The sequence below is a fragment of the Notechis scutatus genome, chromosome 2 (genome assembly GCF_049901735.1).
Source record: "Notechis scutatus isolate UNSWTSFEM ecotype Mainland chromosome 2, rNotScu1.2, whole genome shotgun sequence".
Taxonomy (NCBI): Eukaryota; Metazoa; Chordata; class Lepidosauria; order Squamata; family Elapidae; genus Notechis; species Notechis scutatus.
In genome coordinates this window covers 85833066-86121423 of record NC_142010.1, presented here as the reverse complement: position 1 = coordinate 86121423, position 288358 = coordinate 85833066, and the positions used below count along the sequence as shown (strand labels likewise).

The following is a 288358-nucleotide window of genomic DNA, read 5'->3' as shown; positions in this document are numbered from 1 at the left end:
GATCAAATGTACCATACAGCTGCATTAAGCGATATATCTCAAAATCATATCAAGCGGCACAATTGAAAGCAAATAACAACTCTGGGAGGGAGATTTTCTGTGTGTAAATGGTGTCACATCAGAAAGCGAAAAAGCACAGTTTTTCTTACAACTACAACTAGTACCAGTACTAAAACCTAGGGAAGGGATGGTTATCAAAACTTAAGTTGCAACTTCTCCTTCTAATCAAGTTCTATTCCTGATATGAAAACAGCCATTTAATTTTCTTGGCAATATATAAACATGATTTGACAGTGCCTTTGGGGAAAAGCTGTCAGCTTCCCAGTTCATAGAAATCTACGCTGCTTTTGTTGTTGTAGTGGTGGTTGTAGTTGTTGTGGTTGATTAGCTTATTTTTAACTTCCACGTTTTAAAAAATGCATGTATTTTTATAATACATTGAATATAATACAAGTTTGGTATATTTCTCCAGAAAACAAGAAGACACGAAACACATATGAAGCCAAGCATTATGGCTCAAAACAACAACCAGAATCAGACCTCCTTAATGAATGATGACACCACAGTCTTAAGAAATAAGGAACTTCATCTAAAAATTAGCTGCAGTTAGTTTGAAACTAATCAGATTTATCAGCTATGAGTAAAACAAACTTCTTTCATTTTAATTGTTCCTGACCATGGTTCCTTTTAGTAGTAGTCCTCATGAACAGCCATTTATTTAGTGACTAATTGAAAAAAGTGACACACACCTGTAACTTTTGATCATCTGAGCATCTTCTTGGTCACATGATTCAAAATTTGGGCACTTGGTGGCCACCCCGAAGAGGAGGACTCAGCTGGACTAAGATTTGTGCAGGAGTGAAGAAAGAGGTGGATAACATCTGAGCCGGGACACTTGGGCGAAACAACTAACCAAAAGTACCCCAGGATTAAGGTAACATTGAACTTTTAAGAAAAGAAAAGTGAGCGGCAGAAATACAAAGGGACAGGAAAAAAATAAGAAAATAATTTTGACAGCTAAGTGGGGCTTCGAACTTGGAAAGGAAGAAGCCGGAACTAAAGACTTAATTAAATTGGACTAAAATATTTTGGCAATAAAAAGACATAAAATAAAGCTGGACTTAGGATTGTCAAAAAATAATAATAATAAAATTTACAAATTGGAGACTGGATTGTGCTGGAATATTGAGGTTCGAAAAACCCTAAATAATAAAATAGGGGGAAAAAGTGAGAACTTTGTATAACGGGAAGTGCCATCTTCTGACAAATAACTTAAACAAAAGGGAAATCATCCTGTTTCTGTATGAACTTATGTTGATATAATGTTAAAGAAATATTGAAACAAAGTAAGAATTTTAGAAAGTGAAAGCGGAACCAGAATAAAGAAAGAAGCAAGGAAAGACTGCCTGTGGGATTGATTGATGTTTTTGGTATAGACCCTGGGTTGGAACAATTGAGAACTTCAGAAAACTTGAAGAAGAAAGAAGGAAAGTAAAAGTGTTTTTTGTGGACTTCAATGATTATAAAATATAAGAGTGTGTAATGATGATATTTCTTTGGGAATTAAGAATGGAACTTAAAAATATGAGAGAATCACTACAGGAAAGAGGTGAATCACTTTCCTCTGTGTTAGAAGAAATGGAAAGGGCGATTGAAGAACAAGAAGAAAGAACTTCAGAGGAGGAGGAGTCAACTCAAGCAGAAGCCATTTTAAATAGACAATTAACACAAAGAACACTACAAAGACGAGGGGAAAGAAGGAAGGCTAAAAAGTTGAGATTTAAGAAGATAATTAAAAAGGGGAATACCTGTGAAATCAGGAGAGGTAGAAAGGCGCAGCAGAAAAGGGGAAAGGAAGAGATCAAGAAAGAGAGGGGTACAAAAAGGAATGAGAAAAGATATGGGAAAAAGTGGGGGAGGAGAGGCAGTAAGAAACAGGTGCAGGAAATAAAGAAACACGGAAATAGTAAATGATGAAAAGAAATGGTTTTTTCAGAGATAATGGTTGATGAATTAAAAGGGGGATTCTGCAGGGTGACAAGGGGTAACAAGAATATATTTGCAATTAAAAAGTACTTAGAAAATAGGGTAATATAGATTATTAATGGAGGGATGGATATGGATAACTCAGATGAGTTTTTATTTTTTATTTTTATCTTTAAAATAAAAGTTAAGGTCTATTGAAGAAATTGTAATAATTGAAATGAATGTGCAGATGTTTAAAAATGAGGTCAATGTTAGTGACCAGGAATTAAATAGTCAATCTTTCCCTTTTATTTTATTTGAAATTAGAAATAAAATTAAGGGTGGGGGGAAATATATTGCGGAATCCAAATGAAAAGATGTAATGATTATTATTGTAACTACTTAAAAATAAAGGTTCATTGGGAATTAAGATGAGGGAATAAAGGTATATTTTAACTACTGAGGTGTCACGCTCAAAGCAGTAAAAGGGGGGAAGCTTGTTTCTTTTTCTTTTGTGTTAAAACTTGTATTAATCTAGAATTTATAGAAAGAATGTGTGATGGCAAGAAAATATGACAGATTAAAGAACTATTTAAATTAATAAGCTAATACAGACTATTAAAAGGAAGGAGAGACATTGGTAACTTTTTTTTTAATTAGGCAAACATATATTGTTGTTTTTTGTTTTTTAAAAAAATATCAAAGGATTATATTTGAAATAATTGAAATGAAACAAAAGGATGTTTGGATTGAGATTAATCTAAGAGACTAGGATTAAATTGCTTGTTTCTCTCCTTACTGAAAGTTTGGAATGGAAAAGGTAATAATTGAATTAAGTATGCATATATGAATGTATAACTATTGTCATATTTGTATGTAAAAGTGATGACCCGGAAATATGTTGTCCACTAAAAAGAGCTTTTTGTTTTTATGTGAAAAACTGAATAAAATTTGTTTTTTAAAAAAAATTGGGCACTTGGCTCTAGGTGTATACCTAGATAGAAACTATCTAGATAGTACCTAGATAGTTTCAACATCCTGGGTTCTTGTGCTCAAGGTACTTTGTCACTTGTATACTTACGATTTATACTGACTGTTTCCTAGTATGATTTGATTGCTTTTTGTACCCTATGACTATCATTAAGTGTTGTACCTTATGATTCTTGACTCCTGACAAATATATCTTTTCTTTTATGTACACTGAGAGTATATGCACCAAGACAAATTCCTTGTGTGTCCAACCACACTTGGCCAATAAAGTATTCTAATTCTAATTCTAATTCTAATTCTCACCATCTGAAATCTTTCCAGCTGGCCCCTGATAAACAAAGTCAACAGGGGAAACCAGATTTGCTTAATGACTGCATGATTCATCTATCAACTGTAGTGATTTGCTTAACAACCATGGGAAAAAAAGGTTGCAAAATTGAGCATGACTCACTTAATTATGCCTTGTTTAGCCGTGGAAGTTCAGGTCCCAGTTGTGCTCATCAATGGAAGACTTCTTGTACTTACACTTGGACTTGCTTCTGAGTGGACTCTTATTCCACAAAGTCTAAACTGAAAGAAGATTAACAGCATTTCAAAATACTCTGCTAGGAAAGAAAGATATAATTAATTAGGTTCCCCTCCCCCAAGGTTGCCATGGTTTGTGCAACACCATCTGGCTTAATAAATGACATCCCTAGACAGTAGGCATTTTGTTAGAAGGGCCACCCACATATCTGGCTCTCACTACCCAGTAGATGGCCTACTTCTTATTGAGAAATTTCCTGGAGTTAAGGCATGTGTCTTGAAAAGGAGAAAAGGTGAAATTAAAGCACAATTTGCAACCATACTGGCTAGTGCCAGGAAAACCGGGGAAGGCAGGACATTTTTAAGGAAATAATTCAGTTCCATTGCTTGGTGATCCTTGCTAGTTTTCACTCCCTAACAAGAAAAACTATGCCAAAAAAAGAGAAGATAAGCTTTTTCTATTTTTTGTTCCCTGAGTAGGGTGATTGCTGAATATCTTATCTCCCATGTCCTAACTCATTCTTCCCCAAGGTACTGCATGCTAGGAATTCTGGGAGTTGTAGTTGACACATCTGAACCTTACCAGGTTCTAAACTCTTGTGTGTGTCATTTTCCCCTGTCTGGTAGCTACTCACAATGTCATTACAGCTGAAATTAATATAAAAATCTTATAACTTATTTTATATATAAAATATAGCATAACATTTCATTGCCAGTGTTTTATCAAATCCAATTTTTAAAAATCCAGACACTTAACTGTTTGATTTATAAAAGTTGTGCCCTGTGCTAAATTTAATGCATAGGCTAGCTTTGTTTATATATTATTCAATATGTATATGCGAGAGAGATAACATGCTAAATGTATCTGAAAGAAATACCATTTTTCACTCAATAATTCATCTTCAAAATAGGAAGATTGACTTACAGCTGCAGAAGTGTAGTAAGGGTGGGAGTGATTATTTTTCCTGTCTAATCTTCTTCTTTTTTTTGTAGGAGGAATCATCATAAATTCAGGAGTAAAGATGGTATGTATATATTGATGTAAGTGTTTATATATGTGTATGCATTTAGATAGATTAATATCGGTTACATTTCAGTTCCAGATACAATCACTGTGTATACTGAAGAAAACTAAAGATGAAAAATTGTTGCTCTCTCCATGCTGGTACCTTTCCATGTTACTGTCTTTTCCATATGTACAAATCTATTCCAAGAGCAAAGAGTCATGTGTAGCACCAAAACAGGAGCCAGGACAATTCCTTATTAATCATATCCTCTGTTCTCAGAACTGGCAGCATACATTTATTTACCAGGTCTCTGATTTCATAGAGAGGTGTAAATTCCTGCAGGGAAACAAATCATCTAAATAAAGGATGAATAAATGATATCACTCTCAATTGCTTCCTATTGAAATACTTCTTTCCTGGAAGGAGTTTCCAAAGGAAAGGTGAAAGGTGGATGGGCTGGTTTGTCAAGGAACCAATCAGTGGGCTTTAAAGGGAATTAAGACTGGAGTAAAACTGTAAGTATAAGGAGTAAGAAGCAATAGGGGACTAACAATAGCAACATCCATAGCACTTAGACTTATATACTGCTTCATAGTGCTTTACGGCCCTCTCTAAGCAGTTACAGAGTCAGCATATTGCCCCCAACAATCTGGGTCCTCTTTTTACTGATCTCAGAAAGATGGAAGGCTGAGTCAACCTTGAGCCAGTGAGAATCAAATTGCTGACAGTAGGCAGAATTAGTCTGCAATACTGCATTCTAACCACTGTGCCACCATGGATCATAAACATCTGCTAGAAGATGGTGATACTATAGTGCAGGGGTCTCCAACCTTGGCAACTTTAAGACTTGTGAACTTCAACTCCCAGAATTCCTCAGCCAGCAAAGCCACTTTGGGAGTTGAAGTCCACAAGTCTTAAAATTGCCAAGGTTGGAGACCTCTGCTATAGTGCAATATATGCAATGTGCATCTGTATGGTCATGATGTAAATGACATTATTTTCATCATTTGTAGAATGATATCATTAAGTGTGTTGCTTCATTATCCTCTCACATAATGCAAGTGCCTCTTTTTTGAACATTGACACGAGATGGGCAAAGTATGTAGGCTGAGGCTTGGTTGAACAAATCAATAGTGATTATCCCACTTGGTATACTAGTGCATTTATAGTAGGCTACTGCAAATCTTTGGTTGACTACTAGAGGGCATAAAAACCATTCTGAAAATCTCTTTGCTACCATCTAACAATTGCTAGAATTTTTGCAGCCCAGATATGGCAGCTCCAATGTAAAAGGAGACCCAGCACATAAACTCTTTTTGTCAATAGCCAGAAGAAATTGCAACATCCATTTTAGGATGTTGTATTCCAGTCTACATTTTAGATGGAGCAAAGTGGACAGATTCTACTCTTGCCCCAAATATCTGCATACAGTAGAAGCAAAACTTCTCTGTATTTACTAGATAATTTCTATATATAATATCATCCTTCCAGAAAGAAAGATCCATAATAGAAGGAAATTATGAAGAGGCAATGCTAAGTGTAGAAATGCACCATTGTAAGCTTCTCTGCCTAGTATTATTAAGGATGTGTGGGGTATCACTAAAATAATTCAGACAACAGCCTCATAGACGTGACTTATGTACAACTTTGAAATACATCCAAAATCCTCCTTCATGGAATAATATAAATAGATAGTTTACACACCTTGCTTTGCCCTAAATTCACCCAAAACTTCCCACCACCCACCATCACCCAAGACTAGGCACGCACGCCCCCAACTACCTCAATCCCAACTGCTGCCGGACTTAAATGCAAACTACTCAATGCAAGAAGCCTCGTGAATAAAATACCTGAATTTCTCATCCTCTTAAATATGGCTAACTTCGACATTATATTTGTCTGTGAAACATGGCTCAATGCATCTCTCCCGACTCCATTACCACAGTAAGAGACTATCATGTTTACCGATCAGATCGTGAAAATCGCCGAGGAGGTGGTGTTGCTATATTCTATAAAAATCCTTACATCTAAAAAATATCCAAGTTACCCAGGAGCTTGCCCTTCCTGAAACCATCATCTGTGAACTATCCTTAAATATCACAATTCGATTCTTACTATGTTACAGAGCACCTGATTACGACATCGAACATGTAAACAAGCTAAATACACTACTAACATGGGCTACATCCTGCCCATACCCTTTTATCTTTCTTGGAGATTTCAATCTACCTCATATCAACTGGACCCTAAATAATTGTACAACTGAAATCATACACACAACCTTCTACAATGCTATTACAAATCTAGGTCTTGAACAACTAGTAACCAACAACACTAGACTAAACAACTGCCTCGATCTCATCTTCTGCAATAGTTTGAATTTAATTTACGGAATACAAACCAAAGAACCCTTTTCCAGTAGTGACCACAATATGATTGACTTTTGCCTCAACATACGTCCACACAAAAATCACCACAATGATGTCATCCCTAATTGTAACTTCAAAAAGGCAACTATGATCTTATAGATAACGATCTCTCATCCCTCGATTGGCAATCTCTATTCACTGGATGCAATACTGTTGAAGACCATTACAACATTTTTTTACTTGAAGCCAAAAGAGTCATCAAACTATATGTTCCAACAACAACTCCAAAAACAAAACAAAAAGCAGATTACCCATATCAATAAGGAAACTTCAATCCAAAAAGAGATCACTCTGGCGGAAAAACAAATCTGGTCACGTTGCTAATTTCAAAAACCGATACAAAAATTTATGCCACCAGATAAAGACCGAATGCACCAATTATCACATTAAACAAGAGGAAAACCTTCTAAGCACCAATTCCACCCGTGCTTTTTACAATTTTGTAAACAACAAACTAAAAGACTCAAGGTCCATCCCTCCCTTGATAGGACCTGATGGTAAAGACTGCAGCGACGACACCATTAAAGCCAACATCTTTAACACATTCTTCGGCTCAGTGTTTGTAAACAGTAATGGATCATGCCCAATGTTTCCTAGCCGTACCACAGATAACAACAATGATCGAATACATATCGATTTTACAGTAGACAACGTTGAAAAAGCACTACGCAATCTAAAACCATCTCTATCTATTGGACTGGATGGAATATGTGCCTACTTCTTAAGAAAGCTATCCACTGCCATAGCCAAACCTCTAAGCATAATCTTTGAAAAATCTTTCAGGACCAGCTCCTTGCCTAACCTATGGTTACAAGCCACAGTCATCCCTATCTTCAAAAGGGAGACCCAAGCCTAGTTGAAAATTACAGACCAATCTCCTTATGCTGCGTCACCTGTAAAGTCATGGAATCAATTATTAACCAATCCATCATCCTCCATTTAGAGACAAACAACCTACTCTCCAATAAACAATTCGGTTTCAGAAAAAAACTATCCTCTTACACTGCAAAAACATATGGACTACACAACTCGACCAGGGCAAAGCAATAGACGCAATCTACATAGACTTCTGTAAAGCCTTTGATTCAGTGGTACACGACAAACTACTCCTAAAAATAAAATCTTATGGTATCTCTGGACAACTGAATAACTGGATAGAAGCATTCCTGTCAAACAGACAACAAATGGTCAAAATCGGGAACGCCCTATCAAATCCAGTACCTGTCAATAATGGTGTTCCCCAAGGCAGTGTTCTAGGACCAACTCTCTTCATAATCTACATAAACGACCTTTGTGATCATATCAAGAGCAATTGCGTTCTCTTTGCTGATGATGTAAAGCTGTTCAATACCACAGACAATACTACTACCCTACAAAAAGACCTAGACTATGTATCTGAATGGTCTAACATATGGCAACTTCAAATCTCAACAAATAAATGCTCTGTCTTACATATTGGTAAAAAAATCAGAAAATAAAATACAAGCTGAATAGTCAAGATCTTGTTGATGACCCAAGCTCTGTAAAGGACCTGGGAATACTCACCTCTAATGATCTAAGTGCTAGAGCCCACTGCAACTACATAGCCAAAAAGGCATTAAGAGTTGTTAACCTAATCCTACGTTGCTTTTTCTCTGGTAATATCTCACTACTAACCAGAGCATACAAAACATTTGCTAGACCAATACTCGAATACAGTTCATCAGTCTGGAATCCTTATTACGTATGTGATATTAGCACAATTGAGAAAGTCCAGAAGTATTTCACAAGAAGAGTTCTCCACTCTTCTACTCGTTGTAGAATACCTTATGCCACCAGACTCGAAATTCTAAAACTAGAAAACCTTGAATTACGCCGTCTTCGGTCCGACTTAAGCATGGTATATAAAATCATACATTGCAATGTCCTACCTGTCAATGAATACTTCAGCTTTAACCATAACAACACAAGAGCACACAACAGATACAAACTCAAAGTAAACCGCACCAAACTTGATTGCAGGAAATACGACTTCAGCAATAGAGTGGTCAATGTCTGGAATACTCTACCCGACTCTGTAGTCTCTTCCCAAACCCCAAAAACTTTAACCTTAGACTGTCTACTATTGACCTCACCCCTTTCCTAAGAGGTCTGTAGGGGCGTGCATAAGCGCACCAACGTGCCTACCGTCCCTGTCCTATTGTTTCTCTTATTCTATTATTTTTCTTATATGTACCCATTTCATGTATTCACAACTATGTATACACTTGTACTTATTATCTTGTAAACAATTGACAAATCAAATAAATAAATAAATAAATAAATAAATTGTCTATATAAATCCTAATCCTAAACCCTAGCTAGGTAGCAACACATGACTGTGGCTTATTTTGCAAAACTCATGGTTAATGCTTGGATTGGAGGAAACCAGAAAAACTTGCGACAAATAGAAAGATCTCAAGTATCCATTATTACCAAATTTGCCTATCTCATCCTTGTATTTGAAGTGTTATATAGTTATATGAATAGTTTGCATGGCTTGGAGCAAGACAATAGAGAAAAGATTGCCTCACCATCCCATAATATGACATTCCAGAGTTATACAGTGAGCTAAACAACATTTAGTTTCAGAATGCAATGCAAAAATGTACTTTTGTACACACACACACACACACACACACACACACCCTTGGGGGTTAATTAATATAAGAACTAGGGTTATAGAAAGAAAACAGATTTAAAAGAGATTAGACAAATTCTACCCTTTACTGCATCTGATTCCCTAGTTCAAATAGCCCTTGTAGCAAGATGCAAAAGAGATTGAAAGACAGAGATTGAGTGGATGTCATAATAATAAGATGACCACAAGATCTGGCAAGGGCTAACAGCAAGAAAGTTGAAAGAGAGCGAAGGGCTAATTCTGGCTGCATTAGACCAAAGACAGAGTTGAAAAGACAATACCAGAATCATACACCAGCTAAAGAAACAATGGACCATCCAATTGACTGTTGCAAAAGATGGCACCAACTGATTACAAACAAAGTAGCAACAATGGTGCATTGGTGTATCTACAAGAAATATGGTACCATTTTCCTGTAAGGAAGAACTGGTAGGATCATAAAATCGATAAAGTAATAGAAAATGAAGAAGCTAAAGTACTCTGTATTTTTAGAATTCAAACACTTAACACCACAGACTTAACAATTTATTTTTAAGAAAGACAGAAATATCTAGATAGGGAATACTATTATCTGGAGACAATAGAATACAAGAGAAAGAACTGGAGAAAATTACAGAATACAAAGACCCGAATAAGAACTAGAACAACTATAGTAAAAGAAAGCAGATGTAGTACCAATAGTAATAGATGTCTTGGGTGCAATTCAAAACAACCAAAGCACCACCTGAACATCATTGGCATTGACAAATTCACCAGTCAATTGCAAAAGGCAGCTTTACACAGAATGGCTTATATCCTGCAACAATACTGCTAACACCATCAAATACCAACACCTGCCTATCTCAGGTCCTTGGGAAGAACTCGATAGGTAGGCAAAAATACCAAATCCAGTCTGAATATCTGGCTGACTTTGCAACGAACCATAATAGCAATAGCACATTATATATAGCTTCATAATGCTTTACAGCCATCTCTAAGCAGTTTACAGAGTCAGCATATTGCCCCAACAATTTTATCCACCTTGAGTCAACCTTGAGCTTGGTGGATTTGAACTGCCAAATTGCAGGCAACCAACAGTCAGCAGAAGTAGCCTGCAGTACTGCACTCTAACCACTGCACCACTGAGGCTAACAACAACAAGAAGAAGTAATAGTCAGGTTAGTCTAGTTGACAGTTTGGTAAATTTCCATATGGGGATTGGGACAGATCACAGATCACGTAGTGGAATTTATTTTCAGTGTGTAAAATGGCAATTGTTGGCCCTGTCTGATATATAGCTGATTCATCTCTTAAGAATCAGGACCAATAAACAAGAACATAAAATAAATAAATAAAAACCCTTTTAGCTTAAATGAGCACAAAGCTATATAATCAATTATCTGTTTTATTGTATATGCTGTGAACAAAGTCAATAAATTGAAAATACCACGGTAACAAGTTTGCTTAGTTCAATTTTTCTCACCCACTTAAGTAGATTCAGCTCAATAAAGATACAGTTACATACCATTTGGAGCACTGCAGCAAATTTCACGAGAATCCTTAGCAATAAACACGGGGATAATTTCCTTTCACTGCCTTCCACAAAAATTGTGCATGTACCATTCAGGACTGGCATTTTTGGGAGCCCTGCTGAATAAAAAATTGCATTCTGATAAACATTTCAGAAACTGGCATTGAAAAGATTTGTACTCTGAAGGTCCTGCAAACTGTTATCAAGGGAACAGCATAAATCCTACATTTGTCAGATTAATATGGAAAAACTAACACAACAGATAGTAATTCCATAAATCATATTGTACTTCTCTGAATTGGAAAAAAAGCTATACCCAAGAAAAATGAGAAGGGCTTTACTGTACAGTAAAGGACTACGGAGTACAATTTATTGTATTTAGATTATTGTGAATGTTCTATCTATATAATAGATTGTTGTGAATGTTCCAAATCAGAAATAGCATGCACAGTTCAACACCACACAATGGATATTTCAGATGTTGCCTCAAGTGACAATCCAACACCAAGCTTTGAAAACCACTACCAGTAGTCCTCGACTTACAACAGTTTGTTTAGTGACCATTAAAAACCAGAGCAGAAAAAAATGTTGCATTTTTCACATTTATGACTGTTACAGTATCCCCATGGTCGAGTGATCAAAATTTGGGTGCTTGAACATATTCTCAGGTTTATGACCGTTGCTGTATCCACCTTTTGCGGCCTCTTGACAAGCAAAGTCAGATTCACTTAACAGCCCTGTTACTAACTTAACAATTTCAACGGTTCACTTAACAACTGTGGCAAGAAAGGTCTCACTTAGCAGCACTCACTTAGAAATTTGGACTCCCTTGTGGTCATAAATCAAGGACCACCTGTAGTAATTTTAATAAAATAAATGTACTAGAAGCCTATAAATATGGGGAAAACATATGAATTGATAATTCTATCTTTGAAACTTGAAAACTGCTGGAGAAAAATATAGAATTTCTCTGCCTGGCATTACTAGTCTAGATGGTGTGGAGCAGGATATGTGATGTTGTGATAGCACTTCAGTCGCATATGTATCATACAGTTCAGTGGAAGAGAGCATTAGTGCAAGAGCCTTGATGATTCTGTGGGAATATGTGCAATCATTGCCTCTTACACTTATTCTGCTAAGATATGTTGGATCATCTCAGTGGTGGGATTCAATTTTTTTTACTACCAGTTCTGTGGGTGTGGCTTGGTGGGCATGGCAGGGGAAGGATACTGTAAAATCTCCAGTCAGAGGTGGTATTTGCTGGTTCTCTGAACTACACAAAATTTCCGCTACCGGTTCTCCAGAACTGGTCAGAACCTGCTGAATATCACCTCTAGATTATCTGCTGTCAAGCATTGCTTATAGTGACTATTGGTTCCCACATCAGGTACATTTCCAAATGAAGTTGCTATAAAATAATGGCCAATTACATAGTGAAATAAATTATAACAAATTATAACCTATGAATAAAAGGAAGACAAACAAGTAACAGACATAGAAAGTGCATAAATATTCCTTAATTTTCTACTAAACTACCATGCTTCTCATATAATAAGGCTGGGTCTTGGTTTTTTTTTTTTGAGCCCTGAAAAATGGCTAGGCCGTCTTTCGGGTGACTTAATTCCCCCTTGCATCTTCGGGTGGGTGGGCGGCGACGGCTTGGATGTTGACCTCAGCTTTGGTGGGGCACTTCGTATCGGGGTCAATGCAGGCAGCACCATATCCAGGTGTGCAACAAAAGTACTTCCTAATGGCAAGCCCCCCACCATTCCCCCCATTTCGCATGTTTTAATATAGGCATTAATTTGGGGAGAGGGGCTTAATTTCATTTCATGCCTATAAAACATGCTGGGACTTTCTGTTGGGGGAGGCCGTATTGTTGGAGAAACAGGGTAGATCCATTATCCTTAGTTAGAACAGCTATGAAACATGGCAGTAGAGATTATAACCTCTGATAATTCTATCATATCCCAAAGATTCCAGGGAAGAAAAAACTGTTTTATGTTATTTAACCAGTTCTTATTCTTCTATCAGTCTCCAAGTGCCAAACAGGAAGATAGGAAGTCCCTGAATCTGTGTGTCAGAACTTCCACCTCACGCCGGTTCCAGTCTGTCATGAACAATGGGAAGTGAATGAGAGGGAGAGGAAGTGCTTAGGAATGGGAAGTGAAAGTTAGACAAATGACGGTACCTCTCCAAATCAGTGTTTCAAGGTCACCTCATGATGAGAAGAACGCTGCTGTGAGCCAGCCTACAATCAGAGTGGCCAATTCAAAAACATTTCCTTGGAGATTGATTGGATGATGGGGGAGCAGCAATGGGAAGAGCCTAAGGAGAAAATTTTCCCTTGGGGATTTTGGCACACGAATTTCAGTTCTGGTTTTGCTTTACTTGACTTCTAATATTTTTTGCAACAAATGGAGCTAAGGATCATTTTTACTTAGAAGTGCAAGCTGAGGCAGGGCTCACACTGTATATAGTAAACAAATAAATTTACAGTAAGTTCCCAATGTCAAAGAGAAAAATGACTATTTTTTAACTTCTCCATCTATAACATGAATGACTTAGCAACAATTATTTTAAGTAACTAACCAAATACCGTATATGCAGTTTATTTTACATTTGTCTTGTCCAATGAAGAGCAAGGCTCATAGCTGCTGAGCCTTGCTCTTCATATTACCATTCTCCACCTACCATCTACACCAATACAAATTGTTGCCACCAGCTGCTCTTCTAAGAAGCATAAGTCTACCTAAAATTGTGGGAGCATATGCTCATTTGGGGGACAGTGAGATTTCACAACACTGATGCAGCTTAATTCTCAGTGCCAAAAGTACTGAAAAATTGATTTGTTGCCAAAGCAGTTTGAAAGGAAGTGCAGTAGAACCTCTGGTCATGAACGCTTCTGACCATGATCAAATCGGGTGACGACCAAAAATTTCAGAAAACTTTTGCATCTAGTCGCAAACAAATATTCGGGTGGCGATCAAACACAGCCGCGGCAATTTGCTCTTCCATGCCAATTCCCCTTCCACGGCATATATTTTTTTATGTGCATGTGCATTCAGTCTCACTTCCAGTCACAACCAAATCGGGTTGCGACCAAAGTCATGGAATGGATTACGGTCATGACCAGAGGTTCTACTGTGTAAGGAAAGAGAATTTAATTGTCCTGGAAGAGCAGCCCTTTTCCTTCCTTTCTACTCTTATTCCTTAGAAAATCCAGTACAAATTCCAGGAGGCAGTGTTACTGTGTTAGATGAACCATTGTACTAATCTATTTTGATATGTTTTTGGCAAACTCCAAGCAAGAAAGGAACGCTAAGGTCCAAAGGGGTTGTTTAATGCTACTCTTGCTCCATATGTGATGTTAATGGACTGGGGCCATGCCATACAAGCAGAAATTTACTTGAGATAAATCTGAATTTGTTCTTAGGAATATTGAAAAGCCAGATTTTTATCCTGGGTTGCTCCAGGGAGCTAATGGAGACTGCATAAAAAGAAAGATCAATTTAAAACTTACATCAAAACTTTATTGTTGTGGTCCAAGGCTGGTACTACATATAAAATTAAGACTAAGCTGCAACAGGGCAAGAATAATGCAGAATGCACTAGAGGCATAAGTACTATGTATAAACCCTGTAAAACTATGCAAAACAGAACACTGACATAACCAACTTAAAAACAAGTTAAGAACATGAAATCCTGAGGCATAAATTAGCTGAATCTAGGTGTCAATCTAGGGAAGGGATAATTAATAAAATATATTTTGGTTTTTGGAACCAGATTTCTTTATTGGTTACTGTAGATCAAATTCCATCTTTCAAATGGAATTTCAGAAACTCTCTAAAACTGAATATTAAAAGTAAAATAAAGTCCCTAGTATAACTATGCCAATCAAGCAGAATAGATTTCTGTCAACTAATATATAACTGACTGGCTAGCAGATATTCAACACTAATGTTAACTTCCACTTGCTAAGGCTTGATCAAATGGTTGTTATGCCTCTATATTTAATGTGTTAAATATAGTCAAATTTATGAAATATCATTAATTCTGTGTATGACTGTATGCCTGATTCAACAGAGTACTGCACCATAACAGATTATGTGAGAAAAATAATAACACCTGAACAATTACATAAAATTGAGTGTATATAAGTGGCAGGAATGTACATTATATTTACATTATTTCTATATGTTACTTGTTAAGATCCAATAAATTTCTACATGGTCATTTGTGCAGATGGGGGCTGCTATAAAAAATTCAATTTTTTTTTAAAAAAAATCAAAAATTGCTTATTTTACTTATGACAACTCTCAAATAGAGTAGAATATCCCACAACAAATGAATTATTTTTCTATAAAACTTATTCACATGTCAACTTTTATTCTCCCTGCTATGCTTTTTGTACCTAAAATAAAGAGCAAAACCCAGTATAGATTCTTAAAACACTTTTTAATTCAGATCACAAAGCTCTTCAAAGTAACATTTTGGAGCCCATTTAAAGCAAGCTTTGGTTACAGCCATTGTTACAGGCAAACATTTCTAAGTCACAGCTAAAACTAATTGTTGTGACAAATTCTGGCTTCCAGTACATCTAGAAGCATGTAGCATCCTGTAAGCACACATTGTGTTTAGGTTTTACTCAATATAGAATTCAATTGACCCCTTGTCATTGGGGGTGTCCTTTATCACAGCATCAGAAAGTGAGCAGAATAACAATACTAGCTATTAGAATGCATACCAGGCTCATTGCACTGATGTAGTAGTTCAATTTTTTGCTCCGACAAAGTTGTTTTACAAGCTGGGCATTCCTGATAACAAGAGTCAATTAAGGCACCCAATTCTTTGATATAGACAATCTAAGCAACGACGTGGAAGATAATGTGTTGAGATTAAAAGCATCATAGGCAAAATCAAAGAGAATTTCCTCTTTTTATTTTATATTTAAACTCAGTTTCTCCATATATTAATGTTACTATTATAGCAAGCAAATTGTTTGTTAACAAGCTAGTCACTTTCCTAAATGAACAAATTTCCCTGGCTATATATTCCTATGCTATTTATTATATATTCCACTTTGCATCCCATTATAATACTTGCATTTGCATTCAATACAACAAATGGTTTTCTATTTTGCAGGTGTGGAAATGAAGATAGTTAGGTCCTTCTATTATTTTTATATTTAAACAATAACTGTTAGAAATTCTGCACAGGAATTTCTACAAGAATAAAGACTGCTAAATGTTCCAAGCCATTCAAAGATTGTGAGCGATTTAGCTGTCCAAGTTGTATAATTTGGAATAATTTTTGGAACTTGTAACTGCAGTTGCTTCCCCTATTCCATGATGTTTTAAACTGGCTTGGAATTATACCTTGAATTCTTATGTGTAGAAATAAGTCCTACTAAACCAAGATATACTTTTCATTGTATTTTCAGCTCAGGATTCCAGAACTGTAGGCTATATTTTTTTAATATGTTAGGTTTCTAGGGTTTATTTAAGGATAAACCCTAAGGTGCTGCCTGCTGGATGCTATTCACAAAATTAGGAAATGTTTGACTTGGTGTTTAGCTCTGAGAAGGGAACATAGGTACAAACAGTCACTTTCTGTAAGCCACACTGATTTTTCAATGAAAGGTCTGCTTTCCAGTTTGATCTGCCATGAAGGATAAAATAGTCGTCTTAGTGGATGCAGGATTGAAGGAAAAATTCATTTGGTGTGACCTATTTTTGAATTTACCCAGTTTGTGCTTTATATGCTGGAATGAGTTTGTGTATTTAAATTCTTGAAAAAATATTAGGCATGATTCACAAGACAAATGCGAATATTCAGAAAAGGTGTACAAAGAAATGCACTAGGGAAATTGATGCAGGAAATGAAGTGTTTCTGGGAAAATTGGCAATAAATGAGTCCTTAGGAAGACTGGTTACAAAAGTATAAATATAAAAGAAATGTTTATTCCAAAATATTGATCGATTTCCAGAGACAATCTAATCTGATATAGATCAGATTTGAGATAGGACTGGAGACTACTGTAAGTAGTCTTTCATAGAAAGTAACAACATATTTAGGTCTCACACATAACACTGTGGAAAGCTATGAAAAAATTACCTGGATTATTCATAAAAATGAACAATCTTTCTTTTTATCTACAAACAAATCCATAAAGCAAGTTTGTCTCACTTGGTAACTCGATTACAATATCCTAGAAATAATAGATGAGTGATGAAATACAATTTGCTTCCTTGTTTTATGCTCTGCTCATGCTGGATTGTGTATTCCACAATGGAATATATGTGAGTCTGCAAAGTATAGGGCCCAGGTGTCAAACTCGCCATGTCACGTTGCTGTCACATGACATTTTGTGACATTTTTCCCTTTGCAGAGCTGAGGTGGCATTGGACGTGACACAACTGGCCCATGGGTTAGGGTTGACACCCCTGGAATAGGGTTTGAGTCATGCCTTACAGGTGATACAGCGTGAGATTCATTTCAAGCTATTCAACTACATATTGGCAAAAAAAAAATCAGAAAATAAAATACAGGCTGAATAGTCAAGCCCTTGTTGATGATCCAAACTCTGTCAAGGATCTTGGAGTACTCATCTCTAATGATCTAAGTGCTAGAGCCCATTGTAACTACACAGCCAAAAAGGCATTAAGAGTTGTTAACCTAATCTTACGTAGCTTTTTCTCTGGTAATATTACACTACTAACTAGAGCATACAAAACATTTGCTACACCAATACTCAAATACAGCTCATCAGTCTGGAACCCACATTATGTATCTAATATTAACACAGTTGAGAAAGTCCAGAAATATTTCACAAGAAGAGTTCTCCATTCCTCTACTTGTTGCAGAATACCTTATGCCACCAGACTTGAAATTCTAGACCTAGAAAACCTAGAACAATGCCACCTTCGGTCGGATCTAAGTATAGTATATAAAATCATACATTGCAATGTCCTACCTATCCATGAATACTTCAGCTTCAACCATAACAATACAAGAGCAAACTATAGATGCAAATTCAAGGTTAATCGCACCAAACTTGATTGCAGGAAATACGAGTTCAGCAACAGAGTGGTCAATGTCTGGAATACTCTACCTGACTCTGTGGTTTCTTCCCCAAACCCCAAAAACTTTAACCTTAGACTGTCTGCTGTTGACCTCACCCCTTTCCTAAGAGGTCTGTAGGGGGTGTGCAAAAACGCACCAACGTGCCTACCGTCCCTGTCCTATTGTTTCTTTTATTTTTCTTATATGTATCCATGTATTCAAAACTATATTTTTACTTATACCTATTATCTTGTAAGCAATTGACAAATAAAATAAAATAAATAAATAAAATAAATAAACATATTTCTTTCTATCCCCTGACAAGTTTTGATGTATAAGGCTAGTGATTAAATGGGAAACTTTTGGTATGCGTGAAATATTCCTGCTAGTCATATCTTTAAGTAATATACCCAAGTGGATTGTGACATTTCCTGCGAAGTGTATCATAGGTTAATTTATATCAATACCATTTGATTTATAGAATGGATAAGATGCCATTTCTGTGAGACTGTTAAGAAAATAATGCTGTCCTTAGCTCTAGATTCATTCATTCATTCATTCATTCATTCATTCATTCATTCATTCTTCATCACCTCCTTAAACCATAGTAATCTCCAAACCACTATTAGCACTCTCCTGTTTTCAGATATTCTGTGTTTTTACATCTTTATGTGAATATTCTTCTATGAGTATTCTTCTTTATACTGCTACTCTATTGCAAAGGGCGTAGCACAAAAGTTCCTGCTGAGAATTGTAGGCATTATTTTACAATGCAGAATGATCTATTGTAGTATCTAGCTTGCTCTATCTCTGATGGCAGAAAGCACAACCTTTCATTGGTTGGGTTAAATTTGCCACCCTTATATATCAGTTTAGACCAGTCTAGTTACTCTATACATCTGATAACATGAATTGCAGATCACAAAAACTTTTAATAACATTTATTAGTCAGTAAAGGAGCCACCAGACTTCCTGATTTTTGTCTCCATAGATCAACAAGACTTTTTTCCTATAATCATTTATACCTGCTCATTAGCCTCTTTTTCTGGTGATAATTTGTAGCTCCTATAATAGATGTTGCCAACAGTTTTAGTATCCACTACAGCATTAGTTGTTGACAAATTCTTTAAAAAGAGATTTACTATTATTGCCCACTGATTTCCCTTCTGGTTCTTTTGTGATGGGAAATTATTTGGCACATCGGTCGCATAGATCACATGGAAACATGCTTTAGGGATATAAACAGGAAATAGGTATCCAAGGAAAGAGTAGATGTCCACAAGTTAGAGATCAAGGCAATTCAAGATTTCTAACTAAATGTACCAATTTATCAGCTCTGACAAAAATTTAATAGTTAGTAGGCTTAGATTAGAAATATGAAAAACCTCTCAGTAGGAGGCATGGAAATTATTTTTAAATTACATAAATGTTTCTGTGTAAGTCACTAGGAGTTGAGCTTAACTTGCTTATTATTATTACTTTTTTGATGGATCTGAAAAAATGCTCAGACCAGGCTTGCAGCCTGTTCCCATTAGTTATATTTTTATTCAAAATTACAGTCTGCGCAACAGATCTACAGTAATTCCACTGTATCTTTTTGGAAGCAAAAAATAAATCAAATCGCTTTCAGCAATCTATCAATCAGAATGACCTTGAAATGACTTATATTCAGACAGCTCATCATAGCTTCCTGAGGAGCAATTTCTCAGCAAGATAAAATTAGCTTCATACGGATGAAAAACAAACAAACCAAAAGGTGTTGTTGCTTTTTGTTGTTGTAGAATTATTACTTGAGTCAAAATTGACTGCAATGGATTAATTTGAAAACCAGCATTAATGTAAGAAATATGATGGCTGACATAGCTTCACATTAAAAAAAACTTGTTAAAGAATGTTTACATGAACCTTTAGACAATGCACATTAACTCTGTATCATGTAATTTCAAGTTAAGAATGTGTTAGACTAAACAAGTTTAGAATTCCTGAAAAAAACATTAGACTCATGAAGAACAAGGTTCTTGGTGACTGTTTGCTATGTCTATAATATGCCAGAATCATAAGCAAAATATATAAGTTGTGATGAATCATAAGCAAAATATATAAGCTGTCATGAAACAAGAGTAAGGTATTTTCATACCGTATTTCATGTCAGGTGCAAGCAACCAGATCCACATATGTTGAGTTCAAGCTAACTATTTTGTGTGCTGCCTATAATACAGGGATCTCTTAAGACTGCTTGCCTTCCCTTAAGAAGAGATAAATAAGGTTCTATAGAGCTTGGGGGAGGGGTGTCAGTTCCAGATCTCTTGAGGCTGTGCAATGATTCAAGATTAATTTATAGCTTGACTCCTCTTCCTCCTCCTCCTGACTGACTGAGCATTCCTCATCATCTAGGAATTTCCATGATCATTCAGTCACTATGCATGTCTTATTATGGATCACACCAAACAACTGTACTAAATCTCCTGATTCCCTTAGGACCTTTTGGCAATGAAGATTGTTTGATAATATACAAATAATGGAAATCCCAAGAAAAGAAAAAATAAATAAATTAAGGCTTAATTATGGGCCTGAATCTGTTCTGATCACATTGAGGGCAAGGAAGAGGGACAGAATATTTGTTAGATTTTACTATTGAAATTAGACCAAAGAGCAAACTCAATCAGATACACACCCGTCTAAGTACACATTGGTTCAATTCATTGAATAACTTTATTGAGTTTGTCTAGTCAATTCAAAGACATGAAGTGAAGAAGTCTTTTTCAAAGCAATTCAAATTAGAATAATTGTGCAGCTCTTTTAATAGGTCACTAATTTTCATTTAAGATAAATATACAATATATAAAGGGAGTTACCTAGAAGAAAATACACATTAGGATAGTTACAAAAATTCCACAGAAAAGTTGCTGCTAGAATTGCAGAAAATTGACATAAATTCTGGAAGATAACAAATTTGAGAGCGAGGAAGCATTAAAAGAAATTACAGAAAAATATACAAAATGGTTGATTTTGAATATGTACCAAAATGTTTCCCAGTGTTTTCCTCCCAATCTATTAATAGTATCAATTCTAGGATTTTCAAGCCAGACACCTTGAGTGATATGAACCTGGGAAGATCACAGTCAGATCTTCCTGAGTGGCCCTCAACATATCAAAAGTTAGTCGGATTATCTCCATGATTTTCCAAAAGTTCAGTATTATTATTCTTGTCTTCAACAATATTTCACTTCTCCAGAGAAGGATTCAATGACATGCTTATTTAACTTGGACATAGCTCTGCTAAGATTATGGAATCTCTGTAGCATGTTTAAATAGTTTTATGATATGAGATAGTGCTTCTAGTTGGAAGAGAATATTGTTCTTTTTAAGGAAAAGCAATTGAGAAAGTATAAAAACAGCATAATCTATTTGTGCCAAATTGCTTCCAAGAAATGCTTATGTTTATATATTAGTGGATGATATCAAAGAGAGTATTGTAACGTATGTAATGATAGCCTTTTCATATCATTTTTGTTTTCAGTGTAGCATATATTTATTATTCATATCAATCTGTCTTTTAAATCATCTTTCTCAGACTTCCAAGATTAAATTTTCTTCATTATCATTATCGAACTAGATGAATAATTGGCACATCTGTTCATGAAGTGGTGTATTGTCTGTTTTGATGAGATTTGAGATGAAAAGTAGGGAGATCTTAAATACAGAGAAGACAAAGGCACACAGTTTTAAGTACAATCACAAATTCACAAGTGACTGTGCTAACTTGTGATTTTTCATAGCACAGCATGGAATAATTATTAACCAATAATTTGAGCTCAACTACATAAAAGACAACTGTGCTGCAAAATCTCAGAGAAATCAATGGGCAACTGATGAAATAGAATAAATTGCATTTATCATGTAATCAATGTGAAATATATTCGAAAGTAACATATAAAATATGGGGATTTTTCCTCACTGATTCTTCTTTTTTTTCTTCCTACCATATTCTCACAAGTGCAGGGTCTGCTTTTCAGATCATTGAACACCACTTTGCATGGTCAGCTGCATCTCCAGGATGCAGGCCTGCAGCTTGCATATCTTTGGTGATGCTGTTTTGCCATCTGTGTTTTGGGCATCTGTGAGGTTGCTGGCCATTGACTTCTAGTTGGTAGGCAGTCTTGGCAACAGCGGAAGGTGCTGCTCTCAGGACATGTCCATACCAGCAGAGCCGGCCTTCTCTCATCTTCTCTATAATTGGTGCCGCACGCAAATGTTGTTGAATGGTGTCATTTGTGATGTGGTCAAGAAGGGAGATGCCCAATATCCAACAGAGCATTTCCATTTCCATGGCATGGAGATAGTTTTCGGTCCCTGTTGCTGCTGCCCAGCATTCAGTGCCATACAGGGTGGATGGTTGTTTTGTCTTGTTTTCCACTGATGGAAAATTATTAACCACTGCATTTTCATTTGTCATGGGTGTTGGCTGTTATTTAACAAAGTAGTAAAATGAAGGTGACTCTACCTTAAATAAGTTCCCTAAGAAACTGGCTTTTTCAGACAAGTTCTCCATATCTACACTGATATTGCTATGGATATCTGAACTGAACAAACAAGCTTTGCCATCAGACTTGGATAAGGATTAGGCATAGCCTTTCTTTACTAAAACAAGTGCTTCCTCTCCCTAAGCCTTTTATGTAGGGAGCACTTTACAAATGCTCCTGCTACTGTATAAACTTTATGAAATTTAGAAACTTTGGAATTTTTCTTTCTCCTTTGCAGCTGTTCCGATCTTCTGAACAGCATTCAACAGTCAAAGTGACAGGTTCTGCAGAGTTAAGGTTTAAAGGTTGAAGAAAATACACCCTTCACCTCCCTGTTTTTGAAGTTAAATTCCTATGAAGGATATCGTTACATAGCTAGAATTACAGGGCAATCCTACATGTGTTTAAATAAATGGTACTTCATTGAATGTATCTAGAACTACAGCTTTTATTCATTAATTTATTGACTCCCTCCATATGCTAAAAAGTAATCTAATTCTTTATCCCAACCAGATTGAATTAATAAAATACACCATTTAGACAGAGCTTTCCACTTCATCATCAGATGGATCTGGAAGAAATTAATAAATCTCTCTGCTCGAATTACAGCTTTCTCCTTAAATAGGGATGATAATACAAAGCAAGATTAGCTACGTCAAGCCCACTAACCAGCCTTTTGCAAATCAAGAACTCTAATATGATTCGCAGTTTGTATGTTGGGATATTGCACATGTGGGAGAGCCTCATGGTTGCCATAGTGACTGTGACATTCTCAAGCAAAATCTGATGAGTGTTCTTATCTGAGATGCTCAGCCGTGCTTTGCTAAATGATCAGGAAGTCTTGTTATAGAATAGGAGTAGCAAAACAACTGAATGTCCTAAATACTATGGCAGTGACAGCTACAGAGAAGATGTCATTGTACCAGAAAGTCTGACTGTCACTCAGGTTAAAGGTCAAATGTGTACCATTCAACTGCCCTGCCTGGCAAAGTAAATAAACGGCTTTAGAAAAGTGCAAAAGTGCAATATATAGAGAGGAGGAGGAGGAGGAGGAGGGAGGAAGATGACCTGTAATATCTATATCATATATCTATATCTCTCCTATATCTATATATATCTATATCTCCCTATATCTATATCTCTATATTTCTCCTTTTCGTATCTCCTTGCCTTCACCATTGAAAAGTAGGTTTAAAACCAGGGCATAAAATCCAATAGAAGATATAAAATCATATGCAATCCTATGCATTGGTCTTTGATACTAATTGTGCTGATAATTTTATATTTTTCCTAATTTTCCACCCATAAAAGCCTAAAATCATAGATATAATGGAAAGTACACCCATTTCTGATTCCCAACATTTGAGAGTTTTATAAGAAAAAAATCTCTTCTGCTGCACCACTTCCTGAAATGTTCGTACAACATGCAATGTTCTAAGATCACTTGGCATTGCAGAAAGTATGAAAAATAAGGTTTTTGTAAAAAAAAGTGTATCATTTTTAATATGTGTAAAAAAAAGAATATTGAAGACCTCTTGGCCTCCTTTTAAAAATCATTAATGAATGCAACCCTTTTGGCTCTGTGACAGCTTTTCCTTAACCAAAATACTATTATTTACACTTCATGATGGTAGAGTTCCACCTACATTCAAATTGAGATTTCAGATTTATTTTTTTACTTCTAACATAGAGATTGTTTGGAAACAGTTGACTCAAAATGTGCCCAAGCCCCTTAGCTTTACCCACTTCCCTTGTTTTAATGTTGGGAGTTTCAGTTGATCTCCTCGTCCTTTCAGCTCATATTTTTACTAGGCAATTGGAACATCTGTCCTAGGATGATGGAAGGAGACATGCCTCCCTGCCCAAATTTTGCATGCTACAGATTTTCCAAGATGGATGGCTTTTGATATACTTTGTGGGCAATCCTAAAGATGCCCAAGTCTGGAAGGAGCCCTGACCTGAGGTAGGTTGATGCCATTTAAACTGCTTCATTCAGGTGATTTGAGTGGCCTCTTCACTTTGGAAAAACAAACTGCATCAATCTCACAATATGAACTGCATCACTGCAGCAAAATGACTTTGATTCTCACTGAGCTAATTTACACATTTTGAACTAATTTTACAGGATACCTTCATGGGTAAAAATATAAATATTTCCTTGAAATAGTACCATAAAGTGGTGCTATCTAACATCTAATCAGAAGATATTCAAAACCATCACCCTTGCCAGCAATTCAATTGCATGTACAAAATCTTTACAGAGGTTAAAGTAAAAAAAAGTCAACCTTCTGATTTAATTGCAGCTGAATTTGCAAAAACCATGAATTTCACAGCTAAGAACCAGGAATGGAAAAAAAAAAGTGTACCCAGCAACTAAGATTAAAAAAAAACCTCAGATGATAAAGCTGCTCTTCCTGAAATCATGACTGTCAGTGTTGATTACATGGAGAGAGGCAGTTTCTAGGATACAGAGACACTCAGTTATGCGTGTCCTATTTGTGAGTCCTATTTGTAGTACGCATATTCTTAGCCATTCAATCTTCACAAATATATCTCCATATTGTATATTTTCCTCTTCTGTAGTTGTAGAATAAAGACAAAAATGAAAATTGATTATGAAGTTAGAAAGTCCATACAGAGAGTGGTAAGGACAGGCGAGAAGATTATAGGAAGCTTGACTTCCTGTTATTCAGGATACTGCTTATAAGTGCTACGTGCTTACAGCTCAAAGCATTGTTAGTGACCTACATAGGATCTCTTTCTTTTGCTCCGCTCTAGGAGGAGGTTTGATGTATTTCTAGCAGGACTACTAGATTCTGTAACAGCTTTGATCCCTATGCCATCCATCTGGTAAACTCGTAAGATTTGTAAATAATTTTGTATTTATTTATTCTGTCATGCTTATGTTATGAAAGTGGTGACCCCTTGAGAGCTGTATGCAACAAAATTTCTTTTTAATGTATGCCAATTAGTGTACATTCGAAGTGACAATAAAGTTATTTCTAAGTCTAATAGTTTCAAATTGTTTCTGTAAATATAACAGGAAAAAAATCACATTTGTGAATAAAAACATGGAAAATGTACTATGATAAAAGACTGGAAAGTTCAAGTTTCAGGTTTGATCTATTATTGCCAAGCAATATTATTATTAGGGTTTTCAATTTATTGCTCCCTTTTAAATTACAGACAGATATGTCTTCATTCCATACCTCATCTATTTTCTATCTGTATTCTATTTACACATCTGTAAATTTTCCGTCCTTTTGTTGATTAACAAAAGTCCAGTAAAAAGTAACAAAAATATCTAATAAGTATATAATCTCCCTTTACATTTAGTTTAAATCCGTCATCTCTCTCTTAGCAATTAAACATTATAAAATAATATTGACAAAATCACCATCAATCAACTGCAAAAGGCAGTTTTACTTGGAACTGCTTACATCCTGAGACAATACCTTTAATACCATCAAACAATATCTGCTTATCAGATGGATTCAATAAGTGGATAAAAATGCCAAATCTGGTATAAAAGTCTGGCTGAATGGTCCAACCATTCATAATAGTAATAATAATATTGAAAACTATTAAAGCTACCATAAATAAAAAAATCTTATTTTTATATCCAAAAATGATACTATAAATATTTCAAAAAAATATTACAATCCATTGAACATTTTCAAAACAGAAATTATCCAATCCAGGCAACCATTAAACATTACCAAAGATAGCACCTCATTATTTAATCACAGTCAAATAAACTACCGTGTTTCTCAGATAATAAGGCTGGGCCTTATTTTTTTGATTCGAAAAAACGGCTAGGCCGTCTTTTCGGGGGTGACTAATTCCCCCCTTGCATCCTCGCCAACAGCCTCTCCTAACAGGCGATCATGGCCAAGCACAGAGAGCTCCCTACTCCCACCTTTGCTGCAGACACCTTTGGCACCCGCCGCTGTTGCTTTCCCTTCTGCCCATTACGCCGCCACGTTTGGAGCTGCCGCTTCCGTGTTTGGAGTGCTGTCGCCATTTGGAGCTCCAAAGCGCGGAGTGGCAGCTCCAAACATGACGCGGCGATCTTTTATTTTGGTCCGTGCGAAGTTCAAAGCGAGCAAGAGAGGGAGACTGCGATGCCTCCATCTGAGATGGCAACCTCACTAGTGGATCACAACGTGGCTGGAAGCCCGAATCGGCGGGATACGATGGCGATCTTTTGGAGCGAGAGGAAGGAGAGAAGAGTTGCGAGGAGTAATTTGCAGGAGGAAGTGGGTGTATCCCACGGCAGGGAGCCCAAGGAAGAAGGGCTGGTAGGCAACGGAGAGCGTCCCATAGCTCCGGAAGCAGCCTAGAGACGCGCCCGGAAGAGGCGCAGATGCTGCCTTGTAGTCCCCAAGCCAACTGTGTGCTTCGCCTTTAGTTATGTGCGCTCCGCGCTTTGGACATCTTTCTGGCTCTTTAGCAAGGCATTGCGGTCTCCCTCTCATGCTCGCTCTGAACTTTGCGCGGACCAAAATAAAAAGATCGCCCACCGTCATGTTTGGAGCTTCCGCATTTGGAGCTTCCGCCGCCGTTTGGAGCTCCAAACAGCGGCAGTGCTCCAAACACGAAGCCGGTTGCTAAAGAGCCAGAAAGCAGCAAGGGCGCCAGGTGGAAAGGATAGGGTCGCGATCACACGGAGATGCCCAAGCGCGGAGCGCACATAACTAAAGGCGGTGCACGCAGTTGGCTTGGGGACTACAAGGCAGCATCTGCGCCTCTTCCGGGCGCATCTCTAGGCTGCTTCCGGAGCTACGGGACGCTCTCCGTTGCCTACCAGCCCTTCTTCCTTGGGCTCCCTGCCGTGGGATACACCCACTTCCTCCTGCAAATTACTCTCGCAACTCTTCTCTCCCTTTCCTCTCGCTCCAAAAGATCGCCATCGTATCCCGCCAATTCGGGCTTCCAGCCACGTTGTGATCCACTAGTGAGGTTGCCATCTCGGATGGAGGCATCGCAGTCTCTCCTCTCTTGCTCGCTTTGAACTTCGCGCAGACCAAAATAAAAAGATAGCCCGCCGTCATGTTTGGAGCTGCCACTTCGCGCTTGGAGCTCCAAATGGCGACGGCACTCCAAACACGGAAGCGGCAGCTCCAAACGTGGCGGCGTAATGGGCAGAAGGGAAAGCAACAGCGGCGGGTGCCAAAGGTGTCTGCAGCAAAGGTGGGAGTAGGGAGCTCTCTGTGCTTGGCCATGATCGCTCGTTAGGAGCGGCTGGTGGCGAGAATTCCGGCCCGCTGGGCGCTCCTACGGCAAGTCTCCCGCCCTTCCCCCTTATTTTGCATATTTTAAAATAGGCCTAAATTTGGGGGAGGGGCTTAATTTGATTTTATGCCCAAAAAACATGCTGGGCCTTCCTATTGGTGGAGGCCGTATTGTTGGAGAAACACGGTAGTTATGTAGTTTTTTTTCCTTCTGCCTCCTAGCCACCCATAAATCCTATAGATAAGAATCTAACTCCCTTTTTAAAAAAAACAAAATCTCTTTGCCTCTTCTCTTGAAGTTCTTATCATCTTTTTCCAAGCCCATTTGTTCTTTCCATGAAGTAGCTCCAATAAATTTAAACTATTTTAATTTTAAAGGGTAGCCCACAATGCTCTTTGGGTACATTATTTGTATACTTTATTAGCTTTTAAAATGATCATCCAATTCTACTTGTTGATCCAATATTTCCGTCTGTGTCTTTTTAAAGTCCATCTTAGAGTCCATTTTGGTTATCTTCAGAGAAGTTGCTCATCTTCAGTAACATTTATTTCCAGTAAAGAATTAAAAAGCTTTCTTTTAAATAGATTGAAGGGAAGCTTACTCATTCATTTGCAGACTTATAATTCTGAAGCTTTTTCAATCTTAAATTCTGAAGTTGCTAAAAATATTTATTTTATTTTATTTTGATTTGTCAATCACTTACAAGATAATAGGTATAAGTATAAACATAGTTATGAATATATGAAATGGATACATATGAGAAAAATAAAAATAAATAATAGGACAGGGATGGTAGGCATGTTGGTGCACTTATGCACACCCCCTACAGACCTCTTAGGAAAGGGGTGAGGTCAATAGTAGACAGTCTAAGGTTAAAGTTTTTGGGGTTTGGGGAAGAAACCTTTTGGGGTTTGGGGAAGAAAATATAGGTTTGGTTAAGCCTTGAGTCCATGCAGTCATTTATAGCTCAGACCACAATGAATCCATGACCCCTAGCTGATCGCAAGAAGCTGCAAAAATGACAGTGTCTGCTGCTTGCTTACAAAAATCAGCTGTCTGAAGTAAATATGGGCCTTTTCCAGAACTCCTTTTCTTCCAAAGAGAATTTCAGCAATCTGAATCTCACATGCAGGTGGCTTTTTGACTGAAATGTCACTGAAATACATGCAGAGTACAGAAAATGTTTGCAATAGCTTGTCTCACCTCACTGGAAGTCTGAATGAAAATCATTTTCTTAATCCATTTTAATCCGGCTTCAAGTCTGGTTTTTCTACAGAAATGCCCTTGGTGTTACTGTGGGATGGAATTTCCTAAAAGAGAAAGAAACATGGGAATACAACCTTCTTTATTTATTTATTTTTATTCTTTCACTTTTGACACCATACATTATATTCTAGATAAACTCTGTGGGCTGGAAAGTTGGAGGTACAGAATTATATTATAGTGATTCTGCTCTTTCTAAATGGTTGGTTTCAGAAGATAATGCTGGGTAATTATTGATTTTCCCCAGAGCACTTGTATTGTGGAGCTCTTCAAAGCTCTAATTTAGCCCTTTATACTTTTGACTATCTACATGAAACTAATGCAAGAAATTTTATGAAGATAAGGCATGGCATAGGCATCTGCTGAGGTGAGGAGTGCAGTGTGTGCATGTATATACCTTCAAGTCAGTGTTGACTCCAGGAGAGGGCCAGGAATAGTCCCAGCAATATTCTTGGCAAGATTTTTCAGAAGTTTTTTTCCATTGCCTCCTTCCTAGGGCTGAGAAAGACTAGGTGGCCCAAGTACATCCATATATGGCTTTCGTGTCTAATGCAGAACTAGAACTCACTATCTCCCGGATTCTAGCCAGATTCTTCAACTGCTACAACAAAACAGTAGAGTGCAGAGAGGCGTTCATGCATTATAATGCTGTCCAATATGCATGTTGTGGTTTATCAACTGATTAGTCAGAGGAAATGGGGGGAAGGTTGCCTGGGTTACCATCAGGGCCTGCGGAAGGTTCTGAGGAGCAGGTCTCAGAGCCAGGTGCAGAGCAGGGCCCATCTACTCAGGTGGAAAGATAACTGTTTTTGGGGCCTGAGCTGAGTAAGGGGGCCTATCCCAGATACGCGTATGTGCAGAGAAGTGCACAAAGGAGAGCAACGTAGGGTTGAGGGTCAGCTATCCATGAAAAGGAGATGTTAATAAGCCCCTAGCTGGCTGAGATCTAAGGAGGAGGTGTGGTTGTTGGAGACAACCGTTCATGCTCCAGAAGAGTTCCCTCCAGTGGATTACTCCTTGCCACTATCCAGGTTTGTGTTGGGATTGAAATGCTGATTGAGGCTTTCTGTGGGGAACTCAGAGACTGCTATGGCTTGCGAATCGCATAAGGATGTGTGACCTGGAGCTTTGTCAGTGACTGCTGTGCATTCCTGCTTTTCTAAATAAAAAGGGGTTTCTCCTCACAAGTAGTCTGTTGACTGGGCTTATGAAGGCTGGGTCAGAACAATTCAGGTGGAAATAGGGAGATTGGAACTGTGTCATGTCAGACCACATTTTGTCTTTTTTTCATCACTGCACTTTGTAATGGGTACTTTCATAGGTGACTCTCAGTCCTGTTCTTCCTTTTCATGAAACTACAGATTTGTTAATTTTGACTCAGTTCCACTACTGGGCTAATTTTCAATAAAGTAGTCTAATGAGGGGGGAAAGGATTCTTGTCACTCATTTTCTTCCCTGGTGCTGCACAATATGCTTCTTTCCACACTGGTCTGATGCTCCCATAAGCCCTGAAATGCTTAAAAGAGGCAACCATTAAATAAAAAAGCAGTTCATTTATGTATTTAATGTCTATACTGTCCATCTTATCTAAGTAGTATTGCTCCCTCGAGTATTGCTCCCCCTCAGCATCTGACATCCACAACTATGAACAACTAGGACTGATTCATTGTAAACCTGAGATTCCTGGTCCTGTGGATGTTCTTGGCTGCAAATAAGTCAGGCCTTGCACAGAATTAATGCACCCCTCTCCAGCTGTGCTTTAGGAACCCTCCAAATTTGGGGTTTTCCATCCTGCTACTATTTCAAATTCTATTTGTCACTGCATATTCTCAAAGATGCAATAAAGACAAATATAAAAATGTAAAGAAACTATTCCACACAAAGAAAGTAAGCCTCTTAAATTGCTGGGCAAATTTACTAAACAAATACACCAAAATATTGGAGAAAAAAAGATTGTCCTAGAAATCCCCCCCACTCCCCAGAATTGGAACTTACCTGTATCTATTCCTTCTAAGTTCACTCAAATGTTTGATAGTGGGTTTTTTTTTGTCTGGGTCTGAAATAAAGCAAATTATCTATATGATAATGTTTTGTTCTATCTTTTGAGCAAAGCATGAAAAGAGCAATTGAGGCCACCCATTTCATAGGTCGCACATTAAGACTCCATGGAAATGTGTCTGCTTTCACATTGCTAAAATCAAGCAAATCCATTATTGATATGGTATAATGTTAGTAGAATTTTGTTAGTAAAGCTTCAGAACATTTTAATAAAAAATTGAGAGGCCTAAAGGCAACTTTTGCAAAGTAGTATAAAACAATATTAATTTTTCTGCAAATACATATACCTTTTGGCCTGAGAGAAAATATGAAGGCACAGCTTTAATCATGCTAAATCTCATTTTGAAAATCAATCCCAAATCAAGGAATCTGATTTATGATTTCTTCAAAACAAACATAAGAAAGCAGCAGATCATTTATTCCTTTGAAAGTTTGGTTTATTTTCCAACAATGCAAAATGGCAGTGGTTATACACATATGTGGAGATAGTTGGCACCAGTTTTTAAATTCTAGGGGAGGATTGCTTTTTTAATAACTTGAAAAGAAGATGCACTTGAATTGATTTTTTGTCTGTGTGTTGGTTTCTTTTAAAATTCTAAGAATTATTTTGATTACAAATATGATAGATTATGCATAATAGCTTTTACATTAAATCAGTGTTTATCACACTTGGCAAGTTCAAGATGCGTGGAATTCTACTCCCAGAATTTCCGAGCCAGCATGCTTCAATTTTGAGAGTTAAACTAAACATATTTTAAAGTTGCAAGTTTGAAAAAAAATGCTGCATTAACTAATTCATTTACATTTCTTACCTCCATTCCTTTATTACAAGGAGGTGCTTTGGATGTCCTCCCAATGTTCAAAGCCCTTCTTTAAAGAATGTGTACAGTCCTTCCATCCAGAGGCCCCTATCTACCAGAGGAACAACTATTATGGTTAAATTGATATGCCCAAATAATTCACAAAGAACATCTGGTTTTTTTTTGTTTTTTTTTTTTTTATAAAAATTATATGGTCCCCCAACTTACTCACAGTAACTCTGGGTGACTTGCAGAAATTAAACCCCAATAAAAACCCAGTAACTCCCACTCTCCTGGCAACAACCATCAAACCAACTCTTGGTGGGCTCCATATCACCCTGGGGTCCCCAGGCCCACTGACAAAACATGTCTTCTGGGCCTTGCTTTGTAAGCACCAATCTTATTTACAGAAGGATGAGGGAGGGAGTCACCTCTGAGAAGGCCCTCCTTGTTGGTGGCACTAGATGAATCTCTTTAAGAGAAGGACACACTCTCTGTCCCCATTTTGGTGGGTCGGGTGCCTGGGAAAAGATGGTCCTGCAACAGGGGAGATACAGTGCAATGGAGAGGGTTATATGATTGTTTTATAATTTCAGCTTACCTTTCTTCATTCCCCATTTGTAAAATAAAAGAACAAATGCAAAAAGGAGAGAAATCTAACGATTAATGTTGGTATTTTCATTTCTTTTTCCAATCAACATGCACCTCTCTTAAACAAAATCTAAATGTGTGGCAGCTTCATTGATCTTTCTGTTTTTGGGTTTTGCTGATGGGGACAATTACCCTCTGTTATTTTTCTCAATGGTTAAGCTGATTGACCAGTGGAAAAAATAAAGGAGTCTCAGCAGCTGCACACAAGGTCCAGTGTCCCATATTGATGACCCATCTGTTGAGCTATATATAGATTGCTGATCAGAGAGTAAGAAAGCAACAGCTGCTGGTGAATAGCTTTGAGTTTATGGGGGAAAGAGAAAGTTCATATACAAGAAAACATTCCAGTGCAAGCTGCCAGCCACTTGTCTGATTTGGATGTGTATATTTTAATAAGGCAGGTTTAAATATGGCTCCTATTAGCATTGTTATGATCGCCATGGCTAAATTTTCATGTTCTGAATGTTTGTAGTCTTTGAATAAAGAAAGATTCTAGATATTATGAATGATTTTTGCTGAATTACTATGCAGGGAGTTAAACCCCTCTGGGAGAGTGGCATTCAGCCATACAATTAGTTTTATCTAGGTCAGACTTATCTCCTCTCTCTCCCTTTTCCTTCCTCCCTCCCTCCCTCCCTCCCTCCCACCCTGCCTCCCTCCCTTCCTTCTTGCCTTCCTGACTTCCAGCTTTCCTTCTTTCCTTCCAACCTGCCCACCTGCCCACCTGCCTGCCTTCCCATAAGGATGTTCTCTGTTACTGAGCCAAATTCATTGTGGTGTATTCATTTTGAAATGCACACTTAACTGAAGATGCCATAATGCAAGTAATAATGCAATAAGAAATGCAATGACATGGTAAAAACATAATCAACAAGAGAATTCAAGATGCTGTTTGTGTCAATTGATCTAAATCTATTATGGGAGCTCCCAGTTCTGCTCTTATTTTGAAACCAACACTCATTCTTTTTGCCATGCTGGTTTTGCAATATCCATTACAATTCATCCTGAATTGAACTGAACCAGAAAATTCTAATGAGAAGAATAGGAATTGTTTTAAAAGTGAAACGTATATTCATATCTAGTGTGCTCAGAACTGTTTAATATTTAAGTTTCTAAAAAGCTATATTTTATATGTAGTCCTTTATTATTAGCAGGCCTTCCCAGGGGCTACATAATATAGAAAACGTGTTTCTGAGGTGAAAAGGAAAATTCATGAATAGAGAAAGTGGTCTATCATTTGAGATCTCCTTATTGTAGCAGCTGAAATTTCTCTTTTTATCACTTTTCTGTCAATTGAGAAAAACAGGATGTTGGATCAAGGGAAGACTTGGTCACAGGGTCCAGAAAAGCCCCTTTCAATTTCCTTATGTTTCCGGACAAGACCTAGAAAATAAATCACATCTCTCTACTGGACATTTACACTACATTTTATATCCTGATTGCATGGATTTTATCTTTCCTTGATTCACTCTTTTCTGGTCCTCTTTGAGTCACTTTTTCTGGAAGATCCAAAGAAACGTAAGATCCATTCATTGAAGGCAGGAAACTTCTGAAAAAAGGTTAAGGTTAAGTTGTTAATTACCAAAGCCTGTCATTTTGCATTCTTTCCAATAATACATTCATTTGCCATCTAAATTGTATAACCCAGATGAACACTTAGAGAATTAATATTTTCAATTACTGTAATGATTCTTTGATGGTGCCATTTTTTACAAACTTATCTTGAAGTCTAGTTGTCATACTGATGAAGTTAAATTAAACTATATTTTATTTGATCCAATGAATTTTAAAGATGTTATCAGTACCCAATAATACTTGCAGATTATATACTTGTATGGTTTGGCACATTGCTTCAAATACAATGTGTTTGATCCTTCACCATTTATGCAGCTAATGGAAACTTTTGACTGATTGTAACTAGCTTTAGAATTTTCATTTTTATATGCCGAACCATTTTTTCCAATCTTTTTATCTCTAGAAGTGTGAAGATTGCAACTACAGAAAAACATCAGGAATATGCTGTATTGGGAGGAAGTTGTGTTAAGAAGAAACACATCTGAACATGGAAATTACATATAACTGTACTACTTGTATCTCTGTATCATAAATATTTCTGGAAACGTGGAGATTTTATTCTCTTAGATTGACCATTGAAAACAAATTTCATAAATTGTTCTTGGAACATGAATTTCTGTATAATCTATGAGAAGCTGAGGCAATCCCGCTTTCAAGTATTGTAAATGCTCAGTCCTCCTTGAACCAATGTCATATTTTCTTTTTATACAAACACATACTTACACACATACTGTAATGTAGGTATGGAACTAACAATGGGAATATTTGAAAGACTAAGAATAATTGTATGCAACTGTATTTCCTTTACACACACACACACACACACACACACACACACACACACACACACATATGTAAGTGAATGTTGTTTTGTAAATAATTTTTCCAAATGTGAACTTAACTTTGGAGTGAATATGCATATATGTGTGTATATTTATATATACATGTCTACAAATAAACCATGGGAAGTTTAATAAAAGTTATACACAAAATTATTTCCAGGTGGAAAAAATATCCAATCTGTCCACCATTCTTTGGTGACAACCATAAATCAAGACATCAATGAAATCCAAGAATTAACTGTGTGCAAAAAGTTACTTGCATGACATCATGGTAACCTTGGATCCTTTTCGGCCTATGGTTACATTTACACTTACTTGCTAAACTGAGTTGTGCTATTTCAAGCAGAACAATGTCCCATCATCCAAAAAGATTTAAAATGGAAATTTGGAAGAACATTTTATTATGTATTTTTCACCCACATAAGTTTTCTTGTTTTAGTCATTGCCATCTCTTCGATGGTTCAGTAGTTCTATTATGAAACATATGACATTTACAGTGAAGAAGCTTGTTTTCAATTCGTCAGCAAACCAGAAAGTAATGGAAATACTTGCACTAAATTTAAATATGTGTAAATTGTCACCTTTTTGCCTACTATATCTTGAGATTTCACATATATATTTTAATGATCAGCCAGCTAGATACCCATGGTTTTTAGCTGTGCCTGATAAAATTACCAAAAACTTTTCTTTGAATTTGCTGTGGATGAGTAATAGTTGGAAACGACACAATACTCTTCATGGACTTTAGTGCCCTGCTGTCATGCAAATTATAAAAAGAGGTAGATCATCCAGAACAAATTCTGAAGATATTTCTAAAGGAAATTAGCTCATCCCAGTGGGGCAGAACTTACTTCTATGTAAAAAAAAGTATGTAGGATTTCACTATCAACTTTTTTGTACTTGATTTTGAAGAAGAACATGTGTTAATAGAATGCATAATGTGACTTCTTGAATTATGGCAGTTTTAAGCAAATATATATCTTGTGTTTTTTTTTTTTAATGGATATCATATCCCTTTGTTTTCCATAGTTTTCAATTGAATAAATATAGAAGTTACATTTAAAATGTCAAAACTTTGGGGACTGTATTTGCTTGATAGCATTTTATATAGCATTTCCTCTCTCTTATCTGTAAGCCACAACCTTTGTTCTTCACTAACAACAGAGAGCAAAGAAAGGAGCAAAAGAGTTTATATTCTTCTACTCAGAAGTTTCCATCTCCATATAATAGATGTTCAGATAACTCTTCGTTATCAAGGACAGGCAACTATGATATCTTATAACAGAGTTCTATCGTTCTGACAATGAGTTAAACAAGTGGTTGGTATGTTTATTAATAGCTCCAGAATGCAATTCATGTGTCTATGAAGAAGAGTCTGTTTATCCATTTATTCACTTAGGAGAAAATATGAATGACTCAAAAAAATACTTAAAAGAAATCAAGTTTATTGTAGAGCATTTATTTACATCTGGGCAGTGGTAAACTGGATATTCCATATATTTTTGTAAGGCAACCTGGAATTGGACACTGAAACACCAATTCAGAAACATGCTATGATTTAATATCAGCCTGTCTTTTCTTTGGCAAGATTGACAGAATATGGAAGTGACTGCTAAGAGTGACCCAGCAGTGCATCTATGGACATTGAATATGTTACATTCTGTCAAATTGCTGGTTCTGTGCAGATTATCATTATAAAGGTTTCTGTTTTGCTTTAGAACTGAGGGTGGAAATGGTGTGGAGAGCAGAAGAAGGCTGGGAATTGCTTCTGCTGGCATGGAGATTTACAGGTCTGATCTTGTGTTGGAAAATAGCATGTGTCAGCTTCCATGTAACTAATGCAAATGACATGCTGGAAGAGGAAGTGCAACCTTTGATTTTGCTAAATATTGCTACAAGGCAGCACAAGATAACAGTTTATGTTAGCAACAGCAATAGACTTAGACTTATATACCACTTCACAGTGCTTTACATCCCTCTCTAGGCAATTTACAGAGTCAGCATATTGCCCCCAACTGTTTAGCTCCTCATTTTACCAACTCAGAAGGATGGAAGGCTGAGTCAACCTTGCGCCTGTCAGCATCAAACTGCTGGCAGTGACCAGTATTAGCCTGTAATACTGCATTCTAACCACTGCACCACCATGGCTATTCAGCTATAGCTAGGGAAGGTATGGAGCTGCAAGGTCCTCAAGACACCCGCAACATCTATAACATTTATAAAACCTCTATGGGTTGGGATCTGGATAATTTTTGAGCACTTGTTCCAACTAGAATCTGCCTGCGCAATACATGTAAAAACAGACTGCCTAATGGCCTTGAGGGAGAGGGATGCCCTGTTTATTGCAGGAATCAAGGTTTCTTTGTGGACAATCCCTTTCAATGCAGCAGACTGGCTCTCAACACAAGATGATATGAGAGTCTTATTTCATTCAGAGGAGTTAGAGGCTGAGGGTCCAGATCTAACAGGTTATTGGCTCTAGAATTCAGTGAACAAGCAGATTTCTGAGGCTGTCTCAGCTAGCAATCAACAAGAGAAGACGTGGGGGGCAGAAGGAGTTAGCTAGCAAACATCCTGGTCCTGAATGACCACCCACCCTGAGGAAATGTTGGGAACTCCAGAGGACTGAACAGAAGAGATCTACTTGGCTTCTTGAGAAGCAAGGGTACAAAAATGCCTGTTTGGGTTATATTGAAGCCACTGCCTATAGCCAAAGCCTCTTATTAGGAAGAACCACTGACCTCAGATTTATTAGTTTGTGTTCTTGGCTCTACAGTCTGGACTGGCTAATTAATTTCGTTGGTAATTGAATTTCTAGGCTGTCACAGATTATGCCTATGCCTCTGAACCCTTCTTCATTTTGAACTGAACTTGCTAATCATGCAGCTCTCAGACAAGATCTTGCTCTCTTGTATACATTTTGTAGCTTTTGCACACCTTCACACATACTAAAACTGTGTGCAGTGGTGGGATTTAATTTTTTTTACTACTGGTTCTGTGGGCGTGGCTTGGTAGGCATGGCAGGGGAAGGATACTGTAAAAGCTTCATTCCCTCCCCACTCCTGGGGGAAGGTTACTGCAAAATCTCATTCCCTCCCCACCCGTTCTCCTGTGCAGGGCGACAAACAAAGACCCAGCCGATCAGCTGGGACTCAGGAGGCAGAGAATAGATGGAGGTGGGGCCAATCAGAGGTGGTATTTGCCAGTCCTCTGAACTACTCAAAATTTCCTCTACCAGTTCTCCAGAACTGGCCAGAACCTGCTGAATACCACCTCTGTCTGAGTGTCTTATATGTGACTTCTTACTACTACCTGTAAACTAATTGATTTCTGTGTACGTGCAATCATGTTATTGAATTAATGCAGCCAATCAAGATAAATCTGTCCCATATTAAGTACCCTGTGAAGTAAACCGTGGCTAATCTGCAGAAACCTGAAAGAGATTGCTAGTTTCAGAGAAATATTGAGTTCTTATATGAACTTAATTTAGTGTTTTATAACTTAATAATACTCCTAAAAGTGTTCATCTAACCAGCTCATATTATTTGAATTGTTCGGATCTCTAGAGAAAAACAAAATAAGTCAAATAAGGTCAAATTATGAGCACAATGGAGACTATTCAAATATTTTCCTTCTTTTCACATGAAATCCACATTTTTGTGTCCAAATAACTCATTGGCTGTTTCAACAGTTTGTACAGACATTACATTTTGCTTTGTTTTTTTAATTTTTGTCTTCTTTTATGGAAAATTGTTTGGAAGCTGTAGATACATATCTTAAACTGATTTGGCTTCTGTTGCAGTGGGGGGGGGGACCAGGTTTACTAGGCTTTGAGCCATAAATTGTGATTCCTGGATAAATTTGATTCTCTACTCCTGTGATTGTTGGCATGATTATGTCTGGCACATTATTGGCTAGTGATATTTTAAACTCAGTTGGTATTAATGCCATCCATACTTTGGTCAAAGTCCAGTACTTTGCCATTGTCCAGCACTTCAGCAGTTCTCTTCTGTCCCCTCTATTTATCCTGGAGCTGCCATTTCCAAGTTCACGTGATGCTGCTCCAATGGCACATTTAAAATTTACCTGTTGCTTCCAGGACACATCTGCTTCAAACAGAAAATTTGATGAATGGGGAAAAAATCAATTCCTCTGGTATTTGGCCCTAAGACATTCTTTTATCTTTCTTCCTTCACGAAGTGGAGATACAAGATATTTCATATAGTGTCCTAAGATAAGATGTCTTTAGCACTGCTGGAGACCTTTTGAAAGTGTCTCAACCCTCTGCTTCCTCAACATGGCCCAACATCTCCTTTAAACAGAATAAACTTTAAAGTTGTCCATTCTAAAGGCTCAATATGATGTCTACGTGCAAGTGTACCTACCTTCACTGTCTGTGATGTTGTTTGGGGATGGGGGGAGGCAGGTATTGGTCAGCTGGCTTTTAATCAACATGATTACTTTGTTTGGTTTGATAGAAGCTAATAGTACTACGGGCACTAGCGAGATAGAAACTACTGCAGTTAATTCTTTGGGCCACAGGAGTATAAAAGATCATGAAGAACACATATGCAGTCAGTGAAGGGATGAAGAACAGCCAAATGGCCAAATAATTCTTGGCACTATAGGTATAGGTTTGTTAGTGGCCAGGGATTCCATTCGCATTTGAGAGGACTGAGAATCAAAATAATAAGGGTTGATAAGTTCAGCTACAAATGTCCAAGGAAAGAATCCTAAAGCCTTGCAATAAATTGCCCATATCTATCTGCCAACCTCACTGTAATTTCAATTATGATGAATCACGGCTGATTTTTGCTCAATTCATTGGTTTTGTTTTATCTTCCTTGTATAAGTTTCTCTGTCCAATGACTGAACAACCTACTTAAGATGTGGCCAAAGTGTAAGTTTTTTTTTTTAATGTCTGGTTGTTACATTAGTTTATCTTTTAGATATCTCTATGAAAATCCTAAATTGCATTTGTGAGTGGGCAACCATATACATTGAATGAATGAATTATTCCCATCTTCATTCCTTTTAGAACATTCATTTTCATATGCATTTACCTAATGTATGCAATGATCCAAATAAATTTCTCTGATATAACGGATTTTGCACTGTTCCCTTCTGGTGATTGATGCACAGATTTTCCCCCAATATATAAATAATTTCTAAATTGGCAAAAATGAGTCATCAAATTTGGAAAACTATGAATATATAGTTGTACTTTAATTCCTTTATAGGCCCAGGAAGTAAAAACAATATAAATATCTCGTAAATGTAACTCAATTATTTCAGTTTTTTCTAGCTGTGAAATCACAATTAAAGAATAAAAAAAATGTATAACAGCTGGTAGATCCATAGATAAATCTTAAATTGAAAGCCATAGGCAATGAAGGCCAAACAAACTCATATTTTCATAAGACAAATTTCAAACATTGTTTTATATCCTGAAACTGATTTAATAAATATATTGTAGTAATATAGATTTGAATCTTGTTTTATTGCCTAACAGGCTGGCCCTAATTAATTTATATTTATGGATTGTTCCATCCTTATTTCTATCTAAATCTACTTTCAGAAGAGTATTGATTGGAACTGAGTTTGTTTGTAGTGTGTCACTTTTATTTCCCATTTTCTGTTCATATTTTGATTTTTTTTTAAATGAAGACAGTTTTTTTTACCTAACAATAGATGGTAACCTTTCTTTATTAAGTCATCATTTCTCTTTCTTCCAAGAAAAAAAATGTATTTTAATTTCGTAGCTTTAAGTTATTGAAAGGCTGTATTGAGCATGGACATGGACATTTTAATTGAATAAAATAAACAGTAATCATTTGAAAGGTAGATATCTACTGAAAAGGTTTAAATGAGTCCTAGTGAATTATATCAGATATTAAAGTAACTTTAGTATGAGTGAAGCAAGTAACTTACTCCATATATTTTCATTTCATATTACAGTACTGGTCCCTTGTTGTTCCTTGTGGCATTCAATTCTAATCCACCTAATAGCCTGAATTTTGTGTCAAGTTGAATTTAAAATTATGATCACATTCCTCAGAATGCTTTTTCTTTTTTAGCCTTGATTCACATTCTTTTGGCAATAACATTCTTCCCCTTGGAAATAACAAAGGGGAATGTAGTTCATCTTTTTTATATGATTTTTGGCAATAACATTTTTTTGGTAATAAATAACAGTGTTCAGTATTCAAACTACAGCCTGCAGAAACAATGCAATGCAAAGGACTTCCTGCCTTAAAAAATTCACCGAGCTTCCCTTTTCAGCACTGCAAACCTGCCTGCAGGAGTTGTGAATTTCAGTCTAGTGTAGCAATATGCATTTCAGAAAAGCTAAGCACTAAATTGAAATAACAATGTCCTGTGAAAATGAAAGTGTTTGCAGTTGAAGTGCTCTCTAACAGTGTGCATAGGCTGCACAGTACAAATGAAATGAAGGAGTCAATTTGATAGATCGACAATATGATCGATCTCTTCTGACATGCCAAAGTGAAGTTTATCACTACCAACTTGGTTAAAAAAAATCATTAGATTTAGCAAGAGGATTTAGTTTGGGTTTGACCGCTGGAAGCCCTTCCAACTCTATCCCGTTTTCATCAAGTAAATAAGTATTGCTGTCATGTTTGAATATATTCTTAGCAATCTAACTTCAAGATGTTTTTATAATATATACAGTGGAGGTTTAGTTAGCAGGGTAAGAAATCTATGTAAAAATAGAAAGCTAGTGCAGTGTGATATAGTAATTAAGGCCCTGGACATTCATTACTCTCCACTCAGTTGTAAACACAATCAAATTACCCAAGAATTATCTATTGATTTGCTTCTCTAAAATCTTTCCAGGAAAACCATTGTGCAGAAAACCCAGGGAAACCCATTCATATTCAACATAGTTTGGAACTATAGTACTCTACTGTTCATCTCATTAGAAGTCCTTTTGCATCCACCCTTAACAAAAGACCACAGTGAAAAGAAACAGAAAGCATTTTAGTTCTACAGATCTATTTCCTCTTCTTTATTTTGTGATGAGTGGAGGTATAGTCATCTAACTCAATCTTTAAAAAGAATAATCAGATTCTATCTATTGCTTGACGCAATGAGATTTCCTTTCTTCTATATAGTCTTTTGATTTTCTTTGCAGAAAGTCATAGTCTTGTTTTACTGGCCTACAAAGGCCAAGAAAACCACCAAGAGGTCTATCTCATTTTAGTTTCCTTATCATAACTGTTTTTCTAGTAATCTTGGATAACAAGTCCAACTTTAATGTTGAAAAACAGCAATAATGAAGCCGTAGGAGAATTATCCAAGAAACAATAAAGAATGTCTTGATTTATAGCAGACATCTGAATAATCCCCTTCTATTATCCTCCTTACCCTATTCCTACTCTGTTTAATTCACTTTTCCTTCTGAACTAAATATGAGTTTGATAACATTTCATTTACTCTCTAATACAGTTCAACTTTCAGTGTGTCCATTAAATATCACTCTTACATCTCCTTTTCCCATCAATGTGTTCCTATGAGGCTGATCTTTTCCAACTCTTTTACTTTAGGACAAATACAGTATATCCTGGTCTAACTTACTTGTTACCTAAATAATCTGAACAATCTATTATAGTAATAAACAGTGTGTTATTTACTCTAAACCTTCCATTGAGCACCATAGCTCTTTATCAGAGATCCTCAATTACTACTATGTCTCCTCCTTTACTCACATATACCAATACACATGTGTATGCCCAACATTGACTTTGGGGATTTACATATGTACTGGTATATGTGAGTAAACAAAGAGACATAGTAATAGTTAGATATGAGATATAAATGGAATTATGTTCATTTAAAAGAGATTCCATTTGCAGAACTTATATCTATGTGGCCACAATCAGAGCATAGCCTTTCAACTAAAATAAATGGTTGGTTGTTCAGCTGTGTTCAAAACCATTCGGTGGTAGTTGCCTATGTGAACATGTCCATCAGATCCTTCTCTGAGAACAGAGCTCTGATGCAATACATCACTGAGATGTCCTTTCAGAAGATACATGAGATGATCTTTGTTCCAGTAATTAAATATATGGCAAGTTGCAACTTGTAGTTCTCTAGTTTCATAATATTGTTGCTGTCATTAAAGTACCATAGCAGCAATAGTGTCTCTTTTTAATAGCTCACTGGTGGCTTTTTTTCCATATTGAGTGATTCAAAAGAGAAAATAGCATTTCTCGCTCACTGGTGGAAGAACATTTTACATCAGTATGTGGTTATAACTAGGAAATGTATCAAGTTAATGGTCTAGTACATTATATATTCTACTTCCTTTGTGGAACTTTTTTGCTCAAGATTTTGTCAGTGACAAGGAAATACAAAAATCAAAACCCACATTCTTTTTTTTTTACTTAATACAATTTAAAATAAAAACAATGACTGTTACATTTGTCAGAGTCATAGCAGTTTTTTATGTATATTTTCTATTCACACACTGCAGAATATTGCCAAGTAACCTCACCGGGGAGACTGACAACATGTAAGTACATGCATTCATGTAAGATCATATTGAATGAAGTCTATACTGCATTAAAACATTCATTTTTAAACACCTTCCAGTATAATTGATCCATTTTAAAACTTTTCTTCTTCTCCCCCCCCCCCCCAACATTGGTGTTTTGAGTTCATTCAACTTTTTTCTTTAAATCCACAAGTACACAAAAAATAACCTGTAAACAGTTTTGACATGACACTTATATACAAAGTGAACCACGTAAGAAAAAAAGTCAGAGGTAATTCAGTGGGTATCACTTGATACAGAGCAAAGTGCAACAGATCTACTCAGCCCATCAAATCCATGAATTGAAGTGCTCACAGGAGGTTGGGGAGAGGGAGAATTCATAACATGAGCAAGGCCCCGTATAGATCACAATATCACAGAAGTCACAAAATAAACATCAATTCCTGTGTTCACTGTGAAAATATTGCACTGTATATGCATTGTTGTATTTGTGTATAAATACCTACGTAGGAAATATCAGTCACTAGTATATGATTAGAGAGCATTCTGATTTTTTTTTCTTTACCATGTGAAACGCTTTCATAACTTACCCCAAAATCTACTACTTTGGATGAACTGTATCAGTAGAAATGCCAATTGGATGTATGAGGAAAATTGAACATTGAAAATAACAATTCTAAAGATCCATTCCTTCTTGTACTGTAAGTTAACACTTACTCTGCTCTTTACAATTCATTCTAAATTTTTATACAGATCTAATACAGACAATCCAAATTTCCATCCTTTCAGTGGCCCATTATTAGCATAACCTGATGACATTTGCTCTTTTTTGTTTGTTTGCTTTTCTTTTTAAATTATGATATCTATCATCCCTTACCTGATTTTATGAGAATTTGAAATAAATTGAGATGTGTTTACCCCAAAAGTGATTGTATATATGATTGAAAACATCCAGAAAACTTCGTTACTGGAATGTTAAGCTGTGAGAGATTGCTTATGCTATCAGTCTGATACCATGAAATATCTCTGGTTTAAATCCAAGTGAATATAGTAGGAGTTAACCCTAATTAGAGATTCTTAAGATTGGACTATGAAGGACACATCTGCATTTCATAATTTAACCAATAGTTGTCAAAGTCTACATTATGATAATAAACTGTCAGCATACTTATAGAGTTTATCTTGCTGATAAAGTAGAAAATGCCATGTACAAAAATTAAAAGTTCAAAATTGATTTCAACAGCACCATCATAATTCATGCTAAATTTAGGAAGATTCATTTCCATCTAAAATGAAACCTCACTTTTAACAAATTTCTCTTGGTATTTCTCAGTTATCAGTTTGACTTCCCTCAAAATTCTTCATATTCTTTTCCTGAACAGTAGCACCCATTTTATTGTGAATTATAATTGCTTTGAACTCAAGTGGCAATTGTACTCTCACATTTATCAATCTTTTCTATAGCATAAAGGGTTTCTTCACCAGCCTAGTTTCTTGTTAGAATGACAAGAGCTATAGAGAAGAAATGAGAGTTCTTTGTAGATCATATGACAATTTGTACAAGTAATCTATGGCTTCTGAATAGTCTAATTCAGTGTTGCTCAATGTTGGCAACTTTAAGATGTATGGACTTCAATTCCCAGAATTCCTCAGCCAGCATGGAGAATGGTCAATGTTCTAACCTGGTCTATGCCTTCACTGATCTAATCCTTCAATGTAATAAAAACTTGGAGTTGTTCAGTTAGGATTCTTTGAATTGGTCTGAATCTGCCACAAAACTTCATTTTAAGTAGAACTTCATAATAACCCTACAAACAAATATTCTAGTGGTAGCTTCACAAAATAGAGCTGCATATTCATGACTGACAATGGGAACTATTAAGAAAGAGTTAGAAAGAGAAAGAAAAAGAAAGACATTTGAAAGAGAGAAAGAAAAAGAGAGACATTGGAAAGAATAGAGATCACCATCACACTGGGCTTGTTTATTGTATTTCCTCTTATATTTCTTGCTTTCTTAACCAAATTGTTTAATTCAGTGAAAAAAGCATACAGCAATTTAGCCTGGCTTTACTGAATTTCACCATCACATTCAAAATTGTTCTCTGATACCTTTAATAAAAATAAAATATAACAAACTCTTAAATAATGTCTCTTATTCAGAAGGATGAATGCATAACAGCTGGGTGTAAAAAATTACATGCTGCTTACCAGCCTTCTCTTAGTAATGTTGAATAAAATCTTGGTGAATGCTGAGAAGCCTGCTAGATTACAGTTTACCAGAGAAGATTGACAGCAGTAGATCCAGCTTCTACTTTCTTTCCTGAATTAGATGTTTGAAAAAGATGTATCAGAATGCTAAGCTGGTAGTTGGATTGTACTAGCATAAATCTGAGCCTGCAGTTTTCCAGATCACAAGTTTGTACATTTCTCCTAAACTCAACCTTCTGTCTTAGGTAGCCTTTCTCTAATATTGGCAATGTGCAAAGGAACCAGTTACATTTTTTTTTTATCACAAAATAAAGAACTGACATGTTCTTGTTGGCAGATTTTTTATCACAGAATAAACAACTGACTTATGCAATGAATTCTTGTTATTTTGTTTGTCAAAACAAATTGATAATACCTGTCATGGAAAGCATCTCCAGGAGATGTCTGTTTTAATCCAACATAATTGGCTGCCTGAACACACACATGTACATCAAGAGTCAGTTGGCATAGAAGTAATAGAAAATAAATCAATCAAAATGTGATGCAGAAATTGGCAAGAATTTTGTGTTGTGTACAAAACAAAATGTTGAATATTTATGAATTGAATAAAAAATGTAGGAATGTATAACTGATCAATCTTTGTATCTTAGCTCTTAATTTATACATTTTATTTTATTTCATTTTATTATGTTATTTCCTGTGTAAATAAATAAATAAATAAATAAATAAATAAATATGAATGAGGATTTATCTCTCTCTCTCTCTTTCTCTCTCTCTCTTCTTCTCAAAAGTCCTTTAACTTTAATACTATAATGCAATAGACAAATTGATAGTTAAGTACAGCGCTTCCTGTGGAATCTGTACAGGTAGATGCCTAATTCATTTATTTGTCAGTTTAGAAGTGAGAGGTCATAGAGCTGGGATTTCAGCAGACAAATGAAAGCAAGTGCAGTAGAAAGCAAACCTAATCAGATTTTCCTATTACTTATCAAAGTGCAGCAGTACATTTTTCCAGTGTAGAGATTCATAATAATATTCTTTTTAATCATGATTTACAAATACACATTTGCTTTTTGAAAACTAAACAAAGAAAGATCCATTTGGAAATTGAAATAAATTTTTAAAAGTTGTTATTTTTACTCCTCCAGATCAAAGTGAGCATTATGAGGAAAATACAACAACATAACCTTAAAAAAAAAAGAAAGAAAACTGATTTCTTTCTATCATACCAAAAAACAAATGGACTCCTTTCTAACTACTTTATCACTTGGACATACGTTTTACTAAGATGGCATCTTCATTCACTTCACCCAGAATGTAGCTGAAGCTTAAGCAGAACTATTTAACATTACAGGAGGAAAAATAGATCAATCTTTTAATATGTTTTCCTAACATTAAATTGGGAGATTGGGGATAAGCTAAAACAGCACTGTTCATGGTCTGATGATATAAGGCAGCCTCTCCCAAGCTGGATCACTCATGGCCTTTGGTAGGCATGTTTAACAATTCTGGGAATTGTATTCTCAATGCATACGAAAAGCACTAGGTTAGAAAAGGTTGACATAAGGCAAGCACTGGCATTTTCAACTATGTCCAAAGTTCCTAGCAACCTACAAAAACTAGATATTTCTTTGGATATGGTTATCAGGTATATTAAATTATAGATTATACTGAAAAACATATGAGCATCTTTCCACTTGCAGAAAAGGGCTTTCTCTTGTTCTTTTCTCTCTTGTGATTTCATTATCACTTTTCCTCTGTAGGACTGGCATTTCATATTGTGAGTAAGAAGTCACAAATCTGGAACTGATTTGAGAGCTAGAGGGAGAAGATGGGTGACACTATATGTGTAGTTGCTTTATAAGAATTATTATTGCAAAGTGCTGTTATTGCTTGGTTTTTCCACAGCTTGAGAACTAATGGAAGGTTCCAGAGAAGCAGTTCCAAAACAAAATTTGGGCTATCAATTACATCCTGTCTGCTTCATCATAATCTCTTTATAATAAAGCTATAGTGACCTTCCTAAACTGAATGATTTTCCATTTCCAACAGTCTAATAATTCATGCTGTCTTATATTTATGGGAATTTAAGCTCTACATATCTGGGGAGCATCAGGGTCAGGAAGACCAAGTTACAATATAGGAAAGGATCTGATTATTACATTATTATTATAACTACTTATTATGTAATATATGTAAACATATGCATATTATAGCCAATCATTTGCTTGAAGATGTTCAATTAGCATGGGTTTTATACACATTTTATCAAGTCATCTATGGAGATTTCATTTCAACCCAATTATTTATTTCCACACAGTTTTTTTTTTGCCTGTAAGGGTTTACCTGTCTTTTTGCTCCAATGAATAAATATTACATTAATGAACCTTATCTGAAGAAATTCCAGTAGAGCTCAAAGAAAGCATGAAGTTCTGTTTGCATGAGCTATATTTTCCCTATATAGATTGCATAATGCTGAATATGCAAACATACAACATACATACTGTATACATAAGTCCCATGTTAAAATGAGAAAACTATTTGCTTAGTTTATAGCTGATTGGAAACTTAAACCAATTTCACAATTATAAATCAGTCATATGAACCATAAATAAAATTACCATGTGGAATGTGCACATTTCCAAATGTTACAGTGTACTTCATCTATTAAATATTATATTAAATAAAAGTTTGGATAAAATGAATATATTCATTAAAATAATGTTCACACTTCCATTTTATCAGGGATAATTGTTTGCATAATCTGTGAATTTTAGGTAAACTGCAAACAAAATGCATGTTTGGAGAAATGAACAAAAATATTTAAATCTGTTAGAGCACTTTTTTTTTTAAAGTAATATTTTCAAATTTGATAAATAGGGCTTTAGAGTTTTACAAAAGTGTGGATCTATGAAATGCTGAAACTCTCACCCATCCCTAACACACACATTTGAACTTATACATTAAACTTTAATGTATAAGTTTAAACTTTAAGATCATTTGTGAAATGGTCTTGGTACAGGACAATAACTATTTCATCTAAAGTTGGGGAAAAGACCCCATAAATCAAGTCAGTCACAATCTATTTCATGGAGCTTCTTTTTTTTCCTATGGATATTAATAACTTTACTATCTTGTGTAAATGAAACCCAGTTCTACTCAACTACAGGGGAAAAAAAGACTCAGTTCTTGCTGGATAATATATCATAGCACAATATCCTGTAAGCTTGTCTGGTTTTTTTTTTTTTTAAACTATGAGAAGAATTTTGCTCTAGGTGAGATTTCAGTGTTTCAGCCATAACAAGGTTCAGAAAAAGAGAAATAGTCCGTGCCTCATTGACAATCCAATATATGAAGTGTAAAATAAATCCCTTCTGAAGCGTTGCTGAGTGTAATAACCACACATTCATTTTTCTATATAATTTGCTATTAAGATAAATTAATGCTAAAATGTTTTCTTTGAGGCATGCAATGGAGAGAACTGGGACCAGATAATCCTAAAAATGACTGATTCTTGTCAAGAACTTTTCATAATAGATTAGGCTAATTTCTTAGTTTCTGTTATTCTTCAATGTCTACTGCTGAGGAGAACCACAGTTTCTTCAAAATGGGAGGATTAAAGAGAGCTCTGCTCTCTTTAATCATCAAAAATCACCTTATATACATTTCTTATTCCAGTTTAGAACCTGGTTCAGATCTGTTTAATATAATATTTGCCAAAAATTGGAAAGAAGGAGGGCAACAGCAAGAAAAAACTGTGTTCAACCTCAGCTGAAATGGGAACTGGCTCAGAATTTTATTAGAAGCCAGCATAATCCAGTAAATGCAGTAAATTAACCATATGGACAAAAATTCAAAGTGGAATAAGATGTTCATCAAAGATGTGGGAAATTATGGTTCAGTGAAGTCAGCCAGATGTTGAGGTTGGATTTGGCATTTTTGTCTACCTATTGAGTCCTTTCCAAGGACCTGGAGTAGGCCAACGGTATTATAGATATCATCACAGTATGTAAACTGTGCTAATAAAGTTGCCTTCTTGCAATTGACCGATGGTAATTTTGTCAAAGCCAATGGAATTCAAGTGGTGCTTCAAATGTTTTGGGATTACACACAAGGCACATATCACTATTAATATATATTTGCTTTCTTTTGCCACAGTCATTTTCTACTTCTATTTGTGGGTCTTTGTATTTTGTAATTTTATTCAGTTCTTTCTTTTCTATTCTTCTCTCTCCAGGCACTGCCCTGTGCACTATCTAGACTTTTTCCTGTTTCTTATCAACAGTTGTTAAGTCTGGGTATCAGCTATTTGTATGCTCAAATTCTAAAGTCCCACTTGAATTCTTGCTTGCAGGCAAATTATGTTTCTTGCAGATCTTCCAATGCATAATTGTTGCTACGTTGCCTTGCTGTTTGTTTGTAGTCCATTAATGGGATGATTTGCAGAAACTAACTAGGTGGTCTACTGTTCCTACAGCTTTTTTGCTTTCTGTTGTTGTCTTCTCAGTTCTTGTAGGCATTTGTTCTTAAGGTGCAGCCAGAATAGGCTCCTCCAAGAGCAATTTTCCTGCTCTTAGCCATTACTGTTATCTCCTTGGCCTACTAGCTTTTTAATATACTGGCATGTAATACTTTTCCTTGCCATGTCTCTTTTTCATTCTTCATTTGGTCTTTTTTTAAGGGCAATTTGGTCTCTCTAGTACTCAGTAAGCCTTTGTAGTGTACTAACTTCATTGTACCATATGACTATTATTAAGTGTTGTACCTTATAATTCTTGATGAACATATTTTTTCTTTTATGTACACTGAGAGCATATGCACCAAGACAAATTCCTTATGTGTCTAATCACACTTGGCCAATAAAGAATTCTATTCTATTCTATTCTATTCTATTCTATTCTATTCTATTCTATTCTCTATTCTATTCACTCACGTTGGTGCATCTTCTTCACTTTCCTTCAGATATTTTCCAATGCACTTTTTCTACTTCTTCAATTGTCTGGTGCACTTGCAACATTCCATACCCACCTATTTTCCTTAGCAAGTAGAGTCAGAATAACAGAATAACAGAGTTGGAAGGGACCTTGGAGGTCTTCTAGTCTAACCCCCTACTCAAGCAGGAGAACCTATGGTTGTCCAATCTCTTCTTAGAAACCTCCAGTAACGAAGCACCCACAACTTCTGAAGTCAAGCTGTTCCGCTGGTTGATTGTGCTCACTGTTAAGAAGTTTCTCTTTAGGTTCGTTCTCTCATTGATCAATTTCTATCCATTGGAAACTAATCTGTCAACATTGCTGCATGTCTGAAGGGCATGATTCATTGTCATTATTTTTCTGGTCTTTGTATTCAGGACTTTTAGTTCCGTTTGACTCCAGTCCTCTATTCCAGCTCTGTATCTAATAGTTAAAATTGCCCAGCTGTTAATTGCCTCAATGATAGTTCTTTCATGGAGTTTGGGCTTTAAGAACTGATTCTCTCTAATGACCTATTATTATTATTGTTATTGTTGTTTGTATAGAGGGCAGTGACAGTAGGAGTATAGCAGACTTGCGCTTTACGGAGACTGCTCTTTTAGAAAAATGCTTTAGAAAAAACCAGATGAGTCTAAGTTTGCCTAAATGCCTGTGGATAGGTCTAAACCCCATAGCAGTCAATTAGATTTATTCCATTATAAGATTTGTTTATAGACTTCATTAGAAATGGGTTCCTATGGGTTTGAGCATTGATCATTAAGACAAGGGCACAGTTTGCTACTTTGACCTTATATCCCAGCAGCCAAGATTAATTAGAGGGGGAAATCCAATACTGCCCCTCCCCAGTCCAAACTTCTTAATGACCTCTTAAGCTCAAATATTAATGAGACAAATATGAAACGTGACTACGTAGATGTCAAATCTCAGTTTGTTACTAAAAGTTTTGGGCACTTGTTCATGGCTACTGTTTTGGGTCAATTCAACTGCCCTATTTCCATTTGCAAACTAACCTTTTATTGATTTCTTTTCATAGCTTTCAGGACTTCCATATGCTTATTTTTAAACAATTTATTTCTTATTCTTGCTTGCTGTTTATGTTGGTATTGATTTTGTGAGCCACTTTGAGTCCACAGTGGGAGATGTGGATGTGGAATATAAGCTTTTGAAAACATAGCATTTCGTTTATCTATTTCACTTATTTCCCCATCCCAAATAGTGAATACCAATACTGATGGTTTTAGTTTTCTGATCGCTCCCATTTCCAGTTTAAATTTTAATAACTTTATATTTTCAATGTATTTTTTTTAGTTTTATAACCTGGTGAGTTTACAAGGAAATGTGTGTGTGTGTGTGCACAGATTGCACATCTGAATTTTTACTGTATTGTTATACAATGATTGCATTCTTTCTTCTCTGATAATATATAAACTGCATTCTTTAAAAATGACCTTAAAAGGTATGTTATGATGCATTTTTTTCCTATCATATTGATATCAAGACAAACTTTCCTGGCATGCCTTTTATTCTAATGTTACTCTATTAGCCATGGCCAATAAATGCTAACATTAGTTTAGCTTAACTCCTTCCTTTATTGGGCAGGGTCATATAATAGAATCTCCCAATGATGCAGACCCCTGCAAGTTGCAGATATGTATGTAAAGACCTTCAACCAAAATAACACCAACAAAAACAATAAAAACAATAATGAGAACATCATTTCAACAATGGTGAGTGATCCAATGTAGATAGTATAATTCACTATTGAAGAAATAGCAGTATTGTAGAACTACAGTACTCAATAGCCCTCCAGGATAGCTAACAACAGAGGATGCTGACAGCCTTAAATCAGCAACATCCAAGATCAGCAATGTGGCCATCTTTGGATAACAGTATTAGATTATGAGACCCAGATTCAAATCTCCCTTTGCGTGGCCAGTCCTCTTCTCCTAGCTTACCAAAGGATATAGGGAGATGGAAGAATCATGAATGTTACAAATGATAGGAAATATAGTCTTTACTATAATATTTAGATGTAACTTGTTGGTATTGAATTGTGGTAAGATTTTTCCACTTTGAAACTTTTCTATGTCTGTGTATGCATTCACATGAGTGCACCTCCCAGTAGTGCAAGAGAAGTTGAGAAAGCTCACAGGAAAAGCTGTTTAATTCAGCTGTTCTTAACAGCACTGTCTTTTAGAACTTTACCTGGACAAACATACCCACTGAATTCAATTGGATTTAGTTTCCAGTGGTTTGCCACGGTTAATGTATCAACTATAGGAATATAGCTGTGTTCTATATACAGAAAAGCTACTATAGTTGAGTGAAAGGCAGGTATGATCTAGCTAATTATCCTTTCAGACTGTCTGATAATCTTCCCTTCATCAATAATTTACTTGCCAAACTCTGGAAGAAAAATCGTACTTACAGAGCCAGAAGACATGGCTTAAGCCCTGCTCAAAATAATTTATAAACCTATATAGTTTAAATTAGCATTGTAGACATTCCATAGAAAAAAAATTATATGATGAAAGATATTGTCCAAAGTATAGATGATAATATACCTTAGAGCTTCCAGACAGATTTGAGAGGGGGGTGGATTCCAGAATGCCTGGACTTAATTTAATTCATGTATCCCCCTGTCAATTAAATCAATATAAATTCAATGTCTCTGGTATGAATATATAACTTCTTTAACATGTTGTTAAAAATGTTGCTAATGCTAAATATTTCTTAATATGAGTGCTTCCACAAAATTACAAGAAATGAGAGGGAGTGAGGGGGAGGAGGAGGGAGAGAGGGAGAGGAAGGGACTTAATTTATGACCGAGCTCAAGACGGGGTTTCCCCAAAATGTGGAAAGTAATTCCCATTAGCTATGAAACTCATTGGTTTATCTCAGAATAGGCTATTATCATATTCTTACCTCATAGTATCAGCTTTTTAAAAACAAATGTGAGATAAAATAGCTAATAACAACAATTACCAGAACAAACTGATCTTAAAAGTAAATCTATTCAATTCCATGGGACGATTTAAATTTGATTGATTTCACTGGTGTAAGCAGAGAATGACTTCATATGTATCTTATCCTATCAGTATTATTATTCAAAACTGCATTTATGTCATAAAATTATTGATGAGCAGACAAAATAACAGTTATTTGTAGCCATATGATACCCTTTATATTTCCATGAAGAAATTTCTACTTTGTCTGGTACTTAGATGAGAGTCAGCTATGTAATATTTGAGCTTTCAACCCTGTTCTCACAGGGGAGTTCCTTCCTAAAATCACACCCACTTCCACAAAAGAAATATGATTAGTATCTTTGTCTCCTTCGTTAAATGCTCTGGATGCAGAAGATGCTCATTAATGAACTTTGTCTCCTTCAAGGGAATTTCTAGAGTGCCAAGCAGGCTGTTTCCATTAGCTGAGTGCATGTGGACTCTTTTCAATTTTTAATTTCATCTTCAGATGCAGGCAGCCAGAGTGCTATGTTGCCTGTCACTGGGGCAATCAATTTCCTGCAAACCACAATGCAAAATGCATCTTGTAATGTTAGGCATGTGATTTCTTCTAATGGCATCTGTTTTGAAGGGAACTGAGAGCCCGCATTTCCCAGTTTAGGGTTTTGTTTTGTTTTTTTACTGCAAGGCCTGACAAATTTATATAAATCAAAACTTAGCTGTTTGATTCTTGCTCCAGAAAGAGAAGGAAAAGAATCCACGTCCTCCTATTCAGTAATCTGCCTTCTTTTTCATTTTTTTAAAAAAATCACCTTTATATATAGAATATATGAGAAGCCTATGTTGAAAGGAAAACATAGCTAGCCAAAAGAGCCTACAATTTATAGAAATGCTAGCCACTGAAACATGCCAATAAAATACAATCATTGGGCACATTGGGCATTCTTTTATCTTTACCTGATATGCCAATGGGTAGGAGGTAAAAGATCTCCTGCTTAATTTCTGTATGCATATTCACTTTCTATTATAAACAGGACAGGGACTAGCAAAAACCAGTTGGCAATTCAGAAAACACATAGATCACATCTGTATATATTTAGAATTCCCACTAATTTCTTTTCAGCCATTGCCCCCCCCCCAATGAATCCCAACCAAGTTTTAAACTTCTCTGAATTTTTCAATTTTGATCTGAGCTTGTAGAAAAACAGCTAAAGGAAAAACAGGGGGAAACTCATTATGATTGCACAGAAATATTCAATTTCTGCATGCAGGTTTCAACTTAGTGCAGAGGCATCCAGCAGAAGCCATAGGTGGTCCCTTTAAACTTTAATAATAATTTTGAATGTGAGAAAAGGGGAAATTAGTAAATACTTGAGGAAAGGAACACCATATTAACTATACATGATTTTACTTAACTATAAAGAAATCCAATTTGGTCTGGTTCTCCCCATTCCTATTCCAAAGGACCAAAGGCTGAGCATGACTTTCAACAAGGAAACATAATTGTGATCACCTGCCTGCAGCTGGATTGCACCTGTGCTTTTTCAGATGTTTTTAAGCTGACAGACGCCTATGGCCAGAGATGTTCATGGTATGCAGACAAAGCAAATTCAGATGTATCCCCAGGTAGCAACAACAGAGTGCTCTCATACATACAAAAATTAAAATATCCAAAAGAACAATTCAGCCATCAAAAAAGAACAGACCAAGATAAATTGGTCGCCAAAGGATTGTAGTCAATATTTTTCAGAGAAAGCACAGTTAAAAGGTAAAAACAGTGTCAGAGAGACAGACAAGTATACATAGCCTCTCCTAGTGTAAACTGGAACGACAATTTCTTAATTTCAGAATTCTTGGCCTCTGCCTATCCTGGCCATGGATAAATAATGTTTTTTAAAAGATTTCAGGAATGCATGCAGCTTAAAAAATCATCACCTGCCAGGATTCTGCCTTGCTTTACCTCTCTAATAGATTGGTGCTGCCATAAATCATAGTGTAAATGATCTTTAGCATTTGATTTCAATGTGCAGGTGGCACTGCAAGCATTTGATGTATGTTAACAGCCTAACAAATGAATGCATTGTTATTCCTCCTATCTCATTTACATGGAACTAGAATTGCTTTGGTGAAATAGGCAAATTAGGCAGGACATAGCAATGGGTTCTTTATGTGTGAATTAAGTTATTATTATTCTTTCTCCTCATCCTATTTCTAAAGATGCACAGGTGATTTTCCTTGGTGAAACCCCATTCCTATAGATGATATTTTCGTAAAAGTTCAGATTGCCAGGGATGTTTTCGTTCTGGAAACCTGTCTGGGATTTTGATTTTGAGAAAATCCTGGATGCATTTTTCTAATTCTTCCTCAATTGAGAGCTTTTCTTTCGCTGCTTTTTTTTTGCTAGAGTTGGATTCTCTAGAGCCAGAAGTTAGAGTTCGGAGCAGGTCACTTTTCCTCCGGATTTCAGACTGCTGAAGGAGCTGCACAGGACCTTTCTTGATTGGTCGATCCAGAGTCTGTATATTGGATTGGCGAGTGACTGGGCCACAGATGACAGTCTCTTGAGGGGAGCTGGCTTCTGATTGGCTGTCACAGCTAGAGGTGGAGAGTTCATTGCAGGATGTGCCACTTTCGCCTTCTTTATCACCTTTGCCATTTTTGCAACAGCAGTCACAGTGTGAGGATGACCATCGTGATGGTTCACCTGGGAGGACAAACAAAGGGAACTTAGACTTGCCAAGAAACGGCCATAAAATGCATCTTTTCTTCTTTTTTTTAACCTATTAACACATTTGGATTATATAGCATTGAGTTCACCTAGGATTTTGGAAGCAAGATAAATATAAGCAGTGAAAGAAATAGTGGGCAATGAAAGTTCAGAAGTGTTGGAAACAGGAATAAAGAATTATCTGGAGGGCTAGAGAAATTGGTTCATTCATCTTATTCTGGAATACGGCAGATGGCTTTCAAGTTTTACAAAAGTTTGTATCAGATTAGTACAGGAAGTCAGAAACTTTGGACAATAAGCAACCAAAGGACTTTTTTTTTCACTGATATCATTTCACTTCATACTAATATTTTCACTAGTAATATTTATTAATGCCTTTGGTGGTATGTCAGATTTAAGATAAAGACTGAAATTCTACAAGGGAAGTTCTTTGTGTTTTACAAGAACTATGTATGCAAGTATTACATACAAGTTCCATTTCACTCAACAGAGCTTGCACATAGATAATCATGCACAGAATTGTAGTCAGAAGCCCTAAACAGAACTGTGAGGTTTTGTTAGCAATGTTAAAAGCAAAATATAAATAAAAACATTCATTTCCTGCCATTTCTATGGATTACCAGCATAACTATATTTCCTTCTGAAAGAAACACTAAATTAATTGTGGATTTAAATATCACCTATCGTTAAACAACATTTTCATTTCCCAACATGTAAAGGTCATAAACATCACATAGATTAAGCCAAAATTAATTCCAGTTGTTGAATATTGAGGACAATTAGGGCACAGGGTTGATAAATGAAAATTGAGGAAGGTGAGATCACTTTGCATACAAAGGCCATTTCAATCGTTCTGTAAGATTCAGTGTGATTTACACAAGCAAGCAAACAAACAATCCAGAATCAGATATTGTTGGGAAAGTGTACCTTTAACTACTAAAAAGTAGAAAATGGGTTCAATCCACACCTTAGTATCAATTTTTATTTTTTTATATGTAAGATTTTTTACACGGAGGAGGAATATGCTGGGGCTATATTTGGTAAAGGAACAAATATGCTTCTCATCTTTTGATGTTACAGTTGTATCCTTTGTTGCATGCGGCCACTAAAAGTTTTGTCTTAGTTTCTAGAGGCCATAATTTTTTTTTATCAAAATGCAATACACACAAACATGCGTACATACATACAGATGTATATAATTTTACCTAGCCTTTCCATCCATTGGACATTTTTAAACAGTTGAGAGATAAAATAAAATAAAACATAAGCAATTAAAAAGATATATCATTAGTTGTACAAGTTGTACAACTGATCATTCTGTTTAACCTAAGTAACTAATTTATCCAGTCACAGCAATACAAAATGTAAGCTTCATTTGTATGGATAAAGAAGGGTGAAATCCATCACCATGGTTGTATTATAGAACCACAAGAACAGCTTTTATACACCCACAGTGTACCCTCCCAAAGGTCCCCCAAGTCTTCACAGCAGATGGTAAGAGTGTATTCAGAGCTTGTAGAAGCAGAAAGTTTGATGATGCAAGTCGAATTTCACTTTTGTGATATCAAATTCAACTTTGGCCTCTTAAATTAAGAGTGTTAAAAACTTGTCAACACTTAACAGTTTATTTCTATCTTTTCTAGAGTAAATGCCCTTCATTCACTGAATTTTATTCCATAGTAAGGGAAGTAACATAGGAGTGTTCTCCTACAGTGAAAACTTTTATTTGGGGGGCGGGGGGATGTAAAAGGCTCAGGAATGTAAAATTTCTACTTGTTGTCTTTGTATATGTTTATATAAAAAGGATGGAGAAATGAAAAAAAGGAAGAATAACTGCATCACTGTCTGTGCTCTGGATGCCATGCTGTCTTCCTACTGGTTCCAGTGTCTGCCTTTTGCTTAGCTATAAAGTGGGGCACCTATTGACCCAAAGTTTTATGTGGGTGGTTGCATGGAATTTCCAGGAGATATAGAACACTTTAATCCAGATGTCCCATTTTAAATCACTGTGCTTCTATGGGCCAACCGTGTGGTCCTGTTACTATTTTTTCACATGCATATATTGTAAATCTGAAGAGGATTTACAATAATTATTTTGAATTATTTAAAAGCACATGCAAAGCCTTGGCATACAATCAATTCTAAGTATCTTGTTCTACAGAATGAATGAATGATTTCAAGTATCCATATCACTTTTCATATTTTGGAGATATTTTACACTAGAAGCTACTTGCACGTATTAAGTATATACATTATAAAAAAAATAAGTCAGGTTTATTATTATTCTTTGTCTCTTGATCATGCCTATCCCATCTTTTCTCTTAAAAAGCCAACCTTACAGGAGAAAAAGCTGACTTTTTAACTTTCTGTTCATGTATTTATTAAACATCAAACAAACAATCACTCCCTTCCCACTAACACTTTTTCTGGTTCTCTGTGCCTGTGACACCTGTTAACAAAATATCCATCATTTACAAAAAATAGGTGGAAAACAACTTCTCTTGCTACTCATTTTTTCTTATTTACAATGAAGGAAACTGACAGTCTGTGAATTGCATTGCTAATTTAATTGATATACTTATTTTGAAACTCCTTCACTTTATGGTCTAGAGGAAAAGTCAATACTAGTTAAATTGGATTTTTATTTTTATTTTTTAAAAAATAAATCTTCCACTCCTGGAAGAGATATTACATAGAGAAGCGTAGTTAAAAGTAGACCATAGAAATTTTTGAAAAACATATTTATCAGCCTTATTGATTCACAAATCCTTAGTTCAAAGATGATATTTTTACTTAGTTCCAGCAGGAGAAACCTACCACTATTTAGTTTTTACTTGCAAAAAACGAACTGATTTAGAACATCAGGTAAGATTTGTTTCAGAAAGCAACCAATAAGAAGGACATTATTATTTCAGGAGAAAATAATATAAGAGCTGGATGTGATCAGGTTTTTGACAGATAAAAAGCAGATTTAAAAAATATATGTTCTGGTTCTTGGGAATCTCACACTCCACAAATCCATAATGGGATAGAATGAATTTTATTCATTCTATCAACATTCTATCATTCTATCACAACATAAAGCCGAAGATTTTTAATTTACCTGCTTCCAAACACACATTACAAGCCTAGAAAGCTTTACAAAAAGCATTTCTTTGTGAACCAGTTTCTAGAATCAACCTTCCCAGGTAGGCTAAAAATAAAAAAGAGCTGATGTCCAGATCCTGGCTGACCAATTACCTCAAGGAGGCATCAGGAATTTCAGAGGGCTAAGTAGAATTCCTCTGTTTGGTCCTTGGGAAGCAAAGTTGTGAAGTCCTTTAACTGAACTGAACTACACCTGTTGTTCAACTATATTAGAGCAGACACCAGTAGCTTCCCTCTTTTGTGGAACAGCTCCACCTTGGGGTTCATGGGTTCCTTGTTCCTATGTCCTTGATGCCAGCTTGCATCTTAACCTTGGTTCTTGGACTCCTTGACTACTGACAGTTTCCTTGGCTACTGCATTTTTGTTGTGGATACATTTATACCTCTAATCCTGTGCTGTTTTGGACTAAAGTCCAACTGACTAGCTCTCCCACAAGACTTACTGCTTTGTAAAGCTTTCTGGAACTTGTGTGCATTTGCACAAACCAGGCATCTGCCAGCCTTGGGCGTGACTGTTTGTTACTAGTACATTTTTGTGAATTAATATGTACAATGGGATGACCTGAACTGAAGTAAGCTTTGCAAATGAGTTCTCTAGTTTTTTTTTTAAAGGAGCCAAACATTCAGACTGCTTTCATCCTGTAGCTTGAAATAGTTTGTTGTTCCATCACTCAGTCCCTTCCAACATTTTGTGACACAATTGACATAATTTTAACTCGATTATGGCCTAAATCCTTCACAACATAAAGCCGAAGAATCATCTCATTCCAATGTGATCAGCCTATCTCATCAGCCTGGAAGAAGGGGCACGCTGCAGATCTCACCCATCAAAGAATTTCAGTCAGTGAGACCTAGAAGGAGCATCTATTCTTCCATGGCCTCTACTCTATGAATATTGCCATGCCTGTGGTAAGATCTGCCACCCTTTTGGCCTTCCAAAAGGGCATTAAAACCTGGCCCTGCCAATTAGCCTGGGTTAGCTCAGTAATGGTGGCAGTTGGTGAATTAACTGAAAAGGGGCTACCCTTATACTGATCTTGCCTTTTATTTTCTTGCTTTTGTATTTCAAAACAATTGCAATAGCACTTAGACTTATATACTACTTCACAATGCTTTACAGCCCTCTCTTAGCGGTTTACAGATTCAGCGTATTGGCCTCAACAATCTGGGTCCTCATTTGACTGACCTTGGAAAGATGGAGGGCTGAGTCAACCTTGAGCCAGTCAAGATCAAACTCCTGAACTGCTGGAAATCGGTAGTTAGCAGAATTAGCCTGCAATGCTGCATTCTAACCACTGCACCACCATGGCTCTTTCATGCTTTTAAATATTTTTTACATTTATGATATTTAAGTGGAAGTCACCCAGAGTTGCTTTTCAAAGTGAGATGGCAACATGTATTTGTTTGCTTGTTTGTTTGTTTAGCTATCAAATTTTGAAACAGCTCATTTCCCTCACAGAGGATGAACAATTTAATTAATAAATAATAGATAGATAGATAATCTTTTAACAGAGTAACAAAAATAATGTTAATCTGATAACAGAATTATCTGTTAATATCTGTTTCTTTGTGTAATTGTAAATACATGCTTATGTCATCTGGGATAGTATCTTGCTACATTGCTTTTTGCAAACCTTTTTTAAAATGGCGTCCAGCTTTTTTAAGCATCACTGTCTTGCCATGCCTCTATTGGTCTTTCAGTGAGACGTCTGATTCTATTTCACCTAGTATCAAATGATTACCTTCTGATTCTGTTGAACGCAGGGTCTGATTTTGTTCCCAATGATTGTAGCTGTTGTGCAGATAACCATCCTCCCTCCCAGCACTTCACTAACTGCTGATTGGCAGTTCTGGGAAATCATTAGTGCACTTGGAAGTTACTTTCAGCAGAAGAAAAAGAGGCGCTATCCAGCTGATTGGGAGGATGCCAGAGAGCACTATCTCGCTGGAGAAAGAGAGCTTTCTCAGCGAGGCAGTGCAAATTCCCCAAAGCCTCCAATTAGCTCTCAGGGATGTGAGATGAAAGTGGACTTCCTTAGGAGGAGGCTGTTTCCCAATGGTGAAGAAGCCCAGCAGAAGCAAGGCTGAGAGTGTGTCACACTCTTCCAATGTTTTGAGAAAGGGAGTCATGCAAACCTTGTAGCAGGGAATGCTGTCAATAAAGAAAGCCAATGATATGAAGCCAAAGCCTCACAAAACCTGATTGTGCAAATAGTTTATTCTGGCATTTATTTCATTGTTCAGTTTTATTCAATTTCTTTTTGGTGGGATAAGCATAATGGTGAAACAGTCTTTTCCTCTTTTTTTCACTATAAAATATTTTAGCTGCATATCATAGATTCAATGATGCAGCATATGATTTCTATGTATGTAGTTGCATCACTTTCTTTATCTTATTAGATTCCCACATGCTAAATTCCATATGTTTTTAGTTCTTTTTACTAGATAATGACAGTCACATGTACAGTAACAGATTTTCCATTCAGAGATTAAATCCTTTTAAGATCAAAAGTAAACAAAACAATTTGATTAAGATTCTTTTTTGTTTCAGTCAGTGTTGCTGTAGATCTATGAAACTTTCAGATTTCATAAATAATATAAAAAGGGAGCTACACACATCACTGCTTATGTAGGCCAAGTAAGTGATCTATGTATAATCAGAGCATGAACTCCCACATCACCCACAAGTGAGAGGGAAATGATTTCCTACAGCACAACTCTGTGTATGGACTATAGAGCAACAGAGTTATGAATACTTGAAAGGAAGCCTTTGATTTGACTAAGCTTTGATCAAATCACCCCATTGAATCATGAATTGAAAGTGGGGAATAGCAAGTTGAATCAGAGCTTTGCAGATCTGATGGCACTCCAGCTGCTTCTGGATTTGTCACTAACATTACAGGATGCTGGTGAATCACTGAGGGGATTGAAGGTGTGGTCAGATTCTTTGACACAGACATGAATAGCCAGCCAATGCATTTTAGCACCTCATTAAACTGGCTATCAGGGCAATTTTGGGGTGGAAGGCTAACACTGGGTTGTGCTTCATTTATTTTCCCAGCTGTCAAATTCTTTAATAAGGCCAGCTATAAAACTCTAACTTTGATGTCTTTTGTGCTAATGGAATCTTACTTTTCTGAGCTGGTCTTGGAAATAGAACTCAACAGTGCAACTCAGCTCTGAACATGGGCTCAAGGTTTCTGCACAATTGGACAGTTTTCAGTCGCTTGACAATCAATGAATGGGTGCCAAACCAATGCTCATCAGCACTGACCCAAATGTTTACTTTTCCTGTGCCAGCTTATTTCTTTGTGGCTTTGTGTAACTTACTCCACCATTTTTCTTCTGTATAATGAGCCACAAACCCCAACAATACCAGAACCTGCCCTTGATGTGGGGTCATTTCTAGAAGAAGCCAAGCTTTGCCAACCAGCCTGAAAAAAAAACAAAGGATCAGATGCTGGAAAACTAAAATAAATACCACACAAATACAAGTCAATCAACTTTATCAGGAGCTGGCTTTTACCAGTGTGTCTTGCTTATTTTGCAGTAAAATCTTGCACTGTGTTCAACAGATTTACTCTCAGGTAAATGGGCATTCTATAATTTCCTGTTTTAATTGATTATAGAATTTTTTGAATTTATATAGCTACACATCTCAACCACTAGGAGGCTCACGATACAAAATACATAAAAATATAGGCTATTACAGAAACATTACAACATAGGTCCTTGAAATCTACCTTCCAGGCAGAGAATTTAGACTAGGATCCTTCAGCATTGAAAATTCCCTGAAGGACTTTGGACCAGTCGCCTTCAGTTTAACTTACTTCGTAGGATAACTGTTGGGGGGAAATGGAGGAATAATAGAGTTGGAAGGACCCCGGAGATCTTCTAATCCAAACCCCTGCACAAGCAGGAGACCCTACACCATTCCAGACAAGTGACTGTCCAGTCTCAGGAAACTAATGCTACATGAACTTCTTGAATCTTTCAAAGAAAGGCAGGATATAAAACATATTACTGAACTAAACAAACAGGCTCTGATCCACACTGGGATCACTGAACACAGGAAAGGAAAGTTTAATATTTCTCAGTATAGGTGTTTGCCTCTTGTAATGCCTCCATAGTTCCATCAGTTTAAAAGAGAGGAAAGAAATCCAAATGAAAGTTAATGGAGGCTTTTCCCCCTGCAAAACCAAATAAAAAGGCTGTATCAGGAGTGAAAAGGCCGAGAAGAAAAGTTTTAATCCAAACTGAAGGCCCTGTATGGACTGCATACATTTTGTGAGGCAGTGGTTCATCTTTGATTCTTGTAAAGTGGCTTGATCCTTCAAGTACACAACATAGAAGGTGCAGAAAGGTTGGGAATAGACTTGGAGAGTGAGCGTTTTAATTCCTGATCAACTAGAGATACTCTAACTCAGCAGCCCCCAACTTTTTGGGCACCAGGGACTGGTTCTATGGAGAGAGGGTTTTCCACAGACCGGAGGGGGTGCAGTTTCACGTACTGCCTGCATCCCATGGATGGGCCTTTGCTTGTTTGCGTGGCCAGGTTTCTGGCCTGCCGCAGACTGGTGCCGGTCCACTGACCGGGGGTTAGGGACCCCTGCTCTAAATGTTTGCTCAGTATATAGCTGCCAGAGTTAAACGAAGCCACCTCCATCTGCATGCATAGTCCTCCTTGCATCTTTAAAGTCACATTGAAAACCATTCTAAGCAAAAAGCCTCTGTAGGCAGAACAAGAGAGCCACAAGTAACTCATGAGAAGTAAAATAATAATAGAAAAGATAACAAATAAAGTTTTGCAGAACAATGACAATGCAAGCTTTGTGGATTTTTTTAAATGGATGTAAAATTCTGAAAATCCACAATGATTTTGAATAAGCTGCAACTCTCCACACACTTATTTGAGAAGATAGGAGGGAAAATCCACCAAACTCAAAGAATACTTTGAGATAAATTTGCACATTTTCCACCTTGTTTCTAGATGACTTGAATTTCATGTGAGTGATATTTTTTTCCTTTTCTTACTACTGTTGCTATGTGAAATTCATCACTTATGCCATGACAACCTCATTATAAGATAACTAAATGAGTTAACTAGGATCACATATTAAGGAAACTTCAAGGAAGGGAATAAAGCAAAAGAAATAATGAAAATGTATAAAAAGGGTCAATTTAACTGCAAATCACAGAAACTGGAAGTGCAAACAGTAGTTAAATGAGTAGCACTCTCCCCATTTATCAAAAATCTCCATGATAAAATGCTTCCATGTTAGTAACATGCTGTCAGGCCTATTTTTAAATAGTATTCATGCTCCCTCCCCCTGTTTTGTCAAAGACCTTATTACCATACTGAAAATATAAAAGCAACTATATTCTTTGAAAAAAACTGAACAATAACCTGAAGGGAAATATTTCCACTGTAGGCTTCTTTTCATTACTATGTGCAACAACATGAAAACCAAATCTTGTTTACAAGGTCTTAATTGGCTTATTATTTATTTAAAGCGCTTATATCCTATTTTTCATTGGGAAGAGCAGGTTACAGGTTAATAGGAACAAACAAAGTGGCAACCTATAACTTAGGCCAGACTCAGAAAAAAATGCCATAGAGGCTGGGACTGCATTTATTATAAAAGCTTTAGCAAGTCTTAATGTGCTTTCCTTCTCCCTCCCTATGAACTAGGGAGAGGTTTTCTCAAACTAGTTTCTTGGATCAGGCTCAAGCTCTGCTTATCTGACTTGATAGTTATTCATCCTTCTGTCCTTGAAGGTCATTTCCTCTGTGCTCTACACAAAATATGCCATTGGACCAGTGATGGGATTCAAAAATGTTTACTACCGGTTCTGTGGGTGTGGCTTGGTGGGCGTGGCAGGGGAAGGATACTGTAAAATCTCCAGTCAGAAGTGGTATTTACCGGTTCTCTGAACTACTCAAAAGTTCCGCTACCAGTTCTCCGGAACTGGTCAGAACCTCCTAAATACCATTTCTGCATTTGACTTGTGAAACGATTTTCTGGATATTAGAGTCAAGTACATTAGAATCCCTAAAATGGGAAAAATTACTATGGGTAAATGTCTATGAAGATTCTTAGTCATCCAGGTCATGGTTGTCCCAAAGGTGCTTATTTCAAGAGACAACTGGACTTTCTAGTTTTTCTTTGAAGACATTTCATGTCTCATGCAAGAAGCTTCTTGGATGAGAAGCAAACCATCTTCAAAGAAAAACCAGAAAGTCCAGTTCCTTCTTGAAAAAAAGCACCTTTGGGTTTACTATGGGTAGCTTAAAATAACAGCTGCAGAAGCAGTTTAATACTGGGGTGAGCTGCTAATCCCTGAAGAATACTCTCAAGATGAAGAGATAATCTTTCCATATTCAATTGTTACTACCAGTCAAGCTAGGAGAAGGCAATAACCTCATGAGCCTTATGCTGATTAGATTTGATGATCAAACAACAGGAATCCCACTGTCCATTAAAATTAATGATCCAGTAAAAAAGTGTGGTAAAAACAAATGAAATAACTCTTAGGGCTATATTTTAATGGATTTTATGATCTCGTTTTACTAACTTTCATATACTGCCTTCTGTGAAAAGTATCAATTTATCTGAACAGTTCAAGATATTAAATGATACTTTGGACAAAGCCGTATGCAAAGTTTAGGTTGGTTTCATGTTTCCCTCAAGATCAATGAAGATGAAAGAGTGTCCATCCATATCCATACCTCAAATAATCAGTCAGATATTTAAATTAACATATTGTATTGACATTTGATACCCAGTGACCCTGGGCTTCTAGTCTTGTAAAAAGACAATAAGTGAACCTATTTTTTCACACAATTCATGTTTAGAAAAAAACATTCTATCTTGACCACACTAAAAGCATGTGGAAACTTATTTGTGGAATTCAATAGGACTCACTTCTTGAAACAAACCTGAATAGAGTTACAATTTTTATTCTAAGCTAAAGAGAACCCAAACAGGTTAACTTTTACTTTTACTTAGTTTTTTTTGCTCTGTAACTTGACCAATTGCTATGAAGAGATGGGGTGAGTGAATTATAACATACTAAATGTGATTGTATTCACTATGATTTGTGTAAACACATTATGACACTGGAAGCTCTCACTACTTTTTCTCATAAACCATAAAATGGGCATTTCCGTCTTCATTGCCATTGCCAACGAATAGTTGTTTTCATTTCATTATCCAGTACAAGTGTATGCTTTCTTGTCTGGGCAGTCACTCTCAGGCAGATCCAATTAGCATATATATGAAGTTATATATGAGATTATAGCTGCTCTTGTTTCTTATTCAGTTAGTTTCAAGATACCATTCTCAGGTTTTTTGTGTGTACTCTTTCAGGTTTCTACATTATGAAAAAAATAAGTATTGGCCCTTGCCTTTGTTCCCCAAAAATCTGATCTTCAGATCATTCAGGATTAAGTTAGCCAAGTTAAAATGTTTAGGTGATCTTGATGTTTGTATTTATGGTAGCGTTTGTCATTTACAGAATGAGCGGCCAAACAACAGCAGCAGCAACAAAAGCAATGGAAAAAATAGTTTTAATCATAAATGAATTGTGATCATTTTTATTAAGAAACTTGTAACAACATTTTAAAAATACAATTTTTAGAGAGAAAAAAATAAGAAAAAATGTGAATAGATAAGAAAGCAAAGGAAAAAAAATGCAATTTACAAGTTTAAAACACACTTTCCAGAAGTTTTAAGTTGGCTCATAAGTATTATTTATATTTACTTGGCACATTGCTGCTAGACCATTGTACAGTAAAAGAACAGGTCCTCGTTGCTGCCTCAGGATAGTTATCTCATCCTCTCCATCTCTGAAGTGCTGATCACTGCACCAAAAAGCTGCCATTTGTGCCTTAGCCGCGGTGGTGCAGTGGTTAGAATGCAGTACTGCAGGCTATTTCTGCTGCCTGCAATTTGGCAGATCGAATCTCACCAGACTTCTGAGATTGGTAAAATGAGGACCCAGATTGTTGGGGGCAATTACTCTGTAAACCGCTTAGAGAGGGCTATAAAAGCACTGTGATATAAGTATATAAGTCTAAGTGCTATTGCTATTGCTTAGGGTTGACAATAAGCCGATCAATGGCTGATTCCTAATATTTGGGGACAGAGTTGTGGAAAAGTCCCTTGAAGACGAAAAGGTGGGGAGCTGACTCATGAGTAACAACAACTAACATTGGACTTCAAAGTTGTACTCCATCTGAGAATGCAGTGTCTTTGAAATAAAGACATAGATAAATTTTGCAAGTGCATTCCTTCCTTAGCCAAGGGCTAAGAAAATCTTTTCCCACACATTGTTGCACCCTACCCCATGCAACCATCATAAGACACTGCAGAGAGCAATCCTCCTTCATGAATAAATAACTTCCTCACTTTATAACATTCTGTACTGCAAAAGGAGCAGTCAGTTTCATTGGGCAATGAACATCAATTAGCAAATGCACTCTGCCCTTCATGGGCATGGAAAGCTATGTTCTCTTAGGGAAGACCTGCACTTTCTGCATGGCCCATCGCCAGGACAGGCCACTCACTAACTTCTGAGGGCAGGAGTGGATGACACTGTCCTCCTTCCATTCCTAGCACATTGCAAATGCATCACATTCTTGTGTTTTCTAGCTCCAATTCATACTGCTTTGTTTTAACCCAATCCATCTTAAGACCTTCAGAGTTGTCGGTCCCCAACATTTCATTATATTCCAGCAGCAATCCCAGTTACAATGGCTGCACTGCCTGGTACACCTTCTCCCCTCTAGCACACCTATTTCACACTAGGCTGCTCTCTCCTCTATATATTTTTAAGTAATGTTACGGTTGACCCAGCAAAAAACTCTTGTCTATGACCTATCCTGAACCCATAATCACTCAACCGTCACATCACCCATTTTCCCACAGATTGAATAAAATACCTTCCTCTTACTTTTCACTTACCTGCCAACACCTACTTAAAAGATTCTCTTCATTTACTTTTAAGTTGCAATGCAGACACATTGTTATTTTATTTCTATAAAGCTGAAAAGTTCTTCCTCATTTCAAAACTCCTACAGAGGAACCTTGAAACAAAAGAACAATCTGTGGGGTCCTTGCGGCTCTCTGAGTTTGGTTGCCTTGCACACATTTTGTTACCAAACTAGGCAACACCATCAGTACAATCTGTTCCCTTTGATTTCATTATTTGATTATTGAGCTTTGATTATTGTAGCATTGTGATGGTTCCACAGGGGGGAGGGAGCAAGTGAATCTTCCTTGGTGTCAAGAGAGATAACGTGGGAAGGGGATGAAGGCATCCATGTATGAAAATATCTGAAAAAGCAAGGGTAAGGCATGGGGACTAGTGAGGAAGAAGCAACCCTTAGAGAGCAAAAGGCATGGATGGGAAGGTCAAGAAGCCAAAGACCAATCAATAAGGTCTTGGAAGTAGTTGTAGTGTGAGCACCAGATTGCCATCCTCCTAAAAAGGACTAGTTCTGAAGTTGACTTAAGAAACACATAGGAATAGCAAAGGAGACAAGTCACTTAAATTGTGGCATGGAATTGCTCTAATTCTCTGTGCATACAGAGAAAATGACCATTTTTGATGGCACAGAGCACAGCCGGTTCCTTTAGAACAGGGGTCTTCAAACTTGACAGCTTTAAGACTTGTGGACTTCAATTCCCAGAATTCCTCCTCCAGTCATGTTAGCTCAGGATTTCTGGGAGTTGAAGTCCACAAGTCTTAAACTTGCCAAGTTTGAAGACTCTTGCTTTAGAAAGAGAGCAGACTAGCAAAGCTGATCTTTCTCTTCATACTATCTCCCTAAGTGCCCCATGATGTGACGCTTCAGGAAGAGTGTTACAATGGGAGAGGATAAAAATGCTAGCAGCTTCATGCAAATGTATAGTCTGATTCCCTAGCTCAAAGTTTTGGTAATTACAGGCAGGGCCTGTACAATTGAGCCCAATATTTCTCTTGCTAAATGAGACAGTTGTTAAGTGAGTTTTGCCCCATTTTATGACCTTTCTGGCTGCAGTTGTTAAATGAATCACTGTAATTGCTAAGTTAGTAACACAGTTGTAAAGTGAATCTGGCTCCCCCCTTGACTTTGCTTGTCAGAAGATTGCAAAAGGTGATCACAGGATCCTGGGACACCACAACTGTCATAAAGACAAGTCAGCTTCCAAGCATCTAAATTTCAATCACATGACCATGGAGGTGCTACAATGGTCATAAGTGTGAAAAACAGCCATAAGTCACTTTTTTCGGTAAAGTCAGTAAATGAACTGTTGTAAGTCAAGGACTACCTGTACTGTACTACTTTTCTTTCATGTTGGTAGATTTAAGTCAGGGTGGTCCTTTTGTTGGTGGTAGTAGAAATAAGTATGGGCTTCATCTGGCCTCTAAGTGGTGTACCAGGATCCATACTCCAAAGAATATACGCAACCAGGACCAAGTAATGGATGGAAATAACTACAATTAAATTTAGTTAGTTTCAATATAATTCATATTTAATTTAATGCAATTTGATATTACTGCTCTCTATGCCTTTCATGATTTTATCCTTTCATTACATTAAAAGTAGAGTTTCAGGCTGGACACATCTGACTTAAGTTCATAGCTATCAAACAACTAAGAATTCTTGTTGCTGTTTACTGAAATTATTTTAGTTGCTACTTAACATCTACGGATGGTCAACTCGATCAAGCCTGCTAAAAGAGACAACAACCCAGCGATAATAGCCAGGGATGGGCTTCAAAGATTTTAGCAAAGGGTTCTCTGCCTGGTTGCTGGGTGGGCGTGGCCATGGTGGGCGTGGCCTGGTCGACCTCCTGCACCACGGGATGGGGTGTTTTTGCCCTCCCGGGGCTTCAGAGGCTCTCTGGAAGCCAGAAATGGGACCATTTCCAGCCTTCCTGAACTTCCGGGAGGCCCATTTTTCACCCTCCCCAAGCCTCTGTATGCACCCTGCACTTACCTGAATCCAAAACAGGCCACGTGGGGACGCCTGGGAGGGGAGGGGTGGGTGGGATCACCCAGGAGTGGGATGTAGAGGTTCTCAGAACTGCACAGAATTTTAGCTAGGGTCCCTCCTGAACCCCTGCAAACCCCCCCAGAAGCTCCCACCCCTGACAATAGCTTAGTGACAAATAGCAAAGCAATTTAGATGTTTTCCTGTAAAAACTAAGGAAGAGGATTTCCTTGATGAAGATATGAAGACACCATTCCCTAAACCAAAGAGGTTAAAATGGGGGTTTTTTAAAGTTCAGAGCAATGAAATAACCCAAGGAAGCAACTTAGGCAGGCACCTCCCTAATTCAGTAGACTATAAGAAAGAGGTGAAATACAGACTTGTAACATTCTGTTATTATAGACACTTTAAAAACAAGTACTTTTAGCCTTCCTGCAGAGTTGGTTTCTTGGTTTGGTCCATCCAGTGGGGCTGACATTTTCCCTCAGAGATTTCCCATCTATTTTTCTGTTTAGCTTTTTCAAATATATAACCATCCATCCATCCTACCCTGGAAAGTGATGGTAGCACAATTTTCAGAAGTCTCAGCTAGCAAGACCGGTAATGAGTTGCTGGAAATTGTAGCTCAGTCACTTGGGAAAAGTTATACCCTCCACCCCCTGCTGTAAAACATGAGCAGTAAAATCTTAACAGCAGCTGAAATAGTTCACCAACATATTTTTCTACCACAATAAAGAGTGCTGTATTTATTCTGGCTTTATACATTGACCAAGTTGCCAGTAGAAAAAATATCAACTCAGAACAATGGCAAACAAACCACAAGTGTTCATATTTTTTCCCTCTGGAAAAAGGCACCTCTCTAGGGTGAGATGGGTGTCTATATAAATGGAAAAAGACAGGCAGGCAGGCAGGCAACACTTTTCAGACACACTCTGAAAAAAAATATTCAAAGTGCTAATAAGCAGGGATTTTCCCTATATAAATCAAGGTCCCAATTATTTCAGCAGCTGTGAAATTATCCATTTGTTAAGTTTATTACATTTACATTTATAGATTTCAGTATGGTTGTATACAAGTCATCTATTAGTCTCAGGATGACCTTCTTTTTTCATCTCACTTTCATCTTTAAGTGCTGCCCATCCTGAGCAGTAAATATACCCTTCTTATTTTTTTGTGCAACGTTGTATTTTCCTTTCCCTTTTAATGTTCCACTTTGCAGTTCAGAATTGCTATGCTGGTGGAGTGGAAAGACACACAAGTTCTCTGAAAGAAAAAAAAATTGCAGATGTCCTCAAATGAACTCTATTTTGTTAGAAAATGCAGGCTTTTTTTTTCTCTCATGAGGAGAATAAGACCATTTTGTGGTTCGCTGAGTATATGGCATGAACATTTGTTGTTGCCACTGGAGTGAGTTACAAATGTTTATCACTACAGTCAGAGCTGGAGGGTTCGAGATAAAAAGTGCCATCCAGAATAGCCATTTGTTAAAAGCCATAGAAAGTCGACATTTTGCAAATCAGCTCATAAGACAAGGTGTAGGCATCATAGTAGGGAAATTCTTCCTCACTTATCAAATCTCTTGATACCTGCCGTTCCTCACAGGTCTATTACTAGATTTGTGATATACAGCACAAAATTCAGGTCAACCATTTCATCCTGCTAGCATAATGGCAGAGAAAATAAGGCAATTGCCAATTGATATATGGAGACCATCCTGCCTAAGGGTATCTTGGCTGCTGAACATGTGTTTCAGAGTCTTCAACAATGCCTTGGAAATGTATTAGGACTGGCAAGGCTGTATAATTGCTTAAATACTAGAATCTACAGTTGGATGACACGCAGGAATGACTAGGTCAGAACCAGCCTATGTCTGTATTTCTAAAGGTAGTTTGTGAAAGAACGATGGGTGGACATGAACGGAAAATAATAGGTTTAAAAGGTTTATTCTGCCTCCACCCACCCAAAAAAAGGGGTGTTTTGAATAAACAAAAAAATTATCCAGATAAAGTGGAGGAATTTAGGATTTTCTAGTTCTATAATTAGACTGAGATTTTAAAAAGAAAAAGAGAAAGAACATGTGAGTATCTAGAGAATAAGCTGTAAATTTAGAACAATATGTGCATACAAACTGATTGTATATTACTGATATGAAACCCACATATTTTTAATTTGCTATTTTCATGCTTCTGATGCCTCAGTGAATTTCTAATTAGGCACTCTTAATCCCCTCATAATTGTCTAGTGTGGAAAAAGAAAAAAACAGTCATTAATATTTCTCTCATATTAGTCAATAGGAGGAGGCACATTACTCACTTCAGAGAGACGTCTGAATCACAGTAGTCCCAATTCAAACTGAAGTGAGTTTGTTCTTTCAAAACAACAGCCTGAATTTTATTCAGTACTCAGATCAGTATTCAGTACTCATATCTACAGGTATATCTTTTGGCCACTTATAAAGGGATGTAGGATAATGGCAAATTGGAAAAGCATTTAAACTCAAAATACAGAATTTTGTCCTGTATATAAAATGTTGTTATAGAGTGAGGAATCTGAATCTAAAAATTAATATATTAAACTCAATATAATGGTAATGGGCAGAGAAAATAGAGTATATGAATGCAGGTAATAAATAAATGATGACAAATTAGGGCAAGTAGATGACATTGTGTATGTTGATACAATATTTATTTTAAATGGGAAAATGGGAGGCAGAAAATTTAAAGTCTTGCAAAAGTTGTAGAAAAATAATGGGAAGCATGTGATTTGTTATGGGGAGTGAATTTTTGCCTAAGTAAGCTAAATATGTCTTCCTATTTTGCTTTAAATATAAAAATGAGTGGTCCCTAGGACAGAAATATGTTAAAGTGATTTGCTAATGAAAATGGAGAATAAATGAAGACTGAGTAGAAAAGGAACTATATGAAGGAAGAATGAATAGATTAGAGGAAGCAGAAATCATTGTTGGATGGAGTTGATGGGTTCCTTAAAACAAGCGCAAAAGAATCTGAGAATGGATCTGGTAGAAACAAACATGGTTTGCAATGACAAACAATTATGGAAAATATGGTGATGTTGAGGGACAACATGGTGGCTCAGTGTGCTTGACTTGTCAGCTAGAAAGTTGACAGCTCAGGTTAATGACAGGGTGAGTTCCCATCCTTGCCAATCTAGCAGTTCAAAGGCATGCAAATGAAAGTAAATAAATATGTACCACTTCAGTGGGGAAGGTAAGAGTGCTCCATGATGTCACGCTGGCCACATGACCACAGAAATGTCTTCAGACAGGACTGGCTCAATGGCTTTGAAAGGGAGATGAGTACCACTCCCTTTAGTTGGCTATGACTAGCAGAGTAAAATCTACTGCCTGACCTTTACCCTTACAGTGATGTTGAAGCAAACTGGATTTATTTAATTTCCTCTCCCCACCCCCCACCTCCATCTCCTGCTTTAATTTCTTTTGCTTATTATTCCTTAGTGTTTTTTTTTCCTTAGCTTTTATCCTGAAAAGAAATACTGTGATGTGTGTGTGTGTGTGTGTGTGTGTGTGTTTGAAAATTCCCACATGATTTTATTTATATCCCATCATTAAATGGCAACAGGGACACCTCTTGCAATTGTGAAATAGTTGTATTAAACCAAACATTGCAGTTTGGTTACCTAATGCAACTAACTCCTCTTCCAGTAGAAAATAAAATGTACCATAATGGCCCTTGGAACTAATCTAAGTAAAATAATGATCTGAAATAGCCAAAGCACTAATTATGCCCATTTTGTACAAGATAAATTATTAGGTCTCATAGAGAATTTATAAGAAAATAAGGAAGAAAATTAAAGTTCTTCAATACTGCCCTCATAAGGCCTGTACAGCTTTTATTCTCTTTGTTTTCATTTGATTAAAGATCCATTGTTATTTTAAATTATGCAGGAACTTCTGCCCCCACAGCTTTGAGATATTATTTGAGTGTCAAGATTTTCCCACAAAAGTTTTATGCAGCAAGAGCTAGTTTATTCTAAATACATTGCACTAATTTCCGCACATTCACTTGCTCTTTTAAGAGTAAATATTTTTTCAGAATAATCAACAACTTAAGTTCCCTGCAGTGTTGATTCTTTTCAATGAAAGAGAAAGTAAAAGAAATGAAGAAAATGAATAAAGAAAAACATCCATATTGCATCTGAGTAAAGGTAAGCATGGTATAGATTAAGACTCATATTGCACATATTGATTTTAACCCAAATCAGAATACAATATGGAGTTTAAGATTTGGTGATATTTTCATCTGGTTTTGGGTATTAAAAATTCCAATTTCTGAAATACAGAGAAAGAATTGAAAATTTTGCCTCCAGCTCATTTTACAATCTCACTATATCACTGCTATATGCCTGTCCCTGTAAAAAGTCTAAGGAAAAAAAGATATATACCTCAAATATACACATATAGAAAGAAATTGCTTTTATTTGCTATACATAATAAATCAGAGTAACCAGTGTGGATTAATGAATCCAAAGTATGAAAGTATGCCATTATTTTTCTATTTTACTATTAAGTCTCAAAGGATAAATGATAAATGATAGCATCTTTCATATAAGCAGATAGCTCTGCTTGGGAACATCCTACCATTAAAATTTGACTCAAAGAGACAGAGAACTCCTATCAATGCCTTAGTTTATAATGAGAAAATGTTCAAATGACATATTAGACCACCCATAAATTAGGTTCTACTCTATGGTATGTCCAAAACAGTTCTTCAAATTTGCATTGCAATACACAGGCCATAATTAAGGTCTTCTCAGCAATACTTAAGCAACACTTTGCTTAAGAAGCAGAGATATTCTGTACTTTACCATGTTATTAGAGTTAGTACAATATTTCAATGGTAAGGATGCACTCTAGGGCAGGGGTGTCAAACTTGCATTGTCATGTTACGTATCACAATTTTCCCCTCCTTTGCTAAACTGGGTTTGGGCATGGCCAGCCATGTGACACATCTTGCCTGTGGCCCATGAGTTTGACAGCCCTGCTCTAGGGTAATTTTCCCTGAGCTTTTCCACAATTTCTTGAAAAACATTTGGTTATTTCCATATTTTCTTACTTGTGAATATTTTTTAAAAAATATGAAGGAGACTTTTCTTTGAGATAGGGCAGGAAGGACATTAGAAATTAACTTCTTCAGCATATTTTTCCCAGATGGGATCATGGGATTATAATTTCCATTATGGACATTCCCACCAGCTTTGTCTCTTTTTCCAGCTTCGTGTTAAAACACCAGTCACTGATGGAAACCACCACGGGCTGAGAAAGAAATGGCTTTCAAATTTAACATATTGTAGGACTAACAATAGGCAAGGTGGAATATCCATGATTGTAGCCTCCTCCAATGTACTGTTTTCTGATGTTCTAGCAGAAGATGTTTAATTCTCTCCTCCTTTATCTTTCCCACATTCTACTCCCTCTCACAAACTGTGTGACGTAAATAAGAAATACTACATAAGAATGCTAAACTTCAAGTGCAAAAGCTCAGTGCCTTGTTTAGCCTCAAAATCTGATACTGTACTGTCAAAGTGGCAGTTCACGTGATCTTTGCCATATTATTATCATGTTGATGTTCAGGTGAATCCAATTTTCAGAACAAAGGACTTCCAGGACTAAACCATATTTCAGTCTCAAGGGGCTTAGTTTATTTTCAGGCAGAAAACAGCATGCCACATGTTTAATACTCTATAGAAACTGCACTTTTTGTTTTCTCATTATGAAGAGGCACAGAGAACTGTCTTCTAAAAGAGAGTAGAATGCACTATACCTTAAAATAAAAAATAAATAGCAACCTTTTCTCTGTGTAAACTCTACGAAGAGAATCCAAAATTCTGTCAGAATCTGAGGATTTGTTCTCATGGCCCATGAATGTCAGGGGAGACATAATTAAAAAGTGAATTAATTGTCTAAATATAAAATAGAAAATGGGCATGTTGAATGAGCAGATGAAGAAGACATGTGCTAGAATGACTGCATCGTAGAAAGTTTTTATACCCTATTTAAACTTTTGAAAGGGTTTTCTTGGGAGAAGTAATGCCCCTTTACAATCATCTACATGAATTTTGCCTATATTTGTCATGAGACACTATGATTTTTAGAAACACATTTTATTAATCTAGGTCAGTGAACAATTTAAAAGTTTAAAGAAAAATATGAATGTTCTAAAAAATGTCTTCATGTATTACAGTATTTTAGGTTTCACTTTGTTGTACACCCCCAAGATGCCATAGATTTGAGTGGTTACACTCAGAGCCATAAAACTGGAGTGCCTAACAAATGTAGTAGATATGCTTAGCCTTTTTGCTTTGTTGTGTTGTAGAACAGTGGTTCTCAACCTGTGGTCTGTTTATCCCTGGGGAGGAGGGTGCAATGTCATCACAGGAGGTCTGTGAAGGCCTGAAGAAATGTTATGCTTTAAATCTTGAGTTAAGTCTTGGTGTCCATGGGTCAAAGCCACAAATGGTATTTAAAGAGGGTCCGTGGTGAAGAAAAGGTTGAGAACCACTGGTGTAGAATTTTAGGAAGGAAAATGCAGCAGAGCACTTACACTGATTCAAGGGACCTGGCTGAAAGAGTCACAAAGATTCTCACAAAGTCACAAAGATTCCCATCTTTGTGACTCTTTCGCAATGAACCCTACTCATTCATTATGATACTAAATACCAGAGCTACCTCACTCTAGATTTAAGAAAAGGATTTACAGAACTTAGTGTTGAGCTGCCTATCCTTTTTAATCAGATGCATTAATAGCTGGTTTAAGTTTCACTTTGTCCCTCTCAAAGCTAAACTGCTTCTTCCATCTATCTTCCACCATATCTGCATTCTGCTATATGCATTGCAGAGGTGGTATTCAGCAGGTTCTGACCAGTTCTGGAGAACTGGTAGCGGAAATTTTGAGTAGTTCAGAGAACTGGCAAATACCACCTCTGACTGGAGATTTTACAGTATCCTTCCCCTGCCACGCCCACCAAGCCACGCCCACAGAACCGGTAGTAAAAAAAAATTGAATCTCACCACTGATGCATTGGTCCTCCAGTGCATTTCCTCTTTGATGAATCTTCTCCCAGAACTCATTCTCAAACATTTTAAAGACTTCCTTTCTCTCAGGAAGCCATAGGCCAGCAGTCTCCAATCTTTCTGTCAACAGGGACTGGTTTCATGGAAAACATTTTTTTCCACATATCGGGTAGAGGGGGAGTGCCATGCACAACCTAGATCCTGTGCATGTGTAGATGAAGCTTCACTCACTTGCCTACTGCTTGCATGGCCCAGTTCATAATAGGCCATAGACTGGGACCGATCTGTGGCCCAGGTGCTGGGGACCCCTACCATAGGCTTTTAGCAGTAGAGAAATCCACTTTAGGAGTACAAGGAGTCATCGTTCTCTGCATCAGCTGGCCATGTTTGTTACAACATTCTAGTCAGTCAAGTTATAGTAGCCTTTCAGCTCTCTGCTAATACTTCCATTACTAAGCTGCTTCTTTGAGAATTTCTTCTGTTGTTAATGTCACTTTGGGTGTTTAAGTCTCCTTCCTTTCTCCCTGCCCCTTCCTTCTCCTTTTAGTGAGATTCCAATATCTTTCCCCAGGTATTTAGAAGCAACACAGAGCTCACAAAGCTTCTTTGTGCATCTGCCTGAATGCAGGGATATGTGAAGAGCCAGCAAGAATCTAGGATGGAGAGTAGTCTCATCACGGAGAGTGTTGGCTACTGATGAATGCTCTCCATGAGTCCAGAGCCCGATTAGTGACAGTTTTATCTTTGTGGTTGAAAGCTATTAACTTTCACTGTGCTGGAACGGAGAAAACAATTTCACACATTAGCAGAGCTAGATTGCCCACTGATGATGTTAGCAAAGCAAACCATAAATCAAGACATAAACATTTGTCCCAATTTTCAGAGTCCTTAAAATTCAGGGCCAACCACTACATGAATGAAACAGTGTAGTAGTTGCATTGGGGGCAGAAAGTATTTAAAACAGAAGCTACACTTAGATGGCAGACTTCATTAATTCTGGACCAGCCTCTCTATAACTTATGGAACAAAACCATGATAAAAACCTTGTTAAAAGATTGCATAACAAGTATTAAAAATTGTGCAATGAAACAAGGGGACAATGTATCTATTTTATACATGGATTTACATCCATGGGTTTTGTCAAATATAGTTTCAAATGTTACTAAGTCAGCCTTTAGAGGTTTGTTAAAGAAGCAGGTAACTTTCTGGAAATAAACTCTACCTGTGAAAACAAATTTGACAGGTTGTTGCAACAGAGGGCAATTTGGGGTAGTCATCTATGACCAGAACATCTGTGACTATTAAGGAAAAGTTATTTGTAGATTTTGGGAAAGTTGCCCTTCTAATTAATAAGATTACAGGCTTAACTTGATCTTTAAACTGATGTGATAAGAACGCATTAAGGTTTTTTTGTAGATGTAAAAACTCATATTGTGAAATTCATGCATCTATGAGTCAGCTACTCTTTGTTCAGAGATAAAACAAAACAAACTTTTTTCATTGAACCATACAGCCTCATGGGTACTGCTGCTGTCATCGTAGCTGTTATTTTAAAGCTTGTTAGCGCAGTTCTTTTTGGATTTCTGAGATACATATTTCCTCTATGTTCTGTATTACATTTCCATAAGCATTAAGAACCAAATAAATATTTATGAAGCATTAAATTTCCATCCATATAAATAAAAAGCTCATTGCACGTTATTGCTCTTATTCCCTCTCTTGCGAGACAATCACACATGTACCCTGAGAAGAAATATGTATATATTAACCCCAAACCTTGACAGGGTGGAAAATCATTTCAGTTGCAGTATACACATTAAAAACCCTCAAAGATCACCTGATGCTCTTGATTGCAAAAACAGAAAAAGTATTTCCATTTAGAAATAGAAGTACACATTCTGTATTTCCTATTCGTGCCTGAGTGATTTGTCAATTAGGTTGCTGTTGGAGGTGTGTGCATGTTAGATGTTACATCTCAGACAGTGTCAATTGGGTAGTGTAAGAATACAATCTGACAGCTTTGTACACACATTAATGTCACAGAACTTTTTCTGTTCATTTGTATGCCTAGAAATGTTGGAAGAAGCCTTTAAATGAATCAGCCCATTGATCCATGTAGTCCAGTTTTACTAAATTTGTCTGGCAACAACCTTCCAGATGATGCCATTTGGGAAATTCTGCACGGAAACTTAAGTGCTCCACCACTCTACTGTTTATTTTATGGTGAGGTGCTAAGCAGCGGATTTTCAGATAGCCCACCCTAAAACGCACAATTTAGAACAGACAAAACCTTTGAATTAGCCCTAGATCAAGCTGGCTATATGGAATTTATGGAACACATTCTTTTGGTATAGATTTTGGCCATTTAACCTTAACAAAATATCTTTAGTCAACAATTTAGTTTCCAGGATAAGTGCAAACTCAAAGAAGAAGTGCTAGCATCTTAATGAATACTATGAATTCAGTTGTTTAAAAAAAACCTTGAAGAAGAATGGAGAATTCAGTCAATTCATGAGCTTTTTCCTTACTTTCTCTACTAGTGAGAATAAAACCTTACAGCCATAATCCTCTTTTTCCTTTGTCAGAGCAAACCACCATTTTTTTTGCTGGACTTCTATAATGGCTCCTGCTACTGCATAAGAATCATACATTGTATTAACATGTAGTTATCATGGGTTAAACATAGCTTATTATAAGGACCTAGCCAATTGTGGCTTAAGTAGCAAAATATGGATAAACAGCGTAGTTACAAAACCATATTTGGTTTCAGATCAGCATGATTCAGAATTCTAAATATTGTATATTTGAGCAATACAGCTAAGTGGGTATGTTTCAATTGGACTGTCAACTAGAACTATGTTTCTAAACCTCAGCAATTTTACAATGGGTGGGCTTCAATATGCTGGCTGGTAGAGTTCTTGGAGTTGAACTCCATCCATCTTGAAGCTAATGAAGTTGATAAACATTAAGCTAGAATATGAAACTGTGTACAGTAGGAATAGCCAGTGACAAAAATGGATGTGGGAAGGCATCCTATTGGATCTTTTGAGGATGGAATCCTTCTGAAGCATCTGCAAGTACAAGATTGGAGACAATGTATTTCTGTCATCCTCCTCCTTTATATTTTTATTTATATTAAACTTTTAAAAGGTACTAAAGTGGCTAAGGCACCAGACTGGAAACCAGGCAATTTTGTAGTTCTAGTTCCATCCTAGACATGAAACCTGGCTGGGTCATTTGGGACAATTACTCTCTCTCAACCTAATCTATCTCACAGAAGTCTTGTGAAGAAAATAGGAGGAGGAAGGAGCATTAGGTTTGCTTGCCACCTTGAGTTAGTTATAAAAAAAACAATCAAGGTGAGATAAAATCTAAAAACAAAAATCACCTTTCACAATTTTGTTTTAAGAAGCTTTTGTGTTGCCCCCCCCCCATCTCCCCCCAGGAAGCTTTCTATAATAAACCTGCCAATCTTTAGGGAGGCAGAGCAAGAAAAGTGCACAATATTCTAAATACAAATATACCAAGCATCTTATGACAGCAAGGTTTTTATTTTCTGTTGGGTAGCTTGATGTCTTTATATGTAAAACATTATATATAATGTAACATTTGGGAAAATGTTAAATGCATTTTCATTTTCAAGTCTATTCTGTTTTGGCATGACATATTATATTGTTTAGCAGTTGATAGGTCCCAGAGTTGCTGAAGACATAATTAAAAAGAAATAGGAGAATTTGCAAAATGTAAGAGTTGTTTTTCTCCTGTATGAGGAGCTCTGCCAAAAAAAAGAGCAAGGCACATCACCAAAAGAGGACAAAAGGACAAACTAATTCATATTTATAGCTACAGATATCTATAAATATTTTTTTCCGAAAGGAAGAGAGGAACTACGATCAAGTTACATTCTCTTGTTATGTGTGTATGTGAAATATAGATGGGCATCTATTGTGGGGTTGGTTTTTTTACATCTGGGTTTTAATAGAACACAACTGTGAATAAAGGATGGTCCTCTGCAAATGGTATCCCTCTTTCTCTATCTAGGAAGACCATTTTCAGAGAGTATGATAAAATGATTATATTCTTACCAAAATCTTTATCAGGATTAAGCAGTATCAGGTCTCCATCCATTTGGAAGCTATGCTGGCATTACAGGAAGCCTTACGGCCATTTTTTCCAACTTTTTAAAAAAAAATTGTTGAGGAGGATTAAGGATAGCAATAGGAGCACTTGTCCTCTCTCAGGACTTCATTTAACAAAGCATCCAAACACAGATGCTGCCAAGTGTCAGAAGACCAAAATGGTGAAATTTCATCAGTATTATTTGGAACCATGGGGGTAGATTTTTTTTTGGGGGGGGAGATATTAAAATTTACCTTCCTCAAATCATCGCACTTCATTTCTCTTATTTTTACAAAGAAAAAAAATATCCATAGGCTTCTAACTATTAAAAAATAGTAGACCCAACATACCTTAGGATCATGGGTTGCCTGTCCTGTTCCATATCCATAATCAGAGAAATGAGCAAAAATCCATTCAATAGTGAAGTTTAATAAATCATAAATAAAGTGGCTAAATGTTCACTTCATATCACTGAAAGTCAGCCAGAAAGCCAAAGATAAAAAAATAATCTACACAAGCACTGTAAGTACCTTTAAATTTGCATTTGCTGGATTTTCTGCCAGTGTTGTATTTTTATAGGAATCTGCTATGTATCTTCAAATCTCCAGATGGGAAGAGAAAACAGTGCTTTTGGAATGCCAGCAGCCAAGTACCACCTGTCATTAACCTTTAAACTAAATATGTCTTTTGCCAAGACCATTCTGAAGTTGTAAAAAGCAGCTGTAGTGAAAGATGCAGCTGCTTTAAGCAGTTGAGCAGCGGTCTTGAGCATTCTGAAGTATCTTTCCCCCTTAAATCCAGAGGATTGCATAGCTTAGATCTTTTTTTTGTTCTCGCTTGAATTTAATACGGAACATGTCTAATACATATGCATATGCTACTCTGCCTTTCTCCTAGATTCCTATAACCTGCATGCATGCTACAGATCCCATTAGTCAAGGAATTTTGGCTGGTGGAGTCCAGCAGAAGAGTCTTTTCTGCCATGGTTCCTGCTCTTTGGAACATTATGTCCCCAAAGTGGCCCACCCTTCTTAGCTTCCATAAGGATCTGAAGACCTTCTGTCAGTTAGCCTGGGACCCCATGGGAAATGACTTACGGATTAAGAGGAAGACCCTACCGCTTCCCATGTGCATCCTACTCCATTCCCCCCATCTTTTAGCAATAGCATTTAGACAAATATATTGCTTCATCATGCTTTACAGCCCTCTCTAAGCAGTTTACAGCATATTGCCCCCAACAATCCGTATCCCCATTTTACCGACCTCGGAAGGATTGAAGGATGAGTCAACCTTGAGCTGGTGAGGATTGAACTCCTGGCTGTGGGCAGAATTAGCTTGCATTCTAACCACTGTGCCACTCGGCTTTTATGTGTAAATTATTGCTATTCTGATTATTTATTGCTTCAATGTTTTATTATCTTTTAATGTTTGTTAGAAGACAAACAAACAAACAAATAAAATCAACTTTAGTAGGGGAGGGGGTTTCTAAAATAAGTCACCTTCTTTCAGGTTTGAAAGCTGAAAGAGTAAGGCATTTAATAGGATGAGAGATTCATATAGTAAATAAAAAATGGATTGCCATTAGGCCTGAAGGTAAGGTAATGCCAGTTCGGTGGCAATTTGATTTAGATCACTCATGTATACACAATGCTTCAAACAGCCTCTTATATCCACACCTGAATTAAACAGCATATGATTGATGATAGAAGAAGAACTAATTGGTGGTTTAATAAATATACTCTAACTTGATAATATAGCCAGATATATCAGCAGAAAATGCCCCTCTCTAAGAAAAATTATTAAGATAAAACACAGGCACAATGACAAATGCCAAGGAAGTAATTGGCTATAGTATCAGCACTAGCAGTAAATGGGCAGAGTGTAGATTTATTTGCTTCCCAGTATAGGAAACCTGAGTAAAATCTAGAAGACAAATGAAACCAAGAGAGAAAGGACAGGCTCTTTTCAATCCTTAAAGGCTGATGGTACAATTGTATTCTTGTATATTTCAGACCTTTTATTGGAGTTCATCTCCCAAGTACGTACAGCCTTATCTAACTCCACTACATTTTCCTCATTCCATACCAAAGGACAAACTCTGTTAGTAGTTTCATGTAGATGTGAAAAGGAGAGGACAGAGGGCCTTTGCAATGATCCCACTGTACAACTTTCTCAAACCAATGACTGGAACCACCTACCAGTACATAAACTAATAGAGGTGGAACGGACTTTGGAGGCCTTCTAGTCCCACCTCCTGCTCAAACAGGAGACCCTATAACATTTCAAACCAATGGCTATCCAGTCTCTTTTTGAAAGCCCCAGTGATGGAGCCCTCACAACTTCTGAAGGCAATCTATTCCATTGGTCGATTCCTCTCATCATTAGGAAATTTCTCCTTAGTTCTAGATTGCTTCTCTCCTTGGTTAGTTCCCCCTAATAGGAAATCCTTGGTGCTCTCTGAGCTTAGAGTCCAGAACACCAAGAATCCCCCATTTTCATCCTGAGCTACAAATATTCTCCTCTATCAGTGACAATTACTAAACTGAAACAATGCAAAATAGTGCTGTCAAATCCCCACCTTTATGGGCTACCATGATTGATGGTACTGAATAGTACAGAGATGTCTAAAAGGATCTAAATAGCTACCAGCTTCCAAATAAAAAACATCCAGGGATCTTTAAGGTATACCAAACCAGGAAACAAGGACTAGTGGAGTAGACTTAATGTTTTAACAGCGGGATAATAAGGGAAACGTATTGTCAGAATTTCTCTTTGCCCTTGCTTATAACTACAGAATCAAGGTGGGGTTCTTTTGAGTCTCTTTGTCATATTCCCTCCTTTCGCAGGGCTGAGATGTAATTTACTACCAGTTATCTGCTAACATGTCTTGTATACAGGGATGGGATCCGTCTGGTATAACTACTGGTTCTGTTGCTCTGCATTGCATGCTCATGTGCTCGCACTTGTCCGGACAGCTAAGCAGTGCTGAGTGCAAGTGCGCAGCAGTTGGAAAAGTCCTTTTTTCCTGCTTTTTCAACCACAGCTGTGTCGCGCAAAGCAGCTGCGGTTGAAAACGCAGGAAATAAAGGTCAGATAAGAGCCTGGGCGGGTGAGTGGGCAAAAACAGCAGCAGACATAGAACCGGTTCTCTGTATGCTCTCTGTTTGCTGCTTTTCATAGCAACCGGTTCTACAGAAGTGGACAGAACCGGTAGAATCCCACCCCTGTTGTATATCTTTCCCAACTTTATTATTATTTCACCAGAGGGACAATGTAGTTTCTATTCCATGCATAGTCTTGAAAGGGACTAGCCAATCTTCTTTATCTAGTGCATTTCACAACTAATGTCCTACCATTGTCTCCACAATCTCACCCAGAAGCAGCAGGTTAAAAATGAGGTAGTAGCTGGCCAATATTTTTGGATTCAGGAAAAGTATCTTCAGAGGGGGGCCCTCACCTTTCCTTTCAGGAAGCCATTATTTTCTCCCCTGCCCCTCCAAATATTGCCAACTGTCTTGATTGCACTCACTCATAGCAGTCCAAAGGAAACAGCTGAGGTGTGGGTCCAAACCATATGTGGTAGAAATCATATGTGGTCTATTCACTTTCTTAGATCTACAAGCAAAAAGCTTGTATGGAGTTGCCCAGATCACTTCTTCAGATCCTACCCATGCTGAATCCATTAAATAAATTTGAATATCATTGGTAAAATATTATGTAAATAATTAATAGTAGCCTGTAAGTCTTGTCAGACTTTCCCAGGAAAGTTTGCATAACTTCAAATAGAGCATTAGGTAATGTTCTATCAATGAAATAAGAGTGAAAAATATTTATGCTTTCTACTCATCAGAGTAGGCTTGAATATGAGTCAGATTCACATTCAACGAATCACTTCATTTCTATCATTTCATTTTCCAGACATCCTCAGGATAAAGGTCAGTTATGGCAAATTGAAGCAGTGTTCTGGTTGCTTCATATTCCAAAATTTGGTCAGGCTGTCAGAGTAATAATCTGATGAATTTCCTGGGAAAATCCCTAGGATTTGCCAAAATTCATGCAGATCTGTAAGATAAAGGGCAGATTATCTTAATTGGCCTTACCTCAATATACAAGACGACTCAATATACAAGACGACTCAATATACAAGACGACTCAATATACAAGACGACTCATCTGTATCAGGAAATGATGCAATCACAACAAAAGATTAATAACAATGTCCTTTATCTTTTGATCACAAGCTCTAACCTCCAGGAGGAAAAAATATAATGTAAAATTTCTCATCACTCAGACATTATCTGGAACAAGGCTATGGAGGCCATGAGTTCATGGGCTTCTTTGTCCCACCTCACTCTAGGTTATAGAGATTAAAATCCCCAACTCCAGGAGTTGGTGGGATTCCATCATTGGCCTCGCAATGAAATCCAGGAGGTCAGGAAGGGCAAAGCAAGATCTTCAATATAACTTTCAAGTACAAATACTCACATCCTGTCCCCTATGGAACAAATCCCCTAGACTCACCTGAGACACTTCATGGGATTATCACCCCCCTGCCTCCCCAGATTTAGTTAGGATTGCTGAGACTTGAAACCAAAGACAGAAATTAACAGAAAGGGACATGTCCCTATCATTATGCAGATAGATTTTTTTTCAACACTATTTATTAAAAAAAAAATCAATATATGAAAACAGTGTAATTTCCTAAGGTCTTCCTGATGCATGCTTTTCCATCTGTAACTTCAGTTACTAAGTACAGACTGCGGAGTCCTGCCTGCCGCCGAAGCCCTGCAAACCGGAACTCCATATATGCTCAGCTTTATTGTATTCCCATGATATTATTCTCCCTGGACAGCTGAGCCAATTGGAAAAGATGACTTTAATGTGCGACTTCCATTTTACTTCTATGTATTTGACATTATGTTTCCCAAATGAAATTCAATCTTTTTTCTTCCTTCCAAAAAAAACCAAAAAAACAGTTTTCATCTTTCAACTCTCTCCTTAAAATTACCTTTTATTTCCTCCATCTCATATTATTGATTTTCTTAGGGGTTGACTGTACAGTCTCATTTCCATAGAAGTCTGTCACTCAAAATGCCATCAGATATCAATGGAGACTCCTCAACCTGCCACTTTCTTTCTGCCACTGATTCTGTCTGATTAGCACTCCAGCCTATGATTTCTTTGCCCCACCTTTTTTTCCATCAATGTTCAACAATTCTTGAGAGAAACTCTGGGATATATCATCACCCAGCTCTTTTTTTCAACTACTACAAACTTCTCTTTATTTTCCTCTCATCTTTCGATAACTTCTTTTGGCAGGAAAATGTTAGAGGCAGTTTGAACTTTGCACAAACTAAGGTATTCTCTAGCCTGAGGAAGAGATTTCAATTTTTATTTAGGTATGAAGAATATAAATGTCAAAAGACACAGGTTAAATTATGCACTATCTTGAAAAGTAAAAGTATGTACTATGCACATATGTGCATTTTGATTACATATGGATATATGCGCACATACACCCACAAACTTGAACATACACAAGTTTGAGGCGACATGAGATTAAATCCATACCTTTATTCATCAATTTTGAAAATATCTAGTTCTGGTTAATGAGAAGATGAAAAGAGTTCAATAGAATATACCATTTCAGGCATCATCTTTATTCATATTTACAATTCCAGGCACCATTACTGTAAATTATAACTGCCATTTGGAAAGGAACAATTGGGATTTTATTCCTGAAATTGCACTTATAGTACAGTCCTTTTCTATTAGAGCAGCATTTGGTTAATTCTGAAGCAGCACATCACTTCTTTGGCTTTACTTATAGAGCATTCAATACTTACTACAACTACTGTTCTTGCAAATAAAGAAATGACTCTGTGCTTTTCTGGGCATTTAAAAACTGCCCCACTGGAACTTTATGGCTTTTTAAAATCAAACTATAGGCTTTTTCCTATAAATAATTATGTTTCACACTTCTTATGAGGATAACATTACTCTAGGAGTATTTATACTTCAAAAAATCTCTTAGTCTATAAAATGTCTCATGGTTCAAGGCTGCTATATGTTTAAACATCCACTTTTCATTTATATAGCATGTGTTGCAGTAAAATTAAAGACAGCCTCATTTCAAGCTCAGCACCTTTTTCTGACAACAGTATGGAGACAGTTTTCCCATGTCTTTTGGGGAAAAAATGTAACTCAATTTCCCACTTCCCAATGTAGCCCACAACTCTTGGATTTATTGGTGGTCTCCTTTTCAAGTGCAAACTCACTCTAAATTACAAAATAGTGTTAATGACAAAGAAGTAAATTTTAATTGGACATCAGAAAAAAAAAATTAAGGGCAGACATATCAAACAATGGCCTGAGGAAATGGTAAATTCTCCACAGAAGTAGTTTAAACAGTGATTGGATGGCCATCTATCAGAGAGGCAGGACTAAAGCTGTAGTCCTGTATTATGATTACTACTACTTCCTGTAGTAGTCACTAATAGATTTGGAGGTATAATCTAAGGTGCTGAGTTTAATCTAAAACACTGCGTCACATTGCCATCACATGACATTTCGCAATGTTTTTCCCATTCATGGAGTTGGGGTGGGCTTGTGCCGCCAGTTTGACACCCCCGATCTAAAAGATCTATAAGTTTTAACCTTATAAGCCACGAAGCATCTCTGAGTTGTGATAGAGTAAAATGCAGAAATTTGCAGTGGATTAGAAAGGCAGAAAATAAATAAATAAATGAATTGACATCTCTTTCTAACCCTTACATTCTATCATTCTGAGTCTACTGAAAATAATAATTAATTTAAATTTATTTCATATACATTTCTCTATCCCACTAAGCTTTACCCATTTGAATTAGCCAGTTGTAGCAAATATCTCTTGGTTGCTAGAGGAGAAATTAGCTGCAGTTGGCAGATCTGAGAAGACAGGTGTGTCCTTGATCTTCCACAGTAATATGATGTATGTTGCTGTTTACAAAGGAGATGAATTATCCCTTGCACATCTGGAGCATGCTATAGTTTCAATAGAGAAACTAAATAAAACAGATTCTGATAATAAAAGTCTTCTAAAAATAAATAGAAGGAAAAAAATCATGATTTGTTTTTCCAGAAGACTGGTATAAAGTTAAATATTTCCCTAACTTCATATAAAGCAGTGGTAAATCTATAGTCTGTTTTAGAACTTTTCATAATAATGTGAGAGCAGTATATACAATGCAACCAAGTGAAGATCACACGTTCTCCTTGGCCCGTCATCAGGAATTTCCTGGGTGGAAGAATGGATGGCTTCCTCCTTTTCCTTCGCCCTCTCCCAGCCCATTAAAAATGAAGTCCACACTTGTGTTTTCAATTTAAAATGGCTTCTATTTTACCTGAATTGTTTCATGCCCCTCAGATCAGATTGTCTCCAGTGTTTCATTCCATTCTAATAGCATTCTAAGCTTTTATTGGTTGTGGTATTTGATTAAGGGACCGGAGACTAAAAACATATGAAGAACTGTTGCAGGAATTGGGTATGGCCAGTCTAAAGAAAAGAAGGACTAGGGGTGACATAATAGTGGTATAGCTGCCACAAAAAAGACAGGTTAACTTATTTTTCCAAAGCACCAGAAGGCAAGACAAGAAACAATGGATGGAAACTAATCAAGGAGAGAAGCAAACTAGAATTAAGAAGAAACTTCTAACAATGAAGACAATTAATCAGTGGAACAGATTAATCAGAAGTTGTGGGTCCTTCATCACTGGAGATTTTTAAGAAAAGACTGGACAGCCACCTATCTGAAATGGTATACAGTCTCTTGGTTGAGTAGGGGTTGGACTAGAAGACCTCCAAGGTCTCTTCCAGCTCTATTCTGATTTATTGATATGTTCTCTCTCCTCTGGTACAAACATTTTATCCTAGGCCATTTCTGTTCTCTGTAATTTTAAATAGCTTTTAGTTCATTGGGCAAGGACCCATGAAGTCAATGAACTTTCCTCAAACCTAGATGCTCATTATCTATTCAACATCTCACATCTTCTAACTGGGCAGTCTTTCAAGATCTAATTAGGCTGGGTAAAGCAAGCTTCTTTTTGTTTTTGCCCTCTTTCCATAGTACTGCAAAGGTTCCCTTCCTTTCTCATTATGTTTAAAACATCTTTCAGCCATGCAAGGTTCCCATGGAACTGTAGAGGAAGGTAGGAACCGAACAACAGCCTGTGTTTTTTTTTCCTGTTATTTTGATTACTGTGGCATCAGAGCTCCAGGAAGGGGAAAGAAGAAAAAGAAAAGGTCTGCATTAGTATCAGAGAAGATAATATAGGAAGGAAGTGTGAAGGCATCCATGTGTGCAGCACAAACATCTGGGAAAGCAAAGGAAAGATATAGAAGATTAGTGAAGAATGACAAAGGTCTTAGAAGGAAAGCGTAGCTTTTGCTAAACTGGTCCACACAGAAGCCAAACAGGGAGTCATGCCTTCTCTTCATGGATTGGAAGCAGAGGTGGTTTTCAGCAGGTTCTGACCATTCTGGAGAACCAATCGCGGAAATTTTGAGTAGTTCAGAGAACCAGCAAATACCACTTCTGACTGGAGATTTTATAGTATCCTTTCCCTGCCACGCCCACCAAGTCGGTAGTAAATGCCCACAGAACCGGTAGTAAAAAAAATTAAATCCCACCACTGATTGGAAGGTTAAGAAATGGGGGAAAGACCAATCAGTTCTGGAGTTAGCAGTAAATTAGACTCAACACCTGCCTTTCCCCATTACCAATCCACTGCATTTTGGACTGGAATTTCTGACAGGGATTTAAAAACCATTGGAAGCAGGCCAGGAGGAAAGCAGCTTAGACTGCAAGGCAAAAATAAAGTTAGTTCCTACTCTGAAGTTGCTGGAGCATAGATGGGACATTGAGCTTATTGTTTCAATTGTGTATTGTGTCTGTTGTAGAGCAAATAATTTTCCATTTCCTGCCCCCTCACAAGCCATTCTACACTTCACAACTATATTTAATAATAAAAGGAAATATGGCTTGATACTCTCCAGTGGTGGGATTCAAATTTTTTTACCACCGGTTCTGTGGGCATGGCTTGGTGGGCATGGCAGGGGAAGGTTACTGCAAACTCCCCTCCCCACCCCACTATCCTGCTTTCCAGGTCCGTTCTCCTGTGCAGGGCAACCAAAGAAGACCCAGCCAATCTGCTGGGACTTGGGAGGAGGTAGAGAATAGATGGGGGTGAGGCCAGTCAGAGGTGGTACTCCAAACTACTCAAAATTTCCACTACCGGTTCTCCGAACTACTCAAAATTTCCGCTAACGGTTCTCCAGAACTGGTCAGAACCTGCTGAATACCACCTCTGATACTCTCTTGTAGAAAAAGATGTATACTGTTCTCGACTTACGACCACATCTGAGCCCAAAATTTCTGTTACTAAGTGAGACATTTGTTAAGTGAGCTTTGCCCCCATTTTACAATGTTCCTGGCCACAATTGTTCACTGCAGTTGTTAAAGTAGTAACTCAGTTGTTACGTAAATCTGGCTTCCCCATTGACTTTGCTTGACAGAAGGTTTTATGATGGTTGCAGCATCCTGGGGTCATGGCAAAAAAGGATCACATGGCCCTGGGACACTGCAACCATCATAAATATGAGTCAGTTGTCAAGCGTTTGAATTTTGATCTCATGGCCACAGGGATGCTGCAATGGTTGTAAGTGTGAAAAATGATCAAAAGTCACTTTTTTTCAGTGCTGTTGTAACTTCAAACAAATCATTACATAAATTGTTGTAAGTCGAGGACTACACGTATTTTCAAACTGATAAATGCAATACAATGGAATGGCAGTACTAGCATCAGACTATGCAACTGTTTATTTCATTGCCTTTGCCATACTGCATGCAATATGAGAAAAAAAATCACTCTAAAAACCCACAATAATAATGATAGCCTCATAAATAGTATCAATTATATACAACTCTTGTAACATCTTGACTGAACCACAGTTCATTTGGGCCGTTGGTGTCTCTTATTTTCCAATCTCAAATGCTCCTTGAAGGAGCCAAGGGCTTAATAAGTTGCCAAATGTCAAGTTCCTAACCTCTTGACCAGGAACTAGAAGCATTAGAGAATTAAAATCAAAGAGGTTGTTAATGATAAAAAAAAGTGATAAGAGACTGCCAAAGATCAAGAAAGAGAAGAAAGCATACTGGATGTCAGAACAAGTCATTGCTAAAAAGAAAAGGCAAAGGCAAAAAAAAAAAGACAAATATCTAAGAAAGAAGTTCAACAAAGAATTTCAGAGGAATGCTAGAAGGGACAAGAACAATGTTATTACAATAACAACCTGTAAAAAAAACATGGAAGAAAAACAAGGGAAGTCTTCTAAAAGATCTCTCATATCAGAAGGAGATTCCAACCTTGAAATTGTATGCCAAAGGATGTCAATAAATTGACTTCTATATAATTCTATATAATAAAGATGTCAACATCCAAGATAGTTTGGAAGATATTCCCTGTTTGTAACAATCTTTAGTACTAGAAGATAGAGTAGCATTCTGATCATTAAAAAACCAGAAAGCTACAGGAATTCATGGACTATCTGTAGATTTATGGCAAGCAGCAGAATAAAAAATAAGAAAACATTCTAACCAAACTATACCAGCAAATCTGGAGAACCATACAATGACCGACAGAGTAAAAGAGTTCGATCTACATACAAATATGAAAATATGAGCCTTAAGAGAATGTGCACACTATAATATAGTAACCTAAATTTTACATGCCTCAAAATTAATGCTGACAGTCATCCAATGCACTTTCCTCGATGGAAAGTGAAATGCCAGATGTTCAAGCTGCCTTTAGAAAAGACTGAGAAATATGAAACATTATTGCTGAAGCATGCTGAATAATTGAGGAAGCCAAAGTATACCAAAAAGAAATCAGCACATGTTCCATTGATTATAGAAAGGCCTTCAATTATGTTGATCATGTCAAGCTTATAGAATGTCCTTTAAAAAGTGGGAATTCTGGAACATTTCACTATATACAGGTCAAGAAATCACAAATGGACAAAACGTGGAGAAACAGACTAGCAGTAGAGTGGGAAAAGGTTCACATGCTCCCCTTAATCATTGAGCCTATGTGTGGAATATATATTAAGGGAAGCTAGATTGAAAGAAGATGATTTTCATATTAGAGGAAAAAACATCAATAACCTTTCCTGTGCTGATAACAGTACTCTGATAGCTGAAAATGCAAAGGGACTGCAGTAATGGAAGTCAACAAGCACAATGAAAAATGTATACTAAGATTAAATATTAAAAAAACAAAAACAAATTAAAGACAACAGATACAGCAGCCAGCCTTCGAACTTGACAGTAAAGGAATCAACAGTGCCACAGAGCAGCACTTGGTAAAGCACCCATGAAGTCCTTGGAGAGATATTCAGATGTTGGAATGTGTCTACACCTATAAAGATTAGAATTGTGCAGGCAATGGTTCTTCCTATGATACTTTATGGAAACAAAATACCTATCAAGAGTGAAACTTTGGCAGCTATGAGCCTCATTGTTTCTAATTGCCATTAGAGGAAGGAGAGGGGGAGAGATGTTGGTTATGAATGAGTTAACTAGGGAAACGAAACTTCTACAGCTCCACTGAAGCTTATGAGAGTCTAGAAACTTTTCAAGGATGTCTTAGGAGGTATGCGGCTGAGGCATAACAAAGGCATTTACTTGATCTACGTGGAAGCCTGGGGGTTTGGCTGGGAAAGTCATTGTTTAATACTATGAGCTTGAGGATCTCAGACTTAGTTTTACCTTGATATTACAACACCGTGTATTCAATAAACAGTAAGCTTTTCAGAAACGAAATGGTCCTGGACTTTTATTTGGATACTAAAGTTGGATGTTGACAATACCACTCTATGGATGGTGGAAAAAACTCCTTAGAGTGTACTGGATAGCCAAGAAAATAAACAAAGGGGTCATTAAACAAATCAAATCAACTCAGAATTCTCACTTAAGGCACAAATGACCAGATTGATTTATGTCAAAATCTAGCTCCCTGAAAAAGGCTCTAATGCTAGGAAAGGCGAAAGGAAAAAAGGAAAAGAATGACCAGCAGTAAGGTGGATGATTTAATTACAATGGTAAAGGGTGCATAGATGGAAAACTAAGCTAAAACAACAGATATTTCTGGAGAAATTCTATGTGGTCACTAAGAGTCAAACTGACCTGAATGCACATAATCATTCAATCAAAATATCAGGCCTGAGGATGCCTGCCTTATATCTGGAGCTAGAGAATTTCATAGGAGAGAAATCCCCATAGAAAATGCCCCTCCTGTTAGGATACATCTTGTGCAAGAAAGCCTAGTGAGGACAGATTCTAGTTGAAGTAAGTTGTCTTACAAATACTACAGGAAGCAAGATATGAGAGATATAGCTGATAACCAATGCTTGAATTGCCCCTGGCAACAAATTGGCAACCAAAGCATTTCCCACAATACAGTATTGAAGTTATATACTTGGTACTGCTAGTTAGTAGTTGGCCAGGTAGACTTTGTACCAGCTGCATTTCTGGGTGATCTTTAAGGGCAGTCCCACATACAGCATATCGTCCTAGTCCAACTATGAAGTAACAAGCACAGGGATAACTGCTACTGGTGCTTCCCACTCCAGGAATTATTACAATTGCTGGAATTGCCATTTTGTCTGATGAGCCTTTAGAAACATGTTTACAATTTTATTTTATTTTTTATTTAGAAATGACAGAGTGCATTGATCTTGACAAAAGCATAATAAAAGTACTCCTGGTTACCAGGGTCGTTTCCTTTTAAACTATGATAGTTACTTTTCAAAATAAGAATGTTTTGCATATATCAATGCACACAGTACTCTCTTCATTGAATTTCACTGCCTTAATGTTTCTTCCCATTCGGGTTTATCTGCCTCACTTCCTATAACCTCTCCATGGGCTCCCTTTTCCAAATTTATCTGAATATAAAATAAAAGGAAATATGCATATGCATCTCCCTCACCTTTTATTTTTATATGCACCACTGTTTGCAAACGTATGTCCCAGAATGCATGTCTTTATTGCACTTTCCCCCTTAATTTGCATAATTAATGAATTAACTAATTATGAGTGCAATACATTTTGCCAAATTGGCATATCGTTTCTTACTGAGCTGCATTACAATATTCTCCCAGGCCTTGAACTAGACTCTTGACTGAGCCCTTGAGTCCCTGTAGGATATTTTGTTGAGAGAAGGTAAATAGAAAGAGATCTTCTGAACACCTATTATTAATCCCTTTTTTAGGTAAGACAGTTAGAGTTATCTGGAGTTGGGCTGCTTTTAAATTGTATCATTAAAAAAATAGCTATAGATAGAGATTTATAGATAGAGATAGACATATGTAGATCTAGATATAGATGAGAGAGGGGAGAAGGAGGGAGGGAGGGAGAGGGAGAGAGAGATCAGTGTGTGCAAATTGTATCCCACTATGAATATTAGATCAATAAATGAAAATTACAATAGTGTATATTAAAATATTACTTTAAAAAAGTTTTCCCTACCCTTAGCCTATACACTTTTTGCTATAAAGACTGCTAGAAGATACCTAGATATATATTAATGACCAAGTTTTGCTGCTGCTGGGATTGTATCATGTTATTTCTCTGTCTAAATTATCAACATGTTTCATCTTCATGTATCATACCTAAGATGTATGTATTGATTAAATATTCTTGTCAAGTAATTATTAGCAAAATATATTTACTTGATATTTTTGAGCATTTCAAATGTTTCAGATCACTCTGAACTTTGCTTACTGTGCAAAAGAAGCATCCCTACTCTTCAATTAAAACATTAGAAAAGCCACTTTTTGCTTCAAGCTCAGGCATGGAAAGACACTGTGAAAATAGAAGACATCCAAATACTTCAGATATCAAGCGTCAACTAGTATTTTCACTGCCTCAAGTTATTTATAAAGAAACAGTAAAGGCAGGATAAATGGATGGATGGATGGATGGATGGATGAAAAATAAATAAATAAATAAATGTACAAATCAAAGAGAAATATGAACCTACCATTTTGCTATTTGCAAATCTTTTAGTGTCAATTCATCCCTCTGTGTCTTTTTGTATGCTTTTCCCCCCTTATAGTACAGTGGTACCTTGGTACTCACCATTTATTGATTCCGGGACGATTACCAAAAACTATGAGTAGCAAACAATTTTTGCCCGTAAGAAATAACATACTAAGTCAAAAGTCAGCAAGTTGACAAGTTCCAGCTTATGCACTGAGTACCAGGACAAAACTTTTGTATCAAAATGAGTTACGTACTAAATTCAATGAGTTTCAAAGCAGTTAAGTACCAAGGTACCACTGTAAACATAAATAAACTGGAATAAAAAGTCCAAGGCAAGGAGATTTCACTAAACCATTAGAATGGTTTTTAAAGGGTTAAAATAACATAGCACAAGTTTACTTTCTGGGAGGTGTTGCCAGACAGTGCTGCAGCAAAGGAACAAACATGAACTCACCATTCCTTAGGGAAAAAAAGCAAACAAACAAACAGACTGCTTTTCCCTCAAGATTTCAGCACTGGGTTTTCTAAAATTTGGAAGCCGTGAGGAGCTTCCAACTCATTTCATGCTTTATTTGGGGGGTTGGGGGGGGGGGACAGATAAAAGAGTAAAAGAAAAAAAATGTATTTTCCAAAATAATCGAATGAGGCTTCCCAATCTTTATCCCTTCAAATCATTGCCCATCATCTCCAAACAACATGGCTTACAGATCATGCTGTGTGATGAAGTCTTTAATGCAACAGGGATGGAGAATGTCAGGTGGGAAAGGCTGAGTTAAATGGGATACCAGCCAGGCATCTTCTTCTTTGCTTGACCGAATGGAGGAAGAGAAGAATGTCCTTCCCATTGAAGATAATTCTTTAAAATAATTCTTTAAAAGACAGAATTTCTATTAATTTTCCCTTAAAACAAGTCCCTATTTCCACATCTTATGAGAGTAGGGGGTTGGACTAGATAACCTCCAAGGTCCCTTCCAACTCTGTTGTTCTATAAGAGTCTCTTGCTTGAGCTGGGGGGTTGGACTAGATGACCTCCAAGATCCCTACCAGCTCTATTATTCTGTAATTCTGAATAACAAAATGTGCATATTTAGGATGCATTCTTGAACATTTCTGCCTGAGAGTTAACCCTACAGTATTTAGAAGGATTTATTTCTAAGAAAGCAACTGTAAATGTAAACCAAATGTTCATTTTTCAAGCATGGGAAAAGGGATGCTTCGAGACGTCACGAGTAAGTTAAATGTTAAGAGTAAAATAATAAATATATTGGCATTTTTTCCTCTATCACAACCCAAATCAGCAAATCTGAAGATGCTAGGATTTTATTTTATTTTTTGGCAGTGAGCTTTGGATAATTAGTCCTATGAGATAGCAATTAAACACAGGGTTGAAAAATGCTTAAAGGTATCATTCATTTACTCATTTTATAAATGTGTTGGATTCATGCCAACTATCCTCTAGAAGTAAAAGGCATACATAACACTTTGTGTCTAAGTTTTCTTCCCAGCAGCAACTCAAATTGGCCTCAGAGATGCTCAAGGTCACCCTCTGAGTTTCTATGGCTACCAGTGGACTTCAAATTGGGATCTCTCCATCCAACACCTTAACCATTGTGATCACACTGTGTCTTTAAGACCTGGAGGCAGAAGAATCCAGAGAACCCCTGAAAGGGGGCGGGGGGGGGAAGTACTATCACTGAAGGAGATGGCAAGGTTTAAAAAAAGTGAAAAATAAATAAAGAATAAATAAATATTTATTTATTACAATTTTATTCAAACTTTTCTTCTGTAGACCTTAAGGTGCCACGCCTAATGACCTTAAGGTGCCACGCCTTTCTGTACTTATAACAATCTTTTTGAAATTGAATAAACTAGTTTAAAAGAAAATCAATCCGGTAGATATGGCAGAGGGAGACCCATTCGTATCAATTGCTGTAGCCTTTAGACTTATATGCCGCTTCATAGTGCTTTACAGCCCTCTCTGAAAGTTTACAGAGTCAGCATATTGCTCCCAACAATCTGGCTCCGCATTTTACTGACCTCAGATGGATGGAAGACAGAATCAACCTTGATCCAGTGAGAATCGAATTGCTGGCAATCGGCAGAAATTAGCCTGCAATACTGCATTCTAACCACTGCGCCACCACATTTCATTTAACACTAAAATGAGGCCAACCTTGTCTTATTATCAGGGCCACATATTCATCAGTGGGAGCGGGGAGAAATTTTTTAAATAGAGTCTTCCCAGGCACACAAAGGAGAGAACGTCCTTTAGGGTAGTGCTACATTGTGTGCACCACAATATAAGCCCAGGTACTGTGAGTTCTAGTTCTGCCTTAGGCACAAAGCCAGCTGGGTGATCTTGAGCCAGTCCCATTCTCTCCTAGTCCTAGAAAGATGGCAAAGGTAAACCACTTCCAAAAAAGGCTGCCAAGAAAACTTCAGTGGGCAGTTGCAAGAAGTCACAAGTTGACATACATGCACAATTTTCCTCCTCTCACTGCTGTACCCCTGCCCATAACCAAATAGCTGATCTGCATATGGGCAGCAGCATCCCATTTCCAGATCTGCCACCAACTTGGTTCCTCTGGCACAGAGGTGGTATTCAGCAGGTTCTTACCAGTTCTGAAAAACTGGTAAGTGGAAATTTTGAGTAGTTCAGAGAACCGGCAAATAACCACCTCTGACTGGCCCCGCCCCCATCTATTCTCTGCCTCCTGAGTCTCAGCTGATTGGCTGGATCTTCTTTTGTTGCCCTGCGCAGGAGAACAAAGTTGGAAAGCAGGTTAGTGGGGTGGGGAGGGAATGGGGATTTTGCAGTATCCGTCCCCTGGAGAGAGGTGGGAATGGAGATTTTGCAGTATCTTTCTCCTGGAGTGGGGTGGGAATAGAGATTTTGCAGTATCCTTCCACTGCTATGCCCACCAAGCCACGCCCACCAAGCAACACCACAAACACCAAGCCACGCCCACAGAACCAGTAGTAAACATTTTTGAATCCTACCACTGCTCTGGCAGTACCCTTTTATTGCTTGCAACACACACACACACACACACACTCCATTGCATTGATATTAATCACTTCTACAGTTTATGGACTAAACTGGGACATTAACAATTACAGATCTTTAAAAAAATGTCCTATTGGCTTCATTGGATTTAAGATGAAAATTGATTCATTGAAATATTATATTTTGAGCCTTCTAAACATCCCTAAGAATGTACTTGAAAGGATGGAATCAGATTTTCTTTGTTGGTGATATAAAAATCACCAAATTTCAAGATATTTTACAACTACAGTACTACCATTTACTTAGAAACTGTGAAATATTATTTGATATTTTATGGATATGTCATATGTATAATTTGTAAACTCTTCTTATCATTTCATTTTTTATTTGGTTGTTTTTTTTGTTTGTATGTTTTTCTTTTTTTCCCATTTTTCTGGTGTTTTTTTTGTAATGTGTTGAAATAAATAAGTAAGCAACCATAAATAAATAAAATCAACCCAGACGCAGCCAGGTTTAATAGGGATTATCATAAATTATTCTGAAAATCTAATATAACAATGATGCTAATTATTTTTCAACAGATTCATTCCAATCTGCATGATTCTTAATCACAAAGAATTAAGAAATTAATACAAAGGGGCTATGGACACTTCTACTTATTTGTGTGCTGATAAAATATTTGAAAAAATCCAAAGTTTTTAAAATTCTATTTAGATAGGATAATATCGACAGGGTTTCTTAAACAGTATACAAGTTTAACTGATTTCTAAAATATATTGGGTAGGATGCAAAAGAAAAAAATGTTCTGTTAACATATTTGTACTCTTACTTTTGCTATTTAGTCACCTGCAAAATAATCTACACCCAAACAATGCTATCTTGAGAAAACAGCAAATAAAAACATTAGAACAATGATCCAAAATCACAGTGAGTCAGCAACCCACCTCATTTCCAAAATGTGTCAACAGGAACGTTCTTGCTCCCAAATAACACATAAAATTATAACACTATGATTTTGCCTTTTTGTGAATTCAGTTCACACCAGCCTCCATAAATGAAACATCCAGATGGTGACTCCCGTACACATCTATTCAGTGTCTCGTGCTGAAAAATATAATCAGAGCTACAAGAAATGTCCTAGGGGAGAACATATACCTGCCTCTCTTTCCACCTGTTTGTTTATCACTTGCTTCCTGGATCAGTGTATATGTGTGGGATGTGCATATGTGTGTGTGTGTATGGAGATATCTGGGTATTCCACTAACTCACTCCAGAGAACCTCTTAGGTGATCTATTGTAAAAAAAGAAAAAAAAAGCAACAGGTATTATTCAACACAAAGCATAATAACAAACAGGTTAAAGGGAGATATAGATTCAAAGACATGTACACACACACACACACACACACACACACACACACACTGTTAGATAGTGGGTTGATTGGAGAGACAGAGGCAGGTCTGCAACAACAACAAGCAATAACCCAGCAACAGTCTGTCTGACAGCTCGCCCTTTTATAGGGAGCTGTCAGATGGCTCAGCCAATGAGAACAAACTATTTTCCCGCCTTGGTGGTGGACCTAAGTGAAGCCTTCATTCCTGGCTTCACTCCTTCACTTGAATATGCAATACACACACACACACACACACACACACACACATACACACAGAAAGAGTGAGAGAGATCTTTAAAACAAATAGTCATGTGGATGACATGTGTTTTAGTACAACCTATTTTGAGACTCCCTGAATCTTATCATATAATCTTGCCTAGTCTAATTTCAACTTACACCACTACTGATATCCTAAATGTACCTTTTAAAAAACCAAATACAGGTAGTACTCGACTACAGGTAGTACTCGACTTATCACAGTTTATTTAGTGACCGTTCAAAGTTACGATGACACTGAAAAAAGTGACTTATGACTTTCATGCTTACAGCCCTTTCTGCACTCCCTTGATCATGTGATCAAAATTCAGATGCTTAGCAACTGGCTCACATTTATTGTCAGGATTCCAACAGTTACTCCAATTAAATCATGAGCCTCGAGCCACACTCCCAAAACTAAAAAAGATTTATTTGAAGGTAACGTTCTACGTCCGGCATTTACCTGGGCATAGCCAACTCTGAGATATCTAATTCATTTGATCCTGCTTTCCCCACCCCCCACCCCTCTGGGTGTATCATCCAACGAAAAACATCCATAGCCAAGAGTCATCAATCACCCTCTCCAATTAGATTTTTGCGTGGCAGAAGCTTCAGTCATTTAATCAGTGTTTGAAGAAAATATGAATGGAAAGTACTTTTGATTCCACACTGCCATTTGTTCCCCCCCATTTCTTTCTGTTGTCAACTATAAAACGTGTGTACAAAATGTTTTATGAGTTGACATTTATGATGATTGCGGTGTCCCGGAGTCATGTGATCACCTTTTGCAACCTCTGGCAAGCAAAGTATAACGGGGAAGGCTGATTCACATAACAACCGTGTTAGTAACACCGTGTTAGTAACACAACAACTGCAGTGATTCACTTAACAACGGTGAACGGCTAGAAAGTTCATAAAATGGGGGCAAAACTCACTTAACAAATGTCTCACTTAGCAACACAAATTTGGGGCTTCATTGTGGTCATATGTCGAGGACTGCCTGTACAAATAAACCACAGCTCTGATTGAGGTGAGTGACAGGCAAGAGATATAAAAGAAAGGAATGCCATTTTTGCCAAACATCTCCACTTGATGACACAAAAGGAAGGGAGTGGGAAAGACAATATCCAACTCTTGCTATGGTCTCTGCTGTTTTGAACCATTGTGCCAAGGCATGGTGGAATATATTCAAAGCAACATCAATGCTAAAAGGTTAGTAGGGGAACAATACACGTAATCCTCAACTTACAGCCATTCATTTAGTGGCCAGTTGAAGGTTCAACCCCACAGGAAAAAAGGTCACTTATGACCGGTTCTTGTACTTGCAATCTCCCCACAGTCAAGTGATCAAAATTTGGATGCTTGGTACCCAGCAAGAATTGCAGCATCCCACATGTACGCCATTGATTCCAGGTGACTTCCAACAAGGAAAATCAATGGGGGAGGGGAAGCTGGAATCACTTAATGGCTGCATGATTCACTTAACAACTGCAGTGATTCACTTAACCACCATGGCAAAATAGGGTCATAAAATCAAGCATGATTCATTTAACAATGACCTTGCTTGCCAACAAAAAATGGATGTTGTGAAAAGCCGAAGCCTAATCTATCATTGCTTCTTATGTTCGTATCCTTCCCCTAATTCAGGGATCGTCAAAGGTTCTTACTGGTGTTCCCAGAACTCTGCAAGCCTTCTCAAAAATGAAATAAAATGAAATTGCTTAAGATGTTGGCATCTTATAAAAAGCAAATGATGTTTTCCAAATACCATAAGAGGCTGCGATTTGATGGTTTTAAACTATGTGGCCAGAAAAAAATACCTATATGTCATTCAAAGTATGAAAGAATTGGATCCATATTTTCTGCTTGGCTACTATTAGTCTACGCTCAGCCAGGCTCTTTATTCCTTTGTTGTTTTTCTTCCCAATTGATGGGCAAATAATCTTCAGGGGTGGGAAAGGATAATTCCATCAAATGTTCCAAATCACTTTTGGAAAGCATCAAAGAACAAGTAAATGCTGGGGCTCTGCAAAGCTTTGATTCAAACTGATGCTTTAAACTAAATCAGATACCTTTGGATCTCAATAGATGGTTGCATATACACCATTTATCAAATTAAATCAACAAGCTGAACCCAATCAGTCTGAATTGGCAAGCTAAATTGAACTGATTTGGCTCATCTGACTGAATCAGGACTTGTTGCATTGAATCAATCCTTGCAATTGAGATTTGGAGGAGTTGTGCACATGTGGCAGAGGTCTGTGAGATTCTTGAAAATTCACTTTGGTTCTGCAGATGTACCAAGTTGAAACTCTTTTGTCATCAAATCTTGGCAGCAAGCATTCTACCAGTGCAGAGAAAGGTTTAATCTCTGCTTATCTTCTGATCATAGCAATTTGGCACTCAGACTTCTTTTTTTACTTACTCTAGCATTTTACATCTCCTCACTTGAAAATCTTACAATGCTCACGACAAGTCTTCAGATTTCAAAGCTGTAGTTGAGAGCAAAGTGACTCATACTGTGTGCATATCAACCTGCCATCATGCCAAATAGCATCCTAAACAATATACAGTTTGGGAGTATTCCCATTTGGAACTCTTCATTCCTTTTGGATGCAGATAATTTGCATAATATTAGCAGGTCAAGCAACACTAAAATGAAATAGATAATTCAACATGCCTGCCATTATCATGATACATGAGTGACAGAAAAGAGACACTCTGTAAGTAGTTGGAAGTTCCATCTGGCCAGGAATGGCTGTAATCAGTGGCACAAGGAAAGGACAGAAAGTTGCAGGTCAGACCGAAAATAAGCTTCCCTTGTTCCACATCTGCAAGAAAGGGCATCTGCCAATCATTCCTTCTAGAGGCAGGCTTGCCCAAATTTCCAACCACAAGCAAAGCCATGTTTTTGTAAGTTTTTTTTAAAAATCAACATCAAAATGAATCAGCCTGTTATGCAGCTTTAAACAAATGTGAGGATGAGAAGCAAGCTGTTGCAAATTGGCACAGGTTCTTCAGAATATTAATATGAAATGAAATGCAGCAAACTCCAGCAAAATAAAGATGTGCACTCACTCCATGCTAGCACTGTCTGTTTGTTTAAACCATTATGAGATGGCTACCCCACTCATTCCCACCGTTCTGAGTGGCTAATGACACACAGCAGAACAATAATATGCAATGCACAAGAGCCCACTAAAAATAACAATTTTTTAAATTCAAACCACACTGGTCAGGCTCCCACTCCCAATGCCTAAGGAAAGAGCCAGGTTTTTAAGTTCTTCCTCAAGACTAATAGGATTGTGCCATTTGGGTTTTATGGACAGTGCTGTTCCAGAGGGCATGTGCCACTACAGAAAAGTATGCAAAAGGTTGCATACTTACTTTTAAGCCTTGACCTATTTCTTAATAAACATAGATAGGGCCAGCTGGAAGATTCAAATATAGATAATCCTATTTCGCCTTACTTTACTTTGTTACATTTAGTCCATTTTTCTTCTCTTCTGCCTTCCTTTTTCCCAGAGGTCTCCTGCTGCGCTTCAGTTTAAATTAGAAAGCCTTTAGAAAGTGAGAGCACTATATTAGAGAGAGAATTGTACAGAAGAGACCCTAGAATGAAGAAGGCATTCATGTAGCAAGTCTCCCTTGGGACATGTTTTGAGGGAGCTAAGTCAAAGAAATAGTGGATCATCTGATGAGATGAGCATGCAAACTATCAAAATCCAAACCCTTCAGAACTATGAACTCTCTTTTCATCAGCATGACAAAGCAAGTTGTTTTAATTTTCATACCAAAGATAACTACAGTGGAGAAAAAAGAAGCAGTCCAATTACAGAGATACTGAAAAGACCACAGGGGCATATAGTTTAGTGTTGGGTTTCATAGGATTCCTATGACAGAAATGTTCTTTCAACTTACTAGTCATGTCACAAAAGAAAGAATTATTCAGACTGACTACATTTCCTGAGTCTTTTGAAGCACAATGACATATAAGTATTTGTAAAACAAGAAACGATAAAATATTACTTTTCTTGGATCGCCATTTTATTGGAAAAGTTGAAGCTGGTTTGAATCCCTTTATTTGCACATATACATATATGCAATGAGCACATATTTACTCATGTAATTATTTGTAATAAATGAATAACAAGAATATTCCATAATCTGACAAATAGTCCTGAAAACAAACTGTAGCTCAGTCATCAATATCCTTTTCCATGGTGGATTCTTCCAACTGCAATTCCATAATTTCAGGCTGGTTCTGCCAACACAGGAGTGCTTTTTCTTCAGCTGATCTGCATGTCTGGAAGATCAAATATCACAGCTAAATGCTCTTATTCGTTCAGAGTAAGAATCTTTCTTTGAAATACGAAGTTTCTGCAAGCCCGCTATTCATATCTTCAGTTATAAGCTATCACTTTTTAAATGACAGAATGGCAACAAGTGCAATGATGCACATTCAAGCATGTATCAACAGCCTCATCTTATAAAGGACATTTGATGAAAAGCCATTTCTTTATCCAGGGAGCTCTTTCGGCTTATGGTCATCTCCGTTCTGCTGTTCAGATTCTTTCCTTGTATTGTCCCAAGTAGCTTTGTTGCTCTGAAAGAAACTATATACTTTGCACCACTAGATGTCACCAATGTTCACCAATCTACAGAATTCCTCTATCAAACTGGTATAACAAAATGGGTCAGCTGAATTTGGGTTGCTAAGCTTTACTCTTTTCATCAAACAATTGTGGTGATTAAATCAAATAAGGGTTTGTTTGCTTTTACCAACTTACCACTCTCGGTGTATAATATTTTTAATAATAAGTATCTAAGCAAATCTACCTACATCACTTTCCCAGACACTGCTTTCTCTAAGGAGCTTCAGAAATATATTTGGTTAACGTATGTTCTCACTTTGGGTTTTGCATTGTGAAATAAGATAAATATGATAGAAGTATCTAGAAACACTTCTCAAATTCCTCATTAATCTAGTCTATGTTTCTTTTATGGCATAAGCGCAGTTAACTTGGAAAGCAGGGCGTGCATAAGCGCACCAACGTGCCTACCGTCCCTGTCCTATTGTTTATTTTATTTTTCTTATATGTATCCATGTATTCATAACTATGTTTTTACTTATACCTATTATCTTGTAAGCAATTGACAAACCAAATAAAATAAAATAAATAAAAAAATAAAATAAAACAACACCTGGGAAGAAGATGTTGCTAGCAATTTGATGTGCAATGAACCTAGATCACATTTTTAACAGGATCAAACAAGTGCTAATAATTATGCTTTTTAGTCTGCTGAAGTCTTGGTGTTTATATTTCAATCGATCATAATGTTTGTGCTGCCATGCATTAAATGTATAACTACATCCGTATCCTTGAACTTTATGGAATAGACATGTTATTTTTAAAGACAACAGAGGATTTGCTTGAGGCTTTCTGAAGTTCTTTAGGATTCTAACAGTTAATAGAGGCTCTCCCATCTCATCTTAATATTACATCCGGGCCATGGTAGGTATGTATATAGCTTAAAAGAGATGCTGTGGAGAATATTTCATGCCATTTTTGTAGTCTTCCAGAGTAGATCTTTATCTGTGCCTTTTCTTTTTCTTTTTTTTCAGAAAAAAAATATATGGACCCACTTCCAAACAAGAGCATATTGCTGCAGCCACTCTTTATTTTTATTTTGTAAGAATAGGCCAGAGGCATTGTTTGAAATACGTATAATGCTGGTAGTTGGCACTTTCCTTTGTAGGGTGTTTTTTTTTTTTTGGCTGTCAAGTTAGTGTTGACTCCAGGCAACTGCCGGCACTAGTCCCTGCTGATTTTTTTGGCAAGATTTTGGAAATGCCTTGCCAGTGCCTTTTTCTTATGACTTACAGAGAGAATGACTGGCTCAAGGTCATGTAGCTGGCTCCATGCCTAAGATGGAACTAGAACTCACAGTCCTCTAGTTTCTAGACTGATGCCCTAATCACAACACTAAATTGGTTCTCTTGGAGCACATACCAACTTTTTATTTAAAAACAAAGCAAAGGAAGGAAGATTCCTTCTCTTTCTGAAGCTTCCATGTACAACAAATCTGCTCCAGACAATTTGGTAGGTTTTGTTTTTGTTTTTAGAATAGATTAGAAAGTTAAGAAGTTGTATGGAGGACTACAACAAGAAAGAAAAGAAGGAATGTGAAATTGGGGAAATATGTACTGTATAAGATAGGATTTGACTCAATGATGTTTTATTCAGACATTGTAAGGATGCGCTGATCTGCCGCACACAGTAGAACTTCTTTCTGATTCAACAGATGGGATCCCACTACAAGTTTTCATCTTTTCTTCAAAGACAATCTGATATTTTCATATCTGAATCAGTAGTTAGCAAAGTAAGATGTGTGGTTACCAAACAGCTTAATTTTATTCCTAAGATGGAGATGGTTATAGGAACATAGAAAGGTGCATTATGGTTAAGGCAAACTATTGGCCCATTAAATCACGTACATAAATTTTAGGCAGAAAATTGTCTAGCCCTACTTGGAAATGTCAATCTTGACTCCAAGTTCTCCTACATGAAAAGCCATATACTCCAAAACACAGAAACCTAGAAAGTTAAGTAAAATGTGCACAAAATATACTGATTCCATTTAGTAGGTATGCCCTTTATGAAAACAGCATAGAAACAGAGCCACCTGAAAACTTCTCATGTTTAAAAAACCAGGAATGTGGTTTTAATAATGTTTTTGTTCAAAGACAATATAGGTGACACATTCTTTATTGACCTGTTTCCTTGCTCCAGAGGAAAACTATCTGACTTATCAGTACTGCCAAACTCACTGATTGGGTTAATGATGCAATTCTCTAAGGAATGCTGGTTACAACAACTTTATACAGCATGTATTGAAGTAACTGTAACTCTACAACCATTATGAAAGCTTCAACCAGCACAGATGAGAGAGTGCTTTAAAAAAGGATCAAGATAGTGGCTGGGATTGTACAACAAAGCCACATCCCTTTTACCTGTGTGCATAAATGAGCATGATTTTGATCCTGATTGTTCCACCCTAACTCTCCCAATAACCAGTTAGAAAGCTATTCAGACCTTTTATTAAAGTCAGTCTTATTTTTGTATCCTTTTTATTTCACTTTATTGTTCTTAATCATTTTGATTTTTCACAAAACCTTATCTACATACCATGAACATATTAGATCATCATCATCATCTTTTGACGGCCCCATAATCCCTTGCTGGGTAGAGTCTGGGCAACTGAATGGAGCTAGCAGAGTATTTCAATGGCCGGATGCCCTTTCTGTCACTGATGCAGAGTTTTGTTCAGCAGATGTATTCTCAGTGTGTCCAGAGAGAGAAATATCTGCCTTTACCTAGGGTCAAACTCACAGCCTCTTGATTGTGAGGCTAGAGCTCTACCTCTAGGCCACCGCACCACTCCACCATGAACATATTAGATGTGGTCGAATATATTGTTCAAGAAGTCCCAATACTGGCTGCTGACCAATAATTAGGATCTTTGAAAAGGAAGTTTTATAAAACTGTCCTTAAGTGTTTCTGAAGAAGACATGGAATAGCTAACTTCAATGATGCAAAAGAACAAGGGAAAAAAAAGATGGACTTTGGCTGAATTGAAAATTTTGAAAATCCTAAACTGGCTTTTAATTTTTTAAAGTCAATGTTCTCAAAATACTAACTTGGAACTGTAAATAGAAAATAGCAAATTTTGTTCAGAGCTTCCAAGACCTTTTCTCTGATAGGCAGGGGTGGGATTCTACCTCTTCGGACCAGTTCTATAGAACCGGTTGTTACAATTCTGCACAGTTCAGAGAACCGGCAAATTGTACCACTGGTGTCCCCTCTCCTCCCCTCCCCACCCAGTCACTCCTTACCTGGCATACATGCCATCGAACTTGCCTGCATTTGGTAAGTTTGGTAAGTTTCCTTCTCCCCCCACCCCCCTGACCATCAGCTGTTCTGCTGTGCCGGGAGAATTAGATTAGCTGGAAAGCAGGAAATCCTTGGATTTCTTGCTTTCTAGCTAATCTAAAAGCAGAGCTGAACCTTCCTTAGGACTGAAGTGAAAGGAGTCATGTAAAAGGGAAGGCTTTGGTTTTATTAGCCATGATGTCTGCAGCTGGTCCAATGAAAAACTGTACAAAAAAAGATGGTTTGCATCCATCAAAGAAAGGGACTGAGTTATTTGACATTAAATTCACAAATTTCCTGGATAAACATTTAAACTGAACAACGGGGACAGAGAATTAATGGATTCAGAACATTTCTATCCCCAGCAACCTAAAACTAATAAGGATACCAGTGCATGCAAAATAGATGTTTGTGCAGGTAAGATTACCAACCTTGATGCCAACCAAAACCAAGCATTTAATAGTGAGTGCCATACCATGTGCACTAATCAAACAGGTGGCAAGAAAGCAGGGGCAGGCAGGCACAACACAGGTTATGTAGACAGTAAACACAGTGTCAGACATAAAGATCTCAAGTGCCTATATACAAATGTACAAAGTCTGGGGAACAAACAGGGTGAACTTGAACTATGAATACATGAAGGTAAATATGATATAGTTGGAATAACAGAAACTTGGTGGGATGAAACCCATGACTGGAACATACTGGTAGAAGGATACAAACTATTCAAAAAAAAACAAAAAAACCAGACCCCATAAAAGAGGAGGTGGAGTTGCACTCTATGTAAAGGACCACTATATTGCTACAGAAATGCATGAAACCAAAGATGAAAACCTCCTAGAATGCATATGGGTCAATATAAAAGTAGAAAAGTACATGGCCATAGGTGTATGTTATAGGCCACCCAATCAAGCAGAAAATATAGATGTCCTTTTTGCCAGCCAACTAACATATGCAGGAAACACACAACAATAGTAATGGGAGACTTCAATTATCCTGATATCAATTGGAAAACTAATTCTGCACCAAGTGAGAAATCAAATAAGTTCCTAACCAACCTAGCTGACAACTTTGTTGTCCAAAAGGTAGAGGGTGAAACTAGAGGGACAGCCATACTGGGCTTAATTCTTACAAACAGAGAAGAAGTGATAGAGGGAGTTGAAACTGCAGGAACCTTGGGTGAGAGTGACCATGTCATACTAGAATTCAACATAACACAAACACAAGCAACAGAACATAATGACACCAGAGTCTTGGATTTTAAAAGAGCTGATTTCAATAAACTCAGAGAGAACTTGGGAAAAATTCTGTGGATGAAAATCCTAAAGGGGAAAACAACTCAAGAATCTTGGGAAACTCTAAAAAGTATGATCATAGAAGTCCAGACCAGCACAATACCACTGAGAAAGAAAAACAAGAAATCTAAGAAGAAACCAGAATGGCTGCACAAAGATCTCTCTGGCAAGTTGAAAGACAAAAAGGACAAGTACAACAAATGGAAAGAAGGACATACAACTAAGGCAGAATATCAGCAGATAGCCAGAATCTGCAAAGATGAAGTCAGGATAGCAAAGGCTCAGAACGAACAAAAACTTGCAACGAAAGTCAAAGATAATAAAAAAAGTTTCTTCCAACATATAAATAACAAGAAAAAAATCAAGGAAACAGTCGGTCCACTAAAGAGAGAAGATGGCAAGGAAGTAACAGACAACAGAGAGAAAGCAGAACTGCTTAACTTATTCTTTGCATTCGTCTTCACGCAAAAAGAAACTATAGCTCAACCCACCAAAAACATAACTGTAAAAGACAGACCAGAAATAAAAGTTAAAATAAGCAAAAAAATAGTAAGAGAACACCTGTCTGATCTTGATGAAAACAAATTGCCCGGGCCTGATGGATTACATCCCAGAGTTTTAAAGGAGCTGGCAGAGGTAATCTCAGAACCACTGCACCATATCTTTCAATAATCCTGGAGCACCGGCGAACTACCAGAGGACTGGAAAAGAGCTGATGTGGTTCCCATCTTCAAAAAAGGGAAAAAAAACAGACCCAGGAAACTATAGACCGATCAGCCTAACATCAATACCTGGGAAGATACTGGAAAAGATAATAAAAAAAACAGATCTGCCAACATCTAGAAACAAGTAAAGTAATAACTAGCAGTCAGCATGAGTTTGTTAAAAACAGATCATGCTAAACCAATCTCATTTCATTCTTCAACACAGTGACTAAATTAGTAGACCAGCAAAATACTGTGGACATAATATGTTTAGATTTCAGCAAGGCATTTGACAAAGTAGACCACAACCTACTTCTTAGTAAGCTAGAAAAAAGTGGAATAGATAGCACCACCACTAGATGGATTCTCAACTGGCTGGCAAACCATACTCAATGAGTAGTCCTTAATGGGTCTAAGTCTACACGGAGGGAAGTAAGCAGTGGGGTGCCACAAGGCTCTGTCCTAGGCCTAGTACTCTTCAATATCTTCATTAACGACTTAGATGAGGGAATAGAAGGGGAACTTACCAAATTTGCAGATGATACTAAGCTGGCAGGAATAGCTAACACCCAAGAAGACCGGCTCAAGATCCAGATGGATCTTGACAGACTAGAAAACTGGGCCATATCTAACAAAATGAAATTCAATGTAGAGAAAAGTAAAGTCCTACACTTAAGCAAGAAAAAGCAAGAGTACACATATAAACTGGGTGAAACCAGGCTCAATAGCAGTAACTGTGAGAGGGATCTTGGACTCTTTGTGGACAACCAGCTAAATATGAGCCAGCAGTGTGCAGCAGCAGCCAAAAAAGCTAATGCAACCCTAAGTTGTATTAACAGAGGGATACAATCAAGATCAAGGGAAGTACTAATACCACTCTTTAAAGCCTTAGTAAGACCACACCTAGAGTACTGCATCCAGTTTTGTTCACCACATTATAAAAAAGATGTTGAGACTCTAGAAAAAGTACAGAGAACAGCAACCAGGATGATTAGGGGACTGGAGGCTAAAACATACAACGAACGGTTGCAGGAACTGGGCTTGGCTAGTCTAGTGAAGAGAAGGACCAGGGGAGACATGATAGAAGTCTTCCAATATTTGAGGGGCTGCCAGAGGGAGGAAGGGGTCAAGCTATTTTCTAATGCGCCTGTAGGCCAGGCAAGGAATAATGGATGGAAACTGAACAAGGAGAGATTTAACCTGGAAATAAGGAGAAACTTTCTATCAGTGAGAACAATCAACCAATGGAACAGCTTGCCCTCGGAAGTTGTGGGAGCACCATCACTTGAGACTTTCAAGAAGAGATTAGACTGCCGTTTGTCAGAAATAGTGTAGCTTGGGCAGGGGGTTGGACTAGATGACCTACAAGGTCCCTTCCAACTCTGATTATCTGTTTGATCTGTTTGATTTTTCAGTGTAAACTCAGGTAGCAGATTGCAGAATGGTAGATCTCTGAGTGAATCTGTGATTCTGTGAGCAACTCAATCTGCCTTCCTGTTTTGCCTGATTTTGGGTAAAAGTTGCTTTTTTAAAAATAAAAAATTCAATATTTACATCAATATTTATAATATTTACATACAAGCCATGCCCACCCGGTCACATGACCACCAAACCACACCCACAAATTGGGCCATGCCCACAGAACTGGTTGTTAAGAAATTTGAATCTCACCCCTGCTGATAGGTTAGCCTCAAACTCATTTTTTAAAAGCAGGAGGGGGGAAAGGAGTGAAAAGGGTTCATTAATAGATGTTTCAGTTTAATGGGGCAAGGTTAGCTTTAAAAATCTAGATATCTCCTTTCTTAAGCCTAAATGAGTGAGATTGAAACATTTCTGGATGCACTTATCAAGTTCTGAATGGTAGGGAAGAAGAAAAGGCAGGTACAAAAGTTCTACAACTAAATGAATGGAAGGTTGCTACTTGAGTGGAGAAAAGAAAGCAAAACTCTGTTCTCAAGAGAGGATATGCAGCCATAGCAAGCAATTTTGAACATTTCTTTCTTAGCAATTAAGACAGTCCTTGGATGACTCTTTTTTCCCTCTGGACATGGAACTTCATTAGGTTGCTAGGTATTAGAGAACCTGGGAATACCTATTTTCCAAGAAGCAATGCTTACTTTCTCCATTTATTAAAAAGAAATCTAAAAATAAATTTTAAGAAGCTCGCTAATTTGACTGTGCTATACTGTATGTTTATATTTGTGGGTAGGCAGAGATTTGACAGATTTGATATTTTCATTAATAGCAGTTATATGGAAATGAAAATTTCACCTCTTTGCTAAAGCTAAAATTTGTAAATAAAATAAAAGTTTAATTAATCATATAAAATCTGTTTAAATAGTATTAAAATATTCCAGCAATCTAAACTTTACACCTTAATATACTGTAATATAAAATATATAAAACAAACCACAGCAACCAATGTTATCTGTCTAATTGTGATTTCTTGAGCCTATGATAATTAAGAATATCACACATTACAACCCTAACCACTTGTTAACTATGAGATCTATAACTGCTTTTGGCCAAATATGTTCACAAATCCTCATCAAACTGTGTTGGAGTGGATGAAAGAGAGAAAGCACACATTTCTGTCTTCTTTGGATGTAGCTTTCAGTGAAAGTCGATGATATATAAAGAGATTGAGAATGTTATATGTTGATAATATGATTGCACCATCATTTACTGTAGAATACATCAAATGTGCGTGTTAATTCACCACAACATTCCCAAGTGATTCTTCTAACCACAAGCAGCCTTCTATAAATGTTAACTTTACAGATGACAGGAGTTAAACAGGCTGTTATCATGTGATAACACAATGTCACAATGATGGAGTTACAGTGGGAAAAAGTGATCACAGAAAATATTCTTGGAGGAAATAATGGCTGGCTGTCATTAAGAACATAACAGCTGTCACCAGCTCTACTGGGTAATTGCAGACAAGCACAAGATGGGATTTCAAATTAATCTGGGCCGTTCAGATGCGGATCCTCCTAATACTTCAAAATAGCACAAAAGCAAATATCCTTGGATGAGTTGGGATGAAGGTCAATTACAGCTTTGAATTTAAGATTATTTCCTTTTCCAAAGCACTTATAGGGACATCAAATAATGAATATTAACAACACCCAAGCCAAAACTGCATTATCCTGTCCTTCCAATGGCTGAAAGAACCTGGACAGAATTGCATTCTGAGAAATGTTGATCAATCTACAGCACAGGCAAGACTAGAATCAAGGGCTGATCTTGCACCTGAAGGTAAATACTGTAGGATGGGTTTGCTTTTGAGGCTGTATGAAGCTGAATTCAAAAATAGCAACCCATCAGCAACATTGCCAACAATTCAGCCAAGCATAATTATTAGGATTTGTAGAGAATGACCATGATTTCACAGTCCTGTGAGACCAATAATTTTGTGGCAAAGAAAGTAATGGAAGTATTGCATAAATGTTGCATGTCCTCAACACGCACACATTAGTCTACAGGTAAACTTGATATTTTCCTCCCATTTAATCCAAAGTAATCATGAAACAGTAGATTAGATGGAGGGGGAAAGGGGAAATTTCCCCAAAAAGTCACTAATATCTGAGACAATATAGTCTTTTCACAAAAAAGCATGTTTTAACATTATTCATTTGAGGCTGTTAAAGGAAAAATGGAATTTTGAACAACCAGACATGTTGTAGGAAATTCAAGCATAACTACAAATGTTTGTGTTCATTTTTAAAGCCATGCATGACTTCAGATTGAAAGGTATGAAAGATCTGTTGGTTCCATGCCCAACCTACATGTCCATTAATACACATCTTTTACCGTTCCCTCTGGTGGTTTTCAGCTTCCCTGCAGTCTTTTCCACATTCTGTTAGATCTTCAGAGGAGATATTGCCTCCACAAGTTGTAAATGCTCCAACACTGGAACTTTTTAAGAAGAGATTGGACAACTATTTCTCTGAAATAGTATAAGGTTTCCTGCTTAAGCATGGGGTTGAACTTGAAGACCTCCAAGGTCCCTTCCAACTCTGTTTATTCTATTCTATTCTATTCTATTCTATTCTATTCTATTCTATTCTATTCTATTCTATTCTATTCTATTCTATTCTATATTGTGAAGAAAATATTACAAGTAGTCCTCAACTTACAATCACAATTGAGCTCAAAATTTATGTTGCTATGTGTTGTGGTTAGCTGGCAGCAGGTGCAGATGGCTGAGGAGAGCGAGGACTCAGATGAGGGGCCAGGACCATTAGGGAGTGGACTGCTGCCTTCAGAGATTGTGGGGGCTGGCAACAGTGATGAGGAGGTTCCCGAGGAGCCTGTGGAAAGTGTGCACGTGTGCAGGATTGCTTGCAAGAAAGAGCAGCTGCAACAGCATGGGCGACTCGGGAGTAAGGCTGCAAGGTAATGGCCCCTCCTTGAAGAAGATAAAAGGCAGCTGTGAAGCAAATGTTCTTTGCAGGAAGCAAAGACATTTTGAAACTCAGCCTCGTGGACATTACAGTATCTTAAATTGGTATTTGAAGACTCTTGTGTTGTGAAATATTTCTTATCTGTGATTCTTGGCAGTCTCGTACAGTTTTGGCAAGGTTTGTGCTTATCAAAGTTAGTTAGTTTGCAGCAGCCTTTTAACCGGGGATTCGTAAGACTCATTCAAAAGTTTCTGTTCCCTTTGGTTATTGTTTGTCTTATTGGAAAAGGGTTTGGGTCAGAACATTATGTGAGAAATTTGTAAAGTGAGTCTTGCCTATTTTATGACTTTTCTTGCCATACTTGTTAAGTGAATCCCTGCAGTTGTTAAACTAAAGTTGTTAAGTGAATCTGATTTCCCTACTGACTTTGCTTGTGAGAAGGTTGCAGAAGGTGATCACACCGCATACTGCAGCTGTCATAAATGTGAATAAGTTGTCAAGCATCCAAATGTAAATCATGTGACCAGGGGGATTCTGCAATGGTCATAAGTGTGAAAATGTCCATAAGTAACTTTTTTCAATGCCTTTGTAACTTCAAACAGTCAGTAAGCGAACTGTTGTAACTGTATACTACCTGTATGGTGCAGGTTCAAATATGAACAAAAAGGTTGAGTCTTCCCTAATGCTAAAATTAAAGTATCAATTCAGAGCTATTTGGGTGATTTATTTATTGATTTGATTTGATTTGATTTGTCAATTGCTTACAAGATAATAGGTATAAGTATAAACATGAATAAGAATACAGGAAATAGGTATGAATAAATGGGGACAATAGGACAGGGATGGTAGGCATAATTGTTCACTTATGCATGTCCCTAATAGACATCTTAGGAATGGGGTGAGGTCAATAGTGGATAGGTTAATGTTAAAGGAGTCGGGAGGTTGGAGGATGTAACAACAGAGTCAGGTAGTGCATTCCAGGCCTTGACCACTCTGTTGCTGAAGTCATACTTTCTGCAATCAAGTTTGGAGTGGTTTACATTGAGTTTGTATCTGTTGTGTGCTCTTGTATTGTTGAGGTTGAAGCTGAAGTAGTCATTGAATGGTAGGACATTGATTCTTGAGGAAGATTTTTAAAAACTATTTCTTAACCTATCTTTGAATAAAAATATAGATGTGTGGTCATTAGGAGCTGAAAAAGATTTGATGGCATACATCTATCAATTTTTGAATATATCCTCCTATTTCTTCTATTGCTTATATTACTATCAGATTTCTATCCCAACTCGATATAGTGCACATACTGATTGTTACACTCTATTTTCTCTACCTGAAGGAAGATGTCCTGAAACAGAAAATGACTGGCCCAAAATCACCCCAAGAAATACTTGAGTTATGCAATCACCTGGATTCAAATGGGAGCAGGCAAATTGGAAGGCTCATGTCCAGGCACATCATACCAATCACCACTTGCTTAAACCAAATTACAATCTTCCTTTCTTCTTTGAATCTACATAGCCCTAGTAGGAACCACCTCCATGAGAGAGGTCAAAAATGCACAAGTTATTGCCTTTTCTGACCGTTTCTCCATGGCAATGAAGCCCCCATATCAAGTGTGGGCTTTGCCAATGCTAAAGATGCATGCCTTATCCCAATACCACCAGCCTTGAAGAATTGTTTCCAGTTCTAGAAGATTCAACAGGCATCAATTTTACAGGAAGGTCAAAGTGCATAAGCTGGACCTCTTAGATAATACCCATGAAAGAACATTTCTGGGAGAAAATTTAGTAGCCATGCAGGAGATCAGTCTCTTCACGCCAAATATTTAATTAATCAAATGAAATTCCATTTCATGGATGCTTGCATTGCTGCTATGATAAGTGTTAAACCGATGACCAATACATTATCCAATGCTGCCTAAGACAAAGCAATCATTTGTCTCCATCGCAGTCGTAGCTAAGAATGATTTCTGCACAGGCTCATAACATTTGATGCATTGCACTTTCCCCACCCAACCCAAAGAATTTATGGCCACAGGATCCATTCTTTATCCAAAAAGCCAGAAAAGTTTGGATTTCATCCAATATGACAGAATAACAGAGTTGGAAGGGACCTTGGAGGTCTTCTAGACCAACCCACTGCTCAAGCACGAGACCCTATACCACTTCAGACAAATGGTTGTCCAATCCCTTCTTTTAAAAAAAACCTCTAATGTTGGAACATCCACAACTTCTGAAGGCAAGTAGTTCCACTGATTAACTGTCATCACTGAAATAACATCACTGAAATGTATCACTGAAATATTGTGTCTCAAAACACAAACTCTTCACTGTGCTTTTTTTAAAATTTGCATTCTATTTCAAATATTGAGGCAAAAGACTCCTATTTATTGAAAGTTGGCTGAGGAATGCTTCACAAAGGAATGCTTCTATCTTCCTCTATTTAAAAAAAGAGAAACAGATTTCTAACATGCATGAATCTAAAAAAATTTAAAAGTTGCATTTGATTCCTATTTAAATTACTGGCATTAAATTTAGAACTTCTTGGCAGTCCTTCCTCATTGATTTGATAGGGTCTACTTTCAATTAACATAGTGTAAACTGAGGTCCATGTCTTGGTCTCATCTTTTCTATACATTGTAGGTAATATATTTTGAGTGGGGGTTCATATACACTTGTAATTCATTTGAATACCACTGCTTAAAATAGTTGCTGTGACCTTAGCCCAGAAACAGTAGAATTAATATGCATGCAATTATTTACTTCTAATCCATAAGGTTGCTGAAATTGTTAAATTAATCTGTCAAAACATTTTGAACAGTTCTACACTGCTATATAAATGCTGAAAATTTGTAAGGCTAGAAATACAATTTTATGATTGTGTGTATAATCATTTTTGTTGTTTGATTTTTATTTGATGTATGCTGTCTGGAGTGGCGGATTAGGCACTTTCAGTAGCTATATATTTTTTTCTAAATAAATACTCTTCCAAATGAATAATTATTCAAAAATCCATGATAATATGTAATAACGATCAGTTCATTATTCCAGATCAATTCTAAGGCATTTAGTCAGTCAGCATAAATTCAACCAATAGTTTCCTGCATGTAAAATTGAGGAGCAGATCCTTTTTATGGAAAATAGGTTAGTGGACCAATGCATTAACTGCTTGTGTAAAGCTCTGCATATACTTCACACATTTCATGGATGGCCAACAAGAATGCCCATTTTTCATTCTGCTTGAATTAAGAGAGATCAGCCCTCACCACCCATAAAATCTGAGATGAAAAGAGACTACATTGGTATAGCAAAATCCATTTGTACATGTGGGTTATAGGTAATCCTCAATTTATGAGCAAAATTGGGGCCAGAATTTTGGTTGATACGCAAGTCATCATCTGACTAAACCCAATTTTAAGACAATTTTTATCATGTTCGTTAACTGTACCACTGTGGTTGTTAAGTGAATAATATGGTCACTAAGTGAATCACAAGTTTGTTAAACAAATATGGCTTCCCCATTGTCTTTGTCTTCAGAGGCCATCAGGGAAGGTCAATTATCATGATCACCTGATCACAGGGGAAGTGCAATGGTAATAAGTTCACTTTTTTCAGTGTTATCATAACTTTAAACTATAGTCAAACCAATATTCATAAGTCAAGGATTACCTGTGCCAGCAATGTCAAAGGCTTTGACATTGGCTTTGAGAGTTGTTTGAACTGACTAGTAAAAGGCTAAGTAATTAAAGACATATAGGTAGTCCTTGACTTACAACAGTTTGTCTAGTGACCGTTCAAAGTTACAACTGAAAAATGTAACTTACGACCCTTTTTCACAGTTACAACCTTAGCAGCATCCCCATGATCAATATTCAGATGCTGGGTAACTGACTCATACTTATGACAGTTGTTGTGTCCCAAGATCACATGATCCACTTTTGCAACCTTCTCCCAAGCAAATGGAAAAGCCAGATGGGGAAACCAGATTCACTTAACAACTGAGTTACTAACTTATCAACTGCAGTGATTCACTTAACAACTGTGGCAAGAAAGGTTGTAAAATGGGGCAAAACACAGGCAACTGGCAGTTCAAACTCCAAATTTCCCCAAATGCTCCCACGTTTCTGGCAAGTCTCAGAACAAAGTGATGACAAATACACACACACAATCTCAAGCAGCCTCTGGCTGCAAATAGTCCAGCCCAATGCTGTGAACACCATGGCTGCACAGCAATATATCCAGCAGGGCAAAGTGAAGAGTCCAGGAAGCAAGGGAACACAGCAAGTAATCCAGAAATCTAGAAAGAATGCAAGGAATCCAGGAAAGTTCAAACGTTGGCACTCAACACTCCAGGAATTCAGTGTTTGTTCCCGACAAATGCCCCTCCCCACAGCATCTCCTTAGTCCCCAGGTGTGCCTTGTGAAGGAGGGGACGTTCTCCTCCCGAGTAGCTGACTCAGTCTGCACTGTTCTCGCCTTCTCTCCACTCTCTGTGCTCACGGATCAGGAGGGGGTGGTCCTTGCTCATTGCCTGAGCTCTGTCTCTCATTTTCATGGCTTAGCCTCTCTTGGTCATCCTGCCCCTGTTCCTCTCTGCCTACAAGCCATCTTAATCCTGAAAGGTCTTGCCTGACTGGCCCTGCTCTTCTCCATTTTCCCAAGCCAATGAAGCTGCTCCCTTTACATAGCAGCATCAACTTGCAAATCCTAGTACAGGAAAGTGGAGCTGATCCAAGGTTATAGCCTGTTACTGTGAAGGTGTGTGCTACATTTGCTTTTCTACACTAAGAGTCTAGATAGGGTGAGGGCTTGAAAACACCAGGATGTGGCTCAATGGCTCAGAATCAAGATCACGTGAAGTGATAGTACCACTTTAGAATGCCTTGGTAAGGCCACACTTGGAATACTGCATCCTGTTTTGGTCACCACGATTTTGTGGGTGCTCCAGTACTGGAGGATTTTAAGAAGAGATTGGACAACCATTTGTTTGAAATCCTGCCTGAGCAAAGGGGTTGGACTAGAACACATCCAAGGTCCCTTCCAACTCTGTTATTTTATTATTCAGTTGCCATCGGCAGCTACAACACTAGCTTGTGAGTAAAATTCTGAGTGAATGTATGAATGCACAAGGGCAGAGGAGGGCAGTCAGCTTTTCTGCCTGGCTGCAGAGTATCCAAAGCACAGGCAACAATCCAAACTTCATCCCCTCAGATTCTAACTAATAAAATCATTTTTATTTTTCATGTGGTGATTTTTACCCATATGCATCACTGCATACTTTCCCACAAATGTTTGAAAAGTACCACATGTTGGTCCCAAATTGGCCCCTTTATACTATCTGACTCAATAATATATTGTGATAGACATTCTGGAAAATATTCTATTAAAGGCTGAATATCCTGGAGGGTTTTCAGTGGTTGACATCGTCTTATTTGTGTTGGCTGATTTCTAATTGTGCTATTTTCTTTTATGCTTTTATGTATGATGGGTAACATGATATTGATTGCTAAATTAAATTACGTTATTATGTTAGGGGGCTGGTATTGTTTGTTCTTTCTGTGGATATTGTAATATTGTACTGTTGATCTTTAAAATTGTAAGTCTGTATGGAATTGATACCATATAAAAAGCAAACAATCTTTGAACTTGTAATCCTTTCCCAGTAGCTCAATTTAGGCATTTTTCTTCAGCTACAAACTCCCAGATTAAACATTAAATAAAGATTAATGTAATCCCATAAATATTAGTCGAGAGATAGTCTGTATCCTATCCTGTATCCTGAAAACTGACCTCAGTTATTGCAACCAAGTCATTATCCCTAACCTGCTATTTGTCCTTTTCTATTTCATCTTCCTCAACTAATCAATATTACAGATAAAGAATCCTTTGCCATATATTTGGTTTTCACTGGGTTTCTTTTACCAGGCAAGAACGGATTAACCACTCGAGGCTATATATTGGCGTCATGTCACCTTCTCTTTCTACCAAAAGAGCCTAGGTGGTAATTCAACAGAGTAGATGCAATGAACTGTTAATTAGTTTTAGCAAATAACACAAAGACATTTTCTAGGGGGCTGGGAAAGCTCCCTTAGTGCTCTCTCCACACATTTTCATTAAGGATTTGAAAAGTACATTTTAAAAAAGGAGAGTGAGAAAGTAAGTATTTATCTACTTGGGAAAACCCATGACATGATTTATCATTTATTTGATGAAAATGCAACATGGAAACTCTAAAATGGAATTGAAGAAAGGGCTATGAGTTCATGCCAATAGTAAAATATTTGACACTGAAGGTTATTGGGACAGCGAACGGTGTTCTCTAATTATAGTAATGCAATAGATTACTATTTGGGCAATCATCCCAGAAGGAATCCTTTTCAATGCTTATATCGAAGATATATCACCACTGAAAGTTTGTTGCTGAGCGCTACCAGTGCAAATGGAAGGACTCCCTTGTGATAAATCTGTTCTGATTGAACAGAGAAGAAATGCTCAAGCCTCTACTACTTTTCCCTTTGATTGCATCTAGTATTTGTTTGTACGTTTGCTGAATTCGTTGGTTAAAAATTTTTGCCACCTAGGCAGCTTACAATAATAAAAAGGAAGAAAAATGAGTGCAAACAGAAGCAAACTAATAGAAAAATAAAAGAAACAATGACAAAGGAAAACAACAAGAATAAATACATCAACGTGGTAACCCTAAAAGATGGGTGGGTGGAGAGCAAAGAGCAAGGGGTGGGGGAGGTAGAGTCTGCCATCCATCTAGCAGCCATCTCCAGTATGGAACTCCATTTAGTCCCCAAACCAACCGGCAGAGTCAGGTTCTCAGGCTCTTGCGGAAATGTGATCACATAGCATGTGATTATTCCCACACAATCTTATGTTGCCTTATTCCAACTGTTTGGTACTCGAGGAGCACAGGAGAATGAAAATATGCTGCAGAGGAACCAAATCCTTCAGCCTGAGTGAGAGTGAAGCACTCCAAAAAGTCATTGGGCTTCAAAGAGATGGAAAGATTTATACAGCTGCTACTTAAATGATGATGATGAACCAAGGGCACTGTGGGTAGCCTTGTGCTTTGACCTAGTTTAGGAGCACTTCTGAAGAGAATGAATGGATATGGATGAAGCAATAATGGAAAAGATCCAGAGCATTTCCAAATCCAAAGGAATCCAAAGCTGCAATCATTGGAACTTAACTTCCCAATGTCCTATATTGGATCCCAGAAACATGTTAATCTGAATCTTGTTCAATATACAATAATACGAATGGGTGGAAAATCTATGTTCTTTTTCTTTCCTGTTCTGTATCTTTTTGGCAAAATGTCTGAAGAGAGCCTAAAAGGCTACAGCTAATAAATATATGCATAAGTGGTTCCATTTCTTGCAATTGGAGGCCTTTTTTTTTCTTTTTGGTTCAGCTAAAGGTCAACATGTATCCTTCTAAATTCAGGATGCATTCACTATACTCTATCTAAAAAACCAGGAATATCATCCAAAAGGAATAAATATTGCTCTACAGGGTTAAGTGGAGACTTTCTGCATATTTAGAGCTCATGTGCCTCTTTGGTATACAAATTATATGCCTATATAATTCTCTACACAATATATTGATGTACAGATCCAACCTTCTGTCTTTCGCTTCTGCTTCATTCAATATCAATTTTCAGCTTCAGTTTTCTCCTTTTCCTGAATAAGAAGTTGATAGCTTAAAATGTTTCTGGGCATTTATCTAGGATTCAAAGATCACAGCTCCTCACTTAGCTGGCTGTGAGCCTATTAGCTAAGTACAACATTCTGCATTCATCTTGATACAGCAAGATGTAATTTCATGACCGTTACCAGGTTTGCATCAATTAGCCACTGGTGTTTAAGAGATCAGGTCACGATTCACAGCAGTGGTGGTGTTCTACAGCTTTGGCCTGGTTCTGCCAAGCCGGTAGCACCAATGAGCAGTGGAGACCAAACCGGTTTTCTCTGCCACTCTGCTGTTGGGCCCACCTGCCCTCCCGGGCTCCTACACTCACCTTTATTCCCTGCTTTTGAAGCACAGCTGCTTTGTGTGCTGCGGAAGCAACAGGGAGAGTGCAGGATTGCAGGAGGTGAGTCGGAAAGTTTCTGCGCCTGCACAAATGCCTCTGCGCCTGCACAAAGTGCGTATTTGGCATGCATGTTCACTCAAAGTGTGTGCATGTGCGCAAAGCGTGCCCACCAAGCCTCGTCCACCGAACTGGTGGTAAAAATCTTTGAATCCCACCACTGATTCACAGGCTGATTTCTAAGTTATTAGAAATTATTGTTCCTTTATTTATCATCTTTGTCTGGCTGCCTATCTCACAAGACACGATACTGGGCAGCATACAACACTCAGTAAAACAACAATGTAAAAAGCCCTCATTTTTAAAAATGCAAAAAGTGATTAAAAATGAAAACAGTATAACAAATTAAAATATACAAACCACATGAAGAGTCTAAAAAGGTCAACCACAATGGAGCCATCGAAGAATGTATCTAGTTCCCTAAATGTAATCAGATTATGAGGAATTTCTGAAGTGATAATAGGAATAGAGCTAATATGACTTCAAGGGAGGGGGGGGAGAGTATTCCATAGAGTAGGTGCCAGAGCCAATAAGGCCTGCCTCCTGGGACCCACCAAATATAGGTCCCTGGCAGATGGTACCTGCAAGATGCCTTCTCTGCCTGATCTCATAGAATGGGCTGATGTAATCAGGGAGACATATTCCTGGTTCCATGCTATGAAGACTGAAACCAGCATCCTTGAATTGGACCTAGTAGCAGACTGAAAGCCAATGTAGTTCGTGAAAAGAGGCATAATATGTGCTCTCGGAGCACAGATAATTACCCATGGCTCTGCATTCTGCACCAGCTGAAGCTTTCAGATACTCTTCAAGGGAAGTGCCATTACAGTAGTCTAATATGAAAGGATTGAGCAGAGCTTTTCAGTTCAGGAAAGGGCACAATTGGTACACAATATGAGCTGTGCAAAGGCCCTTCTAGCCATGAGTATTACCTGCTCTCCAAACAGGAGTTGTGATCTAGAAAGCCCCAGATTGTATATCAATTATGTATGGGGCAGTGCCAATCCATTCAACACTGAAAATGGTTTTATAGTTCTAGAACCGGTAGGACCCAAAATCCAAAGCCACTCAATCCTGCCAAGGTTCAATTTAAGTTTGATGCCCCTCTCCTGAAGAATAATGGTATTGCTTAATTCACCAAGGGTAGAGATGGGTATTTTGATGATATGGTTGATTATCATCAACATGTGCCATCCCATGACAGAGGAGCTTATCAGTAGCCTCATGTAGATGTTGAACAGGAGAGGGGAAAGCACCAAACCCTGCAGCACCCCAAATAGGTGGAGCCAAAGGTAGGACCTTTCCTATCTAATCACCACCAACTAAAATCGACTTTGAAAAAAGGAGAAAAAGCAGCACAGTATTGTGCAGCTTACCTCCAATCCTCTGAACTAATCTAGAATGATATCATAGTCAATGGTATTGAAAGACACCAAGAAGTCAAGAACAGCAAGAATAGATGAACAACCTCTATCCTGCCCAGATGACAAATCATCCAAAAGTGAGACCAATGCTGTTCCCATCCTATACCCGGGTCTGACTCCTGACTGGAAAGGAACCAAATAATCCCACTTCATCCAAGGTCCACTGAAGCTGTTGTGGAATTTCATTCTCAACCACCTTCCTCAAAAATTGGAGGTTAGACACTAGATGAAAATTGTTCAATATGATGGGGGACCAATAATGGTTTCTTGAGAAGAGCATGAACCAAGATCTTTTTAAGAGATAAAGAAAAAAAAGATAATAAAATAAAATTTTTAAAAAGAGATAAAGAAATCACATTTCCTTTGGCTTTTATTTGTAATGTAAGTCCTGAACCAGCTTAAGATATTCAGTTTAATATTATTCATCTTCCAACTTTTGATGCACAGTTTAATACTGTTTTGGCTAGAGGGAGAGAGAGAGATAATCCATTATTTTCCATTTTTCTTCTGTAACTTTCAATGGAAGTAGTATAAATCAAGCCACTTTCAAACTGAACTGGATCCATCTAGTTTCCTTGTCAATATTATGGAAGTAGTTTGCCACTGCCTTTTTTCTGAGAAATGCACATGCATATATACAAAAGTTACACTTCTCAGTCTAACTTACAGTTTTGCAGCTCCCAAGTAGTCATCTCTTAAATGCTGTTCCAACTTGACTCTGCTTATCTTTTTAAATCAACCAAGATTAGTTAAGTGCTACCACCTGTTGATGCTACATAGCCCAGAATATGCCATTTGACTGAGATTACTGTACTTTCAGGAAAAGTATTGTATAATGAACAACGGTTTTTATCTCTCTGGTGTGGTTTGAAAGTTTTCTGAGATTTCAGACTTCTAACAAATACTAGAATGTTACTGATATCATCAGTAGGATATGCATACTGGTTTGGTAATTTGAAATGAGGAAATCCCTAGACTAGACAGATGGATAATCATGTTACTGGAAGCTGGTGCAGATAAGCCCATCATACTGCAAGAATCCAGAGAGGGATACAAATAATGAAATGTTCATCATTAACTTTATATGCATACTTCATCCCCTTCGTATTTGCATCACGACATTGCAGACAAATATGCAATAGGCGCAACTTGCATCATAATGACACAATGTGAATTTTGACATTTTTCACAAGACTACAGTCTGCTGTGGACACTCCTGATCATAGCATCTGCTATTGAAGCTTCCAAAAAAGAAAACTCTAACCTGCGAAATGGGCATTTAAGATGCAGTATGGATTTAAGGCACTAATCTGATGATTGTGAAACTGTCCTTGGGCTCGGAGAAAGTTGTTTGCATTACCTTGAAATATATCATAGATAACTTTCTAAAATATGAAATTACTAAATGTGTTCTCTTTGGAAGCCATGATTTAATCCTAATGATCCAGAGCAGTGTTGGGATTCAAATTTTTTTGCTACCGGTTCTGTGGGTGTGGCTTGGTGAGCATGGCAGGGGAAGGATACTGTAAAATCCTCAGTCAGAAGTGGTATTTGCTGGTTCTCTGAACTACTCAAAATTTCCGCTACTGGTTCTCTAGAACTGGTCAGAACCTGCTGAATATCATCTCTGATCTAGAGATAGAAGCCCTGATATAATAGATTGATGCAAGTAGCACCAATCAGCATTGATGAAGGATTCCATCTAGAGAACACAATTCCTGTGCTTATATCTAGTTGCTTTTGAAGAAAGAAGTCTCCCCTGCAAATAATTATAAAGCAATTTCTTGCTGGTTTTCATTTTACTGGGTTTTTACTCAAGGCATGCCAATTATAGTCGAATTATAAGGCATGGTTTTTTGAGCATTCCAAACTGTTCTAACAAGCAATAAATTATAGAGCTGCTATTACCCCAATTATGTAATCAGACAAGCAGAAATATGCACTGCAAGTTTAATTACATATTAATAAAGGCAATAATACTTGCCATTAAAAAGAAAGGGGAAAAAAACTACCAAAGTTTTTCTTCATTGTGAGAGCATACTTATGTGCCGAGGTGAAAGCTCTTCTCCTTCTCATTCTTTGGGTTTTTGGGCAGGAAAAACCCTCCTGCCTAGGAATTCTTGAAGTTGAAATCCGTCGTATTTGAATATCATGAGATTGTGGAAGAATAGTCTTTGGGACATGCAACAGCTTTCAGGATCCTCAAAGAAGCTCTGATTGGGCTATGAGAAAATAAATGAGAAAATAAATAATGTTCTATATTCTATGGATAAAAATTGCTTTGCAGCTTTTTTGCATGACATCTATTTTTCATTTCCACAAATCCAGCAGCTGGGTCTTTCATTCAAGCCTTGCAGGTGCACTCAGACTAAATCAAATTTCTCTCTTATGCAATTTCCCTCCTATTTCTCTATAAAAATTAATTGACTGGCTTCCAAAAGAAGCAATCAAAATGGATTATTAATTTCTGATGCACATTCAAGTAGAATTCAAGTGTTTAAAAGGTGCTGAGTCAACCTTTTTCTTAGCAAAAGAAAGGCACTAGGAACAATTTTGGAGGAAGGGGCAACATTAAAAGTGACTTAAAGGTACAGGTCAGATATTCCAGGTTGCATCAGTTTGGTTCAGCTTGCCCAATGAATACTAAATCCTATTGAAATCAGCAAAAGTGATTCTGAGTAACTCAGTCTCCCTACCATTGTAAATAAGTTCCAAACATTTTGATTCTACAAAGAATCAAAACATTTCTAGATAAGAGTTCTAAGGGCATGCAAATATAAACTAATGGGTATCCATAACATACAGCGCTAAGGATCATCCTCAAGATGCCAAACCCTTTTGATATGCCATACCTTAATCCCTTTGCACAAAACACATTGAAATCGGCCAATAAAGGTCTTAGGGTGGGGAGAGACCATGTAAATAAATTCTCCTTCACTGGATAAACAATCCACAATAACTTGCCTTAGTAAGGTGACGGAGCTAGGTCTTCCTTACAAATTCTTGGTGTGCCCCTATAGGATTAGTTGAGCCTATTTCATGTATTGCATTATGGTAGTAGAGTTAGTCATTTTGTGTCTCCAAATCAGGAAATTAGAAACCTTTCTGTTGTGTTCACTTTTGTTCAGCCTTTGACCTATAGCTGGTTCTGCTTCCCTCTATTCTACCTTATTTCCTAGCTGCCACGGTACACGTCTACATCAGGGCTCTTAGATGATGCCTCCCAGGCAGGGGTGGGATTCAAATTTTTTAACAACCAGTTCTGTGGACGTGGCTTAGTTGGTGGGTGTGGCTTGGTGGTCATGTGACTGGGTGGACATGGCTTGGGCGTGGCCAACTCAATATCACTCACATCGAGGCACGCATCTCCTTGCCTGGCCTTTCATGACTGTGGGGGTGCTGCAACAGTAGTAAGTGTGAAAAATGGCAGTTTCTGTAAGCAACACCAGAATGTTTCCTTCCTGCCTTCCTTACAGGATTAGGCCAGTAATTTCTTCTAACAACCGGTTCTCCGAACTGCTTAGAATGTTAACAACTGGTTCTAGCGAATAGGTGCAAACTGGTAGAATCCCACCCCTGCTCCCAGGCAGGAATGGGTGAATCTGTCCAGTTTTATTTTATTCATTTTCTTTATGTTTGATTTCATTTCATTTTTCAAACATGAAGTGTATGACGTTCCTTTTCTGCCTCAATAAATCAATTTGAGGATTTCTTTCTCTCTCTTTTTTTAACCATCAGAAAAATTATTAGACCTTTTTGTGTATACTTCTCTTGTTATGTAAAATAGGTATAATCTTTGCCTCCATTCACATTTTCGTGGGTTTTGTGCACATTTTCTCCAATGTATGTATATTTATACAGATCTTTTGTCCCAGAAACATTTGTATCTATTTGTAAATTAATTGTAAATTGTACAGAACAATTTACAGTAGGCCATTGCACAGTCAATCACTCAAAAAGACACAGCCAAATTGATTGGCAATTGGTAGTAAGAATTTTCTAAGGTGTTTGGAAAAATTAAATGAGATGTTGCAGCAGGAGGCCTCTGAGGGCCATATCCTTCTAATCCCCTCCTTTGAATTCCCTTTATAGAAATATTATCACTCTGACACAAAAAGCATATTAGTATGATTTTGAAGTCATTTTTTCACATTTGAAGGAAATGTCTAACCCTGACACATTTTTACTCATATGAAATGAGTAAAAATGCAATTTAGAATGTACAGAGGGAGCCATTTTGTATCAAACTTCTGTCTGGCAACTCATAAAGCACAGTTTAGTCACAGTCTAACAACTAGATAATTTATTATAATCAAGAACAGCCCTTCACATTGTTCATCTGCAAATGGTGGCAAAATGAAAATATGTGGAGCTCTGATTGATGTTACATACCATTATTACATTGTGCTATGAAACTATTTTTTACGTTGTTTTGTACCGGAAATGTAAACAACTAAACCAGTTTGGTCTAATGGTTAAGGCACCAGGCTAGAAATCAGGAAACTATAAGTTCTACTCCTGCCTTAGGAATGAAAACTGATTGGGTGACTTTGGGCCAGTCACTCTCAGCCCAACTCATCTCACTGGTCTGTTGTTATGGGGAAAAATAAGTTTCTTTGTTATGTTGTCTGCCTTCTGAAACAACTTTCCACCAGAAATTATGCAACTGCCACCCTGATCATGTTCAGAAAATTATTGGAAACACAATTATTGTCCTAGTCCTTAGGAAAAGGTGGATGCCAAGTTGCTACACAACATTTTATTTGTTAATCAGTTGTTTTTTCCCAGACAGCAATGATTTTTAGTTTTGTTATTTGTGCTGTTTTGCTTTTCAACTGCCCAGAGTCTTGTATAAACAAACACATTTTCACCATAGACCTGGATGAAAAGACAACAATGTGCATTCAAGCATATAATTAAAATTCTATATACTGTTGGTGACATAATAGAGCCATAAGAATGTTTTCAGTGGATCATAATTATGAGGAGTTTTATTATAATGATCTTTTTTTAAAAAAAAAATCAGTAATGGTCTAGATAAGTACAAGAATTACATTTTTGATGGAAGTTTTTTTTATCAGTTAATTTATCTATAAATATTCAGCTGCCAGTTATCAAGATGAAAACCAGCATGGTTCCTTATTTGTTTATAGCTTTTGTATTTAAAACTGGTTCAAATTATCTGCAGCACAGTTCTTAAAACAGTATAAATATCAACCATATTATGTTAATTTAAAGTTGTTGTTTTTTATCTGCCTTCCAGGAAGTGAAGTTGATCTATGATTAAGTCCTTCCTCCAATGTGAACTCTACAAGATTTCTGTGAAGTAGGTTAAGTTTCCTTCAGTGAGATTGCCTTTTGGAGTAGGATTCTCCTGATCACAGTCAATACTGTCACACTCTGTGGCTACTGTATACATAAGATATATTTTGCACTTACATGTGTCCTGAAGAACAATACAAATCAGATTAAAGCATCTACCTTCGGATCAATATTAGATTCGATGAGTGTTTCTTTCCCCACAAAAATTAACAAGAAGACTCCAATTGCTGTTGTTGTTTTTAAATCACTAACTTTGTCCAATTCAAAAAGAGAAGAAATAAAAAGGAAATTCCCAATCTGGATATTATAGCAATCTGCTATTATCCAAAGAACTTCAAGACCAAGTAGTCTCAGGTAGCATAAGTAATGACCAGGAACAATATGGATACTGTAGTCCCATATATACAGAGTTATCAAGTTGTTTGATACATATTTGGGGAAACTGCATCTTGATTTCAAAAGGAATGATTTTATGTGCTAACAAGCCAAAGGAATGAAGGAAACCTTTTTGGAATTAAACTTATGGAATTTGTTGAGAGAAGTAGAAGTCCCATGTTCTGGAAGCAATTGCTCCAACAAAATGTACTGTATGTATGAAAGAGTCAGGATGAAATCACCCATAGCCTAGAACAATGCCCATCCTGATCATTTACCCTAGCCTAGGGCCATGCATTATTCCATTTTGGATTGTCAAGCTTCTCCTGGGTCACTCCTTTGATTTGGAAAAAAAAGAAATTCAAGCTGCACAAAAATGTATCCTGAAGTATGATTGACATGTCTACAACAGCCAGGTGATATCCCCTTCCTCACTTTGTGGTGTCAGATCTTTATACTACATAATCTAGATATAAAAAAATCAATTTGAAAGAGATTAGGATTCCATCCAAAGATGGTCTTGAATTCTTGCCTTAATTATGAGTTGTTATTGCTTAAAAACAGCACTTTAAAAATGCATTTTCTACAGATGTATACTGTGCAGTTCTTTGCTGACTCAGGGAACACTGTAACAACAAAGATACAGCCAAGAACATCCAATTTATTTTTGTAGTTGCTGGCAAAGATAACATCTACATCCAGTAGCAGGAAACATAGCTTCCCATTCCTGCCGCTGAGTGAGACTGACAATGGAGTCAATGTAAACATTTCTTTGCAATTCAGACTACATCCTGAATCTGTTTACTAATTTGCAACAAAATCAGGGGTAAGATTCTACCAGTTCGCACCTATTTGCTAGAACCGGCTGTTAACATTCTAAGTAGTTTGGAGAACCGGTTGTTAGAGGAAATTACTGGCCCAATCCTGTAAGAAAGGCAGGAAGGAAACATTCTGGTGTTGCTTACAGAAACTGCCTCTCCGTTAACCCTTATTACATTTTTGGCAGGACTAGACTTCTTGTCTCAGGAACTTCTATTGAGTTATTTTTTCCTCCTTTGCTGGTACATTGCTTGTGTGGAGTGACCATTCAAAGTTACAATGGCATTGAAAAAAGTGACTTATGACCATTTTTCACACTTACGACTGTTGCAGCATCCCCACAGTCATGAAAGGCCAGGCAAGGAGATGCATGCCTCGATGTGAGTGATATTGAGTTGGCCACACCCAGCCAATAACATGACCACCAAGCCATGTCCACCCAGTCACATGACCACCAAGCCATGCCCACCACCTAAGCCACGCCCACAGAACCAGTTGTTAAAAATTTGAATCCCACCCTTGAACAAGATGAAGAGTATCCAAGATGGATCCATTGCCTAGAAGAACTAGTACATTTTCTCCTGTGCATCTGTCCTTGCTGTTATAACTTGTTTGTGAGATTCATTCGGTCACACTCAAAATTGTGGGATTTGATGTCAGGCCCCCTGAGATGAATCATATTTGGATACCAGAATTATTGCTACTAAAACTACTTTTATTAAAGAGTTACAGTAAGAAAAAATTGCAATTCTGAATGTGCCTCTCCACTCCCTGTCTATATCCAAAAGATTGGGAAGGTCAAATTTGAGACATTTTCTCAAATTACATTTCTGCTTCAGATTCAGATTTCTCTTGTCTGACTATTGTCTTGGCTGCAGCTTTTATTCAAGGTTGTTCTCACAGCTATTTACAGAGCACAGCTTATTACAAAGGCTAGGAAAATCCTTCTCCTTTACTGTGCATCTGACTTCAAACTCAAACTTTGAAGTAGGAAAAAGTACATTATGATGCTAATTGCTCCTATTCTTCAGAAATTAACTCTGGCCTATAAAGCGATACTTATTTAAAGACAGTATATTTATTCTACAGGTAGTCTTGGGTTTACAATGGCAATATGCATTGGAATTTCCATCACTAAGTGAGGTGGTCATAAAGCATGATGTCACAATAGTGGTGGCAATCCTGACAATCCAGGTAGCCATCCTAATCCCAGGACTGCGTGGGTTGTAAAGTGAGGATCATGATATGGAAAGAGGCAGGAGTCTCAGGCAAATAAGCTGGCAGGTGAGGCCTCCACCTGAGAGCTACGGGCAAATGGGCAGGTGTCATGGGCAGGCACTACACTGTGCAGACTAGTGAGTAAGTGCCACAGGCAACCATTACAAAGTTCAATTCGGTGGGAGTTGCAGATATAGGACCAACTTGTCACTTCCTGCTGACTTCCCCATTGACTTTGTGGAACCCAGCAGGGAAGATCACAAATGGCGATAATAGATCCTGCAACCTTTGTAATGGCAACCTGGCTTCCAAGTGCCTAAATCTGCAATGGGCACAGGCTTGAAGATGGGTCATAAGGCCTCCTACTTTAGCATCATCATAACTTTGAAAGGTCACTAAATGAAAAAATCATAATCTGAGGACTATCTGTATAAAATCCCTTAGATTTAATCAAGGGCATTGATTACATTTAGCTGGCACTATCATATGTCTAGCAACTTGCTGATTTTCTTCTTGAATCTTTTTTAGATCTTTTTTCCCTCCCATCAAATTAACACGAATCCTCAAATTCGAATCCTAAGCCCACGTTTAGTGTTTTTCTAAACCCCATTGAAACTTGCAGATTTTCAACAGGCAAAGCTGCTTAAATCTGGCTTGGGCCATCTTCCTTTCCAAAATACCAACCCTAATGGTTTTACCTGCCCACTCATTGTACTTCCTTTCTCACCTTCACTCAGTGTGAATCCTTTGTCAACACCTTGTTATTTTCCTAGGCTGAATTTATCACCTTCCAAGTATAGTTAGCATATCTGGGGGATCATAAGACAAGAGGCCATAGAGTATTTTAGGCAGCACCTAAATCACAATACCCATTGGTCACCCAATCAGTTTCTTTATGTGTTGCTCTGAATGCATAATGACACATTGTGAGGTAACGCTGACAATTCCCATGCTCCCTTTAAAAGTTTCATCTTCAGAGAAAGTGGTCAAGTCAGGGGAAGATTCTAAAACCAGTGAATTCACAAGCCTGGGTTTAAGTCATAAGGTATTCTGAACACTTTGGTTCTTATTTGGATTGGAAAGCAAGTTAGATAAAATTACGTTATGTTATCTTATGGTGATATGGGCAGCTAATAAATTTAAAAATTTAAAATAATTAAAATTAAATTAAAATATTAAAATTAAAATTGAATTCAGATAGCTTTGAGTAATGGGGGTGGGAGGGTTTGAGAGACTTCTTAACTACTCTGAAAGTACTCTTCCCATGCCAGCAGGGAATATTCTCCCCCTGAAGCATCAGATATGCATGCTTGCCATGTCAGTGTGGTGGTTAGGAATGCCTATTTCCATCTGCAAATGATTTGTCAGCTTCATGATAAGAGCTGGTCTGGCTACCATTCTCTCAGCAGTGCTTGTCTCTTATTTTAACTATCACAGTGGCCCCTCTTGAAGGAGATCAGGAAATGGCAGCCAACACAGAATGTCACAGCTAGACATCTGTGATACCCCATGGCAAATCATGTAAGCTAAGTTGCTTGGCTCCCAATTGTTAACTAACTGCATTATAACATTAACTATGCTAACTATTAATTCAAAATTAATATTAACTTACATAAACATCAGTTAATTACAAGTTAATGTAGTGCTGAGTATTACATGTATAGCTTAAACCCAGAGGTGGTATTCAGCAGGTTCTGACCAGTTCTGGAGAACCGGTAAGTGGAAATGTTGAGTAGTTCAGAGAACTGGCAAATACCACCTCTGACTGGAAATTTTACAGTATCCTTCCCCTGCCACGCCCACCAAGCCACACCCACAGAACCAGTATTAAAAAATTTGAATCCCACCACTGCTTAAACCCCTCCTATTGGAAAAATGGCTTCTTCCAAATGTAGTTTCCTAGGACCTACACATACTGCAAACAAAGACTTTTCAAGTTTACAATCTAGAAAATGATCAAACAGCATTAAGGGTTTTTTTTTATGGCCATGCCAACCCTCACCAATTCCCTTCCCAAAACATCCATGCAGCCTCTTTCTTCTGACACTTCAAGGAGGGGGAAATGACATATTTTTACTCTCATGTTTTTTCAGTGTAGTGGTCACATTTAGCTTCCTGACATATTTTAATTGCCAGTGCCCTTTTAAATGATTTTTTAAATTGATTTGGATATGCTGTGGTCATGATGTTTGGCTATGATTTTTAAACAGCTGAAGATATCATGTCTAACTTGGTTCTTTTTTTTTTTTTACTTGAATTTTAATCAGCAGTATCCACATCAGAGGTGGTATTCAGCAGGTGCTGACCAGTTCTGGAGAACTGTAGTGGAAATTTTGAGTAGTTCAGAGAACCGGCAAATACCACCTCTGACTGGAGATTTTACAGTATCCTTTCCCTGTCATGCCCACCATGTCACGTCACAGAACCGGTAATAAAAAAAAATTGAATCCCACCACTGATCCACATGTGTGATATCTGACAGAAACAGAGTTGTGTGTCATGCTCATCCATTTGTATGTGTTTCATGATATTATACACTTTTTTAGAAATGGTGTATCATGTTGTATAGTATAGTATCCAGAGCTGATCTTTATTGTTATTTACTGGTTTTATAGTTTTAGCCTGCAAGTCAAACTTCAGAGGTTAACTAGAAAACCAGTAAATAACAATAAAGATCAGCTCTGGATACTATACTGAAAATAATATAAAATAAAAAACAACATGACACACCATTTCTACCTCTCTCTCACCACCTCTCTCTCTCTCTCTCTCTGTACAACATACATACAAACATAGACCACAAAGCAAATATTTTAAATACTCTCTAATACTCTTTCTTCATAGCCTAATAGTAGAGCTATCTTCATTAAAGATAGTAATAGACTATACAGGGTTTGTCTCAGCCTCACCATACAGAATGTCAGAGTCAGATCCAAAGAAAACAGGAGCAGATGATAGGAGCAAAAAAAATCCTGCTTGCCTGATGCGGCTGCCAGTTAGAGAAAATAAAATTGGTCAAGGCAGACAAATTGCCTCACCTGCTATGAGACGGCTTCCCATGTAGCGAGAGGAAAGTGTTCTTTATGCAACTTTGATTTGATTAGCTATCTTGGCTAAGCAAACAGAAAGACAGAATATATATTTCTTGGCCAAATAAATAAAGTGTGATTACTGGAAATGGGATTGAAATGGCTTTGAAACTACTGCAAGGTGTTCAGAAAGCTTGATGTGGAATCTGCATCTATTTCATCTAGCAACAGATTGTTTGCTAATTCACAGAATGTAAGTGCAGATGCTACCCTTGGCCTGCCACCAATTTTGTGTACTCTCTGTTCTGTTGGAAAAGGCTGAGACTCAACACAATTTCTGTCAAAAGAAAAACAGCACTCCCCGTCTTTCTTTCTACTTTTATTTTCCATTTCCCCAGAAAGTGAGAAACTCCATAGCATTGCTAAAAGTTAGTTACACACGAGTTATCAAATTAAGCCTTGATTATGGCTGTGGGGCGAAAATGCACAACAATAAAATAGGTAGACCTGGAATTATTGATAAAACTTTAAAAAGCAATAAAATGTCACAAAGTACATTATTATAATAACTGTACTACAAGTAACATTGGCAATCGCCAAAATTCTAAAATGTCAACCTAAATGTTTAATGTCAACCCTAGGTAGGATCGATACAACAAATGACATTACAACATCTGGCAACCTGGAAAGATGTGTTGGAGCTTTTAGTCAGACAGAAGCAGAGACAGATACACATGTGTACTCCACCAGATAAGATAAATAAATAAGATAAATATATCTCTTCCATGATTCCCAATAGAGGAACATATGGCTTAGGGATTCTACAAATTCATCTCCACATAGACATAAGTACGGCTGAAAGGGTATTATTATTATTGTTGTTGTTGTTGTTATTATTGTTGTAGTAGTGGTGGTTAATCTTTGATGAGATTCATAGCCTTTGGGGCTGATTGGTAACTCAACAGCTTGAGTCCTAACCAAGGACCTAGGAACTGTTAAGGTAGCATTGGAAGATATAAGCTGTTCCAAGTAGGGTGTTTTTTTGTAGAATCAGGTTATTCAAGTCTGATAAATTCAGAATTTCCAAATAGTGAGGTAGCCCTTTAGGTATTGCTTCAAGGGCTCCAATTACAATTGGGATAACACACAATTTCTTTTTCCAAAGTCGCTCAACTTCAATTTGTAAGTCCCAGTACTTATTATTATTATCATTGTACACAAAAATGACAGTATACACAGCAAACGAGATAACCATGCTGGGTTTTGTATCACAAATCACCAGTCGAACACTTCCCAAGTGTTTAGGACTGTGTGATGTATCGGCGGATTATGCGAGCAGATCCCAGTAAAGTGGCCTTCTGCAGCTAACCAATGGTGATCTTGTCAGCGCCAATTGTTTTTAAGTGCTTGTCTAGGTCTTTAGGCACAGCACCAGGTGTGCCGAGTATCACTGAAACCACCTGCACTGGTTTATGCCAGAGTCTCTGCAGTCCGATTCTCAAGTCCTGGTATCTTTTTCAAGTTGTTTCTCATCGATTCTGCTGTCACCAGGATGGCAATGTCGATGATCCACACATTTTTCTTCTCCACAATCGTCATATCCAGGGTATTGTGTTCCAAAACTTTGTCAGTCTGTATTCGGAAGAAGTCCCACAGTAGTTTTGCATATTATTATTATTATTATTATTATTATTATTATTATTATTATTATTATTATTATTATTATTATTATTATTATTTCTTCATGCCTGGAGAACTGAAAAAGGTAGTGCACCCAACCATGCCAAAGTGAAAGCATGACAAAATTTCAGAATGGGAATGGAAGACAGATAAGATAAAATGAAGTCATGTGCCCATTTGAGAAAAATCCATAAACAGTAGTGTTGGATACTAGGCTTCAACTGGTTTGAAAATCAATATCCCAGATACATTGTTTAAGAGTGTTGAGATAATTCCCCGTTAGGAGAATGAGCGCACACAGGGAGACGTAGTGAGAGTGGTGAAGAATAACACACAACCAGCACACAGATACACTGTATAGTAAAATGTAGGTTTTTACTTCCAATAAACGTTTAAGCAAAGTCCAACAAACAGTCCAAGTCATTCACGGTTAAAGCAGTCAGTTTTCAGTCCAGGGATAATCTAATAACAAAGTCCAGTATCAAAAACAGTTCAGTAAAAGACTCACATCAAATCCAAGAATAACAATGATCAGCAACAGTCAATAGGGAAATGCAGGAACGGCAACACTCTCAGCAACAACAAAACAGAACAACCCAGGTTTCTGGCTCCATCTTATGGTCGTTTGAGGAACCACACCCAATTACAATTTTAGCATTCCCTTAAAGAGATAGTATTAACATGTCTATCCTGGTTTATATATTTTCCAACCCAACTATTAGGTGACTTACATTCCTAACAAAGATGTCTGGCATTTTTAAGCTCTAATGGACAAAGACCTTCCAAAGAAAGTCCAAAATACTGGAATCTGCTATTAGCCAATTTAAAATGGTAGCCTATTTAAAATGGTATCTGAGGATCAGTGTGGCCTCCAAACCCACAGGAGAAAAAAAATCAATTTAATCAGAAATTAAGGCAATAGATTCCAGGCTGTGGCACACAAAAAAACCCAACTTGTTTGTAACCATAAAACAGCATTCTCAATACCTCTTGGAACTGGAAGTATTGCTTTTATAAATTTGGGCTGGACACATTTAGTTACACATGAGTATGACTTTAAAACAAAAATTTAATAATGTCTATAGTGATTTATCCAAGTTATATGATATTTAAATCAAAGAGTTATTTTGACACACAATATAAATTATTATCATTGGCCTATAAAATTTACCACATGGCACAAGACAAGACAAATCTTTTTCTTCTCAGTATTCCCTTAGTCAACATTGTGAACTCTACTCAAATTACTGCAAACTTTTCTGGCAAGCTATGTTAGTCAAGTCAAAATCTGTGCAGCCTGCTATTCATTACAGAATTGAAGTTGCATTTTACCTGTATTTGAATTTATATTTGGATCTAGAAAAAGTAGTGGGAGCTTCTGTGCTTTGTAAGTTGGCATTGCCTAGCCAAACAACTCACAGCTTTTATTCAAATCTTGGAACTGCATAGTTGGCGGACATTCCAGTGCTTCTTCTGTGGATTTGCTACTTTCTCTATAATTATAAACATGAGCATAAGCCATGCATAACATGTCAAAATCCAACGTTCCATTTACACTTTGGCTTTAAAAAGGTGCGGATAGCATACTGCACATAGACATCTCACCTGGCCCCTGCCAAGATCCCCACCAGGGTATTAATTTTGTTTTAGATTATACCAATTAATGTAAAAACAATCAAATGGAAATACTGCAAAGAAAAGAAACACCTTCTACCATCTCACTCACATAAAGCCCTTAGAACAGGGGTGTCAAACTCGTGTCATCACAGCTGTGTTACATGACATATTGCGACTTTTCCCCCCTTTGCTAAACTGAGTATGGGTGTGGATGATGCATCCAGACTGTGGGCCATGAGTTTGACAGCCCTGCCGTAGTGTCTTAGACATATAGTTTATATATAATTTAGAGCGCTTTGTTGGAAAATGCTCATCTATTTATGAATAATGAAGAAAATAAAAGAGAAAATAGATGCAAAATTTGGGGTGATAGAGAAAAACTGGGTCACTAAAAAGAGAGGAACATACTGTAGCTTTCTGGTAAATAGGTAAATTTAAAATTAAACATACTACTCTGTGGACAGGAATGCACCCCCTCCTAACCAAATCTATTTTACAAGATTACCCTCAAAATCTTAGATCAACCCTCTGTTCCCAGTCCTGACTTTATGCTTATTAATTCTGACCGTGACAATTCCGAGATTATTTTGTTTTAAAATTAATGTAATGATGCTATGTTTTTGCTAGAGAGTCTCCTGTGTTCTCTGAAAAAAAAAAGATAATTTGCCATACTTCATATATATGTCCACACAATCTCATTCCCATGCGTTTATGCAATAATTTCTATCTCTAACTGAGATTCTTTTGAAGAACAATCTGAAACACCAGAGGCAGCTCCTTCACTTTTCCTGCATTTCATGTAAATTACATTCTCTCAAAGGAGTGCTAAGAAGCTGATTGAAACATCTGTCTGCTAGTGCTGGAACTAGTGGACACCAGACAATTCAACTAAGCAATCTTGGATATTCTGAAGGTGAAGGTTAAATGGTTTCTATCTTAGTCCCAGAGAAATTTGAAAAGTATAAATTTATGAAAGCTTTTGCAGTAAGCTCAGAACCATTATGCAGGAAAGATAAGTTTTATATGATTAGCTACACAGAGGTTTTTTTTTTTTTTCTAAATTGGTCACTCAGCAGAGAGGCAGCCTTTTCATTTCATGATATATGAATAATTGTGGAATCAGAAAAGACCTTGAAAATCATTGCAGTCAATCATGTTAAATGCAAGATTGAGCTACAGTTCCAGAAATACTTTCTAGGAATGAGAAGCCATTTTTTCCAGAAGTAGCCTGTTTATTGTTTAATAACTCCTACCTCTAAGAAGCATCTCCTAAATATTTAGCCAAAAATTGCTTGTCAACTCATAAAATATTTCTATGATCTTTTTAGAGTTCTCTGAAATTGGAATGATTCTAATTTTGATTTCTGATGCTTATTAAGAATGGGCCTGCTATATGGTATAGCATGGCAGGTCTCATATCTCCTTACAATATTCACACCTTTAAATTGCATAAAATCATTTATTTCAAATGTTCTTTATTGAATGAAATATTAATTGTTCTTTCCATCCTGATCATCTTTTTGCCACTTCCCGTCATCAATTAAAAACTATTAGAATGGTATATGTAGTCCACTTTCCTTTAGGCTGTCACAGCAGAAATATATAGATGTTACAATATGTTACATAGGTTATTTTCCCCATAACATTTACATTTTCTTCTATACATTTCCAGAGTGTTGAGTTTCAGGACCTGGATAGCTCCTAAAACCATTGCATTGTATATACAGTAGTTATGTAAAGTGCAAAGGTCCATGAGTTGAATTCCCAGTAGAGGGCTTGATCCCCATAGAATGATATCTGGCTATGTACATCTGAAGATTCCTAATAAAGATAAAACTGGTCACATACTGCCTCCTGGACATCATTGTAACTTTAAACAGGATATATGTTGTGTAAAATATAGAGAAAAGAAGAGTGGCAGAAGTCATGGAAATCTTTTGTATGGGTGTGTGAAATACAGGCAGTGCTCAACTTACAACAGTTCCTTGTTCAACTTTTCAAAATTACAATGGTATTGAAAAACTGACTTATGACCATTTTTCACACGTATGACCATTGCAGCATCCCCAAGCTATGTGATTTACATTTGGACCTTGACAACTGGTTCATATTTATGATTGTTGCAGTGTCCTAGGGTCGTGTAATCACTTTTTGTGACCTTTTGATGAGTAAAGACAATGGGGAAGTCAGATTCACTTAATGAATGTGTTAATAATTTAACACTTCAGTGATTCACTTAACAAATGTGGCAAGAAAATGGGGAAAAGCTCATGTAACAAATTTCTCACTTAACAATATTTGGTCTCAATTGTGGTTGTAAATTGAGGACTGCCTGTAATGCAATATTTATTTATTTTAAATTTATATGGCTACATATCTACCCATGGAGGGAAGTAAGCAGTGGGGAGCCACAAGGTTCCATCTTAGGCCCAGAACTCTTCAATATCTTCATTAATGACTTAGATGAGGGAATAGAAGGGGAACTTACCAAATTTGCAGATGACACTAAGATGGCAGGAATAGCTAACACCCAAGAAGATTGGCTCAAGATCCAGATGGATCTTGACAGACTAGAACAGTGGGCCATATCTAACAAAATGAAATTCAATGTAGAGAAAAGTAAAGTCCTACACTTAGGCAAGAAAAACCAAAAGTACACATATAGACTGGGTGAAACCAGGCTCAATAGCAGTAACAGTGAGAGGGATCTTGGAGTCAGCAGTGTGCAGCAGCCGCCAAAAAAGCTAATGCAATCCTAAGTTGTATTAACAGAGATACACAATCAAGATCAAGGGAAGTACTAATACCACTATATAAAGCCTTAGTAAGACCACACCTAGAGTACTGCATCCAGTTTTGGTCACCACATTATAAAAAAGATGTTGAGACTCTAGAAAAAGTACAGAGAACAGCAACCAGGATGATTAGGGGACTAATGATTAGAAGGCTAAAACATACAATGAACGGTTGCAGGAACTGGGCTTGGCTAGTCTAGTGAAGAGAAGGACCAGGGGAGACATGATAGCGGTCTTCCAATATTTGAGGGGCTGCCACAGAGAGGAAGGGGTCAAGCTATTTTCTAAAGTGCTTGTAGGCCAGAAAAGGAATAATGGATGGAAACTGAACAAGGAGAGATTTAACCTGGAAATAAGGAGAAATTTTCTGACAGTGAGAACAATCAACCAATGGAACAGCTTGCCCTCGGAAGTTGTGGGAGTGCTGTTGAGGTAATTCCCCATTAGGAGAATGAGTGCACACAGGGAGACGTAGTGAGAGTGGTGAAGAATAACACACAACCAGCACACAGATACACTGTATAGTAAAATGTAGGTTTTTACTTCCAATAAACGTTTAAGCAAAGTTCAACAAACAGTCCAAGTCATTCACGGTTAAAGCAGTCAGTTTTCAGTCCAGGGATAATCCAAATAAGAAAGTCCAGTATCATAAACAGTTTAGTAACAGACTTACATCAAATCCAAGAAGAACTATGATCAGCAACAGTCAATAGGGAAATGCAGGAACAGCAACACTCAGCAACAACAGAACAGAACAACCCAGGTTTCTAGCTCCATCTTATGGCCGTTTGAGGAACCACACCCAATTACAATTTTAGCATTCCCTTAAAGAGACAGTATTAACATGTCTATCCTGGTTTATATATTTTCCAACCCAACTGTTACGTGACTTACATTCCTAACAAGTGCCATCACTTGAGACTTTCAAGAAGAGATTGGACTGCCATTTATCAGAAATGGTGTAGGGTCTCCCACTTGAGTGGGGGGTTGGATTAGATGACCTACAAGGTCCCTTCCAACTCTGATTATCTGTTAAATCTCTTTAAGTGTCATGACTCTGGGTGGCTATCAACAGTTAAAACACAGCATAAAAACAATATAACAACAAAATCATAATCAGTGGCTGAGATAAAATTCCAAGCAACCATCAACCTAATATTCCAGGGGTTGTGCCATGCCCAGGGATACAGGCACATCTTCAAGGCTTTATAAAAGGCCAACAGGATGAGAGCTACTCTAACCTAATCTAGTTAATCCAAAGATGTTGGTCATCACCTTTAAAGGCCTTGATGGCATAGTCCAGGGTACCTGAGGAACTGCCTTAACTTGATAGGGCTAACTCGTTTCACTTATTCCAGTGAAAAGGGCCTACTTTGGATCCCACCAGATCCTGTCAGCCAAAAAATAGTTTGGTTATATATTCCAGACCAAAAAAATCATTTTGAATTTTGATTCTATTTTTCATGATGTTAGCTATATTCCATAAACATCCATTCTATGTCAACACTCAAAATACCATATAAAAATATTAAATAGCCTGGATTCTAGAACTGAGCCTTCCAACACCTCATCTGAGACTCAAGATGAGCAATAACTGGTATGCTTTGTATCTCTGAAGTAATCCAGTTTCTTTTTATGCATCAAACAGATTGTCAGTTTTAATTGCCTGACATGTCTTTTAAATATGTTGCACAGATACCTTTTAGGATGAGGGAAATGGTCCCATAAGTAGAAATGCTCATGCTGAATGCAATACTTTTTCCTGGGAGATTTCACTTAGTTCTTCAATTATTTTGGCCCCATATCAAAAGAAAAGTCAACACTGAAAACTTTGCACTATATAAACAATTGCTGAGGTGTGCATATTAAAGTTCTTTCCTTGAAAATTAATTTCATAATAATTCCTAGTTTGAAAAAATCTGCTGTATTTTGGAAATAGGAAATATGTGTGGCTATGATTAATAATTGATTTCCTCATACATGAAATTATCTAGATCCAGTAGTGAATTCTGCTTTCATATAGTTTGCAAAAATGTTACAAAATAAGGCAATATTTCTAAATGAATTTATGTGTATCATTGTTGTAATTGTGACCATCTCTCTTCAGGTTTCCATATTTTTTAAAAGTCTCATTGAAATTAATGAGTCAAGTATCTATAGTAAACATGATTTAATTACATTCTCAGCTTTAGCATTTACTTACATGAGATAGAACTATGGCTATAATTCTGTATTCAGTGGAGAAGAATGAGACCTGAGAATGAGAAAAGGATAGGAATATTTTCCTCAGCCTTGAATAAAATCTAGGAGTCTCCACAGTGCAAGAAAAGTTCAAAAAAGGAAGTAGATGATTTTGTTTTTGGAAACTCCATTTTTTGTTGAAATCAGTAAATAAGCCTAGCCAGGAATTTGGATTTTAATTTTTTGTTTTGCTGTGTGGTGCTAAAGTCTCCCAGTCTACAGTACCACCCAGGTGCATCTCAAGTTGCTGTTTATTACCTGTAAAGCCCTGAATAACATGAAGCCAGGTTATCTGCAGAACAATCTCTCCCTTAGGGTAACTACCCATTCCATCAGATCAGAAAGGGTGGGCATGCTCCAGAAGCAGTCTATTAAACCAATATCATATGGTGGGAGTTGTGAGGCATGTCTTCTCCAGAGGGGTGCCTGTCCTATGGAACAGACTCTTGTCTGACATCCAGAAGGCCCCTACCTTCCGACCCTTCTAAAGATCCATGAGGACCTGGCTCTTCCTCCAGACAGAGTTTTATTGTAACAGGGAAGATGCCACTTCTTCTGAGAAAGTAACCAGTCGATATCAGGATTTTGTTGACATAACTGTTGCTAGCCTCGTAATCACTCTTGAATAAGTCATGTTTTGTTATGGATGTTTTAGGTTCCATTCTTGCAGTGAGGAAAAGTTGGAAGAGTTGTAAGATTTGATGATGTAAATTCTAATCTTGTCAATTCTAATTCAGAAATGTAATTTGATTGATTCCCTGATTCTCGGAAGGCTGAGTCAATCTCGAGGTAATTCCTGTTACAGGTGGGCAATCTGTGATTCATCTCTTTGGAGAGTCACACACTTCTAAGGGACTTTAACTAGTAGTGAGCCTTAGGGCCATAGATCATCTGTTTAAGGATGATCATAGTTTGTTAAGTACCATTATTATTAGATTGTGTTACTGTTATTGTACTGTTTTTCAGCTGTTGTACACTGCCCACAGTCTGCATGGCATGGATGGCTTAAAAATACTGTTAAATAACTAACATAAGCTCTACTGGAGAAATACATTGAAGGAAGATTGCAATCAAGCAGGCTAGCCAGGCAACCAGCATTTGCAGACTTGTTTGTGTTTGGTCCCCTCCAGGCAATGGTTATAATTTTGGGTGGATTTTCCTTGGAATGAGAAATGTGCCTTCCTTCTTTACACACTATATTCCCAAACACAACATTAAAAGAGAGAGAGAGAGAGAGAGAGAGAGAGAGAGAGAGAGAGAGAGAGAGAGAGAGAGAGAGAGAGCGCTTTCTACAAGTAGTCCTTGACTTACGATCACAATTGAACCCAAAAATTTCTGTTGACAAGCAAGACAGTTGTAAAGTGAATTCTGCCCCAACCACAGTTGTTAAGTGAATCACTGTAGTTATTAAGTTAGTCACATGGTTGTTAAGTGAATCTGGCTCCCCCATTGACTTTGCTTGTCAGAAGGTCAAAAAAGGTGATCACATGACCTTGGGATACTGCAACCATCATAAGTATGAGTCAGTTGCCAAGCAATTGATCATGTGAGCATGCAGATCTTGATCGTGTCATCATGTGACCATGATTATAAGTGTGAAAAACGGTCATAAGCAGGGGTGGGATTCTACAGGTTTCATCTGGTTCTATAGAACCCCTTGTTAACTTTCTAAGCAGTTCGGAGAACCAGTAGTTAGAAGCAATCTTCTTTTGTTTTTTTCCTACCCTTATTACATTCTTGGCAGACAGCCTAGACTTGCTGTCTCCGGAGCTTGTCAGGTTTGGCTTCCTTAAAGGGGAAGGATTGTTTTAAGATGTTTATTTACACTGTTGTTGAGAGGAAATACTTCCCTGGACAATCAGCACTTTGAAGAAATAATTGAATACTGAAGCAAAGCTTTTAGTGACAGGGAACCAAGATGAGTGACATTCAGCAGGGCTTCTTGACTAGCTAGAAGGATTGATATTCAAACATGAGTTTACATACTCTTTCTGAGTTTTGGTCTAAAACTGGTTTTTGGTAAAGGTTAATTCTGTGCTTGGTGAAGTTTAATCCTGTGTTTATTTATGGGATAATTTTCCCTATTCAGCTTCAACAAGCAACAGTTACTGTTGTAATTTAATTGTATAGCGTTTGAATTTTTTCTTGCCTCATGGTTTCTTTTTCTATTAGGGGAGGGGGTCTTCCTTCACTGCTTTAATACTATCTGGCACTGTCCTTTTGGGGTATACTTCCAAGAGGCAGGATTCAAGCTTGGCACTGATTTTTTTTACTGCCTTTCTGGGGGGCATGTGACCTTTCCTTAAATCTGGATGATTTCCTTACGATATCTTGTGAAGTGAATAAGACCAGCTGGTATTTTTAAGTGGTGCAAATGGATCTAAGGATTGCTTTTCCTGGGTCTGATTTTTCCGGAGAGCTTAAATGACCTCTCTGCTAAAGGGTTTCACTTTATGAGCAAGAATTGGCTGCTTGATAGTTATCACTGCATTTTAAATATTTTCATTCCTCAAGGTGCTCTGATTTGTAACTCTGGCTTGCAGGTATTTTTGATCTAATGATTGGTATTTAGGGCAGCTTTTTGCAAGCAAAGAAGCTTTTTGTATTTTTGTACAGGTAATCCTTGACTTACAACAGTTCATTTAGTCATCATTCAAAGTTACAATGGCACTAAAAAAAGTGACTTATTACCATTTTTCACACTTATGACGTTTGCAGCATCCCCACTGTCATGAGAGGCTAGACGAGGAGAAGTGTTCCTTGACATGAGTGATGTCGAGTTGGCCACACCCACCAGTCCCATGACCACCAAGCCACACCCACCAACTAAGCCATGCCCACAGAACCTGTTGTTAAAAAAACTGAATCCCACCCCTGGTCATAAGTCACTATTTTCAGTACCATTGTATCTTTTATCAATCACTAAATGAATTGTTATAAGTCAAAGACTACCTGTAGTTATTTCATCATTTAGATTGGGTCTTATAGAAATGACAAATTATTGGCTAAAATAATGTGACTGACTTCTCATATGACATTAAGTTATTGATGAGTGATTAGTTGGATGAGTGCTAAGCTATCAACTATAATATGTGGTTCATTGAATACTGTTTCATCATCTGAACCTCCATCAACATCTTTTGTGGCAGCTACAACACTTCAAGAGTCTTTCCTGCTCTCCACAAAATAAGTGTGGCCTGCTACTGATGTCATGTGGGTTTTTTTGTGGTGGGGTTTTTAAACAAAGGGTTTAATGTATATTTGTATACCATCAAGCTTTTCTCATACACGCTGCTTTTGATTTGTTATCTAGATTTTTCCTATATAGCTCAAGAATTTCACGATTATTGTATGCCATGGATGAAGAAGTCTCATTCTGATCTTCTTTGTGAAGATCAAAGATCAGTATTTGAAGAGGAGAGAGGAGAGGAGAGGAGAGGAGGGGAGGGGAGGGGAGGGGAGGGGAGGGAAGAGAAGAGAAGAGAAGAGAAGAGAAGAGAAGAGAAGAGAAGAGAAGAGTAAATAAGTGGCAGGTGCCAGGCAAGACATGGTGGAAATAGTAAAAAATATGTTAAAATTGTTAACATAAAAATATGTTAAAATAAGGCATGAAATGCCTTATTAACAAATTAGAAAAAAAGAGAATTATTACCCCATAAGAGAATAAAACAGAAACCCAGTTGGCACATAGCCTAAAGAGAGGAAGCTTAGCTTTTTCAAATAAAAGGAGAAAAGGGATTAAACTGCTGTTCCCATATGAGTCTCAAGTATTCTCATTTATAGAATGTTTAATAATGCTTACAAATGTACTGTATGACTATCATCAAGGCAAAGAAGCGGGAGTTATGGCTATCCATGGGAGTCCTAACAGCTGTAAGGATAAAGGCTGGATGTCTACAACAGAAGAAAACAACTCTATGGATTTTTGAAGAAGGGATGAGAGAATTTAAATAAACTTTAATGAGAAAAAAAGCAGAATAAAGAATTTCAGTAAAAAAGGACAAACAGCTCAAGGACAAATATGTTAACACAAAACAAACTCAAGAAGTTTTTTTGGGATATGTGCTTGCTGAGCTATAGGCAGTTTGGTACTGGGCTCAATGTAGATGGATAATCCCTATGTGTGACTCACAGTAACCATGATGAAAAAGTCTTTTTGCTTCTTTTTTATTTTATTTTATTTTATTTGGTTTGTCAATTGCTTACAAGATAATAGGTATAAGTAAAAACATAGTTATGAATACATGGATGCATATAAGAAAAATAAAAGAAACAATAGGAGAAACAGTAGGCACGTTGGTGCGTTTTTGCACGCCCCCTACAGACCTCTTAGGAAAGGGGTGAGGTCAATGGTAGAAAGTCTAAGGTTAAAGTTTTTGGAGTTTGGGGAAGAAACCACAGAGTCAGGTAGAGTATTCCAGACATTGACCATTCTGTTGCTGAAGTTGTATTTCCTGCAATCAAGTTTGGTGCGATTAACCTTGAGTTTGTATCTATTGTTTGCTCTTGTATTGTTATGGTTGAAGCTAAAGTATTCATTGATAGGTAGGACATTGCAATGTATGATTTTATATACTATACTTAGATCGGATCGAAGGCGGCGTAGTTCTCGGTCTTCTAGGTCTAGAGTTTCAAGTCTGATGGCATAAGGTATTCTGCAATGAGTAGAGGAGTGGAGAACTCTTCTTGTGAAATATTTCTGGACTTTCTCAACTGTGTTAATATCAGATACATAATGTGGGTTCCAGACTGATGAGCTGTATTCAAGTATTGGTCTAGCAAATGTTTTGAATGCTCTAGTTAGTAGTATAATATTACCAGAGAAAAAGCTACGTAATATTAGGTTAACAACTCTTAATGCCTTTTTGGCTATGTAGTTACAGTGGGCTCTAGCACTTAGATCATTAGAGATGAGTACTCCAAGATCCTTGACAGAGTTTGGATCATCTTTTCTTCTTTTGATTCAATAGCATCTCACGGTTTGAGCCACCTGGTGTCTTTTATAACTTTTATTTTCTACTTTGATTTACCTCACGGAGCTCATCCTTGCCCTGGCCATTTAAAACCTGCATCTGCAGCTTGGTTATCCAGAATTTACTGTCACAGCAGCAAAGCAAGACATATGAAAGACATGAAAAGACTATTCTCCACCATTTTACTTTCCTGTATTAACATTGGTGCACTAACCTTATTAACAATATGGATCTAAGAGATACAAATAAGTAAATCAATAACACAACATAAAAAATGTTTAGCAACTTTCTATGGCAGTGATGTTTTAATCAATCATAAATTTTATTGGCGCTCATGAGTCTTTCTGAGAAGCAAATGCAAAATAACTATGATTTTCAGACAATGGCAGCAACAATGTATAAAATGCACATTTTTAAGGAAATGTCTGTCATTAATCACTAACATAACTTTCTGAAGAATCCAGTGGGATGTAATAAATATGGCTGTACTATAGAAAAAATATAGCTACTAGGAGAAAGACATGATTAACTTTTCCCCTAGTAGAAAGTTCTGGGGAAAATGGCATTGCTGTAAAGAACATCTTCATTTTCTTAACAACATCCAAAATATTTTTTTAAGACTTGATATCTATCATGCTTTTCCCAGCCTTGATTTACAAATACAGAGAACAGAGCAAAGGTTACAAATTATCTTCATGCCTTATAGTGAATGCTTTCATCTATTTACTCGGTAAGGATGAAGCACTTAGCATAGATGGAGCAACGGAAAATTAGTAAATTTTAGCTCTGGATTTTGGAGGCCAAGTCAGTCCATCAGCTCAGTCAATTCTGTAGCAGTCATAGTTAGCAGCTCCTCTTCAGTCCCTGGTATCTTCAAATGGATGGAAAAAATCTCCATCCTTTTGAAGATACCAGGGACTGAAGGGGATTCCCATGGAAAGGTGATGGTTTATTAATGGGATATTGTCTTCCATTTTTTAAAAGCAAAGTTTTGGTTTCATATCAGGTATCATCCAACGTGTTTGAGCAAAATTAACAGAATGTTATATTTGAGAGCTGTCATTACTTCTCTGTCTTGTCAATAGAATTCAAACTTCATCACACTCTCAACTCTAACTCTTAGGGCATCTTTCTGTACCAACAGTTCCCCAAGATATGAAGCCAAGATCAATGTTGATATTTGAGTGCCCACAGCTCTGATTTCAGCACTGTTTATTTTTGTTCTGAAAACTGAGCAAGAGAAAAGAACTTTAAGAACTGATAGAAGATGGATTTGTTTGCACTTCTACAGTGAAAGCACCAAATAAGATGCTACTTCTTCTAAAATCACTAAAGAAAAATATATCTTCACTATTATATAAAAGGACCTTACTTTCTAGAATTAAAACCTCTGGAGGCTTATCTTCATCAAACTGAATTGAATTTCTCAGTGATTCAAGATTAATTCATCTTAAAGGAAACTGAAATCATTTTGATTCAAAGAATTATGGTCACTTGGTAATTGATGAAAATCAATACTTGGAATCTAATTTGTGGCTAATTGTAATGTGAGTGTCAGCTCTGGAATTCATCGCTGTCACAGAGTTGAAGAATGTGGGGGAGGGTGTGATGTAATTGAATAGTTTTAAAAGGAAAAAAATTAGTTTGAAACTTCAAGGTTATTTAGTATGTCACACTAAGAAATTGCAGCTGAAGAGTAATTGGTTCACGTGATTAATGAGGTGTAGAAAAGTGGGAGGGAGAAGATTGAATTTTGTGGGAAGGTCTAAGAATGATTTCAGTTCTGAAATTTCACATGTTGCCAGTAGAAGGTTTTAATAAAGTATTATGTTTGTGTGGAGTTACTGTTTTAAACCGGACAATGGCTGGAATCCTGACATTATTTCAGAACTGGTTTTTTTTTCTAACGGGGCTTAAGCTGATACCCCAGAGACTTTTTTTCCCAGCGATGGAGAAAGCTCAAGAATCAGCCAACATTGAAGGTGAGCAGGATGAGGCTGGGGGGGGCTCTGGAGCATTAGCTAAATCTGTCAGCCCCACTTTGGAGGAGATGATGGATGCCTTTAGAATGGCAGAGAAGAGAAAGGATTTGGGAGCCCGGCCAAGACGTTCCAGCTCATGGGGGAGTTGCCAGACGACTTTACACAGACAGCCTGAAGAAAAATCTTTCCCTAGCCCTCTGTATACAGTAAAGGAAGCAAGCTGGAGGGAGGAGACCCAATTTGAGTTGGAACTCTCTCAAGACGATGACCTCAAGATTGATTCTGGGAGCTCATTGATGGCGGAATTGCCACAACAATTCCAGCAATTAAAAGTGGCAAGCTTGGTCTCAAAGCCACAGCCTGTCTGCACAAGTTGGAGCCTGACACAACCCATCTTCTATTATCCAAGTATCGTGAGGGATGAGGAGATTACACAGATGCCAGTTGGAGAGGCTCAGCAAGAGGTGCTAACTACCAGAGGTATGTTGCAAACCCCAAGTCTTGCTCCCCACTTTCCAGAAAGAAGGTTACCCCCTACAGAAAGTATCCCTCCAGGGTGGGGATTTTATCCAGGCCAGGGATGGATTCAGTGCCAATGGATGCCAGCACCAACAAAGCCCTGGATTGAAGGGGATCTACCCAGATAGCAGACAGCAGGCACTCCCCCTCCAACCAGGCAGGGAATCAGGCAACACCCACCTTCCTCATGGCAACCACAACTGCAAACCCCAATTGGAGCAACCCTGCAGAGACCCCTGTCTCAGAGAGGCACAACCCAGCCAGGCTTTAGGGCCCCTGCCCAGTCTAGATATGCAGCCCATCAGGCTCCTTTCATTCCAGTTCAACCTGCAGGTGCCAGACCCATGCCACCTCCCCAACCACGACCCAGACCGGACCAAATACCATTCAAAGCCATTTTTGACGGTCTCCGTGAGCATTTTAATTACTTCCTCACTTGAATCTGGTCCCACATAGACCAATTTGGAGATCAATACGCGACAGAGCATGATTTGGTTACTGCCATAACAGATGGGATGAATGAAGGGGATGCATTTGACTGGGAGGCCCAACTACACAACGAACAAGCCCCAGAATTACAAGATGTCAATGGGTTTATTCTATTATTGAGACTCAGATTTTTGAAAATCCAGACAGGGAGGCAGAAAATGAAGAGAAGTTAATGGAAATGAAACCCTTATCAGACTTTATTTGGGACTTTAGAAGGGTCACGAGCCATCTCATGGATTGGCCTGAAAGGATGACTTTACACTACTTTAAGAACGCCCTTGACCCTAAAGTAAAGAAGGCCTGTAACATTAGGGGAATACCAGAGACTCTGTAAGCGTGGTATACCAACGCGATATCAACCCACATAGAAAACCCCTTCCTGAAGGCCCGCCTAAGAGAACTGTGGCTAGGAGACCGCTGACCAAACCCACTGAAACTATGTGTATCTGACCCAACAGAATGATAAAATGTTACCGCTGTGGCCAGGATGGGCATAGAGCAGCTGACTGTCTGGTTCCCGCACCTGCACCATGAGCACCACAACTAAAGACTAGTACAGCTGTCAGAGGTCGGAAAAGTCAAGGAAGACCTCTGGACATTAGCCGGTTTGCTAGACACAGCCTGGAAAGTCCCCTCTACGCAGAAGGGAGCAGCAGACTTCCAGACCGACACCACCTCCCCAAAAATCCGACCGATGAAGACGACCCAATGGTGAGCACACCCATCATACCTTTTACTGTCAAAGTCAAATTAGTGGTACCTAACACAGGGGAGGCTGTGGAGTTAGAAGCTGTCATTGATACTGGGTGCTCTAGATGCCTTATCAGACTTCCTATCATTGAGCAATTGGGCATAAAGACTAACCCACTAAGACACCCAATCCGATTTGAGCAAGTGGATGGGACATTAATTGGGGGGACCCCCAACTACCCAAATGATGGAGTTGATCAAGATGGAAATGGGTCCTCATCGCGAACTCATACGCTTTATAGTGGCCCCCAGAATGTCAGAATCAATCATATTGGGACTTGCTTGGCTAGACAAATGGGCCCCTACCATCAAACGGGAGGATGGATTCAGGAAAATCATCATTGGGCTGGGCCCATTGCCCCCCCTTCCCCTCACTAAGAAACCACCAGCCGACTTGAACCCAAAACCTGAACCAGCATCCACAGCATCCAATCTTCTCCTAGATACCCCCCAAATACCCAACCAATACAAAGACTTGGCTGACACATTCAATGAAGAGGAGTGTAATGTTTTATGTCCACATCGGGCCACTGATTGCACCATAGAATTAGAACCCGATGCAAAACTACCAAAACCAAAGATGTATTCCATGACACTGGCTGAAATGATTGAATTAAGGAAATACTTCAACAACAATTTGGACCGGGTTTTATTGAACCTGCCAAATCAAGGTTAGTTGCCCCCATGCTGTTCAAGGAGAAGAAAGATGGCAGGCTGATATTATGTGTGGACTTCAGAGGCGTGAACACTGTGTGCGTCAAAAACATGTACCCTCTCCTCCTCATGAAGGACTTATTAAACCAGGAGTCGCCAACCTTTTGGACCTCAGGAACCATCAAACTCATAATTTTAGATCCCAGGGACCACTAACCGGTTATGTGGGCATGGCCTAATTTGTGGGTGTGGCTTGGTGGTGACTGGCTGTGCGTGGCTTGTATGTAAATATTATAAATATTTATATAAATATTGAATTTTTTATTTAAAAAAAGAGCAACTTTTACCCAAAATCAGGCAAAGCAGGCAGATTGAGTTGCTCACAGAATCATTCAATGATCTATCTATCTGCCATCGGCTAGCTCAGTCTCTCAAATTTGCTTGTCGTGAGTATGCACTGAATTTGCTTGCAAGCAAACTTTCAGTCCTAAGGGAGGTTTGGCTGTGCTGAGCCGAAGATCTAAAGACTAGCTAGAAAGCAAGAAATCCAACCATTTCCTGCTTCCTAGCTAATCTAAATCTCCCGGCACAGCAGAACAGATGATGGTCGGAAAAAGGAGTAATAGCAACTTAGCAGGCAAGTTTATCGAGTAAGGAGTGAGTGGGTGTAGAGGGTTCCAGTGGGCCATGTGGGCAGCGCAGCCTTGTGTTTCTGCACAGCCTGGATTAATTGCTTTGTGGGGGTGCTCTGGGGGTGAGATTTCTCTGCGGCCCACCAAAATTTTCTCACGGCCCACCAGTGAGTCGCGGCCCACCAGTTGGCGACTGCTGTATTAAACCACCTGTGTAAAGGCAAGGTATTCACCAAGCTAGATCTGAGAGAAGCTTACAACTGGGTCCGCATGAAAGAGGGAGATGAGGGGAAAACAGCCTTTAACTGCTCTTTGGATAGTTTCCAATTCAAAGTCATGCCTTTTGGACTTCAGGGGGGCCCTGCAGTATTTATGCAACTCATCAATGAAGTCTTACATCCGCACCTGTACCGGGGAGTCCTCATATACCTGATTGACATCCTTGTATTCAGTGAAACCATCGAAGAACATGTCCAATTGGTCAGACAAGTCCTGGAAAAACTTCTAGCTGCCAAATTATATGTAAAGCTCTCAAAATGCGAATTCCACAAGGAGTCATTGGATTATTTAGGCTACCAGATATCCAACCATGGAATTGAGATGGACCCTGGGAAGGTGAAAGCCGTGCTGAACTGGCAATCCCCCAAAACCCGAAAACAACTTCAAAGTTTTGGGGGTTTTGCCAATTTCTAGAGGCAATTCATTCCTTCTTTTGCCGGGTCCGTCACCCACCAAACCGAAGCCCAGTCAACCACTGGCTTTGACCATGGACTGTCAGAAAGCTTTTGAAACCTTAAAATGCCTCTTTGCTGCTGAGCCCATTCTCCAGCACCCAGACCCAACCAAAACTTTTATAGTCCAAGCTGATGCGAGCAGCGTGGCAGTAGCGGCTGTTCTGCTACAAAGAGACTCTCAGAACCGACTGATGCCTTGCGCTGATATGTCCAAAAAGCTAACAGTCACAGAGTGAAGATGGGCAGTCTGGGAGAAAGAAGCATTTGCCGTTCGATGGGTTTTGATGACTTGGAGACATTTCCTAGAAGGGGTGAAGGAGCCGTTTGAGGTATGGACTGATCACAAAAACCTCAAGGCCCTAAAGACCACTCAGAAGCTATCTCCTAAACAAGTCCTCTGGGCTCAATACTTACAAGTGATTCGACTTCAACATGAAATATATCCCTGGAGGGAAAAACATATTGGTGGATGCCCTGTCCAGAAAACCCCAGTTTGACAGTCACCAAGAGGAAATAGTAAAAGCCTTAATTTCAGGAGCTCAATCGGCAGACCAAGTAACCACTCAAGGCCAAACCAACCACGAACCCAAACACCTGGAGGACAAGCTGACCACGGAATTGAAAGCAGACCTATTAACCGATCCCTGGACCATTGAACCGAATTGACAATGAATGAGGGACTGGCTTGGAAAGGGACTAAGCTTTATGTACCTGCAACCCTAAGACTACTGGTACTAAAGTATAACCATGACTTGCAGTTGGGAGGCCACTTCAGGTTCTTAAAAACCCTACATTTACTCATGAGACAGTTCTGGTGGCCAAAAATGAAACCTGACATCAAGGACTATGTAAAAAATTGCTCAATTTGTGCCACGATGAAACACAGAACTGGAAAAAACCCTGGCCTCCTCCAACAAGTTGCTGAACCAACACAGCCATGGGAAGAAATTGCAATGGACTTTATTGTAGAACTACCTGAAAGTGGAGGGAATACAATCATTTGGACTGTCATTGATTTATTCTCTAAGCAGCCCACTTTACAACCTGTAAAGGACTTCCATCTGCAAAAAAGCTTGCAAAACTGTTTATGAAGCATATCTATAGACGACATGGAGTACCTCGTAGAATAATATCAGACAGGGGGGTACAATTTACCACTAAGTTCTGGAGGGAATTCTTAAAGTCTATTGGGTCCTCCCAAGGATTATCCTCCACATTCCATCTGGCCTGCAACTGAGCAGCAGAATGGGCAAACGCCATGATTGAACAATACATTAGATTTTATGTAAATTATCAATAGGAAAACTGAATTATTACCGTTTGCAGAGGTTGCTTATAATAATGCAGTACATAGCAGCATGGAGCTGACTCCATTCCAAATCAACACTGGAATGGACTTTGTCCCTATGCCAGAATTACCTAAATAACCTCCCCCATCCATGTCTCTCACAGAATGGATGAACTCATTAAAAAAAGGTTGGGAAAATACAAAAAAAGCTTTGACTGAAGCTGCAAAAGATTACAAAAAGCAAGCAGACAAACATCAACCACCATTTAAAGTGGGAGACAGAATATATTTGTCAACCAAATATCTAAAATTGAAACTTCCTAGTAAGACGTTGGGACCAAAATTCTTGGATCCATCCCCAATTTCAAAAATAATCTATCCCGTCACGGTCCAATTAAGGCTTCCTCAACTATTAGGGAAAATTAATTCAGTTTTCCATAGTAGTTTATTAAAACCAGTTGCTACATCAATGATAAGACCAATACCAGTTGCTCCCCCTGAACCGTTAACTGTACAAGATGAGACACATTATGAAATTTAAAAAATCCTCAATTCTATGTTACATTGGGGATAATTGCAATATTTGATCTTATGGAAGGGTTACCCTCTATCAGATGCTAGTTGGGTAAAGAGTTAGGATATACATGCTGATCAATTGGTTACCCAATTCCATGAGGATTTCCCCCACAAATCGAAGGGGGGGTGATGCAATTGAATAGTTTTAAAGGAAAAAAAAGTTTAGTTTGAAAGTTCAAGGTTATTTAGTATGTCGCACTAAGAAATTGCAGCGAAGAGTAATTGGTTCACGTGATTAATGAGGTGTAGAAAAGTGGGAGGAGGAAGGTTGAATGTTGTGGGAAGGTCTGAGAATGATTTCATTTCTGAAATTTCACAGATGTTACCAGTAGAAGTATTCCAAGATTATGTTTGTGTGGAATTACTGTTTTAAACCGGACAATGGCTGGAACCCTGACAATGAGATTGCGAATAAAGAATTTATCTTTCAATATACATTACTATAATGTAATGTATAATGGCCTACTAGAAAAGAATGTATAGAAGTCAGGAGAAACATCATTAAAGGTTTGAATTGATTGCCTTTTTGAATGTTTATCTCACTTTCCATCCAACAGGACGATTAAGTTGTTCTTCAGCATCTTCACATGAGGGCTACAAAATCACTTCATATGAGATGAAGAAACATAAGAGAGAAATTGTAAGGAGCACAATCTCTCTTTACTTGTTCTGAAGGAAGGATTCAGCTAAACAGATTCCAAAACTAGTAGTTAGTCAAGCTAAAACATGAATAATTTTATTGAAAACACGGTATTTATGTTGCTCAACTAAGCATGGAATTCAACCAAGGTTTATTTTCCTCATCCCAAAAGGAAATAGCACTAAACTGAATAGCAAATGGCACATTAACCCATTTCCCAGTATTATAGAAAACTTTAATAATATTCATTTTTCATACTTTGTTTAAGCAGCTTATGTACAACATTGCATAAAGATTTAATTATAATCAGCTAATGAAACAATGTTGGGTTAATAAACACCCAGAAGGAGTGTATACAGATGCAAGGAGGCATAGTTTTCCATATAAATGAAATGCAAAGACAATGCATGTATTCTAGATAAAAAAATTGAATGCCTTTTAAAATACATTCATAATATTAATTAACTCATATTCAAGCAATTATTAAAAGGCTTCCATTTTTTTTCTAAGCCCAGGGGTTGCTCTTAGAATTATATTATCTGAATGTATTATTTTTCCACTCCTTTCTACACAGATTTTTCTAAGCAGACATCCTTTTAAAAGAACACACTGCTGCAGTTCTTCTTCTTTTTTTAAACTATCACAAAGATAGACAAACTTTCACAAAAATGGACAAACTTTCTTGAAGTCAGAACAGTATTACCATTGCTCAATCAGGACAGGGCTTTTCTGATTATATTTTCAAATGTTCATTGCTGAAGAAATCATGCCCACTTATACCTCCACATCCCATTTCTTTTTGGATAAGCAAGATTGGTAAAGTGCAAAAATAAAATGAGCAACACTTTAAAAGTTTAAAGAAAAAGATATGCATTGAGCCTTCTTAAATTGTAAGGAGGACAGAGTGAAGCAGACAGCTGAGACTGACGAAGCTCATTATGCCAGCTACCTGAAAGGTGCAGCCGCACATGCTATGCAGAAAATTCTTCAGAAGAAAATGGAAGAATTAAGAATTATTTTACATGGGCAGTGGGTAGAAAAACTCAAAGTAGACAGGGTGCTGAAATGAAATCCTATGCTATGTATGGCTTAAGGAAATACTGTAATGTTTTAGATTAAGGTTACATTATTCTGTAATTACACTAGAATACCTCCCAAAAGACTGAAAATCATCTTCTTTTAATGACCCCATAATCCCTTGCTGGGTGGAGTCTGTGTAACTAAATGGAGCTGAGAGTTTATTGGCCAAAGGCTCTTCCTGTAGCCAATGCAGAGTTTTATTCAGCAGATATATTCTCAACATGCCCAGTGAGAGAAAGATCTGCTTCTACCTAGGATCGAACTCACAGCCTCCTGACTGTGAGATGAGAGCTCCACCTTTAGGCCAATGCACCACTCACCCCAAAGGACTGAAAATGATGCAGGAAAACAATCAAAGAGCTGGAATCATATGTACAAAACAACACATATTTGATTTACACACACACACACACACACACACACACACACACAAATAGCTGATATTTGGCAAATATTATAGCGTCCTATTCCGATGGCCCCTTCCTAGATGCCATCAAGAAGAATACCAGTAATAATGAGTTTTTAAGAAACTTGTCTGAACACTCTACTATTATATCCCATAACATGTCTGAGCTATCAGAGATTAAGCAGACGGGGAATAACAGCTGGTGAAATTTAATCAATTAATTGCTTACAATGCAATCAGCATTTGAACTGCTTCATGTACAGAAAGCATTAAGCAAAGGAAGAGCGGTGTGCCTGCCAAAATTACAGTCAAATCTCAGTATCATCTAAATGCCTTGCAGTGACTAATGGAGGGCTGAGTGCAATGCTCATGGTTCTGGGGCCACCTTCCACAACACACAGGCAATAACATAGCCTCCTCTTTCAGTCCTGGGGGTCAACCCCTCCCCACCAGTCTTAGTGTGGTGCCACATATAGGCCATGTTGTGAATCAATAAAAGTTACTAGCATAAATGCAAATCAGGGTTTGGAAACCTGCATACCTGATTGGCCCTTATACAACAACTAGGGATTGGTCCATAAGTAGTCCCTGATTGGCCACTATTTTGACACTTCTCATTGGTTATAAGTTTGAACTTATTGCACATGTCATTGGTTAACAAGGTAGCAGATAACCCTATAAAAGGGTTGCTGTTGCCCATAGCCTTGCTCTGTTCTGTTCTATTTACGATTATTAAAGAGTTGAAGTCACTGGTCAGATGTCTGGTCTCCATTATTTCCCAAACTTAACACTGGCGACGAAGGTGGGATACGGAGACCGAAGAGCTGACTGAGTTACAGAGCAACCAACAGAGCACGTGGTCGAACACGCACCATCAACGGCAACATGGCCAGCGGTGCCGTACCACCCGCTCCATTCAACCCAGAAACCGAAGACTGGGAGGCATACATGGACCGGTTCCAGATGTTTCTGGAGACCAACAATTTGAAAGATGCAACAACTGGCAAAAAAAGAGCTATCTTTCTAACTCACTGCGGGCCTACCGTGTTTAAAATGGCAAAGTCACTTGCCAAGCCAGCAGAGGTAAAAGAGATGGACTGGGACGTCCTCGAGCCCTTACTACGGGCTCACTACGCGCCCACCGTGCCAACCTTAGTCAGAAGACATGAATATTACCAGAGGGACCAACGGAAGGGCGAAAGCCTTGCCAATTACATCGCGGACCTCCGCAACCTTGGAGGCCTCTGCGGATTCGCCGACTTAGAAGAAGCCCTCCGGGACCGCCTGGTTCTGGGCCTAGAAGACGGCACGATCCAGAGCAAAATTATGGCTAAGGGGGACATCAGCCTCAACAATGCCCTTAAAGAAGCCTCGGCAGCGGAGGCGACCAAGAAGTCGGCAGCCCGAATGCGCCGCACCAACGCACCGCCACGTAAACTCGCCAATGATACCCGCCTCGCTCAGAGAGACACCCGGTATCGACTCACCACGAAGACCTAGAATCCCCATCAGAAAGCGATGAGGAAGAGGTCAACCGACTCCGAACGGAACGAGACCAGTTCACACAACCCTCCTTCCGACCGTGTGCAGGATGTGGGGCGAATCACCCACGATCCAGCTGCAAATTCCTCGACGCACTCTGCTGAAATTGCGGGAGACGAGGTCACATCGCAAAGGTTTGCAGAAGCAAACAAAACTCCAAACCCTGACAGGCCGAATGCCAATCTTCAGGATTCTTCAGCACACACCGAGAAAAACTGAACCACCAATGGGGAAACCACTCCTACAGAAACAAGCCGTCCACCACTTCCACCAGGCGGGAAGAAACCAGGCGGGAAGAGACCCACCAAACAATCACCATTGGCCACGCTACATCCCTTGATGCTGGGAAAATCCGAGTAAAGGTCGCCATCGAAAACAAACCTTGCGTGATGGAGGTAGACTCGGGATCTTCCCTCTCGATGGTGTCGTGGAAAACACTCCAACAGCTCATTCCAACGATTCGCCGCCAAGACCTTAACCCTCAAAGGGTTATACTCAAAGACTATCAGGGCAACCAAATTCCCGCCGTCGGGTCCCGCAGATTCCAGATCTCTTTCAAGGACCGGCCGTCGCTCTGCCACTGACTGTCGTGGACCGCGACAGGCCTAGTCTTTAGGCCTTCAATGGTTCAGGCCGCTCGGAATTACTGTAGCCGGAGTCCACCGAGCCGAGAGCAACGATTGGGAGGAAGCACTCGTGCAAGAATTCCAAGACATTTTCGCGAACGGACTAGGCAAGTACAAGGGGACCCCGATCTCGTTTAACTTGAACCCTGAGATAGCACCCATCCGCCTTAAGCCACGTCGGGTGTCATTCGCCTTGAAGCCTAAAATCGACGAACAACTCGATAAGCTAATAGCGCAGGGCGTGCTGGAACCCACCGACCACGCCCGCTGGGAAACCCCTATAGTGACGCCTATCAAGCCTGATGGGTCACTGAGAATTTGCGGAGACTACCGGGCCACCTTAAACCACGCACTACAGCAAAGTGCATATCCAGTGCCAGTAGTGCAACACTTGCTCCATTCCCTGGGTGGCGGGAAAGTTTTCGCTAAACTAGATCTAGCCCAGGCGTATCAGCAATTGCCTGTAGATCCTACCACGGCAGAAGCGCAAACTATCATAACGCATAGGGCGCATTTAAATGCAACCGGCTCCAGTTCGGGTAAGCGTTGCCCCGGAATCTTCAGAGTTTAATGGAAAGGTTGTTACAAGGGATCAGAGGGGTCGTACCATATTTGACGATGTACTCATCGCCGCCCCTAACAAAGAAATCCTAGAAAAGCGACTCAGAGAGGTTTTACGAAGATTCCAAAACGCAGGCCTCAGAGTTAAAAAAGATAAATGCCAGTTATGTACCGAAAAAGTAGAATTTTGGGATACCTCCTGGACAGCCAAGGAATCCATCCCACTGAAGACAAATTAAGGGCGATTAAAAAGGCCCCCACTCCAAGGAACAAGGCAGACCTACAGGCGTTCCTTGGACTTATCAATTTCTATAATGTCTTTTTACCCCACAAAGCAACGGTAGCAGAACCATTTCATAGACTATTAGACAAAAAAGCAATGTGGGTTTGGGGACAACGGGAACAATGTGCTTTCCAACAAGTAAAGAAATTGCTAACTTCTGATTCTGTACTTATGCAGTACAACGAGACTCTTCCGCTCACTATCACGTGTGACGCATCACCTTTTGGGGTTGGGGCATTTCTGGCCCATGTATTACCAAATGGAACGGAAGCCCCCATCGTGTTTTTTTCGCGAACCCTAGCTAAAGCTGAAAGAAATTATAGTCAGCTGGACAAGGAAGCTTTAGCTATTGTGGCTGCAGTTAAAAGATTTCATGAATATGTTTATGGCCGTGCGTTTACGATAATTACTGATCATAAACCGCTACTGGGGATCATTGCGGGTAATAAACCAACCCCGTATATATTGTCCCCCAGAATGACCCGTTGGTCTGAATTCTTGGCGGCCTACAACTACACCTTGCAACATCGCCCGGGGAAATCAATTCTCCACGCTGATGCATTGAGCAGAACACCGCTCCCAGACTCTGTTGTAGATCCAGCCCCAACCATCTCAACACTACAGATCGAAGCTCTACATGCACCACCCTTGATGGCTAGAGACATTGCCTTTGAAACGAAACGCGACCCAGTTCTGCAACACATCCTGCGCTGGGTTGAACGGGGGTGGCCGACAGACCAAATAGCACCGGAATGGGCACCTTTCAAAGCCCGCCAAACCGAACTGTTTTCCCAAAAAGGCTGTATCTTGTGGGGCGATCGAGTCATAATCCCTGGCAAATTGCAACAAACTGTTTTGGCGGTATTGCATGAGGGACATCCGGGTATCGTGCGGATGAAAGCGCTCGCACGCAGCTACGCTTGGTGGCCGGGAATCAACAAAAGAATCGAGGCCTGGGTCGCTACTTGTCAACGTTGCCAGGACGTCAGCAACGCCCCGCCTAAAGCAAGCCCAACCGAATGGGAAACTCCGAGGGGACCTTGGTCCCGTATTCATATTGACTTTGCGGGGCCTACCAAAGGACACACTTTCCTTATTACTGTCGACGCCTATTCAAACTGGCTCGAGATTCATCGAATGAATACAACTACAACGGACTCAGTCATCAATAAATTAAGCAGACTATTTGCCACACACGGGTTTCCGGACGTGTTGGTCTCGGACAATGGCCCACAGTTTACTGCATTACCCTTTGAACAATATCTTGCTGATCGGGGCATCCGCCATGCGCTAACCTCGCCCGCGCACCCTGCGGCGAATGGACGTGCAGAACGCATGGTACAATTTGTAAAAAAGACCCTTCACAAAATGGAATTTGGCAACATCGACGAGAAAATCAATCGAATTCTCTTGTTGCAGCACATCACGCCCCACAGCGTGACCAACAAAACGCCCGCTGAACTTCTTATGGGGCGGAAACTACGATCGCACCTTGACCGGCTCCACCCCGCATTCGCACCGGAAAAGCCCTTCGCTCCAGCAGCAAATGCCGGGAATTTAAGGTAGGCGATTTAATCTTTGCCAAAAACTTTTCCGGCGACCCGTTATGGATACCCGCAACCGTTACCCACCTTACTGGGCCTAGATCTTACTGCCTGCTAACGGACGATGGGAGGGTGTGGAAACGCCACATAGACCAACTCCGATCGAGATTACCACCCAGCACCCATGACTCCCCAGGTTCACCAACTCAAGGGGGAGGAAATATCGAGGAAATTGACTTTGATATGACAAATAGCAGGCCAACGGAAACCCTACGGCCCAGCGAAACACCGGAATTGAAGCGGGGAGGGAGTTGAATTTTTCAGGGAACTTTAATACGGGGGAAACCGAACTGCAAAACCCCGAAGAAACACGGAGTAGCAGAGACAACCACAGTGAAAGCAGCACGGAATCACCGTGCAGCGAAACTGTAGTTAATAAAGATCATCCAAACGTTCCACCGGAACCAGACCTTAGACCAAACCAGGTGGAACCACGGAAATCATCCAGACAGACCAAACGGCCTGTCTATCTTGAGGATTTTATTACAGCCCCCCTCAAACGGAACCCAAGGGGGAGGGGTGTTGTGAATCAATAAAAGTTACTAGCATAAATGCAAATCAGGGTTTGGAAACCTGCATACCTGATTGGCCCTTATACAACAACTAGGGATTGGTCCATAAGTAGTCCCTGATTGGCCACTATTTTGACACTTCTCATTGGTTATAAGTTTGAACTTATTGCACATGTCATTGGTTAACAAGGTAGCAGATAACCCTATAAAAGGGTTGCTGTTGCCCATAGCCTTGCTCTGTTCTGTTCTATTTACGATTATTAAAGAGTTGAAGTCACTGGTCAGATGTCTGGTCTCCATTATTTCCCAAACTTAACAGGCCAAGTAGCATTCACACATTTTTTACAAAACATCTGATGTTTTGCCCACATCAGATGCTTTACTACAACTTCTAGATGTTAAATAAAGGCTTCCACATTCACCTTAAATTATCATATGTAAACAACCAAAGGGAGCTAAGTATCTTTATTGCAAAGATGTGAGTGAAAACCTGAGCTGGCTTTTCTCAGCAGCTTTCTGTAATTATTATTTTTTTTTAAAAAAAAACATGCCAGAATAATACAATCCATAGTATACTAATTGCTGGTGTATTTTGAAGGGATCTTCTGTAGAGTGCTGGGCAGGCTGGTCTTTCCTTGAATTTCTTCAAAGTGCAAGTCAGCTAGCTAACAAGACATATCTTATTCCTTAAAAGCAAGCTCCTAATGTCACACAAAAAACTGTGTGATAGATAAGCTGTAAGGAACACAGCAGCAGTCAAGACTGAAATTTATTTATTATTTATTGATTTATTATTGATTTATTATTGATTTATTATTGATTTATTTATTATTTATTTATTTATTTGCATTTGTCAAACAAAAATGAGAACAAGAATAAAAAAATAAAAATACAATGACAGGGACAATAGGGACATTAGTGCACTTAGGCATGCCCCCTCTACTAACCACTTAAGTATAATGTAAGGTCCACAGAAGTCAATTTGTGACTGAAACTGTGAAAATGTATAGCTGAAACAACTGAATCAAGTAGAGCATTCTACCCAACAACTCTATTACAGAAATCATATAACTTGATGTAAACTGTATCCGGTTTATTACAGAAATCATATAACTTGATGTAAACTGTATCAGGAAGTAATTTCAATCTATAGGAATTCTGTATCTTCCAATTCATGCATGACGTGACTGAGAAAGAACAATTATAAGAACAATCATGCATAGGAGTACATATAAGTCCCTGGGAATACAAGTATGCTTGGTTGTAATTCCAGACAGACTGCTCAGAAGTGAAAAAAGGTGTGCTTAAAAAACAAAAGCAAATATCCTGGTACAAATAATAATAAAGTAAGATAATATGAGTGACCACTAACAGAATAATCAATTACTGAAATACCATCAAAAACAGTAGTACAATGTTCAAGGTATACAGGATATAAATAACTTATCTAGATAAAATATAATGGCCATTAGGCAAGCAGAGCAAAAAGAAAGACTTAATGAGATTAGGAATAAGGAAAATAAGGTAATTACCCTTTTAACAGAGGATGCCGTTTGTAACTTCCCATTATATTAAGTGTACATTTTCCTTTCCTAAAATGAATGAAGATTGCTCTGGTAATATATGCATATTTCATATCTCTCAAATACAAACTCTGAAAGTACACTAATTTACTGAATCTTCCACAAATAAAATGTTCCTTGGTCTGCCACACTTCTCAAGCAATAGCAATGCTTATTATTACTTGTAGGCTTAGATTTGGATTATTGTTTTTTTAATACTAATTATGTACAATTTTTAATAAGGCTGGGTAATGCCTCAGGGCTGGAGGCAAGAAGATGCTTCAAAGCATGCAAAATATGCATGAAGCATCTGTCTGTAACTCCTTACAGCAGCTGGGATCACACAGTTGCATTCTTCTGTGCTCTAGCAGTTTCCACAGCTCCAGCAATGCATATACACACACACATACACACACGCAAACACATTTTTCCTTATGAAGTTTTGTTAATATCTTGTGAACCTAACCCTAATCCTGATAATTGTTTGAAAGGGTTTAATCATGATGGAATATTTTAAGCCCTACTCATCTTTCCCCATTCCCCCTTTTCTTGGGTGTGTGTATGCAGTCTTTGCACCAACTCCACATAGACATGAAAAAGCATTCCACAAAACTAGAATGTGTCAGGTTAAACTAATTCTGCACTCAGGTTTTTTTTTTAAAGTGGTTGCTATTGTTATATATAGGTTGAGTATTATATATGACCTCATACATATAACAATTAACACCATAAATAAATACACTAATCTATTTTGAGTTGCAGTAATGCAAGCATTGAAGCCAGATTGCTGGAAGACGTTATCTTCTAAGTCTATTCTAGCCAGTCCCTACAGAATCACTGGTTCTGAGCCTTATAATTCAAAAAAGGCAAAGACAAATTGGAATGAGCTCAGAGGTGAGGGTATGGAAACCAAGCTCTATGCCGATGATAAAAGGATCTGGGTTGTTTGGCATGCAGAAGAAATCACTACAGGGAGAGATGAGAGAGCATATAATACCAGTAGCTCTTAAACAGTTTATAGAGTCAGCATGTTGCCCCCAACTATTTTGGTCCTCATTTTACCTACCTTGGAAGGACGGAAAGCTGAATCAACCTTGAGCCTGGTGATATTTGATCTGCCAAATGGCAGGCAGCCAGCAGTCAGCAGAAGTAGCCTGCAGTACCATATTCCTACCACTGCGGCACCATGGCTCAGTATAAGGTAGAGTTATCATTAGATTAGATATAGATTAGATTTTTATCCTGCCTTTATTACTTTATAAGTAACTCAAGGCATGAAACATACTTCATAATTCTTTCTTCCGTCTATTATCCCCACAACAATAACCACAAGGTGTGTTGAGCTGAGAGTGACTGACCCAAAGTCATCCAGCTGGCTTTCATGCCTAAGGCAGGACTAGAACTCACCATCACCTGGTTTCTAGGCTAACGCCTTAACCACTACAACAAATGGGCTCTATTATTATCTATTATTCTCTATCACCCACAGGACAAGAACTTCCTGATTATAGAAAGTTGGTAGTCAATAGTAAAAAAGTTGTCATGTGAGTGATGAATTATTAGATGAAATTAACTGAATTTATAAGCATTTATCCCATATTATAAACTTGATACATTTTAAAAGGTGCTAGCAGACTCTTCTGCTTGTTGGCTACCATAGACTAAAGGGGCTCTCCTCCAACAGTGTTTAACATATGAAACATGACAATTTTACTAGTGGCACATTTTCATTTCAAAAGCAAAGAGAGTAAGAAAAATTATAATCATATATAAAATTAGTGCAGTAATACTGCCATGCAAATTCAGATGCTAGACTTAACAGGATTAAAACCTTACAAAAGCAAGATTCAGGAATTCTTTTCAGTGTTCGTATGAGGAAATTTCTCTCTGTGGTGCCATTTACCATCTATTAAGATTTACAAAACAGATGCTGGTTCAGGAAATTGGGATGCTCCTTAATAAGAAATAATCTCCACGCTAATTAGCAGCATATGTAATTACTTATACGGAAAGCTTCCGCAAGATGAAAACTTGTAGCAGGGACAGTAAATGATGTGAGAAAGGGTCTCTTTCATTTATCTGTTTAGAATTCTGACATGAAACTGTGTCACACACTGATATATAATTTTTACTAAAACTTTTAAACTTTTAAGAAGATAAATGTAACACAAGCTAATGTAAAGTAAGGAAGAAAAAAGTACAAGAAAAAAATTGAAGAAAGGAAAGAAAGAGAAAAAGATATAAAGAAATGGCTTCTTTCTTCACAACAGTTATAAATACAAATATATTTTAATTTAAGTTACATCATATTACTCTTTCTATAATCAAACCTGTCACAAATAACAAATTCTTTATTTTTACACAATGTCCATAAGAGACTTCCAGAAATGTAATTCAAAAATTCAAAAAATGTAGATTATATATTTTCTCTAATTAAAGAAATCAATTTATCCGTTTCAGCAAAATCTGTCAGCTTTTTCTTCATAGTGAGTAGTGTTGAATATTTCCATCTCAGTGCATATATAATACCACCACAGTTATCATATATTGAAATAATCTTCCATCACTTTTTTTCTAACTGTAAAACTACATCATGCATTTCAGCTGCATATTTGATTTTTTTTAAAGCATCTCTGAGAAGGATTGACATTTTATATATTAGAATACTGGTTGGTTGAAGAAAGATCAACTGCCATAAATTCTGTCTGAATTACCAAGTCTCTTCTGAATCATTCCTTCCCTCTGAAAGCATTCTATCTATTCAAAATAAAAAGATGCCAAAATAATTAACTACATAAGACTTCCACAGTATTGATGGGTCTTCCTTGAGGAATACATGATGTAAATATTACATGTTTTTTTCCTGCCTGCTACTTTGAAAATAAATTGTATAGCTACGGGGCTTTGCGTGGGAACACAAACAAGCTGGTTTAAAGAAATATATATATTGTATGCTACATTGTTGATCAGTATGCATTAAATATGACTATATTTCCTAGCAATGGAAATAGTAAGAAAAAAAATCTGTGACTTCTATTTTGTATCATTTTCAGAGAAGCAATTTGGAGCCAAGGAGCGTAGTAAGTGCCTGACTGCAAATTGTACAATTATTTAGTCTTAAAAAAAGAAATAAAGAAATTATGAAAGTTAAAAACGAGAAGCAGACGATTCCCTCACGAATGAAGGCAAATATATGTGTCCCAGGTATGCTGCAGGATCCAATCTGGGTCGGTCACCGGGATCAGAAGTTCAGTCTTCCAAGCTTTCAGACTTTTGCTGGAACCCATCCTCAGGAAACTTTTCTTTAGCAGAGTTCCTCTCGTATAAGATTCCTTATTGTGGATCCATATTTATTTATTTAAAGAATTAATATATCCACTTATCTCCTATAATTGCCGCAATTGACAGAAGCAGCTTCAAACCATATCACCCATCTGCGATGACATAGTAACAGATTGCCTTAAGATGACATCTGGGTTTTGACCCTCAGGCACAATTTTTAGATTGATTCCCAAGAATGACATGCCATAAATCTCCTGTCTCTTTTCCTTGTTGCTCCCCTACCTATCACCAGCAAATCAATTATCTCACTATTGAGCTTTGAGCAACTCCCAATCATTCAGGTGCAAGCATCAGCTTTGCACTGAAACATCATGGACACAATGCTATCCAAATCCAAACCCATGGAATATAAAGTTGGATGTCACCAAGTACCACAACCCCTGAAATTTAACAAGATTTCTCAGTGGTTGCTCTTACTATTAAATATGAAAGGAATAAACTCCATCGAATATTGCATAGAAAAGTCCAGGGAAGTGTTCATCTTTATTAACTAGATCTACTCCAACATCAGAGGAATCAGACAAAAAAATTGGCCAACCCATGTTCAATAGTGTGAATGCCATCAGTGGATCTGACAGATGGCCTTTGCCCACTGACAAAAGGAAGTCACCGGGTTCTAATCCCAGACTGATGTTGATTGAAAAATCCAATTTAGTTAGATCTAAGCATCTCAAGAACCATATTTACATTTAACTTCCCTAAAAATGGGGTAGAGGTGGGGCAAACATTTTCTTATGAACTCAAGCATACAGAAGAATCAATATGTGTTTTCTTGCTCAGCAACTTTACACTTGCAATTTCAAACCAGAGAGAGAGCGACTATCCATCCTTAAAGGAGGCATTAATCTCTATCCTCATGAATAGATCAATCACCTGTCAGGTAGACTGAAGCAGCCAAGATCAACCTGAGATACTTCAGAATCCCATCTAGTTCTATTAATCAGTCTTCGTGAAACAGCCCACAGAAGGTCCAATTCTGCTGTTTTTCAGATATAAATCTGTAATGAGAACTAGAAGAAAGCAAGTTCTAATCTGACCTTAACAGCAAAGGAGGAGGAAAATTCTCCAAGCACTGAATGGATAGCTCTGTTTGGGTTATTTAACAGATTGAATTTAGTGGACTGTGCAGAACTTTAAAGAATCCTTCTAAACGATTCTTTGTCGTGTTTATAAGAAAAGCTTCTTTACCATCACAAGAACCCTAACATATTGCAAGCAATATGCAATAAGGCATGCACAATAAGCATAAGAACAAATAAATCTCCAGAACATTTCAGTCTTTATTGCTTCTATTTCATCTTTCAGAGGTCATCCAACTAGAAGGGTGAATTATGAGACTATTCCTGAGTAAGAAAGTACTTGGGAACCAGTCAGCTATGATGTTATGAGTAGAATACTGGCCAAAAGGCTGGCACCCTTGAAGGCTCATTGAGTAAGGTGAAAATTGCCATATCCGACTTGCTTCTTGTGTGAAGCTAATGGAGGAAGTTTTTCTTAAATCAGACATTGCCGTAGATAATGATTGATCATTGATAAAAAGATCCGTCTGCACTCACCCACTAAGAAATTTGTTGACAAACCATATCTAAATCACCCCAAATACGAGTATTTTTTTATATATTCTGTAAGAACTGTAAAGAAAATAGTCTCCCCAAAAAGCATATTACAGATTATAACTGTCAACAGTATTCATATTAAAAGTATCCAGGACCAACAACCTTGCGGACTTTAGAAGTAGATCTAATAAAATTCAGAGATAACTGTCAAGGTTCTGACTGACAAACCCAACCAAGCAAGTACTCTTGAGATGATTCAATCTTTTTATGCAAAACTTCATTGAGTACATCATTTTAGCACACAATGAAAGCAAAATCAGCTCTGGCTAATTCTTGGGCAATTCAATATAATTAAAGTATAGAATCTTCTCTCCCTCTTGTTAGTGCAGGTCACATTGTCCAATCGAGTGTCACAATATTGTTGTGAGAAAATATCTTGAAAGTCTGGCAAACGCCTGATCTTTTTCATAGTTCAGGATTGGCATTACAGGGAGGAAATCAGTGGTGGGATTCAAAATTTTTTACTACTGATATGTGGGCGTGGCTTGGTGGGAGTGGCAGGGGAAGGATACTGTAAAATCCCCATTCGCTCCTCATCCCACTAACCTGCTTTCCAGCTCCGTTCTCCTGTGCAGGGCAACAAAAGGAGACCCAGTCCATCAGCTGGGACTTGGGAGGCAGAGAATAGATGGGGGTGGGGCCAGTCAGAGGTGGTATTTGCCGGTTCTCCGAACTACTCAAAATTTCTGCTACCATTTCTCCAGAACTGGTCAGAACCTGCTGAATACCACCTCTGGATGATGATTTGGACCTAGAACAAGGGCAAAGCGAGGCACTGGTAACCCAATCTTCCCATAAAGGTTTTCTTTTTGATATTTCAGATTTCCAATTCGTAGATGTAATGCCTTCATTTAACAGACCTGTGTTTTGAGGCATGTTGGGAGAAAAAAGCCACTCCTGCGCACTGGGACAGGACAAAAGGCAGTGCCATCTGATGAGAAGTAAGACCCTTTTTTGAGAGAGGTCTAACAAGGAGAGACATGACTCAAAGTTTGCACCTTCTGATTTTGTCAAATTAAACCAATAGATAAATGAATATTTAATTCAACAGTAATATTTTTTTGCCACCTGTTCCCCAAGTATTTTTAAAATTGGTAACAAGAAAAAGAAAAAGGAGAAGGAGACATTGGAAAGACATATATGTTTAAAAACATGTGACTGTCTTTGGTATTGCTTCTTTTTTTTAATATCAGACTTTGTAAATGAAACAAAATGTAATTTATTCCTGACATCTACTATAAGAAAAATGTTAATGACAGCAGATTATTTAACTATTAGTCATTTTCAAGAAATACAATAATCCTCTAATAATGTATCAACTGCTGAAGTTGAAAGCCAGTTCAGTTTTAATTATGCATATGTGATTTTTCCCCCTATCATCTGAAATCTAATCTTTTGCTTCTGCAAAATATAAATCTGCTAAGATTATTCCTATATTAAATGAGCTGCAACAACACAGCAATTTATTTTGCCAGCTGTAATTTTCCCATATGGGATTCAAGCTTACATACTACTTCCTTCGAAATAGCCTGTTAAAATGTTTGATTTGAAGATAGAGCAAAAGACAGAAGATCAACCAAATGTCAATTGGAAGCCAACACATCTAATTTTTGCATTTGACCTTATGGCCTCATCATGCCATCATCATATAGAAAATCCTTCCTTCCTTCCTTCCTTCCTCCCTCCCTTCCTTCATGGCAAAGAAATGTTCTCTGTATATCTAGCATTGCTGTCCTAAAATATCAAGATTCTTGGTGGATCCAAAACACTTTAATAAGAATTTGTTCCAAGCTGCTGTAGTTGCAATATCATTATTACTACAGCAAAATGTAGCAATAACGCTCTGGCTTGCAGTAGGTGAAGGGTCTTTTTATTTGTTTATAAATTATATGAAAATTCCAAATGAGAAGGTACAACATAATTAGTCATGACTGCTACCTTCACTACATCTCCAAGCAAGCGAATCCCTGGCTTTTCAGCTGTTATCTTGAGAGTATACCACTTATTCCGAGCTGGAATGAAAATGTTATGTAGCTGCATTGTTGAATAACTGCAAAAATGATTGAATACATTCAACCAAATACACTGTGGCTTCTTTTCACACCACTTTTCCAAAATTTTAAGCAGATGCTTTAATCTCCTAATCTACCTTAATTGCACAATTTCTGACACTTGTCCCCAAACTTGCTTCATAATCATTCTCCCTAGAGTTTAGAAAGTCAAATTAGTGGCTGTTGCTAAGTACTGAATGATGTTCTTAAAATATGCTACAAAATGCATTTGTCCATTATTATCTAGATCATGATTCAGCAAGTTGATTTTTGTAAACTGAATTGTTTTTAATGCATCAATATGGATATTCCTCAAAAGGAATAAGGTAAAATCCACATTTAAAAAAAACAACAGCCATCTAGGAATAATTGAAATGTTCTAGTTGGTGGTGTGCGTGAGAATAAGGAGTTTTGAATTACTAATGAGTAAATCAGAAAAAAACAGATAAATGTCTGCATCTAAATTTGCCCTAAACAAAAGCTAGAACTAAGTGCAGTAGAAGAGAATATATGTAGCACATGGATAAACACTCGACTCCTTGGTGCTCTCTGAGCATGGTTGTTTTTGTGAAGATGTTTCATTATCCATTTAAGTAACATCTTCTTTGTTGGAAGGGAGTGTAATTTGTTCTCCATTATACACAGTAGCACCTCCAATCAGTGTTGGTGGAGATGATGTTTTCTCCTAGGTAGTTCCTTGACTGGGCTATTGTTTATTGCTTGATTGCTTCTCAGGTCTTAATCTTGATATTAATCTCTGCTCGACAGGAGGTGTTCCAGTCTCTTGGTTTCCTTTTTAGCATTTTTATTGTACTGTTTCAAAATGTATGTAAATGTTGCTTATCTCTATGAGCCTATTAAAGGCTGTTTTGTCTCATTGCCAAGCTTTCAGGAATTTTTGTTTATAACTTGGTCTAATTTTATGACTGTCCTACATAGTAGCTGTTTACATTGTATTGTATTACATTGTATTACATTGTATTGTAAATGACTCCTGCTTTTTCTTGGGCTAGTGGATTTTTTGGTTTATTTTTGCACATTTTTGAGGTCTTTAGTTGGTTTGTGTGCTATGGAGATACCATGTGTTGAGATAGACTGTTGGTGATTTTTGAGATGTTTTGGATGTATGGTAGTGTTATCTTTTCATAGTTTGTGTTGGTTATGTTGCAGTAATTGTATGGTTAGATACTTTTTGATAAAGTTCTATGTGTATCTATTTTGTTGGAAAATGTTATATAGACAGTCTGTTTCCTCGTTCTGATTTCTGGCTTGCTACACTGTGTTTGTGCTCATCTGAATAATGTCCTTGTACACATCCTTTTGTGGGAGGTTGGGTTGTTACTTTGGTAGTAGAGCACTTGGTGAATGTGGGTGGTTTTCGATAGACTTTTGTTTGTAATTTGTCCCTATTTCTTCTGCTGATGAGGATATCCAGAAAAACTAGTATGTTACTGTTTTCTCCAACTGTTGTGAATTATATTCCTTGGAAGGTGTTGTTCATAGTTTCATATGTCTTCTTTTTTATTAATATCTACATACCACATTCATACTTTTGGTTGTATGTGTAGGAGTGCTATATTTTCTAGATATTGCGTTAGGGTCTCTAATGAGTCCTTAAAGTTGTGATCCCATGGTTTTTTTAAAAATTTGTTGGCATATTTGTCCATCAAACTGAAAGTAGATAGTGAGACAGAAGTTGATGAGGTCCATGATTCTGGCTATTTTGATCTTAGTGTGTTTAGTAAGGTTTGGTATGTTGTACAGTGCCATGGATTCTTTTGCTAGTTCTGGCACAATAAAGAGTGCCATGACTTCGAACAAAATGATAGTCTCAACTTCCTCTATTATAACTAAGTTAGTCAAGATAGTGCATACAATTTACTGGGGAGACTTGAAAGATGTATGTATATATATACATATACATATACATATACATATACATATACATATACATATATTAGTAGACAAATAATTACCATTCATGGGAAGAATGATAAGATATTAATAAGACCTGACAACAAAATATTCAGATAGATTTCAACAAATTTTGAAGAACCTGCATTTCCATTGTCTTGATGTACCCAGAATTCCCATATGACATGACGTGACATGCTGCGTGGGGATTTTGAGTCAAGTATTTTAGCAAAACTTAAGAAACCAAACTGAGTAAGTCTACATTAATTCACCCATCAGAACAGGGGTGTCAAACTCAAGATGACACATCATAGCATCACGTATCACAACTTTTTCCCCATTTGCTAAACCAGGGGTGGGCGTTGCCAGCACGTGATGCATCTGGGCCATGGGCCATGAATTTGACACCCCTACATTAGACCATGTTTGTCTGCTATCTTGAAAATTTGATGTGATGAAAGTATATGCCATAAAACAAAAGATTATTAGTAAATGTATTACTTGCATGTTCTAATGGTGCTGTCAGAGTAAAGGGGCCACAGATAACAGGATTTTTAAAGTCTTTAATACCCATGAAAAGGCCCTCCCCCTTTCAGTTCCTCTATGCCACAACTATTCTCTGTCTCTTTTTTCTTCCACTGCTCCTCACATATACAGGAGAAATCCAGAGAAAAGCACCTTCTCTTTTCCCAGTTACAGTTTCACTTGGCATATATAAGGAATTCTGGGGGGCAGAGTGGTTAAGTGCAGTATTCAGGCAAACTCTCCCCATAGTCAGGAGTTTCATCCTGATGGGCTCAAGGTTGATCCAGCCTTCCAGCCTTCCAAGGTTGGTAAAATGAGGATCCAGATTGTTGGGGTCAATATGCAAATAATGCTTACATTGTAAACTACCCAGAGAGTGATGTAAAGTACCAGGGGTAGGTATATAAGTCTAAATTCTATTGCTATAGGTATATATAGCCAATTCCAGGGTATGAACATCTTATATACATTTAAATGTTTAGATTATATAAAAATGTTGGGGTGGAGGTTGGGAACATGAAGGTATTTTTCTTTGGGTTCCATGAACATTCCCAAAACAGTTTTACAACTGATTTTAAAAATTTATTGTAATTCCATTTGCCACATTTTCATTCTTGAACTATATTTTTACCCAGCAAATGATTCTGAAGTACAAAACCAGAAATTATGGCATTATTCATAAAGATTATCCATGGGTAGAAATGGTGGTTTTTCTCTCAATAATACACATAAAGTAGCTTCATACCTTCAAGATCACTATGTGTATATAATTTCTGTTTTGAAAGGAGCAATTTACACACCTGGTTGCCAGTTCTAAATCATAGTGTGCAGATACACATTGTATTGGGATGCCAATTCAGTTCTAAACTTACTGTAAGAAGTAGCATCTGAAGTTTATGACACTGTTGTTATACAACCTCAACACAGGACATCTTGACTGCATATTACCTTATTGTAGCTAGAAAAAAAGAAATAGAACAACCATTATTACTAGTATCCCTTAGACATTCTCAAATGCTTAATTCAAACAGAAGTTTCCAAATTCTATTGATTTTAAACAAAATCTATTTCCAATTATATTTTTCATCTTTCAGAAATTTGGAAATGACCCAGGGACCACATCAAAAACAGTAACTTGGATAGCGACACCTCTTCATTCACCACATAGGATTCCAAGGATTAAAACTCCCAGTGTCCTCCCCACCCAGATAAACATTTAAAATTCCAAACAGTTTTTAAAGTTAAATGTAAGCTATGAATTGAAACATACATAATTCAAATAAATTCTGCTCCATGTTGATCTGACAATACTACCTACCGAACGCAGTTAAACCACTTCAAAGAACTAGCACTGCTACTGAAAAGCAGCACTGTGCCTCAGTTTCCCACAGTTCCTAAAAGTAAGAATTGACTGACTGGTTTTCCCAATTCAAGCTAGTAAGCACAGTCCTAAACATGGCTTGTACTATCAAGAGATGTGGTGGCGCAGTGGTTAGAATTCAGTACTGCCGGCTGCCAGCAAATTGACAGGTCGAGTCTCACCAGGCTGAAGGTTGACTCAGCCTTCCATCCTTCTGAGGTGGGTAAAATAAGGACTCAGATTGTTATGGGCAATATGCTGACTCTGTAAATCACTTAGAGAGGGCTGTAAAGCATTGTGAAGCAATATATAAGTCTAAGTGCTATTGCTATTGCTATCAAAGGATTAACACACCAACACACAAGTTCAGAAAGACCCCCCCAAGTAATAGAGCAGTGCTTCAGGGGAAGTGCTTTACCATCAACAGGCACTGAAGCAGGGAGAATCTCAGTGAACAAACATTGCTAGACATAATTCAATTTTAGCTTGCTCTCGTGAATCCAGACTTTTATAACCACCAAACACCAAGACATTACCAGCCAAACCCAGAATAGATTATGTAAAACTGACTATTATCATGAGACTAATAGTACTGCATTTTGAACTAATGGATAATCTCACCCAGGGATTCCATGTAAATACTAAACAGTATTTTAGTACTGTTTTAATACTAAATACTTTTAATACTAAATCTAACTCAATCAAGACAGCAACAGAATTGACCACTGTAGCCCCCACAAGAGAGCAACAACTGAGTTTAACCCCTCCTATCATCAACCTCTGCAACTGCCCTACAATGGTGGAGGAATAAAATCATTATAAAACAGTTATTGAAGTCAGATCAGAAGCATTCTACCATCAATGTTATTAAAGAACATTGAGAAATCTAACTCAATCAAGACAGGTGCACTATACCCATCCAGATCCTGACAAAGATCATCCATTAGTGTGACCAAAAGTTTACTGTATCTGTTATTCTGTGACAGATATAATCAACTTTTGGTCACACTAATGGATGATCTTTGTCAGGATCTGGATGGAGGTAGTGTACCTGTCTTATTTCTGTTAGCTTTCTCAATGGCTTTAAAAAAGTGAGAATTGTCATTCTTTATTTTGCTTTTTTGTTTATCCTATTTGACTTTTACCATAAGTAAAAGCTTTACATAAGTGGTCATGGTATATCCCATTTATTTATTGACGAGGAATAAATTAGATGAGACCAAATATAGGGGATGTCTGATTATCTTACATCTTGATATAGTTCAGTTAATCAGTAGAAACCTCTACCCCATCCATCTTTCTTGTTCCAGTCTTGGAAGAGAAGAAAGAATTAATCTGCCAAAGAGACTGAAAAGTTCAACCCATTCTAAAAAGACAATATTTTGTAACAGAAATTCAGACCATTTAAAAAAAATAAGTCGGAGAATGTCAATCAAAATTTCCCTAACAATTCCAAAACTTTCTATAAACAAAATGCTTTAAAGAAAAGTAAACAGGTCAGCATTCTTCAAGTTCATCCTCCACAGAAACAGATTACATGTCAAGAAAAATAATAATAACCAGCCAGTGAATGTTTTAATACCTGAGAAAATGTATGGGAAGAAACTACTTAAAGGACCTGTCTACCATAGACAGAAGTTTTCAAAGTGAAATGAATCAAAGAAATTTGTAGACAGATTCCATTCCTGTCATAAGAGATATATTCAGCTTTATGAATAGGGCAAATAAATTAACCATATTGATTCTTTTATCCCTGCAAAGAAATTAAGGGATAATTGTTCTCATTAATGTATGGTATTTTTTTCACCTCTTAGCTCATTAGCTTTTCTGCAATTGTTAGAAGTGATCCTCATTGGCTTGCAATTTCTTTACTGAAAATCTTTTTGGCTTCCAGTATCCAATATGTTTGGATATATGTTCCAATATATATACCTATTTAGAAAGAAGCTCCATTTTGTTCAGTGACTAACTCCAAATGCTATTTTTCTGGCCATGAATTTAGCTGGATAAGACCACATAGTTTATAGAATCAAAGGCTTGTTCAGAACGTAAATCCTCATAGATATATTTATTTACTGAAATCCAAGGACTCTCCCTGCTGTTAAGAAATAAGGGTGGAAAATTTATTAAATGCAGAAAAAAAAACATTATGTCTAAAAATAAGAAATAATATTTCTACATATTTGGGGGGGAAAAGAGTGTAGATACTTTGATATACTAAATATGATACAAGGATAGGCAGAATATTGCCATAAATATCTCACTTGGGTCTGACTTTTTCTGACACCAGGAAGATCAATTGCATTAAAAAGTTGTTTTTTTAAAAAAAAGAATCTCATACACATATTGTCAGAAGTGGGAAGATCTGTGCTTGTTTTCAATTTCCTAGCTTTTACCTCTTTAAGTTACAGATCCTATGTTAAGAATTACATTCAAGGGCACTTAAAAGGCACTTCTTTTCAGAACTCAGTATCTTTGGGTAATAATACTGACTCTGTATACTGATAAAAGGAACAGGGAGATCTAATGTAAAAATTAACTTTTAACCACACTATTCCATGCATCCAGATCACAATACATAAATCACATACTACATACAAGTGTATGTAGTAGTTTTATAATCTCCTGTTTGCTTTCATTCCAGGTTTCAACCCTGGCTACCTGCCCATAAATGGAAAGTCGTGGGCCAAAGCTTGTTAAAGACAGATCCATCTTAGCAGTAAGGGGAAATTTTCTGATAGTAAGAACAATTAATCAGGAATAGCTTGCCTCCTGGAGTTGTAGATGCTCCATCACTGGAAGTTTTCAAAAATAGATTGGACAACCATTTGACTCTGATGGTATAAGATCTCCTGCCTTGAGTAAGGGGTTGGACTACAAGACCGCTGAGATCCCTTCCAGCCCTATGAGCCTATGTTTTATTAATCTGCTCATAGAATAAATTTGAATAGAAGGAATTTGCTCTGTGTCATTCAGCCTTCAGACATCCTTGCACTATGCAGCTGGGACCTGAGGGAGTCACTGTGGAAGATAATTAGCCATGCAAGAAGCTGCAAGTCAAAGACAGTGTGATTCATAACTTCCAGTGTAAAGCAAGTAAAGGGCTTTTATACACTTGGGTATTTAAAGTCATGGTTTCTATTCCTAATCCTTGGGAATTAACAGATATTTGGTGTGGTTAGTAGCTTAAAGGTGAGATGTTGTTGTAAAGTTATATAACTATCAGATCTGACAGGAAAACCCCTGGTTCCTGTCTTATCTTTGCAGCTAATTTATCCTCATCTTCATTTATTAGCCATGTATACCTAGGCGTTTAAGAATTTTAACCAACTTTACCAAAAACCATCATATTCTATAAGAAGTATTCCTATAGAAATTGTATGGTAAATAATACAGACCTACATTAAAATGATCAAAGGGTATATTGAAGACAATTTGATTTTCATGAGGTATATGGGCCATTATCAGAAGTAATGGTAATAAGAACACAAGAATGAGAAATAAAAATCATTTAATTAGTACAATTAGCCAGATTGGTGTGAAGATACAGTATATGTTGTAGAACATGATTCAAAAGAGCTCAGTACTCTTTATGAAGTTGTTCCAATCATGATTTGAGATGATGTAGCCAGCCTTGGATTATTAGATATATTTTTCCTAACTTTGGCTATTTTTTGCATATTGAAAAAACTGCTTTTTAAAACTAGCTAAGTAATGCCAGTCAGGAATAAAATTTATTTTAGAACTTTTTATATTCAGTGAACTAAAACAATAGATTGTGTTTATGGCCAGGACAGATGAGATGTTAGCTGGTTTTGTTAAAACAATGGGCAGCAGTTGTATGGCACTTTATGAGCCGTGGTGGCGCACTGGTTATAATGAAGTACTGCAGGCTATTTCTGCTGACTGCCGGCTGCCTGCAATTTGGCAGTTCGAATCTCACCAGGCTCAAGCTTGACTCAGCCTTCCATCTTTCCAAGGTAAAATGAGGACCCAGATTGTTGGGGGCAATATGCTGACTCTGTAAAATCACTTAGAGAGAGCTGTAAAGCACTCTGAAGCAGTATATAAGTCTAAATGCCATTGCTATTGCTATTAAAAAGAGTAAGCAACGAGGTAAAGTTATTATTCTGTTTAACCAATACCTTAGACCAGCTCAGAGGAAAGGGAGATTGTCTATATTTCAAACAGTTGTGCAGGTGGTCTTTTTTTGCCAGCTATTTTTGGCCCAGCCCATTCATGCAACACATGTGGAAAGAAACTCTGCTTGCACTATTGTACATACAGAGACACTGGCCTTTGGCTATTTATTTTAGGTACAAGGGTTAAGAGGCTTCAAGGTAAGATCTTCTTTCTGTTCCCTTTGTGTTAAATAACTCTTGTAAAGCAAGTACAAGGAAATCCCTTTTTTCATAACAAGGATCAGTACATACCACTTTCTAATTAAGCAGCTATCTTTACCCAATTGAAAGATTATGCTCAAGAGCTAGACCAGCATACAAGGAAGCATGAGGCTAGACACCCACAGCAGATAACTGTAGAATCAGCCAATATTCAAGAGCAGACTATCAAACCTACGGCTCACCTAAATTTCACTTGGGTTTCAAAGCAGTCCTACTAGCAATATAGATGGCAAAGGACCATGAATACCCAAAATCCATATGCAGACATTTTCCATAATGCATTGACAAGCTATTCTTTCTTTCTGTTTGCTATGAGTATCTCCAGAGAGGAAGCCTTTGTGCAAGCAGCTTCCATGCGTGCTGGAGCTCTGCATGATCTTAGTTCCAGTTTGCAAGAAAGTGCCTGTATATAGAGTTGCAAATATCTGTACTCTGTAAATAGACATTCAGATAGAAAGCTAATTGATGCACAATAATGTAGCTTCCAACAGTCGTGTGAAGGATTGGCTGAATCACCCTAGTCTCAGTTCAACTGACTGCACAAGTCTGTTTTGAGAATCACATTAGATTGCTTACATGAATTACTGTCCTGAGACTCTTAAAAAGAAGATGAGATATCAATGTGACAATAACTGTGAAATAGACCTTGAAGCTCCAGCTAGCTCTAGAGTTATGTGCTCTAATAATTGTTCTTTTAAGCCGAAGACATCAGGAATGCTGCCAATGGCAACACTGTTTTGACCTATCTCTCCTGTTCACTTGTCACCCATGGTGACTGGCACCCTCCCTGGTGCTACTGGTGGAACAGATACTGCCGTACATTACCATCAAAATCCAACATAAATAGTAATATCATTGATATGACACTGCTGCATTCGGCTCCGTTATAATACCAGGCAGGTCAAGGCAACTGACATGGCTCCACACATCCTTAATTGCCTTCCCACAAAGATAGGAAGCATTTGCTCCCTTTTTTACAAGTATCTGTTTTCTTCCAACAGTGGAAAAGTGCAGGGGCTCCAGGACTTCCAAAATCCTCCAAAGGTTTTGGAAACTTTTGCCTCCAAAAGTCAATGCAAATTAAGCATCCTCTTTGCAAAGGATGGCATTACGATGGAGATTGGTGTGGGATGAAGGATTCTGGCTGTCAAAATTCTCTCTGGATTAAGAAGAGATCTTTGAGATAGCCCTTGTGACTCCTTATAGCAGCTTCTCGTGAGTAAACTACAGGAATCACCATTTTGTGGTTTGCGTGTGGGTTGAGCAGCTGGGAGTCAAGGAAGGAGCCATCTTTGCTCACAATCATTAACATAGTCTTTTGAAGGACGTTAAGGAAGATGAACCTCAGTTATGAATCACTTTGGATTTGTGAGGGTTTTTTCTGTTTTAAAAAGATTAAAACTCTTTGTAACAAGAAGTTACATTGTGTTCACTAGGTAAGTTGTTTTCTCCATAGAGAAAGAATTTTTAAATACAATTTAAAAAGCTTTTGAAAAATGATATTTGGGGGATTAAACAGCAAAAGGCTTGCTTAGAAATATGTTCAGCAATAGATTAAAGGCATGTATATAGAAAAGACTAGAAAAAACTGCACTTTCAGTCTCATCATTACTTTCAAACTTTATCTTTTTGCCTTCCACAGGTCATAACATTGACTTCAATGGCACCAAAACCCTAGCCACTATAGAAAACCCCAGCTACAGAATTATCAGAGAAGCCATAGAGATTGAAAAAAGACCTGAAAGCATGAATAGAAGAGATGACTCCACCAGACAGTCAATTATCTGGAAGCCTGCACTCTCAAACAAAAAAATCTCCACACCACAAGCCAGGCAAACACCTGGGCACAAACAGATCCCCCCTGATACCTCCAGCTCAAACACACCCCAACCAGGCACCCAGATGAAACCTAGCTTCCTAACAAATAATAGCCGTCTGTTTACTTGGAGCCAAGCCACACTAAAAGCCTCCAATACAGGAAACACAATGTTGCCAGCCAATCAAGACAAAAAAAGCTACAAAACAGACAGAAGATATTAGAAACACCAATCAAGCAGAACACAGCAAACTCTAAGACCAATAAACACAGACCAAGACTCCCAACCAATCAGGATGAAGAAAAAACCATTCTGGCACAGCAGTAGGCTAGCCCCAAATTTAAAACTGAAACCACTGTAAAAGTCTGACTCACAGACGAACACAATACAGAAGTCTGATGATGGCAGATGAGATTCTGCCAAAACGTTGCTACAACTTTAAAAGCACAACTATAATGATGTGGGAAAATACCCGAACAAAACTGAATACCATACATGTAAGTACCCACGAAAACTTAATAAAATATATATATATATATATATATATATATATATATATATATATATATATATATATATATATATATTTTCTTAAGTTTTCCGGGTACTACATGTATGGCATTCAGCTTTGTTCGGTATTTTCCACGTCATAGTAATGGTGCTTTTAAAGTTGTAGCAATGTTTCAGCAGAATCTCATCTGCCATCATCAGGCTTCTGTATAGTGTTCATCGTTGCTACAACTTTAAAAGCACAACTACAATGACGTGGGAAAATGCCGAACAGAGCTGAATGCCATACATGTAAGTACCAAAAACTTAAGAATATATATATATATATATATATATATATATATATATATATATATATAATATAGATATAGATATAGATATATATAGATATATATATATATATAGATAGATAGATACACACACACACACACACACACACACACACACACACATGTTCTCTTCTCTGCTGCCCAAAATAGTTAGGGCATCTGAGGGAAGGTAAAAAGATAATGTTTGAAAATAATGATGAGACTGAAAGTGCAGTTTTTTCTAGCTCTTATAGGGAAACCATCACAGCTGAGGTCTGTAGGAAATAAAAGTTCTTATAAAGTGGGAATCTAGTTCTTAAACTGCCAAGAAACTCAAATTAAACATTATAATCTCAGCTAGATGATTTGAGGAATGGAGATCTCACTATTCTGTAGCCAGTTTAATCAATGACTGAATAATAACTCAGAGAACCTGGGAATAGCTTGCAAATGATTGCATTTTTCACTTTTAAAGCGTCTGTTAAATTATCCTTCTTGTATCCTAATATTCTCCTTCTCACTATTAGTTAAAAAATTCCAATATTCAGGTCAAATCCCTCTGCATAAAAACTTTGTTGCAGAGAGGCGCTGATGTCTGAGGGGAAACTGTTATCAGTTCTCCTTAAGAAGAACATCTTTTTAATTAACTGAAAGATTCATAGTCTTCTGGCCAGATAATTCAAGGGCAGTGGCTCTCAGTATTAAGTTCTATTTCTAAGAGTTAGACAACAAGTTGGAATTCAAATGGGCTTTCCAAACCCTATATTATAAAAGTTTAATATCCTGAATTTTCTACATTATATCTTTTGACATTTCAACTTTGCAGATATTCCTAATCTTTTCAGTTACAAGCATGGCAATTAGCTCCAGCATAGGATAATACAATGGTAAACTTTATGGTATAAATGTCATATATTGGTAGGGTTTGTCTGGAGATTCGTATTACCAGGATATAAACCAAGTAGCAATAATGAGAGAGAAAAGTCATCAGAACATCAACTTTGCTGCCTGAGATTAGCTTTGTCTAGCAACAAGCTGCATTAGGTAGTCTACATGAAATACGCATCTTATAGTTGATGATTATCTGGATTCTTCATATTTACCAATTTTCTTTGTTGTCAAATAGTCATCAAGACCAACTGATTTTTATAAGAAGTGTTTCTGCTATCATCTCAAAACTGCTTTCCCCATCCTAGAATGACCAAAATGGGAGAAAAAGACTTTCATCTTTCATGCAAACCATCAGAGAAATTGAAAGGGATAATAATATTTGCCAGCAAACAACAGGCTGTGGAGCATTTCAGATTGTGCCAGAAGCAAACCATTTGCCAACTTCCATTTTTACCAATACAGATTTTTTTTGACACATAAAAATACATTTTCATTACCAACTCACCTAACAGAATAACAAAGTTGAAAGGGACCTTGTAGATAATCTAGTCCAACTCCCTGCTCAAGCAGGACATCCTGTATAATTTCTGACAAGTGATTGTCCAATCTCTTCTTGAAAGCCTCCAGTGATGAAGCACCCACATCTTCTGAGGGCAATAATTCATTGCCCTCAGAAGTTGTGGGTGCTTCATCACTAATAATAATATTTGCCAGGAAACAACAAATTGTGGAACATCTTAAGAGCAAGGATGATTAGGGGACTGGAGACTAAAACATATGAAGAACGGTTACAGGAACTGGGCATGGCTAGTCTTGTGAAGAGAAGGACCAGGGAAGACATGATAGCAGCCTTCCAATATTTGAGGGACTGCCACAGAGAGAAAGGGGTTAAGCTATTTTCTAAAGCAGGGGTCACCAACCTTTTGGACCTCAGGGACCACCAAACTCATAATTTTAAATCCCAGGGACCACTAACTGGTTCTGTGGGTGGGGCCTAATTTGTGGGTGTGGCTTGGTGGTCATGTGACTGACTGGGCATGGCTTGTATGTAAATATAAATATTTATATAAATATTGATTTTTTTATAAAAAAGAGCAACTTTTATCAGGCAAATCAGGCAAAGCAGGCAGGCATATTGAGTTGCTCACAGAACCACAGATTCATTCAGAGATCTATCTATCTGCCATCGGCTAGCTCCATCTGTCACATAAAATTTGCTTGCAAGCAAACTCATAAAATATGCTAGCAAGCAAATTCACAAAATTAACTCACAACACACCATGTATGTAAATATTGAATTTTTTTATATTAAAAAGAGCAACTTTTACCCAAAATCAGGCAAAGCAGGCAGGCAGATTGAGTTGCTCACAGAATCAATCAGTGATCAATCTATCTGCCATCAGCTAGCTCAGTCTGTCACATAAAATTTGTTTGCTGTGAGTCTGCACTGAACAATAGAACCTTCAGTCCTAAGGGAGGTTTGGCTGTGCTTAAAAACAGAGCCGAAGATCTAAAGACTAGCTAGAAAGCAAGAAATCCAACCATTTCCTGCTTCCTAGCTAATCTAAATCTCCCGGCTCAGCAGAACAGCTGATTGTTGGAAAAAGGAAAAATAGCAATTTAGCAGGCAAGTTTGCCATATAAGGATTGAGTGGGAGGGGAGGGTTCCCACGAGCTAAGTGGGCAGCACAGCCTTGTGTTTCTGTGCAGCCTGGATTAATTGCTTTGGGGGGTGCTCTGCGGCCCACCCAAATTTTCTCATGGCCCACCAGTGGGCCACGGCCCACTGGTTGGCAACCACTGTTCTAAAAGCACCCGAAGGCCAGACAAAGAATAATGGATGGAAACTGAACAAGGAAAGGTTTAACCTGGAAATAAGAAGAAACTTTCTGACAGTGAGAACAATCAATCAATGTTGTGGAAGTTGTGGAAGCATCATCACTTGAGACTTTCAAGAAGAGATTGGACTGCCATTTGTCAGAAATGGTGTAGGGTCTCCCGCTTAGGTGGGGGGGTTGGACTAGATAACCTACAAGGTACCTTCCAACTCTGATTATCTGTTAAGTTGTGCCCAGTAGCAAACCATTTGCCAACTTCCATGTTTATTAATACAGACCTTTTAGCATATAAGAATACATTTTTAATTATCAGTTCACTTCCTATTTAGTGACCAGGGAACGCATGCGGGACACTTGCTAAACTGTTTCTCACAAGTTGTTTCAAGTTGTTTGCTGATTTTCTGGAAAATAGAATGCTTCTCTATTTTAATTTTCAATATGTGGTTTGCTTTTTAATACCAAGTCTATATTTCAGGAATTTGCATATAAATACATTGTCAGGGAACTTAAATAAATCTTTGATAAAACCACCAATCTGCATTTAACGTACACTTTAACAATTTCTTGAGAACATGTTCTAATAGAAAGTATCACCAAAGTATCATCAGAGGAATGTTCATATTTTGAAGAAAAATTAGAATTCTTGATCCTGGAGGAAAATATGGCAAACAAAATTAAGTTTTCTCAGATGCCAGACCTTTTATGGATTGCATTGGAAAACACAAATACTGAGGAGAAGAATACATCATACATAAGTTTTTATGCCACTCATCCCAAGGATTCAGAATAATAACAATACTTTGTGGAAAAATCCAATAAAATAGAAGTAATTTGTATCTTAAAGTTAAAATTATGTTTATTCTAGTGGTTTAAGCACCAGGCTAGAAAGCAAGAAACAGTGAGTTTTAGTCCTGAATTAACCACGAAAGACAGCTGGGTGACCTTGGTCCAGTCACTCTCTCAGCCCAACTCACCTCACAGGTTTGTTGTTGCGAAGAAAATATGAAGAGAAAGGCATTCTGTGAATACCATAAACTAGGAGTCTACATTTTATGGGTCCCAAGAAACATGCCTTCTCTGCTGAAGTGCACACCTTATTGGGCTTCCTTTCCCCCTGAAATTAGAAGAACTCCTTCCCTTTTGTCATTTCACAAGGCCCACAAAATTTGGTTATGTTATCAGGCATGGGACTCTCTGGGAACCAGAAATTTGCCTAGATGACACCCTTTGTTGAGGTGGCCATTTCTATCCTCTTTTTGCCTAGGGATATTTGTTTTCTTACACCAGGGGTGTCAAACTCTAATTCATTGAGGGCCACATCAGGGTTGTGTTTGACCATGAAGACTGGGGTGGGTGTGGCCGAAGTGGGCATGGCCAGCTTTACATCACTCATATTGTGGGTGCCTGTGGTGGCCAAACACTCTGCCAGTGAAAACAGGCTCCTGAGCTCCGTTTCGGCCACGACGGCCTCCTGCAGCTCTCTGCTGCCAAAAATAGAGCTTGGGTAGCCCACATGTCAGTGCTGGGATTCAAATTTTTGTATTACCGATTCTGTGGATGTGGCTTGGTGGGCATGGCAGGGAAAGGGTATTGTAAAATCTCCAGTCAGAGGTGGTATTTGCTGGTTCTCTGAACTACTCAAAATTTCTGCTACCGGTTCTCCAGAACTGGTTAGAACCTGCTGAATACCATGTCTGCCACATGTGCCCCCCTGGATTCCATTTTCGCTGGCACCGCAGGGCGGTCCTTCGCTGTTTCCAGGGTGGCAACATGGGCCACATCTAAGCACCCCATGAGCCAGATTCGGCGCCCAGGCCTTGAGTTTGACACTCCTGTCTTACACTATTTCTTAAAGTAGATTTCTATATTTCTTATATCTGTTGCTTTTATGTTAGTGATTTTTATCTAGATATTGTTTGTTGATGTTTGATAAACTGGGCAACTACCGTATATAGATTTGATGAATAAATCAATAAAATACTTCTCCTGCTTTATCCTTAACTTCAAATTGAGTTAATTCAAAATTCAAAATATGATCTTTAACTTTTCCAAAAATACCCTGTCTCTGAAAGTTAACAAATATCTTAACTGTAAAATAGTCATCAAGGATATATCTTTGTACACTCTTCTTATAAAAATTACATCCAAGATTGTATAGGATCAGGGTTAGTTTGTCTCAATGTTGTGCAAATAAATAACTTTATTGTATTATTTCTGTGGTGGTAAAAGAAAAAGTTGGGCACTTCAAGCAGCATGAAGTCAGAACCATATTTTTGAAGTTGCTTGATCATCTAAAAAATGGTAAACATTTAACATTCAAATTTATATATCACTGGACCCACTGCCAGCTAATTACTATTGAAAATGGATTCCAAATAGTGATACTTCCCCTTCATTTCTGTGACTATAATTGAGAGGGATGACAAAAAGGGGAGAATTTGTAGACCAGTTGAATCATACTGGCCTGAAAAAGGGACAATGTCATTGCTTTCTTCAAAGGTCTATTAGGATGAAGTAAAATTGTTTCCTATGGCTTCATAGAGTAGGGCCCAAGTCAAGAGTTTCAAAGAGAACAGCAGTCAACCTTGATGCTGCAAAATGTTTGATCATGAAATTGATGGCTAAAGCTAAAGGAGCAATCTACAGCCTAATTCAGAGGAAGAGGAAGCCAATTTTTCAGGGCCAATAAGCACCCCAAAAGCCAGTTTAAAAAAAAAATGTTTTCCATCAGAGGAAATTATATATTTGCAACAAGTTACCATAGTGGTGTGGTCAGCCACAAAGTAGCCACCTACCAAAAGCAAGCTGGTAAGATGGTTCCTTGTATGGACACACAGGATGCTCCACACCATTCTAGGTTATTTTTATCTTTTTTAAGCACCCTTTCAAACAAAGCACTAGACTGTAGCCATCCATCATTTTTATTTCTTGGGAATGTGTTATGTGCAGCTCAGAGGCATACTTGAAAAATAAAGAAGACAAATGTTCTTTGTTTTGCAACTTGCCAGCTTCCCATTTTATCTTTGGATTGGTCAAAAAGCGTGGAAAGTGCCAAGAGAAATGTCTACGGTTATATAGATGTTCAAAGGCTCCTCCACCTGCCCTTCTTTTTTAAAATTGCCTTCATGACAGTGATTTGCTCATAAATGATTCTATATTACATGTATATGTAAGGCTAAATTATATTTTGGATAGTATTCATAAAACCTCTCAATATTTTGGTAGAACCTTCAAAACTTCTAATAAAATGAGGGACAGCATTCTTAGCTCAGTCTCAGCAGGCACACCAGAAAATAAACTGCTTAAAACTTTCTCTCATTCTCAGATTCCTTTATTCAACTACCACTGATACAGAGGTGGTATTCAGCAGGTTCTGACCAGTTCTGGAGAACCAGTAGTGGAAATTTTGAGTAGTTTGGAGAACCGGCAAATGCCACCTCTGACTGGAGATTTTACAGTATCCTTCCCCTGCCGTGCCCACCAAGCCACACCCACAGAACCGGTAGTTAAAAAAAAAAAATGAATCCCACCACTGCTCGGAATATTTGTCACTTCTCTTTCCAAATAATTGTCCAGCTAATTATTTTTTCCTTTAGTTATATATTTATTCATTAAATATATATGATTACCCCTCTCAAATGCATGTTCCATGATGACATAGCAAATCATCCACAATCGAAGCAAGCTTGCCCACATTACTAGACCCTAGACTTGATGAAAAAAATCAAATCTTCACTGCCTTGTGAAAAACATTGGCAGTAGATTCAGCAGTGGCATTTAAATTTGGTAAAAGAAAGCTTGAAGAGAAGTGATTAAATGTCATCTGTTCTTCAAACTACTGCTTGCACTACATTCAGAGTTTCTTCCAGCTGGTTTCCCTTTTATTTTACTTTTTTCTGAATAAATGTGATCTGATAACACTTTTTTTTTGCATAATGTACCCTTTGGTCAATTAATTAAAGAGTACAGAAAAAAGGAAAGGGAAAGGCTTCAGCTATTCTGAGAGAGCAGTGCAGCTGCCCAGTAGATGTAGCACATACAGTAGATGTCTAAAAATCACTATCCACATTCTCTTCCTTTTGAGGCAACACAAAACTTTAGTATCCCACTCTTATTGGCCACTAATGACAATTCTACACACTCCTTAAATAAAGTAAAACATAATTTCTCTTTGTTATTAGCTAGACTTCCCATTTGCAGTTGGTTTTGCAAGGAAATGCAAAAGTTGTGGTTACAACTCATCTAAAATTTTGTTCCATGAGGATTCAGATTAGAGGGGGAAAGTAATATGAAATGATTGTGGTGCCCTCCAGGACAGCTGCTTAGGATCTTTGAATCTTTTGTGCAAAGGGTTTGGTAAAAAAGCTTATCTGCAAAATATAACTTACCGTGTCCATTACAGTAGAATAGTGCATAATAATTTCTTTTTCCTAATTAACCTATTTCTCCACAACCTCTAAAGAACATCAGATGCATTGGAATTTAAGACTATGCTGGACATGAATTATAGAGATTAAAATAAGGGCATTAGAACATACCACTTTGTTCATAAAAAGCAGGGGTGTCAAACTCAAGGCCCATGGGCTGGATCTGGCCCATGGGGTGGTTAGATCTGGCTGTGTAGCCAATCTGGAAACAGCAGAGAGGCCCGTGGTTCCTCTGCCAGCAAAAATGCAACCTGAGCTATGTTTTCAGGAGGCCATCACAGCTGAAAATGGCGTTCAGGAGCCCGTTTTCACAGCCAGAGCACTTGGACCACCACAGGCACTCCCGACGCAAGTGACATCGAGCTGGCCATGCTCACCCTGGTCACACTCACTCTGGCCCACCGAGGTGTGAAACACAACCCTGATGTGGCCCTCAATGAAATCGAGTTTTGACACCGTGATGTAGTGTTAGCTTACATAAAACTCTTCTAAGTCCTTGGTGCTCTCTGAGCTTAGTTGTTCATTTGCTGACATTTCATTATTCAACTGGATAACATCATCAGTGCTAATGAGTGTAGGGCTTACCCTCTGTTTACATACAGTAGCTTTACATAGGGAACAAACCTCACTCTAACACTGATGATGTTACCTAATCAGGTAATGAAATGTCTACAAAGAACAAAACTCAGAGAGCACCAAGGACTCAACCCTGAGCCAGAAATATTCTCTTTTATTGGAACTTAAACTCTTCTTCAGCTGGCGTTCTCCAGCTGTATCAGACCATTGTGCCCAACAAAAAGAGTTATGCTAGGTCAGGATTATAAGAAATGGAGGTTGTGAAGCTATATAAACATATTAATCTACAATTATAAGGTGACCAACTTTTTTACAATGAGAAGGAGGGCACAAATAAATTGAAGATAAAAAACAAAGCCACTTGCACGCGGCACACTCTTGCGCGCAGCACATTCTCTCAAAACAATTTTCCTGTGTGGAGCGCATGAGTCTCATAATCGTGTCTTGCCGCACTGTACTGAGCCTTGACGAATTGTCATATCAACTACAAATACATCATATTACACACAGCGGATCAGATAGGCATCGATCAAATACGGAGATTTACAGATTAGCCTTCAAATATCAAAAAGGAGGACATGTAGGAGGACACTTTTTGAGAGAAAACAGAACTTACAAAAGGAGGACTGTCCTCCCTAAAGGAGGACGGTTGGTCACCTTAACAATTAAAAATTGTGAAAGGATTTGGATAATTATTGCGTTGAAATGCAGCTGTTCCCTTCTTTCCGTCAGCAGATTACTCAGTCCATTAATGAATCCATGGAGTTAATCTTTATTTTCCCTCCACAATAAGCTTGTCCCTGAGCACCAGAATGCCTGGAGAGAAGCCAAAATTGTGTATTATGTTTGGTTGACTGCTGTAACTCTAACAAATCATGCAGCAACATCAAAGCTCATAAAGTTTTTTTTCCCCAAGTCTTGCTAAGAAGTAAAACAAAAATGAAATTTATCTTCCTCTCCATCCCAGCCATCAGATTTTGACTGCAACTTTTTAAACAAAGAGACAGAAGTATATCTCATAATATTTTAGAAGCAGAAGAGTGAGTGACATGTCTGTGGTTCTTTTTGTAACCAATAGGGTGCTTATATATCTTGCATTATTGACAATAGTCCTCTTTTGAATTGAGCATGTTTTAAGTTAAGCAAGTAAAAAAAAAGGAATTACATAAAATTGGCAGTTCCCTTTTAACAGGCTGATTGAAATAGGAAGAGGGAGGGATATCTGGTCACAATGTCTGTATCCCATTTCAGTTCCAGCAGTGGCTCCCAAGTTTTCATTTTATATATAAATTAACTATATAAATTAGCATACATAAATTTCAGGCAAATTGATGTTCCCTTCTGTCTTGGTTTGTGGTATGTTTAGAATTCTTTTTCGCTCTTTTTCTTTTTTGATCATCATGCAAGATATTGTTTAAATGAAGTTTGATCATTAGAAGCAATCATTTGTCTAATTATTCTTGTAAAATACAGGATTTATTTTCCTTGAAATGAAATGCCTTATGTTATGTAGGCTGTGAAAGGCAGATAAAAATATAGTTCTATAAAATGGAAACGAAAAAAGGGAAAGAGAGAGAGAGAGACTATCAAAAGCACGGCTGTCATTGGAATGAGATCAATTCTTGGAGACTTTAAGAAGTTACTTGAAAGACAATGCCAGTGGGATATATAGCACAGAATGAATGTTTACCAGACAAATGTGAGACAAAGCTGAAACATTTATCAAAAATAAATGATGACAGGAAACTAAGGTGCTTATTTTTAGAAAACAAGTCCTTCCTCAACAATGTTCCTTTTCTTTCAGATTATTTCATTTCCATCAGCTGATTGGTGTGTTTAATTTACAACTAATTCTACTGTGGACTATATAATTCTAGAATAAACTCCTCCCATATTCTCAAATGGGTTCGCTGGGTATAATTTGAATTGTACATTCAATAGATTCTGATGCATCTGGTCAAAATGGGTAATTGAATGATGAGAAACATGGATATCAAGACACATACATAAACCTTTTTTATTTATAAAATCCTTCATCAGAAATTGATCAGCTAGGTTTATATATTTTCAGGTAATCAGCTGAGTTTCTTTTTCTTTCTTTTTGCCCTAGAAACCTGGTGATGGGAGTACAAATTTCAGCTAGAGGTTTTAGGTATGATTTGCACACAATGAATATATAATCAGCAATTAAATAAAGCAGATACAAAATTATTTTCGGCAAACTACAGTTCTCTGGAATTTTCATCATACATGTTTGATATGACATTGAATATATTACATTATAAGATCTCCCTTGGCAAGCCAACCTCCAGCAGATTATTTCAAACAGTCTTTATGTCTCTACTTGTTTGTTATGAAAGGTAGCTAAAGCAATATATTTGGAGTATTATTACTTATTATTTTGCCTAAATGAACTAAATTATTAAATATAAGAGTTACAAGTGAAACTCAAAAAATTAGAAAATCATGCAAAAGTTCATTTATTTCAGTAATGCACCTGAAAAGGTGAAACTACTGTATGAGATAGACTCATTACATGCAAAGCAAGATAGTTCAAACTGTGATTTGTCATAATTGTGATGATTATGGATTACAGCTCATGAAAACCCCAAATCCACAATCTCAGAAAATTAGAATATTACATGCAATCAATAAAACAAGGTTTGTACATAGAACAATATCAGACCTCTGAAAAGTATAAGCATGCATATGTACTCAGTACTTGGTTTGGGTCCCTTTTGCAGCAATTACTGCCTCAATGTGACATGGCATGGAAGCTATCAGCCTGTGGCACTGCTGAGGTGTTATGGAAGACCAGGATGCTTCAATAGCGGCCTTCAGCTCTTCTGCATTGTTCAGTCTCATGTCTCTCATCTTTCTCTTGGCAATGCCCATACTATGGGGTTCAGGTCATGAGAGTTTGCTGGCCAATCAAGCACAGTAATCCCACGGTCATTGAACCAGGTTTTGGTGCTTTTGGCAGTGTGGGCAGGTGCCAAGTCCTGCTGGAAAATGAAGTCAGCATCCCACAAAGCTCGTCTGCGGAGGGAAGCATAAAGTGCTCCAAAATCTCATGGTAGATGGCTGCATTGACCCTGGACTTGATGAAGCACAGTGGATCAACACCAGCAGATGACATGGCTCACCAAATCAACACAGACTGTGGAAACTTCACACTGGACTTCAAGCATCTTGCAGTGTGTGCCTCTCCATTCTTCCTCCAGACTCTGGGTCCTTGGTTTCCAAATGAGATGCAAAGTTGCTCTCATCAGAAAAGAGGACTTTGGACCACTGAGCAACAGACCAGGTCTGTTTTTCTTTAGCCCAGGTAAGACACTTATGACGTTTGTTGTTCGGAGCGGCTTGACAAGAGGAATACAACATTTGAAGCCCATGTCCAGGATCCGTCTGTGTGTGGTGGCTCTTGATGCACTGACTCCAGCCTCAGCCCACTCCTTGTGAAAGTCCCCAACACTTTTGAATGGCCTTTTCCTGACAATCCTCTGCAGGCTGCGGTCATCCCTGCTGCTTGTGCACCTTTTTCTTCCACACTTTCCCCTTCCACATAACTTTCTATTAATGTGCTTTGATACAGCATTTTGGGAACATCCAACTTCTTTTGCAATTACCTTTTGAGGCTTTCCCTCCTTATGGAGGGTGTCAGTGATGGTTTTCTGCACAACTGCCAGGTCAGCAGTCTTTCCCATGATTGTGATTCCTACTAAACCAGACTGAGAGACCATTTAAAGTCTCAGAAACCCTTTGCAGGTGTTATGGCTTAATTAGCTGAATAGAATGGACACTTTGGGCCTAGAATATTGAACCTTTTCACAATATTCTAATTTTCTGAGATTGTGGATTTGGGGTTTTCATGAGCTGTAAGCCATAATCATCGCAATTATGCCAAATCATGGCTTGAACTATCTTGCTTTGCATGTAATGAGTCTATCTCATATATTAAGTTCACCTTTTAAGTTGCATTACTGAAATAAATGAACTTTTGCACAATATTCTAATTTTTCGAGTTTCACCAGTATTTCTCTAGCTTATTGCCTCCAAACTCTCTGTTAAAAAATTAGAGCTTTGTAATTTTCCCTTTCTTTGTGAAAAAGCCTGCCTCATATATCTGGCATATATCCGTTGTATCGTTTCAAATTAAAATTTACTCAAAATGGATAAACATAAATGCTACCTATGGAAAACACATCCCTGTTATTCACCTTCTTTTTTTTATCCTGAAGCACATCTGATCAGGAAAAGAAGCAGGGCCATTTAGACCCAATATAGAGACCAGGCCATAAAAGGCTCAAGTAGCTCTCCCTCTGATTGAGACAATCATGTTTCTTTAGATGGTTATGTTTTATTTACTTTCACTTCTTTGACTATATTTTATATGGCATTGTCTGAAATAATAATTTCAATTCTTTAAGATACTCTGTAAGACATTCCAAAGGTGCTTTTTCAAGAGGCAACTGGACTTCCTTATTTTTCTTTGAAGACATTTTGCTTCTCATCCAAGAAGCTTCTTCAGCTGAATACCTACATTTATGTAGCTATGATAGACTGTATGTTTTCTGTACAGAATTAGATGTGACACAAAAAAATTCAAAATGATGCTTAAGCTATCCACTATGCCAATGCTAGAATGAAATAAACCCATGCAAATCACCAGTAGGAATGTAAAATGCTAGTTGTATGAAAATGTTTACCTGGGTAATGTTTTAATTTTTAGCACATTTCCAAAATCAATCCTGGAGCTTAAATCAAAGTGACTTGCATTCAGATGTTAAAAATTGGTCTGCTGCTGAACTCAAAGACATGCTGCTTCTTGTGTGATCTCAGCAAACAGAATGCCAAACTCTTATTTAACTGGTAATATTTTGTAGAAATTATGTTGAAGAAGATTTGCAGTTTCTTAACTCAATGCACAACATGCTTGTTTTATGTTTGGGAAAAACCTGATTCTAACAAACAGAATATTTCAAAAGAATGAAGTACTATATAATCCCACTGCAAATTAGTTTTAAAATACGTTTAAAATATGTTTGGCATCTGCCCCAGTTATTCTACTATTTCTAATCTAATTTTAAATCACATTTGAAAAATAAATTCATAATCTCCGTTATCACCGTATATCTCTTAGTTATAGTTCCACCATAGAAATAAAATATTATTAGTCCTCTGAAGAAATTTCCCTTGTTATTGTTTGTTGAATAATACCTTAGAAATAATTCTACTGTAAATTAACAAATCTTATATGGAGTTGAGATTTATTCTGGACATCCCTTTTCAAGGAAGAAAAATAAGCTGGAAAAAATTCAGGGAGAAGTCCTGTGGATGAGAGGCCAAAATAGATATATGGCAAATTTTGAAAGAAAAATATCTGAAACAGAGAAGAGATCAAATAAATAAATGTCAATAGGTAGGAAGCAATAGTTCAAAATAACTCTTTTAACACAGCAGAGTTTGAAGCCAATATTTACAGTTGTTTTTTGGATCTTGAATCATTAAGGAGTCAAAGTTCAAATTCAGAGGCATTTATAGTAACTGTGAGAGGGATCTTGGAGTCTTAGTGGACAACCAGTTAAATATGAGCCAGCAGTGTGCAGCAGCAGCCAACAAAGCTAATGCAATCCTAAATTGTATCAACAGAGGGATACAATCAAGATCAAGGGAAGTACTAATACCACTCTATAAAGCCTTAGTAAGACCACACCTAGAGTACTGCATCCAGTTTTGGTCACCACATTATAAAAAAGATGTTGAGACTCTAGAAAAAGTACAGAGAACAGCAACCAGGATGATTAGGGGACTGGAGGCTAAAACATACAATGAACGGTTGCAGGAACTGGGCTTGGCTAGTCTAGTGAAGAGACCAGGGGAGACATGATAGCGGTCTTCCAATATTTGAGGGGCTGCCACAGGGAGGAAGGGGTCAAGCTATTTTCTAAAGCTCCTGTAGGCCAGACAAGGAATAATGGATGGAAACTGAACAAGGAGAGATTTAACCTGGAAATAAGGAGAAACTTTCTGACAGCGAGAACAATCAACCAATGGAACAGCTTGCCCTCGGAAGTTGTGGGAGCGCCATCACTTGAGACTTTCAAGAAGAGATTGGACTGCCATTTGTCAGAAATGGTGTAGGGTCTCCCGCTTGGGCAGGGAGTTGGACTAAATGACCTACAAGGTCCCTTCCAACTCTGATTATCTGTTATGAGCTTTCTATGGTTGGTAGATTTCTAATTACTGTTAAGGGATGCGGTGGCACAGTGGCTTAATTACGCTGGAACTGTCAGCCAGAAACGTTTTGCATTCCACTGGTTCAAGCCTAGCTCCATGAGATGGAGTGAGCTGATGCTGCTTGCTCCCTGGCTCCTGCTCACCCAGCAGTTTGAAAGCAACCAATAAAATGGTTATCACTTTGGTGGGAAAACTTAGCTGCATTCATGTATGATGAGAGCAGAAGCCAGTGCTGGACCTGGTTGGACTTAAGGCAATGCAACACAAGGTGAGGTGAGACTGGCAGAGGAGCCTGGAAGAGCCAGCAACCCAAATGCCACCAATCAGCTGGCATAAGCTAGCATGCCCTCTGTGGTGCACCAAGGATAAACATACAAGTGCTGAACAGAATGAACTAGCAATTTAGATTGCCAGGACTGCATTCTGTCTAGCATTTGTAGATTTCCCTGACATTGTATGGCTTGCTTATTTGTTTGTTTGTTTGTTTGTTTGTTTAGAGGCGGCTTACAGAATATAAAACCAAAATAAATAATAAATAAATAAATAATACTGTTTGCCGATTCAACCAATAGGATTGATTTATCAACATGTGCCTGCATGCTTGATCAATGCCAATCAGCAATATTAATCTCCTCTGTTCAGATAATGGAACCAGAGAATCAAATAACCAATATTTAGTATTTTGTTGCAGTTAAATAATGAAGTAAATAACTACTGTTTTCAATTTAAGTCATCTTGGCTTACTAAGAGAGCCAGTTTGACATAGTGATCAAGGTGCTGGGTAACTGGGAAACTGTGAGTTCTTGTTCTCCTTTAGGTATGAGTAGATTGCTCAGTCACTATGTTAAGGAGATGGGTGATCCCTAGATTTGGTAGATAGGTAGATGATCAATAAATCAATAGACAGAGAGATGACTTTGGGCATATCACTCTCTCAGCCCACATCACAAGGTTGTTTCATGGGAAAAATAGAGGCAGTGACATTATACAACCTTCAAGTTGTATAAAATAAAGGCAGACTATAAAATTTAACAATAAAAAACTTTACATAAAATACAACAAAATATTTACTACAAGATTTTTATATGATACATGTGCTGAGATGAGCTAGCCCATATGAATGGGCTCATTAGTAAATGTCATGATTTAGTACTAAATGAAAATAAAATATTGTAAATTTTCCAATAAGCCCAGGTCAAAATAAATCCCAACTTGACGTTATGAGTGAACAAAACTATTGTTTTTACCAATAATGAAGTTTTATTTTCTCAGTAAGGGCAAGAAAGATATATATGTATAATTAGGATTGCCAATGAAAGTTTGGGAGTGACAGATCTTGATAAAAAGATCAAAGGAAATACTCATGTATGAAAATAGTGAGTTATATTAAAATCAATATCAAGACCATTTCCCATTTTATTTCTCTCCAAATTTTGTATAACTTTTTAACACTTACTATAGTTGCACATTTAGCTGAAAGAAATTCTCCAATGACTAATTAAGGTCATTAAAAAAAAAAAAAAACTTCACATTTTATAGGCTTTCTGCTGAATTAATGGAAGGAAGCGATTAAAAAAGGCAAGGTAATGTGAAATGCCTCAAGTCAGATGAACTCTAATTTAACAAGTGAATAATGAGGAAATTAAAAAGTCACACTGAAATGTTTTAGACACTGACCTGCTGGGAAAGGCAACAGCTGTCCAGGCAGGAGAAATGCAGGAATACTTTCCCCCAGGAATTCACATTTGTCAGCCTTACAGGGAAGTTTCCAGAGAACTTCCACAAGCTTCTGATTCTACTACTGGCCACGTGATTTATTTTATAGAAGATCTCAGGTGAAAAACAAAACAAAATAATAAAAATGTTGATATTGAAAAAGCAAAGCAGCACCATTTGTAGCACGAGCTTTCAAACTGAGTGTCAGGTCCATGATGAGCTTAGCCACAAAAGGTATTATATTGCTTATATTGATGCCAGTACAGCCCAACATAATTCATTGTGAGAGCAAGGCAGTTATCAAAAGCAATGGAGATCAGGCCTATAATCTGCTGGGATATCTGCCAAATGCCAACCCCGTTAAAATAAATTGAGGTGACATATGAGCAGAAACCCTGCACTGTGCAGCTCTCATTCAACTAATCGAGGCCTGTGCAACTTGTGGAACCATTCCGTTGAATAACACTAACAATAAAACACATTTACATTTACTGCACGTTGTTGGAAGTTCAGTTGCTAACATAAGAGCAACCCCAAATACCTGCTATTTCATTTGGGTGTTATTTTCTCAATCTTCTCAGCAATATTTCCCTCAGCTGCCAACTTTTAAGTGTCACTTTTCTGCAGTGGGGAATGTGAGATGAGATGAGAACACCATGGAAGAGCTCATCCAAGAAACTAAGCCACTTCATTAGAGTAGTAGTCCTTTTGTGGAGTGGTTGTCTTTCAAACGGATCAGCATAAAAAGCATTTAGAACAAGGGCCTGAGTTTATGTCTTCCTCTTCCCTCCCGATTTTGGGTAAACAGCAGCAAATCTTAGTGACCTGGCAGTCTCTTCAACTAAAGCATACTAAAAACGCAATGGAACATTAATGGCACATCTGAAGTGATATTTGAGAGAGGGTCAATTATAGACTTATTAAAAATGAATTGCTCTCATATGAAGTTTGTTGAGGGGATTTTTTTGGGGGGGAGGGAAGGACCCATTTTATGAGTCCACAACTGACTGCTCATTCCTTTTCCATTACAGCTTCTCTGGTAAGCAGAAAATGCTTCCTTTTATACTGAGTATAAATAAGGAGTGAACATGGGGGAAATTAAACTATGTTTATATTGGCTTTTTAATAATTTAACTAATCATAGTTTCTTATAGTGAATCTTGGAAACTGTAACTGTGATGAAAATACTGTCAGAGATCTCTAACCCTGAATTCTGAATTACCTACCGTGTTTCTCACATAATAAGGCCGGGCCTTATTTTTTTTTGAGCCCCGAAAAAATGGCTAGGCCGTCTTTTCGGGGGTAACTTAATTTTCCCCCTTTCATCCTCATCTAGAGCGCCCCGCGGGCAGCCTCGCCACCAGCCGCTACTAACGGGCGATCATGGCGAAGCGCAGAGAGCTCCCTACTCCCACCAAACACCTTTGCTGCAGACCCAAGACCTTTGGCACCTGCCGCTGTTGCTTTCCCTTCTGCCCATTCCGCTGCCGTTTGGAATGCCGTTGGAGCTGCTGCCGCCGTTTGGAGCTGCCTCTGCCGTTTGGAGCCGCCGCCATTTGGAGTGCCGTTGGAGCTGCTGCCGCCGTTTGGAGCTACCTCTGCCGTTTGGAGCTGCCTCTGCCGTTTGGAGCTGCCGCCGCCATTTGAAGCTGCCGCTTCCGCGTTTGGAGCACTACCGCTGTTTGGAGCACCACCGCCATTCCAAACACGGCAGCAGCTCCAAACACGGAAGTGGCAGCTCTAAACGTGACGACAGCACTCCAAACGGCGGCGGCGGCTCCAAATGGCAGAGGCAGCTCCAAACGGCAGAGGCAGCTCCAAACGGCGGCGGCAGCTCCAAACGGCAGAGGCAGCTCCAAACGGCAGAGGCAGCTCCAAATGGCAGCGGTGGCGCCAAACGGCAGAGGCAGCTCCAAACGGCAGAGGCAGCTCCAAACGGCGGCGGCGGCTCCAAACGGCAGAGGCAGCTCCAAACGGCGGCAGCAGCTCCAACGGCACTCCAAACGGCGGTGGTAGCTCCAACGGCACTCCAAATGGCAAGTCCCCCCACCCTTCCCCCTATTTTGCATGTTTTAAACTAGGCCTAAATTTGGGGGGGAGGGGCTTAATTTGATTTTATGCCTAGAAAACATGCTGGGTCTTCCTATTGGTGGAGGCCGTATTTTTGGAGAAACACGGTATTAGTTTTAGACAACAAAATAGAAGAGTGACTTTCAATTTTTAGTGTTTAGGTTCCTCTTTAATTGTACATGAAATTCACAACCTCAAAACACATACATGCCTGCACATGTGTCTATACATACTGATACACATATGATGGGCCATCTGCTAAAATAAAGCCAGGTCATGGCACACACTTCAAAGTAAATCAGGAAGCCTGAAATTGTGGAGTCTGTCTGGCAAGAATAAAGAATGCTTATCCACAGGAGATATGCATGTGTAAATCTTGTAACAATCCTGGCTAATTGGAAAGCTGATAAAAGTAACACGAGTTAGCCAACTTGCAGATCTCAGCTAACAGTTAGGGATAGAGACAGCCTGTAGCAAATCAAATGTGTATTAGATAACTCCTAGGGCATTCATTAGCTGAGATTTGGAATCAGTTAGAGACCAACAGAACAAACTGTAGAATTATTACTAAAATACTTATTAGATGATATTTCTTATTATCATGCTTTGTCCCACCTTCTCCTTTAGTGAAAAATGTATAAAATTTATTTAATCCTTTGTTCTTGGCTCTTGGCATTTTGACCAGGAGCCCTTCTCCTTGGAGTACTCCAATAAAAAGCAATCAGAAAACCTGCACCTCATGTCTGGCGTCTATCATTGGCTTTGGCACCAGGCTCACAGGGATGTCTGTAAAATGACTTCCTTTACAATTACGTGGGGTATTGCAGAGGTAAAATCTGTAGCACCCTAGCTATGACATACATTCCTCCACCTTTAACTGGGTCACAATAGAGAAGATTTGCACAGATGGCATTTGCCATGCAGAGAAAAATGCAGAGGAAAACCAAATCAGTTATTTTTCCCCTATTGCATAATTACCGCCAGTACAGAAATGCCAGTTTGATTCACACATACCTTCTTACCATTCCCCCCCCCTTTTTTTAAAGGAAACTTGAAGTCCACATATCTTAACATCACCAAAGTTCAGAAACACTGCATTTGGCCCTGTGTGAGTAATTGTAACTCTCCAGCCAATGGTGTAGAAACTATGTGAAGAAAATAGAGCCTGCCAGTGTACTCCTATTGGTGCTGCTGAAGTCCAGGGCACAAAATAAACTGTTTTTATTTCAGAGAGGAATTTTTTTAACTGGGGAATAAGCAGATGTTTTTTTAGCAGCAGTGTAATCCATTTCAATCTACTTTAGGCATCTTTTAAAATGGCAGTAAGTCTCCCCCCCTTGGGTCCAAGATTTAAGACAGGCTAACAATCAAACTCCAATCAATATATGACATATTAAAGTTTGAATGGGAGGTGAGTTTTGAAGCGATGCATAGATGAAGCTGCAGCCATCACTTCCAACTGTAGGTTCCAACTGATTGCATCTCCTACAGAACTGAGAAATAAATCACTCTGGTGCCAGAAGCTCTTTATGTTAACATTTTACCATTGGATTATTACTGGACATACACGGTTTAGTATTTATAGAAGGGTTTTCATCACTGCCTATTGATTCCTTGCCTTCCAAAGGAACAGGCAATTAAAATACAAGGTTTTCCTCACACAAAAAAGCCTGAATAATTTAACACAAGTTTTCATATGTAAAAGAACTAAAAGAAAAATCAACAGGAAAAAAAATCTGGTTTATCAGTTTAGAATATTGCAGAAGATGGTTTTAACTAAAACTGTGTTATTTTTCCTAGTTAATAAACTGGTACCATTTTTGTTCTCTTCAGCAAAACTTGGTAGGTACTATCTATTAGCTTCCTCGGGATTGACAGTTTGACTCCCCTGTTTATAGCTGTAAAGGGTATTTGCAGTGGTGGGATTCAAATGTTTTTACTACCGGTTCTGTGGGTGTGGCTTGGGCCTGGCAGGGGAAGGATACTGTAAAATCTCCAGTCAGAGGTGATATTTGCCAGTTCTCGAAACTACTCAAAATTTCCACTACTGGTTCTCCAGAACTGGTCAGAACCTACTGAATACCACCTCTGGGTATTTGCCATTGTCTTCCTTTAGGAGTCTTTTTCTTTTACTGCTTTGTCCTTTACATTTTCCTGATTGGTCCTTTGGTTCTTTCCTTTGGTCTCCTGATTGGTTCTTTCCATTCTCCTGATATCTCTTTCACTCAAACATGAAGCATATCTGATGATTAGTTTTTTGTTTAAATCCGCCAAAGTCAAGATGAACCTGATTATCTTGTAGTGAAGGAAAAGCACATTACTGACCTAACTTTGACATATGTCAGATGGACATACTTACTCTTAAATAATTACCAACCAAATCTCTCTCGGAAACTTTACAAGGAAATTGGTATGTGGCAGCTGCTTTTGTTTGGTGTAAAGTAAGAAGGAGGTAAACTTTTAAGCCCCGATGGTATTTTCACAAAAGCGTTGCTGGTTCATTTTACAGATGTCCTCAATTCAATCTACTGCCAAACATAAAAGATTATACATATTTGCACCTCACTTTAGAAGCTACACACCACTGTCATGTTCCTAAGAGGCAATAAAATTGACCCAGAAGGTGAAATTTATTATTATATTATAATGAAAATAAAATGATTTCCTGACAACTTTGATAAGTTAACAAGCGGGGCCCTGTGATTTTCCAGAAGAATGAAGAATCTTAAAACAGCTTATTTTGTAAAAGGTGGCAAAGGAAATATAGAGAACAGCAGCTTCAAAAGTAGCAACCAGCAGAGCAATTAACCTGTAAAGATAACACAGTATGTGGTACGGAATGCAATTAGTTTCTCTTATCAGTTTATACAAACTCACAGACTTAGGGTACTTAGCCTCACATAAGGCTGAATCTCCTGATTGTAGCTGTGTAGGGGCATTTTACCATTGTCTTCTCTTAGGAGTCTACCTTTTATTTCTCACAGAATATGGTGTGTTGTCTCACATAATAAGGATGATTATTATCTCACATAATGATTGTCTCACATAATAAGGATCAGGACTTTTATCTGAGAAAACAAACTATTGATGATGAGGGGTTGAATTATTAACATCACATTGTTTGGGAGTTTTTAATTTATGATGTAGGACCCATGAGAGTTATTCTACAACCTCATCCAGCCATATATCAAGACCTGCCCCTTTCTATTTCATCAGGCAACAGCAGAGGAAAAGAACCAATTACACTGAGGTTGCTATCTTGATTCCGGTAGTCATTTTCAGAATTAGAAATGGTGGACACTTATGTCAGGTTTGGAAAGATCAAGAAAGAAGAGATTTACATTCATCTAAAGTCCCACCAGGTTACTTCACTCAGGATGGAGGAAGAGAAAATACAGCATTTTGTGGAGATTTTAATCCAACATGATTTTTAAATCTTCCCCTCTGAAAGCAATAGGGAGAATTTAACGATGCTCAAGTCAGACTAGTGTGAATCTGACATGGGGGGGAAGTGAGAAAATTTCATGGATCTTAGTAGGTTCTAACTTGCCCTCCTTATACTCTATCTCCAAAATCTTCAGGGCTTGAAGCAAAGAGGAAGCATCACAACTAGAAATAGCATCACAACAGCACTCTCTAAGTGGTTTACAGAGTCAGCATGTTACCTCTAATAATCTGGATCCTCCTTTTACCAACTTCAGAAAAGGATGGAAGGAGGCAACCTTGAGCTGGTCAGAATCAAACTCCTAGCAGTGAGTTAGCCTGCAGTACTGCATTCTAACCACCATGGTTCAAAGATCATTTTCGTTTTGCTGACCTTCAAGAACTGAGCTATTGAGACAGCCCATTTTCACCCCATTCTACTCTAATTAGCATGGACTTTTTCAAATAGCTGCCAGAGAATACTAGTTTTCCTTTTCCTTTCTCATCCCATTTTTCTTTTGTGTCACGTCTATTGCTTTCATTACTCATACTTTAAATGCAATTGAAGCCTTTCTGGCTCAATGGGCTTTTAATAAATGCATATCTTGAAATAATAATTTTAGTCTGTGATCTTACACACGGGATTGTCTGCAGCTGAAATCATAAGAAGCATGTTGATAATAGATTGGGTTCCCCAAAATGTTGAAGGCAGGCATATAAATTTAAAAAGGCCTTGATGGCCCAGCATAAGTTTGAAAGGCAAAGTATTCTCAAATGATTCTTTGCAAATGTTATAGGTGGTTCTATGTGACTTAGAGCAAAAAAAGGAAAGTAGAAGGTAAATGTACCACTTGGTCACTTTGAAGCATTTCAAAACAATGGAAATTTCCCTCTGGGACATGTGCTTTCTAAGCCTTTGCCTTCTTCTCCCTAGATGTTGCTGCAGCTGCTTCTATTCTGTCTCTCTCTTGATTTCATATTACACAGCTTTGTGTCACCCCATTTTTGCCCACCTGGTCCCTCCTGCTTTGTTTTACACTGCCTGTCACTGTAAAAGGAATTTTATTTCCAGTCATGGTTCTTTTCAATCTCATATCTCATTAGTTGGAAGCACTGTGGGCATCAAATGGAAAGAAGAGATGAATGAACCTTTCACTTCCTGCAGCCGGATGGAAACGATTGATAGAAAACTCTATCTATGAAAAATGAGCAAGTATTGACAAGGTGTTCTGGCCCATTATAAATCCACTTTAGGGTGAAATAATCAACCAGGTTCTACAACAGTCAGTAAACCCTTTGCTTCTATATATATCTTTTGGCTGGAACATTTTCTTTAGCTAGAACATAAACCTTATAAAGAAATAGCAAAATGTACAAAGCATTCCTAATAGGAACACTGGTAGGTTTTAAGATTCCTAGTCATCTGCAATCTAATCTCAAAACTCTTTAGAGCCAGCTAGGCAAGCCATAATATAATTAAAATAAAGCACAAGCATTCCTGTAGGGTCTTTCTTTGCTGTCACATATCAGTGCATGCGTGATGGTGATGAGAAACTCAAAGGATGAAGCAAAAATGAGATCTAGTGTCCTCTTTCTAATAATAAAGCTAGTCAACTCATCATATTTTATAATGCCCCCAAATGTGCTCTGGAGGGTCTCCTAAGCTCTTTGGAGTAGAAGGGAAGAGAGAAGAAAATATTGATGGGATGGGCAAAAATCCATCTGCATAAGGTCAGGCTTCATTCATATTTTTTGTTATGTTATTGACATCAATAAGATTATTTTGGAATTAAGATGATCTGGCTCAGGGATGTCAAACTCACATCATCACGGTGGCAGCACGTGACGTATTGGGACTTTTTCCCCCTTTGCTAAACCAGGGGGGAGCGTGGCAGCACGTGATGCATCCGGCCCGTGGGCCAGATGTTTGACAGCGCTAGTCTAGCTAATACACGGAAAAGAAAAAAATACCAAGGGATAAATGATCACCAGAATATTCTGAGTTCAACCATTTGAAACTCAGCAGCTTTCTTTGCTTTCTTTTGCTTTCTTCTAACAGAAAATGGAATTATCTGTTCCTCGTCCATTATAAGCACATATTGGATTCTGAGTATCACATTTTGGAGATACTTTAATTTGGATTCCTGCACTGAGATTGGATTCACCAGCCTAAATGGACCCCTTCAACTCTATGATTGTTTAAGTTGTGCTGGAATCCTATATTTTTTTCAGCATTCTGTTCAAAGAGCCCAGAACAGGCAGAAGTACAAGATCATAAGTCCCAACTTGCTTACATAACATTAAACTGTATCCTTTCTGAATTTGTCTCCTTGTTTCTAAAGGCTAAATTAAATCACTGCCTGGGGAATTACAGTTCTCTTAATAGCTACTGAGCTGTACTACAAAATTATCAGCAATACCGCAAAGTATATTAAATATGTCTCAGGATTTGTTAGGAAAAGCCACATTCCACTAATTTGGGGATGTTTATTTATTTGGCTTAAATAAATAGTTGATTCTGCTGTGCATATACTGTAGTTTCCTCTGGGGCTTATAGAGAGCCACTTTATAGACTTTCTATTTTTTTTAATGTGAAACCAACCTTTTGAAAGGATTTTTTTTATTTCACAGAACTATGCATTTGGTTTCTGTTAATATTCATTCTATATTAAAAGAAAACATTTGATATTTCATAGCTATTTAATACATTGGTTCAGAAACATATTTTTAGAATTTCAAACAGTGGAAATTTGTGGCACACTGAATTAGGTATATAATTTGTTATTCCCTCCAGGTAAGCTAACAACTAGAAAGAGTTTACAGAGGAAGTGAGAGTGAGATTTATATGTGTGTGCATGTTCATACACACAAACAGTATTTATAATGCCCCATTTTTCTTTTTAGGATCTGAAAAAATCAATAGTACTGTACAAATGTATACAAGCGTTGAGTTGTATTCTCTTGGATAAAAAGATACCCACCAGAATAATTTATCCAAAGAACAAATGTTAATCAGCTAATCACATTACATACGGAATAACAACTGGTTTGTTTCCAAATAACAAAATAACAGAATTGGAAGGGACCTTGGAGGTCTTCTAGTCCAACCCCCCCTGCTCAAGCAAGAGACCCTATACCATGCCAGACAAATGGTTGTCCAATGTCTTCTTAAAAAACCCCAGTGTTGTAGATATGATAGGAATAAAGGAATTGCCTATTGGCTTCAGCAAAAGAGCCAAGATAAAAGTTCTAATAGTTAAGGCACCAGGCTGGAAACCAGACTTCTGGTCCCTCCTGAGGCATGAAAACCTGTTGAGTGACTTTGGACTTGGTTGAGTTGGGCGGCTATAGGAATTGAATACACAATACACGATAGATAAATAACCAAAAATATCTTTTAAAAAATAGGACATCTATTTCAATTCTCTGAAGCTAAATGAATGCATTAGCTAAAGGGTGAGAGCTTCGTTTTTTTCCAAAATATCTCCATGAGTCTACAGATATTAAATATAAAATTAATGTTTTTAATAAAAATACAGATGTAGAGTTACCAAAAGAAGAGAACAAAATGACAGCATCTTATGCACAACAGGAAGAGGCATCAGAGTCTCTCTACAGTTAGAAGCATTGTAATATATTTGAAATTACTGTACTGTATCTTTTGATTTTGCTAACCTGACTGAAGAATGTAAAAAAGATGTCAAATGTAGACAAACATGAATAACAGTAGATCTCCAAACCCACGTGCCAGGCACTTCTGGATCGAAGTAAGATTCCTCCCCTAACTCTGAGAGCTCTGCAGCTTCTTTCCAACCAATGATAACAGCAACCTAGAGACACTAGAGTCTACTCTATAACTAGTTGGAAAGGCTGTCCTTTGAACTCTGTTCTCCACCCAGAGTTACCTTGAGGCAAGATGGACAGCCAATACATTTTATAAACAAACAAACAAACAAACAAAGACATTCTAGCCTAGCTCAAAATATCATGGTCTGGGCATAACTATTATTCTGATATATTTGTCCCTGCAACATTTCTTTTGATTTGAATTCCCCAAAGTGATTCAGCATGCATAGGAATGTGCATGTAACATCCATTAGTTACGCCTTAAAGCAGCTGCATCTTTTTCCAGGATTATGTTGCATAGCACCTACACTGTTCCTGGACACTGATGTGAACCCTGGAAAAGGCACAACTGCTTTAAAGAAGCAAAAACAGGCAATAAAACTCACACCCTATGTGCTTAGAAGAATCTTTTGAGAATCAAATTCAAAGCATTGCCTATATCTGCATTTCCTGTGTTGATTCTACGTAGTGCTTCCCTATTGCCGTTATTTTCATCAATTACAGTGTTATGGCTCTGTTAAAAATCATCTTCTGACAACCATTACAGTTTGAATAGGTATTCAGAAGCTGTGACTCAGAAACTGCTGAAACAGTCAGAAACACTAATTACCAATTGTGTCGAATGCATTTCTTACAAAGCTGAAGGTTTTAAAATCTGAGAAAGTAGCAAATTCCGATTAGCATTTAAAGAGAATCTTCAAAAGGGCATTTAGAAATATTAATTATTCAATTGGCCTTAACAGCCCATTAGCTGTGCAGATTCTTATCAAAGGAAATGTAAAGAAACTGGTTTTTAACCCAATGAACACTGTAGTACCGATCGACTGCTTGAAGTTGTATGACCCAAGGAAGAAATCAGATATTAATAGAAGATTTTTAAAAAATTAGTGAAGAGAAGCTCATGTTAAATTGATGTGCTACAAATTTATGATCCTTTAAGGTTGCTAGGCTTAGGTAGGGGGGAGAGAGCCGTCTTTTGTAAAAGTGCCTGTGAACTAAAAAATACTTCTTTGGTCTTTTTAATTGTCAGCAGAAAGGGAGGGGGAAAAGCAGTGCATTCCTTAAATGCTTGAGATAATCACTGTGGCAACCGAAGCTGCTGGCACACAAAATTATTACTAGAGAGCATGATTGATGACTCTTGGCTATGGATGTGTCTCATTGGAAAATATATATCCAGGGGGTGGGCGGAAGACCAGGATCAAGAGTGAAATGAACGAAGTGTCAAAGTCAGCTGCAACTGGGAAACGCGGACATGTCAACTCCTAATAAATCAATCTTTTTTACTATGAGAGATGCAGCTAGAGACTTATGATTTGAATGGGGGTGCATGTCGAAGTCCTGACAGTGCCAGGATATTACCTCCACATGGGAACCCAGGTTTCCTTATACATTCCACATCTCTCATGAAACAAATTATACTACATACTACATCCAAGTGGATGGACTCAGTTACAGTAGCAACGGGAACACCACTGGAAGACCTGAAAAACCAAGTTAGGGACTGATCGTCATGGAGAAAATATCTCTATGCAGTCACTAAGAGTCAACACCAATCTGATGGCAAATAATCAATCAATCAGTTGTATCTTCAGACCATACACTCTGATTTACTATTTAATTCTGAATAAATGAAATTTATTCTGCTGCATAAAAGTTAGGTTTGACAAATCGTTGGTAGGAGAAGAAGGCCTTTCAATGGTTGTGTCTGATCTTGGAGAAGCTCATGTGGTATCCACTGTGGCAACATTTAAACAGAAATATTTAAACAGAACAAAATGATTACGGGCTGGGGGCTAAAACATACGAAGAATGGTGGTAGGAATTGGGTATGTCTAGTTTGGTGAAAAGAAGGACTAGGAGTGACATGATAGTTTCAATACTTGAAGAGCTGCCAGAAAGAAGAGGGGTGGGGTTTCAACCTATTTTCTAAAGCACCAGAAAACAATGTATGAAAACTAAGCAAAGAGAGAAGCAACCTACCATTAAAGAGAAATTTCCTAACAGTGAGAACAATTAACCAGTAAAACACCTTCAGAAGTTGTGGGTGTTTCATCACTGGAAGTTTTTAAGAAGAGACTGGACAGCCATTTGTCTAGAATGGTATAGGGTCTCCTGCTTAGCAGGGCATTAGACTAGAAGACTTCCAAGGTCCCTTCCAACTCTGTTATTCTGCTGAATATTTTCCCACGCAAATACATACACAAATAAGCCAATAAATATAGCTAGGAATTAAGTAGATCAATTTCTTGTTTTGGGTTGATGAGTTCTGTATGTCAGTCCCTTTAAAATGTGCAGTCGCTACAATTAAGAGCTATACCAAGTGGAAATTCTTAATGAGGAATGGTGTGTATTCTCCGTGCTGGGGATTACAGGGCTCCAGTTTAATTAAGCTTAAATAAATGAAGCTGACTGTAAGGTTCTGAGCTTTCTCATTATATGTGTGCTGAGTGTTTATACTATAAGCTAGCACTTGGCAGTATCACTTGAAATTTAGTTTGTCACATTTGGAATGATGTTTTTTTTTTTTAAAGCTGTAAAGAACAGAGTTGTATATGAATACACATAACAGAACACTGCTAGAACTTTAGTCTCCCTGCCACCGCAGTTCAAACTAAATCAACTGCAGATCATTATTCTATCATTGCTGGAAGTTATTCCTGTTACTTTCTACAGTTTTACTTGGATACTTGAGCACAAATGATTCAGGAACATAAGGGTGTCTATTACCGACCTTCTGCTGCAAGTAGTAAAAGAGAATATCTTTTTGAAAAGCCAAATCCTTCATTCTCCCTTTGTGTTGTAAAATAATGTAGGATAGCAATTATTCTTTCTTGCAGTTGTGGAGCAAAAGCATGAGCTGAAATAGCTATATGGCCAATACGGAAACAAAGCACTTTGCTCAAGACCTTACACAGTGAAGTAGCTTACCGTTACTAACTTACTGATGCTGAGAACAGTATCAGACCTGAATTCCCCAAAGTTCCTTTTTATATCTTATTTTATATCTGTGATCTGGGCAAGCTCTTGAGAAAAAAGGATGCCATGCACTAGAGCTATGCAAAAGATTTCAAACTCAAAACAGTGGCTTCAAGTTCAAAAGAATAGTCCCAACTGGTAGAAAGGCACAGAGAAATCCTTGGACCTGAAATTAGACATTGGATTTTAAAACAATTTGAAATTTGTGCACCGCAATTCTCATTTTATGTTTGCTCTGATCTCCAGCTGAAGACCACCTCCCTATAAAGGATGAGTTCATTTCATTTTTATTCCATGGTCAAAAGAAATGTATCAGAAAAAGTATTCTTTACGTCTGTCTTTCCAGCATTTGGCTTTTTTTTCTCAGTTGCAGCACCCTGAAAAAATTTCAGAAGGCCTGCCAGGAATTTTTTCTTGACAATAAAGTATGTGGGGTTTTTTCCCAGAAGATTGAAATATATTACACCTTGAGAACTATACTACTTCAAATGACACAGACAGGGTCTCCACTGCAGTTACCACTGCAGAGGGTTCAAACAGTCCAGTGATACAAATGGACAGAAATTGAACAATAAATTGTGGAAGGTTCAAGTCAGGGGAAGAGGTGAAAAAAGTGTGTGTGTGTGTGTGTGTGTGTGTGTGTGTGTGTGTGTAAATTATATATATAGAGAGAGGAGCCATATGATAAAATCTGCTGGATTGAACAAAGTACCATCTTAGTCCAAAATTTTGTTTCTCATGTGTCTCCTAGTACTCAAAAACAGGAAATGGAAATATATTCAGTTTTCTCACTTGCAATTGGTGTTTAGAAGCATAAAGCCTTACTATCGAGGGTAAATGGTAGACTGAATGATTAACCATTCTTGATACTCTATCAATATTACCCAATTTAAAACCCATATTGACCATCACTTTGTCGAATGGCAATAAATTCCATTAATTATTGGTTTATTTATTTAGTTTTATAGGCCATTTTAGTGGCAAAATACATGAAACATTATAAACTCTGATGTAGCATAAAGATTAAAACAACAAATGCCAATATACTACAAAAGCAATATTAATATTAACTGTTTTAATATTTTTTTCTAGATTTGTCCATTTCACTAGAGTGGAGTGGCCAATAAATGTAAACAATAAATAAATATTTCATAAAGTTGTGATAATCTTCAGCTCCATCACACCAAAAAATATAGTATCATTCTCTATAGCATAACAATCATATAACACAATGAAGGAACCTAACAATAATATCTCTGGAAACTTTATGAAATATTTATTTATTGTTTACATTTATTGGCCACTCCACTCTAGTGAAATGGACAAATCTAGAAAAAAAATATTAAAAGTTAATATTAATCCAAACCAACAGCCTAGACTACAATGATCTAATAAACAAAATCAACAATAATCAAATAAATATAAACAACAAAACAGTAAGAAAAATTAGCTATATCTTAGCAGCTGTTTAAAACACGGACATGATCTAATTTTTGAGTTGAATACTTTTTTCAAAGGAGAAAGTCAGTAACAGAAGATACCCAGCCCTGTAGACTCTGCTAACATATGGTGCTCAAAGAGTTCTCTGATTACTTATATCTGTCTGGATGCCCAAGACCACAAAGAAAATTAGTTTAGTGCAAGGGTTACTTTAGGCATGAAGACAGGTAGATGACTTTAGGCTAGTCACCCATAGCCTAGGAAGAAACAGTGGCAAAACACTTTCCAAGAAAACTTTATGGACCTGTGCAGGTAGTAGCCAGGAGTCAAGAATGATTTTGAAGACACCTGCCCAAAAATATGCTATGTAATATTCTGTTACTATAACTTTACAATAAAAATAGTATTAGCTTATGTGTCTTTTATTTCCAGGTTTGGTCTATCTTGGAGGGCTGATATCACTCTTGCAAGCCTGAATGTGGTTTGTTCCCCTTCCCTCCATTTATCTCCATGAAAACTTTAGAAGTCATATCTGAGATGCTTTATCCCATTACATTTTTACTCTGAACTCAAATTTCTTTTACGTGACTGTTGTCTTGGTTGCAACTCTTCTTTCTGTTTCTCAGAGTTATTCCTTCTGCTTACTACAGATTACAGCTGCTTTCTGAACTCATGTTGACTTACTGGAACTAAACCTGAGTTTGTTGTTCCTGTTCTAAACTCTCACAGTCTGGGATTATGTATTCTTTTATCAGTGGTAAATCTTCCTCCAAACTGTTGCTTTGATGATTCCTTGTCCCAGTACTTTGGCTGAGGGATAAAACAACCCCCTGCCCATTGTTCCTTGTCCCATGTAATTTTTATATGGACAAAAATCAGAAAATCATATACTGTCAGTCTTTTGACAATAGGTTTCAAAGAAAAGGAATACATTACAAATGTCATAGATTGGCAAGGACCACAGTAATGACTGTAACCATCAACTAATTTATACCTAACCTGCTTGAAGTAAAAATAACAAGAACATAAGTTCAGCGCCTGGGTTAACTACATCTCCTAAGTGTTTAGTTAAATCCTAACACCATCTGTTCAGCTGAGATTTCCATGCAGTACCCAATATGTCAAATCACAATTATGTTACTAAGGACAGCAGCCTCCTCATTTGCAAAATAACTTGCTACACTGTTTGAATGAAATGAGAAGCCAAGGGTGGCTAACTTGGAGCACAACAGTTTGGTGAGCTTATGGCCTATATAGAGGCAGAATAAACATGGCACAGAGTTCTAATGGAACCTAAAGTATCTGTCACCTTCACTGGGAACATGAAAAACAGTCAACTGTTAAGCAAGATATGAAAACAATCTAACAAAAATAAAGGACTCTTTTGTTGAATTTATTATAATTATGTTCCTGCCAAATGTGCACATAACTGGTGGAAGGTGAGCAAGGAACATTTTTTATCTTCCAAAGGAGAATAGTGTGTTGCTTCTTTCAACAACATTGGTATGGAGGAAGAGGCCCTCTTTTTAAGCAGAGTAATACAGCACCACAAAGAGAATATATGAGGTATAAGGAAAGAGCAACAAACTGTGTGTTATTTCATTAGATACTACTTTATTTTTACTACCTGAGACAGAAAGAGGTGTTTGTGAGATTTTCTGCTTCATTGGAGAAAGATAACTTTAGTCACAATGCTCCTTAACATGGGCAAGGAGGAAGGGGGAAAAAAATCCTGTTCGACCTCAATCAGGAAAATGTGCTGGAGACAGACCTTCTCATACATCCCAGTGACAAGAAACAAGGCCAGAAGCGAGTTTGATTGGCAACTACAAAGTTCCATCTGTGCACTGTGTCAGACAGATCATAAGCTACAAGACCTCTGCTCCCTCAAAAAGGAAGGAAGATCAAAACTGTCAAACAGGCAGCACAAGAGGAAAGAGCAAAGATCAACTTACACTGTTAAGAAGTCAAGGCAGAGAAAGTAGAAAGGTTGGAAGAGGATACAGGTAGAATACCAGATTTCTACCTTCTTTTTCTCTTATAACTTGGGACAATATTTTAAAAAATATTTTAAAACAGTTTGCCCTGTATCTCTGTCTCTCTGTCTCTCAACGTTAGATAGATAGATAGATAGATAGATAGATAGATAGATAGATAGATAGATAGATAGATAGATAGATACACAGCAAAATATTTTTAAATATTTTACAAAGCTGTTCCAAGCTTTCTTTTCACTAATAATCAATAGATAGACAGATGAGAGATAGATGAGAGAGAGAGAGAGAGAGAGAGAGAGAGAGAAACAGAGATAGAAGGCAAAATATTTTTAAATATTTTTAAAATGCTGTTCCAAGTTTCCTTTTTACTAATAATCATTATTTTTGCTCTAATTATTTTTAATTACATTTAACGGATAGCATAAAGTACCCATAGGTACCATAGAATCACCTGCCAGGCTAGCATTATTGCACAAAAGCCTATTTATTGGAACTCCTGTCACAATCCCTTTGTCAATCATATAAAACAATTTATGTAATCACTATTTGATTAAACCCATTTATGATCTTCTACTATTTTTCAGTGACTATCATCATTGAGAGAAGTGCTGAGACTTCTCTGTTCCAACTGAGATTCTCAGTTGTCCAGGTATTAGTTGTTCCACATGTACTTTTTTTCAAGAAGCAACTGGACTTTCTTGTTTTTCTTTGAAGGCATTTCTCTTCTCATCCAGAAAGCTTCTTCAGCTCTAACTGGATAGTGGGGAATGGAAAGATTTATATTCCTTGCAGACAGCTGGTCATTTGCATTATTTTAGGGAGTTGTTGAGGCCACTTGGAGATTTATTTGTATCCTCAAAGTCACTTTAGTAGTGCAAATGGGTGTAGAACCTTCTTGGAACTGCTCTTAACTTCACTTCCATAGTATTGCAAACAGTGGTGTTTTGGGGGGAAGTTCATATATGCTTTTATTTGTTTATGTCAATAAAATAAAAAATTTACCTCAGTACATATGTAAATAGCAACCAGGTTAAAGAAAATGTTCCCAACCCTGAATCCTAACTCAAGGGAGACCAGATAATTTGCTTCCTCCAAGGTTCTCTGGAAAAGCCAGGAACTACCTTCTCAACCTCCTTCCCAAAATGGTAATTGATGGTTTCCAATCTTCCAAGGCCCACCCTAAAGTATTCTCAAACAAATCAGTGAAGCTCTGAGCTGAGGCTTTAGTTCAATTAATTTTATATATAAGCAAGCAGAATTCCACATGATTCGTTTGGCATCAACCAGAAACCAAGGTGCTCTTATTTTAGTGCTACTTTTTGAAATACCCACCCCCAAAATAATAACTGCATTGACTTCATTAGTGTTAAAATGCTAAAAGAGTTCTATTCACTTCATATTCAATTTTTCCAACACATTAAATGTGCCACTGATTACTTTAGCTATAAAGTAATAACATTTATAGTACTTAACACTGTATTTAATGTGCATTTGACATTCTAAATGATTAAACAAACAGGAATACACACTTTTTTAAAGCTTTTAAGCCAGTTTATCTAGTGGTTAAGGCAACAGATTAGAAACCAGGAAAATATAAGTTCTAATATTGCCATAGACGTGAAAGCTGGCTGGGTGTCTTTGAGCAATCTCTTTCTCTCAGCCCAACTCACTCCACAGAGTTGTTGTCATGGGGAAAAAGGGGGAGAAAGGAGTATTAGATATGTTCATTACCTTGGGTTATTAAAAAAAATACAGGCAGGATAAAAAATATAAATTATTTTCTCTCAGATATTGCTAACAATATTTTCCCAGAAAAAAAAGAGAATTGTTTTATTGTCTAAAAGAATTCTGAAAATTACACTTGTTGGAATTTTAAAAAGGAGGGATTTGGGGTTGATTCAGGGGGGAGACATTTCTGTGAATTGTCTTCCCCAGACATAGATGCAATTTTTCCTTTCATTTATAACTCTTCAAATCCTATTGCTTCTTCTTTTTCCTCCTCTACCCTTTTGATCAAAAAACAAAGCACCATTTACTTTTTAATTGTTGGCACTAGAAGCCCTTCATTGGAAAATACAATAGTACTTTCAGTAGTACTTAGCACTGTTACATTAGTAACTTTAGCCCTTTAGTAACGGTGCTAAGTTATTTTATATTCCTCATTTATTTGCAATTGGAAAAACAATCATTGCATAAAGTAATAATACAGACAAGCCTCCATTTTTACTTTCGTTTTTACTAGAGCAGCAAGTGGAGAGGGGAAGAAGAGACACATTCAAGCATGTATTCTTCTTATTTGTAGCTATGTAATGAAATGCTCTTTAGATCTACTCAGAAATAATGTCCACCCTGTTCAGTGGGGCTAATTTCCAAGTAAGCATGCATACTTTACAATTTGGCTTTCCAGTGGGAAATATTTGTGATAAATCCAATCAAATAGAATTACTCAGTTTTCCTCTACTGGGCACCACTCAGATATGACTCACCTTTGCTGCCATAACTCCCCATCTGACATAGCCAATCAGGGACAAAAAAAATTATTTGAAGTCGGATTGAAGTCCCTGAAGTTGAGGCCTACCACACAAGGAATGACTGTCAAGGTAAAATGTCCCACAAAGCATCAATATAAGCTTCCCCAACCCAAGACCTTCCATAGTTTCCATAATCATTGAATATTCTGGGCATTGTAATTCCACAGATTTGGAAAACCACCCAAGTCCTGAAAGCATTAGTGGTTACCAGACCTCCAGCCAAAGGAGATGTCCTCCATTTTGTCCTCATGCCCCCATCTGGCTGACATAGCCTTATAATGAAATATTGTCCAGCTTTCTGAGCATCTCTTTAAAAAATAATTGACCGTTTTCACAACTGCCTTTCAAATGACTTGTGGCCTTGTAGATTGACTTCTTCTTTCTTTCTTTTGTCCATCAGCAGACTCAACAGCCTAGATTTATGTTAATTTCAGCAATCGGCTTCAATCCAGTTCCTTCCAATTTATGCGCAATATAGTCTGTAGTTCATATGCCCCTTCATGTGTTTCTATGGTGAAATTGGAAAAGCACATCATCATTGATTCTACATTATCACTGGCATATGTTCTTGAAAATAAAGATTTGTTGGAAAAATATTGCAATTGAAAAACCAGTCTTTTTGATGCTGGAAAAAGTAATTCAATGCACTTGTAGGCCTGGGTAAAATTTCTGCTATAATCTTTGTCGCAGATGCCAAGAATGTTACAAAGTTAGTATGTCTTTTTTTTGCCACATTGCCTTCCTTTCCAACAGTTCGTATCATCCTTTGCCTATTTACATATCTAGTAACCCTATATGCATCACTTAATGATACATTTATCAGTCAATAAGATATAGTTTTCTTATGCTCATTATTTACTTTTCAATGACTGAACAGCATAAAGGAAAAAGGCTTTTTCACAGGCACATACAACTTGATGTATTTGCTGCTATGATAAACTCAACCCTCTTTACGATTGCATTCATAGCATCATGCAGCTTCAAAAACTAAGGAAGTTTATTTTGTGGCTCTAGAGAGTATAAGTGGATCCAGCCCTTGAGCCTGGAGAGTTAATCAATTAGCAAATGTTTAGTTTAAGGAAGGACTAAAGTACCCTGAGAAGAGAAATCAGTGAGACTGGGACAAATGTGTGTATTTGTGTATGGGGGAGAGAAAGAACAAGTGAGTGAGAGAGAGAATATATATGTATAGGATATACATTTTTTCTGTTTTAACGACCCTGTCCTCCTTTGTATCAGGGTGGAGTTGGGGCACAACTAAACAGAGCTTGAATGTTTACTGGCTAGATGCCCTTCCTGACATCTACACGGAGTTCACAGTAGACAATAACTAATTGCACCCAGAGAGAGAAATATCTGCTGCTACCTAGGATCAAATTCAGCCTCCTGATTGTGAAGTGAGATCTCCACCTCTAGGCCACCATGCTGCTCTGTATAGGCTATACAATATATTGTAGGATATATATAATATTTTGTATTTGCTAAGTGGCAATTCTAAACTTAACTCCCCTTTAAGTGCTGTAAAGTCCAAAAATTAATTTGTAAGTGAACATTCCCTGTGTCTGTCTGTTAGATCCCACCAAGTTATTTGTTGTCCCTTTCTTACAATTATTGCTTTTAAAGTCAAAGAAGTATCATGTAGTGTTTTCTCTTCAGGAATGGGAAAAATACAACTACCCACTCACCACCTGAAGCTCACAGCTTCAGACTGTTACAAAAACCTTTCAGGTACCTGGAGGGAACTAAAGTACAGTCATGACATCTGTAAAGAAGATATCTAGCCAGCAAGCCTACAAAACTGATGCCTCCTATCAGCAACTTTAAACATGCTATACAAGTTGATTTTAAAAAAACTGTATGTACCCACTTTACTTTTATATGATTAAAAAAAGACCACAAGAAACTGCCAGAGTTAATCAATAAGCATCTGAAACGCTATTGCTTTGCAGGGTTAGCAAATTCAACAGAAGTGGGAAAGGCAGAAGAATGAAAGGGTTAGCAAGTTTTGTGAGTTAGATACCTGCGCTGACATTGAGATGCAAGTGCCAAAGGTTGGTACTTGTGTTACAAAGTCCCAATTAATTTCATCTTCGAGTGTGAGCACATCACTTTGTTTTATATCAAATGCCTAAGGAAATATATATTGTTAAATTGGGATCCATTTGGGCATGGATGAAATTTGTCATTTGCTCTTGCTATAATATTTACAGTACACGTCATATATCTGAAAGCATTTTTAAGTCTTCATAAAAAAATTTATATAGTTTTGTATAGTTGTCTAAGTGAATATGTATTGTGTCTTTTGTTTTTAATTAGGGAACAGCAGCATAGCATTTGGAGAATGTTAAAACAGATGATTGTAAAGTGATTCACATGTAAGTCAAAGAAATATAAATAACTGGGTTGCATGAAACTATTAAATCAAATCTAACTTGCCTTCCAGGTTATTTAGTTCTTTCTTCATTAAAATATTTAATATAGTTTGCATTCAAAGTAATCCCAATGCAAAATAAATTATCAGTATACATGTTAGTTTTGTGCCCTAAGAGCTTCCTACCTTTTCCCTTTATTGATATTCTCCCTGACCTGGCACTAGGCTCCAATGAATTCTCTTGAATATGGCTGTGGATACCCCCCCTCGCCTAGCAGCATGACTGATTCCCTTCCCATGATACATGTCAATGGCTCAGTAGAGAAGCCATCCTCCCTATCTATTCTGTAATACTCAAACAGCACCTAAAATACTGCCTGGAGTTCCAGGCACTGTGTGAGAGGAAGGACATTGATAGACTGGTGTGTCTGTCCAGTGGAAAGCAACTAAGATGATAAGGGACCTGGAAGGAGAGAAAAAAATTTATGAGGAATAATTGGAAGTGTTGTGGAAGTTCATTGTGGAGAAAAGAAAATTACAGAATAGAATAGAATAACAGAGTTGGAAGGGACCTTGGAGGTCTTCTAGTCCAACCCCCTGCCTAGGCAGGAAACCCTACATCACTTCAAACAAATGGTTATCCAATCTCTTTTTTAAACTTCCAGTGTTGGAGCATTCACAACTTCTGGAGGCAAGATGTTCCACTGATTAATTGTTCTAATTGTCAGGAAATTTCTCCTTAATTCTAAATTGCTTAGTTCTAAGTTACAGAGAGATGACAACTACCTCCCAGTTATTTAGGCTATTGTGTAGAAAATGGACAGAATTGTTCACAGTTGTTCCAGGAGATAGGGCAAGAAACAATGGACTTAAAATATGAGGAAGTTGATTTCAATAGGATATCATGGAAAATTCCTAACGCTAAGAGCTGTTCAGAGAGTGGGAGACAATGCTCTTCTTCACTGGATGTGTGAATTGGATTGGATAACCCTGTGTTCAGGATGCTGCAGTAGTCGATTCCTGCACTAGGCATGAGTTAGATAATCTCCAAAATCCATTGGAATCCTTATATTTGATGACTGAATAAATCCAGCAGCAGTTCTGCTGCCAATCAAGATGGTGTCTATCATGAGGAAGAATCCACTCAAGTTAACATCATAGCCAATGACTCATGCTGTAAAATGACCTGCAAAATGACAGGTTAGTCCTCCCTCTTATTTTCTTTACAGAGAACAAGAAATACATAGGACCCCCTGTGTTGCAAGTTGATATAAAAGAACTTGACAAGTATTTGTTCATTTGCAGCTTTCTTGATTTTTTTTTAAAAAAAACATTCAAATGACTCACTGAAATGTGGCATCACAGAATCCAGTGTTATTGTCTCCTGCTAGAATCACAGTCTGTTCAATTTGATAGACATGTGACTACTTTTCTTCTTGGCTGCCAATCAAGTAATCTTATTCTTACAATGAAAATACTTCATGACATGCCTGTTGTTGTGGAACGAAACTATCTCTATCTCTCTCTATCTTTCTCTATCCCATCTATCTACATACACCCACACATACATAACTAATTTTAAGAGTAGTTTTCAACCATTATTTCTAGAATTGTAATGTCAATTATGGCATTATTTCAAGTTAAGCTCAACCTATTGTAATTGTCAAAAAAAAATCCAGGCTTCAAATCAGTGCAAAAACAATTAAAAAGTATAATGTAATATATGCTGCTAAGCCATGTGTGAAATTGTTTTGTTTTTAAATGAAAGCATAGTAAAAATGACAGAGGCATCTGGCTAAAGCTTATATAGTCTGAAACTTTCCTAAATGCTTTTTTCTTTCTGATCAACTTTTTCTCTCATAAGTCACCACTTCACAATGTATAATTTAGCAAAAGTTGGGGGAGGAGTTCTTGTTTTAGGGGAGGTGACAGGTCTACAGAGATACATCATGTGACAATAAGGCTAAACATACAAATGCTAGACTTGTCAAGAAAATCTGCTTGTGATCATTAATCTTCAGGATTTTAGTGGATCAAGTTCTACAGTATATGGAAACCTTGCAGTTGAAGAGAACATATCATGACCCAGTATTATTTATTGCCCTCCCCAATTATAATCATATATCTCATTTTAATTTATCAGAGCCTTTTCAGAGAAAGACACTCAATAAGCTTTAGAAGAAGTTGAAACTTGGTTAATATTCACCAGATTATCCATCACACCATCATAACGTTCTGCTTAGTCATGAAATCAAAAAGCTATAGAATCTATTCCTATAGATATGCCATGTGATCCAGTTGTATGGATAGAGAAAAATCATAAATTTGGGGAAAACTTTTTTATTCAAACCACAAGCTCTTCTTTCTGTCATACCACTTACTTCTCTTTCTGGAACAAATCCTTTAGATCCTTGTGGTGGGCTATGAATTTCCATATGTCCCATGTCTACCATATAATAGGAGGATTGAATTGTATGCCAATCCTTCTTTCTCCCATTCCCTTCAATCCAGGACGTGCAATATATTCTATATGTATTGAATCAGAGGTGGTACTCATCAGGTTCTGACCAGTTCTGGAGAACTGGTAGCGGAAATTTTGAGTAGTTCGGAGAAACGGCAAATACCACCTCTGACTGGCCCCGCCCCCATCTATTCTTTGCCTCCTGAGTCCCAGCTGATTGGCTGGGTCTTCTTTTGTTGCCCTGCACAGGAGAATAGAGCTGGAAAGCAGGTTAGTGGGGTGAGGAGGGAATGGGATTTTGCAGTAACCTTTCCCTGGAGTGGGGTGGGAATGGAGATTTTGTAGTATCCTTCCCCTACCACACCACCAAACCATGCCCACCAAGCCATGCCACGCCCACAAAGCCATGCCCACAGAAATGGTAGTAAAAACTTTGAATCCCACCACTATAGTGAAGACCCATTCTCAACAATATCTATGTGGGATATCTTTTCCAGTAAATATATGATAATTTAGGATATTTTTTCACAAACAATTCCAGTGCAGAAAACTACCAATGCTTAATTTCAATTGATTTGGGGAACCTAAGTTGCAAAACTCCAAGGAAGTTATATAAATGTTCTTATTTAATATTTCTTTTGAACCTTGAATGTTGCACATGAATTAAGATCATCTCATCTTCCATTTAGGGAAATTCTATCCTGTATCAAGGGACGGTGTTTTGGTTCCATCAATTCTCATCCTGTGCACAATCTGTCTTGCACTCTGGAACTGCATAAATCCAACAGCATTTGAACTTCCTTCCTCCCACACTTCCTCTCGTACACTGTGAGTACTTTGGAACTCTGGCTCTCATGAGAAATCATTACATTTTAGAACAATCAGCAGTTTGTGTCATCTACTGCACAGCGCAATAACTTCAAAATGTGCTTTCCTTTTAGATAATAACTGGACCTATTAAAAAGGCAGTTGGAGATCTCAAGATGCTTCTAACTAAAAATGTAGCTGCACTCTCCATATTAAAGAAGTCCACTTAAGAGACAATCAAAAATCTTCAGAGTGGTCTCATGTCCCAACTCTCTCCAATTTTGGCTACCATATCCTAATTAATTACTAACATATGTTATAATAATTAGCCTCAGTGTTTTTATCTTTTAATTTGGAGGATAGACAGCAAATGGTTATTCTTCAGGTAGAGTCAAGCATGAATTTGAGGCTGGATTTTTAGGATGAGTTTGGAGAGGGGTTGCTTGTTTTATTTTTATTTTAGGGACTATACTATGATGGGAAACAGTCACTTCAGTTTTCAGAGGAGGATTGTTAAAGTGCCATAAAAGTAGACAAGGCCTGCTGGATGCCCACCTCTTGTCTAAAGCAAGCATAAAGCTACTCCAGGCACAAATTGTTCCAGGAGCATCTTCCCACAGGCACACAATGCCCCCTTCCCTATGGCATAAGAGATTCTGCATGGTTCCTTCTTCATTGTACAGCAGTGTCAAGGCTTCCAGCTGCTTTTAGCATATCTAGAAAATAATATCCATGTCTGTATATTTGGACACAGAGTTCAAAAGTTATCTGCAATCAAATGCTGTGGTGATATATTAAAGAAAAAAAAGCAACTCTGCACGGCAGTCTCAACTTACAAAATAAGATGACTCACTCTAAATTTTGTTTTACGCTTTTGAATCGTCATGAGATAAATAAATGATGGAGTACATAAATCCCAATGGTCAATATAGGCAATTTCAAATTCTGCCAAGCCGAGAGTGCATAGGTAATGAATCATTCACCCATATCTCACATAAAACTGCATATTATGGAGATCACAGGGGCTGAATTACATTGCAATCCTCTCTGAATACATGTAGGTTATATTCTTTTCTGAAGTAGTAGGTTATATTCTTTTCTGAAGAACATAATCTCTTTTTTCTGTTTTTCATTTTTGCAACAGAACTGCACTACGTAAGCATGCCTATGGAAAGCAACATAGGTCGCTATTGTTATGAAGTTATTAAAGAAAATACCAAAAAGTTTCTGGAATGTACTGTAGATAGGATTTCATATTCCTTCTAAACCTTGATTTCACAGCAAATTTGAATTAGTGGAACTTCATTCTTTAACTAAGTTGTATACAAATTTTGATAAAATATATGTGAAAATGCTTTTCTGCCATTATTCATAAGACCTTTTTTTAGTTTGTGAAAGTTGTAAAATCTGACCTCCTAGATATCTGAACCTGCATATCCATCTGAATATATCAGTAAGAATAAAATGTGCTTAATGGATTCAAAACTCTGTTATCTTGTGCGTTTTCGCTACTGTTTAGCCATACCTTTGTAAGTTTGTTCTTGTTTGTTCATGGAATATGTTTATCTAGGCATGCATACTCACACACATAGTACTGTTTGATAAGGTGATGAACTGACTTGCAGTCTCCAAAAAGCAAACAACAATCAAATGCCACAATGAAAATACAGGGCCAGGTGGCTAAGTCATTTCTTTTAAAGATTATGATTTTATGCTGACATTCCAGCCATAATGAGAGAGGGCTCTAAAAGGCAAATCGGTCTCCACAAGCATTTGGGATGGTGGCTCATGTGTTCGTCACGTTATGATTCTCCTTAAGCAGAGAATGTATTTTCACTGAAACCTCTGCACCTTTAATGAGTATACCATAACTATTTCTTCATATTCACAGCAGATTTGAGCAGCGGAATGAACAAGCTAAATATGCTTTGTTGAAATGTAAGGTGAAAAATGGGGCCATCTCCTTAGGGGTTGAATAACGAATCAAAGTAGCTAGTCATTTTAAGGCTCAGAAAGCCTGTTAATTAATTTACATCTCACAGCCATGGATGTCCTAGAGTTTTGTTTTTTTAAACCAAACAGTTATACAGAATCTTCATATATATGGTCATGATGCCAAGATAAGCCTAAAAGTATACTCTTTTTTTTAAAGGAGCTTCTGTAGACTTCAAAAAGTATTTCCAGGTATTATAGATAAATTTATGTGCAAGTTTGTCTGGACTCATTAGATGAGTGGCAGAATATGAATGTGAAGAAAAAAACAAATCCATTTATTCCTGCATTCCCTTTCTCACAATGGCTAACCACCTGCTTCCTAAATGACTTCATGCATTTTTGGACTTGTCTTTGAAACTAGCATTCATACCTTTGCCACCTCTAATCATTGGCAGCCTTATTTTTCATGATTTTACCTTATTCCCTTTTAAAAGAGCATATTGGGTGCCATCATAAGGCTTTGTGAAAATGAATTCCACAGTGATCATTTGATGGTTGAACCTCATCAAATTTCTTTTAACGTAAAAGGTAAAGGTCCAGTTGGGTCTAACTCTATGGTGTGGTGCTCATCTCCATTTCTTGGCCGAGGAAGCCAGCATTGTCTGAAGACATTTCCTATGGTCATGTGTTCCCAACATGGCTATGTGTTAAAGGTGCACAGAACTCTGTTACCTTTCCAGCAAAGTGGAACCTATTAATCTACTCACATTTGTGTGGTTTCAAACTGCTAGGTGGGCAGGAGTTAAAACAGGAATGGGAGTTCACCTCATTGTGCGGCACTCGGGTCTCGAACCTAGGCTGTCAAAAGCTAGGGATCTTTTACCACTGAATTATTACACCCCTCCCCTTTAAAGCATTACATTGTTTTAGCCTGTCTTTGTACTGTTTCATTTCCCCTTTCCTAAGTGATGGAAAATGTAGAATAAGATAAAGAAAGGGAACTCATTTTTGGTCTGGAACACATGTCTTGATTTACAAGTCTGCTTCACCCATTTCCCATATTAATTTGCACTTTTAATACTTTGGAGATGTTCCTCAGATCCTTGTAAAGCTCTTGCCGACACACCTTTTGGACTCCACTTTTTCCAACTCAGAACTATAAGAGTTGCCCAAGTCATTTAACTATGCCACAATAGTTTTAGTTTAGCATCATTTCAAGACATTGTTGGAAATCAAAATCAAAGTTAGTCAGTGCTGCTCAGGCTGTTGGTGTAGCCTTCTACCTGCACCAGGAAGAATAGAACAGTAAAAGTAATTGATAGGGAGAGACTTCCATACAGAACTTTTCCAGAATGCATTCACATTTAGAACTGGCAATATCCTCACTCACATCATCAACTAACCTGCATCTTCACGATGCCACAATTTTGTATATCGAGAACAGATTTTAGAGATATTGTAGAGAACCAATGAAGTGGCATGTTGAACACTGAAAAGGGGGAAAGAGGCAAAATGCACTTCTTCTCATGAACAAGGAGCAGAAGAAAAGGGAAAAGAAGGAAAATGAAGAGCAAAGTGAGAGGAGGAGAGGAGAATTAATAGGGAATCTACTCAATCACCGAACCAGTGATTCATTCAACAGGAAGCACAAAATGCTCTGTTTCAACCTTTATTGTACAAAGAGACTGTAATCCACAAGTCTGTTCAACACACATACAAAGTCACAATCTTCTTCAAGCCTAGTTTAAAACTGGAGCACAGCACAGCTGCCCTGAACATGCAGAATGAATTTGGTTTTGCTTCCCAGCATCTACTTTATCTTCATTCACCCAGCAAAGCAGAAATAGTTCTGCTGTGCTGGCTGCCTTTAGTGGCATCTGCAAGTACAAGCAAAAGCAAGTCCCCCCTAGGAATTGGGGGGCATTTGCCTGTCTCCTCCATGAAGAGAAACAGGATATATACCTCTCTCCCTTTTGTGCTGCTCCCCAGACATCTGCACAGTCACCTAATCAATAGCTTTTCTTTAATCCATCTGAATATTGGGAATGCAGGATGCAATATTTCCGCCTTCAAAGAAACAAAGGAATCACAAAAGAAGTATTTTATATAATAAAATGGTTTCTCTCTTCTCCTTTGAAAAGTAAGAAATCTTTCAACCAGATGTTTATCTTCCTTGTGCATCTGGATAGGAGGTTCCTAAATTGATCGGAAAGAATGTCTTTGCTAACTGGTTGCTTTAGAAATACCTCCCACTGTTTCGGGCCATTAACCTAAACTCAACAGCTTGATGAATTAATGCTTATAGAGGCACAGTTGGCAGCTCTAATTAAATAATTATGGATATGCAGCTGTAAAGAAGCTGGAATGTGCCATTAGAAAACCAGCTGTCAGTTTTATTGGTCCTCAGAATTTTTGAAATTTGATGTTAAGGGGCTTTCACCATTCGATACATTTTCAAAATAAAATCCCAGGATGCCCAAGAGGGGATTCAAAAAATATTCATACCAAAGATGCATCTCAGCAAAAATCAAATATTATGCAGCAGCATGTATGATGTGTCCAGGTATAATTGCTTGAGTAAATGTGCGTTGCATTTGTGCCTGAGCCTGATTAGGTTGCATGGAAACTATCCCCTCCCCCAGCTCCCGCTGCCACTGCCACTTGCTATTGCCACCACTGTCAGCCCATGGAGCCAGAAAGAGATACATCATTAATATATAAAATGGACAACATGAATCTGTCTTATGTTTAAGAAGTATGAAGTACTAAGATAATACTTAAACCAGAATGTCAATGTTCAATCCACCCTGAAAATTGGAATGGCCTCATCCTCATATTAAGGTAATATACAAATAATACTGTATAGTGTATCCACAATTTGTCAATAAATAAAGCATAAGAGTGTTTAACTCCCCAGTCCTGAAAAACATCAAATTCATTTGGAATTGGAATGCTGAGTCAGCAAACCTTTACACCATAAACAGAATTATTGGTAGACAGAAACTGATGGCTTAGAATTTTATAATGCTTCTCAACAAATAAATGAGCAGCAGCCTTTTATATACCTCTCTGATCTATAAGGATGAGCAGCCTACAGCATTTTTATGACCATCAAATCCCATTCCAATTACTAATTTACTGACTGATTGATAAATGTGATATATAGGCCACTCAGCTCAGAGCAACTCTGAGTGGCATATGAGATATAAAAAGAATCTGAAACAATAGAAATAAGGGAAATGGATAACTAGGCAAATAACACATTAATAAAATTGTCACAGCAGCACAGGTTGCCTGGCACCTGGAGAATAGCTAAGTCTTCCAAAACAGCAGGGCTGGGACAACTCAAACCTTTGGAAGGATAGAATTCCAGAGGGGAGATCATACAGAGTAAAACTATGCCACTAAAGTTCTATCACATGACACAGATTTAAGGATGAGACCTGGAGAATATCCACTTTGTTGGATCTTATTGGATGGGCAGAATGATTGGAAGACTGGTGGTCCCTCAATAAATAGGGCCTATGCCAAAAAGGATTTTATATATCACAGTTGCACCTGGCAGCTGACTAGGAAGCAATTGTCCATATGGATAACAGCTCTGCTCACACTACTCTTCTGGATCAACTGCAGCTTCCAAATGGCATCCCAACCTTGCACATTGTAATAGTCCACATAAAAGTTGATAAAGATGTGAGTGACCATTGGATTGTATTCCCAGTCCAGGAAAGGATGCAACTGTCACACCAAATGTATTTCAACAGTTCCCACCCCACCCCAGCAAAGCAGTCACCTGCTCTTTAAGTAGGTGTATTCCATACTAGTTGTATCTGAAAGGGCACCACCCCATTTAGAATTAAAAATAGTAAAGGTTTGATACAGAGAACACAAAACATAAAGTGACTTGGTTTTTCCAGGGTGGAGTTTAAGTCTGCTTCTGTCCATCCAGATCCAAATAAATAGCACTTGGTCATCCCAAGGAACAGGATATTAGGAGCATATTGATGATACAAACATCAAGTCTTATGACATCCACATCTGAGGGGCCTCAGTTGCAACCATTCCTGCCAGTCAACACCAACATCAACTAGAAGCAGCTGTGAAAAAAAAGAAGAAACCCAAAACCATGCCTCCCACTCCTGCTCTCCACATTCTGTCCAGAAGGATACCATGATCAATAGTTTCAAAAGTTGCTGAAAGATAAAGGAGAACCAGAACAACTGCAGCACCACTATATCCCAGTTCTCATAGAAGTCATCAATAAACATGATCAATGCTGATTCTGTACTATGAACCCAGTCTGAGACCTAATTGAAAAGTTTCCCAACAATTATGATTGTTATAAAATGTTATAAAATATTCCTTGTCCAATGAAAGATTGAGTGCTTAGAGAATTAGGTTGGGATTAGGGAAACCCAGATTTACCATGGAACCCTCTGGACTACTAAAACTTAGTCCCTATATCTCAACCAACCTTAAATTAGACATTATCATTGTACAGATAAATTGTGAGGGCCTCACATATATGCTACATTAAGAGCTGTAGAGAAAAGAAGGATATAGGAGTAAGGAAAAAGAAAAATGAAGAAAAGTCTTAAATCCAAATATGACTACATCCTTGCACTGATAACTTGGAAGGAGATAGATCAGTCAGAGAAAGCCCATCCATTCATGACACCAAGTGACAAGTTGCAACACTAGCACCATCAATCATCAATGATGGTGTGAATTATAGTACCAAACATCCCAAAGTACATGCCTATACAAGGCTTGTTTGTGTGTGAGAGCAGTGCAAAAATTGATCAAAATAATTATTTGTTCTACAAGTCACATATTTCAAAGAATGGGGCAAGAGAAGAACCACTTTTAACATTCAAACCAAAAGGTCATTATGAAATCTATTAGTTAGTAAATCTTACTTATATAAGCATTGTTTTTCATCTCAGAGAAGCTTTTGTTTTATACAAAAACAAAAATATAAATAAGATCATCTCTAGAAATATGCCTGGGTGATATGCTGCGAAGGAAACTCATAATACTTCCTTTAAGAAAGTTACATACAAATGAAGTGCTACTATCTACTCTCAGCCATTAGACTTTGGGGTCATAAGCAGCTGTCTCTTAGTTGATGTACTATGATTGGAAGAAGCGATCTTTCAGATGTTTGGGTTCTGAACCATTTTAGGATTTGGTGTCAATATTTGAAACTCACATGCAACTAATATACTGTATCTATGGATGCCACAACTGAAAAGGCCATCTCTTGTGGCCACTACAATACAATATGTACTTCTCATAACATACTTAACAGCCTCGTTGCTAACACCACCATCACTACCTACCAACTTATTATCCATGGAAATACTACACTGTGAAAGGTATGAGTTCCTAACTGTTAAAACCCCTGTACATCATTAAAACCTTGAAGTCTTTTTTTAAAACAATGTTACTGATTTTTAATGTTGCTTTACCAGTTTAGCATCAAAGTGTTCTAGTCAGAAACGTGTTCCATGTAAGGGCTCCAGCTGCAACTTTGCAATCATCTTTTAGGACCCATTGCATAAATCATCTTTTAGGACCCATTGCATTTAGGATCCCTTGATGTATTGTGAGTAATCTAAATGGAAAATTATCAAAATATGGATCATTAGGGACACTCCTGTTCAGGATTCAGGGAGATCAGAGCTGTTAAATCTGTAGGAGCTGACCAAATGGACTTTGGGGCACTGATGCTATTCTGAATGACAGAGATGAATCCAATGGTGCATTAAAGCTAGGGGGCTTTTTTGTTCTTGTTTTTGTGTAACAGGAGTATACATCATCCAGAGTCATAGACCTATGCAAATCATGAGCCAGCAGTGCAGTCTATTTCCATTTAATAGGATTTCAACCTTTGTTAATTGGCATTGAGACATTGTTCCGACCCCAATATTTCATCTTTTGAATCTGACAGTAAGATTTAGAGTCATCATTGTAGTTCAAGGCCCCTGATGACCAGTGTTTTCATATAGATTTAAAAAAAAACTCAATATTTAAAAAAAATCAGAAAAACAAAATACTAAAATTTAAACAATAATCCAAAAAGAAAATAAGAATCTAATTAACAACATGAATACCACTGATTTTAACTACGACATTGGCAATCTCTAATATTCTCTTATTTTCCCAATATAGGTTCAAAGAAGAAATCCAACTCTTATAAAACAAGCAAAATCACCAATAATCAACCATGCACAATCATATATAGCTAACATTCTGTTTTTGTTCTTGTACAATCATATATAGCTAACATTGTTTTTTTGTCTATTACTTTCAAAAATAGGATGGAAGTGTTTTAAATAAATTAACATTAAAGCACATTAAGTATTTGAATATAAAACATGCCATAAAAGTTTCCTAACATAAGCATCCCTGTAAATTACATTTCCAATTAAGTCACTAATTCAAGTATTAGCATTTATTACTGAACCATAATAAGAGCAACATTGCAATTTCTGCATTACTTTTCAACACTACTATAAGCACTCATTTAAATGCAGAGTAACATGGAAAAACAATTCAATTTCATATTGGTGTTCACCGAAACTGAAAATCTATTTTGATGAGGATCAAATCTATGTAAGTACTTGTATATGTACAGTAGTGGAATCCAACTATATTGTTGTCAGAAAAAAATACCAGATTGTTCAGAAATAGCAAAATCAGATACTAAAACTGAGGAGACTCCTTAAAAAGTCAGCAAAGTAGCCATGATCCTTATGTCAGAATTGTTATTGGAATGCCATTCTTCAGCAAACCAGTTACTATTTTAAAATATGTATTTTTAAGAAAAGGGATCCTGTTGGAAAAGGGATGGAATGAGTAGATTTTACTTCCTTCCTCTGCATGAAAGCAAGTTAAATTGTTAGCAGGTGATTTTGCTGACTGTGCTTGATTATTCCAAACACCCAAATTAAATCACATTTGAAAATTTGCTGTAATTAAATCAGCAGTCCCTTTTTGTGAGCCCTGATTGTACTAAGCGAATGCTCAGATAACACATCAGACAATCCAATTAATAGTTAACATAAAAGAGGTAGTAGCATCTCTGTATTTTTCTTTGAATGTGCATTGGACATAAGGAGGATCCAGAAATTCTGGCAGTCTGTGCTGCCACCTAGCCAAGACGTACCCTCGAATTTACAGTCAATCTGTGCTGAAAAGACTGGTTCTAAACTTATCCCCCTTGGACCCTGTTTTCCTAGAATAAAATTCAAATTAAAAACACAGACGGTGAGTCTCGTACGAACTAGAAAGGGGGCCCTCAAAGGAAACAGACTTCAAGCATACTGAACCAATATCAGACATCATTTGTACTTACGATAAAAGACATATTCTGTGTAGCTGGACCACACTTTATCATCACTGTACTGATTGACAAAAGAAGCCGTCACAGAGGAATTGCAGGCTACCATGTGGAATCCACATTCTGACAACATATCAAAAGCCCGTTCCAGGTGCCTGAACTTCAGGTAGAACCTAGAAGTGTATCTATCAGGAGCTCGGTCTGGGTCTCTGCTTTCATTCAAACTTTCTCCAAAAACTTCTTTGACTAGAGCAATCCTGCCACAAACCAAAATCCTTGGGACTCTTCTGAATTTGGCATCTGCTTGGGTCTCCCTGCCCATGGGGCATGAACCTCTGTAGCCAATGGTAATGAAGCCCCACTTTCTATCCGAGGCCATGAGAGATGAAGGGGCGCATATTCTTGTGTCACTGCTTTGGGAAACCTCCTCATAGTCACTATGGCAATAATCATCAGGGCTTTGCTTGATCTCATCGGGCGTCAGAAGTTTGACCAAATCTGGGAGCTGAAAGTACTCGGCTTCCCTCTTGAGCCTTCCTCGCTCTGGAAAATGGTCGGGCAGGACCACCTGCTTGTCCCTGAGATAGTCCAGGATGTAACGGAATAGGAAGCCATCTCGATCAATGAAAATCCTTCCTTTGGAATCTTTGGCCAGGTCATTGGCTGTCTCTTTTTTGGAGGTGAACATTTTCCAAAGCAGGGAGTGAGGAAGGCCTGTTAACGTGGAGAGGCGAGTGAAGTAAACCTGGCCCCCCACATTCAGTTCTATCACCTCTGGGAAGGGATGTGCAGCAGTTGCTTGTTCTCTAGGAGGGAGGTAAGTTCTGCAGTTTCCACTCAAAGCCATGGTACTTTCAAACCAACCAACCAAAAGTTATGGCAGAGCTCCCACTGACACCCAAGGTTGCAACAAGGCGCCGAGATCCGTTCCCCCAAGGATCTCCTAACATTTAAGGAGCCTGGGATCTGTGGGATGGTAGGGAGGGAAAAATGGAAAGGAAGATGTGGAACTGTTTTTTCCCCCCAGTTTTTCTAGAAAGGATGATCATAAAAACTGGTGGATGAAGAAAGCTCAGGTCACAAGATGCAATCAAATAATCTTCCACTAAAGCCCAAAACAGTATGATCAACCCACGATCCCTGTTATTCACAAGCCTGTTGAATAAGAAGAAAAATAGAAAATCATTATCCCCCTATGCATGGAGAAAAAGATTGAAAGAATAAAAAGCATTTGAGTTACGAAAGCTCCACAAGTCACCCCTTTAAAGGTAACATTTGCTTACTGCATCTTTTTTTTTTTTTTTTTGTTCCCCTTTGGATTTCTTTGCCTGTCAGAAAAGGCATTAACCGATCCCTGCACATTTCATGTTGCCCACGGTTCTCGTGTGAAGGAGATAAGGCTCTCCTTACCTTGGTTACGCTGCTGCATGCAGTTCTTCTGAGAAGAAGCAACAACATTTTCGAAGCAGCTCCAGAAGCAACATCGTGGTTGTGGTAGGTTGAAACTAGAGAAGCAGCAAATCCAAACGGGAAAAGGCTCAGAGAAGATAAGCTGAGTCCATTTGGCAAGATCCAGGAAGAAGTTAAGAGTTAAACCCACACATGCAAAAGTTAACCAGGAAATAGGCACTGAAGAGAAATAGAGCCGTGTTGCAAGAAATGAGGCAGAACAGGCGAAAACAACATTAAATCCCAAGTCAGGATCCTTTAGGAGGGGAGAGAATTTGGTTTTGATGACTTGCAGAAAGCCCAGGTGCTGAGAACACCCCAGGCATCTTTCAGGGGCACCATCCCAGAGCAGTCCCTTTCTCCATCACTCTCCACAGAGAGCCTCTCCTGTCCTCAGCTAGGCTGAGAGTACAAACCTGCAGCAGGTTTGAAAGGCTGCCCAGGGAAGCTGCTCCTGGCGCTTTCACTACCTAAGCTGCTGCTCTGGTTGCTGAGCTGGGTGGTTCCACAGTTCCCAGTGCAGTTCGGATGCTGTTGTTTCAGCAGTGCAGGGAAGAAACCATCCAGGGAAATTGCTATTACATCATCTTAAAGGAATATGGCTTTGAGAAAGCAGACCTGGAGTGGGTGGGACTCATTCGCTCGGCTCTCCCTTCTTCGTCTTTTTTTTTTTTTTTCCTTAAACCGGCTGCAGAAAGAGAAGCACAGCAGCAGGAGATTGCCTCAGACAGCTCTCTCTCAACCGACAATGATTCCCCAGGAAAGCTTACACTGCTCGACCTGATGGATGAAAAACCTCCAAACTCCACATCTTGTCTCTGGCGGCGAGCAGTCGCTGGCTGTGGTCATTCATTTAACTTTTGTCCTTGTCCTAAACCCAGACTCTGTTTGAATAACTTGCTAAACGCTGCCTATCAAACAAGTTTGTTATTGTTCTTAAGAGCAATGCAGAATATACTGAGCTGAGGTGAAGACGGGTTTTGTTTTACAGAAACACACACACACATACTGGGGGGAGCGGGGAGAGGGAATGCTAGCCTTTACGGTTAGAGTCAACCTTGTGATCTGTCAAAGCAATGTAGGATGAGAAAAAAACACCTGAGAGTTAAAAAAAAAAAAAGTCATTTTATTGTGAAGTCAAAAAAAGGAGCCAAATTATGCCTTTGAAGTAAAATATCCCATTCATGTTTACTGAGAAGAAACTTATACACAGCACAATTTAATCCAGGACTACAGTAAACCCCACTGAGTTCAGGGAGGCTTACTCCCAGAAAAAAGCATTGAGGACTGAGTAATATAGAAACAATTAATTAGTGCTACTACTCAACCCAGACTTTTCACTCAAGGCACAAATAACCAGGTTCAAATTATCTGACTTCAAACACATTATGCGAAAACCTAGCTGTCTGGAGAAAACTCTGGGAAAGATGAAAGGCAAGAGACAGAGGACCAGGTTGGGGACTTGATGGCATATAATCAATCAGGGCAACTTAACAGATGGAGAAAAAAAATCCAGCGATAACAATAATCCGCAGCATGTCACATTATGCACTGTTCCAGGATAGCATCCACTCATACATGCATTATAGGTGGATAAAGTTGCAAGGATGAAATGAAGCTGCTGGTTAATAGTTTCATGGCTCCGTTACAGGAATAATCAGGATTACCTAAAACTGTTTCCCCACTCCGCCCCCATCGCAAGCACTCTTGATAAGCTATGACTGCTATCCTCATGATCTCCACACAAATTGGGCTGGGCATAAGGGAAAAGCTGAGCTAAGGCTTCCTTGGGAGTCTGTCATTTTAAAACTCTTTGTTGCACAATGTCAAGCGCAATCATATTTAATTGCTGCTCAGAGGACATTTTTTTATAGGCACTGCAGAAGTGGGGGGGAGGCAGAGAACTAGCAATACTTCCAATTCAATGTATTTTGAACTTCCAGCTTGGAATCCAGGGGATGTTGGCTCAGATTTTATGTTTGCGCCGTTTCAACAGAATCCTTGGAATATTTAAATAGATGCCCTACTGAATGTAGATAATAATTTAGCTATTTGTATTTATTTCATTTGTTAGCTAGACTGCCATAGACCAAACAATATACTTTTCATTTTGATAAATGTATAAAATAATAAACTTAGGTCTCATTTAATTCAGGTTCTATTTTAGCTTAAATAGCTGTGGGCTGGATAATTTTGCTCCAATAAATAAAAAGGTAAATAAACCAAGTTGTTTAGGCAGTCTTCTTTTGCATGTGTATAGTACCACCTGATGGCTTATAAAAGTATTGCATCGATTTAAAAGTTTTCTTTCACAGTGTTACAAAATATGACTGCAATAATATATTAATTTAGTCTGTTGGATTGTGAATATATAATGGACAAAATAGATACTCAAATCAACTTTTTATGTGAGGGAGAATACCAAAGAGACTTAAATCTTGGTGTTCTGTTCACAAATTTTCTCAGAAAAAAATGCAATTTTTTCTGAGAAATATTGCTAAAGACTGATTTGCAAAAATATATTTTAGGGATCTTGTTTTTCTTAACTGCAAACAAGTTTACAACTCATTATTTTAAAATGAGCTAACTGAATTTTTGAAGAAATAGTCAAAGTGGCGTACAATACAAAAGCATTGCTCTTAAAAAGAGAATAGTCAGAGATTCAACACAGACTAAATGCAGAAACAAAACTTCTTTAAAAACAGAAGCAAGGAACAGTAAATATATGCTTTTTAAATGTGTTTTTAATGTAAATAGTTAGCAATTATAAAACTGTTTATTTGTCATTTAAAATTCCCTAATATAGGGAATACTAGGGTAGAAATCTTTAGATTAATTTATTCTAATTCAAGTAGGTGCATGAATAGAAAAAAATGTACATACTGTATTTCCATGTATGTATTCCTAGTTTGATGCTGAAATAATGAGGCTAGAATGAAAACCAGATAACTGGTATCCAGGAGTAGGGTTCAAAAAATTTAGCAACTGGTTCTCTGCCCAGTTGCTGGGTGGGTGTGGCCATGGTGGGCATGACCTATTCAGCCTCCTGCACCACAGCGGGGCGTGGGGGGCATTTTTGCCCTCCCTGGGCTCTGCAGGCTTTCCTCGAGCCTCCAGGAGGGCGAAAATGGCCTCCCCAGGCTCCGGAGGCCTGTTTCTGGCCTTCCCAAGCTTCCAGGAGGCCCATTTTTCACCCTCCCCAAGCCTTCGTGCGAGCACTGCACTTACCTGGGATCCAAAACGAGCTGCATGGAGACTCCTGGGAGGGGTGGCGCAAGGTGGGCGGGGCCAGCCAGTCATCTCAACTATCGGTTCGGCAAACCAGATGTAAAATTAACATTCGGTTCACCCAAACCAGTGCGAACCAGTAGCAGCCCACCCCTGATGGTATCTGTGACAAGATCTAATCTTTTTCCAATTGATTTAGCTCCGCGTTGAATCAGCAACTCCCAGAATTCCAGATTTGTTAAGGATTCCTGGAATTGTTTTTCTAATATATTTGGAGATCAGCGGGTTCGAAGGCCCATGTTGACATCTATTCTCGATCATGGAGCTCATTGGGTGGTCATTCACTTCAACCTGTGTCACAGAATTATTATTTTTGGAAGAAAATTAAGAGAAGACTAACAGAGGGAATGAATCAAGATGAAGTGTTAGTATTGTTTTACAATATCTTGGTAAGACCACATTTGGAATAATGCATCCAGTTTTGGCACCACAATATAAAAAGATGTTGAGGTTCTGGAAAGAGTGCAGAAGAGAGCAATGAGGATGCTTAGGGGACTGGAGGCTAAAACATCAAAATATTGCAGGAACTCGGTATTCGTAGTCTAACGAAAAAAAGAACTAGGGGTGACATGATAGTAGTTTTCCAAGGGGCTGCCACAAAGAAGACAATAGGTTGACCTATTCTCCAAAGTATCTGAAGGCAGGACAAGAAGCAATGGATGGAAACTAACCCAGGAGAGATCCAACCTAGAAATAAAGTGAAATTGCCTGACACAGCTATCAATCACTGGACCAGCTTGCCTTCAGAAGTTGTGGGTGCTCCATCACTAGATGATTTTAAGAAGAGATTGGACAGCCATATGTCTGAAATGGTATAGGGTCTTCTAACTTGATCAGGGGATTGGATTTGAAGACTTTCAAGGTCCCTTCGAACTCTGTTATTCTAGTCCACTCTAGTCTAGTCTACTCATCCTCTAATGACCAGTCACTTAACTAAACCACAGCTATTTACAAGTCATTTTCAGAATTCAGCCCTTGGTCACATAATCACATTTGGCAGCCAGCTCACTGTTACAGCCATTGACAACATCCTGCAGTGACATGGCCTTGATTTACATTTTTTTTTTGCTAGTTTCCAGTTTTTACTTCCAGTTTCCAGCAAAAAAAAAAAAGACATTTGGGGGCATATTCACTTAACAACCCTAGTTAAAAGAGTTGTAATATCGAAGGTGGTCATGTAACATCCTGATATATGACTGCAATGACTTACGACCATAATTCCAAGCTCCATTATGGTTGTAATAATACAAAGACTACCTGTATGCTGTTGACTTGGTGTGCATATACTGTATAAGAATAAGCAATTCTTTTCCAGTGTCTTCTGATTCTTTTCTTGTAAATCCCTCTTATAATCATCCTCCATTCTTTTGGCAATCAAAACCTTGGAAACACACATTTACCAATAGAGTCCCTTATCTGTCCTTCATAAAATTAGGAAGAATAGGCTTCCGATTTGATGGACCAAAGCTTTTTAGAGCTCTAGAAGTAATAACTGTGAATGATTCTAATAAATAATAATCAGCAATGGCCTGAACAGGCAATGAAAATTAATAGGGAGCCACAAACCCTGAACAAGCATGATTTATCTAAGGTATTTATAGTCTTGCTTGTTTAGTGCATAAATCAGCTTACAAATTAGCATATATTAGGAATGTTTTAAAAAACACTATCTTTTGAATTGGACATTCCAGAGAACTCTAAAACATTCATTCACTCTCTAGACTAATCCATGTGTGTTTGGAACATACATGCAATACATACATACATATATTTATATCAAAATTATATGCTACCCATCTCGTTATTCAAAGTCATGCCTATACATTGCTATGAGAGCCAATTACTATCTGTCAACTGTCCAACTAGTGCAAGAAAACAGGAGCTCTCAGGAGCTTTGAATTCCCCAAAGTAAAACTTTATTGGATACACCATTTCGGTACTGAAAAATCAAAAACCAGCTCTGGTTTTCCCTTACAAATACTTGTTTAGTTAAACAATAGCTTCCTTTTCTCTCCCCACCCCGGGTGATCACATTGTCCAATTATGAGATGTCCTTTTTTAATGGGAACAGGTCATCTCTTTCTCAAGCACCTGCAGTGGTGACCTTGATGGTTGCCAGGCTTTCACGATCCACGCATGCTGGAACCATTCTGCTTCCTTATTAGTGACTGCCTAACTGCCACATGACACAGAAGGTAGGTCATGAACCAGGAACAAGGAAATCCAGCAACTCAGCACGTGCTCAGTATAGGGTGATCAAAAAAACCCATGATGCACCAGGTTATGCCAGTATGTGGAAGGAGATGATTGGTCCTCCATATGGGCCAGTATGTGGAAGGAGATTATTGGCCCTGATTAGCAAACAATGTAACTGTTCTTATTACTTCTTGTTAATAAAAGAGCAGGCCCCAAACTGTTCTGGGCTCACTCGCTCGCTTGCTCATTCATTCCAAGGAACCTGGCTCATGTCATTTTTCCTTCTCGGCGTTGTAAGGCCTACCCCATGAGCGGCCCATTAGGTGCGGGATGAAAAAACCCGCATTCTGGTGACCCCGACGTGATCCACTCCAGGGTGCGTCTCGGACCGCTCATCCTTACTCGCTCGAAGGGAGCTGCGCATTCGTCTGGCCTGAAACACGACCACGACTCCGTAAGTATGGGCGGAAAATTCTCTCAACAACAGACGGAGCATCTGAAGGAATTGAGAGAATTAACCGAATCCTCTTCCAAATTATTAAAAGCCTCAGGGAAGCCCACATCCCTTGTTAAAAAACAGCAGATAATTGATCTGCTACGATATATTTGGCTCCATTGTCCCACCTACCCCGAAAAGGGTTCTCTTAAAATTAGCACTTGGACTAAAATTGGCGAATATCTCCATACCAGTCCCCGAGCTCCAATTGGCATTTTAACAGCCTGGAGACATGTTATGGAATGTTTAATGGTCCATCATAAATTCTCATCTCAAAATTGTCCTGGGGATGCCTTGCCACCTCCAAATTATGACGACTATCCCCTTACACACACAGGGCCAACAGCCCCCAACATCACACCTTCTTTCAAGGAGCCTCTAAAGGCCGACCCACCTCCTCCTGCTTCGTGTGTCTCCACTAGGAGAAAAGGGGGTCGTCTAACACAAGCCATCCAAATGGCTCACCAGCAAGGAGAAGTAGAACCAGGGGCCAGCCGAACTAATTACTTGGGGGCGTGGCTACGCAGCTGTCCAGCTCGCTGGAGAAAAGACCCTGTGGGTTCCGGCCCGAGCAGTACGACCCTACCATGGCTCCTCATAGCATTTTACCCTTCATATTATTCCTTTTCTTCTTTCAACCTGTGCTCACTTCACTTTCTGTCTCTCCCGCGGTCATGTTTGCCCCATTCAAAGCTGAGATAATTTTTCATTATAAACTGCCACGTCCCCCTCACGGCTGCCCCATCGCTTGCCTTTTTAAACAAAAGCCCGTCTTTCCTTCTCCCTACACAAGGGAACAGCGCTATTCTAATTTCCGATATTGTTTTCTTGACCTTCACATCCTTTCTCACCCATCTACAACAGGATCCTATTCCTGCCTTGCCTTTTCCACCTTGCCTAACGGCACTCAAATCCAATTTTCCATATCCGCTCAACTCTACACCCCTTACTCCTTCCACTATCCTCCCATTTCCCCCTTCTTTTCTCTTTGGTCCACCCTACCTCAACAAATGCCTGCCATCTCCATCTCGCTGCACGGCTATTGTGATGACTCCATCCTGTGGGATCCACCTGCCAACTTCCGTCAGTGGCTGTCTCATCGACTCTCCTTGATCTGCCACATCTGCAACAACCAGTTTCGCTTCCAACTTTCCTCCTGCCCACCGCTGACGTTACACCGCTGCACAACGGCTCCTACACCGTCGCTGTATGCCCGTGGCTGTTTCCTGAATGCCTCTATGGTTCCTCAGTTTTCGTCAATACCCGCACCTGCTCGACATCATCGCTCGAAGGACCCTCAACTTGCTCATCGCTCCTTCAACATCACCTGGACTATTAAAGATACTTATGGACAGATTCTAAACTCCACTTCTAACTACACTCAATTGGACTCTTATTTTCCTTCCCTCCACTTCGACCTGGCTGAAATGATCCTGGGACAAACGGCATACAGGGAAGAGACTGGATCTCTTACTCCAAATCCTCAATGGGTCCAGAATACTCCCTTTTATGTATGCCCTGGACATGACTCCATTCCTGCTCACATCTATATGTGCGGAGGGGTGGCGGACTGTTTTTGCAAGAGTTGGTCTTGTGTCTCTACTGGACAAATGTCATGGTCACCCCCCTACAAAAATGACTTGATCATAATCCACCGTACTACCGGCCATTATCCATCATGCCACAAGTATGCTGCCCAACCATGGAATCGGTGCAACCCCGTCACAATCACCTTTACAAATGCAGGGAAAAGTAGTAAAGAATGGGACACTGGGGTTAAATGGGGGGTCGATGCATGCTTCATGGCCCGGTTATCATTATGGCAATGTTTTTATATCCAGCGTTATGTTTCTCTCCTGCCCTCCCCTCCCTTAGGACCAAATGCTGATCAGATTCTGTCTTCTTTTCTTCAGCCACTAACCAATCAACAGCACCCTTTGCTAGGATTGCTCTCCTCCTCCTACCAAGCTTTGAATTCTACTAACTCTACCCCTTTTTCCCAATGTTGGCTGTGTGTTTCCTCTATCCCTCCATTTTATGAAGCGATTGGCTCAATTGAGCCCATTGTCAACGCTACTAATGATTCCTCATGCCGATGGAGAAATAGCTCTCTCACTATTACGTCAGTCATTGGTCAGGGATGTTGTCTTGGTAACATTCCTCAAAACTATTCTCAATATTGTGCCAATGCTACTACTGGTAAACATCTCTGTGATTTATATCTCCCACAATCCAGAAATCCGATCGCTGCAGGCTACACTCAGGTCTTTTCCACGGTCAGTGGTGCTAACATCACTCTGCGCCTTAAAGGTCAATATTTTATTCCTGGTAACAATTCCCTTTGGGCCTGTTCTACCGGTCTCACGGCCTGTATTCATGGAGATGAGCTAGTTAAAAGTAATTCATTTTGCATTCAAGTACAATTGCTTCCAAAAATAGATGTGTATACCTCTGATGATTTCATTTCTATCTTAGAGCCTCATCAATATCATTTAAAAGCGAAAAGAGAGATTGTCACTGCTCTAACATTATCAGTCCTCTTGGGTCTTGGTGCTATGGGTGCCTCTACCGGCATTGCAGCACTAGCAGTTAACCAGAATCAACTTCATCAACTCAGTGCCACCATTGATGAAGACCTCAGGCGCATAGAAACCTCAATTGTAGCCTTGCAGAACTCTCTCACATCCTTATCCGAGGTAGTAATACAAAATAGACGAGGCTTAGATCTCCTATATTTAAAACAAGGGGGATTATGTGCAGCACTTAAAGAAGAATGTTGTTTTTATGCGGATAGCTCTGGAATTGTTCTAGACTCTATGAAAGAGCTTGATAAAAGGTTAAAAGAAAGAGAGCTTGAAAGGTCCTCGCAATATGCTTGGTACCAGGGACTATTCTCATGGTCTCCTTGGCTTACTACACTTCTCTCTGCCCTAATTGGACCTATAATATTACTCATATTACTTTGTACCATTGGACCCTGTGTAGGCACTCGCCTACTAAAATTTGTCAAAAAACGCTTAGCTGCTATAGATACTGATATCAATATGCTTGTAAACATGCGCTCTGGTGATAAGGACGAACAACTGTCACTATTGGCTTATCAATCCAAAACTGAGGACGAGTCTGATACACCCCCGGACCAGAGCTATGGTAAGAAACCTCCTTCCCCTGAGAAAGCATCCTTCCCTCTGGCATGTTTGGAGCTCCATGATAAGGTTCCGCCACTGTTCAGTGACAGTGAGCAGGATAGCTCCTAAAAACAAATAAAAACAGAGGAGATGCTGGAACCATTCTGCTTCCTTATTAGTGACTGCCTAACTGCCACATGACACAGAAGGTAGGTCATGAACCAGGAACAAGGAAATCCAGCAACTCAGCACGTGCTCAGTATAGGGTGATCAAAAAACCCATGATGCACCAGGTTATGCCAGTATGTGGAAGGAGATGATTGGTCCTCCGTATGGGCCAGTATGTGGAAGGAGATTATTGGCCCTGATTAGCAAACAATGTAACTGTTCTTATTACTTCTTGTTAATAAAAGAGCAGGCCCCAAACTGTTCTGGGCTCGCTCGCTCGCTTGCTCATTCATTCCAAGGAACCTGGCTCATGTCATTTTTCCTTCTCGGCATTGTAAGGCCTACCCCATGAGCGGCCCATTAGGTGCGGGATGAAAAAACCCACACACGCACACATTGTCAGCATTCTATTTCACCCTTCTCTCCCCACAGTTCATTGGCAAGTTGAAAAGCATTAAGGTTTGAAAGAAGCAAAATGGTTCAATCTTGACATTGTCGTAGTTAATGCATCAGATAGTACCATATGTTCTGGTCCTGCCTTAGGTACCACACCAGCTGGATCATTCTCTCTCAGCCCCAGAAAAAAGTCAATGGCAAGCCTTTTCTGAAATTCTTGCCAAGAAATCTGCATGGACTTGTACAGGCATTGGTTGGCTCAGAGTCATGAATTTCTCAAAGGTACACAAACAGAAAAGTACACTCTCTGCATCCATCATAAACTACATAGCAGAATGAAGATTAACTTAATCTTCAAAATACTATTGAAAGCAGTTTTATGTAGTGTAAGCAAAGGACTATAATTTGGTGGTAGAATATCTATTTTACATGCTGGATGTTCAAATCAGAGTATCTAGATTAGATTGGACAAATTCCAATCTGAAACTCAGGAGAGCAGCTGTTATGTCTTATTGATAGGTCCAACTATAAAATACAACACTTTATTTTATTTATTACATTTCTAAGATTCCAAACCAACCAGAAATAGCTAATGGTGTCCTAGGGGTGATCTAACCTGAAACAGATGTGTTTCATCCAGATGAAATCAAATTTAGCAGAAAGCTATGGTTTCTCATTAACTCTAAACCATGTAATAAAAAAATACAGTACATGCTGCTTTGTTGCAATGGATTTTAATGAAAAGCTGCCTGAAAGTGCATCTGTTACTCACTTTGGCTTCAAAGTGATTCTAGATCCTTTTCCAGTTGTAAAACATCAGAATGTAAGAGGGATTGGACACCTGCCCCATCTAGTTCAGCAGTTTGTTTTCAGAGTGTCCATCCAATGGCACAAGAAAGTCTCCCATTGGATAGATGTCCCAGGCACTCATACTACCAACAAGGCTAATAACCATTGATCCCCATGTCTTCAATGAATTGGTCCAACCTTATTTTGAATACAGCTATGCTGATTGTCAGCACCAGATCTCTAACTAGTGAATTCCAAGTTTAATTACACATTGTATGAAAAAAAATGTTTTTATCTGTCCTGATTCTTTCAAGATTCAATTTCATTGGGTAACCCTTGGTTCCAGGATTTTGTATGCATTATCAACATCATGCACAAATTTGCCCATTCCAATCCTCTCATTCATTCTGACAGAGCTTTGGAAATAGAGAACTCAGACCATCTAACATGAACAAGTTTGGATGTACATGGATAAAGTGATATGATTTATAAGAGGTGATAAATGTTCTTAGATGTTGCAGTGCATATAAATAGAAAATCTTAAGAATTGTCAGGAAATCAGAGGTCAAACAACAACTTTATAATTGTATCCATAATGGTTTTGAAATCATTTGTATTCAACAAAAAATAGAAATCAAAATGTAAGTCCAGTAACAGAGTTGGAAATGAGAAAGTTTTATCTTCATATGGCAGTTTTAATTCATACTAAGAAAATCTAGTGTCTCCATTTAATAAGTTTACTCAGTAAAATACTCAGTATTTTATCATTCTGTTTAAAATTTGTAACAAATATACTGTATTTATTATCCACATTGGAGTTACATTCATTTTATCAATATTTATTTTCTCCATAAACTCATCAGGCTTGTTAACCATAAATTTATATCACTATTGATGCAAGGTAAATCATTTGAAATGTTTATCTTTGCAAAATGAAAAATTCAAGGAGTTCAAACAATATGTAATGCTTCATTTTTTAACAAACAGATCCCATAGTATGAATATTAACCATTCCAATTATGTAAATGGTAACCAGATAATAGACCAAAATCTTGTGCTACAGTTATACTGTACATTTGATTTAAAATGTAATTATCAATGAGCCATGAAACATCATCAGCATAATACAACAATTTGTGTTCCACTCTGACCATCTTAGTAACCAGAATATCTTTGTATTGTTTAATGAAACAGGACAATGATTCCAAAGTCAAATTGAATATAAAGAGAAAGTAGGCATTGTTTTACAAGTTCCATGCAACATCCTGTTCATCAAATAAATAATGCCATTTGTGACAAGCCTAGAATAGAATAACAGAGTTGAAAGGGACCTTGGAGGTCTTCTAGTCTAACCCCCTGCCTAGGCAGGAAACCCTACACTAGGAAGCCTAGTAATGGGTTAACATATTATTCTTACAAAGAACAATATTTAGCAACATTAGCCCTAAAAATTTAAGCTGAACCATATCAATGGCCTTCTCAGCATCCAATGAAATAGTTATCACAAAATCTAATTTTTCTTTGGACACCAAATATGTTCATTAATAATCTTACATTATCCAAGCCTGATGCTCTTTCTTAAGACTGCATAACATAAACTATTTAAGATAATATTGCAGACTGATATCTTCAGTGCAAAATCACTGTAACAATTTTAGCATCAACATTTAACTAAGAACCCTTTGTAGGATCAATATTACATGGCTTCATGCAGGTGTCTTTGTAAACCTCCCTACTTTGCCATTCTGAAGGTAAATATTCAGTATACAGGACACACTTTACAGGAAAAAAAAGAGTTACACAGCAATAACACCAGATGATAAGAAAGTAAATTAATTGGGAAGGGTTGGAACTTTTGCTAGGCCATCTTGAAAAAAGAAATCAAGACAATAAAAGATAAACAAATGTTCTTTTGAATAACTTTCAGGTAAAAAAAATGTTTTTCTTCACATTACAACCAAAGAGAAAAAGAAAAGCATAACTTCACATGTATAATCAGACAGCCAGGAATTACCTAGAGCCCTGTCCAGTAAATTTTGTATGATAGTATCTCCATAGTAATTTCCAATTGCTTTTTATGAACAGTATTTCCACTCCATGGTCAGTCACAATAGAAGGTGTGAGTTGCAGAGAAATTATTGTAGGTGACCTGATCTAAAGCATTCTCAGAACCACTAACAGTTTGAACGGAAGTAAATAACAGTGATGAAACAGTGCCAGTGTTACAAGTTATTTTCAAAGCAGGTTAGTAACTACAAACGCTGAATGAAATGTCTCGGGATTAAAGCTTAGCAACAGGAAAGGATAGCATAATGGAGTGCCAGCGTCTAAGAAGCAGTGGAAAAACAAGTGTCTGAGATGGAATTAGCTGAGGGCAATTCTCTATCCAGGGTCAGCCCCACTTATTTATTTAAATGTAACATGAATTCCCATTCAGGGGAGAAATCTTGAGAAACGTACAGTGAAACAGACTTCAAATGGCCGACAGTTGTAGTACCAATGACTCACAAAAATCCTTTTTTTTTTTTTTTTTTGCACATGAAATCTCACTGGCTAACTGGCAAATCAGCTACTCAACTTACCTAAATGTAAATAATAAATAAATAACAATTATATATATATAATCTGAAAAAAGTTCATAAGGATTAAAAGAATTAAGAAAGAACCTTGTGATAGCAACATCCAGTCTTGGTATGCCCTCCCAAGACAAATGAGGATAGTTTTTCCTTATTCTGCTCTGTAAAAAACAGGGTTTGATGGCATTGGGGTTTAAATGAAGTTGTTATTAAACCTTAGTGACATTCACAATTCAGGGAGGGAGTAGTTTTTGATCCTATGTTTCTTGGATGTATGGTAAGAAGCATTTTATTGGATCTGTGGGCAGAAGGAAAGGTTTATAAAAGATATAAATGGCTTCTAACAATATACTGTTTGTTAACCCACCAGCTGATCATCAGTTGTACAGTGAACATATAAAGAAGTTGAAAGCAGTTCCCAAGAGATCTGTTTCTTTTAGTATAAAATATTAAAATATATGCCATTGACTTTTCCAATATAATATAGACAGACTTTGATTTACAATACAGTTTAAAGAGAAGGTAGCAGCATTTTCATTGTCATTTGATGATTCCTCCAAATGGATTTTTTATGTCATAAAAAATTCCAAGAAGACTCGATATTTTCATGTTGCAAGAGAATTTCCTATGTCTAAGATAAGAATTTTGCATCATGGAGAATGTTTTTTATTTGAAATGATACAAATATATAGAATTTGTGAAATAGTGTCATTGTTCTTGAATGCCAAAATCACTTGAGCATAAGATGATATGATTACCCTTTTGAAGCATCCTGGAACTTGTGTCTATTTTTCCATAAAAGCAGTGCTTGATTCATTGCCAGGGATAAAATTCATTGTTCAATATTTCATTTTTTTAATTCCTTAAAAACAGGTGTAAGACATGAAACATGTTTTTGAGACACATATTTAAATATGTTCTCATCCACATCTAATTATTTGCTGGGATCTGAATAGCAATAAAAAAGTAGAAAACAGATGTTTGGAAATGGTTCAACATCTTTAAGTGATTACTGCTCAATCCATGGGTGACTCATGAATAACTTTTAGAAATGACTTATTATAAATCTAGAAATGTCTGATACAAGAGATGATCTCAGTCCCAGTAGAAAAATGAAATCTAAAAATTACATTCTAATTAAAAAGGCATAAAGTCAAGAGTTTAACTTGACTATAAACTATATTTGATAAATTACTAATTCAAATAGAACAATATCTTGATTATTGACTGTACACTCAAGATATATGACAAATATACAGTATGGCACACCTGTATACTTCTTATTCATCCCCATTGTGATAGCTGTCTGAGATTAATAGTAATCTAAGAATTGCAAACAGAGGATTATTTCTGATCAACTGCTGATTGAAGTTTGTCCTTACTGATAACTATTGATCTGTTACAATTATATCCTATCTTGTGTACAGCACTCAAGGCATTTATAGTGTTCTCTCTTCCCCCCACTCCCCTTCCCCAAGTCTAGAAGATCAATTGTGCTTACAGAGAATGACTGGTACCACTAAACCTCTGCAGCTGAGGGCAGATTAGTATCTGGTTCTTCCCTGTTCTGGTTTAACACCCTAACCACTACCCTATACTGGGTCCTTAGATAGGTGAGATGGGGCAATAATAAGGATTGGAGGGGAAGAGGGACCTGGGAGTAAAAGCAGAATCACCCAAAGAAGCTTGCAGATACATCAGGGACTCTTTGAGGAAAAAATTATTAGTCAATGGACCATCATTTCCCTATGCATGTCCTAGATTGTAGTTGGCAATCTTTGAATAATGTGCTGGGGAACTCAATTCGGTACTCTTCTCCCTTCCTTTCTTCCTTCCTAGATCAGCTTCAGGCCATTTAGAGAAGCTTGGGAATAAAGGAGGGTTTGGGAATAGCTGTTTCCCAAGGAATGTAGACAAATTAAGATTTCTGTTACTCAGTCTTAGACTATCCATCACTACCACAGACAGACAGAGAAGCTCTTTTAAACAGAAGTAGGCTGTACATACTGTAACAACCAGTTTGCCAAAAATGTGAGCGCATGCGTGCACCCCCTTCATCAAGATCTTCATCAAGAGACTATTTTTAGTTATAGTTAAATGCAATAATAATTATTGACATAGTGAGGGATAAAAGACTGCTATGATTTTGTATGATACATAAAACATGCAAATTTTGAATCCAAAATTTATCTTCTGACCGACAGTGGAAGATTGAAAAATGTATTAAAAACTGAGCAAAGTAGATTACTCATGGGATATTCTACATTATGAATCATAAAGGGAACATTAAAAAATGCCCACTATATTTTGTTACTCCAGAAAATTCTACAAGCTCAAGTTCCATATATTATCTAGTAACACATGCCCCTGAAGTTCTTATATAACAATTCCAGTTATTTCTGATAATCTGCTAGAATAGGGGTTAGGTTTCAGTAACTAGAAGGAATTCCCTGCTCTGCCTTATAGAAATTTTATTTAAAGTCTTGGAACTCTCATAAACTCATAAATAAAAGATAAATAATTCTTCTATCTCCCATAAAACCTGTCCACTGCTATGCAAGTATTGTTGAAGTGTGATTCTACATCCAGTCAGCCTTATAAGGTTTCTGTTTCCTTGAGTGCCCTTTTGACCCACTGTTCTTCTTACTGTTTGCTTTTCTAACCTCCATAAATTGTACCTATAACCAGAACTGATACTAGCAGAATGAAAATCCAGCTCATTGGATTGTTTGCTTCCTTATAATTTCTTTCTACGTGCAGAAAGCTTATTTTAGTCTATATTTCTAGTAATAAATATAAAGCACTGAAAGCATCAGCTTTTATTTGAATATCTTATCAGAAGCAATATTATAAACTCAACTAAGTGATAATCCCAAAGTAACAAGACAATGTGTGAAGTGGAAAACCAATGAGTCTTTACAATGAGCCATAGAGTGGAGATTTTCACTTTTGAGGGCTATTGGGCACATTTGGAAATTTTGAGTACATGTTGTGGGCACTCAACACAAATTGTCCTTAAAACATTTTCTTATTCATACTACATCAGCCATGGGAGGTATTCCCAGTGTTGTCAGCTCCAGTAATTTCCCTTTCTGCATGATCTTCAGTCTATTCAAGGCAGGTGGATCTATTTTCAAAGCATTGGACATTGTCAAAATTAAGGATGAGGCTAGAGGCTGCCAACTTGCTTTATAGCATGCCAACTTCCCTTCTGCCTGGCAAGTGCCATCTATTAACACTTTGTAGTATGTTTGGAAATTTAACACAGAAAGAGAGCAACAGGCACAATTATACAGGAGATAAAAAGTATACCACAGCCTAAAACTATCAGATATCAAGTTCCAAAGATCAGGGTCTTCTTTTTCTTCTTCTTCCTTTTACCATTTCGGGTATTGGAGGTGGGGGGAATCAGGGAGATCACTACAGATCAACAAAAGCTTTTCTACATATTTGACTGCCCTTCAGATCACAGCTTATAGCTACCAAAGCTATACCAAAGCTATATAAAATATTTATATGAAATAATATTTATATTTGTATAAAATAAATTTGTATATACATGTTTATATTTATATAAAAAAATATCCACTTTCCCCCTTAACATATTCGGATAATATATACAAGCTGAGGTTATATTATTATTTATAAATATAAATATATATATATATATATATATATAAGCGGATCTACAAGGAAGGACAGGGTTCCAGGGAAGAGGCTGAAACCCTCACTAAGCATGTTGAACTAGTTCCCCCCGCTCGTGTTTGGCATCCCCATCCCCATTGGAAAGTTTGACCATGGAGATGTGGGGGGGGGGGAGAGAGAGAGAGTGGCTTCCGCTAGGAAACGTCTGTTGCGTTCTGCCGCTTCGCTTCCGCAACCCGGAAGTGGTTCCTCTTGGGTCTCTGACACGTAGCTTCCCCGAGAGCGGGATAAAGCGGGGAGGAAGAAGGGGTCGCTCCCGACGGCGCCAGGAGGGCAGGTGAGGGGGAGTCGTTGCCTCGCCGGGAAAGGTGGCTTCCGAGGAAGGGGAGCTTCGGGAGAGGGGAGTTTGTCAAGAGAGCTGACGCTCCTTCAGAGAAACGTATATCAGGCAGAGAGAGAGAGAGAGAGCATCTTCCTTCGCTTCTTTTCGCCTTTTTTTTTTTTTTTTCCTGGCTGCAAGGACGGGATTTCGGAGTGCGTGGCTGAAATGCCCTAATATTGCTAGTGGTCTCTCGAGACCCAACGTTGTTTTTTTTCCCCCCTGTTCTCCGGATCCCGTGTTTCTCGTCATCACCGGGTCCTTTGCCGTCCCGAAGCTCTAATAGCAATACCACTTAGACTTATATACCGCTTTATAGTGCTTTACAGCCCTCTCTAAATGGTTTTGCAGAGTCAATATATTGCCCCCAACAATCTGGGTCCTCATTTTACCCACCTTGGAAGAAAGGATGGAAGGCTGAGTCAACCTTGAGCCTGGTGGGATTCGAACTGCCAAATTGCGTGGCACCAACACTTAACAGATGATAGAATACATTGAAAAATATATAGATCTTAATATAGTAATGTAGGTTCCGTTGGAGTTGGTACAAGTGGTCCTTCACTTACCGCAGTTTGTTGAATGACCATTCAAACTTAAAACATCACTGGAAAAAAGTGACTTATGAACATATTCCACACTTTAACAACCGTTACAGCATGCCCCTAGAAATATGATCAAAACTCAGGTGCTTGGCAACAGACTCCTATTTATGACCTTTGCAGTGTCCCAGGGTCATTTGATCCCCTTTTGTTACTTTCTGACAAGCAAAGTCAGTGGGGAATCCAGATTCATTAACAACCGTGTTACTAATTTTACAAGTGCAGTGATTCCACTTAACAACTTTGGCAAAAAAAGGTAGTAAAATGGGGAAAAACTAACAAATGTCTCACTTAGCAACCAAAATTTTGGGCTCAGTTGTGGTAAGTTGAGAACTACTTGTACTTTCCATAGGCAATTTGAGGAAAATCAGATGCTATATTATAAAATGTTGTGGTCCTTTTTCTCTTTTTAGCTAAAACTGGATGCACAGCAGTGCAAGTATCTTAAGTAATTTAGTGTTTGACTGAACACATTTTTTCCATAATATTGTGTAATTTACTCTTGGTGATTGATAGATGAAGATATTCATAGAAGGGCCATGCTTTGAGTGATTGTTTTTGAAAATAGTAACAGAAATATTTATTTTACAGATAGCAATGTCTGGATTTGATAATTTAAATACAGATTTCTATCAGACAAGTTACAGTATTGATGATCAAGCACAACAATATGGAGGAGATGCTGGAGGAGGAGCAGCATATAGCAAGTAATTTGACTTTTTTAATTGTTTCAAATAGCCAATATTTTATTGTCTGATATTTTTATTTGGCTGGAATGTTCGATTTTATTTAATTTCTGACAATCATGCCACTTTTATATCTAAAGGATTTTATTTATTTAGATCACATTTCTCAAAATAACTTCAATCTACTGGAAACAAGAAACTCCTAAGATAAATTCATAATGCAGATCGGAAGAATTTCAGAAAATGGCTGAATGTAAAAATTGAGTCAAACAGCAGCATTCACTGATGTTCAACCAAGATTACTTATAACCTGTTGAACTTGGTTAGGCTAATACTAGTCGGATGTTATGTTAATGCATATTGAATTATTCTTTTATACAGCAAGTATGAACTGCTACAGAACTTCTTAATATGTGGCACACTTACCAAATAATGTACCTATCATTAGTTTATTGATTCAGATATTTGAATCTGAAGTTGCATGGGTTAATCATTCTTCAGTATAAAATTTGTCTTTAAATATACATCATTGGTTACTTGCAAGAAAGTTTTCTGAAAATACTGACATTGAAAACTCCTCTTCCTTAAGTTTGGCAATGTCCCTATATGTCACAATAGATACATGGTGAGCTATATGTCATAAAACCTGAAGTATATGCTAGTATCAATTATTTTATATGGCAGCAGATGGGAAAGCAAAGTAATCATCTTGGAAGAAGGACTATATTATAATATTTGAGTTTTACTTGGTAATAATTTGACAAAGATGTTGGATAAGTTGGAAAGTTATAACAAATTTAAAGTGAGAAATTGTATTTTTTCATATTAGAAAGTAAGGTAAAATAAATGCATGTAATTTTAATCAGAATTATCCTGTAAATAATTTTGATATGTTGCAATCATTGATGTTTTCTTTATGTAAATAATGTTTATATAAATATATTCCATTAATTTTCTTGTGGTGAAGAGGGCGGCAAACAAATTTAATAAAAAGGTTTCTTCAGGAACTATGTAGAATATTTACAGTTTGTGTCAATGTGATAATCAGTGTACAATGATGACTTTTTTATGGAATAGGTACTTTGGGGCTTAGCTAATATTGTAGTGCCTTAAACTTGCATCCGTGGCAAAGAAAGATTCTGTTTTTCATATGATAAACATTTAAGTTCTCTTTTCTGCAGGCAGTACAGTGGCTATGAATATTCTCAGCAAGGTGGATATGTCCCTCCAGAGATGATGCAACCTCAACAGCCATACACTGGTCAAATTCTTCATCCAGCACCAGCATACCCCCCACCTTCATCACAATCTTTCTATGGAAGCAATTTTGAGGATGAACCTCCGTTACTAGAAGGTTTGATTTTTATTCCTTGCAGAATTTCCATGTCAGCCAAAATACATGATCCAATCTACAAAGGAGTAATCATAGCTGATGATGAAGTTTGTGCGCATGTGTGTATGAAAATGTAAACAGCAGTTTTTAATATTTAATTTTGCTTCATTCTTGGCATTTAATTTCACTTCATTTCTTTAGCTAGCATGATCCTTTAAGAGAACTAAATAAAGCAACAAAAAAAAACAACTCCATAAGAAATTGAGATAGGGTGACTTTTTACAAATTAAGATGATTAATGCAGCTAGTAATATACTTGGTCTCTGACCTTTGGTGATCTAAGAGGATCTCCAATTTAATACAGAAATGTGGATCCACTTCAATTATCCAAGGCTCCTGCAAAGCCCTGAAGATCTCTCTTGTTTCAGAAGGAATGGGACAGACTGGGTTATGAGCCTTTTTTCTGATACACTTTTTATGTTTGTGTAATTGGTTTAGTAGTGTTTCCTGATCTGGGTGGTTGATCATTTTCTGTTGTAAATTGTTGTTATTTGAATGTTCTGCATTTTATAATCCACATGGATGCAACTATAATTGAGAAGGACTCTTAAATTTGATTAATCCATTAAATCTGTGTTCTTAATTTGATCTACAGAACTAGGAATAAATTTTGACCATATCTGGCAGAAGACTTTAACAGTACTGCATCCATTAAAAGCTGCAGATGGCAACATTATGAATGAAACTGATCTAGCAGGACCTATGGTCTTCTGCCTAGCCTTTGGAGCCACTTTATTGTTGGTAAGATTTCATTACTATAGATATAGTCCTGTCAGTTTGAAAGTTACAAGTTTAAAGCAAACAAAAATCAGGACTCAATCATTTAAATATCAGTAATTTATAATGATACACAGGGATGAATATAATTTCTATTGAAGAATGTGAATTACAGTCTTATGGTCATTATTTGGAGCCTTGTCCCTGATTCACAAAGTGAGAAAGACAAGAACTGTTGCTGGATATTCCCATTTACTACACTCAGACTAATTTAAAACGGGTCCCCAACCCCCAGTCTGTGGCCCGGCGATATATAAATTCTCATAAAAATATATATTTTTCAAAATGCTGTAGGAAATTACAGTTTCCTTTTCCCTTCCCTCGTCACTCCTTATCACCCATCCCCTCCCACTTGTGACTGTATGATTGTAACTTTGTTGCTTGTATATGTACGATTTATATTGACTGTTTCCTAGTATGATTTCATTGCTTATTGTACCCTATGACTATCATTAAGTGTTGTACCTTATGATACTTGATGAATGTATCTTTTCTTTTATGTATAGTGAAAGTATCTGCACCAAGACAAATTCCTTGTGTGCCCAACCACACTTGGCCAATAAAGAAATCTATTCTATTTGATTCCTTCTTTTTTAAGTGATTCAGTGTTTTTATATAGACTTAGGCATTAAGGATACATCACTGGGATTACTTTTATGAACGATACTCCTTAAAAATACTTAAGTGGTGCTTCATCTGTTGCTTTAAAAAACTAGCTTGTAGGGATGCATAGCTATTCAAAGACGAGAGGAAGCTTTGGAGGAGATGGGGCATACTTACTGCATCTATCAGCACTTAATTAAGGCACACCTCATTAAAAAAGCATTCAGGAGACAGCAACAAGGTTTACTAACTTTTTTGTACTTTATTGTGGTTCTCTATTATTTTCCTGAAATCATGGTGGCCACTGAGCAAACACAGGAAATGGCACAGTGTTATTAAGGAGGTGCTGACAAATTCAGCAACCACACCCAGGCACCTGCCAAAATACCTCTTCTACTCTGGATCCAAATAGCTGTACTGGTTCATTAGACATATATTTGTATTGTTGGTATTTCTATCTAAACTTGGTTGAATTATATAAAGCAGTGGATTGGTGACATTAATTTTATGTGGGAAACCTATTTTTTAACTAATGTAAAAAAGTTTGAAACATTAATGTGCAATAATATGAAGATAATCTTATTTCTAAGGTTTCAAAAATCTTCATTGTTACTGAAAAAGTATCTGGTACTCACTTAATTTTATTTTGTATGCTTCATTTGTCTCTGCAAAATCTCTTCCTAAAATATATCCAAAATGTTAATATATTTTTCCCTCTCTCCCTTTGTTTTTTTTTTTAGGCTGGAAAAATTCAGTTTGGCTATGTATATGGAATTAGTGCAATAGGGTGTCTAGGAATGTTCTGTCTCCTGAATCTTATGAGTATGACAGGTGTCTCATTCGGTTGTGTTGCAAGTGTCTTAGGATATTGTCTTCTTCCTATGATCATACTTTCAAGCTTTGCAGTTGTATTTTCCTTACAGTAAGTAATACCAAAGACCATTACAATGCCATTTAATAATACCGTATATTATTGTTCACCATAAAAAATGTACTCAAATGAATGTGAATTTATGTAGAATTATAAAAAAGCTTTACTGTGTATAATTTCAAACTGAATTTGATTTCTGGTTTTTTTTTTTTTAAATTTATAGAGTGCTTATATTTTTGGTCCTATTTGCCTGGAAAAGAACACTTTTTAATCAAATAATAATACTGGAAAAAATATTTGAATTTTTACTCTTTTTTGCAATCTGTTATCTTGCTTATAAAGAAAACATTTTAAAGCATATTTTGAAATTCTACCTCTCAATCCAAATAACAAAATGTAGCCAGTGAAAAAGTATGTGATACTGTAGCACTTTCAAAATGCAAGTACCACAGACATTTTAGTTTAAAACTATGGAATAGTATTTCTCAGCACAATATTTTGTGTTGGATCTTTTAGTCAGAAGTGGGCAGTCTGGTCCTGCAGATGTGTCCTTTCCCATTAACAAGGTTTCCTATCCCCTCTCATTTTCTTGTTTTCAAAATAATTTTAATCATAAGTAAATAAGAAACTGGAATGCTGTAGCACAAAGTACAATACAAGCTTCTATCATTATTTTTTTCTTTGCAACAATTCCCTAACATTTTACATTAGCCAGGAAAAATTATTTAGAGTGACTTTCTAAAGTGGGTGAATTTCTGAAGCTTATTAAAAGGAAACTATCTGATTTTACCAAATTCAGAACAAGATCATACTTATGCAATTTAACACTCTAAAGTGTTACACCCCCCCCCCCCCCCCCACCCCCCCCCCCCCCCCCCCCCCCCCCCCCCCGGGTCTCCTAATCCCCCCCCCCCCCCCCCCCCCCGGCCCCCAAGCTGAACAACATTCAGGTATATATATATTTCCTCATGTATACTGAGATCTATATAAGTACTAGTTCTGTGGCAAAAAATGTATGCTTATTAACAATCTCTAGGTGGAGCGTTTGAACATTTGAATTAGGAATGTTAACAACAGTTTTGGCCGTATATATTTCAGAAAATAATGTAGTGCTTAACAAAAACATTTGAATTAGGAATGTTAAAAAGTTTGGAAAATATGTGTGAAAACCTGTATAATTGGATAACACACTTGGAATGTATCCAATGTAAAACTGTTCTGATATATATAAAGTTATGTGATACTATCAGCGCTTGATTCCTTTCCTGTTATTGTTGTTTTCAGAGGCATGATGGGAATTATTCTTGCTGCTGGAATTATTGGATGGTGTAGTTTTTCGGCCTCCAAGCTCTTCATTTCAGCCTTAGCAATGGAAAGACAACAACTTCTAGTAGCATATCCCTGTGCTTTATTATATGGAGTCTTCGCCCTCATTTCTGTGTTTTGAGCTGACTGTCTTAATTACTGGACTTAAATGAGCCGAACTGAAAGCTTTTACTTGGGATGCTTAAACTGGGACCAGAAATCAACTGTTGGGCTGCTGTCTTTAAAGATTAATATTTGAATTATTGTCTGGAGCAACAATAACAAAGTGTTCTTTTTGTGTTTCTTTTTATAGGACTCTTAAATACATTTTTACATTGACCTATAAAAGCTTCAGCTTTCAAACAAGCTAATTATGCTGTTTAAAATGTAAAACTCTTCAGTCCTATAACCTGCAAAACATTATTTTTGAAAATTTTTGTAGTTCAGAAATTTTTATTGACAAAAGAAAGTGAAATCATTAACATGTTTTCCCACAGTAATATACAGCAACAAATTTAAATGACAAACATTTCCCATTTTATCAACTTAGCAAAGTAAGAACATTTCTTATAATAACATTTAATCTGAAAGCAAACACAAAATGGATCCCATATATAATTTTTCAGCTTTTTTATTATCCTCCAATTCTTTTTCTTTGCAATCCAAACGTCTGTCCAGGCTCAAAGTTATTGTGTTTATTTCATTTTATATATACAGTACTTTGTAAATAGTTCTGTCATCTTATATACCTGTGGGAGAGTGCTTTTTATGCTAAACTTGAGAATTCCAGTAGTTCACCAAAAGGTTGTTTTAGAAAATAGCTTTGACAAATATCAGTACTGCAGTCTAGTATAGAACACACAGATTAAATTTTCTCAAAATGTTCTTACAACATTTTTCCTTTTAGTAATTTCCTTTACTGTAATATTGTCCACTACAAAATTGCTTAGGTATTTATTTGAATAAAGATTTATTCCCACTGAGCCAACATTGTTTAAATTATGATGTAGTACAGTCCATCTTAAATTTAAGCAGCTGTAACAACTACAGTATCATGGTCATCAAGAAATATTGTGTTTGGATTCCAGCCATAATGACAAAAACAAGATTTAATTGACATGGAAACCTTGTACACCATTAAAAAATGTGACAATGACTTATTTTAATGTTAGGGAATAACAAAGTGAAATGGCTAACATATGTTCTTTGCAAGCTTATTACAAGAGTAGATTTTTTAAAGTATCTCATTGAGCAATGCTGGTGAACAAATACAGCATTCTTTGGTTCTTCCAACTGCCCCCATTCCCATCCCTGAGTTACTGCAGAGCTCTTCATACGCTGTTTTCACACATGAGTTGTTGACTTACCTATTAAATGCTTATAAGAAATTCAGACTTCTTTACACATTCAGATTTCTGATATTTGTATTATAAACTACATTCCAGATTTTGCCATTTTTCCCCCTATGATATTTAATTGATATGATTTCACATGCAAATGAACTATCCTGCTGCCCCAATTGTTGGATATTTTGTACCATGAGAAACAGCTTCGTTGGGCTTTGCTATATAAAGGCAATGTTGGCAAATAATGTGGTTTCTCTTTATTATTGCCTCTACATACTTAGAATTCATTTATAGCAGAACAACAGGATAGAGATATTTGTTATAGTGGTTAAGGCATCATGCTAGAAACCAGGAGACTTAATTTTAGTCCTACCTTAGGCATGAAAGCAAACTTGATGACTGTGGCCCAGTTATTCTCTGATCAGCTCGCCTCACAGGGTGGTTGTGGGGAAAATAAAAATGTTAGGTATGTTCACTTGAACATTGGGTTGGACTAGAAGATGCCCCCCTCCCAAGATCCCTTCTGATTCTGTTAATCTGTTAAATAAAATGAACTCACACAGAGAATGAGGTTCTGCAACACTTAATTGTATAAAATCTACCCTCAATGTTGTGATAGACTTTTGAACCAGTACTTTTCATGAATGGCCTTGGGACTCTTAAAAATGTAAGATGTTTCAAAAAATAACAGTGTTGCTTGAATTTAATAGTGTATTTTTTAAAATGGCAAAAGTTTTAGATTTAAATGGCATGCCTACTGAATCTTCTAGGATAATTCTATTTTGTATCATGTTGCTTTTGAAAAAAAAATGTAGCAGTGAGGACCTTATAATCAGACAAATGGGATTCTAGCAAAAACTATATAGCGTATCTCCAAGATTGGATACTTTATAATTTTCAGTTCAATAGGCAATGCAATTATTTTTTTAAAGGAGGATTCCGATGGGATTTAAAATAATAGATGGATTAGCATAATTTGTCTGGGCAAATTAGTATGAAGCATTAGATTTCATATCAAAACATATTGAAGTGCCTGCTTTTCTGAAGGAATTAGCACTGCTTCTGCAGAGAGAACTCTGGGTACTATTTTAGAGTTTTCAGATGTCAAGCATACCAATAAGGTCAAGCAGGTAAAATGGACTTAATTTAGATTCATTTCTTTATGAAAGCTCAATAAAACTTTCCAAATGTAGCAATCACTCAATAAATGAAATGGTCTTAATAATGGGTGATTGGTTAGAGGTCAGGGGAAAAAATGATGAGTGGTTCTCGTTACAAAACAAAACTAAAGACTATGATCTTTTTTCTTCAGGCATCCAAGTTTTCAGATTGGCGCATATGTTTTTTAACTTGCTTCTAAATTTGTGCAAAGCTGTGAAGGTGGGCTGTGCCCCTTGAAGCTGGTACATAAAATAAAATAGCCCCACCTCTGAGTGGGAAGTGAATCAACCATACTTGTTTCAAAAACCAAAGTCATCCAACTTGAAGAAGCTTCACTAAGGACTGGAAGAGAAGGCTGAAAAGTCAAAAGCAGGCTGTGAGGTAATGTGAATTGCTTGGTTGAAGGGACGCATTCTTTGTCACTTTGCATAGATAATGCAGAATTAGGGATGAACAGATAAGTGACAAGAAGCTGCACTGTGAAGCTGTAGGAGATAAAAACGGGGTTGTAGGGAGAGAAGCTGGAAAATTGATCTGAGAAAAATAGGCAATTTATTCCTTATTATTTTGACTAATTTCCGAGGGACGGAAGCATCAAGACCTCTGAAAAGACAACAAGGACAAAATTTCTACAAGCTGTACCTTCTCTACCTTCTTTGGTGCTGCACAGATAGGAGGGGCATGTAGTACTTGTCACCAATGACACCATCCATCAAAAGCTATGTAACTGCTGTGCAGTATCCTGCCTTCTCCATCACACTTTAGCTCTGAAAGCACCCCGCCAAGATTACCACTCTTGAAATTATGGTGTTCTTATGGAGTCTTCTGGGAATGTACCGAGATTCAGAGTTTCAATTACAATCTTAATAAAACAAGAGTACAAAACACAGGTTTGCTCATAACGGGGGGAAATTCATAGGAACATGAGAAGCAAGCAAAATGCTGATTGGAGTTTGAGGGCTGAGACTACAGTGAGTAATTTAATTCAATGTTTTGATTCAAACTTCAACAGAAACAAAATTCAACTCAACCCCCTTTGAAGTCAACAATTCAAAAGCAAAAAAAAAAAAGCCTATTATGATGCCATAAGCAATTATAGCAATTCCATGTGTCCTTAAGAACACAGGATCCCATTTCTGGAAGATCAGTTGCATTAGATCTCAGTCCTGGGGCTCTATAAGTGCTAGTTATTTATATCCATTGAAATGTATTGTATGTATACTTTACTTATCAAAATTATTCTGAAATGATTCTCCTCCCAATTTACAGGACATGAGCATCGGGCTACTTTGGAAACATTAATTTTCATCTTTGTGTTTCCCAAGAGGTGAAGTTTTTCTTTTTCTTTTCATTGGCATTTGGCTACAAGCCTACCAACTAAGCTGGAATTTAGTAGGAATTAATTTTGAATAGGTATGTATAGGATGATATTCTTGATCTAAATATAATTGCAGAGAGTATTTTAAAATAATACATTGCATTCTGATGATTGTGATATATCTGCCCCAAAGTACAAAGTTATTCATTCTGTTTTAATGAAGAACATTATCTGCTCAGGGATCACAGTGTTCTGTGTTTGTGCAACTAAATTACAGTGATTACTTTTTCAAATAAGAACTAATCATATTCCAAACTGTTCTAATAGATATGAAAGCTCAAATTCTTTCCTGAGCACATCTGCTTCTCATCCTAAAATATTGTGCTATTATGAGATATATTAATCAGCTCAACTTTACCTTAACTTTGGACTTTTAACAAATGAATTAAAGAATAATTTTGTGGCTAGCTTGCATAATGGCTAATTTAAAGTCCCTTATTTAGGATATATACACTGCTCAAAAAAATAAAGGAAACAAAAATAAGACATCCTAGATCTGAATGAATGAAATATTCTTATTAAATATTTTGTTCATTACATAGTTGAATGTGCTGACAACAAAATCACACAAAAATTATCAATGGAAATCAAATTTAGCAACCCATGGAGGTCTGGATTTGGAGTTACACTCAAAATTAAAGTAGAAAAAAACACTACGGGCTGATCCAACTTTGATGTAATGTCCTTAAAACAAGTCAAAATGAGGCTCAGTAGTGTGTGCGGCCTCCAGTAGTGTGTGTGGCCGCCTGTATGACCTCCCTACAACGCCTGGGCATGCTCCTCATGAGGTGGCAGATAGTCTCCTGAGGGATCTCCTCCCACACCTGGACTAAAGCATCCCCCAACTCCTGGACAATCTGTGGTGCAACGTGGCATTGGTGGATGGAGCGAGACATGATGTCCCAGATGTGCTCAATTGGATTCAAGTCTGGGGAACGGGTGGGCCAATCCATAGCATCAATGCCTTCGTCTTGCAGGAACTGCTGACACACTCCAGCCACATGAGGTCTAGCATTGTCGTGCATTAGGAGGAACCCAGGGCCAACCGCACCAGCATATGGTCTCACAAGGGGTCTAAAGATCTCATCTCGGTACCCAATGGCAATCAGGCTACCTCTGGCGAGCACATGGAGGGTTGTGTGGCCACCTAAAGAAATGCCACCTCACACCATTACTGACCCACTGCCAAACCGGTCATGCTGGAGGATGTTGCAGGCAGCAGAATGTTCTCCACAGCGTCTCCAGACCCTGTCACGTCTGTCACATGTACTCAGTTTGAACCTGCTTTCATCTGTGAAGAGCACAGGGTGCCAGTGGCGAATTTGCCAATCTTGGTGTTCTCTGGCAAATGCCAAATGTCCTGCACGGTGTTGGGCTGTAAGCACAACCCCCACCTGTGGACATCAGGCCCTCATACCACCCTCATGGAGTCTGTTTCTGAACCGTTTGAGCAGCCACATGCACATTTGTGGCCCGCTGGAGGTCATTTTGCAGGGCTCTGGCAGTGCTCCTCCTGTCGCTCCTTGCACAAAGGCGGAGGTAGCGGTCCTGATGCTAGGTTGTTGCCCTCCTACGGCCTCTTCCATGTCTCCTGATGTACTGGCCTGTCTCCTGGTAGCGCCTTCATGCTCTGGACACTATGCTGACAGACACAGCAAACCTTCTTGCCAGAGCTCACACTGATGTGCCATCCTGGATGAGCTGCACTACCTGAGCCACTTGTGTGGGTTGTAGACTCCGTCTCATGCTACCACTAGAGTGAAAGCACCAGCAGCATTCAAAAGTGACCAAACCATCAGCCAGAAAGCAAGGAACTGAGAAGTGGTCTGTGGTCACCACCTGCAGAACCACTCCTTCATTGGGGATGTCTTGCTACCTGCCTATGCTTTCCACCTGTTGTCTATTCCATTTGCACAAGAGCATGTGAAATTGATTGTCAATCAGTGTTGCTACCTAAGTGGACAGTTTGATTTCACAGAAGTGTGATTGACTTGGAGTTACATTGTGTTGTTTAAGTGTTCCCTTTATTTTTTGGAGCAATATATATGTATATGTATATGTATATGTGTGTGTGTGTGTGTGTGTGTGTGTGTGTGTGTGTGTGTGTGTGTGTATATATATATATATATATATATATATATATATATATATATATATATATGTATATGTATATGTATATGTATATGTATATGTATATGTATATGTATATGTATATGTATATGTATATGTATATGTATATGTATATGTATATGTATATGTATATGTATATGTATATGTATGTTTTCTTAAGTTTTCGCGGGTACTTACATGTATGGCATTCAGCTTTGTTCGGGTATTTTCCCACGTCATTGTAGTTGTGCTTTTAAAGTTGTAGCAACGTTTCGGCAGAATCTCATCTGCCATCATCAGGCTTCTGTATAGTGTTCATCTGTGAGTCAGACTTTTACAGTGGTTTCAGATTTAAATTTGGGGCAGCCTATTGCTGTGCCAGAATGGTTTTTTCTTCATCCTGATTGGTTGGGAGTCTTGGTCTGTGTTTATTGGTCTTGGAGTTTGCTGTGTTCTGCTTGATTGGTGTTTCTAATATCTTCTGTCTGTTTTTTGGCTCTTTTTGTATCTTGATTGGCTGGCAACATTGTGTTACTTTATTGGAGGCCTTTAGTGCAGCTTGGCTCCGGGTAAATGGATGGCTATCATTAGTTAGGAAGCTAGCTTTCATCTGGGTGCCTGGTTGGGGTATGTTTGAGCTGGAGGTATCAGGGGGGATCTGTTTGTGCCCAGGTGTTTGCCTGGCTTGTGGTGTGGAGATTTTTTTGTTTGTGAGTGCAGGCTTCCAAATGATTGACAGTCTGGTGGAATCATCTCTGGAATCATCAGAGAAGCCATAGAGATTGAAAAAAGACCAGAAAGCATGAATAGAAGAGATGATTCCACCAGACTGTCAATCATTTGGAAGCCTGCACCTTAATGGGGGGGCAGCCACTCAGATGACTGAATTGATCAAGATGGAATTAGGGCCCCATCGTGAACTCATACACTTCATAGTGGCCCCCAGGATGTCAGAATCAATCATACTGGAACTTGCTTGGTTAGACAAATGGGCCCCGATGATCAAATGGGAGGATGGATTCAGAAAAATCCTCATTGGACCGGGCCCATTGCCCCCTCTTCCACCCACTACAAAGCCACCAGTCAGCTTGAACCCAGAGCCTGAGCCAGCATCCATGGCATCCCACCTTCTCCCAGATAACCCCCAAGTACCCGACCAATACAAAGATTTGGCTAAAGGATTCAGTGAAGAAGAATGTAATGTTTTACCTCCCCATTGAGCCACTGATTGCACCATAGAATTAGAGCCCGGGGTGAAATTACCAAAACCAAAGATGTATTCCATGATGCCTGCTGAAATGACCGAATTAAGGAAATACATCAACAGCAATTTGGAATGAGGTTTTATTCAGCCTGCCAAATCAAGACTAGCCGCCCCCATGTTGTTCAAGGAGAAGAAAGATGGTGAGTTGATATTGAATGTTGACTTTAGAGGCATGAACGCCATATGTGTTAAAAACATGTTCCCTCTCCCCCTTATGAAGGACTTATTTAAGTCAAAGGGCAAGATATTCACCAAGCTAGATCTCAGAGAAGGTCCGTATCAAAGAAGGAGATAAGTGGAAAACTGCCCTTTATTGTCCAAACGGATGCAAGTTATGTAGCAGTGTCAGCTGTTTTGCTGCAAAAGGACTCTCAAGGCCAACTGATGCCTTGCACTTATGTGTCCAAAAAGGTGACAGACACAGAGCGAAGGTGGGCAGTCTGGGAGAAAGAAGCATTTGCCGTATGATGGGCTTTGTTGACTTGGAGGCATTTTCTAGAAGGGGCGCCAGAGGCCTTTGAGGTATGGACTGATCATAAGAACCTCGAGGCTCTAAAGACCCCCTAGGAGATTATTGCCCAAACAAGTCCGCTGGGCCCAACATTTCAAGCAATTCAACTTTAACATTAAATATATCCCCGGAGGGAAAAACATACTGGTGGATGCTCTGTCCAGGAAACCTCAGTTTGACAGCCACCAAGAGAAAATAGTACAAGCCTTAATTTCAGAAGCTCTATCGGCAGGCCAAGTGACCACTCGAGCCCAAGCCATCCTTTCTATAAGACCAAATATTGCAATCGGCCACAGTGTAATCTAGAATCAAGAATTTTTCTGAATCTCATAATGTGTTTCCCCCTGTACCATTAACGGTCTAGGGGGAGCGATTGGCAGAGGTCTTATCATTGATGTAGTAGCTGGTTTTAGTAAACTACAATGGAATACTGGATGAATTTTCCCCCATATTCGAGGAAGACTTAATTGGACAGTGATCAGATTGATTATCTTTGAAATTGGGAATGGACCCAAGAATTTTGGACCCATCTTCTTACTGGGCAGTTTCAACCTAAGATACTTGTTCAACAAATATACTTTGTCCCCTACTTTAAAAGGCAGTTGAAGGGATCTATGCTTATCCGCCTGTTTTTTATAATTTTTTGCAGCTTCGGTCAAAGCTTTTTTTGTATCTTCCCATCCTTTGTTTAATGAGTTCATCCATTCTGTTAGGGACATGGATGAGGGAGGTTGTCTAGGTAACTCTGGCATTGGGACAAAATCCATTCCAGTGTTGATTTGGAATGGAGTCAATCCCGTGCTGCTATGTACTGCATTATTGTAAGCAACCTCTGCAAAAGGTAATAACTCAGCCCAATTTTCTTGTTGATAATTTACATAGCATCTAATGTATTGTTCAATCATGGCGTTAGCCCTCTCCGCTGCTCCATTACAAGCAAGATGGAAAGCTGAGGATAACCCTTGAGAGGAACCAATGGATTTCAGAAATTCCCTCCAAAATTTTGCGGTAAATTGTACCCCTCTGTCTGATATTATTCTACGAGGTACTCCATGATAGATATGTTTCATGAACACCTTTGCAAGTTTTTTCGCAGATGGAAGTCCTTTGCAGGCTATAAAATGGGCCTGCTTAGAGAATAAGTCAATTATAGTCCAAATGATCATATTCCCTTCACTCTTAGGTAATTCAACAATAAAGTTCATTGCGATCTCTTCCCAAGGTTGGGTTGGTTCAGCGACTTGTTGCAGGAGGCCAGGGGGTTTTACAGTTCGGTGTTTCATTGTGGCACAAATTGAGCAACTTTTTACATAGTCCTCGACATCAGGTTTCATTTTTGGCCACCAGAACTGTCTTCTCAGTAAATGTAGAGTTTTTAGGAATCCAAAGTGGCCTCCCAGCCGGGAGTCATGGCTACGCTTTAGAACCAGTAGTCTTAGGGTTGTGGGTACATAAAGCTTAGTCCCTTTCCAAGCTAGTCCATCATTCATTGTCAACTCAGTTTGATGGTCCAGGAACCAAGGATCAGTCAATAGGGCCGTTTTCAATTTTGCAGTCAGCTTATCTTCCAGGTGTTTAGGGTTGCGGTTGGCTTGGGCTTGAGTGGTCACTTGGCCTGCCAATTGAGTGTCTGAAATTAAGTCTTGTACTATTTCCTCTCGGTGGCTGTCAAACTGAGGTTTTCTGGACAGAGCATCTGCCAGTAAGTTTTTCCCTCCGGGGATATATTTAATGTTGAAATTGAATCGCTTGAAATATTGGGCCCAGCGGCCTTGTTTGGGCAAAAATCTCCTAGAGGTCTTTAGAGCCTCGAGGTTCTTATGATCAGTCCATACCTCAAAGGCTTCTGGCACCCCTTCTAGAAAATGCCTCCAAGTCAACAAAGCCCATCGTACAGTGAATGCTTCTTTCTCCCAAACCTTCGCTCTGTGTTTGTCAGTTTTTTGGACACATAAGTGCAAGGCAGCAGTCGGCCTTGAGAGTCCTTTTGCAGCAAAACAGCTGACACCGCTACATCACTTGCATCCATCTGGACAATAAAAGGCTTGGTTGCGTCTGGGTGCTGGAGGATGGACTCAGCTGCGAAGAGGCATTTTAAGGCCTTGAAAGCTTTCTGACAGTCCATAGTCCAAGCCAGGGGTTGACTTAGCTTCAGTTTGGTGGGTGATGTGCCCATTTTTAATAGCTCTGTCAATGGGAGGGCAACTTCAGCAAAGGACAGAATGAATTGTCTATGGAAGTTGGCAAACCCCAAGAAACTTTGAAGTTGTTTTCGGGTTCTGGGGGGTTGCCAGTCCAGCACCACTTTCACCTTTCCAGGGTCCATTTCAATCCCCAGGTTGGATATTCGGTATCCTAAGTAGTCCAGCGACTCCTTGTGGAATTAGCATTTTGAGAGTTTCACATATAATTTGCCAGCTAGAAGTTTTTCTATAACTTGTTGGACCAATTGAACATGTTCTTCCATGGTTTTGATGAAGATAAGGATGTCACTCAGGTACACAAGGACCCCCTGATAAAAGTGAGGGTGTAGCACCTCATTGATGAGCTGCATAAACACTGCAGGAGCCCCCTCAAGTCTGAAAGGCATGACTTTGAATGGGAAGCTAACCAGAGGGAAGTTAAAAGCAGTTTTCCACTCATGTCCCTCTTTGATGCAGACCCGGTAGTAAGCTTCTCTGAGATCTAGCTTGGTGAATACTTTGCCCTTCGACAGGTGGTTCAATAAATCCTTCATAAGATGGAGAGGATACATGTTTTTGACGCATACAGTGTTCACGCCTCTAAAGTCAACACACAATATCAACTCACCATCTTTCTTCTCCTTGAACAATACAGGGGCAGCTAATCTAGATTTGGCAGGCTCAAAAAAACCTTGCTGTCAATGTATTTCCTTAATTCGGTCATTTCAGCAGGCATCATGGAATACATCTTTGGTTTTGGTAATTTCGCCCCGGGCTCTAATTCTATGGCACAATCAGTGGCTCGATGGGGAGGTAAGACATTGCACTCTTCTTCACTGAATGCTTCAGCCAAGTCTTTGTATTGGTCGGGTACCTGGGGGTTATCTGGGAGAAGGTGGGATGCCATGGATGCTGGCTCAGGCTCTGGGTTCAAGCTGACTGGTGGCTTTGTAGTGGGTGGAAGAGGGGGCAATGGGCCCGGTCCAATGAGGATTTTTCTGAATCCATCCTCCCATTTGATCATTGGGGCCCATTTGTCTAACCAAACAAGTCCCAGTATGATTGATTCTGACATCTTGGGGCCACTATGAAGCCTATGAGTTCGTGATGGGGCCCTAATTCCATCTTGATCAATTCTGTCATGTGTGTGGCTGAGTCCCTCCCAATTAAGGTTCCATCCACTTGCTCAAATCTGATTGGGCATTTTAGCAGGTTAGTCTTTATGCCCAATTGTTCAACGATGAGGAGTCCGATAAGACATCTAGAACACCCAGTATCAATGATAGCTTCTAACTCCCCAGCCTCCCCCCTGTTTGGTACCACTAACTTGACCTTAACTGTAAAAGGTATGATGGGATCACTCACCATTAGGTCATCTTCACAGGTCGGGTTCTCGGGGATGTGGTGTTGGTCTGGTGGTCCGTTGCTCCCATCTGCGCAGAGGGGGCTTTCCCAGCTGTGTTTGGTGAACCCACCCCTGGTTGGAGGTCTTCCTTGATTCTTCCGACCTCTAACAGTTGTATTAGGCTTCAACTGCGGAGCTTGTGGTACAGTCTGCTGCCCTATGACTGGCTTGGCCACATTGATAACATTTCAGCACCGTGGTGGGTGTTTTGGCTGGTCTGGTTGGCAGTCTCCTCACCACAATTCTCTTAGTCAGGGGTTGCCGGAAAGGGGCTTCCTGTGTGGGTTGATGCTGCGATCTAAGTTGAGCGATGCAACATACCAGGATTGTAAGGTCTCTGGGATTCCCCTAATTTCACAGGCTTTCTTTACTTCTGGATCAATGGCTTTTTAAAAATAGTGTAAAATCACTCTTTCAGGCCAATCCATGAGGTGGCTTGTGACCCTTCTAAAGTCCCAAATGAATTCTGACAAGGGTCACTTGCCTTGCCTCATTTCCATTAACTTCTCTTCATTCTCTACTACCCTGTCTGGATTTTCAAATCTGAGTCTTAATAATTGAATAAATCTGGAAGAAGGCAGAGCCTCCTCACTGACGGACCATAGATCACGACTCTCTGCGGCTATGGTCCATGCTCTTTCGTTGGAGAGCCCCGATTATTACAATTAGGGGCTGAAGCTGCCTTGGAGGGGCAGTGGAATAAGGGGAAGCCGCAAACCAGGTTGAGGTGAGCCGCATCTCCCCCCCTGGGCTTGGTCTTTTCCCCCCCAAAGACGACTGCAGCGGTGGTTTAAAATGGCCACCCCAAAGAGGAGGACTCAGCTGGATTAAGATTTGTGCAGGAGGGAAGAAAGAGGTGGATAATATCTGAACTGGGACAACTGGGCAATACAACTAAACAAAAGTACCCCGGGATTAAGGTAACATGGAATTTTTAAGAAAAGAAAAGTGAGCAGCGAAATTACAAAGGGACAGGGGGGAAAAAAGAAAATATTTTTGACAGCTAAGCAGGACTTCAAACCAGGAAAGGAAGAAGCTGGAACTAAAGATTTAACTAAATTGGACTAAAATATTCTGGGAATAAACAGGCATAAGATAAAGCTGGATTTAAGATTGTCAAAAAATAATAATAATACAGTTTACAAATTGGAGACTGGACTGTGCTGGAATATTGAGGTTCGAAAAACCCTAAATAAAAAAATAGGGGGAAAAGGTGAAGACTTTGTATAATGGAGAGTGCCACCTTTTGACAAAAACTTGAGCTCAAACAAAAGGGAAAGCATCCTGTTTCTGAATGAACTTGTGTGGATATTAAAGAAATATTGAAACAAAGTAAGAATCTTAGAAAGTGAAAGCAGAACCAGAATAAAGAAAAAAGCAAGGAAAGACTGACTGTGGGATTGATTGATGCTTTTGGTATAGACCCACGGCTGGAATACTGAGAACTTTAGAAAATCGAAAGAAGAAAGAAGGAAAGTAAAAGTGGTTTTTTGTTTTTTTTGGGTGGACTTTAACGATCATAAAATATAAGAGTGTGTAATGATGATATCTCTTCGGGAATTAAAAATGGAACTTAAAAATATGAGAGAATTACTACAAGAAAGAGGCAAATCACTTTGCTCTGTGTTAGAAAAAACGGAAATGGCGATTGAAGAACAAGAAGAAAGAGCTTCAGAGGAGGAGGAGTCAATTCAAGGAGAAGACATTTTAAATAGACAATGAACACAAAGAACACTACAAAGAAGTGGGGAAAGGAGGAAGGTTAAAAAGTAGAAATTTAAGAAGGCAATCAAAGGGGGAATACCTGTGAAGTCAGGAAAGGCAGAAAGACTCAGCAGAAGAGGGGAAAGGAAGATATTAAGAAAGACAGGGATATAAACTGGAATGAGAAAAGATATGGGGAAAAGAGGGGGAGGAGAAGCAGTAAGAAACAGGTACATGAAATAAAGAAATACGGAAATAGTAAAATGTTGAAAAGAAATTGTTTTTTCAGAGATAATGGTTGATGAATTAAAAAGGGGATTCTGCAGGGTGACAAGGGGTAATAAGAATATTTCTGCAATTAAAAATATTTAGAAAATAGGGTAATATAGATACTGATAACTCTTATTAAAAATCAAGGGGGGAAAATATGCTGCGGAATCCAAATGAAAAGATGTAATGATTATTATTGTAACTTCTTAAAAATAATGGTTTATTGGGAATCAAGATGAGGGAATAAAGGTATATTTTAATCATTGAGGTGTCACACTCAAAACAGTAAAAGGGGGGAAACCTATACTTGTTTTTTTTTAGTGTTAAAATTTGTATTAATCTAGAATTTATAAAAAGAATGTGTAATGGAAAGGGAATATGACAGACTAAAGAACCAACTAAATTAATAAGTTAATATAGACTATTAAAAGCAAGGAGAGACATTGGTAACTTTTTATTATTATTATTATTATTATTATTATTATTATTATTATTATTATTATTATTATTAGGCAAACACATATTGTTTATCTTTATTTTTAAAATAAATATTAAAAGATTATATTTGAAATAATTGAAATGAAACAAAAAGACGTTTTGATTGAGATTAATGAAAGAGGCTAGAATTAATGTGTTTGTTTCTCTCCTTATTGAAAATTTGGAATGGAAAAGATAATAATAGAATTAAGCATGCATATATGAATGTATAATTGCTGTCCTATTTGTATGTAAAGGTGATGACCCGGAAATATGTTGTCCACTAAAAAGAGATTTTTGTTTTTAATGTGAAAAACTGAATAAAATTTGTTAAAAAAATAATAATTGAATAAATCTGTTTACATCGTATAATTCGGGGGCTTGTTCGTTGTGTAGTTAAGCATCCCCTTCATTCATCCCATTTGTTATGGCCATAACCAAATCACGCTTTGTGGCATATTGATCTCCAAATTGTTCTATATGGGATTGAATTTGAGTGACGAAGTAATTGAAATGTTCATGGCGGCCATCAAATATGGCCTCAAAGGGTATTCGGTCCAGCCTGGGTCATGGTTGCAGAGGTGCAACATGCCAGGCCCCTGCAGGTTGTACTTGAATGGAAGGAACAGGCAGGGTGGCGAACGTAGGCTGGGTAGGCCCCCTGTATCCTGGCTGGGTGGTGCCTCTCTGGAATAGGGGTCCCTGTGGCCTTGCTGCCAGTTGGGGCTGTGATTGTGGTTGCCAGAAGGAAGATGGGTGTGGCCTGGTTCCCTGGTCGGGTAGAGGGGATGTGGCTGCTGTCTGGGCAACCCCCCTTCAGACCAGGGTTGTGTTGGTGCTGGCTGCCATTGGCATTGAATCCATCCCTGGCCTGGATAAAATCCCCACCCTGGAGGGATACTCTGTGCAGGGGGCAAAATTCCTTCTGGAAAATGAGGGGATTGCCTCTGTGGCTGCAACATACTTCTGTTAGTTAATGCTTCTTTCTGGCTTTCTCCAAGTGGCACCTGTATAGTCTCCTCATTCCTCACAATACTTGGGTAAGTGAATATGGGTGGTCTCAAGCTTCCACCCATCCAAATAGACTGGGAGACCAAACCTGTCACCTTTAAATTCTGGAACTATTGATGTAAATCTGCTTTTGATGGACTTCTAGGAATAATCTGGGGGTTGTCTTCTTGAGAGAAATCCGACCCCAATTGTTTCTCTTCCCTCCAATCTGACAGAACGGACTGGTTGGGGATCCCCCTTCTTTCCCCACTCTTAGAAGATAACATTTGTTGCCTATTCATTCTCTGGCACTTCATCTCTTCTCTGGGATTTCTCAAAGATAATAAGCAGAAGTTCAGCCAGACTGTTTTCTGAGATGATCTGGCCATGGAGATTTGTAGATATTCTTGTATCTGCATCAAACACAAAGTGAAAGTTTCAACCAGGGCTTCACAATAAAGCAGTAACATCTATCTTCTTTTCAGAAAAAAAAGTGAAATAAAATAGGAGCTGAATTTCTCCCCTTTTGCTATTTTAACTGAACACACAATATACTGATTCTTATTTTCTTTTCTTTGTTTGAACCTATCTGAAGAAGTCTTCTCTTTACTCTTAGCATCTTTCTTTATTGGTCACAAATTATTGATTTGATATATTTGATGCCACCCTGGTCATATATCATATTGCTAAAAATAGCTGATGCTTTCATGTTTTATCTCCACCCTCTGAAGGAGAAGACATCCTTTGCAGATGTTGTCTTCTCACAGTTGTTAGGGTTTTTAACTCCCATTCTCTTATACTTCTTTAATGCAAAACAATGCAATTTGTGTTTTAAAAACATCATCTACTTTTCTTCTTGGCTGGTTGGAAAGTAATATACATTAGCAGCAGTGCTGCTTTATTCCACCCTCCATTAATTTTAACCAGAATGTTCTCATTAAGACCACCAAGTTCATTCCTTTAGATTTCTGTACAGATGTTAGTATTTTTTTTTAACAAACAATGCAACTCTTTCTCTTCCTTTTCTATTGCTTCTCTTCCCTTTGAACAAATTGTATCATTCAATTTCTGTATTCCAATCATGAAAATCATCCTACCAAGTCTCAATTATTGTCTACAATTATTTTCATGATTGGAAGTTTTAGATTATTGTTTTCTTTCATGTAATAAAAATTCAAGGTCATCTTGATTACTTCTCATATGCTTCAGTTTAGTACCGAGACAACAAAGGACATGATTGTTATGAGTCAACCTTCTTCCCGATCTTTCAATGAGTAATTTAATAGAGTCCTGTTTGCTTACTCTTTCACTTATACTTGAAGCGTTTATACTTATCTGAAATTCCTACTTCCGAATTTTCACATTCAACCCTGAAATATTTAATTTAGACCCTTTCTGGTCAAGTATAATATTTTGCCCAATACCATTAACTCTATTAATGAATCAAGACTTTCCCTGCGGTAGTCTTAATTCCATTTCATGTTTTTTTCTATGGATCAAGAAGGATGATGACTATATCACCTGAGCCTCAAGGTTCTTCAGCTTCTTTCCTTGATCACCAGAGACCAAACTGAGACATTTCTAGCACCATCATTTATCCCCAAATATGGAAGCCAAAAGCCAACCTCTGCAGGCTTTGTAAGTCTTGACAGCTGTTTCATAAAATCCCTGATCTATGCCCCTGTATTGGAAAGCAACGGTTTCACATGAGAAGAGGGCTCAAGCAGGAAATTAACCTGGACTCACTGAATAAATACAAGAAGGCTGTCCCCTACATGCCTTTGAGCCTTATTTAGTCTTTCCCAGACAAAAGATGCCAGTGTGGGAAAATTCCTATATTATTGGTAGTAGCTATTTTGAACTCTACACACATGGGCCTGGTTGTTTGCACCTAGACACCTTGAGAGATAGCACACTTCACAAGTGAATGGGTCCAATCTGACAAATTCATTTCTAATCCTTATAAAAGAACGTTTATATTTCCTATAATTCTTCTCGTTAAAGTCTAACAATACACCTTTTCTCAGTCCCTACTTTGGAAGGATGCCTGATGAGGAGTATTCGATGGATTAATCCCACAGCAGACTATCTGCTTCAGGGTTGAAGCTTCCTGTGGGAAATTTCAGGTGAAGTTTGTTAATTTGTGGTTAGACTTACTAGGGAAGTTGGAGGAAAGGATGTACAGTTATATATTCAAAAAGCTGGACAATATTTGATTTTAAGGCTATGCTTGCCAGACAGAGGACATGGCATCCTTTTGCCAGATGTCTAGTAAGTCTACTAAATTTCAGAAACCAAATAGTTTGTTGTTCATTTAGCACAGAACTGAAGCTGATGTAAAAATCCACAAATGTCAATCACTATAAAACAGTAATGGCTCCTCATACACAAATTCCCCCACAGCTATTTTTATTAATATTAATGTTCCAGTTTTAAGGCTTTATTGATCCTGATGGGCCTACCATGTCAGCAAACATCATCTATTTCCGTTAAAAAATGAAACCTAACATTATAGGAAGTTATCATCTAAACCTCCAAATCCTTTTTTAAATTTTTTTTCATGGCAGTTGGCTGGTTTCACCTGCTCAGCAAGTTCTAACGTGCTCACAAAAAGGGTGTTTTTAGATTTTTCATGATATAGAGGAAGAAGACATGAACTTTCTGGCTTAGGAACCTTACTTCAAAATCAGCCAGCACTAGAAGTCAACAACTTCCAACACTGTCTGAATTAAATCATTCCTTAACAACCAAATTGAAGATTTGAATTGAATCTTTTTTTGTTCTTTGATCTTGAGGAATGAAATCAATTCCCTAGACCAGGGGTATCAAATTCAAGGCCCGGGGGGGGCATATCTGGCCCGCAGAGTGCTTAGATCTGGCCTGCGGGGCCACCCTGGAAACATCAAAGACCAGCCTGTGGTGTATTTGCCAACTGAAAACAGAGCTCACGAGGGCTGCATGTACCCTCCCCCCGGCTCTGTTTTCACTGACAGAGGGTTGCAGGAGGCCATCACAGCTGAAAATCGAGTTTGGGAGCCCATTTTCACTGGCAGAGTGCTCGGGCCACCCCAGTGCCCCCCCAACACAAGTGATAACATGCTGACTACACCCACCCTGATCACATCCACCCCAGTTTCCTGAAGTCAAACACAATCCTGATGTGACACTCAATGAAATCAAGTTTGACACCCCTGCTGTAAACATTTTACTTTCCATGGCATGATGATCAACAACAAGATTAAGCATGGGGTTCTATTCCATTCCTTTCCTCTTTGTGACTTCTGGACCTAAAAGATTCAATAGAGGCTCTCATAAAACAATAAAAAGAGTTTTTTTTCCCCCATGAACTTTCTATTCTCCCACCAATCCGTGGCACTACGTTCAGTTCTTTTCCATAAGATACTTTGGCGTGTAGAAATGAGGAACATTCTCTAAGAATTGTTGAAGATCACTTCATGTCACTACCGGCTTGTCTATTCTGAGGGGTCTGAATCAATACACCCTAACAAAAAAAAATCTGTTTCTCTTCTCCTTTCCAAAATCTAGTACAGATCAACCATTGTTCCATTTATTCTTCTAATTCCATGTGAAGGTATGAAAAGCTTATGTATAAACCTGAAAGAATAAGTATCTACTCTATGCAAAAGAAAGCTACAGCAATCCATTTCAATTGCTATGTGCTAGTTCTCCACTGGGTGGACCTACAGCATATCTAATTGAATTTGCTTTACAATTTATTCATTCACAAATGAAACCCCAAACTAACACAGCTGATACTAGAAAAAGATTTTTGTTCTTTTTCCATCCAAAATTCATCAAGAGGAATCAGTAACGGACCTAAATTCACAGCTTCAGCAATCCGGGCCACTGTTTCCTGCAAAACACAAGGGAGTTATTTTAATCATGGTCTTTCAAATTAGTACAGATACGATGACAAGCCTGAGTGAATTGGGTAACCCTGGTGATGGGCAAAACAATCAATGCTGCTTCATGGTATGTGTGTCCTTAACGTTTCAGTTTTACAGTGTAAGCCAATCTTCCTACCTCTTAAAAATAATTTCAATACTACTGTATTTTTTTTAAAATCTCCTCCAACCTTCCTCCATTCCAGATTCTTTTCTCATATGATTTGATTTCAAGAAATATTTGTTTCTATTTAGACATGACTAGATAAATATATTTTTATTTATTTTCTTTCCTTTTTCCTAAGATATCCCCAAATTCACAAAGAGCTAGAAAGAACAGTAATATCTTCTATCCATCCTATATAATCTCTCACTGTATTACTGTGGTCCATACACATCAACAATCACATTCAACTTATTTCCTACATTACTGTACTAAAAGAGAGAGTGGGCTACAAGAATTACCATTGCATAGTCCTTTGAAAATATGCTGAATTTCAAATCCTACAGCTCCTGATAGAAGTTAATGGAAAAGTTGATTGAGTGTTAGTTCAAATTAGTGAAGGTTATATCGACATGCCAACTCCTGCAAAAGTACTTTTTTTGAAACTGCCTTTTTGACATCACAGGGAGGATATTTGTGAATGAAGACAGAAAATTAAGTTCTTTTCAGAACATCTTCTGTGTTGGGAAATTACTCCTTTGATTGATGGACTGATGAGCAGTGAGATTTGCCAAGAAAATATAACAAAACCCTCATGTCTTGGAAAAATCCATAGACTGGCATTTGAAGAAGACAAAATATATTTTTCTTAGAATAGAATAGAGCTGGAAGGGACTTTGGAGGTCTTCTAGTCCAGCCCTCTGCTCAAGCAGGAGAACCTATATAGTCTCAGACAAGTGACTATCCAGTCTCTTCTTAAAAACCTCCAATGATGGAGTGCCCACAATTTTTGAAGGCAAACTTCCACTGGTTAATTGTCCTCACTGTTAGGAAGTTTCTCCTTAGTTCCAGATTGCTTCTCTCTTTGATCAGTTTCCAACCATTATTTCTTGTTCTGCCCTCTGGTGCTTTGAAGAATAATTTGACCCCTTCTTCTTTGTGGCAGCCCCTCAAATGCTGGAATACTGTTATCATGTCACCCCCTAATTCTTCTTTTCTTTCGACTAGTCAGACTCAAAATCTGCAGCTGTTCTTCATATGGTTTAGTCTCCCGATCTTTGATCATCTTAATTGCCCTTCTCAGAACTTTTTCCAAAGTCTCAACATCTTTTTGTAGTATGGTGTTCAAAATTGGTTGCAGTAAGTGTAGTCTTACTAGGGTTTTGTAAAGCGACACTAATATTTCACATGAGCTTGATTCTATGCCTGTTTATGCAACCCAGGATTGTATTAGCTTTTTTGACTACTGCTGCACATTGCTGGCTCATATTCAAATGATCATCCACTAGGACTTCAAATCCTTCTCACAGTTACTGTTTTTGAGCCAGGTCTTACCTAATCTGTACTTATACCTTTGATTTTTCCTGCCTAAACGTAAAGCTTTGCTTTTCTCCACATTAAAATTCATTTTATTGGATAAGGCTCATTGTTCAAGTTTGTAAAGATCTTTTTGGAGCCCGAGTTTGTCTTCTGGGGTGTTGGCTATTCCTGTCAGGTTTAGTATCATCTGCAAATTTGATGAGTTCCCCTTCTATTCCTTCATCTAAGCCATTTATAAAGATATTGAAGAGTACTGGGCTTAAGACGGAGCCTTGTGATGCCCCTCTGCTTACTTCTTTCCATGTGGGTGTAATAACATTTAGGACTACTCGTTAAGTATGGTTTGTCAGCCAGCTACAAATCCATCTGGTGGTGATGTTATCTATTCCAATTTTTTCTAGCTTACCAAGAAGGAAATTGTGGTCTATTTTGTCAAATGCCTTCTGGTCTATTGGTCTATGTCCATGATGGCGAACCTATGGCATGCGTGCCACAGGTGGCATGCAGAGCCATTTGTGTGGGCACGTGAGCCCCAGCCAAACTTACCTGCACTGCACATGTGCGTGCCTCCCAGCTGATTTTCGACCTGTTTGAGGCCTTTTTCGGCCTCCTCGAGGCTCGCAGGAAGCCTCTGCAGCCTTTGGAGGCCGAAAAGCAGGCCTGTTTTGTCACTTCCGGTATTTCAGGGGAAACCAGAATTGATGGAACAGGCCCATTTTTTGGCCTCTAAAGGCAGCAGAGGCTTCCCTCGAGCCTCTGGAAGGCTGAAAAAGGTCTCAAATGGACCAAAAATCAGCTGGTAGGCACACATATGCACAGTGAGGTAAGAGGGCGGCTGGGGGAATCACACGTGCATGCGCAGGGGGTGGGGAGGGCACACACATTGCCTTCTGGGTGGTGGCATGCAAACGTGCAATTTTCGGCGCAGGAACCCCAAAAGGTTAGCCACCACTGGTCTATGTGAATCAGACTTACTCTGTCAATTTTTGTAATTCAAGATTTGAAGTACAAAACAATTCAATTTGTTGTTCAGATTAGAAAAAAATGTTTGTCTGTTACAGTGATGGAAAATCTTCTGAGCTCAGCATGTCAAAAATTTGAAAATTGCCTCACTTGACTGTGGGTGTGTTACCAACTCCCCAAGGAAAAAAGAAGCAATGCTTTACATATTAATTTTTCTTTAAGTACAGACAAATTAAGACAGCTCTGTGTCACATGAGGCCTTAATTCTTGAAACGGCTTTGGAGAATGCTCTTCTGCAGCCTTTGCACCCCCTGAAAACCATACAAAATTATACCCTGCTCTTATGTGATCCCCAGAAAGTTCAGAGACTTTATTGATTGCTTTGCTTTGCTTTGCTTTGCTTTGCTTTGCTTTGCTTTGCTTTGCTTTGCTTTGCTTTGCTTTGCTTTGCTTTGCTTTGCCTTGCCTTGCCTTGCCTTGCCTTGCCTTGCCTTGCCTTGCCTTGCTCTGCTCTGCTTTGCTTTGCCTTGCCTTGCCTTGCCTTGCCTTGCCTTGCCTTGCCCTGCTCTGCTCTGCTTTGCCTTGCCTTGCCTTGCCTTGCCCTGCCTTGCTTTGCTTTGCCTTGCCTTGCCTTGCCTTGCCTTGCCTTGCCTTGCCTTGCCTTGCCTTGCTTTGCTTTGCTCTGCTTTGCTTTGCTTTGCTTTGATTGTAGCCCATTTCTCCATGAGCTGCCCATTCTTAAGAGGCCTTCACAGTTTCTGAAAATTGGGCAACAATGGGGTGCACTTTTAAAGTACAGTTGTCAGGTATTGATGAATGTTGACTTGTCACACAAAAGGTCATGGCTGATCAGCTCTAACATGGGTGTCATAGGTTTGCCATCACTGGTCTATTAGCTACACCAAATATCTAAGTATCTAAATATCTAAATAAATATATATATATACACATATACATATATTTTAGTGGGTTTTACCACAATGCAACATTCTCCTGTGTACCTCTTTTAAGGCAAATGAGAAAGCTGCTTCTCCCACTAATAAAAGGGATGTCAGTTCTCAAAAACATGTTAACTTCTTTGCAACAGAGTAAAGGTTCAGCACACTCCAGAACCACTTGAGGCCTGATAACTCTGGTTAAATGAGGAGGCCATTTATTTAAAAGCATAGACCCGGTAAATGGGGATCCCCTGTTCTGCTGCAGCGAAGGAGGAGGGACTCACTGCTCCATTCAAGAACAAGAAGAAGCAGTTTAACAGCCAACCTCTGGTGAAATGCTTTTTTTTTTTTTTTTTTTTGAAAGGAAAGGGGTGGAAATCCCAGGAATAGATTTGGTAAGCTATATTATGTGTTTACAACACTCCCTGCCATAAACTCTGAATTGGTTATGTGACCTTTTCATCTTGCTGATATTTAGCAGTAGAAGAAAGGCAGGCTGACACAATAAGATCTATAAGAAGCTGGCACATTACACACACATACACACCCATTTCACTTAATCCAAATTGTAAATATTTGGATCGGGGCCTCAAATTTTGTCTGGCATATACTCATTTGTTGTGAAGAAGTATAAATCTGCCCCAACTATGTAGAATTTAAAAGTGTGAGATCACCTATAGTAAGAATGAATTATACTGGTCTGGTCTGCTTTGAGTGCCCTGTTATAGCCAGCTGAATTCCCATTATGTTGTTAGAATTATTAAAGAAATAAAATATCCCACTAGATTAAAAGAAAGGAAGAATTAAATTAAGGCACCTGGTTGCAACATTCAAGAAGCTAAAAGTTGGAAAAAGTGAAGAAAGCAGAAAGCAATTTTTAACTGACCCAGTATTTTTCAACTTTAAGATATATAAGACTTCAATTCCCAGAATTCCCCCAACCATGATCTCCTACCCACGAAACTCTCCTATTCACACTGGCAGAATACTGGATGTTGAAGTCCATCCTTCTTAAAATTGCTGAGGTTGAGAAACACTGAGCGAGCCATATTAAGGCCCATGACCCTAAACATAAACCCATTAGCAAATGACTATTCTTTTCTTGTAGCTAATGGCACATTTTTAGCCTGATCTCTACTTCATACCATTTGGGGAAAGTTGTTGTTAGGTTTGTAGCTAAATGTCTATGGAGATTCTCGAGTAATCCAGGTCATGGTAGTCCCAAAGGTGCTTTGTTTCAAGAGGCAGCTGGACTTTCTTGTTATTCTTCGAAGATGTTTTGCTTCTCATCCAAGAAGCTTCTTCAGCTCCGCTCTGGAAGCTTCTTGGATGAGAAGTGAAACGCCTTCAAAGAATAACAAGAAAGTCCAGTTGCCTCTTGAAAAAAGCACCTTTGGGATTGTTGTTAGGTTATGTGTCTGTCTATTCACTCAATGGAGATTAAAAACTGTCCTAGGCCAATGTCACAAATTCAGAAGTGTCAACTATGGGACCAGTACAGCAGGTGGCTTTATGTGTTTCCTCAGAAGCAGCAGGCACGTCTCTTTCAAGCTTTCTGAAAATGACCCAAAAAGATGTCCAATGAGAAATTTCAGTGTGATGTAAACTAAACACAAAGGGCTGCAGCTTGCTGACTATATTCTTTCTAAGATGGATTAAATTCCAGATCAGATTTCTTGACAGGTGGGCGAGGTTTTGTGAAGCAGACAGTCTGGCACAAAAAAATGAATAACCCTACTCTCAGAGTTGAGAGGCTATCCCAATGAGCAGACAGGCAGCAGATGCAGGTACAGAAAGTGTCATTCTCTGAGTTGAGAATCTGTGTCAGGCAGGCAGCAAACAGGGCCAGTGGAGTTGGCAGAAATGAGAGGTTGTCACCAAAAGAGAAAATACCAAGTTAGCAGATTTGGCAAATCACACCAACACAGTAGGAAGGCTGATAATAGAAGCAGGCAGTGGTGCAGCAGGAAGCGATACATCCACACATTTTTATTTTAGTTGTGATCAACAGCCAGCTCGGTTTTCATATTACAATGGGCACACAGGAAGGTGAGCTAACAGAGGGAGGCAGGCAGGCAGGCATTCAGAAAATATTGTCTGTTCAGATTTTAAAGACTGTGCTATGAAGCAGAGCAGGCAAATATATTGGAAGTTATTGAAAGATAATTAGCAGGCAGTTGGGAAAACCTAATCTCCAAGGCATTTGAAAGCAGGACAAGAAGCAGCGGATGGAAACTAATCACAAAGAAATCCAATTTAGAAATGATAAATTTTCTGACAGTTAGAATCAGTGGAATGGCTTGCTTTCAGAAGTTATGGGTACTCTGTCACTGGAGGTTTTAAAAAAGAGATTGGACATCCATTTGTCTGAAATGATATAGGGTCTCATGCTTAAGCAGGGACTTGGACTAGAAATCTCTAAGATCACTTCCAACTCTGTTTATTCTATTCTATTCTGTTCTATTCTGTTCTGTTCTGTTCTATTTTTTTCTATTTTCTATTCTACTCCCATTCCACTCTATATTCAGAATTTAAAAACTGCCAAGTGGTGTGACCAGCTAAGTTACAAAGCATAGTGGAAGATAAATTAGGAGCAGTAACAACGTAATTGGCCTGACCTAATGTTAATCAAGGTACCTTATTCCTAGGAGAAGTAAACATCTGCCTTCTTAAAAGTAAGACACCAGTTTGACAAGAATATTTTTTTAATTTTTTAAATAAAATTTTATTTGGGTTTTCACACATACAAAATACAAGTAAAACATCTTTTTTGAAAATAGCATGGTCCCGGGTTGAACTTCTTTATACAGACACAAAACTCAATTTCATGCTCCTTTTTGTGTTCTATTCCATACCTTATACTATTCTACATTTTCGATATAGTTTTTCCCCTCTTTTAATTTTCTCAATTTTATTTTGATTATCTCATCTCAATTCAAATCATTATATTTATACTTTTGTCTGTTCTGTTTCAATTTCATATTATCTTTTCTCATTAAACAAATTTTCTCCTGTAGTTACTAATTGGAGTATGACACCTTTATATCTTTTAATTACATCCATTCAACTCTTATTTAAATTTCAATATATACCTTAAGGTTATGACCTTCAATATAATACATAATACATAACTTCCAATCGAATTCTCCTTGGTACATTCTTATAATACACACTATATTCTTTTTTAAAAAAAGATTATAAATATATGTAATTATAAACCCTCATTCCATTCCAGTTCAGTTCTATCATTAATAATCATTAAAATCTTAACATCTTTAACACTTCTTTTCAATTGAATATCATGCTTCCTTAAAGACACATATAATCTCCATAATTAATTTTTCCCTTATTTCTCTTCACATATGTTTTGTAAATCATTAAATATTCATTTTGTTACATTTATTTATTGACAGGCATTCCACTGAATTACGATAGCTATTTTATCAAACATTTTAATCATACATTGTTTCATATTTTCTAAAATTATTTCTGTTTCTAATATAACAATACTATCTTATGTACCTTTGCAGAATCCCTTTTTCCATTAATTTTCACCCATTATCTCTAAATAGGCCCTGTTTCTCTATATTTTGTTTCTGTCCTTTATAACTTCTTTTCCTTTCTTTCTTCCTTCTCATCTTCTCCCTCCCCTTTTTACCCCCTTGTCTCTCTACTTCTAATTCTCTCTTCTGCATTTCCCTCTTCTGTTGCTTTCTGATTTTATACTTATTTTTTTTTTTGGAGTTGTTTTTCCCAATCTTAAACTTTCCATTCTCTTCCCCCCCCTTTCCTTTTTCCCCCCACCTAAGATTACTTGTTCATTAAAGATGGCTTCTTCTTTGTCACAATCTTCTTGTTCTGCAGGCATTTCTTGTTGTTTCTCATAATTCCAAATCTCCATTTCTAAAAACTGAAATACGAAGCCAAAAGAACCTCTCCCTTCTTGTGCATCTTCTTTGTACTTTTTAAGTTCCATTTTCAGTTCTTCTAAAAGTGGAGCCATTTTAAACAGTTTTAAACAACCACCCAATTGATTTTAGTCATTCAAATACAATAACCAAAAATCCAGAAATCATCAAGTAATCCAAATAGTCCCGAGTTATTTCTTCTTATTTCTTTTTCCACTTTCTCTTCCTGGGGTTTTTGTTGCGATATTTCAGTTAAAATGTATCTTTTGGAAGTCTTGTTGAGATTTTGCTGTAAGTCCTTTTTAATTCCAGGCAGTCTCCTCCCTTCCAGATTCTGCCCTTTTATTCTTTTTCTCTCCTTTCCTGTTTTCAAAAGCTTTTGATTATCCAGAAATCTTTATTATCCCTTTGACTTTTTATTTTCAGCATTAAATGCCTATTGATGTCAAAGTGGATTTTTTTCCAATTTCTTGCTTAAGTCTCTTAGCTGTCAGTATAGAAAAAGGAGAAAAAAACCTTTTCTCTCTCCTTCGCAGCTTAAAAATCTTCTTAGGGAACAATGTTATTGTTTTTTTTTTAATAGTTTCAATTCCAGGGTACCTTATTTGTTGCTTTTGCTGTTTGACCCGGTCAACTAAAACTTTCTCTTCTTATCTTCCTCCTGCACATTCTTTTCCAGTCAAGTTCTTTTTTGTGGTGGCCATTTCTGACCACTGCTACAACCGCCTTCGGGAAAGGAAGTAATGGCCAGCTGGGGAGGAGAGATGCAGCTCTCCTCAACCCTGCAGGCAGTCTCCCCCTTCTTCACCACCTCTATGGGGTGGCTTAGCCCCAAAACCAGCTGGCTCGGGGCACTCCAGCAGCGAGCACGGATTGAAGCCTCGCAGAGATGAGGTTTTGGTCTGTTGCCGAAGAAGCTCAAACCGGAAGTCCTCCCCCAGTTTGACAAGAATATTAGTGACTCTTTGCCCTAAACATTTTCTCAACTCTAATTTATTAATCTGGGAGGAAAGCCTACCATTAAGCTTAAACCCAAACATACCTCTTTGGAACAGATAGATGGACAGGATGTTAATTCAGGTCTAGTAGCACATTTGAAGAGACTATCATTACTCTATCCCTGGAGAAGAAAACCAAGTACTAGCATAGCAGGGTCTGTTAGGTTGCTTCCCAGCAACACATATATAAGGCTAATCCATTTACTAAGATGAGGTTGATATCTGGCCAAGAAGTCTCTCTTTTCTATCTCTCTAACTTTTATAAAGTTCATAACTAACTTCACTGAATTTCATTCAAGGCAAAGAATCATCAAAGACAGTGCTTATATAACTAGACCTGGATTAACATCCTGCTCGCCTACCTATTCCCAGGAGGAATAAAAATTTGGATCTAAACTTAATGATAGCCTTCCCTCCCAGATTAATAAATTAGAATTAAGACAATTTTTGAAGCATTGTAGCCGAATTAAAATGATTAAAGTTGCATTATAGTCACTTGCTCCAAGCCAGTATGCAGCCTAGAGTCAGGTTGCAACATTTGCATTAAGTTTATTAAGCAGCAATAATAATTGCCTGCAGAGGAGTAAAGGTGGGGTACCCAAGAAATGGGAAGATCACTTGAGGAACAACAGCTGTTCTACCAATTGTAATTGTAATTTCCAAAAACATATTAAACCAGATTCAACTCCCTAATCTGCTTGAACACCCTCTTGGTGGTGTCAAACTGGTTGTGTGCATAGGTAGCCACACTTTTTACATTTGGCTTCGGGCTTCTCCAGACTTCAACAGTTTCTGGATAACTTCTTAATTTTCTCAAAGAAGTGGGTGGCAATCTTTATATTATCTGCTTTCCTTAACTGAGCACTCAGAATTACAGCAAAAAATCTCATCTCTTTTCTTTCAGGACATTGGGAAAATTCTTTGGCTAATCCTGATAAAGAGCATTGTGTATCCTTGACTGAGAAGGGTGACTGATAATTTAATGTTAGGAGTGTTGCCTTTCCACTATTACCAGCCATGAATTTTCCATCTTCTGGCAAACTCATCCCTCCACTGTTGGGACATGTTGGTTCCGTAGAGGATCCCCATTGTGCAGTATACATAATTTCTCTATGACCACTAGGAAAAAAAGCCATTTGATGATCCTATCTTTTGGTTGCCTTGCCAGATTCACACAAAGAAGGACAGTGATTTTCCCAGCACTGGGACCTTGAACACAAGGAAATTCTCCATTCACCGGCAGAGAGACTTCACAAGGAAAAGTACCAAACTACGGTACTAGTGCATTATTTACAAAATCAATTACCACAAGAAATATCTTGAACACCAGCATGACCCAATGAATGGTGTCCACATTTATCTGTTGAATAAGCACATTGTCTCTAATTTCCTGGGGGGATACTGAGGCATCTGAGAAAGAAACAACCTGCTTTAGTGATAGCTGAATCAAACCTTCATCAAATTGAATATACATTATAGATCTGCCCAGAACTACTATTAATGTATCATCTTTTTCAGTGTCCATGTTAGCTTTAAATTGCCTTGTGATCCTGACTGTTTTTACAGACAAACATATATTCTGAAAACCAGTGGATGTGCAATTGTAGTGATAGGAAGGTCATCGGTTGGACTTATATTACCCAAACCTATTCAAAGTAAGCTTAACTATGTATGTTCAAAGTCAGTAACTTCCAAGAGATCCTTCAGAATATAGAAACATAGTGTCATTGACCAGCAAAGATTGCATCTCACTGGGTTTCTTCATCAAAGGGGTGGGATCCAGGGGTGGGATTCTACCAGTTTGGACCGGTTCAGGCGAACCGGTAGTTCTGGTGACCATATGGCCCTGCCCATCTGCCCCTGCCCTAGACTGTCCTCTATTTCTTTTCTCTTCAGAAAGACCTTCAGGGTAATATTGAGAGCAGGTGGGCTGTGCCAGGAGCTGGGGAAGAATGGAAAGTCCATTGGTTGCACAATACTAGACATATGATACTAGACAATATGATACTTTTTACATTGGCACACCTTCCAGAATTAACTTCAGTTGAATAATTTCATGTAATTCAAGCAATCGCTTGGTTGTGTTATTTTGTAAGCATTAAATGCTGACCAATCCATTTCAGCAATGATAGCAAGACCTTCAGGCATTTGCTAGCTAGATAAAAAGCTAAAAGTAGGGGGAAATGGGGCAAATTCTCCCCATCTTCCTTAGACTTCCATGTATAGATATGTATTCAGGGAAGCTTTTCATATTTGCAAGGCATTAAAGCGTGTTGGTAAGGATGGACTGCAAGACTTGGTTTTAATTAACATGGAAATAATGGGAACAATATTTAAATGGTACACGAGGACTTTAAGAAATTGGTGTATTTTGCTTTATTTAATTTTGGCTTGATTAAAATGAGCCCGTTAGTCGAGTTCCCCCACCCAGCCCTTGTTTCAGCTGTTAATTGTCAACAAGAAAGGATAAGCCAACATTTGGCAAAGCAATATGGCTACTGTGGCAGCTTTACTGGGTCACAGCTAGAAACATTTACATTCAGTATAATTTTCTTGTTCTGAGGCTATTTGCCTCAATTAGAAACTTTTGGTTCAGACAAGGTTATGAGATGAGCAATAGACAGTATCCACAGTTAGCCACAACCAGTGACAGATGTCACATTTTCCCTTTACACATCCTTGTGGCTCTTTTCCCAGATTAATTTTACAACATTTAGGCAAGCAATTAATTTTATTTCTGTTTATGAGAGTCCCAAACTAGCCCTTAAATGTTCTAGACATTTATATATCCCTCATGGGTGGGTAGTGAAACTAAATAGGACAGTCATCCCTTTGTCCTTAGTCATCTTATCAATTAAAATTTTATTCAGGTACAGAGCATGGGAAAGAAAATGGATAATGCAGATTCAGTTTTAAATAGTTCAATGTTTAAATTTATTAGCATTTATTACTCCTATTCACATGGAACTAAGCTCTTTATGGGCATATACCCTAGTTCTGAGGTTTCTTTTTCCACCTGAAATTGAAAATCAAGGTCTCTCAATTCAAATATACCCACCAGCCCCACACCCCAAATCTTAGCAGATATTCTCTATTTTTATATTTACAGCCATGCAAAACTTCCTGGTGGAAGAAATGTTCGGTCCAATAGCATTACCTTTTTCAGGTGGCTATCTCATTTTATGCCTTTATACTATGCTAGGAATATTTCCAAAATCTCCAAAATCTCCAATTTCCAAAATCTCCAATCAGCAGGCTAAAATAGGCTAATTCTGGAAATTTGACGTAATAGCTATCCAGCTGTTGCTTTTACCTTCAGTAAACACTATTGAGGTAATTCCCCATTAGGAGAATGAGTGCACACAGGGATATGTAATGAGAGTGGTGAGGAATAACACACAACCAGCACACAGATACACTGTATAGTAAAATGTAGGTTTTTACTTCCAGTAAATGGTTAAGCAAAGTCCAACAAGCAGTCCAAGTCATACACAGTTATAGCAGTCAGTTTTCAGTCCAGGGATAATCCAATAACAAAGTCCAGTATCAAAAACAGTTCAGTAAATAGACTCACATCAAATAAAATAAAATAAAATAAAATAACAACGATCAGCAACAGTCAATAGGGAAATGCATGAACAGCAACACTCTTGGAAACCAGGTTTCTGGCTCCATCTTAAGGCCATTTGAGGAACCACACCCAATTACAATTTTAGCATTCCCTTAAGAGACAGTATTAAAATGTCTATCCTGGTTTATATATTTCCAACCCAACTGTTAGGTGACTTACATTCCTAACAAACACATATGTCTGAGGAGTGAGATCTTGATGATGATTTTCCTTGAACTTGACGCTCTTCTGATGATGCAGCTCTGGATTGTATTTCTATGTCTGTCTGTCTGTCTGTCTATCTATCTATCTATCTATCTATCTATCTATCTATCTATCTATCTATCTATCTATCTATCTATCATCTATCTCACATTTTTGGGCCAGTTTGTGATCCATCAAGCCACTGAGCATATTTTCACAAACACAGTAGTGCAGGGCTGTCAAACTCACAGCCCACAGGCTGGATGCCTCATGTGCTGGCCACATCCACGCCCAGTTTAGTGAAGTGGAAAAAAATCCCGATACATCATGTGATGATGCCATGATGACGCAAGCTTGACATCTCTGCAGTAGTCTGTCAATATACTGGGACTATGACATCCTGATAACATAATCTGTTAGAGATGCTACTTTTTTCTTGTAGACAGAAACTAGAAAAACAAGTAGATATGCTGGCAACGGGGAGGAGAGATTTGAAGGTTTAAAGAGAGAGGTTGAGGGAAATAGAAGGATGATGGCTGGCAATCCAGAATGGATTCTGGGCAGCATTGGCTTCTAAAGCCTCATTAATTCTAGAAAAGGCTGGAGAAGACTCATAAAATGGAGCTGAATAGGGTCAAAAAAAAAAAACACCAAAAAAAGCAAGGGATGAGGGATGTATCTTTAGTGCAGATACCCTGTGGGAAGAGACAAGACTCCATTCTGCCAATCTGAGAGAGATTTCCAGCCAGCAAATTAATTACTTACTCAATTCTAACTAGGGAGAGTTGTAGAAAAAGACACCTAATGACAAGATAGGCTTTCCTAGATGCAGGCAGTTTTAGTTTGTCAGGAAAGAAAGAGTTAAATTAGTTTTACTTGACTAAGTTGACATAAATTGGGTTCACTTTGTAGTATTACTACTACTTATCAGAAAGAATGGAGAAAGCTCCAGCAGAGCTTTCCTTGGGAAATGCCATCTAAAAGAATCTAACTGATGAAAGAACTTTATCAACTTGCTTATTCTGAAATAAAAGAAAAAAACAATCATAAGAAGGATTTTTGGTATGCTATATGTCATGATTAGTCATCTCCTTTCAACCCACAGAGTTCTCATGTCATCTTCTGCACTAGAATCTGAACCAATAACTTCTCAAATGTTTTGTCGAAGTCAAGGT

The 288358-nt window shown here is 37.9% G+C and overlaps 3 protein-coding genes across 3 annotated transcripts; 2 read left to right on the top strand and 1 right to left on the bottom strand.

Moving 5' to 3' along the window:
* Window positions 1-50443: 50443 nt before the first annotated feature.
* KCTD16 (potassium channel tetramerization domain containing 16) lies at window positions 50444-233613 on the bottom strand. Its single transcript, XM_026685482.2, has 3 exons — window positions 233043-233613; window positions 231648-232787; window positions 50444-56463 (listed from the first exon to the last, which is right to left on the bottom strand). Exons 2-3 carry the CDS (start codon window positions 232477-232479, stop codon window positions 56012-56014), a joined length of 1284 nt encoding a protein of 427 aa, XP_026541267.1. The 5' UTR covers window positions 232480-232787; window positions 233043-233613; the 3' UTR covers window positions 50444-56011.
* A 6458-nt stretch (window positions 233614-240071) lies between these two features.
* Window positions 240072-242318, top strand: LOC113423696 (MLV-related proviral Env polyprotein-like). Its single transcript, XM_026685222.2, has one exon. The coding sequence runs from the start codon at window positions 240072-240074 to the stop codon at window positions 242316-242318; it is 2247 nt and encodes a 748-aa protein (XP_026541007.2).
* A 7699-nt stretch (window positions 242319-250017) lies between these two features.
* Window positions 250018-257359, top strand: YIPF5 (Yip1 domain family member 5). Its single transcript, XM_026687888.2, has 6 exons — window positions 250018-250100; window positions 251333-251448; window positions 252609-252781; window positions 253416-253561; window positions 254941-255122; window positions 256356-257359. The coding sequence occupies exons 2-6, from the start codon at window positions 251339-251341 to the stop codon at window positions 256516-256518; spliced, it is 774 nt and encodes a 257-aa protein (XP_026543673.1). The 5' UTR covers window positions 250018-250100; window positions 251333-251338; the 3' UTR covers window positions 256519-257359.
* Window positions 257360-288358: the final 30999 nt, after the last annotated feature.

Coding starts and splice junctions, on each gene's coding strand:
- KCTD16 (XM_026685482.2), bottom strand. CDS start 232,479: ATGGCTTTGAGTGGAAACTGCAGAACTTACCTCCCTCCTAGAGAACAA. Junction 56,464..231,647: donor CACAGAATATGTCTTTTATC/GTAAGTACAAAT, acceptor TTGTCCTCCCAG/GTGAACCATCACGATGGTCA.
- LOC113423696 (XM_026685222.2), top strand. CDS start 240,072: ATGCCTGCCATCTCCATCTCGCTGCACGGCTATTGTGATGACTCCATC.
- YIPF5 (XM_026687888.2), top strand. CDS start 251,339: ATGTCTGGATTTGATAATTTAAATACAGATTTCTATCAGACAAGTTAC. Junction 252,782..253,415: donor TGAACCTCCGTTACTAGAAG/GTTTGATTTTTA, acceptor TTTGATCTACAG/AACTAGGAATAAATTTTGAC. Junction 253,562..254,940: donor TTGGAGCCACTTTATTGTTG/GTAAGATTTCAT, acceptor TTTTTTTTTTAG/GCTGGAAAAATTCAGTTTGG.